This window comes from Paracoccidioides brasiliensis (assembly GCF_000150735.1).
Source record: "Paracoccidioides brasiliensis Pb18 unplaced genomic scaffold supercont2.2, whole genome shotgun sequence".
Lineage (NCBI taxonomy): Eukaryota > Fungi > Ascomycota > Eurotiomycetes > Onygenales > Ajellomycetaceae > Paracoccidioides > Paracoccidioides brasiliensis.
The window spans coordinates 1,344,812-1,620,598 of record NW_011371359.1 but is presented as its reverse complement, the minus strand read 5'-3'; the positions used below and the strand labels follow the sequence as shown (position 1 = coordinate 1,620,598).

The following is a 275,787-nucleotide window of genomic DNA, read 5'->3' as shown; positions in this document are numbered from 1 at the left end:
GGTTGGGGGGTTGGGGGGTTTGAGATGTGAAGTTACGACATGCGCCAGGGAAAGTGTCTGTCACGCAAAAGACAATGTCTCCGATGAGAGAAATTTCAGGGGAAGAGAAAAGGATAGCCTGGGGAGAATGCAACTGCAATAATGAGGAACTACCCAACCAACGAGCAAATAGATACAAGGCGTCATACCTAGCGGTGTTAGATAACGGCCTCCGCTTCCCAGCTTTAAACGAGGATTCTTGTAGTTGAATATGGCCAGCTCCGGCAATTCCGAACCCAACTCTTTTGAACAGTGGCTGAAGAAGAGACGAGGAAACAGAACTGAGGGAGAAAAGGTTACGCTGATGAAACTGCAGCTGTCATAGCTGAGTTTTGACGATTGTGAATGACGAGGGAACCTCCCATCCCTTTTGACGTTACCTCCCTGAATGATCTTGCATTATTATCTATCAGTGAAATCGATCACCAAAAGAAATATAAATTGCTGAATCGCGTGGGACCTTGATAGCACTGTAACTAACTATATCATCCCCTGGTGGAACGACATTGTCAGCCTAGAAGCTTCAAGTATGGTCCCTCTCGACGGCCCCGCAGGTGCCAGCTAACAGCACAATGGACCTAAGGCGGATCACACCCAGCTAACGAGCGTTGACTTGGAACCTTGAGATTGAATCTTGCTCCTATCGAATGAGATGGAAAATAGGTTTCAAACCCCTTCAAAACCTTAGACACGGTGAATTACAAGAAAAGAAGGGGGCTCCAGGGTTCATATTAGTCCGATCCTTGGTTGAAAGACCTAGTTTACCTTACTCCGTTATGTAGCCATGACTTGGAAAAAGATCCATCTATGCATAACAGTTTTATTCTGGACTTCGGGCTGGTGAGCCTTGGTTGAGAGATCTTTGCCAAGTCCAATCCCTTCTGAAAGCCTTTGAACAATCATCGACAGGACATAACTAGTTAGTTACTACAACCAGCGCGGTATTGCTAAAGATTACAAGACCCCCGGGTTGTAACGGAAAGATTGGTCGGTTCTATTCCGACGGTGCGTATCATGACATGTTCACATTGTTCATTCCATTAATAGTCATCATTTCATCGTTCATTTAACCCCGCTTCGAGACGCAAGATCCCGATGCTTGGTTCCCCGGCTCACTACATAAGTTGGCGCCGCAACACAGGTCCAGTTGCACAGAGTGTTTATTTTTACTGTTCTTTATTTTAAGTATATGCATACAACTAGTTACGGGTTAACCAAGTGCCCCAGCATATATCGACCAATGCCCTTGGAACGGATTCAGGGTCCTCTTCTCATAAGATTGGACGCCTCCAGTAGTAGCTAGTTAGTGGACGAGTTGAAAACGAATCACCAAATTGCCACGAGAACACATGACCTTGATTCAACTCCCTAGATATTCGAGCAAAGTGAATATTCTCACCATTGAAGAGATCAAAGGATCCATCCATGAAAACGACCTCTTTCACTTATACGTCATGTGATTTCGTGGCAATTTGGCGATTCGTTGTAAACACGGTCAAACCGTCTGAAGTATACCAAACACTGAACACAACATTTCAATAATAATGGCCTCCGTGTCTGCTATCATTACTGAGAGTCTACGGACTAGTCAAGGCTTTTACTTGCCTGGACTAGCGCTTGGTGCATTCATTTCTCATCCAACCGTAGAACTAATTATTAGTTAACTAGTTGTAAAAATGGGAATCTGTAAAATGACAAAATAAGATATAAACAATCCTTAGGCAAATAAGTGTGCTCTCGTCTTTTCCCCTTACCAACCATCCAATCAAACGAACCTTAAAGCATTCGCTTGAATGACGACAAAGAACCTCTGCTAACGCTAAGAAGCAACTAGCAGTCAATCACTCCAACGGACCTTTCCAGCCCAGAAACCTATCAATTCGATCCCGCAGTGACAATCTCATTCTGCTTGGATTAGCAGTGGGTTCTGAGACTGTGGAATTCTTCTTTGGCTTTCTATTCGGCGTAGCTAAGGGTAGCTCCAAGGTGGAGGATGATGCAAGGTTATTTTCGCCCTTTCCCGCAATGACTACACTGATGCTGAGTGAAGGAGTGCTGATTTGGCAGTCGATTTGAGTTGTATCCTCAATTTGCAGTCCCCCTTCTCTCCCTGGATATTCCACTCCGCTACTGTCATTTTCAGGCTCCATAAGAGTAACCTCTCCTGCACCACCACCACCATCAACATAGGTTACATGTGCAAACAGTCCCCTGTCTACAATGAAGGATTTCTCCCAAGAAAACCAGCCAAAGTCACCTGGACGAGGCTCGCTCTGGACACACTCTAGCTCATGATATGCGGTTTGACCGGTACAGCCTTCAACACTTAGGCGGCCAAGCTGGTATTTAATGACAACCGTTGTGTGAACGGCGAAGAATGCTAGAAGCACCTTCATGGGGGTTTTGGGGACATAACCGCAGAGAAGTTGAATAAGAAGACCCAACTTCTGGCAAAATACCATGGAAAATATGACGACTCGAATCATCTGATGGACAACCCAGTATGTCGTGCTTCTCGTTTCAAAAGTCGGCAAGCCCAAATATCCCCAGTCCCCAAAGTCCCCTGTCTCGAATTTCTCCATAATTCCTTTCATGTTAAATGATTCAGATTCTCCTATCCCCACTTCTTCGATCGCCCGGCCTCCTGAAACGCCTATTCCCCACCGGCCACGTAATGAGGGAACATATTCAGCCTGCGTCTCAGGTTTCTCGTAAAAGAGCTTTGGAGTCCACGTTGGTGAAAAGGATGGCCAGTACGGAATGTACCAGGTTATACGAAAGCACTGGTCAAGATCTTTTTCCTTGCAGAAAATCCTAACCTTTGTTGTCCCAATGTCACTAGCATTCACGGGCTTCTGGTCAATACGGAAGTCCCTATTGCCATTCTCCATTGTCCATTCAAAATAGCCTCCGGGTCCATCACTAATAATAACATCAATGGCCCCTTCTTCAGCGGAGACACTCTTCTGATATAAAGACAATACACATACAGCGGTATACTCCACAATGACGCTTGTACCAAGCTTTCTGCGACGGTTTAGAGTTACGCTGGTTTCATAGTTTAATACGCGATTATCACGAGACTCGCTTGTCAAAAGCTCCACCGCTCGCAGAGACACAACCAATGGTTTTGCTAAATTGAAATCTGCAATACAACCTGTGTCGATGCGTTCCAAATATAGTAAACAATCACTTTCGCAGTCCAGCCTTTTCTTCGTTAAGCCGTGGGGGATTTCTAACTTTAAGGTTCCCTTCCCGTATTGGTCGACAGGAAGACCTGGTATCTTCAGAAGTTGCCACCCGCCCGGTTGCGCGGGTCCCAGCGTTATTTTCATATCAAATTCAATGATAAACATCGCTTTTCCAGCAGACTTTGAAGATAGTATGTAGAAATCCCTGCAGATTTCCTCCACTATGACAAGCTCTGGGACTGGGATAGTAGATTTTTCACCGAGATTATCACCAACGGCCCATTTCTTTGCTAACTCGTCCGCTGAACTCCATGGCATGTCAAGCTGAGATGAGGGAGTAGGACTTGGCAACTTCATTGGCTTCTCAATATTATCCTTGCTCTCCGTAAATGTGGGATCGTTTTCTTTCTGGTCTTTCCCAGCTTGAATCACCCTTGCATCAGGGTAGATAAGCGGGGAATGAGGGACCTCAGTGGATACTATATCCTCACTCTCCTCCAGCCAAGTTGATACGTATTTCGATTTCTCCATTTTTTCGCCAGCACTCTGAGTAATAGCAGCGCCACTCTTCAGAGCAAGTTGCTCAGATCGACGGGATCCCCGCGGGCCAGGCCGCGGAAAAGAATTAGGAGCGAAAAAGAGAGGCTGCTTTCCTGGTTCATGTGAAACTTCCCGGCTAGACGATTTAGGCAATTGCTGAGACCCTTGGTCTGCCCTCTGTTTGTTCAATACAGAGGGCAATGTATTCAAAAGCCTTACAGGAGAGAATTGTTCGTTTCTGGGAGTAGTCGGTATCAGAGACGGTCTATGATCTCGAGGGATATACATCCCACCAGACTGAGGGTTTTCTGATTTTGGTGGGAAAGCAGACGCAATTTTCGAGCTATCCTCGTCAGGTTCCGACGGATACAATAATAGCTCGTCAGCTAACCCGGACGGCCTTGACAGACTTGGTGCTCTAACAGGAATTTTGCTCGAAGGTCCTTTTACCATCTTCGGGCTGATAGAAACCGAGATTATTGATGACTTGGTCTGCCTAAATGCATCACTCACTGCTCGAGTAGAAATTCCCTTTCTTCCACTATCGCAATCAGTTCCCGTTGTGGAAAAGTCAGTGGGATCAGAACCATCTTTGAACTCAGATACCCCGGCACCCATTTCAGCGTGTGCCTCTCCACGTTCTGCTCGACCGACATCGAAGCATTTAGTAGCGGAATGATACTCATTGTGTTCCGAAATGCTTGTATTTGAAGCGTTAGGGCTCCTGCTATCTCCACCGTCGTAATCTTCGTCTGCGTAATCACCCAGAGGCAAACATGGGTCCTCTAGTCCTGAGCTCATATCATCAAATGGAGGGATCATTTCACTGGCAGTGCTTGTTGGGCTTGGGGGGAACAGTCTCCTTTTCGTAGAGAGAGGTGATAAATCCATTCCCTTCTTGTATAAGGACCGTGGTGTTTCATCAAAGTCCTCCACAGGCAAGTGAGGCAAGATGCTAATTTCCCCCCCTATTTGAGCTGGGCCATCAAACTTTAGCAACTCAATGCCCTCATTGCTCAAGTCAAGAAGTCGAAGTTTCGTATTTGGTGCGGGCACGAACTTTTTCAAGCATTTGTCAGACTCACTGCAGGGCTGATTTGCTTGTTGATATTGGCGAGAGTGGGGAATGTGGAGAGCTAAGTAGCCAGGGGAGGGGAGGGGAGGGGAGGGGAAAAAGGGGTTACCCATTGGGCTACGTACCTCAATCTTCGCATGGAGGATGACATGACTTGTTGGGTCACCATCCCACTCCCCTCTCAAATCAATCTTATTAATTGACGTCTGAGAGAGAGAGGGTTTCGTTGCCATTATTTCCGGCATCATACAACTAACATATACCTGGCTGGCACTGCACCAGTTCGTAGCAGGTGGTTAAACCTGAGCACACGGATAGGACAGCTCAATCTCTGCAACCACAAAAAGAACAACGGGGTTAAGGCGAAAACGGACTTGAGAGAAAAAGAAAACAGGGGGGCCAACAAAGCGCGGGTCCTGAATAGCTGACAGACTGAAGACTTGGGGGTTGGACCAAAACAGATGTTCCTAGGAACTGGTTAAAATTTAGTTGGCTGCGGCAGGTTCACGCTGTTGTTTACATCTAACCACCGCGATGCCAGGGAAACAACTGCCCCTGCAGCATAACACGCCTCACACACAGACACACAAACATTGCCTTGTTGTGTCGTGCTGGGTGAGCTCAGCTTCTGCACTGATAAGGTGACGATGATGAAGAGACAATCCACTGCTACGTAACATGCTTGAATGCAAGATATCGGTGCACACGGGGGCAGGATAAATGACATGGCACACAACTCGTTCGTGACAACCGGCAGCTGGAGTCGTATAATAATAATAATAATAATAATAATAATAATAATAGAAGGGAATCCTTGCATTATCAGACCAGATAATATCAGGCATACATTTTCGGTAGGTCAACAGGGGCAAAGCCAACCACTTTCACAAGACCTCCAATCCAATCAGGGATATAATAATATATTTTAAGGTAATCTGTATGAATTAAGACGCCCATCTCCAAAATCCACGCCTTTGCCAACTTTAGAAATATCAGTCCCCTATTTACCAGACCATTTTAGCGTGAACTGCACAAAAACCAAAGGGAAACAAATTTGAACAAAGTTTTGAAGTTAAACTGATTTTGTGTGATAAAGGACACCCTTTCAGTGTGTGGGTGGAAGGGGGAATAATGTACAGGAGGAAACACTATGCAATTTTTGAAAATTCCCCATGGACGAAGAACGAAACGGAAAAATAAAGTAGAATAAAAAAAGAATAGCAAAAGTACAAAAACCCGTTATGTCCTTTGGCGCCAGGTATAGCTGTATTTGTACCGAACCGGATCCCGAACCCCCTTTTTTGACACCTTCAGTGCAAATCTATCCAAACGAACGAAAATGGAAAAATAGAAACCCCCATGTCAAAAATACAAGTTAGAATCGTAAGCCGAAAAGAAATCTCAGCGCGGAATCAGACGTATGAATATACAGACAGCCCGATATCAATCCTGATAAGACACAGCTTATTGCGGTGTCGAATTGGCGGGTGTCCCAGGTGTCTCGAAGCCGGCCTGGCTTTCGTTCCCATATCTCTCACCATTAGCCGGGGGTCCCGGCTGAGAAGGAAGAATAGGAGGAGTTCCTTGTATGGATTGATCATAGTAACCCCGCGAACTGCCGTTGCCATTTGACGGCAATGCCTGGCGATTAGATTGCAGAGGCGGGAGAATGGTAGTGCCTCCCTGCTGGTACTGTGATCGCTGGTACGCCTGAGGCATCATCCCCATGCCTGTGGAACCTGTAGTAGAAGATTCAGGTGAGTGCCCCTGTGGATAGGCAGAACCAGCTTGTCTCACTTGAGAAGGACTCTGCATGTGTCCTGAAGGTTGACTAAAAGACTGACCAGGAACGATCCCCCCTATATTCGCTGCCGAACCAGCCCGGCCTGTAGTAGATTCGCCCATCTGAGACATCTGTGACGAGGAAGCCAGGTTGTATGGCACTTGAGCACCCGAATATGACGGATACCGTTGCTGGCCCATATACGCACTTCCAGGTGACCGTATCGACCCCATAGAGTCATCACCAGCCCCAAAGGGAGTGGGTGTAGATCCTTGCTGCGCCTGTCGAATGGAATATTCGGATACCCCAGTACCAGCAGTAGTGTACCCTTGGATGATGCCTTGCTGATACGCTTGGCTTTGGTACGGATTGGCCGCATGCGGTTGGTATGGATCCATTTGTCGACTGTATCGAGCATCACCATCGTACAAACCTCGACCGCTCACATCGATAGAACTTCGTGAACGCTTGGCTTCAGGTCCGTTGTAGTAAGCGTAATCTCGATTTTGATATGTCGCTCCCATTTGCTGATTCGACGCAGTAGAACGCTCTGGAGAACGAGGTGGTAGTTGAGAAGAGTAATCTGGTTCTGTGCGAGGTAACGTTCGTTTGCTAATACTTCGTCAGCTGCTTCCCTCTGCCTTCCTTGCATACCATTTCGCAGCTGGGAACTCACAGTAGCGTACGAGCCTCCTTCCGAATTCTCAACTTAACACCCTGGTCCGCAAATGATCTTGAAAGCCACGTCGACTCCGCCATCCCGGGGAAGTTCTTTGGAGGGGAGACTAGTAAGATTAGCGAGTGTAAAACACCACCTCTCTGCAGAATAAACCTACCAGTGAATGGCTTTGAAAGTATTGATTTTATGAACACAACTTCATCTCTAGAGCCGCCACATCTCTTTACTCTATTTTAAAATGGTTAGTAGTCACAAAGAGGAGGTAGGTTCGAGGGGGATCATACTCGCGCATCTCATACAGATTGAACTTCAATCTGAACTCCCCTTCAATCTTGATGGAAAGGTCGCCAAAAACGAAGAAGCCGCCTTCTGAGGACCCCAATGTCAGACAGTGAAATATAAAAAAAAAAAAAAAAAAAAAAAGGGACATGACATTGAAATCCAGCAACTAACCCAGATTGTCAGTGTCCTTAAGCCGATGAAGGGATGAAACCAGTGTTCCTGCAAGAGCTGTTGATTGAACTGCGGTTGCTGGTGTATCCTCTACTGCACTATACAGAGTGCAGCACAGGAAATAAAATGGGCTTTGCAGATAATTCCTTCGCACAATTGTAAGTGACCAACCACCAAATTTCATTGTTGTTTAAGGGAGAGCCTTACTGCCCTGGGTCTTTCGATTCATCAATTTTCAGTTGGATGATAGGTGGAGGATCTACCGGTTTGCGTTCTGAGTATATAAAAAAAAGGCAAAAAAAAAATTAAAAGAAAACCATCAGTCCTCGGCCATCACGTTGACGAGAAGAGAATTTCAAGGTCTGAGCCATCATCAGGGTTACCTTTTTCTTTGCCCCCCGCTACACGCGCCCGCTCTGGATTCTGACGAACTATAAGCCGGAAGTCCGCGCTAAATAGCGATCAAGCAGCGTCAGTGATGATGATGGCCGAACAAATGCCATAGCAAAAGGCAAGGAAAAGAATTTAGCAGACCTATAGGCTACATACTTTTGGAGGGCTGGCCGCTGTGAAACAGGGTCCTCAGGATATGACGGGGCGCTCATGAAGGTCAGAGTGTTGGGGGTGTTGGTTTGCAAAATATCCAAGGATAGCTTTTAGCTCTTCTCCAGAAGAAAGGGTTCGCAAGACCCAAGGATTGGTATATGTGATCCTTGTAGGCGGTACCTGGGGATAAGAATGGAGTTTTAGAAATGGATTCCGTCCAAGAAATACACAGCAAAAGCTCCGTGTCGAAAAGAGAGTCGACTATCAATATAAAAAACCGAGCAATCGACAAGGGATGGGGGATAGATATGAAGCACTATATCACGGGTGGGGACGCAGTGGGATAAATCTGTTACATTGAAACTGGAAGAGTCGAGGCCAGAGAGTATTTTGATGGATGGCAAACATACCTCAGCTGTAAGCAGCGTCGTCAGAAACCTTTTGTGCTTACAAAGGGAAGGTTAACCTGGCCCAGCGGCAATTTTGCTCGATAAGCTTTCTGCCCGAGACAAGCAACTCCTCAGTCAACGAGAAGAGCGAGAAAGAGCTTCCAAACCCCCCCCCCCCTTAGGGCTACGGCTTCTACGTAGCAGCAGCAAGTAGCAGTGGCAGTAGCCAAAGTAGCAATAGCAGTCTCAAGCGAGGGGTTTGAGGAAGCTCGAGTTAGGCTTGAGTTGGAAGCTTGGGAGCAAAGTTGCCTTCTGTGGATCGAACGAAAAAGTGGAGCGAACCGTGGAAACGTTTCGGAGACACTCAAGTTGCAGCTGGTAACAAGATAACAACCATGGGCAGATAGTAGACAAGCAAAAACGTCACTGAAGAGCTTGGAGATGGGCTCCCGAATTGACTCCCCAGCTATGATGCGTAGACACTCGAGTGGAACCGTAGTTTCTATCCTGGCCAGCGTATTTCAAATCGTCAGAAGGTTAGGTGGGAACCAAGAAATCGGCCTGGACTCCCCGGTATTTGAGTTTAACGGCTAACTCTGACCAAAACCCTATCGGGATAAAGGAGGGTCTCTCTGGGGCGTGGATGGGGGTGGTGGAGGGGTGATCCTCGAGTCAAATTCCACTCGACCAACGAGCCGTCCGTTTGCAGCGAACTTCGAAGTCTGGAGATGTCTGTAGACCCGTGATTGACAACTTCTGTATGCTGGTGTATGCGTTACAGAGGCAGAGATGGCTTATTCGCTATAGAATGATGTGAGACGCCGGTTGCCACTTGGACTTGGGCGCCTTGGGAGAGGCCAAACCTATGTATGGTATGCTTATCTGCTCGGGTACGTGGGTAATCTCCGTATCATTCCAGTGGAAATCAGTAAATAGTGAACTTGGTAAAGGGAACTTTTGGCATATCACTGTAGTATCTCGTAATCAATTCCAAACAACTCTTTATATCTCTTATGTCATGTCCAAGAAATTTTCGGCACTTCAAATCACCTAGATTGGCTCTTCTTGTCGCAGGCTGCACTCCTGCTATGTTGTTCGTTGTTGTGCTTCTTATAAAGGTCGATATATGACTTGCGCGGTTAGAAAAACCGGATCAAGAATGAGAAGAGAGAAAAGTGCTTGGAGAGGGGAACTGTCCACCAGCGGAAAAACCCTGAATCACGTAAAAGGGATAAAGTCTACGACGTTTTAAAAGAACCTTCGACGGACAGACAGACAGCAAACTCGACACGGTCAAGATCGTCGCCCATTCGACACCAGGTCCAGAAGGGGGGGATTTGTATTCATGTACAGATGAGAAAGGAAAAAAAACCAATGTCACCAAGATCTGCGAAAGGGGCGGACGGTTTGATACAAAGAGCATTAGCCACCATGCAGCGATCCTGCAATGCTGCGACTTCGGACTGGTTTCTTCTCCTCTGAAGTCACAGGATACTGTCGATGGGAGGAAGGGCTGAGGCGAAGAGGATGTAACGTTGGGGGAAAGCTCCATAATACAACTGTATCGAATACCACATACAATTCTGAGAACTGTCCAGATGGAAATCGTATATCCTACGGCTTGCAAAAACACCCAACAAGAACCTCTGTTTGCCTGTCAAGTGAGCTACCAGCTCCCAAATTATTATTTCTGCCGATCCAGGCCTAAAAGATCGAACATCTATTTCCGATGCAGAATGGTGGTTTCGAGAAACAAAGGGTTCGGGATTGCGACGAAAATGATTAAAAATATGGCTACCTACTCAATGGCAGAAGGGCTTGCATGCAGCAGAACGACGGCTCGAATAATGTGCGATGTTTAAGTCAAACGGTCAACAACTAAAGACAGAGACATCTCCGGCATGTTGGCTCCCTGCTGGCCTCGCAAAAGTGTGTGAGAAGTCAATGCTCCAGACCCCTGTTCAATGGGGCTTGAAAACATTGACCAAAAAAGGACGGGCCAGATGCAGGAAATCACATCTTATTGGAGGCACCACATCACATCTCCGGCAGAGGTACGGCCCAAGTGACGAGTGATATCAAACTAGACGCTTTAGCTTTAAAAATGGGGGACCGTGGTCATGAACAGTCAATTTTCCGTTGTAAAAAATCGGGCGTAAATGATGTCCAAGCTTGGTGGACATCTATGTCCGGAGGGAAGAGGGCAGAGTCCACAATGCCGTCAATAATACGAATGATGCACATAACGATACCTGGAAACTGAGCGCAAACAGAGCTCGACTTGTTGGCCATCTTGGCTGCTTGAGTGCAAACAGGGCGCACTTCTCTTAATAATTGGTGTTGAACAAGCGCTGCAAACCGCAGACATGCATACCACATAAAATATGGTCTGTCAACCCAGTCACGTTTGATATATGGCAGTGGGTGCTCTGGGGAACTGATACCAAGCTATGTTCCAGCTGTCCAAGCTTTCCTGGGGCTGCAAGGACGTTTCGCGATATTCACACGCGGTTTCGACGCTGTAATCATCCAGGTCAAACCTTTTAAGTCCTGCACACGATTCTCCACATCGAGTGGGTAAGCCTTGGTTCAAGAAAAGACGCCCCCTGTAAGCGCCCGGCTGTTTCGCGTGGCTATAATTGAAGGTGTGAAGGGGTCATGGATGAGGTACCTGGGTCCAAGTATCGTTAGTGTGGAACATGCTCAGCACAAAACGGGGTCCAAGTCACTTCTCGAGTTCAGGATTGGGATTTCCGAGAAGCTTCAGCCACGATCGAAACAGGTTTCGGATATTTTAGCGTCCACGGAAGAACCTTGGTCAATTGCAGATCCAGGATCGATGGAGCCATATGTATCTTTCCCGATTTCTCCTCAACAACTATTGATTCGCGCTTCGTATCATAACACACCACCTCCTGAACAACGAATATCGGAAGGTCATAAAGCAGAGTAATGTTCAAAAGTGCTTCATCGAGACGCCAGCTGATGATTCGTCATCAGCCGCAAAAGGCCATCTCAGCTTAGAATAGTGGACTCTCTGCAGATGGGGGGGTTTGGGAAGAAACGAGGAAACGCAGGAGGCTTTCCTCCAACTCGGACCTTGATTAGACCAACCTGTAGCTAGGACCCCATCCAGCCAATCATGCCGAAGCGGATTCACCACCAACCCAGAAAATATCTGGCCAGTCAAATTCATCAGTGCACCAGGATACCACTGCTTGAATCAGCCCAACCAACCCCGTGTCGTCGGCTTCCTGAAGCCCTTGAACCGGCATTTTTATGTCCCAGTCTTTGGGTTGATAACAAGTGCCGGGTACCTACAGCTACATTGGTCCGGTTCTTGTGAAACAGCTTCCTCAACCTGCCTCATGAAGTCTTGATTTCTATTGACGCCTCGAAAGACACACGCCGATATTTTGCGAGGATACAAAATCTCATCCCAACCTGTACCATCTGTCACCACAAGATCGTGTGATAACAAGCCATGCTTTACAGCTTATGAAAGCTACGAAACCTTCTCTCAATCAGTCAACTTAAGCAAAAGTATTCCCTTTAGTTACATGAACTGCATCAGACGATCGCATCAATTGGGGTTCAAGGTTATTTCACTGAAAAACGATATCGAAAGACATAACTGCTTGTATGTACATATACATTTCAAGACCAAGCGATTCCTTGATAACAGGCGCGAAGAAAGTTTACCCCTAAAGTCATTAGTTATTACCACCGGCTAGTTACCAATCTTGGAACTTGCTTCTAGGCTTGATTTACAGATATCATACTCAAGCCTCAACCACTCTCTTAGCCCCATGATAGCTCCTTTAGTTGCTGTCAACATGGCGCCCAGATTTCGAATCCATGGATACCTGAAATTAACGTGCTTCACCTTCTTTGAATCCATGGATCTCTTTTAACTGACAGGTCCCTCTTCTCAACGTTGGTATTGATCCGCAAGACTTGCAGAATCTTGACCCGGATCCGTCCAGGAACTAAAAGAGTTTATCAACATTCAAGATTACATACGACTGTATCCCAGTCACCTTCTCCCTGCAAGCTGACATGGGGAATTTAAAATCCTTTCCGAATCCCATTCGACAGAGGATTTTACATCTATGATGAATCGGTCCCATCCAATACGTCCGTTTTGCCGTTCAATCGGGGTGGCAGTAGGCAGCCAGACAGAAGTTAATCAATCTCAAGCCCGTATCTTATGACCACAAACTGATGCTTCCAACCAAACTTCTCCAAGCGATTTCACAACAGGCTGTGAGAGCTAAGATACATGTAAACATCCCTGTGGACAAAATTGAGCTTCAGTGAAGGCAAATCTCATAATTGCGCATGCCGATGGGACCATCATCTCCATTCCTCGCTTGAAGCTGGAATTCCCGTGCTTCGAGCTCAGAATCTCATGAAAAAGGTTTGCATTCGATCGACCAATAACGAATGCCGTATCAAAAAATAGTAATAATAATAATAATAATAATAATAATAGTAATAATAATTAATTACAATTAGTGACACTCAATGATAAGTTCCTCTTTCCATTGCTTTTTATCCCCAACCCCGTCCCTTGGCCTCTTGGCAATGCTAGACTGGAAGCCTGGATGTGGACTACCACTCATCATTTGAGCCAAGCACACTTGAGTTGAGTGCGTATTACGCACCCAATTAGGTTCACCATCTCGGGACCATCGGCTTGACATATCCTTGATCCCTGTTGTAGGAAAGCATTGGATCCATGGTTAGTGGCACATCCCAGATCGACATCACGCTTGCACCGCTTGGGCCCCTGTCTTGAAATACTCAAGAGAATGCATAGAGCGCCAGCACAGTGCACACCAGTCGAACGTGCTAACTCCTTCAGAGTAACTCTTCCTGTTCTTATTTTCCCTTCCTTCCAACAAGTCCATGGCGCTTGATCATCAGGGTATTCTCGAAAGGTCGCCAAGGACCCTTCGGCACCGTATTTTCCAATACTTGTCGCACCAAATAGTTCCATGAGTCAAAAGCCAATCTCATCTCAAATCTGAGAGATTACGGGGCCAAGGAGTACACATGGATAATCTTCCATTCAGGAAATTGGAAAAGAATTCGAGTTAGTTTTTGGATGAGAATTGCTTCTCATGTCTCGTCTATGTTTTCTCCCCTCAAGATCTCCTCTCGCCCAGAAGCCCCTGATTACAAGGATGGAAAAGAAATTCTACACCCTCTACGCCGTATTCCATAAATATATGTGCGACTTGAGAGATGCGGGTATACAAAATTATGATGAGAATGGCGAACAAGAGATACTTTTCATAACTGAGGCTGAATCGTTAAATGACGCGGGAATGATAGACGTGGAAACTACTGACGGAAGGGGATGCAGCAACCCATTTTTCTATTACTACACCCGTTTTATTCAACCTTCGACATGTGGCAGGTGTTAGATTCTTCCATGAATCCTGATTATCTTCTCGAAGAAAGAGGCTGAGAGAAGAGGAAAGTACAATACTGGTTAATATCTGACCAGAAGGTCCAAGTATTTATTCGACTATCTTGCACGAATATCCAAATCGTTGAATGACCCCCCAGCTGAAATCGACATCCATAAGTTCACAGAGGAGCGAAACCTGGGTCCGGATTGGGAAGATTACTTGGATCCAAGCTAAACATCCGCTGCAGCCCATATATGGAGCTCCGGTTCCAGTTCCCATCCGGGACAGCAGACGAGGAACAGCTGTGCTAGATCCAACATGAATAAATACATAATCCGCATCAAGGCCTCTCCGCATTATGGCGATTAATTGATTAATTGTCGTGTGGCTGAAACTCTCCAATTAAATGACTAATCCTGTCTTGATAACTACACACTTAGTGACGGAAGTGAAAGATAGCAAGCAAAGAAAGTCTCAAGGCTGTGTTGTTTGCTGACTTGGAAGGGCACATGAATACCTCGGGAAGGATCAAGGTGGCCTCGTGACAGACCATGACGCAGCATACCTGCTCAAGGTCATTCTTCGCCTCGGATTTTCGTGGATATGTCTCAGCTTCCGATCAAGGAATTTCCTTATCTCGTGCAGTTGTACTTAGGTCTGTATATATTTGGAATGTGAATCAGGCCATCACTCTACCAGGGGGCGCACGCCCTTGACCGTAAAGTTTACGAAGCATGGTGGACGATATATGCCACTAACTCCCTGGCATCGAAATATGCCGTGGATAACAAGCCCGCCAATATCCAGACGGGAGGTTAAGGTTTATCTGAAACATTATTTCATTGGTGCGGAGGAATGATTGATTTGATGTGGGGAGATCCCAGCAAATGATCAACCATTAGTTCGTTGTTCAACCGATCAGATGTCCAGGAAAGTAAGCCGAGATGTTTGGACCTTTCAACTCCAAATATCATGTGGAGTGTAAGAGCTGACTATGCTCTCTAACAACATGGAGTCTTATTTTTCAATAAAAAAAAACGACCAGGTTTATGTGCCATACTGAGCAAGAGGAAAATGATCCAGCACATTTCAACAGGCTATTCTTTCTCCATAAATTTTACGAGCGTGGTGATGGTGGGTCATACTTCGTATATCTAACCTGGAACGGACAGCGAACAATTGTTAAATTCAGAGAGAGAATGCAGAAAATAGATAGGACGCTATTACGAGTCGCATTTTTATCAGGTCCCTGAGGAATAGATAAATTGTCTAATAGAGTAATTGTAAGATCTGTTAGCATAGAAAACCATTTCGCCATATACTTTTCCGTTTCAAAGGTGAAAGGTAGATTTTCTCATACTCTATTGCTTCTTCAAAGGAAAAAGGTATGCTACCCAGGATTAGCGAAGATCGCCAACCACTCTTTATTTTAAGCAGGACAGATAGAAAGCTAATGTTCCTAGTTACGGGAGAATACCATGGGTAATAAGTGCAGCCCCAAGGAGCGGAACCACAAATCCGATTCAAGCTTCTTCGGAAAATTCGATCAAACTGTGGTTTGCGGGTAACACACATTCATGTATAGATGGGGTTACTTTTTATGTTTGTAAATAAAGTCGTCCCAGCATTATTATTATTATTATTATTATTATTATTATTATTATTAAAGCATAGAGAACAAATATCATGTTTTACTAAAACTTCAGGAGAGAGAAAAAAAGATTGATCATTTTCTCAATAGACTAACCAAAAAAGAAACCCGTATTTCTCTAGCAAGAGATTAAGCCATGACTACGTTTATGACCGACTCCGTGTCAACTAGGCAGCAAGTGGACCTCAGCCAACAGCGGTGGTCGGTATCAACTAATTGATGTACATACTACTGTAGCCTTGCAGGAAATCTGCACATATACTGCGCAAGCACAGAGGAAGAGATAGGCTCCGTGCTATATTGTTTTCTTTGTCTCATTGAATGTCCATTTTCTGAGCTTAGAGAGGAGGGAGGGTATGATTCGAATATCATTTGTTGATTTTTTAAACGACGCAGTTGATTAGAAGACGCCTCGCTATTCGCCTTCAGCAGGCTAATTCCGCTGATATTTCAGTCTATCATTTCTTTGTCCGCTTTTGCTCTCCATCCCCAGTCGCGTCCAATCGGACATGAGGGTCGGCAATAGCTTTTCTGCGCGTCTTTTGCCGCCCACGCTGGCCTCCATAATATCGGTGGCTGGTGGAAATATCCAAAAAAAGAAAAGAAAAGAAAAGAAAAGAGAAGAGAAGAGAAAAAAAAAGAAAAAAAAGAAAAAAAAAAGAAGAAAAAAGAAACGAAAGTTAAAATAGTTACACATCAGACCACATACATCGTAGGAGAAAAGAAATAATAATAATAATAATAAAAGAAAATGAGTAAGGAAAAAAAATTGTTTTAGATGACTAGACTGGGGTTCGATCCCAGGACCTTATCGGCACACATTGTGGTTAACTAAACTTCCACTTGCCCAGTGGCTATGTGAGCGATACGTGATAACCAACTACACCATCCAGTCACTTGTTGAGGTTAACTTCGCCGCGTATGTAGTGAAATCAGAAGGGAAACGTGGGTCAAAACCACTTCAACATTCCAAAATGCAAAAATGTATGAGAGAAGAAGAACAGACCAACAATGGCAATAATAATATAACATGCGTGCGCAAATTTACTAGCCAGAGTCACAGCGGGTGGGGTAGCTAATTAAGCTCCCCAGAGCTAATCTCTCGATCTGGCGTCTTTTCACACAACAGAGATATATTTCTTTCTATCTAAAATTGGCCGTCTCGTCTATCATTATGGTTGCAGGGGATTTTTTCCAGAAAACTACGTCTACTGACTCTATAACAGTTGGCTCTATAACAAGGGTAAATCGTCGTCCCAGATCGGTCTCACAATCTCGCCTATCTACTCGACATAGAGCCGTTTGTTTCATATAGGATGGAGATCTAGGGAGAGGAGGGGTTAAATGAAGTCGAATACAAACTCTCCAGAACAAGACAAGTAACACCCCAAAGCATATATAATACTCCGCCGATCACACATGGGTAAGCTCCACTGTTGAACGTGGGGGCAAAAATTCAATATCCATTACCAAGTTATCCGCAGATACAACATCGCACGGACACAAGGTACCATTTAGCCAGAACCCTGGTAACTTTGGTGGCTCAAGATGCACGTAATGAGAACCAAAGCATGCTGTACTCTAGACAATCACTTCTGGTGGCTTGAAATTAATATGGGGTAGAACAATGTAGCAGCACTTGGTAGCACTCTCTTGATGAGTGGGAGAACCTTGAGGGCAAGATCATAAAAATAACATACGCCATAGCCATTCCATGAGCCAAAAGAAAATTCCCATAGTTTTAAATTTGTTCAAACCAGAAGCCATAAGAATAAAATACAGGGTTGTCGGCATATTTAGGGGGAGGGAATGCAGGAAGGTTGAGGAAAGGATATGCCATATCAGTTTCAATGTAAAGGAAACATACTGTGAAACTGCAGCCAGTGTGAATTGGAGGAGTGGGAAGGTAGGAAAGGAAAGGAGAGCACATGTGTTTACTTTAGGTTGCAGGCCCGAAAAAGGGGAAATAAAAATGTGTAAATCTGTAAATGTGATCAAGAACAAGATGATGCGGGGAACAAATGTGGAAGAAATGTAAAGCCAAACGGTTGTGGTGTAAAATAAATGGAGGCAAAAATATCGCTGACTTGTCCATGACCCCGCAGTGAATCAATCCATGTAATAAACCCTTATCACGCCTACCACAAGAAAAGAAATGGAATTCCAATAAGCTCCCATCCTATATCCCATTTCTGTCCCTCGTTGAAACATCTTGGATCGTAGATGCAGAAGTCGGCGTGCTGGGACATCTCAGGTACCTAAGGTTCTCCTCCAATACCGTCGACTGACTGGAGACAACTGTCCGCCCCGTGGTTAGACCCCTGGGAACTTTTATGGTTCACGATATCTATATCCGCGGTGCGGCTCTTGTGAACTTTGCTGACTCCGGTTGGTGAGACAGTGCATGCAACCTTGTCAATATTGGTGTTGCCATCTTCGAGTGCACCAGCAGTTTTGCCTTTGCCATTTGATTGGACATCCCTCTCAGAGGAAGCATCATCATCATCGGCTCTGTGATTGGAACGGACTTCCTCTTTCGCCTCAACATCCACACCAGCCGTATCAATTTGCGCCGGACAACATTCCGACATTCCCAATTGCTCAAGTTCGCCAATTTCCCTGCTGTCGATGCCGTCTCCCATAGTTTCGTCAGCATCATTGTTATCAAATAGCTTACTGCTTCTCCCCCTTCTGAGGCGAGACCCTCTACTTGAAGGCGTTAGAGTGCTGGTAATCTGGCTGGTGGTTCGCTTCGGAGTACTCCGACCACTTGTCCGGGCGGTTGCCGGAGCCGTAGCCGCAGCCGAAATTGCGCGTCCTTTATACTTGTTGGCACGTGTTGAGCCAAAAGGTCGACCAGGTCGTCGTTTCGTGACAGTTCCTTGAATGGGAGGGAATATTTCGAATCGTGTGGGAGGGATCCCAGCTGCTGGATTGAGCATAGAGGACGATGTTGACGGAGTGCTGGCACCATTAGTTTGCCTCGACGAAGAGCCACGAAGAGGCATTACATTCATGGACGGTGGGCCAGGGGGATCAAATGGAGGAGAGGCAGATGTAGCTCGGTTGCGTCCGTTGAACATGCCGTCTTGCGAGCTAGATGTATCGCCATTCATGTTCTCCAACTTGCTGGCACCATAAACATTGTTATCGCCGCTGCCTTTAATGTCTAGTTCACCGTCGCCGTCATTCTCGTCTCGCGGAGCGACCGTATGTAGAGGTGCCCGGTCGTAATGTGACTGATTGCTGCGACCCATAACGTAGGGAGTCCAAACAAGAGCGTTTGGATTCAGCCGTATATAATTTTTTTTCTCCCAGTTTTGAATATATTCCTCAAAATATGCGTAATTTAGCCGTAGGGCATAAGTTTTTGTCTGGGGATCCCTAACTAAGGCCCGCAGTCCTTCTAAACCTGATACGATATCATCCGCTGTCATACCGGTACGTTCTGAAAGTTCCGCAATGCTAACAGGAGATTTTTGATGCCGCAACTGGTATGACAAAACAAGTCGCCAGTAATTGCGATAGGAAACAAGTCCCATATCTGAGAGGGGTTTTTCCGGAGACCCTGTTTTGCGTTCCACCCTTGTCAAGAGATAGGAAAAGTCAATCAGAAGATTGCCATAGCCTTTCCGTTGGTGAATGGGGAGAGTTAGTATGCAAGATACATTATTTGACGAGCTAGGTCTCTTCTCTTTGCTAAAGTAGCCGACGAAGTGACATCCCAACTCATCATATTCGGTCATGACATAAAATAGAAATGGTTCGACGTCGTAATAGAGAGTTTTAGACCCGAGGAAGAGCTTCGCAAGCAAGCAAAGGTTTTGGCAATATACCGGGTTCTTGCGGCCGTCAACCTCGAAAACAGAGACAGATCCATCACGGTAGATCTCGTCTCCAGGCGGATGTTTCGCCGGACATTTGAGTTTGTGGCGCCAAGCGACGAAATCCGAATTCATATATTTGAGGCAGAATTCGCAAATGTAGAGAACTCGATTTCTACTATACTCTTCTGGATAGGGCGCAGCATACCATGTTTCAATCTCATAACCACCAAAGCTTATGTATTTAATTTTACTTGGTGGGCCGGAGACCTTTTGTGAAGCACGAGGTGCGGACTCCCCGTCTTGCTCAGCAGCGTTCATTTTTTGCCTCCATTCTTCTTCGGCTTTTTTACGAGCAGCCTCGAACTTCTCACGATCTGGGGCAAGAGGAAGTGTTTTTGATGTGTCAGCATCAGCTTCTGATAATATTCCTCCGTACGGTTTTGATTTCAATTCATCGTTCTCCCGGTCGTGAAAGGAGTAGAAGGGAGCACTGTATGGCAAAGGTGTAACAGGGTGAAAGTGCGATTGGTGTGGCTCAGCTGCTGGAGGTGGTTTTGGAGGTCTCCGTCTTGAATTTTTGGGTTTTGGTTGGGAACTAAAGATTTTATTTAATTTCGTGCTGTTTAGGCGAAATGAAAGAACGATCTTTCCATGCTGCCGCTGAACAATCCTACAGAGGGGCATTTCGGTTTTCCGTGCTCTGCGTGATCTTGACTGGCGGGTTGAAAAATTGTTCTCTGCAGAAATTTCGATTAATGCCTGGACTGCTTTCATGTTCCTGGGCAGAGGAGTCGGGATCATCCCCTCGAATCTGGTGGGCGTTTTCTTTTGTCGCTTTTGAGGGGCCGTGTTGGAACTTTCGGGAACATCATCCGAAGCCCTGCGTTTCCGGAGTGATCTCGAACCATCCAACGGATCATCGTCGACAATTAATGAGCTGAAAATGGAATGAGATTCTGGTCCCAGCTCTTTGTTATGTGCAGGTAGTAGATCTCTTGCGAAGTTAGATGTGCCAGATTTTCGTCGGGATGCGGTTTCCACAGGCTTGTCAGGTTCCAGATTGTTTTTAACACAGCCGGGGCACCTCCAATTTTCAGCATCTAACACAATTTCACAAGTTAGATAGCTCCAGAGGTCGACCCCATTGCAAAAATGGGTAAGAAAAGCGCAATCAAATTTACCTTCTTCGTTATTTAAAGCTCCTCGTTCTCGCGCGCATTGACGATGACCTATTAATCAATCAATTAGGTTCAACTCCACAATGCGGTCAGGGGAGGATGGGCCAAGCTTTTTAAACCCCATCAAAAAACCCATCAAAACTTACAATGATCACCACAAACAGCACAGGATAAATAGTCCTCGAATTCTTCACCCGGATCATGTTCCTCATCTTGGCCACAGACTCTGCATATAATCAGTGAGTGTTGGCTTCCTTCATGAATACATTTTTGAACTTACATGCAATTGTTTGGATTTAATGCATCTGCATCCACATCATCTTTGTCATTGCTTTCGGCCTCCCATTCCTCATCTACTTCTGATTCTTCAGAAGAGTCGATATTGGAGTTCACCTTCGACTCGCTGGATTCGTTTTCAAACGCAGCATCTGGGTCACCAGGATCGTCGTCTGCGTCATCGATGTCGGAGTTGGGTTCACCGTCTGGGAACTTTACAGCCCCGACAGTCTCAGTCTCCTCATCATCATCAACATCAACATCAGCAACAAAATTCTTATCGTTGGCGTCTGGTATATCATCCTCCCCAGCAGAGCCATCCTGAATTGGCTGCCTTATATCAACCTCATTAGATTCTTGATCATTGGTTACGATTGCCTCAACATCCTTCCGGTCATTTGGCGTCCTATCGTCAATTCCCTGAGATACGGTAGTTGCAGATGGTGGGAGGGCAGGATATAACTCATCGTCCTCGTCACCCTCTGCATCCCGGTCACTGTCAACCAGTTCTGGCTGATGATCGATCGTGGTGTTTCCGTATGAGGCCGGCACTGTCGCCGCCATGGTATAAGCTACTACAGTCGCCAGATTGAAAATGCACCTAGACCATTGGGTCAGAGTGCACGGGTTGGCAGAAGACCGCACAGAGTGTCTTTTCCCCTTTTCCGTCAAACGGAAGGGGAGAAGGTTGAGGAGTACGCTTGCGCTCCGAGTTGTGGATATATGAGTGTCAAAATCAACACCTGCCACCACAATCAATAGAACCTGTAGCCCGCCCACACAAGGAAACCAGTTATGCGATCAAGGCCCAAAGTCGTATAATAGCGTATCTGAAAGAAGTGTAAATCTATTAGCTGAAGTTCAATGGCTTGAGGATGGGGATTGCTGGCAAAACGCGCTGGGAGCGAAGACGAGATGGCAAAAAAACAAAAGCACAAAGATAGTACCCACGGAATCAGTAAGTAGACGCGTAAATTCCAACCAGCTCAACCCTCAGTCTGCTTGTCGCCAGCAAGATGCTCCTCTCCTTGAGAACCCCTTGGCTGAGCGAGGTCAGGTTTGATGAATTTTGCTTACTCACCAACGCCAAGCCATCTCCACACTAAACCCCATTCGGTTCTCTCGTAACCATCGTCATTTAGCTGTTGCTCTGTGAGATACCAATTTCCTCCCAATTTCAACGTTTTCTTGCTCGGCATCTCTGTGCAATTGCGGCATCTCTTTTCGAAACTTGCTGAGATTTTTTTGGGTCATCTCCTTACAGCATATATTACGCTATGGGTGTTCCCTTCGAAGCCCTTCTCCCGTATGGGATCATCATTGCAGTAGGTTTCCCTGCACACCTTCTATCCGAAAAGAAGGGCTCACCTCTCCACGCATTAGATGTTCGGCGTCACTGGGTTCGGATTGTCGACGGTGAAGTACTACTCAAACGGAAGAAAAAACCCAAGACGGGGCATCGATATGTGGGATAAGGTATGTTTTCTTGCGCTGAGCCAATTGAATGGATGTCTCGCTGACACTTGAACAGCAAAGTATGTACACGGAAAAGCCACGCGGCCAGGCAGCGAAAACTGACTTTTATTAGTGATGGAACGGGATCAGAGGATCACGGGGATATTCAGAGGCCAAGACAGCAGCCATGAGGCGCCAGTGGGATTCGAGGTGAATCATCCATGGAAGGTCAGTATCAATTAGACTCGCGGTTCCTTTCCTAGAGCCGGTACCGACGCTGACCATATATAACTAGACGGAGAGACGATTTTTCTAATAAAAGACTCCTTTTATTTCTCTACACTTTACCAACAATACATATATGTTATCTCACTCCCTGATCAATCCAGAAAACCATTCGTACTATGGATATGGGAGGGAGAATTGGCTCCGTGGCCTCGCCTCTACCCTATGTCTAAATTTCCACGACCGAGTCCCTCATTCCTCGAACTTCCAAAGGTTCGAGATGTACATTAAACCACCTTCCTAATGCAGAAATTCTTTCATCTTCAGAGTTAAAGCTGGCGAGCTCCTCTACATTCCCATTGATATTCCGTTTCAAATAAATCCCCATCAACACTAAGGTACCGATGATATCGTCTTCCGCCTCATTCAGAAGGAATTTGGTGCAAAAAAATTTCTTTGTGAAGAAGCTCTTAGGGTGCTTGCTTGTCCAGAAGTTCATAATCTCATAGTCTTGGGGCAGGAACTCGATTTCGTAAAAGCAGAAGGCATCTCTCCATTCACTTTCAGGATTAGGTTGGGTTTGGAATATCCAGAGCCGTTGGCTTTGATCAACATTGGGCTTGATGTTGTCTTTGATCAATCTCATGTGTGCGGGAATGAAGGACGTAAGGGGTTTATTCTCCTCAAGCGGGACTGGGCGGGTTGGGCCATTCGGTCCAAAGCCAACATCGACCTATGTTAGATGTCTTAAGCAATGAGCACTGATAAAATGTCTCCAGTGGAGAGGATGGGGAGCATACCATGTATTTTTTCCCTTTAATGGTCACTATCAGTATCATGTGGCCCCTACACAAACGGATCAGCTCATGCATATTTCATTACGCAGTAGCCCTAAACCCTTCTACTGTGCTCTCCACTTTCTCTTTTATTGTTTTGCTCTCCCAAGATTATTTCTGATCAAGGTTCTCACCATCCGGTAAACTCGCCAGTAGCATTAGGCCCATCATAAGTCTTGCTCACTCTTCCTCCTGTTGTGTAAAGCTGGTATCCCAACGAGCGCATCACGATGGCCAGGATGTTTGTGTTTTCCATGCAGTAGCCACCCAGGCCCCTCTCAATGAGTTTGTGGAATAGGTGGTCATGGTCCAGGGAGATGGTACGGTGCTGCGAGTAGTGTAGCACCACATTTGAAAACGGTATGGCTGCGAGCTGCCGTTGCTGAAGCGTAGTTAATGCCTTGAGAGGGTCACTCCGGACGAGATCCTCAATTTCAGACAGTTTGGTCAATCCTTGGTCTAACGGGAGGTTATAAATATAGCTGACATATTTGACGAGCTGTTCGCGACTGTATATGGGCCACTGAGATGCCATATTGGACTAGTGAATGGGCATTCAAGGTCCTTGTCCGTGATTCATTGAGAGAAGATACTTTAAGATAGCTGCTACATATCCAGAAGGTTCAAAAACAGTGACTCTCCGGGTCTTTATAACTATTAGTTCACAGTCCAATCTTCCTGGAGGCTTGAGAGAGCGGGGCTGTTTCTTCTTGGCAGACCCATGGACGCTGGCGGGCAATACAATCTAATACATGGCGCTGGCGCTCTGGATGGCTGCTGAGATATTGGATTCAGTATATTTATAATTACTTGGGCGAGATCGCAGAGGCAAGGCTGGAGGAATTGTGGTTACTAATCCGTAATTAATTAATAACCTTGGAATATTTCCCTTCAAGACTTCCAGCCTTGCTGTCAAGCATAGACCCCAGAGTTCTTATGCCGAAATCCAAGGCGCGATATCTGCATGCCCAAGGTCTAACCGGGTCTTCCCGTCGTGAGCGGATCGAATCTTCATGTGAAGGTTTGGTGAGTCGGGAGTGGGGACGTAAATATTTGTAACATCATAATCTGTAAGATGCGCTGTTTGGTCCTTGAGGCTGTGGACACTTGTCGTCAACATATTGAAGCTGGGAAGAATCTCAACCGCCCTTATATTTATCAGTTCAAGGCTTTTTGCTGTCGCTCTCAAGTCTGAGCTTGCCAAACTATTTAGTTTGGTTCCTGGCCGAAATATTTGCTCCGCTGCCGGCCTATCGATTCTCTCAAGCTGCTCAGGATGACATCAGGATCGCTGGAGGCAAAGCTGTCTGCTCTACAGAAGTATTCGGTTTGCGATGTAAGAATTTATAAACTATTTTGTATTGAGTATACGTACTGTAGAGTAGCTAACTGGGGCTGACGCCGATTTGCAGGTTTCAGATGCTCTTCTCGCTCTCCAGAAAGTCCCCAAAGGCGAAACTGCTCGAGCTGGTTTCCTTGCTGATCTCGGTGAGCACCAACATTTCCAGATCTCATGCACGTTCCCGGTGATGCTACAAGCCCAGTTATATTCTGGGGATATTATTATAAGACCCCTTTTTAGCCTGTACACCAATTTATACCGTACTGGCATAGAAAGAAAAAGCTGGGGAAAGAAAGGAAAAGCAAAAGTCGAGTTCTTTTTGGTCTGACATGAGAGGGTGACAAATTAATTCTATTTTATGACAAAAAAGTCCCCTTTTCTCCGTCCCGCATCAACGTTGAAAACCAACCAAAAGTTGTCGCTCCTGTATCGACATTCAAATTCATACCAAAACATGACCTTGTCTCGGAAGACACGTCCCCATCAAAGGACCATGGCATCCCAGCTGGTAGCCATTGGGTTGACTGGGCACAACCAGGGACCGTCGTCGTCATTGAGCAGCCTGCCGGTCAATATTGTGCCGCCGTGGGTGGTATAATGGCCTTGCGAATGAAGGTCCTAGGTGTAAAAGGAGTAGTCGTGAATGGCCGAATAAGGGATATGGCTGAATTGCGGAGTACAAAGTTACAGGTACGTATGAAATTTATATCTAATCAATCTAAGCATGCGTTAAATATGATTCTCCAACTAACAGCAGAACATATTTATTAGATCTGGGCCCAAGCTACATCGACTGTAGGCTCTGGTGCGGAGTCCAGACCTGGAGCACGAAATGTCCCTGTCAATATAGGTGGAGTTACAGTTTCTCCGGTATGGCAATAGGACGATTTAATATTTATTCCTTCAGAAGCCATTTTCCGGAAAGAAAATACAAAGCCCATGTCCTATATTGCATTTTCTGACTTCTGAAAATCCAGGGTGACATTGCGTTCTGTGACCCGCTCGACGGGGTTGCGGTTATCCCTGCCGAGCTTCTCGACGATGTTCTCGCCTTAATGGCGAAGCTTGTGGCGGCTGATGAGAAGGTCAAGGAAGATGTCCTGAACGGATCCAGTGTTTTTGATGCGTTTAAAAAGCATCGTGGAACTTAAGTTCGGGTTCCATATTGCATCACCCATGGTATCTTTTGTATTTTCCGGTTGATTTGAACAGATGCTTCATCTCGGAGAACATTTTCAACGCCTGAACATGGACTATATATGTTATCATGATCTCTTCCGTGTCACCATATAGCTTCTGTAGTTATGCACATAAAGATTGACCATATGTTGGGATTTCTCTTTTTTAGATGCATCCGTGTTCTTGACATTAAGGGGGCAGCAATACTAATCAATGCTTTCCACTAACCTTGGTATTTTAGGTTTCGTTCGTCCTGAGAACGAAACTGGCTTCACTAACTCAGTATGCTAATATGGAATAATTTTCCATCCCTTTCTTGTTGTCTTCAATGAACCGGGGAGAGAGGACTGGAGGTGGGAGGGTTGGGCTAAGTTGCTTGGTCGGGATAAATGACCCCTTTTACTCCCAGACTTAACTAAGAAGTTTATACCAGTATGAAAGGATAGATATATGAGTATTTGTTTCAATTTCATAAACTTCATTGAACCATATGGATATATATACTGTCATGTTCATAGCGCAAGTACAAACACAACTGGAAAAAAGAAAATAAACAGTATATACTGATACACAGATCTTTTAAGATCAACTACATAACAAGGGGGGGGGGGATGGAGGGGGAAGAAACACGATGAGCACCTTCGCTCTAATCGTCTCTTGAAAAAGGAAAAAGACCGTAACCACTGCAACCTCTGCTACCTCGGCGCATCAGTGACTCACTCCGCCACCCAGACAGCAGCCATACCCATCCCGGTACCAACACACATACTAGTAACACCAGTCTTTTTCCCGGTCCTCTTCAACTCGGTCAGGAGAGTGCAAACCTGTCTAGCACCCGTGCAGCCAAGCGGGTGTCCAAAGGCAATAGCACCACCCTTGGGGTTAACTTTCTCCAACGGAAGTCCTAGCTCCTTAACACACCACACACACTGTGACGCAAACGCCTCGTTAATCTCATAAATATCCACATCACTCCTAGACAAGCCGGCCTTCTCAAGAGCGACGGGGATAGCCTTCCATGGCCCTATACCCATGAGAAGTGGCTCGACACCAACCACGCTGGCAGTGACGTATTTGCCAATGATCTTCTGGCCCAGGCGCTCAGCAGTGGAACGCTTCATGAGCAGCACGGCGGCAGCGCCATCTGAAATCTGCGACGAATTGCCTGCATGAATGCTGCCGTCCTTGGCAAAGGCGGGGCGGATCTTGGAGAGCGATTCGGCTGTGATACCCGGACGAACGCCGTCATCGCGGGAGACGGTGATGGTGGATTCTTTGTCGGTTTTGGGATCGACGACTTTGACGGTCAATGGGACAATCTCTTCATTGAAGAGACCGGCCTCTTGCGCCTTGATGGCTTTTTGGTAGGAGGATGCGGCAAAGGCGTCCTGCTCAGCACGAGTGATTTTGCGGTCCTTGGCCATTTTCTCAGAGAGGACACCCATGGGCACCTTGCAGTTGGCGGCTTCTTGGTTGTTTTCCAGCAGTTCGGAGAAATCAGACACGGCGGCAGGGCTGGGGGCGGGTTAGTGGGATCTTACTTTTGTATTTCAAATGGTAGGACAAAATATTTAACTGGAGGAGTTACCTATATTGTTGCGACATGCTCTCAACGCCAGCACCGATGCCAACCTCAATCATTCCGGCCTTGATGGCGTTGGCAATATCAACAATTGCCTGGAGACTGCTGGAGCACTGTCTGTTGAGAGCCTTGACAGAGGTAGTCACGGGGAACCCAGCGACCAGAGCGGCGGCACGGAACTCAGTAGCACCTCCTCCGGGAGGCAAGACTGATCCAACAGCAATATCCTCGACCAGCGCGGGGTCGATCTTGGATTTTTTGATCAGAGACTTGAATACGCCAGCCAGCAGATCAGATGCGGCGGTGTCCTTGAAGCCGCCCTTGCCACCTTTGGTGAGGGCAGATCGCAGGGCACAGGTCACTACAATATCATCGGGGTTTTTGGTGGTGATGGCAGCGACTCCACCCTTGCTAGAAAGGTGCGAAGTGACCTGGGAGAGACGTTGCGATGCTATGAGGGATTATCACATGTCAGCATTGAAAACGTGGTAATAGTGACGAAGGGAGCCTTTGGACGGAGAAGCAGATGGAGGGGGTACCTTGAGACATGGTGGGTGTGGATGTAGCGGGATGAGAGAGGTATTGCACAGAGAAAATCCAAGGAGCAAAAGGGTATAATGGGGTTGAAGAAGAAGAAGACAGGGCAAACAACCTTTGAGCGGATTCGTTAATTCTATATATTAGATATCGAATCGACGCTGGAACCATTCGACGAAAATTTATTCCGTAGCATCTCACAGCCTTCAAAAAATGCCGAGGCTTCTGGGATAATTATTATTCCATCAAGCCATGGCTCACGTGACTAAGATTTAGTTTTCCCACGTGAACATCCAGCGAAACAAACATTGTGCAGCATTTCAACTAAACCCCTGGTTACGGAGTAGTTGGTTAGGAGGAGGAGGACTGGCCAGGACATTTTTTGTTGCTGCCCTTGATGTTTTCCCCTGCCGCTAACTCCCTTCGACATGAACATCCTTGAAGTTCTGGCTTGCACACTGGATTCCCGATCCCATTGCCTGTCTTCACCTAGGTACCGAATATATAAAATCTGATAACGAATATCGCGTATGTATCTTCGTTCGGAATTCCTCTCATCCGAGAGGGGAGGCTAGCTACGCTATATACAGGCTATCTAGATCACGTGTTAGGGCTAGTGCAGCAGGCGGAGCGTAACAACAGGGCAAAAGGCTGGCGGCGAACAAAATCAACAAGCAATTAATTCATGGTGCTCGGTGTGATGGTTGATGCTTCTGCTTCACCCCCATATATCATCCTAAACAAATAGACAAAAAAGTTGCCACTGGTTTCTTCATATGACATACCTTAGATATTTCGAACTTCCCACACAAGCATTTTCAAGACTTGCATAGAGAGCTGTTGAGTCTCAATGCTGCTTCTTCAAAGACATATTATATATGCACTTTAATTTTCTAGTTTTTGATTAACCTGAGATGGTGCTTGTCGACCACTTTTAAGGCCATATTTAAGTCGCAATTGAATTGGCGGGTCTTCTGCTAGTCAACCATGTATTGTGGATTGTTTTGACATAGATTGCTCTTGTTTAGCTCGAATAATGCCACCTTATATTACTTTGGCCTCTTTTATCTGACCGTTGATTTTTTACGCTTGACACGCCCTCGAAGCGCAAGAATGGAGATTGGAAAAGTGTCAGATACGGTGGCTATGCTGCCTTACACACATACCCTCTCTGCTGGATCATAACTATATGTGAACCAGTCATGTTTCTTAGATACTCCTCGGATCTCGTCGAGACCTCGTTGAGCTTGCATCGTGTGTGATTCCAGTCTACTATGCCATACAGTGACATACTGCGTATTTCGGTATACCCAGAGGCCGACTGGAAGGGGAGTAGGTGACAATTGGGTATGGACAACAAGACGGGGCAATGCTGTTCGACTATTGAGATTTAGGGACCGACTTACGCCGCATTTCCCGTGCCTGTGGTAGGTCCGTATGGTAGGATCGGTTGGATGCGTTTCTGCTCCCATATAGGCAATATTTGAGAGAGTAAATACGAATGTATCTTGTAGGCAGAAGGAAAAGATGGTGATGATGATGATGATGATGATGCCGACTCCTTCCCTGATATGCGCTCATGGCGCAAGGATTAGGAGTAATGCAGGGTATTCGCTAATAATATATACATATTTGGAATTTAACTTAATTGAGAGTACCATTTTCTTGAGAAGAATTCATTGCGTTTCTGTATGTTAGATACATGTGGATATTTCATGTTTAGGGCTTGAAAGGGGTTGTTGCCAAGACAGTCAGCATCTTCGAATTCAACGTCAGATGTTCAAACCTTGCCCGTACTTCGTGAACCGATAAAAACCTTCGCTCCCTACACTCGGCCTACAAGATATATTTAAGCCCGGTGGCATTACTCGTGTAGTTTTGCCATGTCAATGACAGGGACTTCGAGACTGGCTGTCCGAGCAGCGTCAAGCTTTGAGATAGCAATAGCCGCATGTCAGCGAAGTCTCAATACCAGAAGACCGATTGCCTTCAATAGCTCTATAGTATGTTTCTATTCTTTTTCCTGCTGGCCATATTGCTATGTAAGGGCTTGAATTAACTCGTTTACCCCTCAGAGATGTCCCCCCTCAGCTTCATACCTATGCTGTTCACTTTCCACCCGAATACCGACCTCCGCTCAATCATCCCTCGTCCCATTATCCACTGCCTCCCCCTCGCCCTTCCAGTCCATACAGAAATGTGCATTTAACACCTCAATTTCAAATTTCTCCTCATCCTTATCCTCATCCTCCGTCGAGTCTTCACCCTCCGCAGCAGGAGCCTCTACCCCAAGCAGTCAAAAGCCGGAAACCCTGTCCATAAACCCATTTCGCGCAAAGAGGATATGGCCACCAGATATGTCTAAGTTGTCACCAAAGCAGCAGTTTAGATTAGAGCGGAAGTATCGACGGCGGGCCAAGCTAAAGTGGGCACGGCCAACATGGTCTAAATGGACGAAGATTGTACAATGGACGCTTATTGGTTGTATGTATATCTCCTACGCCTTTCTATTATCCAAAATGATACATTTAAGGTATATGCTGAGTTGTCCTTTTCTTTCCCCCGGGAACTAGACGTTTTGATATATTGCGTAATGTATCTGGATTTGGAAGAGAAGGAAAATCCGTTTCTTCCTGTAAGTAGGGCGTCTATCTGTTGTCATGTTTTATCTTTAGCAAATATTATTCTCTCACAAATAGTGTTCATCGAAAGCTGATAAAGCTCTCTTGCAATCTCGCTACAGATACGAGATTACGTCCATCAGTCATTAAATGGTTTGTTATCAACTTCGTCCTCACCTTCATCTCAGAAGGAGCCAACCACGCCAACTTCATCCTCCGCCAAAAGCAATTCTTAGGGGTGCTTGCTGGGTGTTTTGGGAGTTAAAGTTGGAAAGGTACATTTATGTATGTATTTATAAATACTGGAAGAATGATATATTTTCTGCAATACGGATGCTATCGTCCATTATATATGGATAAGCTTGGCTCACATCGGGCACCATCATTTCCCCAAACCTTGGATTTTACCAGTTAAGCGCCAGATCAACAATGTCATAGTTCCTCCACTTTCTCATTGACGCAGCTCGGGAGTCTTCACGCCAACTGACATCAAAAGGGGTACGCCTGCTCACTACGCCCCCCCTGAGACAGCAAACGATTATCTCCCAAATTTGATAGGTCATGTTTATTCCTCCGCTCCCAAATCACCGCATTCCTCGTTTAAATAACCACAGTATGCCCCTCTCGATCCAGGGGAAGATCGAACATTTTCGCCGCCGCCTCCCCGCTCACTGCAAGCTCACCCTGGCTCGAACTGGAACGACAAAACTCCAGCATGGCTGGTAATTGCTTCTCTGCAGAGCTTTCTACGTAAACGCGAACAAAAGAACCCAATACATCTTGATGCCGAACAAAGGGGTCAGTGATAGGATATATAACTCTTGCACACCCCAGTCCAAACCTGGCCTCTAACTCGTTCTCCAGGAACAAAACATTAGTTCTCCGTCTCCTTCAGTGTTGCTCTTGCTTTGTGACTCAACCCATGGTCACCGGTTACAGCAACCAGAGCGCCTAGCTCAACCAACCTGCCCAGTCGCTCTCCTAGCTGCCTCTTTTGTGCCCGGTGCGCGCTTGTCTTGGATATATTCTGATAGAGTCAAAAAAGAGACCCGCACGATCCTCCTGCAATAGCTTGATGCCCACGTCGAACACAATTAGGGAAAGTTCGACACAATACTGAGGCGGTGCGGAGCGCCCTATCCGCGCCTCTACATCTGATATGCCGTTCTCATCCATACTACAATGGCTCGCATCTTGCGCAGAAAAGCGAATTGCTTGATTCTTTACACCTTTGCTTTAGCTTTGACTTTGGTTACCAACAGGATCATGCACGAGGATCATTCTCTCAGTTTATGCATCGCAGTTACCGCTGTAACCCGCACGCCCCGTTTAGCAATCTGCACTAGAATCGGTGAGCCCCTGAGCAGGTTGCTGTCTTCGATCATATTTCCTCATCCGTCTCGCGGTCGAGGAAGAGATTTCCTGCGACTCGGTGCACAGAGGGCGGGGCGCCGGTGATGATGGAGACGTTGTTTGGGTTTGTGAAGAAAGGCATGGCGAATTTTGCGGGGGCGTGGAAGTCGCTTTCAATCAATGATTTTACTGTTGGGAGTTGGGTTGGAATTCACTCCGGGAGGTAGGATGGGTCCAAACCATCGACGCATACAATGACAGTGGGGCGCTGGGGAAGAACGTATTGTCTTGAGTGGAGAGTGAAGGGTGATCGCGAACTTTGGATGAAGAGAGAGTGAGTGAATTCCACTGTTCAATGAATTATATCTCGCTGCAGATAAACAGGGGAAGCTGAATTCATTTTCAACCTCCCGATAAGGTATTTGGTGGCTATGTCTTCATAATCCTGCAACGATATTTTGTGTGCAGCTGCCAGGTTTTTTTCCATTTCAACCCAGGTACGGATAGATAATTTTTGCTTCATTTCTCTGAACCCCAACTGATGCAGATACTCTCTCTACCTAGTGCCGTATATCTTTCGTACTACTGTCCTGAGAGAGTGACACAAGGTTCGTGGACTACCCGATATCTTGTAATAAGATAGCTACGATGATTTCGTCACTGGCCCCTGACTTGCGGGCCAGGTTGGCTGTGCGCAGTCTAACCTCAAGCTGGGAAAGCTCTTTGGTCGCACCGATGAGGTTAAATGTTGCAGCACCGTTTCGCCGGTATGCTGAACTACTGGTGGTAATAGTGCCATGCCCCCCCTTTTTTTTTTCCTTTTCTTTTTGGCCTGTTCTGTCCCTATCTCTTTTTCTCTGGAGATTAGGTGTTTTGCTTGTTCAAGGGCAAAATGATCTCTTATATAAAATTATTAAAATTAATAAATATTCCACGTTAGTGGTTGGTTGTTTGAATGATGACCATCAGCGTTTCTCCCTCCATCATGAGGTTCCAGTACTGGAAGCACGGAGGGAAGTATCTCACCTCGATCTTCTCAAGATTTCCCAGCTGTCTCCTCCAGCGATCTTCCAGCGATCGATATATGTTCAGATTAATCACTCTCGAGTTCCGAGGGTAAACGTACCACCACTCTCAATGCTCATCACCACTGATCCTTTATCCACGCTATACTGGGGGAAATATGCAAGAGCGATTTATTCCAAAGCCGTTGGTGTAATAGATGCTCGTTTCCTTGTATGGCCCTGCCTTGGCTGTATCTATAGGAATCCATAGATGGTTTCGAAACGACTTCACCGATGTGAGGTAGAAATCCATCGTAAGATCGATATCTAGCCTTACTCCAATATTTCCGGCACCATGACACGGCGCGAATGAGGACCCTTGTTCTGAGTGGATAGGCCACATCACATCAAGTGCTCATGTCCCAGTGCAAAAAGAAAGGGTGGAAATTCTGCTGTGAGGTATACCCTGTGAAAAAGCATTCTTATTATTGGCGGATATGATGGCACATCAATGTCTTTGATATAAATTACAAGAAAGAACCAGGTTAAGAGCCCTAAGAATAGGTTCATCCAGGAAGTGTGGAACTTTTGGGTGGACCCTTAGGGCCCACTGCCAGCTAAGCTGGCCTTGACAACAAACGGGAGTTTTCATGCGGGGTTAAGGTTATTTGCCATGGGCTCCTGAGTTAGCGCTGTGGGAATTTGCGAGAAAGTTTGACCACACTACTGATTATTCTTAGTTTCACAGTTGCAGGAACTAATCACAAATGAGTAGTGGCTTTGGTCGCCGAAGGAATGCGCGTAGTAAACTAATATTGCGGGGCGAGGCATTGATAGGGAGGTGAGGTTGCAACTGATTATCACTGGAAACAGTTACTCGATAAAGGGGTCCGTGTGATATTGAGTGAAGAGCAAGAAACTCCAGCGAGCTGAAGAAACTGTAGTGTTTCTTATTAAATTTAACTAGCTACACTAAATGGTAATGCTGGATTATGTTGACTTGCATTAAGAAAATAATAGTCATTAGACATACCACATCATCCATCCTTTCCTTATAGCGTATATTTAAACCCTGCAAGACCTTCGATCAGCTTCGTCGCCGTCCCTTCATCGACCTGCTTGTTTCTCCGCCAGAAGTGAATTGTTGTGCAAGTCACTAACCCCAGGATGAGGAACTGCAACCCAGTCGTAATCCACAAGCCAGGGACATACTTAGGGGCATCTACTTCGCGGAAAGTGGTCGACGCAAGAATGCCCCCGATGGCACCAAATCCAATCTGCATTGCACTCCCTACGGATCTCTTAGATTGCATGCGGATGTTATTGGATTGGTAGGCTAGGATGGCTGGAATGTTCCCCTGGCACCCAGCAGTGCCGAGGAAGATGCCGACGTAGCGAGGACCGGGTTTTGGGTGGTATGCGGTGATCACAAGACCGACGATGGCGATGACACATTGTGCGACGATGACGGTAACGCGGATGTGGTATTTGTCGCCTATTAAAGCGAAGCTGTAAGCGGTAATCACCGCAAAGACGACTGGTGGTGCGGAGAGGAGGTTTGCAATGCCGCCACTGTATCCCATACCCTGCAATATTTTAAAGTTAGTTTGACCTGTGATGAAGAGCTCGCTTTCACAATATGCCTTACCTGGATGATGGTCGGTGAGAAATAGGCAAAGGCGTACCTGGAATAATGGTGTTAGTATACCGGTCTGGCGTCCTCTTAAAAAGTGGTAAACTTACGCAGGCATTGTACTTGACATGAACATAAGAGCGCTGAATGCTGGTTAGAACATATGAAACACACATAAAGCTCCGTTTGAACACCTACAAAGCCCACAGCTTCAGGTCCGCCAAATGCTTCCCAAGCTTTGCCCAAGTTAGAGGGTCAGGAACAGCATCAGCCCGATCATTTTCAATGCGTTGTTTGATAAACTCAGCCTCTTGTGAGGTCAGGAGATTTTTCTTATGAGCTTTGTCTGGGAAATCGACGATTAGGAACCACGAGGCGATCCCTACTAATTGGGTGATAAGGCCCTCGATAATCTTGGATATTGTATATCAAGTTAGTCAATATCACTCTAGACTGGATTTCTTGATTTCTGAAACTTACAAAAATCCACCGCCAGCCTAGATATCCCCGCAATCCTTGCATCTGCATCAGGCCGAATGCGAGAATACTCGAGAAGCCTCCAATGAGAACAGAAAATAGGTAGAATTGAGCGAGTCTGGTGTAGTATAGAGTAAGAATTCACTTTTTTTTTCTTTTTTTTTTTTTTTGGATTTCCTTCCTTTGAGATAGATATTGTATACGCACCGTGTCTGCACCTCATACCTCACATACCAACAAGAAATTAAATACACACAACCCGGAAAGAACCCTATAGCATTCGTTATTAGCCGATCACTGTTCAAATCGTGGTTGAGATCATTAGGCGCACCAGATTCGAAGAACCCCAAGATGAAACGCAGTGCTGTAAGAGCTTGCCAGCTGTGCACGAATCCCTGCAAGAGAGGTTTAACAAAAGTTACGAAAGAAACATCAAAAAGTATCCACATACCTGTCCCAGCATAACTGTTCCCCACGCAAAGGCAATAAAGGCAAGCCAATTGGCACTTCCAACCTTTCGAAGGACGATATTTGAAGGAAGCTAGTGATTAAAAACAAAAATGTATTAGCACAAGCAGTGTATTAAGGGTTTGCATTTGCGTGACAAGATCCATATTTGAGAGCATTAGCTGCGTTTGGCATGGCCTACCTCGAAAATAAAGTAAGGGATGAAAAAAACAAGTAGAGCAATGTTATAACGTGAGCCTACATGGAGTTTCAGCTCCGCATTCATCCCTGCCACGCGGGCATTGGATATCTGTCATATACGTTAACATGAACTTAAAAAGGCAACACGGTAATATGATTGCTTACATTGACACGATCAATCAGTGCAATCGCATACAAAGCCCCTAGAATTGGGAGTAGACGCCAGTCGATTTTGCGAATCAATGCCCTCTCATTCACGCCGAGGCCCCCGCCATCATCCAGACCGCCATGTTCGATATGGGCCTCTTGTGAGGTATTATCTTTACCACCCTTCTCGAAGTCAGGATCCGAAGATGGATTCATTTCCTATTAACAATTGGCCTGTTGTTTTTTGTCAAAATAGGAGATAAGTCTTCAAGAAATAGTACAGGGGGAGGAGGGAGCCTAAGGAAACTGGGATCAAGTTTGGAATGCGATTCTGTTGAAGTTCTGTTACTTCCTGGTGTCCATTTCTTGTCAACAACATCGACATTTTCCTGAACGTGCAATAGTGGTCCTTTTAAAGTATTGCCGAGCTGGGCTTCCCCAAACTTCAGCTCCATCATCCGGCCATGCGAAAAGTAGAAGGAATTGAAGCAGGCAATTCTCTCGGTTAGCCAAACCAAGGATGGATGATGATCCCCGCTTTTGCAGACGCACATTCATTCACTGCTCAACCAACATACAGAGTCAGTGGCGATGTAGGGACTCCGAGGGACAAGTTAAGATAGTGGACTCAAAATCTTCTTATTCAGGAAGAATCCAATGGCAAAGCTGTAGAATCGCAATGGCGTTCTCCTCCTGACTTGATAGGATAGAATCCAAAATGATATATAGAGCAAGGAGTGCTCATACACCAATGGGAAGATAAGTTTGGCAGGGCGCGGCAGACGTCCCAAGGTGAAATCCACAAAGTTCGAGAGCGAATTCGAATTCGAGTGAAATGCGGGGGGGGGATATGTTTGAAAGGAGCTCCCATCTCCAAATAACTAGTCTTAGCCTGAAATATGGGTCGGAGCTATGGCTGATTTAATCCTATTAACTTAGCCACAACCTCTTGTACCTTGGAGGAGCTCGAGAGCGAGGGCGGATTCAAACACCGCAGAGCCAATAAGCCTACCCTAGTATTCACCGTCAGGTGGTTTTTGCTGCCATTTGCTGTCAACGATTCCCGACAGAAAGGCGCATAGACTTTTCTCCACCAGAGTAATATGCGCGGGCTCTGATAGCAGTCCAGGGACTTGGGATGTTGCACGCTCGCTTCTGTATCAAACGACAGGACAAAGAATTTCAATAACCTTGGAAGAGCACATGAGAAGAACTAGGTCTTCTTCAAGGCAATCTGAATCCAATCCTAAGCTTGGGAGCCGATCTGGTGAGGGGGAGAATGCTGCGTCAGTACATTTTCGATTAGAATCGCCAAAGAGCATTTTTGGCATTGGAGTTCACAGAGGTTCAACCAGCAGTGGCGTCTCGTTTGAAAGATGATAAAACAAGTTTCTCCCCGCAGTCTTGGAAATGCGGATCTCCCACGTCTCAAATGCTTCAAGTTGGGCGCCCCACACACTCCATACAGCCTTTGGGATTGATTCCTCCTAATCCAATAAGTTCCAGAGAGTCGCGCTGCCAGTCTATGCCAATCCCAACGCCAAGTGGAGGTCCAAATTAGCTTGAAATCCCCAACTTACCCCGCTGTCTATCGGCAGTTCCGTAGCATCGTATCCGCTAGATACCATGCGCTAACATGTCCAGTCTTTATGTGCTGATGTTGACCATATGCGTTCATGTATGGTGTTAAGTATGCATATTTTGTAGTGTATACCCACACCCAGGGCCAAAGTCAAAGATTCCGTGGCATGATAGCTATCGGGAGTATAGCGTTTTGTCTGTATTTAATCTGAATTTCCCATGAGGTGCTGTAGGACGGCTCCATTCTGAAGATACTGTTTATTTGCAGCCGTGAGAACGCTAGGAACAAGTAGTATATAAGGTTTGTTTGACCGCGCCACATGGCCTGCTTGGTCGGATATGATTAAAGAATTGGCACAAGAAAAATTCCCAGGGTAGCTGCCTGACGCGTGATCAAGCCCAAAAGACAAGACAGTAGGTTAAAAGAAGAATTTTCCATTCAGTCATTATTTCGAAGCCATTCATTATGCGTTGCAACCTTTGATATTAGGTAGCATGAATATGTAGGTTATGCAGTTTGTTCATTCATTAAACATGTCCACATGACAAAAAGAAGTAAACAGGTTCAACCAGCAATCAGAGTTAGCAAAAAGAAAAAAAAAAAAAAAGGAGGAAATAGGAAACAAAGTTTACCTTGCGCCCCAAAACAAACACCATATACAATGGGAAAACGAAAGAAAAAGAGAAGGAAAGCAAACTTGTCCAACACCACGAACGCATGATGGGTTTGTTTATATTAAAGGTCATAGCCAACCCCCATTGTTTTCGCTTATTTTAGATGCAATCCCCCCACCCAGATCTAAACGAGGCGGCTCGTCGCTCACCAAGCCTGCGCGCTTCTTCGGACTCCCAGGTGCAGCTTTCATTGGACTTCTTGATCTAGAATCCGTTCCCCGTGGCGGGCCCTCGCGAACATACTTACAATCCCATCCATCTTCAGCAGCTGCTGCAACCCAAAGGCGCAGCGCATCGTGAACGGAGGAGTAAAATTTCTCCTTGCACGTACGCAGACTACCGCCCATCACTTTCTCAAAGCCTGAGGCCCGGAGTTCAGCTCGTATTGTATTGCGCTCGTTGGCAGTGGGCATGGCCGCAAGCAAACCATTTATAAGGTCAAGATGGCTTGCGATGTAGTTGGTGGCATCCCATTCAACGCCACCAACATAAGGCGCAGCGGGGACAGGGGGCCGAGGAGGAGGAAAGTAGCGTTTACAATATGGTTCCGAATTTTTCTCGCTGGACTCTGCGACGGGCACAATGTTGAGGTGATGGAGGAATATCCAAAATACCTCCTTAGTCACGTTGCTTACTTCCTTGCACCACACTCGATATGGACGAGGTTGATAAATATTAGCAATAAAGTTCAACGGCTGGGATTCTTCTGGTAGCGTTGGATCACGCATATACGACAGGATAGTCTTGGCTCGGGGCACCAAATTTCCTGGGGATGCCGAGGAAAGGTGAGTAAAAAGCAGACTAAGGACGATGCCCCGTGTTGTGAATTCGCTTGGCCCTTTCTTCTCTTCATTGAAGAGCATGTGCAAAAGGGTTGGAAATAACACCGCCTCGACGGAAGAAAGATGGCGGAGAGCGAGGGAGGTGGTGCAAAGTGCCTTAAGGCAAAGCAATGTTTCGTGGAGCAGTGCATCTTCGTGCTCCTCCCTATAAGATTGTTAAGTAAGCATTTTGTTTATTTGAGTTGCAGTTTAGGGAGCAGTCAATACGCACCGCCACTCCACCTTGAGTATACGGTACAAAAGCTCGATTACTTCGTCCATTCCCCCTTGGGAAATAAAGGCATCAACCCACGTCACAGTCTCGTTTCTCAAGAGTATTCGAAGTTTGTGGAGTTTACCAACTTCTACTATTTCTGGCTTCCGTACTTCATGTAGGTAATGAACAAAGTCTGTGGGGTCAGCTGTATAATCCAGTTGAGCCTGAGGGGCCATCCCCGACATTGAGCTGGAGCCAGTTAGCCCCTTGGACGATCCGGCCCAAGATAAATCGACAGATTTTGGACGCTTGTGAGAAGCTGCACTGTCAATGGCGTTCTTTCTAGGGGACGACGGCTCCCCTTTTGATATGGAGAAAGGACGGCTCCGAGGTTGCGATCTAGATCCCTTTCCATTCGAACCCTTTCCGCCATCGTCAGGAGCATTCAAACTGTTTTTGTCCTTGCTGGGAGATGGTAAAGTGGACGAGCATATATCAAGATGGTGTTTCCGTATGAAATCAGCTTTGATATTCGTGTCCATGGAGCGCATCTTATCGCGCATATTATGGGGAATGTTACGGGAATCCTGTGCATGCAAAAATTTAGGTTAACTGTATCCCAAAGAGATATGATGGAGAGGGTATTTTACCAAAAGTTTTTCAAATGCTTTTTCGATCTCCTGCTGATCTGAGGGGTTCTGTGGTTCGCTCGACTTTCCCTTCGCGTTGAAAGCTGTAATGGCAGCCATTACCCGGGATCCACTCTTTCCAATTGATTCGTGTTGTTTCTCCAGCCCGTATTCCGTTGGAGATCCACAGCGGACCTCGTTTCCCATGCAATCATTTCCACCTTTTGATCGTTGCTGGTCTTTAGAGGATCTTGAACGATGTACAGCGACAATCATCTCCTTAATGGAGGAAGAGCTAGACGTAAAATACTCTGTCTTTGGCCTCGGTTTTGCATCTGGTCGTTGTATTAGAGCCGGTAGCTGATATCCATGAAAGTTCCTCTGGCTGGAAGGTGAGTAGTCTCGAGGGGTATACAGTGTCATTTCTTCGTCTAACGTTCGTCCTCTTTGAAGGATGTAACGACTGCTTCCTTGATCTTGCAGTGGCCGGCTAGCGAATTTAGTCCAGATTGGAGAAACCTCCCTCCTAGGTGATTGTGGAGAGATGATATTCTCCTTATCTTTCTGCTTGTTGTCGGAATCATCATTCTTTAGTCCACGCTGGGGCCTTTTGAAAATTGCTGATAAACTGGTTGACGATTTTGTTTTCTTTGGTTTCTTTTCCCGCGTTCCATTGTCTGTTGAAGAAGCCTTACTAGGCGTTGTAATATCCTTTACCAATGACCGTAACGACACGGAGCTCTTGGTTTTCTTATGCAAGCCAGTCTCCGTGGGTATGTTCGGAATCATGTCGCTGGGACAGGGGCTGTTTGGCGCATCGCGGTTGTGGGATATTTCAGATAAAGGTCGCTGTGTATTTAAGGAATGGATGTGGTCGGGAGGCAACATGGGTGGGGGCATGGGCATATGTTTGCTGTTTACAGGGTTGCCGATCAGGGCACCACCAGCTGAGCGGGTTCTTTCGTGCGGCTTCGAGGGGAAAATCGACCTAAATCCAGAGGCTTTCGATAGGTACGAGTTCTCGTCGACAAATATTCCAGAGTTTTGCATAATAGATGCCCTGTGCCTTTTCTGGATAAGAGCCAGAGAAGTATTAGCATCACGAGGACATAATAAACAACGCGTCAGAATGTGGTTCTGCTCACTACGATCCATGCAAAATCTGTAATATACCAATCAATGAGGAAATGATCTAGAGGAAATATATTATTATTTGCACCCCAAGCAAACCGCCCAAGATGCGAAACGGTAATGGCGGGCAGTAAGCAAAATGGTCAATCAAGTAAATAATCCAGCAGTGTTCGTCTCGATTGCGAGATCGCAAGGAAATAACTCCACTTTCAGTTCTTTATCCGCTCGTGGATATCAGCAAAGAAGACGAAGCAAGAAAGAATATATGCAACAGAATTTGGAAATGAAGTATGAAGCCCACAGACAATAATAAAGGAATTGGTGAGCGTCGTCGTCGAGGTAGCTGATGAGCGATGACGGAAGAAAAAGCGCTGTGTCTGTTGCTGCAGCAACGACGATAACTAGTCCGATAATAAACAGCTTAAGTAAGCACTTTCACAATCGGATCAAACTCCCGACTTGCAAACACATGTCACAGGGGAATCCAGATCTGATGACATAATAATAAAAAACACAGCTGTGATTTACCTATGTTGCAATTTTGGTTTTAACACCTTACCTTAGATATCCTATGCGCAGTGAAACGTGTATCCGTTGATGGATCTAATCAGCTTGTGCCATCAATGGTCTGCGGCTAATTTTAAAGCTGTTGGGTTAGACGCGCTTCTACTGATCATTCTTCACGAACATCCACCAAGATAACCAATAGAACTGCGAATTTGCTGTGTGGGGTTCTGATAATGTAATTAATAAGTGAGTGAACCATATAAGTGAGTGAACCACTTCCCAACTCTCTATACAATGAGAATGTCTTCAAAGCCTCAACTATAAAGAAAAACTAGCAAATTACATTATAAATTATTTTCTATACACTTAGAGCATGTATGGGCAGTATGCTCAATAATTTCACAGATACTACACTATAATACTGCATGTTTTTATGATTACAACTCAGCAGTCTTAATCACCTTCTGCTCTCATTCATTGACTCTTTGTATGCAATTCAAGTCTTCTTCAATTCTCAAAGCACTCTTTTGAGCTACATATGTACAGTCTCTTTCTTGCTTTCTCTTTTGTTTGATATTTTGAGCTCTTAACTCTCTGTTTTCAGCTGCTAGAATAGCAGCATTGTGTATTATTATTTGACATCTTTTGATCAACTGACTTAGAGCACAATTGATTGAACTGAGTGAGCTTTGTGTACAGTACTTAATATATTCTTTAACTTTCTTAGTCTGCTGCTTCAATTGACATACATTATATAATATAACTATTACTCAGAAGGTTTAAGAGCTGTGAAAGATTTCTAAAGAGATGAGAGTATATATTATAATATTAAACTGTAAGAAAATCTGCTTAGAATTATATGAAATCAGCTCAGCAGCTCTAAAGCTGTTTTTAATATTAATCTCAGTTAGAATCTATATTTAAATTGCAAAATAGAGACTCAAAAACTTTTTTTTATTAATATAATTAATTTTAAACTATATATAATTTTTCATCTGCTATTTGTATGTAGTTTTCAGAGATGAGAAGCAGTCAACATTTAATGACTGAAGAAGATAAGAGAAATATAGTGATATATAGAGAACAATGATTTAATTCTCAGTATAAAATTGATCAAATTTAACTAAAATATGACTTCAGTGTTAGTTTAAAATCAATAGTTGATATTTATTCTTTATATAAATTAAAGTTTTTTTATTGAACATCTCTTTCAGTCAATGCAAGTTCAGCTGATTAGTGATTCAGTCATTCTCATTAATTTCAATCACTTAGTTGTATGATAGCTCTTCTGTCTCATATCAGCAGAATTAATGCATCTTTTCTTTAAGAATAATTATTATATATAAGACTCAGTTAGTTATATTGACTTCAGTAATAATAGTCACTTATTTCTAATCTTCAGACTATATAAACTTGAGATTTTCAGCTCTTTCAGATTCAGTCATCACTCTGACAGTCTCAATTATATTTATTTGAAACTTTGTCTCATCAAAGTTATAGATATCATCTTTCAGAATTTTATACTTTACAATACTGTTTCATATAAGTCTAAATCACTCACAGATAATTTCAAAATTCTCATATAAAGCTCATTGATGATCATATTTATATAAGAACTTGAATTTCAGTTTATTATAATACTTAACAAAGTTTTGTACTCAGCATTCACTCACTGTGAGTGAGAAGTTGAATTCTCAACTAACAAGAAGAAGATTAATTATTTCTCATACAGCTATAATTCAGAGAAACTAATTTTACTTATTTATAATTAAAATTCATTAAACAAGAGATTCTTTTTCTGTAAGATTAAGTTTTCAGTTCTTTGAGAATGTGTCAATATATGCTGTATAATCATGTATGTGATGAGTTAAAGTTGTATAAAAGACTTCATATAGCTTTACTGCAGCTTATATACTTGAAATTTAATTATTTTTAAGTGTTTGAATGACTAAAAGAAGTTTTTCTTTCTGAGTAAAGACTTTATTTCTTTGTGTGATTGATATTTTTGATACAAAGCATTTCTTATTGTATGAAGAGTAAGAAGTAATTCACTCACTTATATGATTCACTCACTTATTGATTATGTTAACTAATGTAATCAATATGTAAGTAAATCATATAAGTGAGTGAATCACTTCTTACTCTTCATACAATGAGAAATGCTTTGCATTAAAAATATCAATCACACAAAGAAATAAAGTCTTTACTCAGAAAGAAAGACTTTTTTTAATCATTCAAGCACTTAAAAATGATTAAATTTCAAGTATATGAGCTGCAGCAAAGCTATATGAAGTCTCTTATACAACTTTAACTTATTGCATATATAATCATATAGTACATATTGACATTCTTTCAAAGAATCAAAAACTTAGTTATACAGAGAAAAAATCTTTTATTTAATGAATTCTGATCATGAATGAGTAAAATTAATCTTTTTAAGTTGCAGCTATATGAAAAATAATCAATCTTCTTCTTGTCAGTCAAAAATTCAATCTCTCATTCACAATAAGTGAATGATAAATATGAAATTTTATCAAATACTATAATAAGCTGAAATTCAAGTTCTCATGCAAGTATGATTATCAGTAAGCTCTATATGAGAATTCTGAGATTATCTATAAGTGATTTAGACTTGTACAAAACACTATTGTGAAGTATGAAATTTTGAAAGATGATATTTATAATTTTGATGAGACAGAGTTTCAGATGAGTGTAATTGAGACTGTCAGAGTGATGATTGAATCTGAAAAAGCTAAGAATCTCAAGCTTATACAGTCTGAAAATCAGAAATAAGTAACTATTATTGTTGAAGTCAATGCAACTGACTGAGTCTTATATATAATAATTATTTTCAAAGAAAAAATATATTAATTCTACTAATATAAATTAGAAGAGCTATCACACAACTAAGTGATTGAAGTTAGTGAAAATGACTAAATTACTGATTAGCTAAACTTGCATTGACTGAAAGAGATGTTCAACAAAAAGACTTTACTCTGTATAAAAAGCAGATATCAACTATTGATTCTAAACTGACATTAAAATTATATCTCAGCTGAATTTGATTAAATTTACACTGAGAATCAAATTATTATTCTCTACATGTCATTATATTTCTCTCATCTTCTTCAGTCATTGAATGTTGACTGCTTCTCATCTCTGAAAACTGCATACAAATAATAGATGAAAAATTAGATGCAGTTTAAGATTAATCATATTGATAAAAAAAAGTTTTTGAGTTTCTATTCTGCAGTTCAAATGCAAGCTCTGATTAAGAGCAACATCAAGAGCAGCTTTAGAGCTGCTGAATTGATTTCATATGATTCTGAGCAGATTCTCTCATAGCTTAATATCATAATGCATACTCTCATCTCTTTAGAGATCTTTCATAACTCTCAAATCTTCTGAATGACAATCACATCACATAATATACATCAATTGAAGCAGCAGACTGAGAAAGTTAAATAATATATCAAGCACTGTACACAAAGCTTACTCAGTTCAATCAATTGTGCTCTAAGTCAGTTGATTAAAAGATGTCAAATGATAATGTACAGTGTGCTGCTATTCTAGCAGCTGAAAACAGAGAGTTAAAAGCTCAAAATATCAAATAAAAAAGAAAGTAAGAAAGAGACTATACATATGTAGCTCAAGAGAGTGCTTTGAGAATTGAAGAAGACTTGAATTGCATACAAAGAGTCAATGAATGAGAGCAGAAGATGATTGAGACTGTTGAGTTGTAATCATAAAAACATGCAGCATCATAGAGTAGTATCTGTGAAATTATTGAGCATACTGTTCATACATGCTCTAAGTGTATAGAAAATAATTTATTATGTAATTTGCTAGTTTTTCTTTATAGTTGAGGCTTTGAAGACATTCTCATTATATAGAGAGTGAGAAGTAATTCACTCACTTATATGGTTTGCTCACTTATTGATTACATTACAAATAATGTAATCCACCACCCAACGCCCGTTTACACTCAACGCCCGCCATTTCGCCATCACTATGATGAAATATTTTCAACATTATTTCAACAACGCAATTAGATTTTAATATGATATATCATAGGGTGAAAATATATATAGAAAATTACATATAAAAATATATAGCTAATTCAGTAAACATTTGTTTGGCTTAATAACTCGCCCGGAACATGAAATCTTGGGTGGAGGCAGATTCAACGAGCAAGCAGTCATTAAACCAGTAGAGATTGCAATATCATCATATCCCTCTGGCAGTGGATCTGTGGGCACCCTGGCAGGGCTCTGAAAACGCGATTTAGCCACTCTTTGCAAAATCAAGGGTCTACTTTCCCGATTAGGAAGGGTGATTTTTGAATTCTTCAATCATCTTCTTATTCAATCATGATTGTAGCTGTACAGCAGCTCATTCTTCTTCCTTTTCTTTTTGCTCCTGAGCCTTTTTCTCATCTCTAAGCTCCTTGTCAATCTGCCGTTGAGCAGCTCTTGCGGCATTATCCATTTCCTTTTGCTGTTTTGTGGCCTGGCGAGCTGCCTCCCGCTCCATCCTCTGCTGGATGATATCTGCCTCCTTCTGTTCCTTAAGAATAGTGCGTTGCAGCTTTGCATCCTCCTTACAAGCTTGTTCATCCTTTTTGGCAACCTCTGAGGCCGCCAAATTCTCGCGGATGCTCTGCACCTTTGCCGGCGAGAAGAACTGCGCCAATGATGGATTCAAGGGATCTAGCAACCCCATTGCCCTGCCACGCTTGCGACGTCTCCTCTCTTGATTAAGAGCTTTTTGAAGCTGCCGATTCTCTATTAAAAGAACCTCTTTATCAAGAGCAAGATTTTCCCCTGCACGGATCACCCGGTTGAGATCATTAGATATTTGATGCTGCTGTTGCTTGACTTGCTTCACCAATTTCCACAGGCCAACAATAGAAGTAGGTGTTCTTGGTTGATATATTGCGTCAGGGGGGTTGCAAGGTCATATTTGAAGCTTTTTAAGAATGTGTTCCGGATTGAATGGATGTAGGCCAGTAGCAGCAAATGCAGCTTCAATATTTGAAGATGTAACTGTCTCCTTCCACACAGTGTCAAAAAGCTGCCAAAAAGACCTCTTTGTAGTGCGTATGAATCCCATTCCAGTTCTCATTCATTCATTCAGTTGTTTGGAATATGATTTACCCAATGGTCCAAATATCCCAACATCTAGCGGCTGTAATCAGTGTGTAGAATGGGGAGGAAAGACAGCAAGTAGAATTCAATTCCAATCTGCATAATTGATGAATGCCATATTAACATGGGATGAGTGGCCATTCAATATAAGAAGTCTATATCCGCGGCCTGTCTTCTTTTTTGTAAGAGGTTCAAAGATCTTCTTTAACCATGTTAACCCATATTCATCATTGCTCCACCCATTTTCTGAAGCAGCAAAGTAGGCCTGATCCTTTTCACCATCAAAATCTTCAAGCCAAGTATCTTGCATACCTCTTGATTCCCCTTGATATATGAGAGCAGGTGGGAGCGAAGTTCCATCTGCGCAAATTGAGGCAAGTAGTGTTATGAATTCTCGACTGCCATCCTGGCTGGCACCTATCATATGGCCCGATTTGAGCGAATTAATCGATACAATACATTTGAGGGAGTGAATGAATCCTAATAGGAATCCTTTCTCATCAAAGTTGTAGATATTCGCAGGTTCAAGGTTGTATTTCATGATTTTTGCCTGCAGCTGAAAAATTAAGATAAATTAGCAAGATGAAAATGAAAAAAGCAGTATAAGAAAGAAATCTATTACAAGATCAAAATAATGCTTGAGGAATGCAGAATTGTCTGCAATCTTGTGTTTTTGATCAATATTTCACAGATAGAGTGACTTGATCACATCCTTGTGGCGCTTGCAGAACTGAGCCACCCAGTTGACTTCAATAGGTGCTTTTAGAATCTCAACAATGAGATTATGAAGGATTTGGGGCGTACAAGGGAAACTGAGATCTGCCAATTGATTGATATGAAAAAGGAGCTGTTTTTCTTGCGAATCAGTGAGAGCTTTGCAGTGGATAGAGCTTGCTGCCTTTCTTGACATTTGAACGCCTCTATAACGCCTTGACAACGTATATCGGCTGATTCCATATTTTTTAGCGGTCTCAGTGTAATTAGGCGTTAATTGCGCGTTCAAATCATCAATCGCGGCTTGTATAACTGCTTCGTGGTGCATGTTGTGGGTGGTTAAAGATGAATGAAAAATGAAGATTTGAACGGGCGTTGGGTGTAAACGGGCGTTGGGTGGTTGATTACGTTACCTACTTAGGTAATCACGGACGACAAATTTGAAACCTGTAACTTTCTTTTTGGCAGATCATGTAGTATGGTTATTAATTCCACATCCATTTCTATTTCTTTTCATTTCATGTTCATTTTATCTGGCATTTTACTTCTATATATTCGCCCCGGCTGGCCATTACGGATGTTGCAGTGCTGAAATTGCTGATATTCAAGCGAGGTCTTCCACGGAGATCGCTATTCGGCCTTCATATTTCAACAAGTATGATATTTTCCGGGTATCGAAAACCTGTTCTCTTCGTCAAGACTGGAGCTAGACGGTTATTAGGGGTTGGGTTATTATTTTGATTAGATGAACATTGATCAACTTCGCATATCATAGCGGGACCAGTTTGCAGATAACTAGACATGCGGATTTTATATACCGCTGCAAGGTAGAGTCAAAATATCAAGGGTATCCTCTCGATTTTACTTTTTACTGTTCAATAGAATGTGTAGAAAGCCTTGATATAAAATTATATTTCCACATTAAAACATAGAACGTATTCTGTATGATTTTGAACCATGTGAAACAGAGAGAATCTGAACGCCACAATAACGAATGAAGCCAATATTAAATAAAGGCAGCTTGACATGCTCGGAATGACAATAGAAGCAGTGCAGAGGACCGCAATGCGTTAGCATGAATATATGGAGTTTTATTGTGAAAAGAGAAAAGAAAACACACGTCGTCATCTCACCCAGCGGCCTCCTTGACCTTCCCCTGCTCAGGAGGCTCATCTACAAACTGTGGTGGCCCAACCTCGTCCTGAAGAAATGCAGGCACGACATCCTCACCCATCGCACTCTCAAACATCGACTCCTCCCCAAGCGCTTCCAATTCCGCATCAAGTTCCGCCTCATCAACATCTTCCGGCACATCATACGCGCGGCTAATACTCTCCTGAATTTCATTTCCAATATCCATCAAATCCTGCATCTCATCCTGCATACGCTCGATTTGGTCGATGTCAACCTTGCCATATTGCTGTTTCAGCGTCTTTGTCGTGGTCTTCATGGCATCCACGGTTGCCATGACGTTTTTCAGATTATCTTGCATCATGCCGGCCTGTTCCATGTTCCACGACTGCTGAGAGAGTTGGTCGCGCTGGGCTTCGTATTGTTTGCGGCGTTGAAGGACTTTAAGGGCCTTCTGGCGTATGGCGTTCTTCCCGGGGCCATCGCGCATTTTGGCCATTCGCGATTGGTAGGAGGATAGTTCAGCATTTAGGGCAGCGAGTTTTACGTCTATGCTTGCGACGCGGCTGTCGACCTATTAGTTGATTTTAATAGCTGTTACGATATGGATGTTTGGGGGGACTTCGGCGGCATGATCCGTAGGAGCGGGTAGGGGAATAGAAGCGTACATTTGAGATGGCACTATTGAGCGTAGGCTTTGGAGCAGAGCTCTTGGTGCCGAATAACCGGTTCATGGCGGCTCTGAGCTTGTGTAGCCGATATTATTATAGTCATAAACTTTCCAAATGTGGTGGGGAACTGGATATGAAATTGGCGAAGGGAGCAAGAATGGCTTGTCGGAGTAGTTTAGTGACTTTGAGGATTATCAGGGAATGTAAGGTTTATCGAACAGCACCTGTAGGGAAGCCAAAAGTGCTTGGCTGAAATCGACAGATCGTTCTGTGCTAGTGCTGATGTCATCCGTCTAGCAAGGTGATATCACATGACAGATGCCAAGACATTGGGTGATATCAACTCCAAGGACTATGTTGAACATATATGATTATGATTCAGTTGTTGTTGCTCAATTAGACCTTGAGATCAACATGGGTAGGGTCAGCAATTAACTTCTGGAACTCATCTTGGCTGCTTGATTCTGATCCAATAAACAAGCATACCAGCCTTGACTTGCTTGTTATGAGCAGACCGGTTGAAATAACTCTTGAGCCAATCCACTGCACAGGTCAACAAGCAACTTTGATTGAACGGAACACTGATGACACTCTTATAACTTTGACTTATGTAGAAGAAAGAAGTTTCAGCTGCCCTGAGACTTCCTCAGTTCACAAAGGTTTAGTTAGGCGGTAGTTAACATCGATGCTTCCCAACCAGTTTGACAGACACCTACATAAGTTAATGTATCTACAGAGAGGGACCCCAATACATCTGTAACTAGTTGATTAATTGAAATACAATATCAAATCAAACCTGCTACCCAGGGGGGTTAGCTTGCTCCCCGCTATACCTGGCGGCTTATTCTTTTGCGAATATTCCCATCGTTGCCGCCGTAGCCCTTGATGCAAAGGAAGGGATATTTGCTTGTTACTGACGTGCATCGAAACTGTGGTGCATTCCCCAGAAAGAGCCTCATCAACGCCAACGCCAACCCCATCTCACAGTCCGCCCACCGCCAAAGCAGCGCACCCCATACAACGTCAAACCTCCAGCTCTTGACTCTGCTAGCCTCAGTTTCCAAGGTACCGGGCAAGAGCCATCTGAATTATTTATTCTTGTGCATTTTTATTGTCACTCTCTTATGTCAACGGTATGTTACAATTCCCCAGTTGCGGCCATTCCGCTTCAAACAGCCCCTCTCCCTTCGATTTTTCCTGTTCACACTAGCAGCCCGACCACCTCTTTCTGCATCTTTAATCACCTCTCCCACTTAGTTACTCTGTATACTAATGTCCATCGCTATATAGCGCATGGTCGCTTTGACCATATTTCTATTCCATATTCCTATTTGGCAAGATTAGCCATCTCCTTGAAATTCTCCACGATCCTATCGCCACCGATATACCTTTTATTTCCTTCGTACGCCTCGCAGCAAGCACAATATATTTCATTACTTGCGTACATTTGCGCGTAGATTCTCGGATACGGAAGCATACCTTGGATGACAAGAAAGAAAAAAAAAGAACAGAACATTCGTCTTCTCATCGCCTCGCATTGTCCTGTCAATGAATTATATTTCTGTTTTAACCATCTCTCTGGTACAACTATAACTCACGCATCATGTTCTGGCGTTTTGGCGGATATGCCAATATCTCCGCTATCGACACCCTCCTCGAGAAGGCCGATGTTTCCCTCGAGGAAGTTCTCGACGAATCGGAGCTTATGCAAGAGCTCAAACAGCATAACACAAAACTCATAGAATATTTGCGCGACGATAATGTCTTGAAACGATTACTCGACTACGTTATTTCACCTAGCCTGATTGATGATGAAGATGGCCACGAAGATGAAGGCGAAGAAGACAAAGGAAAGCGGAAGGAAGTGGAGTATAATGAGCTTCATGATTCACAAGAACAGGGTGAGGAGAAGGGACAGCAGTCTAGTGCTCTTAATCCCACTCCACTAAGTTCCGGTCTTGACTTTGAAGAGCTGGAAAATGCAGAGAAGTCGCGTTTGAAATATTCGTACATTGCGTGCGAAATCTTATCCTCCAATTCATGGTCGATCATCGAGTCCATGATGCTCAATGAGGGATATCTGCGAGATTTTTGGCGTTTCCTGTGGAGGAAAGCACCCCTTGATGCACTTCAGTCTGGGTACTTTACGAAGGTGAACGAGGTTCTGCTTGAGAAGAAGACAGAAGAGATGCTCGCATTTATCAAGTCTCTAGATGGCGTTGTGCCCACGCTCCTTCAACATGTGGATAACCCTATGATCATGGACTTGCTGTTAAAAATAATAAGTTTGGAAAGGATGGAGGGTGGTCAAGGGGTTGTTGAGGTGAACGCTCTCAGTTTTTTGAATGTCACTTGAGAAAGACTACCCAACTAACTACTCGAAATACAGTGGCTACAATCGCAGGACTTGATACCCACCCTTTTATCTTACCTTTCGACAGAGCACACGTCTTCAACGCAAACGTCCGCAGGTGACTTCTTGAAAGCAATCATAACGATTTCAGCTAACGCGGCGCAAAATGATCATTCTTGTATCGGTCCCAACAGCTTGACCCGCCAGTTAGTTTCTACGCCCTGTGTGGAAATGTTGATATCTTCGATGCTAAAGGGTGGAAATCCACTTACTGTCGGAGTTGGGATTGTTATTGAAGTTATCCGCAAGAACAATTCGGATTACGACCCAGAAAACGTTGGAGGTCCGGACTCGCCTCCGACAATGCATGATCCTATTTACCTCGGCAATCTTCTGCGCTTGTTTGCGAAAAATGTTCCTGGATTTATGAATTTGATACTCAGTTCAAAACACACTGTGAATGAAGGTGGTCAGCATCTGGTTGTTGACAGATCTCGTCTGGATAGCGCTTGGGGAACCAGCATTGAGCCTCTGGGGTTTGACAGGTTCAAAACGTGCGAACTGATGGCTGAGCTTCTTCACTGCAGTAATATGGGGTTATTGAATGAAATCGGAAGTGATGAGTATATCCGGAAACGTGATGCGGAGCGAGAACGGCTACGAGCACAGGGTGCTTTCTCCCATGGGGAGGATGATTCCGGTTTTGACTATGCTGAAACTACGAATGAGTTCGTGAACGGTATCTCTCCATCTGCACTTGGCTCTGGGTCACCAGAAGACATCAAACAGCCTGATGCGCAGCATGCCTATGAGGAGGATGGTTTCGAAGACATGGCTTCTTCCGGGGTACTTATAGATGACATCGGAGACAATTTCAATGAGAAACCCGAAGTCCAAAGTAGCCCTCTACCTATCGCTGAACAGTTTACAACCATTCCTCCAAACGCACCGAAATTAGGCATGAGTGATGATTTTGTTGATGAGCCGCTAACGCCACTGGAACAAAGGTCTGTTCTAGATGAGAAAGTTATCGAACCCCCTTCTCCGCCTCAATCTCACGATCCTATCTCGCCCACTTCATCCGAACTCACGCATACTGTGGAAAGCTTTCATCTTGACAGTGAACAACAGAAACAAATCGAATCGCATGATGCCACCTGGACTGGAGTTAGCACAATTGGCGTATCTGAAGTACAACAACACCCGGCTAAAGACCCGGATCCTTTATTATCACCTCACCCAGATGACACTCCTGCGCCTCTATTTGCCGGAAAGGGTTCCCCGACAAAGGTAGAGGGCCAGACTACTACAGAGCATGAAGTAATCGAGGGTAGGACAGAAACAGGGGAAACCTTCAGAGGCAGCGCCGCAACAGTTTCCCTAACACCGTCGATAACCATGGGCGATGTTGAAGAAAACTCTGCACACCAACAGGTTCAAATAGACTCCGATGGTCAGCCGGTGGTAGGCGATTATCTGAAAATCATGTTCGTGGAACATAAAGTCCTGCCCACAATACTGGTATGTACAGTTGATCACAATTGAATAAATAAAATGTGTAATACTGACCCTAAACAACAGTCCTTCTTTTTCCGTTTTGCATGGAACAATTTTCTTCATAATGTGGTGTATGACGTCGTCCAGCAAGTATTCAATGGACCCATGGATCGAGGTTTCAACCGGTCACTAGCCATTGACTTGTTTGAATCTGGCCATATAACAGAGCAAATTGTTGAGGGTCAACTCCGGAGCGACGAATCCCAGCGCACCAAAAATATGAGATTGGGATACATGGGTCATCTCACTCTCATAGCAGAGGAAGTTGTAAAGTTCAGCGAACGTCATTCCCCGGAATTACTGTCTGTCAGTGTGATGGATAATGTTCTAAATCCGGATTGGATCGACTATGTGGAACGAACACTTTCTGAAACCAGGGAAAGGGATAACGCTATTTTGGGTGGTGTTAGACCCGATATGTCCATGAGCCATCGCCAGGCAGTCCTAAATGCAGTTAGCGCTGCCCAAGGGTTCACAGGTTCAGCGGCACTAGCTAATGCGGGCCTAAACGGATCACCTCCTGGTTCGGCCTTCGAAGGGCTCGACGTCATGACTCAGGGTACCGTCTCCGGAGGAGCCTTCTTCAGCGGATCCGGTGGCCCAGCTCTACTCAGCGGCTTTGGAAGCTCGAGCGAAGATGAAGATGAAGAGATGGAGGATCCGGAGGAAGGCGACGATGGTGGAAGAAAAGGTCACTGGACTAGCGCCGAAACTGGCGCAGAAAATGTGGGTAAACATTCCCTTCAGGACGTTGATCTGAGTGACCGATGATTATGGCGATCCTTACCAACTGACAACAACAACTCTTCTGTCTATCTCTATATCTTGGAGAGGTGTGTTGATGTATGGGTCACCACTGTACAATACTTTATGCCTATTTGCCGGGCGTGAGGTCCTTCATAGTCGTTTATGCCAACCAAGTGTTCTTTCTTGGATTTCATGTTCTTTCACACATGGCGCCATTTATAATATGTATAAGCACCAAGCATTTTACTGTTCCTAGACCGTCATATCACTATTTTTTTTTTCGATCAGATGACTCTCCTGGCTTCATAAGTGGCTGTTGACTACTCTGATCTTGTTCTTATTATTCTATTTCCCCTCAATCTCCCGCAAATTATAAACCCTCGTATTCTCATTTTGAGAATGGCTGAAGGGTTGTATGCTGAACGTACACTTTCTTGCCGCATTATCCCTTGTGGAGTTTTAATTATTCCCATTTCCTCAGCGCCTTATCATTTTTAGCGACGATTGTATTTATTGGGTTGAAGGAGCTGGAAATTACAATAAACCACATTATTTGCAATCGCTGACATTTGAATTATAGGGTGGTTCTGCCAATGCTACAAGCCAGCCAATTCCAATGTTGCCCCCGCCCGCGCCTTTGAACATCCCACCATCCCGAGCTCGACGTCAGCTAGCAGCACGTCTCGCAGCTCAAAAGGAAAGGGCTGAAACTGCCGCTACATCACCTCCCTCTGGCAACAATTCCAGCTACGCTGAAGATGCTACTTCTGGCGACAGTGGTCATTTAGAGAACCTGGGTTTCGGTCTTAGTACTATCTTAGACCCCTTCGGATCCCCAGCTCTCAGACATGAAGGATATGATTTACCTGCTATGGGCAATACGTCATCATACGATGCATTTTCTTCCCATTTCACACAATACGGAGTACCATCGTCTCCTCCATCCACGATATCTAGCTTCCCACAGATCCACTCATACTCATCCAACTCATCTGACGACGGTGACGAACTGTCCACCGAAGCCGTCCAGCGAAAAGTCCGACTTCCGCTCGAAGTTGATGACGATGAAGATGAAATGGGAGATATAGTTAGTCCCAATACGGAAATTGTCTCCACTTACTCTGACGAAGAGGACGAAACGATCGTTGGAGAACCGCTGGGATATTCCAGCTTCTTCGAGTCTGCACATTATGGTGGTACATCAGGAACCAGGATACGAAGCGTTGGTGGTCGACTGTTTCAGTCAGAGGATCGACATGATAGTAGTGATGACGAAGAGGATGATGGCCTTGTAGAGATATTGGTACCGGGAAGGAAATGATGGCATATATACCTTTTGGCATACGTTAGTCTACTTAGTACGCTTGATGCAATTACTTCTTACCAACTGCGTTTTCATATATTGGCCTGTTTAGGTTTTTATCCATTTTCACAGGCGTCTCACCCCATTCTTTAACAGACAGTCATTTTAAGCGGAAAATAAATGAAACTGGTTCTGCGTTTCCCATTGTGCCATTGGGAATAATGATCAGCAGTGTCGATTCTGTACAGCATACCTAACTGATATACCCGTTGTTCCCCTGGTGCATATTTCGCTTCCACATCCCCCTGCTCCTGTTAGATTCCTTGCTTCTAGCTCTGTCCGTGTCCTCCTGTCAAGAGGCTCGGCCATTTAAAGCACCTGGCCCTTTTCTTTTCGCTGCAGCACCTTCTCCTCCCTTTTTTTAATATTCTGCTAAGCCCTGGATTGGTTTTTCATTTTGGTACTTGCACTGATTCTCAGTTTATTATAACAATGACATCAGCGTCTCTCATGTTCAAGAGCAATACTCCGTGCAATGTTTGTATCAACCTCTAGCTCTCCACCCACGATCCATGGCTTTCATATAACTACAGGGTAACATAATCAGACACCAAGCCCGCCACCGTATTTGACAAATTTTCAAATTAAGCAACAGCCACTAAGAATATTAAATATATATATAAAATAAGTCTTTAGATAGAACGACAGATTTTAGCAGTATATTCTGTCATATTACACTTGCTCTGCAGTATGCTGATAATCACTTTTCAGTTCTCAAATTTGAATTTTTTAACACTCTCTCAGTAGATTATTGCTATAGTTATTACAGCAATTTCTTTCAGTGCTATATATATACTTATTTTCTCACTTTTCTACTTTATATTTATAACTTAATTAAATTTTTTAATATAACAATAAATTTTTAATAATTACTTTAATTTAAAATTTTATTTAAAATTTTATTTTAATAAAAAAGATTTTTTAAATAAATATTTAAAATTTTAATCTTTATAATATTATTTTAACTATATTTTCTCTTATAATTTTTTTCAAAACAATAAAACTATTTTTCTTTTATTTTAACTTCTAAAGAATTAGTTTATACTTACACTATTTTTTTTCTACTTTGACTTATATAAAATTCTTTATTTGTATTGTAATTCATTATTTGAAATACATATATAATGATTGTAATATCACTTAGTTATACTAGAATTTCAACTATATAATCAAAATTTTAAATACTATCAGTCAAAAGCTTCTACAAAACTTAATAAAATATTCAATTTTAATGAGATTTGAACAAATAACTAGTCAACTAGTTATTGAGAGTTGATTAATAAAAACATACTTTTCTTTGAAAAGTTATAAATTATTAATATTTTTTATTATCAAATTACAATTCTTGATCTAAATAGTATAAAAAAAATCTAAGTCTTAGAAAAGAATCTTGATAATTCTTAAAAATTTTCTTCTATTAATGAAAAAATTTATATTTTATCTTTTATGAAAACTTTATCAGTTTTGATTTTCTTCCAGTCTTATCTTATTAAATAATTAAATTTTATATTTATCAAAACTTATACTTTTTTATAATATTTATATTTCTTGCTTTATATTATATATAGAATTATTATTATTAATTTAAATATTTTCTTATATAATTATCATTTACTAGAAAAATATAACTAAATCAATTATAATCATAAATTTTTTTTTGGACATTGAGAGTAGATATAAAAGAAAACATAGAAGAAGATATAGAACTTGAAGTTTTTTCTTCTAATTTATTATATATAGTATGTTTACTCTTATCACAGCTTGAACTAACTCTTTTCATCTTGTAACTTTTCTCTGTTAATATATATTGTATTTAAGATGTTCTCTGCCTGCTGAGTTTAGATTTTGATTATATGTTTTTTATATATACTAAAGAAAATGAGACAAGTATCTTTGAATGAGAATATAAAGTTTTCTTTCATTTAGACTGTGAAGGAGAGAGAAATTTAGATTAAAAGACTAAGACATTAAAAAAAGATTTCTGTTTTGATTTCTTCAAGAGTGTGATCACTTTTTGCTGTAAATAGAATTTTAGCAGAATTTATCAATTTTGTGTGAAAAGTGCCTTTTTTTTAAGAATTGATGTTGAGCTGATTCAATTGCTATTGTATGCAACAAAATTTGACTAAAAACTGTGTTTTTAATGAAAAACGTGCTATCCGGGCTATAACATGTGGGATTGCTTGATGCTCTAATAGTGGGAGGAGCTGGCTAAATCTATAGACGTTATGATCAACTGTCGTTTGCCCAACATATGTTTGTTAACTAACTAGTTAGGTAACTTTCTAGTTACAGCGATAAAATAAGCTAGTTCCCACGTGACACTACGACGCCTATCCGCCGCAAAGTTAATCCGTCCCAGTCATCATCCAATCACTCATCCAATCCTTATATCTAATCCTCAAACCAACGGCAAAACATCGTTCAGCGGACCTCAATCTCCCTCAATTCCTCCATATCGTTTTTGGCTCGGAGAGCATAAGGAGGCACCATGATTTTTCGAGCGGTAGCTCCCTCCATCCATTCCTTCTCCCACCTCTCTCCCCGCACACTCTGTACAGCAACTTCTTCATCCTACACTACTTCATCCCATGCCGTCCGACAACCGCGACAACAGCAGCAGCGTGGTCTTGCTACCGTCCAAGATGCGGCAGCGACTACACCTCCCAGGTCATACGGTGGTCTGAAAGACCAAGACCGGATATTTCAGAATCTGTATGGGCATCATGGTGCGGATTTGAAAACGGCCATAAAGTATGGCGATTGGTATAAGACAAAGGAGATTGTGCTGAAAGGACATGATTGGGTATAGTTTGCCTTTGGGGATTAATGAGCTGAGGCAATTGGGGTGTTGATAGATTTAGGAGCTGATGATAAACAGATTATTTCGGAGATCAAGGCATCCGGATTGAGAGGCAGAGGAGGTGCTGGTTTCCCTTCTGGATTGAAATGGGTACGTGAATATTCGGGCTTCTAGATCCGGGGGAAGTTCAAAACTGAAACGTGGATATATTGATGCAATTATACTGATTCAATTGCTCTTTTCCTCTCAATTAATTATCTTAATAGTCCTTCATGAACTTCAAGGACTGGGACAAAGATAACAAACCAAGGTATCTCGTCGTGAACGCTGACGAGGGCGAACCCGGAACTTGCAAAGACCGCGAAATCATGCGAAAAGACCCCCACAAACTCGTCGAAGGCTGTCTCATAGCTGGCCGTGCGATGAATGCTACAGCAGCCTACATATATATCCGTGGTGAATTCTATCATGAGGCGACCGTTCTCCAGCGCGCTATTCAGGAGGCGTATGGCGCGGGGTTAATTGGTAAAAATGCTTGCGGAACCGGATATGATTTTGACGTCTATCTTCACCGGGGAATGGGCGCATATATCTGCGGTGAAGAAACATCCTTGATCGAGTCTCTTGAAGGAAAAGCGGGAAAGCCTCGCTTGAAACCCCCCTTCCCAGCTGCCGTGGGCCTCTTTGGCTGCCCCAGTACCGTAACCAATGTCGAAACTGTTGCCGTGGCACCCACGATCTGCCGTCGTGGTGGCAAATGGTTCGCCTCGTTCGGTCGGGAGCGAAACCAAGGGACAAAGCTGTTCTGTATCTCCGGGCATGTTAACAACCCTTGTACCGTAGAGGAGGAAATGTCCATTCCACTCCGAGAGTTGATTGAACGTCACTGCGGCGGTGTGCGAGGTGGATGGGATAACCTCCTCGCCGTCATCCCAGGCGGCTCATCAACCCCTATTCTCCCCAAACACGTCTGTGACGACCAGATGATGGACTTTGACGCCCTCAAGGACGCGCAATCCGGCCTTGGAACTGCCGCTGTTATCGTCATGGACAAGTCCACTGATGTAGTTGCCGCTATCTCTCGTCTGTCCGCTTTCTACAAGCACGAGAGCTGTGGCCAATGCACTCCCTGCCGCGAGGGAAGCAAATGGACCGCACAAATGATGCAACGATTTGAGCGTGGTCAAGCCCGCGAACGAGAAATTGACATGATCCAGGAACTTACGAAGCAAGTTGAGGGCCATACTATTTGCGCTCTTGGTGAAGCTTTCTCTTGGCCCATCCAGGGACTCATCCGGCATTTCAGACCAGAGCTCGAGGCTAGAATACGCAACTATGAGCAGGAACATGGTGGCAAACAGCCATTTGCTGGAGGCTGGGAACCACAAGCTCGCGCAGAGGGAAAACTTATTGCTCCTGGCCAATAAATAGTAAAGTCAGGTTCAGGGGTGTTTGTGTTTTAAAATATAATAAAATACCTACGATAGAGAGATTCGCTGGGGTGGACGAATAACTGAACCACTTCTCTAGGCAAGAGAAGGTAACAGGGTGTGTTTTGTTACCAATATGGGCTTTCTCCATTCGCCTGATAGAGAGAGTTACATTGCTGTTCATTTAGTGACATATGAGGAGAGTTCCTCTAGCAATTACCACCGGTCCTAGATATTTTCCTTCTTTTTTTATGTATGTACTCTTTTCCCATCCGTTCTATGCTCATTTACTTTTTCTCTTTTCGGTGTTCTTTCACAATTCCTCTTCTTTTATGTAGCTTGAGAGGAACAAAAGCTCCCCCAATTTACTGGCGGCTTACTCGCTCGCTGTCTTCAGTGTAGATCAACTTAGTTTTATTGGTTATATTCGCACTCACTCTAATAAACGGGATGAATATCCATTTTTTTTTGGCTGGCTGAATGGGAGAGAGCTCATGAAGGTAGAAATCCAGTTCAATCAACCATAGAAGATTTTATACATGGCAAGTTCCCATTGTTCATTCTGTCAAAGTATCGAAACAGCTGATAGATGAATATAAGAAGCGTACCTATTACAGAATAATACACACATTCAATAGGGAAATCAAATTAACAATTTTCAAATAAACAGGCCATCGGTCAGGTCAAGTTCGCTTGAACAAAAATATAAGAAAAAGTATCCATCAATCCACACCAATAAATCAATTACTGTTTATCAGACCTAGCTTGATAGTAAGAGGACAAAAAGTAAATATTATGACAACCGAACTGTCTTCCATCCTAGAAGCAATGTCCTGAAGCCTTTCCACATTCTGGATATTGAAAACTACATCCCAATTCATTGTCAGCTTATCCTCCTCTCTGTTGCTGTCCTACATCAATTTCTAATCCCTTGTTCAATGGGCTGTCGCCATGATAATATTGTAATAGCGCCTGCTCATTTCTGCCGTATGCAAGAGTCGAGTATCCTGCGTCAGCTGCAGATTAAGAATAGACGATGGCTCAACAATCTGAATTGATAAAATGAAATATCCCCAGTCAGTAAGCTGTCACCATTCGTTGGGTTGACAGGTGCACATATAAGAAAGAAAAAATGAACTTACATTTGCAGGATCTTTAGCACACCACTGCGCAACAACACGACTAATTTCCCTAAACGCCACCGTCTCCTCTAAGCTAGCAGCGGTAGCATTCGACGAATCGATATTCTTCTCATTATCCAACTTCTGACACAAAGTCGCCAGAGCAGACACCAATCTCTTCAGACGAACCCGGTCACGCCGCCCGCCTTTCGCCGTAATGAGATGCAAGTAGTCGTCATAGACCGCGCCCCCACTCGCCCAACCGCGCACCTTGCGCTCGGGAGATTCACCAAACCCAGAAATCAATCGTTCGAGCGTTGCATAGTCCCGCTCAATAACCGTCTTGGGCCCGACTAGCCGACGGAATGTGTCGTGCGCTTCGTTCCAATTTTTGGCATTGATGAGGAACTGCACCTCGTTTGAAGATTCGTATTGGTTACGGGCATTCAATGCCTTAGCTACCCAGATCCAGCTTCTGGGGACTTGGAGGTCGTCGACGATGTATCCCCACGTGGGGTTCGGGGTCCCATCTTCAAAGGTGGGGGATGGAAGCCATGCGGCGAAGCGAGAGAGTAATTCCTTGACACTGCGCTCGCGTGGTATGGAGTCCGTCAGATGCAGCAGGATGAAGATAGCCGCGGGGAATTGATCGAGTGCAGCAAGTTCCCAGGCATAATCCCATGTAACCTGGTCAGCTCGGGCTTCACTAATGATCACTGAATCGACATGTCCTATTATGGCCTGCAGATGATGGAAGAGCTGGAATGAAAATCGATTGTGCAGTGGATTTCCGGAAACAGCGTCTGGCAAGATTGCTTCGGGAAGATGGATTGGTGGAATTTTAGGGCTTTCGTTCCGTCCGCAGGCGACCGTGAATGCTTTCAACAATACCCATAGAGGAGATTCGAGAGGATCATTACGAGTAGAAACCGACGACGAAGCTGAAAAAGGATAAGCTGGCTCATTTCCTTCGGCCAAATCATGGTAAAATAATTCCACTGCTGCTTCAATAGGGTCTTCTTCAACAATGCCATACCAAAGTCTAAGTCCAAAAGCCTGGATCCAGTCAAGCGCAAAGCGCTCAGACAGGTAAAAAGTCGAAGCTCTGTCCTCGAGTGCTCCGCCGGGTTTGCCATCACTGCGCAAGCAGTTGCCAGCAAGTAGTTCGTAAAGTGCGCGAATTGGCTCGCTCATTTCAGAGTAAACATTATTTTTGCGCCATGATTCGATTTGCTCTTGCATATCACTGCGGATCGTACCATTGCGGCCAATCTGAGTAATAAGTGTGGCCAAATGAAGGCTTCTGCTTTCAACAAGTGTTTTACAAGCTTCCTCAACGCGATGGGAGCACAGGAATGCGATTGCCCGCTCTTCAGGAGACTTGATGCTGGCGATTTCATTTGCATGTCGATCACGGATGATAGACTGCCAGAGCTGGCCCAACCTATCTTTTTTGATACGATGGCGATACTGGTGGCGCAGATTTTCAGGAACGCCAGCCGATATATCGTCATGGATATCATCATTGAAAAGAATATTGGCTAACTGCCAAACTTGTCTCTCTAAATCGGCTGCTGGTGAGTTGCCAGTAACCGAGTCAGCCAAAGCTGAAAATTCGACCTTGGATATTCGGGCAAACGGTACGTTATTAACAATTCGAATGCTGCTCCGGGATTTCTGTTCGTGTAGCATATTTGGCGGCTGTAAAATGCTTTTCGTCAGCTGCAATTGCTTGGGAAATGATTATTCTATTACTCTCACCGGAGTTGGTGTGTCATAGCTGTGAAGAACAATGGTTCTCCCTTCAGAAGAAAGTCCACCAGCTTGGTTCCACGGTGCCTCAGACCGGGCAATAGAGCCCGGTGCTCTAGGACAAATGAGATTATCCATACAGCCAAATTTGGGTTTGAACGAGTTATGGAACATAATATCACTTTCGGGCATGTCCTTCACATTTCCGCCAACTGATTTGGGTTGCTTTGCATAGGGCCACTAGAACGGCAAAGAAGTTTCAGCATATTAAATCTTCAATTCGTTCACTAACTAGAAGAAAACAAGAATAAAGAATCATTATCGAAAGAAAGGGGGAGCTCATTAGATACAAGTTTGTTGACAAGTCGACAGAAATATAATTTAAATACACAACGGTATTAAGTATGAAAAGTAGAGAAGGGAATCAAACCTGGAAACCCTTAGCCTTCGCAGTCTTGCCATGCAATTTCCCTTGTCCTCCAGTAGTCGCTCGTGGAAATAGTGAATTCATAAGATCTATACTTGTCGCGAAGCTAACCTCTTTAGCTGGTTTGGCGGAGTTTGTCGAGATATCATTCTCGTTTTTGCCCGCAAACACAGTTCCCTGAATCTCGCGAAGTGCCTGACGATCCTGTTTTCTTGGGCTGATGGTTCGTTGCAACTGCTCTGCCCAATTCCCTCCCAAGTCCAGGTGTGTTTTGGGAGGAGTGCCACGATGTTGAGCTGATAGCTGAATAATAGGTTTCGGGGAATTGACCTTTGTCATTTGCTCCACTGCAGAATCCTGAACGGGAAAAGTCCCGACCATTGTTACATCCATTTCTTCGTCCTTTTCTAATTCACATAGTGATTCACCTTCCGATTCAGTAATGTCTTGACTATTTGTTTGCTCCAGGCTCCCGCTTTCAGAACGGGAATCCGTGGAGCGCTCCTCTAAAAAAGACTCCTGTTCATCGTCGGTCTCCATATCATCCACTTCTCCCATCTTTCTATCGTTTGCAGCCTGACCCACAAACGCACCCGGAACGAGCTTGCGTTTCTTGAACTCAAAAGTATCATCCTCCATTCCCGCCGTGGAATCATCCATGTACGACTCGTCGATTGAGATGGTGGAATTCATCTCAGAATGGGAGATGGACGGCTGTGTTGGAGTTCGAGCCTTTGGAGTAGGAGTATCAACTGGAGGTGCACTCAAAATGCTTTGATCAAAGTTCTCACCTTCTTCATCGTCATCATATTCAAGGCCATATGTTGTGAAATGAGGCACTCTGAAGACCCAAGTTCCGGTAAGTTTCTCGTAGACGACAAACTCCGTGTTGGTAACTCTTCGCAATCGTTCGACGTGTCTCTCGAAGGCAGGACCGCTTGTCATGGGCGACGGCGATTTCTTATCCCTACCTCTGGGCCAGGAGTTCTCGATTCGCAGGGTCGATGGGACGTTTAGGCCTTTGCCACGAGGGGGCTTAGCAACGTCGTCAGGATAAACTGTGATGGATCGGGTGCCGATTTTGATAATCTTATCAAACAGGGAATCGATATCTACTGTAGTAAGATCCACAGGCTCATCAAACGTAACAGAACCACAACCAGCACGTCCAACAGTCAAGCCAACAAAGTGCTTCTGTTGTTCACGGGGTAGCTTGCTGAGTTCAGAGCGAGAAGGCTTCATCCAATATTCTCCTGGCTTAGGGTCCCCTTGAGGAACATTGGCGAGGATTTCACCAGTAGGTGACACAACGGCTCCGCCGTGCTCAATTCCTTCCGGCACAACAGCAAGTTCGTTGCCTCGAACCTGTTCCATCTCATCTGCACCGCCTGCAACTCCGTTAACGCCATTGACTTCCTTGGCAGCACCATTTGTTCCATTGACTTCAGCGTTCTGCTTTCGAGACGAGCGCAAGAAACCCAATTCTTCAGCAGTTGGTTCAGGGCTCAGAGTCTCAACGCGGGCAACAGTACCATCAGTCTCAGTGCCAGAATCTCCACCAGCAGTTTGCGAATCGAAGCTAACTTTCTTTTTGAGCTTGCTTGATCCTTGGGAGTCATCACCGTTTGTGAGGGCCTGTGACTGGATGGAACGAGAGAATAGATCGGTTCGAAGACTACGATCAATCGTAAGTCGCTTAAGACTTGAGCTCGAATATCGCGAGTTTCCAGCGGAAAATGCTCCAGGCGAAAGGATGCTATCTGTTTCAGCGTCAAAAGTTTTACGGAGATTGCTAGATGACATGCTCTTGCTGAAACTCCGACCAAAGCTGCCGCTGAGCAGACTGCCGCTTAGTCCGTTTGGAGTGCTAGCGCTGCTTGATGGTGTACCATATGTTGAATAGGAAAATCCATAACCTTGACGAGTTGGTGGGGTAATGAGCCGGTTAGCTGCATTGGGGGAGATTTTGTATACCGGCAGAGGCGTACGTTGTTTTTGGCGAATGGTAGCAGACAATGGGGTAGCCAGAGGTCCTGGAGACGGGGCATTGGGAGGAGGCAACCCAGAGAAAATCGACTGGCTGCCATACGGATTTCCATCGAGAAGTGACGCCTGCAAACCAGTGGGTTGCTGCTGTTGATGAGGCTGCTGGGATTGGCTCAGGAGACTATTCCCAAGGCCTCCAGCAGGTTGCTGCTGCTGCTGCTGAGTCTGGCCGATTCCACTGAGGCTAAATAAACTGCTGCCACCTCCTACAGCAGTGTTAGTCTGTCCAAAAGGAGTCTGCTGCGTCGCTGTGTTTCCGAAGAGGACTGGTTTCTGTTGTTGTTGTTGGGGTTGATTTCCGAAGAGGTTGGCGGCGGGTTGCTGTTGTGTAGGTTGATTGGAACCGAAACCCCCAAATGCGGGGTTTCCAGTGGCAGGCTGACTGGTCCCCAGGTTGCCAAACAAGCCAGGTTTTTGTTCCTGTTGCGGCTGCTGATTGCCGCCTCCAAAAAGACCTGAGGTGCCAGTTTGCTGATTCGCATTATTGCCAAAAAGGGACGGTGTACTTTGTTGTGACTGTTGGTTATTCTGACCCCCAAACAAACTAGGGGTAGTGGCGGTTCCGCCACCGAATAGGTTTGAAGCGGGTTGCTGTTGAGTGCCAGTACCTCCGAACCCACCAAACAAAGCTTTGTTTGGATTTTGGGCATTATTCTGTCCGAATCCAAACCCAGTACCAGTTGTCTGTCCCTGCTGCTGCTGCTGCCCAAACGCAGGGGCAGAAGCCGTAGTACTGCCAAATGGAGAAGCCGTAGTTGTCGTATTTTGCTGTCCAAATCCCCCAAATGTACTTCCTGTAGAACCAAAAGACGGTTTGTTCTGTTGGTTGCCGCCTCCAAAGAGCGACGTGCCACCAAATGTGCTTCCTGTATTAGTGCCGAAGCCTCCAGTCGTTGCGTTGGTACCAAATCCAGAAGCCGGTTGTGAGGTGCTTGCGCCAAATAATGTACCGGTTGGCTTGGAAGCACCAAATAGTGGATTGGATGAAGTGCCAGAGCCAAAACTAGTTGCCTGAGTCTGTCCAAATCCCGAGGGAGCAGACGTGGTAGCCCCAAAGGGGCTGGTTGTGGTTGAGGTGCCAAATCCTCCTGTGGCTGTTTGCTGTTGCCCGAATCCCCCGAAAGCAGAGGATCCAAATGCACCCGGCTGACCGCTGGCGTTGCCATACCTCCGTCCATGTTGATAATCAGCCACTCGAAGTTCCTATTATCACGTCAGCAGCCCGAAATGTGAGAAAAAAGCAGAACAAAAAAAAAAAAAAAAACAGAGAGAGAGCCAGAGATCAGTGTACCTCAAATGAATATTTGGAATATGGTGTCATTGCACTTATAGTTTGATAATGATTGGTAACATTGGAACCCTGATCTTTTTCTGTAAAAGGGGCATATGGAGGGTTTGCTGTTCCCTCCGGAGGAGGGAGAGCGCCCCCTAGAGCAGTACCATTTGCGTTAAATGCAGAGCCAGCGGAAGCTCCGAAAGCGCTTGCTCCAGTTGTATTCCCACCGAAGAGAGAACCTCCCTGACCAGAAGCTCCGAACCCGGATTGTGGTTGTTGTTGCTGCTGGCCACTGCCAAAAAGCCCGGTGCCCGTGGTGGCGGTACCAGAACCGCCAAATCCTGACGTTCCAGCTCCCGCTCCAAATCCAGAAGCACCAAAGGTGGCACCAGGTGTGGTGGAAGATCCGAAAAGACTGTTGCCCGTGGTGGCAGGCGTGGCTCCAAATCCCTTATTTTGCGTTCCAAACATGGGATTGGTTTGTGAAGTGTTGGCGCCAAAACCTAGAAGAGTATGAAGGTTAGTTCGTGGGTTTATTTGATTGGAATTAACGACGCAAACCTCCAAATGCCAAGAAATATAGAAATTCCGAACGAAAACATTAAAAGCAATCCGTGATTGCTGCAAGATCATGTGCCAACCGGCATCCTCAATAAGATGAGAGAGACTAAGCCAGGATTGTGCCAGATTTCGAAGACAATCTTTGATCAAGTTGAATGGTTTTGTTCGCCACGGATGGCGTATGAAAAAGCAACATAACCAAATTGAGACACTACAACCATTCCCAACATAGACTGGAGAGACCAAGAAGACTCGTTTTAAGATAGATCTCAAAAAGACCAATATACTTCAAGTATGTAGTAGACGTCAGCGACTTACCTCCTGAGTTAAAGCCACTGGAAGTGTTTCCAAAGCCACTGCCCGTGTTTGTACCGCTGCCGAAGAGAGGCGTTCCTGATCCAAAGCCTGTACGATGGGTGAAATTGCGTCAGAAAAGACATGAACGTTGCCTTGTTTTCTAAGGCACTCTATTGCCCTCTGGGTTCCTCGCTATGTGTCGATAAAAAGAGAGAGCAACGAGGAAGAACAAGGCGCGTAGACATTCGCCCCAATGGATTTTGCCACATAATTTTTTTTTTCTCATTTTTCATACCCGACAAAACGCAATCGCAAAAGAGATAGAAACTCGTGGACAATAAGGGAGGAGGAGGAGAGAGAACCTACCAGTTCCAGTTGAAGAGCCACCGAATGTCGTGCCGGCTCCAAACCCAGTTCCTTGCTGCTGCTGATTCCCAGAGCCAAAGCCCCCAAACGTGCCAGTATTGAAAGACATGATATTACAATTGCCTTTATCAGTCTCTCCCTGCTACTAACCTCGTTCTGGGGATTGATATCAGGTGTGTCGCGTCAACAGTGGCGATCCATAAACAACCGGAGAGGAACGTGGGATGATCGACGGAGGGTATAATAAAATCGTCCTCGAGATTATGCTGAGTTATACGCGGATATATTCACGGACTTGGAGGAGGAATCAAGAAGGATATGAAAGGATGATGCAATAAATCCTATGCTTCGAGAGTGGGTATATGAAAAGTTACTCCGGTTTCAAGAGTTGCAAGAAAAAGCAAGAAAGAAGAAAAAAGAGCACAAGTGCGGCCACAGAGGCAAACCAGTGTAGAAATTAAGGGGATGGGATGCTTCACCACCGCCGGGAATAGGGGTGGTTGGTGTTGAGGTTGAAGTGAAGCGAGGTGAGGTGAGGTGAAGATAGAAAGTCGGCTCCCAAGGAGAAACACGCGAAGGCAAGAGGCTCAATGAAAGAGCCTCGCTTAACTGTCTCTTTGCGGAAGTATCATGTGACTTCGATATGCGTTGGAGCATGCAGCCAAGTCTTCTTGGCGGGAGCCTTGATAGACATTCAGTCTGTCGACATAGTATAGTTAATGTATAACTAACAGACTGTAGGGAGTTTGACTGGTCGGGTGACATCTTTTAACAAATAAAAGCCCAAGGTAATGTTTTTTACATCTGGCAATCTAACTCGACATTCTAACATTAATCTAATAAACCCATTTTTCTCGAGATCTTTCGATTCTGGCTGTTGTCTCGAATCTAACATATCCTTTGACGTGAACATATCAGGCTTCGTCCCGACCTTGGTACCGGGTGGGCAGCATCAGTCCAATGTTACTTCGTCATTATTTATCAGAAGCAGGTGGGGTGATATGGAAGGGAAAGTGGCCTTAACAAAAAGATTTCAAATTATCATGACAACCTAATACTAATACTACTCAGGCAGTAAGTCAGCAGCAAGGGTATTGTAACCATACATTTCATCTTCAAAGTCGCTAACAGGAAAATAAAGACAATTTTTGAGCTTCAGAAAACACCGACTCAAAGCGGAGTGGTTAAAAATCAATAACTAATCATGGCTTGAAAAGCAAACGAGGTTAAAACAGAGCAGGGGAGGTATATTATTGTACTAGAATGCAAGTGTTTCTTTTCATGGCTTTTGGCTTTCCTTTAACTTCTTTAAACCTTTACGAGTTTCGAAGAATCCGGATCTTGTTCTCCCATGATTTTAGCCCCATCGTGCTCCGGGTATAATCTTTCTCGTTGAAAACGTTCACTTGCTCTTTGTCGCTTGGTAGACGTCAATGATCTTGGCAACGACGCTTGGATCGGATAGCTGCGGAATCGCCGTAGAGTTAGATATTGCTCCCGATACAGAAACACCCTGCACCACGCTCTCCCACCAGGAGGAATGAACTTACAGTTGAGATGTCACCCAGGCTGTCCTCCTCGCCGCTGAGAATCTTTCTCAAAATTCGTCGCATAATCTTACCGCTTCGAGTCTTGGGCAGGTCTTCGACGACGAACACAGCCTTGGGTGCAGCAAATGGACCAATTGACTTGCGAACTTGCAAAACGAGGTCTTTGCGGAGTGATTCGCCATCATCCCCATTTTTCAGCGAAACAAATGCATTAACAGCCTGTCCGGTGAGTTCATCGGCAATACCAACGACAGCAGCCTCAGCAACAGCATCTATTTATAAGTTTATTAGTAAGAAAATATGCAGCATGGCTACCAAGTTTTGGATAATGGGACTCACGATGTTCAATGAGAGCAGCTTCAATTTCTGCTGTTGATAAACGATGGCCAGAAACGTTGACAACATCATCGACACGGCCCCGAATCCAATAGTATCCGTCCATATCTCGACCAGCACCATCGCCAGTGAACTAACAAAATTATCAGCGTGAGGAATGTGGGAGTTACAAGCGACAGAGCGTTCCGTTGTTGTGACTTACATAGAGTCCCTTATAAACATTGAAATAGGTGTCCATATATCTCTTGTGAGCACCCCAGACTGTGCGGGCCATGCTGGGCCATGGATGCTTAATGGCCAAAACACCTTCAACATCATTGCCTTTGATTTCCTCTCCTGATGCTGGATCAATAATGGCGGGTTCAATGCCAAAGAAGGGAAGGGAGGCACTGCCGGGTTTGGTTGGCGTGATGCCACCCAGTGGAGTAATAACATGAGAGCCAGTCTCGGTTTGCCAGTATGTCTGTGTTTCAATGTTAGAACAATTGGATTTAAGAACGAATGGATTGAAAATCTTACGTCGACCAGATGGCATTCTTCCTTTCCGACCACCTCGAAATACCACTTCCACACCTCTGCGGCAATTGGTTCACCGACGGATCCCAAGATGCGAAGAGTCTCAAGTTTGTGGTGGATGTATTGATTTCCAGCGCGCTTCAAGAGCCTCAGCGCCGTTGGGGCAACGTAGAACTGGGTCACTTCATGCTTCTCAATAACATCCCAGTACCGGGAGAAGTTGGGATATGCTGGAGTACTCTCGAAAATCACACTTGCGCATCCGAGAAGCAAAGGAGCATAGACGACATAGGTGTGTCCTGTAATCCAGCCTACATCCCCACCGCAGAAGAAGCGGTCGGTAGGATGGATGTCGAATACATATTTGCCAGTTGCAGCTGCGCCAACCAAATAGCCGCCAGTCGTGTGCATCAGGCCCTTTGGTTTTCCAGTTGACCCTGACGTGTACAGAAGGAAAAGAGGGTCCTCTGAATCCATCGGCTCCGGAACGATGTAGTTAGGGTACTTCTCGACCTCCTCATGCCACCACATGTCCCGACCCTTAGTCCAGGGCACATCGGCACCCGTTCTCTTGTACACTATACAGTGATTCACGTCAGGGCATTGCTTAAGGGCCTCGTCCACGATCTTCTTCGTCCCAATGAGCTTCCCACCGCGCTTGCCCTCATCCGTGGTAATAACGACCCTGGAGCGGGCGTCCAAAACGCGGTCCCGGAGCGAATCAGAGGAGAATCCAGCGAAAACGACAGAGTGAACCGCACCAATGCGAACACACGCCAGGAACGCAATAACAGCCTCTGGAATCATGGGCAGGTAGATTGCAACAGTGTCCCCCTTCTTAACGCCAGCCTGCTTCAATACCCAAGCTAACCGCGAAACCTCCTTCAGGAGCTCCCCGTATGTAATGTTGCGGCCTTCGCCGGGATCATCCGCCTCATAAATGAGCGCCAGCTTATTTGGGTCCTTGATCGCATGACGATCAACGCAATTATACGAAGCGTTCAAGCGCCCACCGAGAAACCAGGCAATATTGCCCATTTCAAAAGTTCCATAACGGGCGGTGTCAAAATCACGCTCCCACGTCAGGAGCTCGCGGGCCAGCCTAGACCAAAAGGTATCTGGATCCCGGATCGATTCTTCGTAGAGTTTCTTGTACTCGTCAAGATCTTTTAGGTGGGTTCTGGTGGGATGCTTGTCCAGAAAGGCTTGCGGGACATGGAAGGTGTCGACTTCGTGGGCTTCGATGACCTGCCGCATCACGCAGAGATTAGCTGTTGAACCTAGCAATCGAGGATCGATAGCCTTAGGTATGGGGTTCAACCGAGGGAACACGTACCACTGGCCCTTTGAGGGGTGTAACCGCACCATCAGACATCGCAGCGAACCCTCTTTGGAAGTCGCAGAATATGTATGTCAAGATATATCGAGATAGTCGGCTGAGGACTCTTAAAATTACAGTGATAGACAAAGAAGACGCGGGGTAATTACGGGACGGCCAACGCAGAGGAGACAAGAGAGTTATGCGCAGAATCTTGAAGAAAGAGTGGAGATCATAGAGTAGAAACAAATTTTAAGAAAAAACAAATTAGTTGGAAGAATGGGGTTAGACAAGCAGTATAAAAGCAACATCCTGGAGTGGGGAGGACACAAGGGTGTTTAAAGCGAAGGAGGGACAAACAACATGACTCCAGGATCAGTTTCTCGGTACAACAAGTTCATCCCGTGACGTTTGTACGTAATGTATTGTATCCACACAGCACTATAATGTTACAATGCACTTTACATAGTTAAATCTTATCGCGTAATTTCCAAAAAAAACGGCCTTAAGATTAAGCAAGATCCGGTACCCTCTCTGTCCGTGGGGTGAAACTCCTTGATTCAACCCGGAGTGGTCTTGCTAAGCCATGTACGATCATTCCAATAATAAGGTGAAATACGTAGATATGTGAAAGTTGCAGTAGCTGGTAGGGGAATGCTAGAGGGGTTGTCGTTCCGTTGCTCCGAATTGCTTTTCAGCTGCCAGCGCAAATGGTAGGCGACTCCCCAGTCGTACGTACATATTAAGTTCCGATTTCGTGCCACGACGATTACCCAGCAGCGATTTCTGGGCCGAGTTTAATATCGGTCTCGTTTCATGGTAGACCGTATGGCACATTTTTTAACTCCTCGCTCGTTTGTTTTATTGAAGGAGCAATATATCGGAAGAAGTATACCTTCAGCTAGGAACTGATCAACATACACGTCGGGTCATACTCGGCAGCTTGGTTTTCAACAATCCATGACACGGCCAGCAGTTTTGTTCCAGGAACAATGTCTTCGAAGATCACTTGCCCCGCCAAATGAAGGGCCGGACATCTCACAGCACAATCTAAACGATCGACCGCAAGCGTTTGCTTTTTACAGGCGGAATTTTCATGGGTTAACTAACTAACAACATGGGAGTATAGCGTTATCACTCGGGAAGTATAAAGTGCTCCAAATGTGCCGTGTTTCGAAGCCGATTTGCCTCCCCACCTACAATACTCTTCCGAAAGGGTTCATTCAACCTTGGTATCGCGATATGCCGGCAAAGATATTTACAGTCTGCAGAGTGGAATTCGTGCAAGCTATCGGGACAGCATGGATTCTGCATATCTCTCGGTAATGCCGAGACCGCATTGTGCAGCTTGGGTCTGTCTCGACATCGCCTGATAACCGAGTTGACGGAAAAAAGGGTACAAAACAAAAACCAGTCTGACGGGCATACATGATTAACTAATAAAAGCTAGAAAGTAAATGGTGATTCTCCCCGGAACGCTCACCCTCTCAAAATTTGCCATGCGATGGGTGCTGTCACGGCATTGTCAAGTTACTGCTATTGTACTTTGTATGAGGGGCGCATCAGACAAACCAACACCTAGGATAGTTGGAAATAGTAGCTCAGACCCACTGCAAGTGACAGCTAAGGTCTATGGAATTAGTTCAAGTTGTCTGGTACGTTGCACGCGCTTGTCGTCATCAGACAACCCGAAGGAAGTGTTGAAGAGAGGGGGAGGGGGGTGGGGGGTTGTTGGAGTTAAACTGGCGAGGGGAATGTGAAAGACATGAAAACTAGTGGAAGGTGGTAACTTATCGCATGTGGTTGGTTCCGCTGCGATGCAAAAGAGCAGCGAGATGCACGGGAGCGATAACTACATATGAAATTTACGGAAACCGAACGAACACAGATACCTGTAAGGATTAGCCTGACTGAATCCATACAGTGCGCATTGCTGAACAGAGCCGATGAAGGGGGTACATAAGCCAGGTTGATTACGAACAGAAATCCTTGCCGGCTGTTTCCTCTGGCGTGATCAAGAATTCAGGAATTCCAGGAACAGATGCCGCGTTGATTATTTTAGTCAAAACAATTTACATAGAACGCATCAAGACATCGCAGACTTACCCCTGACAACCGATGTAAATATATTCCTGTACAGTAAGACATCAGGATACCCCATCACCAAGATTGTTGATTGAAACACAGTATTTACACCGCAAATGACGGGAAGATTTAGTTAGGGAAAAGAAGATATGGTGTTTCTATTATGAGCGAGTCAAAAGATATCAACCCCCCGTACTATTGTGAATTGACAAATCGTTCGACTGGTTGTGGGGCGTAATATATAACCTTTAGCTTTCTTATATTGTCTCCGGATGGACGGGATAACACCTATGGTGAACAGTGGAGATTTGAAGATAAGGCCAGAGCTGAACGGATCTCTCAGCCTCGAGATATTCCCATTTCGAAAAGATAAAGGGAGTGGCTTAGTAGTTGACTCTTTGAGCTCTTCCTAGATATGCCGGGTCTACAACATTTGAGATAATAACTTGGGTCTCTTATGTGTATAGGGGTAGTTACACTTAAACTACCTGAGAGGCTGGCTGGTTGGGTCCTTCATAGATATAGTACGTTAACGACTGCCGTAATAGTAGTTAAGTTGTGTTGGGATCGGATTTCTGATTCAACAAAAAGCCGAGTCATTTGTGACATCCATTAAAAATAAGCATAGAACCATCGGTAACTGCCCTGCAAATATAGGGCATCCATGGATGGTATCCTTTGGGCCGTGGGATATGGCCCGTGGGATATGGGCCATCCTCATTACCTAACCGCTTTGTATCAAGTGTATCTTGGGTTGGTATGAGGGTAATGTGTATTTACTGTACAATACATACAGAGAGCATAGATACTGGCGGGAACGATTCAGCGAAAAGTCGACCAGTCGTTTTTGGGCCGTTATGCCCAGACACAAGTGACCCAATTTAGGGAGCTAAGTTCCCCGCGCCGAGGCTATGATGTCAGTTCTAGTGCGGGGCTGTGGAATGAAAAACTTCCGTTCCTCTCTGGTAACGTCCGGAAGCTCGGCAAAAGTTGCTCACATCTTGATTTTCATTTGAAATTATTGTAGAAAATGATTGAAGGGCTTTGTGTTCTGATCAAGTCCTGTTGTCCCCTATCACCAACAGAGGGCTGCAGAGTGGAACAAATAAAAATCTGAGACAATAGCAATTTTTCGATAACCTGAACTTGGCCGCAACCAGTGATAATTGGAGAGAGTTCAAGTAAATACCCCAAGTAATCACAGATTCATATCTGATAAGGGGGGCTAAAATGTGTAAGAAAACTTTGTCAGTCTATTGTCTTGAGGGTCATTTTAACGGATGAGGAAAAAGTCGTATGAGCTTTCCATTGAGACAAAACACATAACAAAAAAATTAGGACACTTAAAATGGAACCTGGGCTGCTTGCCATCCCTCTAGTCGCCACCTCAAAACATGACTACTTCATCAAAATGCTCAGCAATTCCATTAGCTCTAACAAGCCTGCCATTCTTTCATACATACTTGTAGACCTACTTCTAATACTGCTGCTACATGCAGTCTTCTTGACTTGAATTTCTAATTTCCCAGTCTGATTCCCGATCTTCAAAGCAGCAGTTTCTTCAAGAGCTTTTTCTATGTTTTTAACATCAGCAAATTTTTCTATTGAAATCAGAATGAATTCTTTTTTTAATTTTTGAACTGCAGAAGCCCTTTGATTGATTAAAAAATTTATAAACTGTAGCTTTCTAAGCTGTCTGCTGAGCATTCAAAATTTCAATAGTTTTACAAGATTTTTAAAAAGGTCTTTTGATTTTAATATTTTATTAAATTTCAACTACCGTAAAGGTATAAATATATATTAAGAATTTTAAAAGATAATAAATAAAGAATTTACTATCTTAAATTTAATATAATTTATATATAAAATAGTTTAAAATTTTTAAATTTAAATTTATATAAAATTTAATATTTTAATAGAATTTTAAAATATTAATTTAATTACTTTTTAATTTTTATATTTTTATTTAAATTTTTTAAATATATTTTTTTTAAAATAGATTAAAATAAAAATATAAATAGATTTAATAATTTTAAAATATAAAAAATTTAGTAATATAAAAACTATATATATTTTATTTATATAATAAAATTATAAGAATTTAATACTTATATTACTTTTATAATTATCTAAAAGTAATAATATAAAATCTTCAACTATAAATATAATTTTAAAAAGATTTTATTTGAAATTAATTAATTATTAGCTTATTTAAGATTTATTTACTTTTTAAAGCTAGTATAAATTTAATATAATACTTCTTAAACTTTAAATGATCTGAGAATATTTATTTTTAAAATTATCATGTGCTTGATAAACTGATCAGTATGTAACGGGCTAGTCGTTGAAAACAGCCGATAACTAACGCGTATGAAAACAAGAAGGAATCGTAAGGGAAGGAAAAGGAAGAGTAGGAATCAGGCTTCTTTTATAAAGAGAAAGCTCTGCAGAGGTGATGAGGGTTGGAGCTTCAGTAGTAAGGGCTCCTACGAGGACGATGGAGGTGCCGCCTCAGAAGTATGAAGCATGAGGGCGGGACTTCAGTAGTAAGGAGGTTTATGAGTAGGGTGGATGCGCAGCCTCGATAGTACGAAGGCTAGTACGAAGGCGGAGCCTGAGTAACAGGATAGCCCTTCATACAGAAGTTCTAACAGCTTTCATAATTGTAACTTGGTCTCTCTATTCTCTAAGTTTCACATAAGTTGACTTCTTAACTCAGCTAGCACTATGGCATTTGAACAGACTTCTTGAGCTATTTCATGCTCATTCATTTTTCATATATTCTCTGTTTGTATATTATGCTGAGTTTATATCTCATTAAGGAGGTTATAGAACTGTTGAATTGACTCCGACTGAGTTGTCTAAATTTCTTTAATATTTATTCTCCTGTCAATACAAGAAGTAATACTAGAATTGCACTTTAAAATCTAGCAGTTCATTCTTTTTCAAAAGAAGCAGTATCTTCGTTGATCTTTAGAATTTGAGAGGCTATTTCTCATAGATATAAATGGGAGAGAAGATAGGATTTGACATCTTCATCTAAAATTCATGCAACTAGGCATTTCTCTTGTTCGGGACTTAATCTTTGTGCCTGCTGATGAGCTATATTGCATTTGATTCTGTCAGCTAATCAGTCACGTAGGGTGGTTCACAAAAGCTTGTAAGCTGAAGCTGCAGCTTTAACAGAAAAATTAGAGTCATTTTCCAATTCTTTAGTAGCTTTTAAAATAGATATTTCACGCTGGGAGTTCATTTTGAGAAGTTGGTGAAGATAAGACGCGTTGAATTAAAAGATAAAGAATTTACGCGAATGGCGATTGCAAGGGGGTAGCCTGGGTTTGATCTAATGGTTAAAAATACTTGCAGAGGGTTAATGTTGACTTTTAGGGAACAACATAGCTAAGCATTATTTTGCCTAAAAGATCCTTGCCTAAGGAAGCAACACACCGAACCAAGGGGTAGGCAGTTTCACCAATTCAAAATGAGCGATGGCATGAGTATGGATACTGGTTGATTCCATAATCATTATACCTTCATTAAGGATGGGAATTGCATATCCTAATTGGGCCGATTTAGGCGGATTTCAACCTTGGAGGCTTTCGGCACAATGACTCTGATTATAGGGGCTGGGAACCCCTTTTCCAATGTCGGGTGGGCAAAAAACCATCCGCTGGTAAAAATCCAAAGGAGTTTAAAGACTTTTCTAAATCGTCGAAAGGTAGCCCTGCTCACGGTTCCATTACATTATTACGGGTAGCCATCAATCTTTGCTCACCCATGTCCGGGACTGCACGGACATATAGGGCCGGATTTTCAGGACTGTGTGAAACACAGGTGTGAACCAATGCATGCCTGACGATTCCGGAAACGTAACCTTACTGGGGACCCAGAGGGCAAAGAGCGGTTCCCTGGAAATGTTAGAAAATTGTTCCGACCCGATGAGAAGAAGAGGAAACCTTTCCGGGACTTGAAAAAGATATGGAAATAAGATAGAAGTGAAAAATGGTATGTATATGCCAGCTGAAATAGCAAAAAGTATCAACGGGAAGCACGGAACTGCCCCATTATGATCGTATAAAAATATCATGATTTAAGCCCAGACCCCTCGCTACCAAGCAACCACATGCCAGCACCAAGAGCAAATACAGCAATTCTCCCATCTCTCACAAGATCTCCCAGAAGCTGAATCCATGTCCGCGCATTGAGGAGCTGGCCTTCTCTTGCTCGCATCAGAACCCGCATCCCACTTAGCGCAACTTCTCCTGTAATAAAGAGAGTAAAGGGATTTTGCGCAGTTGCAGGAGGTGGGGGATTATGTCCATATGTCGAAACCGAGTATTGGAACAGGCTCAGCATATATATCCCGATTCCCAATGAGAAAAGAACATGCACGACCTTGAAAATCCATACCACACGCTGCTCCGCCGGCGTAGCAGGTTGTGAATTTCCACCCAAGAAGAAGTTAGCTAGCAAAGGAGGCACGCCCAAGGCTGATGCTATATCGGCCGGATTAAACGCTACACCTCCTTCAGCCCCGGCAAACGAATCATCACCGGTTGGTCCTCCACCTAGGAGGCTGCCCAGCAGGGCTGTCGTGTTTTGTTCGGGAGTGTTTTGGTCTAACGGTTGTGGTGAGCGCAGTAAAGCCCGCACATACTCTTCTTGTGCTTTGAGGTTTTCGGGAGTATGATCCTCGACAGTGGTGGTGGGAGGTATGGAAGAAACGGACTTTCGGGGGGGCTGTGGACGATGTTCAGGAACCGAGGTTGAATCGGAAACTGAAGCTAGGGGATCCTCTCTCACTGTAATATAGTTAGGAGTTAGGATATAAAAATAAAACTTGAAATGAAAAGAATATGTCTTACTGCTTGCGGGTGTCCGTCCACTTAAGCTGGTAATTTTGTCAAGTCTTGCAGAACCGCCAGCTTTTATTTTGGCCTCGCGTCGTTCACGTCGGAGGCGAGCAGCCTGTTGAGCCGGTGATTCATCTGCCGCAGACATTCTGATGGATATCTTGGGCAAGTTGGAGTGGGGTATTTATCAACGTGACTTGTTTTTAATAATTCATCGAGTCGTTTCCGTGTCATGTGCATCCATATCAGAACTGTGGGATGGTTTGATCTTTCATGCATTCGGACGAAAAGCTAGCTTGATCTGTAGTTATGTTATGTCACGTGCGGTGGAACTGCCACCGCCAATCCGAGTAAGCCCAAGCTCAATCCAAGTGACAAAACTGGCCGCCCCTTGAACGTCCAACTGCATTGGAAATCCTTCCAACCTCTACATCGATCTCTCTTCCTGAATTCCATTCAACAGTCATTGTGGACATGAATACAAATCTTTGTCTAACTTGAGTCTCCAAGGAGTCACGTATTTATTTGAGTTACACAGTCTTTCCCATCTCACATTGTAAAAAGCGACTGCTTTATTACTACCCCCAACAACTCAATTCAATGCAATAATCCACCGATTTATGATGACTGCCACGTTGTTTTTGAATCTCATGAGGAGTCTGGAAGTTAGAGCATGTGCCATCAGCTCTTCGAAGACAAAGGACGGAATGAACGCAGCCGGGGCAACATGGTGAGCAGACATGTCAGAGCTGGGCTCTGGTTTGTTTCTAACTTAGCTCTCGAGGAATGAATAATGCATTGCTTTCGTCTGGAACCTTGTCATACAACTGGGTTAGGCGAATCTCCATATGCCCAGATCCATGTTTTTATAAATCGCACGTCGCGTCCATTGAAGAGCTCTGCAAATTCAGGCTCAATTATCCTTAACAGATGACGTTCAGGTGAGGTAAATACACGTGATTACCATCCTGCCAGCCAAGACCCTTGCAAAACAGGGGGAATAACGTCACTCGTTCTGTATGCTGGGTTCGGGTTTGCAGCAGAGGATGCTGAAAATCTCTCTACTGCCAAAACTCTGGTACATATGCGGTTTACCACTGGTTAGAAATCCTGGATCTAGCGAAATGTCAGTGCGGTGGGATCGCCACCAATGACGTCTTAAGAGTTCAATCGTGCCAAAACCTATGCGCTATTGCGTACGATCTTGATTTTACCAGAGTCTTTAACATGGATTAGCTGGCTTGAATTTCGCAGTCAATTAAATGTGATCTCCAGCCTTATATACTGTCTATTAAAGCCTATGAATATATTTACCACAGGGCCTGAAATATCACCATCTCCTGCCTCTGGTTATCAGTGGTTCACGTCTGGTATTCCCATTCGATATGGCATCCCACGCTCAACGTTACCCTGGTGGACATTGGAGTGCGAACAATCCTGTTCCCACAGTCCAAAAGTACCTACACGGCTTGGATAAACAAAAGAAAGAGCGGGATAAACAAATCGATGAAGCTAACAAGCTCCAGGAAGAAGAGGATCACAATAAGCGTAAGCAAAAGGAACAGCCCGATGAGGATACGGATGTAACACCCCACCACGCCACTTTGCAGCCGAGGAAACGGGGACGCAAAGTTACAGACCCGACGACTGGTAGAGAAGTGGAGATTGATGATGTTGGGGAGGATTTTATTGCAGCAGTTAAGGAACCAATGGTAATTGTTATTATCATCCGATTTGTTCAAATTCAATGTCTAATTGCCGTCCAAAGCTCTCAGTACCCAACTCAAATCTTGGAAAACCGACGGTATGTCTGGCATATAGGTCCTTGTTCGCCGTTTAATACTTACATTCTAATGTAGCCGCTCAAAACCGAGCCTACTCAAGATTTACGGGAATACAAATACGTGCAAGATATCACCGCTCCGCCAGATCCTATTGCCGAAGGCACTACATCCGATGTGCCAATCCACGGAGAGAAGACCAACATTTTGTTTCATCCCACACCTTCTGTCAGCTATGAGCCAATGTACAAAGCTTTGGAGAGGCGTGGAACGGTGCTTTCTATATGCATATTCCTGGGTATCATAATACCGGGAAAATGGATTGGTGGCTCGCTGAAGGGCCTCATTCCACTCGCTTTCTGCATAACTTCCGGGGTGTGGCTGTGGATACAAGATCTTATCCGCAAAGGAAGAGATATTGAATGGAGCAGCGAACAACTTCGCGGTGAAACGGTATGTGTTTTTGGTCACGCTTGTATTAAACAGATCATTGCTTATTTCATTCAAGGCCACAGTCAATCTCTTACCAGAGTCAGTTGAATGGATGAACACGTTCCTGTCACTAGTCTGGGGCATGCTCAATCCGGACATGTTCGCCAGCGTTGCGGATACAATTGAGGATGTTATGCAGGCTTCCGTACCGGGAATAATCGAGAATGTCCGTGTGGCCGAAATCAATCAGGGGTCAAATCCTTTCCGAATACTTAGCTTACGGGCACTACCAGATAGCCATGTTCAGGACCTCAAAAAAGCGGCTTATGATCATAGCAAGGAAACCAAATCTCCTCAAGAGGCAGCTGCGGATGAGGAGGGAGGATCCCATTACAATCTCGAATGCTCGTTCGCTTACCATGCTAAGCCAAGCGGCCGGAGCTCTTCCTCCAAAGCTACCAACATGCACATGCTTTTAGTATTTTATTTGGGTGTTAAAGGACTTTTTGGTCTCCCACTTCCTGTGTTCACAGAATTGATTCAGCTCGTTGGCACTGTGCGACTTCGCCTACAATTGACTCCCGAACCACCTTTTGCGAAAACACTGACGTTTAGCTTGATGGGCGTCCCCCATGTCCGAGCTGGGTGCGTTCCGATGGTCAAAAGAGGAGTCAACATCCTCAATTTACCGTTGATTTCCAATTTTGTTAATTACGCCATTAAAACTGTTGCGAGCATGTATGTTGCGCCGAAGTCAATGTGTATTGATTTGGGTATGATACTGCAAGGAGACACCGTGCAGAAAGAAACCTTAGCCCTTGGTATTCTGTGGGTCAGGATACACCGAGCTACAGGGCTTAGCAAACAGGATAGGCGAGGAAGTGGAGGCGGAGGTAGCGACCCTTATATCAATCTCTCGTTTTCTAAATACGGAAAGCCAATGTACTGTACCAGGGTTATTACCGATGATCTTAATCCAGTTTGGGAGGAGTCAGCAGCTTTGCTGGTGACACCGGAGCTCATTAAAGCTGATGAACAACTCAGCGTGGAATTATGGGATTCTGACCGTAACACAGCTGACGACATTGTTGGAAAAGTTGAAATTTCCATACAAAAGATGTTGAAACATCCAGGTAAAATATACGAACTGACGTCAAGGCTTCAAGGGATGGACTCCGGTTCTGAGATGCCGGGAGAACTTCATTGGGAAGTTGGTTATTTTGGAAAACCACAATTTAGACCAGCTCTTCGCACCGATGCAAATCTTCCTTCTACGATGGAAAATGACCCAGCACTGCAAGACGACAAGGGCAATATTAATTCTGACGAAGCATATGCCGTCGCTCATACGCCTCCTGATCCTCTTTGGCCCAGCGGTATTTGCAGTATTGTCGTCCACCAAATTGTGAACTTGGAACTAGCAAATATTAAAGGCAGTTTTTCGAATGGCCGCAAGGGAGATAAAGACTATGAACCCGCGAAACCATATGGTGAGAACACGGATGAAGAGGGGAAAGATCTTCCAACGAGTTATTGTACTATTCTCCTGAACGATGAACTGGTTTGTCTTCTCCAGTTCCTTCTCTTTGTCATTATATAAATTGCTTCATATTCTAACTTGTTCATAGGTATATCGCACTCGAGCAAAAGCTGTAACAAGCAAACCCATTTTCAACGCAGGCACGGAGAAATTTGTACGGGATTGGAGATCTGCGATTGTGACTATAACTGTTAGGGATCAGAGGCATCGGGAGCATGATCCTATTCTAGGTGTCGTTCCCCTTAAGCTCTCCGAGATTCTACAGACAAGTTCCCAAGTAACGCGATGGTACCCGCTGGATGGAGGAATTGGTTTCGGACGCATTCGTGTGTCACTTTTGTTCCGGAGTGTCGAGACAAGGTTACCGCCTCCTCTGCTTGGATGGGACGTGGGAACGTTTGAGATCACCTCAGATCGTATTACCGCGTTGAATTATAATCATATTGCCAAGCTAAAATTGCGAACGAGTGGAAGCATAGCTTCACTACCGCGAGGAGCCTGTCACCAACTCGAGGATAGTAAAGGGATTTATTTTGATATCAGTTCGAAAGAGCTGAAAGATCGAATCCGTCTCCCCATCAAACATCGGTTCAGAAGCGCAATTATCTTCGAATTCCACAAGGGAGACACCCCTGTTTGTGCCGTGTTCTGGCTCCATGAATGCGTTGACAACGAGGACAAGGACTTTGATATCCCGATCTGGAGTACGAAGAATGAAACACGTCTGACACAAAACTATATCACTGAAAACAACTGGCAAGAGAAACTGGTACCGGGCCTGGAGGACCTTAAGATTATAGGGCGTTTGCAATTCAAAGTTCGATTCTCCGCCGGTATCGATGAGAGTCATCGCCGTTTCATTAAAGACAATAACTCCCGTGAAACGTTCGAGACATGGGAATCATGTATATCTGAAGGCGTCAGGCCTAGAATTGTGTCAAGGAAATTACCTTACACCATTAAAGAGATTCATGACAAATCCCTGATCCAAGAACGAGATATCCTCAGACAAGTTAACCCTAACGACCGAAAGCTCTGGATAAGCGAGGACGGAGTTGACTGGAGTGAGGCATTTGGCAGTGATCCGGAGTCTCTCGCGGATTACCAGCGACGAAACCTAGTTGATATAGGCGTTGAAGACCGTGTCCGAGATGTAACACCATCTATGACTCGCCAGAAGCGGATGAGCGAAGAGACTTCTAGCTCAGGTCAGGCAAGACGCGATTCGGGCTTTGGCAACGACGGAGTCAACATTCAAGATAGCCATGCTGCTGGACGCGAGAGAGAACATGTCGTGAGATCTGGTGGTGATGTCAAGGTCGATGATGACGATAGCTATGAACAACAGTCCACTTCTGGTACAGATGCAGATGAAGCCGAATCACTCACTGCCACAGACACCAATCGCCGCTCAATGGAAACGAATGAGGAGCGTGTGCGGAGAATCGGTAACAAGGCTAATAAGCGGACCGAACGCCGCAAGCAACGGGGGATTATGCAGTGGAGGCCGGCCCGCAATGCCGCGTTTGCGAAAGATGAGGCTACGTTCGCTTTCAAAAAGGTTAAGAATAAGTTTACGGGTGGCCTTACAGGGAGGGAGCCGGATATTGAGACGGAGATTGGGTAGATGTGATGTCGATGATGTTGGGCTGTGGTTTGTGGTTTGTGGTTCTGTTTTTAACATCCTTTTGAGCACTTGTCATTTTCTGTATTGCCTTAACTTTGCTGAAATAACCTGATACATTTTGAACATCGAGCAAGCAATTTAATCACTTTCATCAGAACTTGTTTATTTCTTGCTTTTCCTTATATTTTTGGCTTTATCAGGGAAAGCAAGGAAAGACATCACTTCGTAACATATTTTAACAATGGCACCATTATTGCTAGAAGTAAGAATGAATCTTCTAATTGAGGGGTAGTTATTTAAATCTTGGTAGATGTTTAAATTATTATATGATGGCCTAACATCTCCTACTCACCTCCTTGAGCATCTAGCCCGTAAAACCCCTTAAGGCCTCCACCCAAGTCCGTCCCCTTCCACCATCAACCTGACAGCTATCAGAATTCCTCGGCTTGTTTTGCCTCCAGGGTTAGTACAAAATGTTAACAGCTAGCTACCTAATTTAACCCAGAGCTAAGCGCTACGTAACATATTGCCATTGGCAGCATCCATCCATCATTCCCTATATTTATCCGCGGGGTCCTCCGTCTTATCGGATATATACGTATATTCCACTAATCACACAGCACAATTGTGAGATCAGTTCTACAGACGCTCGTGGTTAACGTGCATGCTAACCCGTCCTGGTACTTTCAACCGAATTAATGAGCGGTTAAATTCAGAGGGGACACCTGGCGGAGATAATCCGGTGAACAGGGATGGTTCCATTTCTTTTTATTTGGGCTCCTGTCTATAGTTAAGTAGGAGACGGTGAGTATTTATAACATTCTAGTCAAGAAAACAGTGGGTAGTTAGTTATTTGGTGGTTGGTTCAGGAGCTTGAATGATTAGCGAGAGTGAGAATGAAAATCTCAGGGGATTTAGAGTCTAGAAATGAAGAAGGATAGATTTAGCGACACATTACATGAACGCGAACAGGATAAGAGCTAAAGAGCCAATGACTCCTCCCCCACACCCTCATGCGTGGTGAATGTTGAATATGGATATTTGAGGCATCAAGACGCTTCTAACTTAAGGGGCGAGGACTTGCGATGTAGTATTTTCGAGGTGGGAAATAGTTATTGAATTCCAGACTGTAAAATGAATGATTAAAACATATATAGAAAATGAACAAATTCCACTGAGCATTTCAATAGTTAACTAGTTCATTCAGGTGGGGAAGAATATACTTAATGTTTATGAAAATAGAATCTTAGCGCTTAAGCTCAGTCTGCATCATCATAGACCCAGAGTAACTAATAACTACAGGAACCATATATGGTGCTGAGGCATATTACTCTTGAAACATCAAAGGTACAAAAACAATCAGAGGAATGAGCAGAAGTTAATCAATATTATTATTATTGTATTGTGACCAGGACATCTGATAAATCAATCTTCTATTTCAATCTTTTTTCATTCATCAATCAACAATTCTAAGTAAAGAAGCTTCTAATCAGGAAGGGATTCTTCACTTAGCTATTAGAACCTACAAATGATCAAATTTCAAACATTAGAGTCGCTGCTAAGATGTTACAGTCTATCATACTCAGTTCTTCAACTGCTATATTAACTCACAATATGCTAAGATTCTCAATAACTTAAATGAACACTGATCACTATAGAAGTGAAAATTTTTAACTCAATGAATAATATTCATAAATTTGAGAAAGTAGTAATCTTCTAAATAAGAAATGATAATCTACTACTTATAATATATGAATTTACTATTTCTATTATTATGAATGAAAAATAAGTTCAAGAATTCATTCAATAATCATCTTTAAAAATAAAGTTTTTATTAAATGTAATTATAAATAAGCTTAATGCAAAGATTTAAAAAAATATATAATAATATTATAAAAGTATAAAATTATACTATAATTAATATATTCTTTTTTATAAGAGTTATTTTATCATCTATAATAGTTAATTAAAGCTGAGATTAATGACAAGTTAACTCTTATCAGTAGAAGAAATAAAAAATAAATAACTATTATTAAGTCAGTTAATATTATAGATAACTAAGCACTGTTTCTTATAATTATACTTAAAAACAAGCTTTATCATATAATATAAGAATATTTAAATAAATTAAATTATTAATATTAATTATAAAATTTAAACTATAAAAGAATTTAATTAAATATAATTAATAACTATAAACTATTAATTATAAATTAATATAATAATTATATTAAACTAAAGTTAATAAAAGATAATAAAAAATACTATGATAAAAACAAATTTAAAGTTATAAACCTAATATTACATGATTAAAATGAGATACTTAGATATATACTCAATTTTCTCTCATTAGCTAAATAATTGAATAGACTGCTAGATAATAATTGATATGATTAAAGACTATGAGTTTCAAATCTCATAGAGAATTATCTCAAGTTTTAATAAGATAAGTTTAAAAACTAGATATGTTATCTGACTTATATCAAATGATATCTGATTGGTATCTTTGATATCATTAATCAAACCAGCCATGGGCCTACATTATATATTAATTACTATAATTTCTAAGCTGAAAATTATATAATTCAAGTTATAGAATTAATCACTTATTAATATCTCTTTGAATTAGTTATTTGAAATATAGTTTCACTATTATTGTTTTCAACAATTGAATTTCTTATATAATCAATTAATTAATTCTATTAGCCAAGTTAACTATATATAGTTTGAAAATATAATAATCTGATTAGATATCTATACTTTTAATATTTTTTAAAAAAAATATAAAACAACTCTCAATATTAAATTAAATTGAAAAATAGAATTTTATATATTTTAGATATTTAAATCTTTTAGAAAAAAAATTATAGCTATTAGAGCTTAGAAGCTTAATCAATTCACTGAGAGTGAAAAAAAATTTAAATTTAAAATGAAATAGTAAGTATTAATATGCTGTAGTAAATATAATATAGTATATAATATAAGATTGTTAACTATTTACTGATTTAAAAATACATTTAAAATATTTTTATATAAAATTTCTAATAATTATTATTAAATTTAAAAACTTATCAAGTATGATAAAGATTAATTTAGTAAATATTTTAATTTATAAAATATTTAATAATGTTATTAATATTATTCTTAGTTATATATAGTTTAAAAAAATAATGATCTGATTAGATATTAATTCTTCAAATACTCTGTAGATAGTTATAAATAATATACATTATTTTGAAATAAATTTTTTTTTTTAATTACTAATTTCAATTGATCTTGCCTTAAAATAATTAGAAAAAGTTTTAAAAATATTTAGATAATAGTAGTTAAATTAACTAGACATAAAAATTCAATATAAATATATCAAATATGCTTTAATTCTCAATTATGAAACCTTCTTATTCACCAGCCACACTCCTCTTGCGAGGAATACCACATTGGTGAATGGTGCCACCAGTTTTGAACCCAGGAACTTGAGTCTGATTGCTCTCCAACATTCACTTGCAAGGTCTTCCTGCCGACGACACTTACCTCTGGTTACGCCATCAATAATTAATATGTAGAAAAGCATATTCAAAAATTAATGAAAGGGTTTTTCATCACTGCAATGCTAAAAAGCCACTCTTAAGTCATGTTGAGATAATCTTCTAATTCGGGGTTTCTCCCCCCCCCCCAATAAACTAACTCAATCTTGCTCGACAAAAATAGAAATGAAATGAAATAAAAATCGACGTAACCCGCTTGAAATTTGCGCAAAAAATAATCGCTCAGTTTCATACACAATGCGGGAAGCATATATAATGTAAGGAGACGGAAATAAAAAAAAATATCGGTAAAGCAGGAAAGAAAGGAAAGGAAAGTTAAATGAAGGTAAGTTTAAGGAAAGATTAATAATAGAGAAGTTTCTTTTAAAAATAGTTATAGATTAAAAATAATAAAAAGAATAAGGTGACATACAAATATACATATATAAATATAAATATATAAATATATAGAAGGGAATCGTGAATAGAGCATGAGGCTGTTGATGATTGGTTGGTGACATTCACCGTTGATGGTAAAAGCAGCTAAAACAGTAAAGGGGACATGACACGATACATCTCAGGATGTCCCCTCTTTTTCTACACCTTCGCAGTAATATGTAAAGGGTGGAGGTGGAGAGTGGGATGGGTGTAAGATGATAAAAATAAAGCCTCCCCGTTATTATCGTTGGACCCGTGGAGAGGATATTGTGTGCACAATAGCTGGAGAATAAAGCCTTCACTATCAACTGATAAATATAGAATCAACAATAGAAGCTTGGTGGTTCTGTTTTCGGGGTGTTGCGTGAAGAGACAGTTGGTGGAGAGAGAGAGAGAGAGAGAGAGAGAGAGAGAGAGAAAGAGAAATGGGATGGATCTTCTAGTGGTAACAGACAACTTCCTCCTTTATTCGAGCCAACACAGCAAGCAACAACCGTTCGGTTCTGCCCTCCCTCACACACCCCCCTCTTAGATTCTCCCACTAACCAACACCAGTTTGATATTCCACGCATCGACTCTGCGTTGTTTCAAAATGGGAACGGAGTTCCCGTTCCTTTCTATTCCCTGCGTTTGATTTGTATCCAGTTTCGTAGTTACGACATCAGTTCAGTTCGGGTGGTTGTGTGTTGGTATGTGGTATTCAGGGCAAAAATAGAATCCTCTCGTGCGCTATAAATAAACACACGCATGGCAACAGGGAGCTATGGTTATGTGCACCCGAAAGTTGGAAATACCGTATTGGTAATGGATCCTTTGCTTAATGTCATGCAAAAGACAGAATGAAGCAATGGATAAAAAAAAAAAAAAAAAAAAAAAAAAAAAACTTTCTTTCTCTTTTCTCCTTGTCTGTGTTTGTTTTGTTTAATTTCAGACAGCTTTCAAATGAGGACCAGGACCAGGACCAGGGCTCGACCGGAGACTTTCCGGCAGCGGTGTGACGGGAGATTCATGTAAAACATCGCTCATCAGCGGTGCACCACGCCGCTGTTTCGGTGACGGACAGGTTAGCAGTGGAACGTCCACTTTCCCTGCTGTTCCTGTTCCTGTTTCTGCTGTTGCAAGGGAAGACAGCTCTAGTTCCACCACCGTAGGCTCAGATACATTTGTTTCAACGTAATCATTGGTATTATCATTAGTAGTAGTAGTCAGCTGCACTTGTCCGTCTTCCACGGGTCCCAGGGTCCAGCGCCACTTGCGATGGCATTTCCGCCGTTTGTGGAGAAGTGGTGTTTGCGGGGTGTTATCCCGGGAGCCGCAGGTGCTACCGGCGCCAGAATCGAAGGTGGCATTGGATAGGTTTTCGCGTAGTGCGACTGCGCAGATTTGTCGCTTGCTTGTGGAGTGTTTTCTCTTGGTTCGTGGGCGCTGGGGAGGAGCGGCTGTAGTTGTGGCAGTTGGTGTTGCTGCCGCTGCTGGAGGTAAGCTATTTTTAACAGCAGCTACATCTCCATGATCGTTGCTAGCGTTGGCGCCAGTGGCAGGACTGTCCTGGTCTTTGCCCTTGTGTGTCTCTGTTAGTGCTGATGGTTCGTCATCGTCTGACAGGTGCGAGACGGACGAGTCTGATTCCTCATCTTCGGAGGAGGATGACGTCCCGACATCTGAAGGTCCTGAGGGTGAATCTAGAGGTGAAAGATCCGAATGCCTCGCTACATAGCGCACGTTCTTGATTTCCTCGTCGAGCGGAAAGCGGTATTTCACCCGTCTTTTCGCAGGGAATAACACTTTGCGCCCGCAGTGTCCATTGCCCGACCCATTGCCGCTTGGCACAGCCAGAGACGCTCGTCGCAGTGAGGATGTATGAGGGGAGTTACGCAGAATACTCCGTAGACCGAGCGGGAGCTTGTAGGGGAGTTGTTCATTAACTGTCTGGCAGTTGCATAGATATGACGAACCCCGTTTCGCGGAGCGGGAGGCGCATTTAGGTGACGAAGCGCTCACTGGCGATGATGACGACGTTGTACGGCGAAATCCGTCATAGGCATTGTTGAATGTATTCCATACGGTGGGGGAAGCGGAACATCCTGCTGAAAGCGCTAGAGAAAGCGCCGTTGTAGACTTGCCAAAGGTGATGGGCAGTGAGGAAGTCTGCAGGGACAGCTTTGGTCGTTTGCTAACATTGGAGGGCTCGTGGTTCCGGGCGGTTGGCGGAAGAGCCGGTGGTACAGGTGGCTTTACGAACATAGCTGGGGAGGGTTGTGAATCCCCAGGCGATGGAAGCGATAGCGGAGCGATGGAAGTAGCAGAAGCGTTAGGAGGAGGAGGAGGAGGAGGCGTGGGAGTGAATGAGCTTACAGAACCCGGTGGGAACGAAGCATCATCTGACTCTGACGAAGGATCTGGTGCTGGCAGAGACTGTATATGTGCAGGCTTTGGGGTCGTGGATACGGCGAGCATGGCGAGTAGATATGATATCCAGCGAGATAGCGGGGCGAATACCAGCCGTTCAAGCTTACGAGAAGCTGTCCGAAGTGAAAGAGGCATTAAAAGAGAGTGGGAAGAGACAGACGACAGCAGCAGCCAGGTCGGGAATAAACATGATGCATTCCTTCTTGGTGTATGTTGTGTTATTGCACGTAGGTTTTGGTCGTCCGGTTGTGTTATTGCAACATGATGGACGGCATGGCTGCAAGTGTTTTGTTTAAACAACCAAAAAACAAACACGAAGAAAGAGAAGAAAAAGAAACAAAGGGCAAAGAAGAGAGAGAGCAAGAGCAAGTTCTTCTGTTTCTCTTTCGTCCGTATTTGATATGCAAAGTAAATTCGTTTTTATATATAGAGATTTCAACCCCCTTTGTTTCAACGGAGATTTGGGTCTAGGTCTCTCGTAAGCCGGTACGGGTACAGACGTCGATGGGGGATCCGTGGTAGCGGTACAGTTCCGAGGGAGAGGGAAGCAAGATACGAGGAATGACGCTGATCAGTGATCGGTGATCGAGGAACAGGCAGGAGAGGTAAAACAGAAATATTAAAAACAAGAAAGAATAAGAGAATCAGGCAAATCGTGCCGACTGAGTGGGGTTTTAAAAATAACACAGAGGGAGAGGGGGGAGTATAAAATGGATAAGAGTGGGTTTTTTTATAGTTTATGTATTAAATAATAAAAAAAAAATGTTGGGTTGGCATTTAGGTAAGTAACCGAGGTGGTGAGAGAGAGAGAGACGTTTTTGTCAATGAATCTTCTCGATCGCCAAATTCGCAATAATAACGATAACAATGGCAAAATAAGTAGACCGAAAACCGGGTCGAAGATGGAAGCGTTTGTTTTTGTGGCGCCGATTGGGACGGCTGGCTATTCTTAACCCAGCTTGGAGAGACAGACGGAGGCTTTGACCCTCTCGACTCAAGGCGGAGCAAAAGCAGACCCGGACCTGTGGGAGAGACAATAGATGGTCGACAAGACGGACAGGAGAAGAGAGGAAGAGAAGAAGGAGTAAAAAGGGAGGAGGGAAGATATATCTTGGAGGGGGGTAACTATATTGAAGTTTTGCTTCCGATGGGCTGCTGCTGGCTTTCTGTGATCCGATGTGATGAGAATGGGGCAAGCTGCAGCACCCGCAACAATAGCCTATTTATTGGCTTCTGAAACATCCAACAACTCCCAGAAACCGTGTAATAGTTACACTCCGTCTGCTTATTCAGACATATAATAGTTCTATCAGAATCTAATTTATCTATCATTCTTACAAGAATATCTTGTGCCTGTCTTGAAACCCAACCCAGGGGCTGTTCGGTTGCATTTGTCTCTGCGCATCTCCGAAAGTCGGTGATTGGCGGCAGTTTAATCCCTTAACGGGAATATGATAAACCCTCTTACTAAGTTAGCGCGGTTGATCGACTCTGGATGATGGGATGGGTTGAATTATTATTATTATTATTATTATTATTATTATTATTATTATTATCATTACTCTTATTTCCCCCGTGTCTCGTTTTTTGCTCGGGGGACTGGACGGAGGGATCTCCGAGGCAAATCATAGGCGGCTATAAATAACAGTGTGGAATGTTCCTCTTCCATGGATATTAATTAGTATTGTGTCATGTCATGTGTTGTATAGTTAGTTTTTTGCCCACAACCTTAGTAACTTGCGTTGGAACATGGACAAAACAGGTTTTCCCTATTTTAAACCGATGAGATATTGACCGTTGATTCCATTTATTTCTATTTATGATGTCTGACATCATCTCTGTTTTACCTTGGTCTTGAAGGTCTTAGAATACGATCCTCCCTTCGTCAGCTCTGCTTCCCTGGACTGGAGAACTAACCGCGGAACAGAGCACTGGGTAAGTGGGCTCTGGTAATCACAATGTCTGTTGCTCTCGCTTATTTGTTGCTTGCGATGGACCAGAGTGGGTGTGTGTATGTAAAGCACGAATGTACGAAGCAGCCCGCCCTGCTTCCAGCCCTTGCTCCAGAGGGAGGGCGGATACGAGTGACAGCTGAGATAGATACTTTTTGGGACAATGGCTGGCTGGGCGGAGTTGCAGTGGCTAGCGCTGATGAGCCAGAAGTACTCCGGACCACTAGGAAAGTACCGGATCATCATCGTTCGCCGAAGATATATTTAGTTTTTTTCCCCTTTGCTACGATAGTGAATAAGTAAGTTAATGCAAGCTGGATAACTTAACTATTGACTGAATCTAGCTATGCGGTTACTAAGCCTCTCCAGCCACTGTCCATATCACGTGATTAACGCGCCACAGCGCCACAAAACAAGTCATCAAAAAAAAAATAAAAAATAAAAAAAAAAAACTGTATATAACAACTCGACGAAATGGATGAATGATACGGTTGGATGTGCCCAAGGGAGGAACATTCTATCCAACCACCCCCGGCCTCCAACCAGCTTCGGATACTGGGACATCTCCAATCTTTCTGGGTCTTTGCATCTCCCAGGCAAAGACGCAGGACACAAGGCGCAAGGGGGCACCAGCGGTGGCAATCCATTCAAGCCCCATTCAACTCAGACATGTGAAGAATAATAATCTTATCAACTATTTAATCTCTGCCATCGCCACCAGCCTCAACAAATAACCCAAAGCCGTTTTGCCCCCCTCGCTCCGATCTCTCCGGTATAACCCTCAAATTGTGAACATTCCCCTCCTTGTGCCTTTTTAGTAACCAGGCCAGCCAGCCCTCTTATTGGCGGCAAAAATACAGCCAACATCTCCCGGTCGGGTCTGCCGCTGTGATATCTATCCGCTTCGCTACCTAAGTTTTATTTTCAAGGTCCGCTATCCTTGGGTGAGGAATATCCTGCTTTCTCTCTCTCTCTCTCTCTCTCTCTCTCTCTCTCTCTCTCTCTCCCTGATCCTTTACCCCTGTACATTGGATATCCGTCCATCATCGGTGGTCGCCTTGATTTTTTCCCTTGGATCCTCCTCTCCAGGAAGCCCCAACTAACCCTTGGGTGGATGGATGGGTTACAGTTACTTCAGACTGTTTCCCTCTTCTGCTTACGCAGCACGCACTTTCGCTCCCACCCCTCTGAACCATCTTGTTCTGCCTATTGCCTCTTTGTCTCCTGCGCCTGGACCTGCTTGACCAATAATGAGCTGAACCAAGCACTGTGAGAAGCTGTCTCTCGGCCTCGTTTCCAGATGCGGAAGAAACAGCAGTTCCAAGGTCAGTCTCTGCAAGTTATGCCCCGTGCCGTGGTTGGTCCAGGCTTTTGCTAGGGTTGACTATGATATTTGCGTTGTGTCTTTCTACTTCAACGGGTAGGCAAATACAATACGGCCATGGCAGACCTCCTTCATAGGTATGGTGGTGATGTACCACTGCGCAGAGATGATAGTAGGGTTATCTTGCACTTTGTTAGTTGTCCCTGCATTGCTATCTATCCTTTTTTTTTTTTTTTTTTTTTTTTTTTTGATAAGTTTGTTTTCTGGATCTACGACCAGCTCTTCATCCCATACGGTCTCTGTACCACTTCCGGAAAGAATTGGGAGCTTAGCTTGCGTTCTGTCATCCTGCTACAATGATAGATAGGACATTGTATCCGCATGAAGATGCTCAAATGTCTTGAGAAATCAAAGAGAAAAGAAAGAAGAAGAAAAGAAGAAGATAGAAAATAATTTTAATTTTAATTTTTAAATTTTTTGGGCAAAAAATGATCAAAGCTAACCAAAACTGCGTCACCATATATCCACGCGTCCTATTGCGCGCAATCGTGCGAGGCGTGGATCATTCCACCATCAGCTTTAAATCCATATAAAATAGGATTACGATTGTTTCTACGCCTCAGTTTTTGAAGCGGAAAACCCTGCGTTGAAATCACTTCCCCTAGCTGTCCAGCAGAAGCAGATTGTGGTCACTTGCAACTATGAAGCGCGCCGGCGCGGATTACGCAAGCTGCAGCTGATTAAGGAGGCGAAGAGAGTTTGCCCCGATGTGGTTATTGTGCCGGGTGAAGATTTGACCAAATTCCGTGATGCGTCGAAGGAGATTTATTTGTTTTTAAAAGGGTTTGTAGGGGTGGAAAGGGGGTGGGGTGGGAGGGTGGAGAGGCTGGGATTTGATGAGGTGAGTGAGCCTTTTTTTTTCTTTCTTTTTTTTTTTTTTTTTTTTTTTTTTTTTTGGCTACGTAAACTATGTCTATAGAGATAATGAAAATGTTATTTGATGTAGGTGTTTCTGGACGTCACTTCTCTGGTAGACTACAATGTTGAACTTCTCAACTACAACGATCTAGGTAGTTCTTTTTTCCATCTTGATAAGACGGATCCAACTCTGGGGTTTGCATATGATGCACGTACAGTCTCGGGACCTACGTATCCTCGCTCCCAGACCTTAGATAGAACATCTGGGTCTTGGGCCGCCTCCCATCGTCAGGATACGGACGGCTCAGCCCCATGTGCCACATCATATTCAACCACAGCCGGGGCTTTTCCATCCAAAACTAATAATACCCATATCAGTAATAATAATGCACAAAATAAAATATTATACCAACGGCTAATTCTCGGCTCACACCTGGCCAGCTACATCCGACACAAGCTCGAGCAACACAAAAGCTACACAGCGACTGTTGGCATCTCAACATCCAAACTCCTAGCAAAACTCGCAGGAAACTTCCACAAGCCGCAGAACCAAACAACACTCCTGCCTCCCTATTCTGTTGCCAATAATGATAGCAATAATTCCAAACCCAACACCGCAGCTACTGACGACGCATCAGAACCCGGCCAAGAGGCCCAAGGCAGTAACATCACCCGCTTCCTGGATGACCATGACATCAGCGCAGTACCAGGCATTGGTTTCAAAATCGCCGAGAAGCTCCGCGCGCATGTTCTAGGCCGTAAGCCGTTAGGATCTGGCATATATGACCAGCTCCCGAGCGAGGATCGCGTCACAGTAAGGGATGTTCGCTTATATCCGAACATGGGCCCGCCGCTGCTGGATGAGATACTGCTGTCTTCAAACAGTAGTAGTAGCGGCGGCGGCGGCGGAAGTTCGTTGCCCAGAGATATCGGACCAAAAATATGGGGGTTGATTAACGGGGTCGACCCTAGTCCTGTGGCGGAGGCTAGGGATGTTCCCACGCAGATTAGCATTGAGGATTCCTATGGCCATGGGCAGCTGGCGGGGCTTGATGTGGTGAGGAAGGAGCTGCTGGCGTTGGCGAGGAGTCTTGTTCGGAGGATGCTTGTGGATTTGACTGAGGAGTATGAGGAAGAAGAGGGTGATGTTCATCTTGACATCCAATCCACCGATTTGCACCGCAAGGGCAAAAGGAAAATAAAGAAGCGATGGCTCGCGCATCCGCGAACCCTTCGGCTTTCTACACAGACCCGTTCCCCGCCGCTCCCCGATGGAAGGGTCGATTTCAGCGCAGGGCGGGTTTCCAAGTCATGTCCCATGCCGTCATTTATTTTCTCTTTGCTTAAACTTAATGACCACAAACAGGACGCTGGCAATGGTACTGCTGACAACGTCACTCTAGACACCGTCACTGAGCGCCTTGTCAACGAAACTCTCTTCACACTCTTTCGCAGGTTGCATCCTGAGAAGGACGTGAGGGGCTTGAATATACATGTTGTGAATATTGCTGTGACGAATATGGCTATGGTCGGGGGGGTAGGTGCAGAGAGGGGGAGTGTCGGGAGGGATATTGGGAAGATGTTTAGGAGTCAGGAGAGGGTGTTGAAGGAGTGGAGGGTTGAGGGTCAGGCTGAGGATGACGGTGGGAAGGGAGGGTGGGTGGCTGATGCTGGCGTTGATGTTGGAGTTGGTGCTTCTGCCATTGATGACGGTGGTGGTGGCAGTGGAGATGAATGGGATAGCGATGAAGACGAAGAAGATATGTTAGATGGTGGTGGAGATGTTCTGGTGGATGAATGTGCCATTTGCGGTGCGCTGATTCCGCATTTCGCAATCAAGGCTCATGAGGTTTATCATACTACCTCTGATTGAGGGAAGTCGTGTTCCTACTATCAAAATAGTTTTTGTCTAGAATACATTAATTTTCCTTCCTTCTTACTTTAGAATACTTCAAAAGTAAATTTTGCATTCAGACCAAAGTTCCAGTGATTCTTATCTCCATCTCCATATATTCACGCAGTCTACGAATTCATCAAAAGGATAAAGGGTATGTATACTGCGAACTGTTTGTGCAGTTATCCCCCACAAGGTCGAGCTCGAGTCGAACACAGAGCTTGCAGGGGGGGGGTTGACGCTCGCCTGCAGACATGCAATCTGCGTAAGTTACGCAACGGATGGAAAACCCGCAAGCGAGCAGCCAAAACAAGAATTGTAGAACAAAAAGAAAGAAAAAGAAAAAAAGGCTATAAATACCGGGAAAACGTCCGTAGAATAAATAGCATCAACCGTCCACAATTTTCTCTCTTCATTCTCCAAGGATATGGGAACCCTGGGAAGCTGTAACGGTAGCGCACCGCAGATGCTTGAGCCAAGGCGCCCCACGGACAATTTTTAGAACTGTCCAGTTTGGGGAGCCTGAGAGACAGCAAGGCTCTAAGTAGCTTGTTTTTCCATGCTCCAATGAGTGAGTACTTCTGAGGAAATTAGTGATCAAGTGATCACCTTTCAAACGCATTCTTCGTATCCATTTCATGGAACCCCAAAAGTCCCAGATGGGACTTGGCCCTGACTGGGGACAGGGTGGCTGCGAGTCATCTTTTGCTTCCAAATAACAGTTCGAGCCAGTCGAAAGTAGCTCTGGGATACCCCAACCTGGCGGAACCAACCGAGTTAAACACCCAGGTTGGATGATTGGAAGCATCGCATGCATTAATAAACAAAAAAATTTATTTTTTTTTTAATTTAATTTAATTTTTTTTTATTTTGTCACTTCTCTCTGCTGGCGGGGCTTTGGGTAGTTTAACTCTGAAGATTCACCAGAATGGGAATTATTCAGCTCATTTCTTCTGTGATCTCCAACTCTCGTCTTTTTATTCCTCCTCTTTCGTGCGAATTTGGGCGTTTGGAGTTATATAAATGGCAACTGATTCGGCCAGATGCTGTAAACATGGGTTACACAGCTGTGTTGGCTGCTTTTGCTGTTGTCGCGGATGGATTTTTGAAGGAGATTTTAGGTGTTGAATCTAGGTGTTGATATTGCTCTGCGGATCGTTAGTTATATGGGGGCGCTCCAATTCCTCGTAGTGATGATGTCTGTCCAATCTGCACCCAGCGAAACCCCGGAGCATTCATTGCAAGAGTGACTGACGTGGTCGTCTGATTGTATAAATGAACGATAGATGTGAGAGATCCATGATACCGTAGTAATACGTGAGAGATCCATAGTTAGATGGACAGGGTTGCAATTGAACGAACGTGCTTTTAAAAATAAGTTGAACGTGTGGGTTCTATGAGTTGGGCCCACTTTTTTAAGCCATGATCGACTCTGGTCACCCATTCAAAAATAAACAACACACTCCGCACCTTTACGTCAACAAACAACATCTCATTCAACCTCGCCGCCCTCAACACCCACCAGGGTTAGGGTTAGGGTTAGGACCTGAGAAATATGATACAATCACTGCTGTCAAGAAGAGCATAGAGAGATGTGTGAGAGATGTGTGAGAGATGTGTGAGAGGGATGTGAGAGGATGCGTGAGAGAGATGACCTAGTTGAGTAGTTGTCTGCAGTTTTAATGGGGCGGTGGTGTCATGTTCTGAATGTCTAAGCCACGCAGAAGCTTTTTCTCGGCCCGAAGATTGTAGACCAGTTCCAACTTTTTCTGCAACACCAGCGTTTTAACTGTAACTGGTCGGTTAGTGGGTGAGCAACGCCGGCCCTTACCTAATCATCCCCCCCCTGGTTTTCAGCCCCAGCGGGCTTCCGTCAACAAGTGAACAACGAAACAAACCCAACGTCAAGTCCCTTCTCCTTCTTTCTGATCTCTCGTTCTTACAACATTTATTCTCGTCTTCATTCCTCCAGATATTCAATGCCTATCCCGCATGCTTCTCCCGCATTCGTCCCACAGATTCCACGGATACTGTCGGCTTGAACGGCCTTCGTCAAAAGACCAGTTACGTAGACTGGGCGGGATTTGCCCCCCCCCCCCGCGCCCCAGTCTGCGCCACATTCTCTCGCTCCACAGACCCGATCGTGGCGTTAACAGCCACGGAATGAAACCGATCCGCGGCCTTGAATCTCGATACCCAGAATAACAATCAAGGAAGTGAAATCCAAGTACTCCGTACCTGATGAAAGTTACCTTGAATTTGCGCAGAAGTTTTGTAACTCCTGGTTCTGGCGTCAGGTTATCATTGGAATATTTAACCCCTTCGGTTATTTTACGCGACAATTTCTAGGATCGATCGCCCTTGGGAAATTCTCCAGAGATTTTACACATGGTAATATTGTGTGTGAGGAAAATCCATCCTTCTCGAACTACACGCTCGTTTGCTGCAAACATATCATTGCTGGGGTGCTTGGTTTTTAACATCGCTCGGTCGTTCCAAAGCCTGCCACTAAGCCTGCCAGGATATATCCCTCACCGACCGTCCTTGTTCTCGCCCTCAGCCTCTCACAACTTAGTTAAACTGATTGTTTTGATTATTTTGAGTTGGTCAAGCAGCAACCGCTTCGCCCTGACTGCTATTAATTATTGTGTTCGTGGCTGCCAGAGGAGGCTGAGAGTTTGTGATCCTTGGTCGTTCTTGTGCCTTCCCCGCCTTGGTTCTTCTTCTCATCTTTGCGGATCGGTTTGATCGCACTAAAAAATAACCTGGTTCCCTTTTCTCCTCACCGCATACTGGTTCTCGAACTTTTCTCAACCCTTGAGAAACAAAAATATTGTATTTCATTACTACATTTTTCTACGTTCTTTCGTGAAGTCTTCAGTTGGACCATATCGTACTCTGTCTGTATATACCTTCTTAAATCCTTCTCTTAGATCTACAGCCGCTGAGGGTCCGTCCCCCCGTCAGCGGTCACCACGGACCCAACGGCTTTTTTGAGCCGTAGCGTCCCGCTCGCTATGCAAAAATTTGTTGGCCTGGTTCCTTTGATAACCAGCATCCTAGGAATTCTTGCTACAACTGTTGATGGTACGTTGCCTCCTCGCAATGGTTTCAAAAGGTCCTCACATAGAGATAATTCTCACCATGCATCTACTCGCCAGCTCGTTCCCAGAGACGAGATAGTATCGGTTACATTTCTCTCGTTGAACGGCCTATCATCCATACGCCGTCCCATCGGGTACACGCCTTTTCACATTTTGATATCACATTCGATCTACATAGAAGGCAGCAGCGGGTAAAACTTACTTTAGAACCAAACCATGACATCTTTGCGGAAGATGCACAGGTGCACTTCGTCGATCAAGCCGGAAATATCCAGAAATCAGAGTTAATAAATCGACAGAATCATAAAGTTTTCAAAGGCTGGTCCTGGGTTGAATCCGGATATGGGAATTGGGAGAGGGTTGGTTGGGCTCGGGTGGTCGTCAAAGAAGATGGCCCCGACCCTCTTTTTGAAGGCGTGTTCACCATCATGCATGATCACCACCACATCTTACTGCGGTCGAGCTATGTCCAAACAAGGCACGAGCTTGACCCGCACTTGGACGACACTACTGCAGAATACATGGTAGTTTTCAGAGATTCAGACATTGGGCAACCAGGAGAAGACGATGGTTTTACGAAGCGAAATTCGGTTGCTGAGCGTTCATGTGCAGCCGATAATCTGCCATTTAACTCAGATCTCGGTCATCCCGTATTTCGCGCCATGACACGACATGACAACGGGTTTTGGGGCTCCATGTCATTCGATTCTGTCCTAGGATTGGCTCGACGACAATCCGACATGCCTGGAACTGGAGGGAGTGGTGTGAACTTGAGGCTAAGCATCGGCAGCACTGCAGGTTGCCCATCAACCAGAAAAGTTGCTTTGATTGGGGTTGCCGCCGATTGCACTTATACAGCATCGTTCAGTTCACAGCAACGCGATGCATTGCAAGCAGCCAGAGAAAATATTATCCAGGTCGTCAACGGTGCATCTCAAATTTACGAACAAACTTTTAACATTTCCCTTGGACTTCGGAATTTGACTGTTTTCCCTCCAGATTGCCCTGCCACAGCCCCTTCTTCAGCTTTATGGAATGTTGACTGTTCTGATAATGGTTCCCCTGACATCAGCAGTCGGCTCAACATCTTTTCGGCCTGGCGTGGCCAACAACAAGATAATAATGCATTCTGGACTCTTATGAGCAACTGCAGAACTGGGCCTGAAGTTGGGCTAGCTTGGCTTGGACAGTTGTGCAACCGTGAAGCCCAAACCAGGCGAGATCCGAATAACAGCGCATCGCAGACCGTATCTGGAGCAAACGTTGTTGCTCGCACGTCAAATGAGTGGCAGGTACTTGCGTAAGTTTTCCCACTTCTCTTCATCTCGAGTTGTAATCTTGAATGCGCTGCTAATTTCTTCGGCATGAAGTCATGAGGTTGGACACACGTTTGGTGCTGTCCATGACTGCGACGGTTCACTTTGCTCGGAGTCACAGGAAGCTACATCTCAGTGTTGCCCTCTATCACGAAGTAGTTGCGATGCAGGTGGCCAATTTATCATGAATCCCACCTCTGGCAGAGGGGTCACGCAATTCTCACCGTGTTCTGTTGGGAATATTTGCTCTGGTTTGGGGCGAAATAGTGTTCGGTCCGACTGTCTTTCGAATAACCGTGGAGTGGTGACGATTACCGGAAGCCAGTGTGGGAATGGGATCGTTGAAGAAGGTGAAGACTGCGACTGCGGTGGAGAAGAGGGATGCAGAGACAATACTTGCTGTGATGCTCGGACATGCAAGTTTAAAAGCAATGCAGTCTGTGATGATTCAAATGAGGACTGTTGCAGCAACTGCCAGTTTAAATCCAGCGACATGGTCTGCCGGGCTAGCACTGGTCCGTGTGATCCAGAGGAAAAGTGCACTGGAAGTTCCTCCAGCTGTCCTCCCGACACAAGTAGTCCAGATGGTGAGAATTGCGGAGAAGGTCTCACTTGTGCTAGCGGTCAGTGCACAAGTAGAAATCAACAATGCCGAAGCATGATGGGTAACTCCCTTAGTGGTAACGAGACGATTGCCTGCGACGATCGGACGTGTTTACTGGCGTGTTCTTCACCACAGTTTTCTCGCAACCAATGCTTGTCAATCAACCAGAATTTCCTTGACGGGACACCCTGCGCCGCTGGCGGGAGGTGTAGAAATGTAAGCATTATTTCTCTTTTTCGCGCGATTTCGGTCATACTAACCATCTACTCTCCTGTCAGGGATTGTGCGAGGGTTCCTCGTTTGGCAACGAGGTCAGGTCCTGGATTGGCAGGAATAGACCTCTCGTTATTGGTCTTGCGGCTGGCATAGGCGGCCTTATCCTCCTGTCAGTCCTAAGCTGCATATTCAAACGATGTCGGAGACCTCGACGCCGAGAGACCATGGATCCAATGACCCAAGAAACCGCGCTTCTTACACCAACACCATCAAACCCAGGATGGAGTGGACCCACTCCGCCAGGTCAATGGGCATCACAACCAGCACAGCGTGGTCCTGGTGCTCGAAATTTTAGACCCTTTGACCCAATGTTCCCGCCACCAGCATACCGAAGCACAATGGCAGCAAGGGGAGGGATGCCTTCGGTACGGTATGCGTAACTATCTCTTATAATTTTTCGTTTCTGTTTGGCTTTTTGATGTTGCATTAGTAGACGTATGTCGTTTGCCCAGTAATTTTGTTCTTTGTAATTTTGTTACTTGTTCTCTTTTGGTTTTTTCTTTCTTGGATTCTGCTCCTTATAATGCCGTACATGTCATTTTTGTTGAGGTGTACACGGACTAGCAAGTGCCCTGGTGGCCGCTCCGACGCCATGAAGTATTTAGATTAAGTGGCCTTTCTCTTCAATATAAGAGATTGACGATAAGTGGACAATTGAATATGGTTTTAAAACAGTTAAAATTATTAAAAATCAGAGTAAGAAAAATCTCTCAATGTGATTTAAACATTCATTCAGATATATCTCCCTTTTGCCTCTCCAACCCCTCCAACCCTTACCCATTAGATCCATTGTCATGTTAGAACCATTTTACTTACCTGTTAGTGACATTCATCTCAACGTCTCTCGAGCTTTAGCCTGATGATAATTATTCCACCTCTGCTTCTCTCTAGTCACAACAGGCAGGTTGAGGAGACAACAGAAGTAACATATCTACGACTTAGGTTGGTTTCCGCGGCTGGGATATTGATAGAGTTGTTCATAATAAGGACTAGGAGCCATTGCAATATAGTATATGGTGTAAAGTGGGGGTTCTATGGATAGGATGAATACAAACATTGAGATAAGGGGAAACAAAAAAAAAAAAAAAAAAAAAAAAGCATGACCGCATCGGAGTCATTTAAGGGCGAAGATAGCAAAAAAAGAAAAAAAAAGAAAAGAAAAGAAAAGAAAAAGGTAACCCACATAAACTCCTCATCCCAGAACCTACAGTAATCATACAAGGGGCTAAAACGAAAAAGGAGCAGATAGCAAAACGAGAGCGATAGGGATTCCGGCCCCCCTTCACTGCAAACATATGCCTACAAACCCTTCTCGCGTCACCCCTCCCACCCCTTCCAAATCAAACTCCTCGATCATCGCCCTCAACTCATCTTCCTCCAACCCCGTCTCCCCCAACTCCCTCGCCACTCTCCTCAAATCTTCCAGATCAATGAATCCTTTCCCCCCCTCATCAAACAGGTCAAAGGCCCGAAGAATCTCTTCCCGAGGGTCTCGCTCAAGAATCTTGCGCGCGCTAATTGTCTGGAAGGCGGAGAGGGGCATGAGAAGACTGGATGGGTGAGGAGGTTGCTCGTTGCCGCTACGCTGTCCTGCTGTCCGTTGCTGTTGGGATTGTGATTGTTGTTGGGCGTTGCGTGGGACCCCGTAGGTTGTTAGGAGGGAAATGAGGTCGGGTTTAGAGAGGGTGAAGCCTAGTGCGCGGAGGGCGACGCGGAGCTCGTGGTAGTCGAGGTGCCGGTCGCGGTCGAGGTCGAAGAGAGTGAACTGCATTTTGGTCCAATATAGTCTTCAGTGATTGTAATTGTAGAAAGAGAAATTCGTGTAAACAGGTTGGGAGAGTTGTGGATTTATGGTCTCAAGTAGACGTAGGGAAATTCGTTAATTTCCTTACCGCTTCATTGATTTCCTCTCTCTGTTCCTCCGTCAGATCATTAAGGGGGTTACTGTTTGCCTGTGGATGTTGTTGGTGGGGGTTCTGTTGGGCGTGGGAGGGTGGAGGGGGTGGATGTGGTACAGATTTCGAGATGCCGCCATCTCCCCCCCCAAAATCGCCCCGATCCCGTCGAGAGAGCACTGACGCGCCAAACGGGAGGTGGTTATTGTTCAGGGCAGATCTATCGGGGAGTTTTCCGCTGGCATAGGAGGACCTAGGCGGGAATGAGGGGTGTGCGGAACTGGAGGCCATTTGTTTATCGCTAATTTACGGTTCGGTTTGGTTTGGGTTGGATGGGACGTAGAAAAGAAGAGGGTTTAAGAAATAGCGGGATCGATATACGGGGATCGCCACACTCTTGGGTGTGGTATTGGGGAATAGGCTGTGTCCTTTTCTTTTTGTATGGAGTGAATTTCTGTTTCTCTGATTGTCTTTTTGTTGTATTTCGAGTTGAAGTCGCGATTCGACGCGAAAACGTCGAACTTGAAGGGATGCACGTGATCTGCTGGTAAAAGCCGACTTTGGAGGAATATCAAGAAAACATGAATAAATACACATTCTATGTCTATTACACAAAAGGAACAAAATACAGACAAATAGTCAAACCGGAGGACTGTTGTATTAGGGCTGTAATGAAGCCAGGATATTATTGATCCAACTCCAACAATGCGAAAGAAGCAATTGATAACTACTATAGTTACTCCGATAAAACGCAAGTAAATGTCCCGAACATATGCCATCTACTATACGCCCGAATTTCTATACCTAATAACATATCTATCTTTGACATAACTCCGTAAACACCGTCTATCCAGCATAAATAATAAAGTAGGAATAAATATCCGGAATAAAAGTATCGGACTTCATCCAGAGTAAAGGGCCAGCCAAAAGTGTTATAACAATAACGGGCAAAGAGAATATTCAAATCTTCTGTACAAACCACTCAACCTTTGCAGCAATGGATCCATGGGCAATGAGGGGAAACGGATTAGTGGAGCAAAAATGAAACAGCGAAACATAGTGAATTTACAGGCCTGCGAAGGGGCTATAGGACAACACGGGTGTTTCAATGACGAAGCAAGAGGCTATATATCAAAATTCATGAAGGAGAAAACAGGGGTGTATATATATCAAGTGAAAATGCCATGCGGATGGTGATGTGTGAGTATATCACAGTAAGAGAGCCAAAGCACAGGCAGCACATGGAGGGTTGAAGACTATTTGCGTTTCTTTGGGTCTGGCATTACTGCATGCGTCTGCATAGGGGCGGCTGGTACGTTGCCCAAGGTATTGGAACCAACGGACATGCCCAGTTTTGACCCTACAACAGCCCGCTGCAAGGTCCTGAATACATTCGCCATATTCGAAATAATCATCTTCTGAATGCCTTGACTTGGTACTACTGCTCTCGCGGGCTTCATTGTCAACGTAGGTGAACGAGGTAGATTCCGTTACTCCCAAAGTCAGTGATGCAAAGTTCCGCTGCTATCATGTTTTCCTTTGATGTTGCTTAGGTTGTGATCCCCTGTCAGTGGAGCAGAAGGAGGCCAAATCCAGCCGCCTGACTCGTTGTGTCCCGGGGGGTGGGAATTATGTGATCTGCTGGTGACGGGGCATATGACGGGGGGCCTTGACTAGAGCCTCTTGTCTGAACGAAGAGGGGAGGTCACTGGAGAACTCCTCATCAGGAGTTGCGCAACATTGGTGATCGATGGAACGTCAAACAGATAAACTTGGAGTTGGTGCACCTTCGAGATAGACTTTTGTTGCCCCAGAACAGAGGTACACCTCTAACCGAAAAGAACTTGGGGAAGACAGAGCGGGTATTTCTGCGATAGGCCCCTAGAAATGTGCTTTTTCAACAAGTGTTCTATCACAGACTGCGCAGTGCTTGGATGAGAGTAATGCCTCGACAACGAAGTTCCTTTGTAGGTTGGATAGTGGACAAGAACCTGATGGTACAGCCTAAGTACAACATGGTTTTCTTGGGAAATTGGTCTCGTTTTCGATGGCCGAAGCCCAACACGTAATTTCAAGCAAAGCTCTTCTGCCAACAGGGAGACAAGCTTGGTGAGAGAAATGAGTAAATCCGTCAATCCAATTTTGGCAAGGGTGAAATCTGTCGCCCTCGCGTGGAGCCTGGTTACCGATATACTGCCTTTGCTAGAAAAAGCACATCAGAATGCTCACCACGAGGGCCTATATGAGGGAGTGAAGGATGTGGAATGCTTGAAAAGGCGGCATTCATTAACCATCCTCTCTTCCTTCGAGAGGTGAAAATGGTTAACTGGGACATCAGGAGGAGTTGTATCTAGTATTACCAAGGTAGAGGAAGGAAGAAGACCGGATCGGATTTGTAAAATGACTTTGGCTGTCATCGATCTGTAGCGATTCACCCAGGCCTTTAATTCTGTAACGAACGAATTTGTTCCAACGAAAGTATCTTCTTTTGCCTTGCGGAGGGCTTCCTGTCGATATTTGCGAGCATTGAACTTTGGACTCATAAATAGCCAGATCTGCTCATAGTTGCGGAGACGTGGCAGCCCATTCTCCTCACACACATTTTGAAGATCACATGGGTTTCCTCTCTGGTTTGCGTGGATGGACGACTGGGTGCTGAGTTTGATGTGAAAAGAATGTAAAATGTCCGGAATAGGAGGCCAAACCCCAAACCTCACTTACAATCTGCCGGGGAGAGAATACAATTTGTGTCACACGGGTGGGGGAAGAAGAACTGGGAGTGGGATGGGGATAAAATTGACTTTGAGAAGGTGGGGATATATTGTCCATATTAACCCCTATCGCATGACCAAAAACTCAAGAGGCAAATGGAGAACCATTGTCCACAACCAAGCTCTGGGGTATAGTGCCTTTTCACTACATGGAGGAGTAGTAAAATCGATAAACAAACAGCGACGGACAAGAACACCGTAAGTAACGAGAGGAGAAGACAAGTGTGTAGCAAAGAATTGAAGCTATCGAAAGCCTCGGGAGACTTTTTGAGAGATTCCATTTCATTTCGAAAAGGCGACGTCAGAACTTCATTCTTGGGGCAGGCCGTCATGTTGAGGCCTGATGAAGTGCATTTCATGTCAATATAACCGCCATTGGTCGATGAGGTAGGTGAAGGTGGATCCCGGTTGAGGGCATAATGCAGGAAGCTAACTATATGCTGTTTTATTGCACGATGGAGGCTTAGGGCGCTGACGCCAACCTGTGAAACTAGAAACAAGACAAGGCGCAGCCGCTGACATCACTGGGCCTCACAGTAGAAAAACCACGAGGTTGGAATAATTGAATGGCTGACTGCGGGAGAAGATCGGAATGCTTTGTAAATCAGCCAGTGTCTACCGTAAAGATATATCGACTCTATCAATCATTCGCTATCAAAATGCAGGTTGTAGTCATGCTTGTTGGACTCAATCACCCACGCACTCAAAGTCACTATGAAGGTCTGAATCTACCTGCAACCCAAGATCGCGATCCTCTAGGAATTGTCTGCCCTGCAATTTTTCAGGGAGATACACCTGTGCCACTTTGCCATCCACATAGTTTGGGTTGTACTTATATTCCTTTCCATAGCCCATTTCTTTCATTAACCTTGTTGGAGCATTTCTCAAATGTATGGGAATGGGTAGGCCTGCCATCCCGGGCTCCTCCAAGACAGCCATTGCGTTGCTTAGACCCCGATAGGCCCTTGTGCTTTTCCTTGATAGAGCCATGGCAACTGTAGCGTGTGCAAGGTTGATACGTGCCTCAGGCATGCCGATTTTCTCCACCGCAGTGTATGTAGCGGTCGCAAGAGAGAGCATCGTATTATCTGCTAGTCCGATGTCCTCAGAAGCAACCACTATCAGACGTCGAGCTATGTAAAGCGGATCCTCGCCGGATTGAATCATCCGTGCTAGATAATAGAGTGCTGCATCAGGATCGCTCCCTCGGATGGACTTATGAAACGCAGATATGGTGTCATAGTGTTGGTCACCGGCGCGATCATATACGAGGGTCCTAGTTAATGATTTCTTAAGTTCATCTTTAGTCATTCCCTCACGATGTGACAGATCCATTGCGAGTTCCAGTAGATTAAGAGACGTTCGAGCATCGCCATCAGCAAATGCAGCAAGATATTTGATCAATTCGTCGTCCACCAGAGAAGAGGGTGAATAATTTGGTCCCTCGACTTCCAGGGCCCGATTAAGTATCATAATGATATCTTGGTCTTTGAGCTTTGAGAGGGTGAACGTGCGGCATCGAGATAACAGAGCGTTTTGGACCTTAAATGATGGATTCTCAGTGGTGGTGCCAATTAATGTGATTTGGCCGCTCTCGACGGGACTGAGGAAAACGTCCTGCTGTGATTTGGAAAATCGGTGGATCTCGTCACAAAAGAGGATAGTTTTCTTCCCAGACAAGCTGAGCTCATTCCTTGCTTCAGCGAATAGTTTCTTGCATTCCGCAACTCCGGAGTTGGTGCTGTTGATTTCCACGAATCTGCTGCCAACCATTTTTGCAATGACTCTTGCAATTGTCGTTTTCCCTGTGCCGGCACCACCCCAGAGCACCATACTGGGGACCCGATCCTGTTCGATAAGTCCCCGAAGCACTCCCGATGGTCCAACAAGCTCCTGGCCACAGACATCATCCAAGGTTTGCGGACGCATTCGTTCAGCTAGAGGAGCAGCATTTCTGAGAGCATTAGACACCCGGCTCCGTTTCGCTGAATGGCCACCGCCTTCTCCCAGCAAAGCCGGTATAGCATCTCCAGGCCCATTGAAATTTCGCTGGAGTCCATCCTGATCTATGAATGATCGCTTCCCTTTGAGTGTTGGAAGTTGAGTTGGACCTGAAGTTGGAATAGGAGTGGGAGACGATGTGTGGCTATTTATATTGGAGACTGGCTGGGAAACAGCCTTCCTTGAAGAGTTTTGGAAAAAATAAGAGACAGGGTGGTTCCCTTGGGAAGAGCGATCAGTTGTCTGGCCTGAGCCGGCGTCAGTAATGAAGCTCTGGCAGTCTGAATCTATATGGTCGTTGATCTTGTTCTCCCGGACGGACTTGTCACAGATGGGGCATCTGACCATGCTGACAACCGCTGGGGAGTATTCCTAGGCGTAATGAAGGATGGCGCGGAATCCTAATAATTTCTCGAGTCCTTGACAATGTCCTTGAAACAGTTGTCAGTGGGAGAATTTACCAGCTTCATCGGGGGAGCTCGCAGCAATAAACAGCTCCAGCCAATCAGGGACATGATGACTAATCCAAAGGAACATTTGCTAGCCGTCACTCCGCACTCCGCACTCCGCACTCTGAACCTCCCCAATGTTCAGCGCCAATAATTAGATAACGAAACTCCCAAGTGAGCAAGCAGATCACCCAAGTGAGCGGATCACCAATTCAAAAATATCTTCTCATTTAACTACTCATCCATCCCAACACACAATTATGCCACCAATTTGCAATAAAAACACTTCAAATTCTCTTGAGAGAGAGGGGAGGCTTGAACTCTTGATAAATGCTTTAAAAAATCAAGAAATCTCCCCAATCTGTGAAGCTGCACATGTATTTAATATGTCATTATCTTCTTTAAATTATCAACTCAATGACCAGACTGCTTGCATGAATCTACATGCAAATTCAATCAAATTAACCCAGGCTGAGGAGAATAGGCTAGTTGAATGGGTGCTGGATCAAGCTAAACAAGGATTTCCCCCACAGTCAGCATTTATTGAGGATATAGCTAATTATCTTCTTACTCTACAGAATTCCACCACCTCCACCACTACCCCTCCATGTTGGCAAGAACTGGGTGTCAAATCTAGGGGCATGTTGTCCTGAGCTTCAGACTCATTACTCCAGACACTATAATCATGACCAGGCCAAATATGAGGATATAAAAATTATTCAGACTTGATTTAAGATCTTGAAGAATGCAATTACTAAGTATGAGATTCTGTCAGAGAATATATACAACTTTGATGAGATTGACTTTGCAATAAGACTGTATTCTCTTAAGATTATTACCAGCAGTGAGTGCTACAGTCAGACAAAGCTCTTATACTTTGGAAATTAAAAATGAGTGACTGTAATTGTATCAGTCAATATGTCAGAATGAACTATATTCTCATATATATTCAATGCGAATGAGATAGAGATGTAAAAAGCAGAATAGATCTAGACATCAAATTCAACATGCAGTAGATCTAACTGGAAATGAAGCTCAGAATCTTATTATTCCATCTGCTGCATCTGTTGAATAGACAGTTTTTCAACTCTGTAAGTTTTTATTATTTGAGTTTGCAATGACTTTAATGAGCTCCACAATGCTGTAGCAATTATGACACTCTTAGACATACAAGAATAAGATGTCCCCAATCTAGTGTAAATTAATTTAATTTAATTAAGTGTTGTGATGTTGAGATAATTTGATTTAAAATCTAGTGAGTTGAAATATGATGATTTTGTGATCTGCTCGCTTGGGTGATCCGCTCGCTTGGGAATTACGTTAGTTAGTTACATAATGAGCCCCGGGGTTCGGCTCTTGGATGCAGCTCGAGAACACACACGAAATGCAAATGCTCAGTCAGCGCTGACACGCAGACAGCAGTTTGCTTCATGACTGTGTTACTCTACTTCTAATCCTTCGTGATCGTCTTGGTGTGCTTTCTAGTCCATATGCTCGAGGAGCGGCAACTGATGGGAAATGTCCTTGTTGTCGACACGCTACTTCATACACGGGCTTCCAACAATCGGCCGCTGTCGAACAGTCATCGATATTCGGAGAATACCAGCGAGAGGGATATCTTCAACTATGCCACGAATGGACCCATTTCGCCCCGCAAAGCGGGTTGCAGGGCAGAAACAAGATGTCTGGTATGGCGCATTCATACATACAATCAATTTGCCCAATTCTAGGATATCAGTTCTGCTTACTCGTGATTCTAGGTCGATTATTAATGAAGCTGCTGCCGCTTCGCCTGTCCAACCTATTGTAAACATGGGCCAAGGGTTTTTGTGAGTGCGCATGGCATTTTATACCATTTTTCTTTTTGGTAGTTCAAAATTGTGGACTAATCAAGTTTTCAAATCGCGGATACAGTGGCTACAATCCCCCTAAATTTGTTATTGATGCGGCAAAAGATGCCCTAGACAAGGTCGAATGCAATCAATATGCTCCTACAAAGGTTCTTGGCCCCACTGACCTTATAATCTTTTGAGGTTTGGATGTCCCGGTTAACATTCAACAGGGCAACCCGCGGCTCAAGAAAGCCATTGCCAATGCGTATTCTCCGTTCTTTGGCCGGGAACTAAACCCTGACACTGAGGTGACCATCACAACCGGTGCCAATGAAGGTTAGGCCCCACGAATTCGACCACCTGTGAAACAGCGCATGAAGCTAATACGAAATTGCTACAGGAATGCTAAGTGCATTTATGGCGTTTATTGAACAAGGAGATGAAGTCATCATTTTTGAACCATTCTTTGATCAGTACGTTTCTCCCTTATTTGCTACTACGCTTTCAGAAACTAAACTCCTGATAGATACATAAGCAATATTGAGATGCCTGGAGGGACTATAAGATATGTGCCTTTACACCCCCCTGAAGATGGTACAAAAAGAACATCTTCTGCTTCGGAATGGAAGATAGATTTCGACGAGCTGGAGAGAACCATCACCCCCCAAACCAGAATGATTGTAAGTTTGATGTTGTCATTTACAATTAATTGCCCAATTGCTTACTCTCCTAACTAGGTTCTTAACTCACCGTAAGCATGATATGTATTTGCACCCCATGTATAAATCCCATTTTATTTTAACATCATATGCAGGCACAATCCGGTAGGAAAAGTTTTCTCGCGCGAAGAACTCGAAAAGATAGCCGCGCTTTGTGTTAAGAATAATATTATAATTCTCTCTGATGAGGTTTATGATCGCCTCTACTATGTCCCATTTACGCGCATAGCTACGCTGTCTCCCGAGGTTGCAGCTCTCACACTCACTGTCGGGTCGATCGGGAAGAATTTCTATGCAACTGGGTGGAGAGTTGGGTACCTTATTGGCCTCGAGCATATGATAAAATTTGTTGCGGCTGCACATACAAGAATCTGCTACAGCAGCGTTGCGCCTTTGCAAGCAGCTGCAGCAGTTGGTTTCGAGAAGGCGGACCAAGTTGGATTTTGGGACCAAAGCAGAGCGGAGATGCGAGCAAAAATGGACAAGTTCTGTGAAGTATTCGATGAGCTTGGCATTCCTGTGAGTGCCCCCCTTTCTTTTTCCTAAATCGTGGTACTCAATTTATTCATAATTTGTTTCCTGAGACTTATATTTTGCGCTGTAGTATTCTGACCCAGAAGGCGGCTATTTCGTCCTTGCAAATATGGCTGCTGTTAAGCTTCCGGAGAATTATTCGTTCCCTCCCCACGTTGCAAGTCGCCCTCGCGATTTCAAATTGGCCTGGTTTCTTATCCAAGAGGTCGGGGTTGCAGCAATTCCGCCCACAGAGTTCTACACGGACACGAATGCACACATTGCTGAAAACTATCTGCGGTTTGCCGTGTGCAAAAACGATGATGTTTTGGAGACTGCGAAGGAACGTTTACGTAAACTGAGGAAGTACATTGTCCACCAATGAACCCTTCCGGGGGAACCTATAATTTTTTCGGGTTTCCACAAGTACCTATGGGGCTCGATATGGATTTTGGCGTAGTTAAACTGGAGTGATGATTCCTCTTAAACCCTCTTAATGGACAATTCCGGCATAATTTTAACCAGCTGCATAACTACTATCTTGAGCTACATAAGTCGATATAACACATCTTCTGCGCCGTAAATAGCACCGCATATACAAATCCATACAAATCCCCTCAGTACCCGATGCGCCGCCAGACCTAGGGGCAGAGATTGTAATGGCCGCTAAGCTTCTTTGAGCTTGGCGGCCAACCCGGTGATCGTCTTGCGCAGAGAACTTCAAAAAGCGACGACAAGCTGAACTTCCGCCGAAAACAACCACAGCCAGGGACAAAACTACAGACCAGGTACCGCGAAATCGACTTAATATCTACGGAGCCTTTTTTGTCCTTTGTCGCTGTTGAATCCCCGTTTCGATCGATACTCTCTGTACCGGCGATTGGAGGACGGATTGACACTCCTACTGTCCTGCCCGCAGAGTTTATTCCGCAATTTTCACGTTCTCCCCAAAGAAGACCAGCTTCAAAACGGCATGTGATCATGGGTGACCAGCAGAATATCTCTCAGCTTCTGGCAGCCTTAGGTACTTCAATTCCGTCTTTGTCGCTGTGAGGGCTCGTTTTTTTTTTTGCTTTTCAAGATTTTTTGCTGACCCTGCGATTTTTTTAATTTTTTAATTTTTTTTTTTTTACCTAGCTGCCCACCAGGCGTCCACTACAGCGGGACAGACATCTTCGCCTCACCAAGGGCAGCTGCCTCTAAACGCATACTCTGGAACATACCCTCTCCCAGCGTCATCAACTAATGTTGGAAACTATTCTTTGCCACCCCCCGATAATACCGGGAGCTTAGATATCAGTGGCGCCAAACCCATCAACACCGGCTCGGTTAGCATAGCGGACGCAATCGCTAAGGCGCGAGTCATTGCTGCTGAGAAAGGAATTGTATATGACACAAACAGAGGTACAGAATTGCGGACATGTATATGTGTTACTTCTATATTTCCAAGTTCCCCAAGAGAAAAAAGTTTTCCCGCAAACTTTGCTAACTAGAGAACCCTCAGGGCCTCCGCGGGGAGTAGATTCACGACGAGACCCACGATCTTACCGGCGTTCACGATCGCCGTCAAGAAGCCCCCCCCGCATTACGCGTGATACCTACCGCGATAATTATAACCCGTATCGCGATGAGCGTCGGCCTGATAGGCGAAATGCAAATGAGCGTGCTTATGCACGGGAACGTTCTTTCTCCCCTCGCCCCGGTGGTCGAGGAAAGGAGTCATACTCTCCAAAGCCTTCAAGACAATATTGGGGAGCAGATGATAGGTCCCCTCCCGGTCGAAGAGCGGGTAGTATTGTTGACGATAATGTGGAAACCATTAGTGTTGAGTCTGGTCTGGTTGGTCTGATTATCGGCCGCCAGGGCGAGAGTCTGCGGAGAATCGAGTCAGATACCGGGACAAGGATACAGTTTCTGGATAATGCGGATCCCAACAGTTCGGTCAGACTGTGCAAGATTACGGGAAATAGGGCTGCAAGAGAAGATGCTAAAGCCGAAATCACGCGAAGTATCAGCGAGAGTGGTGCGTCTCGATCCAGCAATAAACCACCTGGCCATTTGCCATCTAAAGCGATGGGTCAGTCTCCACAGGACGACGAAGATGCTGTACGGATCATGGTTCCTGACCGGACGGTTGGCCTCATTATTGGCCGCGGAGGAGAGACAATCCGAGACCTCCAGGAACGAAGCGGGTGCCATGTGAACATTGTTAATGAGAGCAAAAGCATCAACGGACTTCGCCCTGTCAATTTAATAGGATCGCCAGAGGCAACTGAGAGGGCGAAGAACTTCATCCTTGAAATCGTTGAAAGTGATACCCGGCAGCTTGCGAACCCACAGCAGCGGGAACAGCGGCCGCCATATGGAGATTCTACTGGGGGACCCGGCGGGGAGAAGGTTAATGACACGATATATATCCCTCCAGATGCTGTTGGGATGATTATCGGAAAAGGTTCATACACAATCCCCTCTCCGTTTGGATTATTGTCCACCCCAGGGCTAACCATTTCATACAGGTGGGGATACTATCAAGGAAATGCAAGCTATTACCGGTTGCAGGATCAATATTCAGTCCCCCGTTGGCCGTGATGCTGAGCGAGAAGTCACATTAGTCGGGAGCAGAGGCGCCATCGAAGAGGCAAAGAGAATGATAATGGAGAAAATCGAGAGCCCAGTAAGTAAAATTTAGTTTCCAACCTTAAGGGACCATGCGGAATTCTCTTGCATTTGATAGCATCAGTGCTGACTGCCCCAGGAATACAAATCTCGTTCCCAGCCCTCGCGCCGTGACGACTCGTATGGTGAACGGTACTCCTCCAGGCCGCAGCAGCGCCAGCCGTACTACCAGGAGCAGAGCAGGCAAGCCCCGCAAAATTCTGCTCCGCAACCGGGCTCCTCTCAACCAGGCGGCGAGGAGGATCCCTATGCCCGTTGGGGAGGATACCAGAATTGTGTCGCGTATTGGTACGCTACCATGCAGCAACAAGCACAACAACAGCAGGCTGGCCAAGTTCCACCGGGTCATTCTGAACCACCTCCTGGACCACCTGGAGTCTCATAAATCTCATGATCGAGCCGGGTTTCTCGTTTGTTAAATTGGTAGATGTGTCAGTCGCTTTGCCCCAATTGCGATACCCCTTCTCCTCCCGTCCCCTTATTTCCTCGCCTTTTTTCTTTTTTTCTATGCGCAAACGCTTGGAGCGTGCCTCTAAATTTAAAATTGCCTATTTTCCGCCTCATTTGTCGCGCCTCCATTGCTTGTTCATGTATGGCAAAACATAACCACGTAAGGATCCCACGTATTTCAACGCCTATTTGAACTTGGTGGATATGAGTTAATACAATACGTTTTTATCGCAAAAAAGCCGGAGTTTAACGTCTTTCTCTTCTGTTTGTTCCCCCCACGCCCTTTTCGGCCATGTTATGTAGTATGTTCTTATTTTCTCCGTTTGCTTGATGGACTACGCTTTCATGGAAGTTGAGAGACTGTATATATGACTAACAAATGCAATATTATACAACGATTTGGAAACTCTTGACTTGGTGGACGCTATCGTTAATTATTTATAAGTGCCCAGCATCTTCTGCTATTTGCTGGCTTGCTGGCTCTCCTACCGATTCTTTTTATCAATTTTCCCAGATATATATATATATACTGCATAGGTAGGTAGGCTTGATAGCTACCTGGGGTGATATTTGTCTCTGTTGCCGTGGTTTTGCTCGCCCACTGTCTTCGGTTTGTTGATTTAATCCGTTTGGTATTTGCAAACCCTAACACGTTCGTCCTGGCGGTTAACTAGCTATATGGGAGGCACGTGATTACGGTAGCTGCAACCACACATAAACCAAGTTATATCGTCTTTCTTCAGTCATTGGTTCAACAGTGAATTCTTCCGACGTTTCAAATAACACATCAAGCAACGAGATGACGATCAAGAGGATATGAACGTCGGTCGGGGCTATTCATCGGAGCAGTGAAAAGGGACCAAGAATCAGCGTCAATAGTTAAACCTTGAAACGGCAAATTCTGTCCTGGTCAAGAGGCCCTCTCTCCCTTATTCTACGCGCCGCCTGCGTTTCAGGATAAAATTGAAAGCCCATTTTTGCCGCCCGATGAATAAATGGACGTAACCCCCAGTTGCAGATATCTTCGGATCTGGCAGATCTTAAGCCTTTGATTTGTTTGCTTGACTGTCGGATTTTCTTCCCAGCGTCCGATCCGAGATGTGGACCAACCAGGATGCCTGTTCTGATGACTCTGCTATTTTGGGGGAGTCGCCCGATGTAAAGAACTGACCACTCAGAGCTTGAAAATGCCTCAGAGGATTTGATTCTTCTTACATTTTGAGGATGTTTCAGACAACCTGCTGCCCGCCCGCCTGCTTGCTGCCCGGGTGCCTGCGGCGACAAAAGGATGGATGTTTGGTCACCAGAGAGCTTTCTTCCCCTTTGCAGATGTTCTGTGAGGGAGAGGTTCCCTTGAATTTTGAGCATGTAACTGTCACTAGACTGTGCTGCTCTCGAGCATTTATTTGAGTCACCTTCAAATAAATGATTTGTTGGAAGCTTCTCTGTGTTGCTATTCACCACAATATCTTTTAACAAAAGCCTTTCTTCCCCCGTCATTGTGACAACTCTTTTGTATACTGTTTTCCTTTCATGAATTTTTTTTGTTGTTTCACTATTTGCTGGTTCATTCAATGGGGTTCAATAAAATCAATAATCATCTTGAATCACTTCGGGAATAATCTCTTTGATATTCGTCTACGATATTCTCTAATCTCTTCACTTCCAGGGAATCTTCCTTCTATTTCTTTTCCTTTCCTGATACCCTGCGATTCTACCTCTTTGTTTCTTTACCCATTTTTTTTTTCGTCTCTCTCATTTCAAACCTCTTTCATATCTTTTAAACAGAAGCCCCGCCAATACCTCCTCATCATCCTGTCTCTGAATCAGTACATGCAGCGCTGGCCGCAGCGGGTTATTTGATTCTCACCTACCATGAAATTCTCACGATTTATTCCACGGTCCCGGACCCCAGGTCTGCCCCCGTACGGTGTGCAGGATTCTAATATATTCGAAAATGGCTACCGACCGTCACCACCCCCGGGTGCAATTACCCCCTATCTCGGACTCCGATCCCGTCTATCCCAAGTCTGGTTTAACCGATGGACCATACTGCTGCTACTGATTCTCGCCCGACTGCTCATAGCCATCGGTTCTCTAGGAGGAAACCTGTCCTCTGCAAGGAGAGAAGCCCTGTCTGCTTGCACAGGTGTGGAATCCATGGGTAGTGCCATGGCCTCAATGCCGCATTATATGTCTAGGGGGGTCAATGAGCTGACCGCTTCAGGGGTTGAGAAGGCAATTAACGGACTTATGTCGATGTTGGAACTTCTTGTTACTGGAGTAGAAGAGATATTTGTTTTCTTCGTCAATGTCTTGACGCAAACATACCTCTGTCTTATCACGTTCGTTGTGGCTGGAAGTCTTAATGCAGCTCTCGACGTCCTCAAAAAGGCAACTGAGTTCATTGACGAAGCGGCTGGTAAGATTGGAAAGGGACTCAACGATGGAATCGAGGGCTTCCAAAAGGCAGTGAACGGCATTTCCAAAGGTATCAACTTTTTGGGTGCGGACATTCCCAAATTAGATCTTGGCGGGCCAATCAAGGAACTGGAAGATTTATCACTTCCGGATTCCTTCACCGAGGACCTCAAAAAGCTCAAGGAAAATATCCCGAACTTTGACGATGTCAACAAATTTACAAATGGCGTTCTCCGCGCACCATTCGAAATGGTAAAGAAACTCATCAAGGATGAAATGAAGGAGTACAAATTCGACCGATCCGTCTTCCCTGTACCGCAAAAGGAGCAGCTTACATTTTGCAGTGACGACAATGGCATCAATACGTTCTTCAACAGCCTAGCTTCTCTTATCGCGAACGCCAAGAAAATATTCATTGGTGTTTTGATTGTCAGTGCGATATTGGTCTGTATTCCAATGGCATATCGTGAAATACGATCCTGGCGCTCTATGAAGGAGCGATCTGCCCTAGTGCGAAGAGATGCCCATGACCCTATGGATGTTGTATACATCGTCTCAAGGCCCTTCACTTCAACAGCTGGTCTCAAATTTGCAAATTTGTTCGGCTCAGACCGCAGAGAGGTGCTTGCGCGATGGGTTGTGGCTTATGTAACATCTCCACCGGCGCTTTTCCTACTCTCACTCGGAATTGCTGGGCTTTTCTCATGTGCCTGCCAGATAATCCTCCTAAAAGCTGTGCAAAAGGAAGTTCCAGGCCTAACAAACCAAGTCAGCCAATTTGCCGACAAAGTCGTGTTTTCTCTCAATAATGCCTCCGAGCAATGGGCCATCAGCACCAACCGTGTCATCGACGATACAAACAACGATATCAACGGAAAGGTTTTCGGTTGGGTGAACGATACCACAAAGTCAGTCAATGATACGCTCAACGCCTTCGTTGATGAGACGAGCAAAGTTCTCGACAAAAGTTTCGGCGGCACAATCCTCCACGACCCTATTAAGGAGGTCTTGAACTGTCTCATTGGCTTGAAGATCAAGGGCATCCAAAAGGGCCTAACCTGGGTATCCGATCATGCCCATATTGATTTTCCCAACATGCGCAACGACACGTTCTCCCGAGGCGCAATAGACAGTATAATGGGAGAAAACAACACAAAAGCGGATAGTTTCCTCGCGAACCCAGGTGACAAATCAGCCGACAAGATCAGCGCTACAGTCCTGCGCGTCACGAACTCGATCGAATCTGGTATTCGAACGGAAGCGATAATCTCTGTTGTTATCGTCTCCATTTGGGTATTCGTTTTGTTGATGTCTATCATCCGAGCTCTTATGCTCTGGTTCCGCCCTGGAAAGACTCGCGGTGATGGCAATGGTGATTCTGAATTTCCTCATCCAGCTATGATCTCGAGGGATATGCAAGGATTCATTGATATTCCTCTGAGAACTCCTGTTCACGGTAGGCCAGCAGTGGTAGATGCCTCTGTACCCGGATATAATGCGAGACCCACAATAACGGTACAGGGTTTAAATCGAGCCCGCGACGCGGAGGACTATTACCAAGAGCAGAAGCTGGGATTCGCGGGTCACCGGGAGTTGAGAAGGGACGGTGAAGGCCACTCGCGTAAAAGCAGCTACGGGGAGGTTGAATATGCTAATGATGTCAAGAAATAAGTCTTGATTTTTCTTGATTGCTCTTCAGTTCTTACGAGTATGCGAAATGCATTACAATGGGCGTCATTCTTTGTCAAGAGTTGTTTTTTCTTAGTTTCCAGGGTTCGTCTATAACATGCGTCGTCTTGAGCTAGACATTGCACCGTGCTATCTTTCCACCCCCTTTCTCTTTTCCTTTCCTCATATCATCTATGAGTAGCATCTTACAGTGAGTTTCCCTATATCCCAGTTTGCATTATCACACTGCTGTCAACGTGGCCCGTTTCCTCTCTGCAAATGTCTAAAAGTTGAATCTTGTCAACGTCATTGCTATAAGCACTATATATAAACATACGATCCCATGAGTATCCTAACTCCTACCCACCCCTTCTTTGTCCTTGCCTATGCATACATTTCCTACCCACTAACCCCATTTTCCCTTCCTCCCAGCACCACGATCTGTATCTCTTATCTTCGATTTCACTTCTTCTTATCACGTGACTATATCACGAATGTATTGAAGGGGAATGTTAAAGTTAACTAGATGGCTTATTCTGTCCGAGGTAGAATAAAGAGAGTGTAAATTAAAACCCTAGAGAGGAGCTTTCCAATGTGATCTATTAGATGCCATTGAATTAATCTCCATTTTTTGTTTAATTTCTTGTGCAGTAGCATTTAATCTCATGACTGCATCCTAAGATGAAGCAGAAAAGTTCTCTCCTGGTGTTTGGGATTAATGAAGAATGAATAGTAAATGACATAATGTAGAAGTATAGCTTGCTAATTGACAGAGACTTAAATCACCGCTGATAAAGAAGGTCTAGAGAGATGAATTTGATTCAAAGATGCAGTTAACAAACATACATACCACTGTATAAAACCGAACAAGATACCAATGCTAAGAAGTTTGAGACACAATAGAAACCGAAAAATAAAAGGGAGAGGTTAGAATCTATTCATTGGCACCTCTCCGCACTCGGCCTTGATCTGGTTGAACTCTCATTTGGCGACGCTGTCGTTGAATCCAAAGAACCCTGTCCAATCGAGGGATCAGATAGCGGTAGCATCGTCATTTCCTGCAAATGGCCTTCCGGAATGTAATTGCGACCTTTCCGAAACAAGCCAGAGACCTTCCCGTCATGCTCGAACCGATAAATTTCCTCCTCAGAGGCATCGCGATTTCTCCATGGTGTCAGGTAATCCATTCGATATCCCTGCGAAGCATTATCTGACTCCGTAAAAGGGTTGTACTGACATTCGTCACTGTTAGCCATGGTCGATGGTGTGGCCGATGCTGGCATGGAGTTTCGGAAGCCCATGCCATGTCGGAGGGTAGAGGCTTTGGGATCACTCGCTGTCGATGTTATCCACCATCTGGGAGATATTCGTGAGAGAAGTGACTTTAACGCTGGGGCGGCAGCGGCCCAAATTGCACAATTGGTTTCAACGTTGGATAATGTGTAATCGATGTTGTATTGTCGTTCTATGTAAGGCTTATGCCACCGTCGAGATGATACGATGAGACGCGCGATTGAAACACCCGTGACGCTATGGACAGAGAAGGAAAAACCAAGATGTTAGCCTGATTTTACAGGTTGTTTGGTAGGAGTTATGGGACCATCGGGCATATCCGTAAGGCCAACTAGAAAGTTTTCATAAGGCCGGATTAAGGACGGTGGGTCAGTACGTACAGAACTCCTATACTCATCACAAGCACAACTATTTCCTTTTGCCTCCTAGGCATATTCATTCCCCAAACGATAGCCGAAGGAATGTATAGAAGCCACATGTCTAAGAATATCGACAACGTTGCAGTTGAGATAAAAAATCCTCTTCTATCGATGCATTCCCCCCCCTTGATCACCTTCCCATCCTTCATTCCATCTGCTGCTGCCCCGGCATCTATCTGGGCTTCACGATCCATGTTCTGCCAATCCCAGATGTAGCGTACGGGGCTACATTGGAAGAGGTCGGCAAAGAATACAGCGGCCATTAGGCAGAAATTGACCACGAATAGGACACGAAGCGAGCGGATGACATGAGTACGAAGGCCGTTCAGACGGAGGATAAATATAATGATCGATCCTCTTACAAAAGCGAGGATGGGGTTATAAAGGAGCTGATTTGCAAGGTTGAATTTCTCACCCACGATATCCAGCGTTGGTGTCTCTGATGGGAATGCTTCTAAGGGATACCCTTGGCGAGCATGTTTCGTATCTTACGGGAGTTAGAAGCCGATAGTTAACTAGTCACCACTCGTCCCAGGGCCGTTCAAAGGAGTGAGGAAGCGGGAGAAGATCCAGACGCGAGTAAGACTTACAGCCCCAACTTGTCGCACACATCCCTATCGACATGACCTAAATTTTCGCAATCAGATTCCATGCAAGCTCACGTTGCTGCTGGGAAGGAGGGTTTTCCATACCATCGCAATTATTACCAGTACATCATCTGTTGACGATACATATATTTAATCAGCATAACACAGGGTTCAACTTGGCGAGACGGGAGAATGCTGTCAGCCTGCAATACCTACGTACCCCATCCCCAATTCTTCGACAAAGATCTAGAGACCATGCGCAGCGCTACCAGGACAAGACTGATAGACGGGAAGACTGTGATGACCACCAGGGCCCGGACATGTTTTCCTGGCGACATGTTTTCCCTATCAGCAGCATGTCAAGCCACCAAGTCCCAGAACCGGCCGCATATCAAAATCCCGGGCCGCTCGACGTCGACGACGCGACCCCGAAACAGGAGTTATATAATAACTAGTTATCGGGTCGTATCTGAGAATGAGGTCAACGTATTGAAGACAGGAGCAAGCTTTTAAAAACGGAATCAAAGGTCCTCAAAGGAAATGTGTAGTTACAGTAACTACAGAGAAGACCAGCATTTTTCTTTCATCTTCGCAGCAAAAACTTCAACTGGAAAATGTTTGCGTCTTCCCAGCGTTAGTTAACTAACTACACGGGTAGTTAACTATTAGGAAACTGAATAATTCAAACTTGCTTTTGAGGAGCCCACAGCCTGTTAAAATAGGTTGGCTTCCCGGGTCAGTCCGTACATTCCGCTGTGTCGAAATCCTGGGTTTCCGAGGGTCAATTGTGTTTTGCCTTCGCTCTTAACAGTATATGCCTAGGTAAATACCGGTTGTTGGAGAGCATCACCACAATGAGACAACGTTGCGGTTAGTTGGCGAACAGGCCAAAATTGTATGATATCATCATAGCACTGCCTAGGTAATTAGCTAAAAGCTACTTACAAAGTTATGTACTCTGACATTTAGTGACGACTCACAATGAACAGATAATTACGTTCTTACATATTATGGAATTCTCCGATGTTATGTTGAAGATAGAACCGAACCCTTTTTTACATATTTTTCATTGGCTCAGATAGATGCAGAGTGTGGTTATCCGTGTAGTTATCGGTATATGCGCATAATAGTGTTAAATACCCGGGTTTGGATTCGATTGACTATAATCACGGAACACAACCTTGGATATCCTCTACTTACCTCGATTCTAGGCACCTGATAACCGTCGCGGATACGACATCTGCATGAGCTGCTGTTCTGCCCTGGATATCTAGACATTCGATAGGCGCATGTGGAATAGCACTGTTGTCAGTGGTTGGAGTGTGTCCCTCGAGGAAGTATGAGAAATTGCAATTGGAATGGGATCGGTTCTCAATAATCAGAAAGCAGCGGAAAAACATAAGGTCGGCAAGCCTGTGGGTTGCGCGGATCGGGTGAACCAGCTAATCATACCACGACTACGGAGCATTTAACAGAATTCAACTGCGAATTCAGATAGCTCATTTAACCAACTCATCATCTGATCAACAGATTTATTTCACCATTGAAAACGAAAGAACATTTCTTATTTACACAATTAATATCCTTGGCTAACATGGGGGGGGGGGTGGGAGTATATCACCGAGTTCACTAAACAGAGAATGTAAACGGTGTAACTTCCAGTTGTTGCCTAAATAGCAACAAAAAACCCATCCCCCTTATCCTCCACCCGACTCCTCTCTACAATCGGATCGCAGCAGCTAATCCGAATGCGCTCCGGTGTCGCCGGGCTAGCCAAGCTCAACACATGCTCAACCCCCCACTGCTTCCGTGCTGCCTTCAACGCATCGCGAATCGCAAAGAAGACAGCACTGCCCATGAACAAGGGCGGCTCGCCTACACCCCGGGATCGCTGAATCGTCCGCAGATTCTCCCACTGCACATCCTTAAGCAAACTCACGTTGAATACTTGGGGGATATCTCTGAAGCCGGGGATTTTATACGTGCCGGGCCCACGGGTGAAAAGCTGGCCAGAGGCACGGTGCCAGAGGCTCTCTTCGGTCGTGAATAGGCCCTGACCCTGGATAAAAGCGCCCTCGACCTGTCCGTAGTCGATAGCAGGATTTATACTCCGTCCCACGTCCATTTTGATATCTGCCCGAAGAGGTGTCCAGTCACCTGTCAACGTGTCAATGTGAACCTCTGCGACGGTCACGCCCTGGGTGAAGTAGTAGAACATTAGGCCCTTGTTCTCGCCCCACTTGTACCCTATGCCAGGAGTTTTGTAGAACCCATTGGCAGACAGGTTTACACGGTCAAGGTATGCTGCATTCACGAGCTGTTTCATAGTTGCGTTGGGTATTTTCTCTCTGTAAGGCTGGAGGCGCTGGTTGAGCTGTTCACAAGCATTGAAGACAGCATAGCCGTTGAGGTCAGAGCTTGCGGAGGCTGCTGTAGGGGAAGTGTTGGCCACGGTATTGGTAGCCGTTTCGGAGATGTGGACGTCGGATTGAGGGACTCCAAGTGCTTCTGCGGCGATCATGGTGATTTTGGTGTGGAGGCCTTGACCCATCTCGGTACCTCCATGTGCAACAAGGACACTTCCGTCATTGTACAGATGCACCAGAGCGCCAGCTTGGTTCAGGAAGGCAGCTGTGTAAGAGATACCGAATTTGGTTGGCACGATTGCAAGTCCTCTTTTGGACCATTTGTGTGTCCGGTTATATTCCGTGATTGCAGCGCGCCGGGATTCATAGTCGGCCTCGACCATGACCTGTTGATGCATGAGGGGTACATACCAATCGTTATCAAGTTCCTGATTGAAATGCGTTTTGTCACTACGCTTGTACATATTCATCACTTGAAGCTTTTCTACCGGGATGTTTAAATGGTCTGCAATCTCTGACATATAGGTTTCCGCAAAAAACAGCCCCTGAGGGCCACCAAAACCCCGGAATGCAGTATTAGACACCGTATTTGTACGGCACACATGTCCACGAACATGAACATTCGGAATTCTGTAGACACCATCAATATGTGATAGGCATCGATCAACAACTGCAGCAGAAAGGTCCAGCGTGTGGCCCGCATTGGCATAAACATCGGCGTCCAGCGCCAATAGTTTGCCTTCGTTTGACACGCCTACTTTCCAGTGGCAGAGAAACGGGTGTCGCTGGCCCGATGTGACAATATCCTCATCACGATTTAACATGCAACGCACAGGACGCTTAGTTTTTGAGGCAGCCACGGCACAGATACCAGCTAATTGGATCGATCTGAATTCTTTCCCTCCGAACCCACCACCCAGTCGTTTCACTCTCGATACAATCTTGTTTGATGCAACGCCAGTGACTTTGGCAACATACTCTTGCCTAAGGAGTTGTGAGCTTAGTGGCTCTTCGAAAACTGTCAGAAACACAACTGGAAAAGAACTTACGTCTCCTTAGGATTCTGTGTACTACTCCAAATCTCCATCTCACCATCCTCTGGCTTAGGGATAGCCACGCAAGCCTGAGTTTCCAGATAGAAATGTTCTTGTCCACCTATTCTCGAAACTCCAGTAAAAACATGATCTGCTGCGGCGAACGCAGCCTCTGGATCCCCATTCTTAATATACGGCTTATGATGGTCGAAGAAGGACTTTGCTTCGATCGCTTCCTCAATGGTTAGAACGGCAGGTAACTCTTCGTACTCAATCCTGACAGCTCGCGAGCCAGCTTCGGCAATTCTGGCGGAACTAGCGAGAACCATGCCAATGGGCTGACCTGCCGTGAAAACCTCATCAACAGCGAGAAATTGTTCGTCAGATCTATGGCCCCACCAATTGACTTCCGGGTTCGGAAGACACGTGTGATCGACGTATTCGACTACACCATGTATATTTAAAGCAGGTTGGAAATCGACACTGATTAATTTTGCCCGAGCCTTGGTGGAAAGGACAAGACATCCATATAGTTCATTGTGTTGTGGAGGTATGTCGTCCGTGTACTGTGCCAGGCCAGTAGTTTGCTTCAAAGCAGAGACATGTGGAACCTCCTTTCCAAGAATTTTCTTTTCATATGCCTCAGCAGCCGCATGGTCCTTCCGGCCTGAAGATATCTCTCTTTCGATTTCCGGAATTGCTTCCTCGTCAACAGCAGCCCCTTTGAGATTGGAGAGGACATCATGATAGAAGCGGTAAAAAAACCCAAGAGCAAGAGTTTTGCGATAAGTTGGCATTCCTCCTGGAACTGATGATGGAAGAATGAAATCCCTTTCCAAAAGCATCCATTGCACCCTCGAGAGTGGCTAGATCAGTCCAGTCTTTTCCCAGGAGATAAGCCTGAGTCTGCTTAGCAGGGGCTGTTGTCGGGGCCATCCCGCCATATACAAGATTCGCGCTCGTCACGATTTTTGAATCTGAAAGTGACACCCGTAAAGAAGCATTAACGATGGCAATATCATCATCCTTCCTCTTTGATTGCTTGTATGCACGGAGATATTCCCCAGATTCCTGGCCCACGGGAATTCGCAACAACGCCACGACAGCATTGGGTGCCAAGGCTGTAGATCGATATCCCTTGAAGAACTCGCCCATAGGAATTTCCGTGTCTCCTTCCAGAGACTTTGCAACCAGGATCGTGTTGGTAGCAACAAACACTGGATTTAGGTCGGATATCGGTGAAGCAGTCACTATGTTTCCCGCAGGCGACGCAACATTCCGAATCTGCCTTCCAGCAAAGTACCTGATTTGTTTCTTGATTGCAACAAACGCCTGACCCTTATTCGGGCCATACCTCTTAACCGCTTCGTCGCATATAGTCTCCAAATCCGTCAAGGAAACATTTGCCCCCAATTCCAAGTAATCATCCGTCATAGCGTACTGCTTCAACTCCGGGATATCACCAACATATATTGAATCGACGTATTTCATAGCTTTGAACTTGATCTCAATTTGCGTCTCGGTGCTGCCCCCTATAATCTTGGCAGACGGACAAACATCCTTAATTTCCAGCAACTGTTGCAGGGTAACGGGGCGATACCACCGTTTTTCCTTGTTTCCAAAGGTCAACGGTTTGAACTCAAATTTATGCAATGAAGGTGGGAAAATTAATTCACTATCAGGACTGTAGGGGATGAAATCTGGCGAATCGAACGTTCTCTCGGCGGTGGTTGTGCCGTCCGTAACCATCCTACCTTTACAGTCACCTCCTAATTTTTTCTCCATGCAGCAGCCTGAACCGCCATTTGCGGTTGCTTTGCCACAAGAAAACGATTGCGCGACATCGAGGATAGAGCGGTATCCTGTGCAGCGGCAAAGGTTGCCATCGAATGCTTCTTCAATCGCAAACTCTGAAGGCACAGGGTCGTTACGGAGCAGCGCATATAGACTCTGGTTGTGCAATGCAAAATTAATTAATTAACGGCAATCGAAAAAGGGAAGGAGATGGGTGTCTCAAAGCCATAGCTTTCTCAATAAAAAGGCCAAAATCATACCATGACAATACCGGGAGTACAAAACCCACACTGGCTACCGTTTCCAACAGCCATTCTTTGCTGAACCGCATGCGGGCTTTTCACATCTCCTATACCCTCCACGGTGATGACATGTTTCCCATCCACGCTAACGAGCGGTGCGAGACAAGCATTAACAGATGCATGATATATTTGCTTCGTTGTCTGATTAAGTTGTGAAATAACCTGCAAATATCCCCTGTCAATACTAAAGAACAAGAAAAAAAGAAAAGGCACAGAGAACAGTCTGTATACACACCACTGTACAAGCACCGCATCCCCCTTCAGCGCATCCCAGTTTCGTCCCCGTAAGTCCAACGCCCCTCAGATATTCCAACAATGTAACCTCAGGATCGGGATTTTCCAGCACGACTTTGATTCCATTGAGGTAAAATCGGAGCGTATCGTCATAACTCTCAGTTACTGAAGCTAGCGAAGGAGTATGTTTCAGTTCTATTGAGGAGTCGGGCCGTTGGATGATCAAAGGAGACATCGCCTTTTCTGGTTACGAAAGATCTACCGCAAAGCTTATCTGTCTCTCAACAAAATCTGAGTGGGGAATGACCATACAGACTCTTATGACCATCAGCTGAGATGGGTGGATATGTGATTACTCGCTCGGTCTGCTGTTGGTTGGTTATAGCTCAAACTGCGGTGGAAGCTGGAGTAGCGACCGCGGGTGAATAGCTAGAGAAGATGAAAATAGGTCATTAAAATAAAGATGCTTTCCACGGTGATAAAGTGAGCAATAGGAATATCTAAAGAGGACAAGATAACCCATCTGGGACTGCGAAGGCGAAACAACAGCATGAACCTGGAAGATGCATCTAGTTATCTCATTTTGCAACTTAGGTAGTTTTAACGAGCTGGTTAGCCGCGGACAATGTAGCCAACTCTAAGCCATTTTGGAAGACTTCCAATGCGCTTGTTCCTCTGTCGTTGAATGCTGCGAGTTGGACGCATCCAACTTCGCCGCCCGCCAGATGAGATTAAGTAAGCTGTGGGGTTGATCTCCACATCACGTGCTTTGACGCCCGGTCCAACCTGGTTGGCGTCATCTCTTAGCAGTTGTTTACAGCGATGCATCCTCAAAGGGGTTGAGCTGCTAACATCATCAATTAATTCCCATTCCAATACTCCTTGTGGTATGATACATAGCAGAAATGTAGATGCCCAGCTGGGATTCCAACGAGACAGAAAAGACAACATAAAAAGGTTAAAAGCAAGGCAAAACAAGGAAAAGAAAATACGGCCCCAAGAGCGGTCTATAAACACGTATTGACTTTGGGGGATACATTGTTCACTCCAAAATTAGCACAACCCATTTAGCACAGAATTCCATGTCAATCACATAAATAGAACCCATCAACGAAAAATGAAACCAAAATATAAATACAGCATGAATTCAGCATTATTGTCGTCGACCCGGGAACGGGCATTGCGTAGCTCTTGGGAAGCAAAGCACTCTTTCTCGTCTATGATCCAGCATACCCCTTCTCGTCTTGCTCCCATTTCTTCCTCTCGATGACACTTCTGGCTCTGCGAGACATAAGTATATTATTAGCAACAGGGGGGGGGGGGAGGAGTTAAAAGAAAAAGAAAGTCCCTTTGTAAAAAGGAACGAAGGGGGGGAAAATAGCAAGATATACTTACCTATAAGCCCGTACAAACCGCCATACTTCCGTATCTGCAAGGTTCCAGGCTTCCGAGGCTTCTCTAATCTTCTTATCCTCTTTTTTCCCGCTCTCCAATATCTGTCGAGCCTTCCTAATCAATTCAAATTCTGCCTTGATCTTGTCCTTGGCCACATCGGGGAAGGCATCTGTAAAAGTTGTCTGCGAGTCACCAGCCTTCTCACGCGGGATACGGAAACCAAAGTGCCATTCCATATCATCCACCGTTTCAGATGGCAGCGCACTCTCTTTGGGGTTTGCTGGAAATGACTCCACGGTGAACCACAGGCTGTTAGACATTCCAAAATTCCCCGCAACAATGTTTTTGAAAGCAACGACTCTTGAGGAGCCGTCAAGCCTTTCCCCAAGGAGGGACTTTGTAGCTTCCACTAGCCACTTGTCACGGCCGGTCTCGCGACGAATGTACGGAATCGTCACGTTGGCTGATTGACTCTGAATGCTAATCAGGGTATACGGATGAGGCAGGACACCGATGGTATAGATCGCAGAGTTATTAAAGTAACTGCTAGGCTGCAGTATCTTATATGCATATCTTGGAGTGCATGGTTTGCATGACGGATTATTAGGCGGACAAGAGGTTTGGAGAATGGATGGTGCGCACTTCGCGAGCAAACCGGCCAGTGTGACGGCTGGGTTCACGAGGACCGTAGTGGCCTTCGGGAACGGATTGGGGACTGATATTCCCGAGCTGAATGAATTTTGAAATGTGACTTGTAGGTGGAGGTTGATAAGATCGACTAATGCGAGTTTCCCAGCAGACGGGTTCTTGTTAATCTTCTCCGCTATGGGCGAATAGTGAGCAACAACGGTGGTGGGGTCATAATATGCAAAACTTGTCGACTTTTCAACCATGAAGAACTGATCCGGCACCACGTCGATCATATTCTTCGCGTCTTTCAAGTTGTCCCTATCGAGGGCAGATTTTATAGCAGCATTTACATGGCTCCGCTTACCCGAGAATAACCCTGTGCCCAAATTCTCGAATCGAGTAATAAATTCCGGGTCAGTTCCCCTGCGAAGAGAGACCAATGATTTATCCTCATAGTCGGTCATAGGGAAACACCTCCAATCGGCAAGAATGCCGGAATCAACACTTCCCCATGCGAGCCACCTCATCAAGTCCCCCTCAAGCTCCTTGCTCAACCTTTTCGCTTTGACCTCCTGATATAAGTGATTGTTCACCGCCTCTGCAGGACCCAGAACCACCGGGCGGAAACCTTTGGCCCACCAGGCTCGACGCCATGTCAGAAGTAACTGCCTGTCAGCTTCAGCTTCGCCTTTCTGCTTCTTGCTCGCTGAATCATAGTAAGCAAATATCAATGTCCTCGGGGGCAATGGCGGGAGAACAGAGCGGTTTTCATCCAAGGTGATGCTGGAAGAAAACGGGTTCAGCCATCTCCAATCACTGTACCATTTTGTTTCCCCGCTAGTGCTATTCTTTTGCTCCGGAGGCTTGTGCACAGAATTAGGGAAAGGTATTCGGAAATTGATGTCTGGGAGGCCCAGAGGGGTTGGTAGTTTCGGGAGGTTGGGGAGATTGGGGAGATTGGGGAGATTGGGGAGATTGGGGAGGAGGTTGGGGAGGTTTGGTCTTGTGACGGTGTCGATATAGGAGCTTGCTGTATTTTTGCGCAACGAGGGCGAAGTCGAGGGCGATGTTGAGGGCGTACTAGACAGGATTAAAAGGAAAATGGCAAAGAAAGCAACCGCAACGAAAAGCCTCGTACTCCTATGAGAAATCATTGTCAACGAGAGCGGCTAGAGGAATCTCGATAACAATGACGAGTGGCATAGGCCAGCGAATCTAAACACCTTAAATAAGTCAACTCTAGCGGAGAGCAGCCATCCAACGATATAGAGCATTAGACAGAAAAGTCCTTCAACCCATTTGACTCTCTCTCTCATTCCCTTCTTCTAATAAAATCCACATTGTTTTTGTTTACAATCTCCGCCGTGAATTACGTTTTTTGCTGGAGTTTCATGCCAAGGCAACGCAGTCAATTTCAGGTTTCAATAATCCACCTGACCTACTCCGATTGGTCTCCATACTTGTGTTGTATCTTAACTTCATGATTAAAATTTTTAAATCACCTTTTTATGCGCTCAATGAACAAAGTGCGGGCACGGGAATCCATCTATCTTACAAATCCACATCGTCGCTTGGGGATGTCGAAACAAGATTGGACGTGATTTTGCATTGTCCTTGAAATCCCCCTTCATCTCCATCCCACCCCATCCCATTGATTTTTATTTCCAGAAGCATCAAATAATCCAAGCAAACTCCTCGTTCACATATTCACATTAACTAACCGATAGAAATGTAAAAATGAGAATAAGAGAGAAATTGGTACTTAACCATGCCATCGCTGTGACGTCGCCCCATCTAATTCCGCCACAAACCCCCGATCATGCTGCACCGGCATCTCAACCACATTGGTCCCGAAGTGGCTCAGTTCCACCGGTCGTTGGTCAAAATGAAGCTCCGCCCGTCCATAACCATTCAATTCCACCGCTTGATCTGTACTATACGCATCCTCCTTGTCATCGGCAGATGGTCTGTTGACAGGAGCCGTATCGTCGTCCTTGGGTAATGAGGGCTTCCATTGGAACTTTCGACGTGCGATACAGAATCCCAATAGCACAATTAAGGTCACACCAGCCAGAATTCCAACAACAACGCCAGCCATCCACGCCTTGCTGCTAGGTCGCTCAGGGGATGGAGGAACTGGGCTGTCGGAATTTGTCACCTGTGGTAATCCGGCCGTAGGAGCGGGTGCTGCATCAGTCGCGTTGGATCCGGTAGCTATATGAACACCGCGGAACATGGAATGTCAGCTGCAACTATCTGATTCGGGCTAACTCGGATATTATAGAAGGGTAGAGAGTTGCAAAAGTATGATTATGATATATATATGTACGTACAGAATGTAGATGCGGTAGAGTCGGGAAAGTTCCTATACACTGTCCACGGAGAGGCGTCTCCGAGCTGCCCGTACCTGCAGACTAGTTGCGTTCCTAGCAAATTTTCTGACGGCGCCCTTTCGTATAAGAGAACCGAAGCACATAAATTGTTCTTACTATGGCCGCAGAAGCACAATTAAAAACAAGATTCCCGGTAGAGCTTGTTAAGGAAACGGTCCTTCGTTTGCACAGCACGTACCAGTCCTGTTTCTTGCCGTCGGCGTAAAGAAGGGTGTTACCCGAACACGCTGTCGGGAGCGCGCAGGGTGCTTTCACAGTCGTCGGACAGCAAGTGTAATAGCTCTCTGATTTCGTGACCGTTTCTCCAGAGCCACAGATGATTCTCACTACCTTCAAACATCAGTCTTTTCTAGCTCATGTGGAAGCTATTGAGAGGGCTGGAAACGCTGGGATGATAAACGTACTCGCGGACTTGGTCCCAGACTGGGTCGTAATTTTCCATCCTAGATCACCAGACGCGAGAGGGCTCCTATCCTCATACTGAGCAAAGACAAGACTGCCGCAAAATAAATTTATCAACGTTGTCGCCGTTTGCAGCGGGAGAACCGTCAACCTAACCATTCTCTCGAGCTACCCGTGTGAGTGGTACGGATGAAAGATAAATTCCCGGCATGCTGAAGTTGCAAAAAGAACACGGCACAGAATGGACGGAATTGTTTGCCTATGAAAAGCAAGCGTAAAATTAAGAAGTTTCTGCGAATACGAGGTCGTGATTACTAGGTATAGATTGACCAAATTTAGATCTGATCTCGCGCGATTGGTGTCTGCTCTGGCCGGTAGCTTTTATAATAAATCTGTCTTCAGCCTCTTGGGATCCAGGGCCAGCTTGTAAAATGCAACTTCGAAGGGCATTTGAATCTCTAGAATCTCCGATTCTGAAAAACTGGGTTTCTGCGGATCCCCACGAAACGCTCTCAAAAGGCTTCCACCAAAAACCAACAGTAGGAACCTATAGACACCTGTCAGCGGTGCTATTTAGGTTGATGTTCTTGTATTAAGTCTCTATCACGTTGGCCAGTTGGAGAGGAGCATGCTGCGAGGACAATGACGGACAATGACGGACAATGCCTGACGACCCAAGATGGTTAATATCGAGTTATGTCGAAAAGTGAAAAACGGACGTGCCTTCAGATCATGTCCACCTTCAACAACATTATAACACCCCGAACCCCAACCAAAACTCAAGCTAGTCTATTGCTTAGTCTATGTTTTACCACCCTCTCGATCTCAAGCAAAACCTCCCTTACTCCCCACTCCAACAATTCCGTCATACTAGCCCCTCCTTTCCCCGGCGCCACCAAAACGCCAACATCCTCCCTGACGTCCTCTCCCTCACCCACCTCAATCTTCAACTGCTCCAGGCTTCTCGAAACTTCCGGGTCAGGAAGCAACAGCCATGCGTGATCAGAGATGTAGCGCGGCCAAACGATATCATCGACGTAGCCGGGAGGATCAGTCCAGAAATTCCCAGGTGGAAGGCTATCATCATCTTCTTCAAACGCTTTAGTTTCATCACCCGCCCCGCCTCCACCGCCACCATCGTCGCTTGACTCCTTAGATCCACTCGTATTCTGTGGATTCAATTCAGGTGTAGGCGCGGGGCCAATAGTGACGTATCCTGTCCTGCCTTCTCTCCGCTCTTTCATTACAGAATACTTCGCGGGCAGAAACAAGGGGACGTGTATATGATCATGAACATCACGAAGGGGGTGCTTATCGTCGTCTGGCGGCGCATAGAGAAGAAACCCTTCTAGAAACGCAAGTGATAATGATAACGAATCACCACCCGATTCCTTAGACTGCTGCCTTATCCCTTTTGTATGCCCGTCTGATAAAATGTCCTCCAACCTCCGCGTAACATTCCCTCGAATACGGCGAATTGTGTCGTCATCAACCCCTGAATCTGTAACTGCATTCAGATCCTCTTTGCTTTTTAAGCGTGGTGGTAAAGTGCCACGCGTGTGCACATACGATAACGTAGACGAGAGCTGTCGCACGTCAAGAGCGCCAATGGTATCCCAATCCTGGACACGTTGTCCCGAGGCAGTGGTTGTCACCGGTATTCTAAGTAGAAAAAAACATACGATTAGTCGACTGTCCCTTAGTTGATCGTAATTTACCTCTTTATCCTTTAAAATATGAGAAGATGTCCTGGCTTCCAATCTGCGTGAACAGGGCAAGAAGCGGCGGACTGAAATTGGAATCTGTAAATAGAGCACCACGTACTGATCATCTGGCTTATAAAAGTCATCTTCATGGACAATGAACACACTCAGGTCTTTTTTGTCTCTGTCACTTCCTCCATTCGGCGCATATTTTCCAATCGGGCCTGAATCTGCATATCCAGGCCCCGTCTCAGCCTTCTCTTCCGGTGTAAATACCGTCCGAAGCAGACGGGCAAGGGTGGTTTTCCCGCTTGAAGAAGGCCCAGATATCCCTATAACAATTGTATTTCTTTTGACCTGTTCAGCTGGTGCAGCTTTGTTTTCAGTGGTTGGTGAATCGGCCATCCTTATATCCTAGAAAACTGTGGTTGGGTTTTGCGGGGTAACTAACTAGCTATTTAACAATGTAACTTATTGACTAGAAAGAAGAGTGTGTGTTTCTGTTCACGGAGTTAAAAGACGAGGACTCTCAAACTACAGAAGCTGGGGTATAACTAATAGAAAGCCTTTCATTTTTCATTTTTCCTTTTTATTAATCAAGACTCTGGAGTAATAACTCTTTCACCTACGCGAGAGCTCTGAAATTGAAGAGATGGACATATGTAGTTCCACTCACATGGCTCAAAATAAACGCTACAATATCAAATACATGAAAACATTTAACTCTGACTCCAGCGACCCTGTAATTTATCCCCAGTTCTCCTATCCCAATATCCAACCTATCCATGCCCCCATATCTTAAGTTCCAACGCCAATACCATAGACAAGATACAATAGCTAAACAAGACGCAATATGCTAATTCATGAACGGGTTCCCTGGGCTGAAAAAGCTAACGCCCAGAGTTGAAAGATTCTCGAAAATATTTGCAGAAGAATCTTCCTCAGAAGGAACATCCTCAAGTGAGTCCTTTGAACTATCATACGATGCTGGAAAGAGCTGATTGTTCCTCGCCGAGGAGGCGCCCTCGTTGACAGGCAGTTGAACTCGAGAAGCAAGAACACGTCGTGAAGGTGGTGTTCTGGTTCGGGGAGCTTCCATTAGAATACCATTGACAGCCTCCAGATGTCCGTTTGAACGCGGCCGTTTACGAATGCTTGGCCTGGATCTCGATAGTCCCTGAACATCGGATTCTACCCAGGGTAGATCATCCAAAGATTTGCGTTTTTTACTTGGAGTCACCGGTCTAAGAGGGGAAGGTGGGGAGAGAAGTGTTGGGAGGGAAGTAGACAAGCTATAGTCGACCTCCTTGTAATCGTCTGGGATGGGCAAGGTGTGTCGATCGAAGAAACCAACTGGCGTTTTCAAGTATGCCGGACGGGCAGAGGATTCGTTTTCAGAAATAGAAATGAACCCTTCATTTTGGATTATGTAACTCATGGTGTGGTCGTCTAGAGGATCTTTCTCCGCATGCCGCAACTCGGCATTCGACATCTGCTTTCTTCTCCGGAGCATTTTGTCTTCCAGTGTATTCTTGAGAACAAGGGTCTCGACATAAACTGGCTTCCCTTGCGAGATCCGATGAGCTCGTTTGATCGCTTGGCTTTCAACGTTAGGGTCCCAGATCGGATTCACGATGAAAACACGCGATGCACAAGGGATATCAAGACCATGTGAGGCTTGGCGAAGGTCCATAAGTAAGACCCGCACAAGTTCCGTTGTGTTAAACAACGCGAGATACGCTGACCGATCCGATGTTTTCAAGGTGTTCGAGTAAATTCGGAACTCAACCCCAAGAATTTCGAGTGCTTCTGCAATGTACCAACCACTATTACCACCTTCTTCGTAGAAAATAATAATCTTCTCCTTTTCCTGAAATTCAAGCACTTTGTCCAACAAATATGTGAGTTTTGCAGACGCGGTAGCAACAAGTTTGGTTTTGTTAAGTAGTGATTCAGGAGGAAGGCTCTTGAAACGCCCAAGAGATCTTTCCTTCTTTGAAGGTGAAGATTTTGCTCCTTCAGGCATTGGTCGGTGAACAAGATAATCACTGGACTTGTTATCTTCCGGAACCCCTCGCTCACGCATCTGACTTCGCAACTTGATTCCAGCACCAACGATGCCTTCAGCGGGATCTAATGCCCAAAGATGTCTAGTAACGAACCTTTGCGCATGCCTTGCCTGGGTGATCCCAAGAAGAAGGGGTTCAACGGGCTCACTTAAGGGATCGATTGTCCATGCGTTTCGAGCGTAATCTGGAAAGTCTTGCAGAAACACACCCAGCTCGGCAAACTGACTAAACGCTTTCCAGGAATTGCAGTTTATCGTCTTTTCGGCGATGGCAATTCCCTCGCACAACCGCCTTACATCATTTTCATCCATTCTCTGATAGCTCCGCTCCAAGTACTCTCGGGCAACACCCAAGGCCTTTTGTATATCTTTCTTCTCATGGCCAGTCCACCAGAAACCAGAATGTCTCAGACTTCTAATGAGTATGCTTAGATGCTTGCGATTCTTTGGATGGAACATATAATCTTGATCGGTCCGCTCAGATGCAATGGCGTTGACCGTCAGTACAAATATGAAAAGGTTCAGAGACATTTTGTCATAGAATGTCGGCTCCAAATAAACCACCTTGTTATGAAGCCCTGGTAAATCAATCTCTCCGTTCACAAGTTCAGTTCGATGGCGTACCACAAGCGATTGGAGTGTTGATCGGAGAGACGGAGAAGCTCTGCGTTTTCCATCCGGCCCTAGAGGTTTGGTGTATTTAGTCCAGTTGGCGGGATCATCCACTTTTGAGTTCGCCCATGGCTTCAATGCAAGGAATTCCACAACAATCAGCCGAAGCCTATCTATATTCTTCAATTCTTCCTCCATTACATTTGCTGTCTTTTTTCGAGCCTGCAAAACGGATGTGGTGGCATCGTCTTTCTGGCCAAGCTGTTCACCTGTTGTTTCCTGAGAAGCGAGCGCCACCTCAACGCCGTATAGTCCACTTGATGGGGTACCAGAAACAACCCAGCGACGCTCAACGTGTAGTTGACCGAGTGTATGGACGGCGGTACTCTTTCCACCTTTAATGGCAAAGTTATGGCCTTCATCAACTATGATCCTCAACCAGTGAAGACTTTTTAACGGCGATTCGTAGGGTAATTTCGATGGAGATGTTTCCGTTCTTCCGCCGGCTTCCCTTTCAAAACGTGGCCTGGAAAAGAGGACAACATCATATTCAAGCAAATGATTGGGGGGAGGAGTTGCCCGACGGCTATCTCGAAGAACAAGCACCTTCAAGCCCTGGGTGTGCTTGTTGATCTCGTTTAACCAGTGGTCAACCAAGTTAGATGGAACGACGACGAGGGTTCCCGAACATAACTGTAGCTTTGTAGCTGTCGCCTTGGGCGCGGATTCTCGACTTCTATTCCTCAGATGTGACCTGGTTATTTCATAACTTCCACGGTTAGATTCACAAGCTGAGATGCATTTTCCAAAATGCATTCCCGAAGCCCCCAATCGCTCAAAATATGACTTCCAAGGGAGAGAGAAACGACCAGCGGTTGCAGCAGCCATATCAAGCAACGACGCCGTTTGCTTACGAACAGGGTGAAGACCTTCCATGTGAGCAGAGGGAATGCGTGGGAAATGACCCCTAGTTGCAAGTATGACAGTTAAACAGATTAAGGTTTTGCCGGAGCCCATAGTTTCCGCCAGAATTCCTGTAGAGCTTTCATTAGTAAATATTCGAGGGACATTTCAAGAATGCGCTGAAACCCTTACCTCCACAAGCCTCAGCGTAGAGCCTCTTCTCTCGAAAAATGTTCCCTTCCTCTTTATCATAATAGAAGGGTTGTCCTGTCGGCCCGCGCATAGCCTGTAGGCGGGGGTCGAGACTCTTGGCTGGCTCTGACTCCCTCTGGATCATATATGCTGCCGAACGACGCTGATAAGCATACAAGCGAGTCTTGAGCCCGACAACTCCCATATCCTCATCGGACTCTCCGGGATAATCGCCCTGTGTCCAGAGCACCTCTTCGATAGCAGTTCTTGCATGAGGATCGGACACCTTTTCAACCTCGGGATTTGGAGATTCAAGCGTGTTAAAGATATAAAATAGTGATTCCTCTTCTGCCGAACCCACATTTTGCTGTGTATAAGGGTTGAATCTCCCATTCCATGCCTCCGAGGACGAATCCAGCTTCGACATCACGAGTTTAAAACATCGCCGCAATGCTCCGGACGATCGTTGAATATGTTTCCTCCCGATGTCATCCGGAAGAACATAGACGCGGACAGCGCTCCACCCAGGGAATTTGGCATTTGTACAGATAGATGTTTGAATCCAATTGTTTTGTTCCAATCGGCATACCTCACCGTGCGGATAAGCAGATGTCCAACCATGGTCTGCAGCATTTAACTTATGGTTATTAGCTGGCTCATATCGTTTTAGCACCCCTACGGGAATGAAATGACTCAAGTCCTCCAGAATATCCTCTTTTTCCAATACCAATTGATGGATTGAGTCATGTAGTATTGGTGCTGATGAAGATGAAGATGATGCCAGTGACGATGTAACGGAGTGAGTTGAAGGGGACATCGGGTCACATTGACTGGACGAAGATGAAAGTTCTTCTATTCCGTCATCCTCGGGTAGGGCACCCGCAATCACCTTTTGAAGCTGTAGACCCAGCGGGAAATCCTTTGAAATGTCATGCATCAGCATAGTTAAAGAAGGGGTGTTGGAGCGCTGCATGTTCATACCTGGGACCGGTCATTCATGGGTAAAACCGGCTCCACGCCAGGGTAATCCATTCTTCACCGGTGATAATGGACTAACCAACTTATAGTAAGATAGTGAAATGGATGATATTAAGGAATAAGGGTTCATGTGTAGCCTTGTGGTGGTAAAGAGTGGCGTGAGCAACACACCACCGATATGGCCCCTGGTGGCTATTTGCACGCTTCAATTGAAAGTGCGAAGGGGGATCTCCACACATGCTATTTCATATTTCTCTAGTCTTAAGAGCGAACGAATTTGCTCTACCTATCATATCTATTGCAACCATGGAATACTTCCTGGTTCAACTGCGCCGGATGCGTTATATAACACAACTGAATGGGACGGATTAACCAGCTTGATAGGGTGAATATCCGGGCCTGTGATTGGACCATACTCTCACCGCCTTAGGCAGAATGTTTGCTCCATTCCAGCCAGGCTGAGTCAGCGGCAAATCAATCAGTGGGGAGATTCTGAACAGACGCATAACCTACAAGGGATCAACTGGAAGAAAGAGAAAATGAGATATTTTAGCTTAGAACAGTTTCAATGGATATATCTCTTATTGTTATTTCTCTGGTCTAAGCTATTTAGCATAACAATGCTAAAATATAAATAAAAGTAAACAAACGGAAAACTACATCTAAACCTCATCTTGTAGGAACGCAATGTTTCATGACCTTTCCTCCCTTGTGTCACCCTCGCAAGTCTGAGGAGTTGATAGTCATGGAATATAAATCAAAGCACGTCATAAATTCCCCTTATTTTCTTTCCTTCAAGAAGAAAGTGAATCTCAGACGCTGGCGCAAAAAGTCAACCAAGAACCGAGTCCCGTCAACTGAGAAAATAACGACATTTACTTCCTCAGAAACTCCTCAACTTCAAAACCCACCCTTCTAACCGCCTTCTCGTCAATCCCAGGTGGCGAATCTGCCAGACGCCTCACAACCAGTGCTCGTGCATCATCAAGGCGCATTTCAACAGCACTGGCTCCAAATGTGTCCAGCTCTTCTTTCCCACAATCCCGTACATATACAGTCACATCGGGACCAGCGCAACCGCGCCAAAGTGACGCCACCCATTGCCAATGGTCGATTGGTGCGTAAGAGTCCTTGATGAGAATGGCGCAGGCGTGGATATCAGCATTGGTCAGCTGGTAGCGGGGTACAAGGGCAATACGAGATGGTAACTTCGATAACACAGGCGACGCATTAGGTGTTGGTACTGTCTCTGCTGCTGGTGTGAATGCAGATGTGGGTGTGGGCGTGGGCGTAGGCGTGGGCGTGGGTGTTGGGGCAACCGTCGCGCATGATGGTTCGGGAGAGTTGATGCTCAGTTGAGCGGTTTTCGGAACTATAGATCTAGGAGATATCTCAAAGTCCGCTTCCTCCTGTCCAATCGATTGCTGTGAAGTAGGCCCTGGACTCCCGTTGATAAATCCCATGATTTCATCGGATATTTTGTGCCAGGCAGATATCGTATCCAGATATCGGACCATCACATCACGCTTGTCCTCTGGTTTGTCACTGAATTCTGCTATGGCTGCTTCTGGCCCTTCAAATATACGAACGACATTTTTCCCTTCCTTCGATAAAACAGCCTGTAGATGATGTATCATGTACTTAACGGATTCTGGCTCCTGTCCTTCAACTGCGACCAACGTTCCGCGTCTGATGGAGCCACCGGTGGTGGGGTTTGACGTTACCGGAGGAGAAATCAACGAGAGCAAATTAATCTTGTTGAGATACGGAATCTTCATCACCATTGCTTCTACGTTAGTTTGAATCTTCTGGGAAAGAGACATGGTCTGTAGCGGTGGAAGTGTCAGACTTGGATCGTGGGAAGCATGTTGCGTTGAGCCATGCCGGCAAGACCGGCCAAGAGGAGTAACTCCCCCTGGGTAAGGACCTCTATGATACATGGTTTCCGGGCGAGGAAGTGATGTCCTTCGAGGTGAGTAAAGGTGTTCAGGGCCTATCTCATGACCAGAAGGAGCATATATACCGGTCCCGTTGAAACGACGGCGTTTAACATCAGGTGATAGAGGTAAAACCTCATCACGGAGTTGATTACGGACAGTTACTCGACGATTGACGCTCCCAGCTACTTGAACAGGGTTTGGCAACCCGGTCTCGTCCCTAGAGCGTTGCCCCTGAAAGTTTTGGTGCAAAGGCTGTGTTTGCTGACATGAGGATGAGGTCGAAGTTACAGGACTCGGGGCAGATGGGGTAAAAGGTGTACTTGGGGTGGATGGTGGATTCATGACTCTCCCGCCACATCTACCGCATACAGAAGCACCAGTTGGATTGTTGCTTATTCCTGAACTGGCCACAGCACTGTTTGTGCCATTCCTCCCGTACCGGCGAGGTTGATATCGGTAATCAGGGTACTGCTGCTGGTGTCGAGCTTTTTCTTCCTATATCTACTGTCAAAACCATCACCTCTCCTTTTGCTCTTTCTCTCTCTCCCTTTTTTTCCTTTTTTTTTGGGGGGGGGGAGAAGTTTGGGGGAAATGCCAATAAAATAAGACAATATAATCTCTTACCTCAGCAAGATCTCTCCAATCTTGTTTTGATTCTGTGGAGAGAGATCTCCACTTCTCACCGATAATCTTCGATATTTCAGGATTTGCAAGACCAGGGTGCTGAGCAACGACAGAGGCTTGGAAATGTTGGCGGAAAAGAATGAAGGCTAGAAAACAGGGGTGCGTGCAACAATTAACACACTGCTTGACTCAAAACCGCCAACACCATTGAACCAAAGGGGTATGGATTAAAGGAAAACAAAGATGACAAAGAAATATAACCAACAGACCATTTCTTGGGCGAGGAATTTTGGGATCTGGTTGACATAGGCAGAATTGTATACTAGATGATTCCTTGGATGATGTAGATTTTGAGGAGCTGGAGGATGTGGACCGCTCCTGTCTAGCAATCTCGGACGTGATCAATGAACAAGTTCTCTTACGAGCAATTGGTGAGACCAGAACTGGCAGCACTTCAGCCAGACACGATTTTTCCGGGCTTGGAATTGTAGTTCTTGATAAAGCGCTTGTGAGAACTCTACTATCCAGGCCAACTGATGGGAGGCTACTTTCTTCGGCCGCAAAGTTGGAAAACTTGTCGGTCATAATTTGGTGATCCACAGGAGTACTGGTCCGGGTAGGGAGATCACATCCAGTGGGGTCATAATGCAGAGCGAGGGGTTTTGGAAGAACTCGATCCCAAGACATGAATGTATGAGCGTAAATCACAGAGAGGAAACGAGAGAAAGGAAAAGTTAGAGAAAACGAAAATAAAGAGCGAAAGAAGATGATAGCCAAGGAGTGAAGAAGAGAGACAGATATCAAGATATCGAAGCAGCAGAAGTCATGAAGAAGAAGAGAATGCTAGAACAAAACTCGAACTTTTGTATAGGCGATTGTCTTTGTAGAGAAAACAAGCATGAACGTGGCGAATAGGGACGCTTCATGAGCGTCAAGTCCTTTGTTCTTGAAATACTCACGTTCGATTTATATAAGAGTCTCGCTCCTCTTTGTTTTCGGTTTGTGCAACCCACATATTTGCAAACAATTGTTGTCGGATATGCTGTAGCCTCTCGAAGATAGACCGTGGTTGTAAGTGCTGTCCATAAACCTAAACTATTGTTTTGGTTCCTTTGTCCGCTGGTTAAGAGATGAAAGCGGACTAGATGCACATGTCCTTTGAGCTGAGACATCCAATGAAGCCATGCCTGCAACAATGCGATGAGGAATGGTTAATTCCAACAGAGATGAATTGCAAACGCCCATTGGTTACGGCTGCATTTTGACTCCCAGAGAGCCCTGCAATACGGAGCGATTGGAATATCTTAAGACAGTCGTACAAATGAGCGCTAATGCGTGTCATTTTCGTGGGCTTTTATCGTCAAAACAGCTTGGGACTCCAGAAAGCAGATAAATACATGTTGGAGCTCATAGAAGGGTTATCTTGTGCTCATATTTGCCGATTTTCATGTTGTGATTAATTTGTTCTGCTCTCAAATCTCGACACGCTCTCTCTAGAGACGCCGACGAGAGAAGGCGAAGAAATCCCAAACCCGTACTTTGATCATCATACCGCTAAATAAGACATGCGGTGACTGATCCTGGAACATTTCCAACGCCGATTGGGGAGCGGCTAATGAATGAGCCCGCTTTTCAGTCGTTTGCGGATGGAGCAAGGGTTCCGTGAGCGGTTGGCGACTCACTCCTGACCCTGGGTCGGTAAATAACTGACTAACTTCGCTAGTCAAGTTATCCTGGCTAATACTAATTGCGGTGCTGGTTTTAGAGGGTCATGGAGCGGCGTCTTCCTGGCTCAGCCATGTGCGATGAACACCGTCGAATATTTCCTGGCCTAAAAATCTGGTGGGCTTTCGCGCCAAGATGCATATTAGTTATCCCTGCCAAATAGTTAGTTACCCGAGGAATGAAATCATCAGCAATGTCAGGAATGCCAACAAAAAGATCTGCATTCTTACCAGAAGAGAAATTTTTCCGCAACGGAACAGGAAATTTCCTCCCTCCAGAATAACCACTTTCTTCGTCTAACTACGCAGGCCTGGTTGACGTTTTCCCAACCCACGTTATCCTTATCAAATTTGGGCCTCGATTTGTCCTGCCATCTGCGGTTAATTAAGTAGTTGTCCTTGGCGAATCTGCCGCTGACAAAAGAATCATTTTCATATCACTTACAATCCGTTTATCGCCTATGATTGAGAGTCTGTTGAAAATGGATGCCACGCTTCGCAGAACTGATTGATTTCTCAGAAGCTTCCATGTTCCGTCTGAACAGCCGCCAAATGTCCCAGATAGTAAACGATACGATGTAAATGGTGTATTTCTGCCGCATCTTAATCTGCTCTGTTGTTAATGTCCTGGTGGTTTATTTCTCCTTCATTATCCAACGATGAATTTGGGTCTTCAGGTCCGCAACCGGCGATCCAGCCGACTGAGTGTTTGAAATCCTTTGAAGTTCGTCATTGTCAACAATTGAACCTGCATAGGACGAGGATTCTGCCATATTTTCAAGAAGACAACCGAGCTGAAGTAAGAACATAGCACCCATTAATTGGCGACGGATGCATCAGGGAAAATTAACAATAATAATTCGTGGAGATTATGAAGCTGAATCTCTACCTGAGAACAAAGCCATTCCGTCCAGACTATTCCCTGAAGCAGATCCACTATCTGCCTAGTATCACTCCAAGAGTCACCAAAGACATCCAGCCTGTAAGCGTATCTGTTCAGATTAGGGCCCTCCAGGGGAGGGGGACCTGGGTGGTGGAAATACAGTTGCCGCAACCAGTATAGGACGCTGCAAGCTGTTTGAATGCCCAAAGCACATAATCTTCTTTTCAAGCGCATGTTTATCCAGAAGGGTATTTATGAAAATTGATACTACAGAAACAACTCGGTATTCTATCTCAATGAGGTCTCAGGGGAATTAAGGTGGATATCACTGATAGATAAGCGGGGAGACAAATGAAATAGTAAAAAGATGTTTTGTCAAAAGTTTGGAACCATCCTGAGACAGAAGAAAAGAGCGAATGAATCTGCCGCATAAACTGGAGAAGGCATAACTCAGGTAAATAACTGATAAACAGAGCAACCGAGCAGGACGGAGAGGATGAAGGAAACAGCAGCTTGTCCTCATAACTAGTACCCTGCTCCTCTGGTGCAGCTTCGTCGCTCATATGAGCGACGGATATAGAGTGGCTACATCAGACACGCGTGTCATCGCACACGACAGGATACTGTATGAAGACCGCTTGCATGGGTCAGAGGCTTGTTTTATAAGCTCCTGGTCTGAGGTCAAATGACATTCTAATACCAGAGAAACTGCAGATTATGTGTCAGCGTCGTTTTTCATATTCAGTTATCATGCAAATTTTTAGTTAATATCAATGCACTTTGGATATTGGAGGAAATGTCATTTGTCCAACTAACTAGAGAAGTTGAAAGGACCGACAGAGCTCTCGTCTCAGATAGTGGCAAGCCCACTGGCGGCCAGTGACAGGTTCGAGAAGAAGGCCTTGGAAGTCTGCAGCGCTGGAGCTTGGTAATTACTCCACGTAACTACTTGTTTTTGGCTGACGGTTCTTTTTGCGCAGAAGTATCTGTGGTTCGTGGACATAATGCTTGGTGGTGGATATGAAGAGTATGCCTAGAAGATGATAGGCACCCCCTTTCGAAGACCCTAGAATAACCCTAACCGAGGGCTGAAACCACTAAAAACCAAAAGGTTAGCGCTTCTCGGTTGAGGCCCGGGACCTAAATTCGCGGTTAGGACTAGCCTAATTAGGGCCCTTCCAGGGCTGCCGGTCTTGATAATAACGTGAAAGCTTCATAAACCTCCTCCCTCTTCTCATTTTCCTCAGTTCCTCCAACAACCCTGGAACCTTCGCAGCTTGGCTGTAATACTTTCATGGGCAGATAGGATGTTCATCACCATCATCTTGTCTCTTCGTGTTCGCCCCAAACCAATATTCTCCGATTCTTCAGTATGGTCTTCAACAGCGCGCAAATGCCCGTGAACTGCGATTCTAGATAAATGAATTCTTATCACGTGAAAATACAATACACCCTGCAGGCGCAGCTCTCGATAGCACATTGATCATAGATACCCTATCACTTACAATACGGGGGACCAAGAATATTGTCTCGGACCATTTTCGTCGCGTGGAAACGAAATGGGGTACTGTACGGGCTGGCAAATGACATACAGTCCCACATAACCTCTGTGGCCTTCCAGAGCGCCCATTAGTGGCCCATTTCGCGTCGCTGAGACAACGCATCTAAGACCATATTAACCAAGATGATTTTACCTTGGTTCCCCGGTTTATTTTTGAAATGGATCAGCCTCGTCTTCCAGGGAACCTCTCTACGAAAATTTTCCACTACATGCCTCACAAGAATATGCTCCCCCAACATCCAGTTGGATAAATTACCTTCTTCGTTTGCTGCCGGCGTCCATATATACAAAAACGCGACCACTAGCGACGTTCATATGTGATGATTCTTCCAGCATCCTAGATGAAAGCCGGCTGACTTACGGTTCCTGAATATCTCGGGTCTACCATAGTCCAGAAACCAGCTAATGGCCTAGGCGAGTTGGACTTGTAATTGCGCACTATTAGCCATACCAATGCTTCAGGGGTAGTTATCGCAAAAAAAAGAAAAAAGAAAAAAAAAAGAAAAGAAAAATTGTGCCTTATCCGGACGGTGCTATCAACTCATTATGCTAACTAGCAGACAGAATATCAAGGGACTATCCAGCTGATTATACGTAAGCTGCGTGATATTAAACATTTGTGCCAACATTTCCCCTTTTCCTGCAGCTACTTTTATTTTTCCATTATTTCAGTGCTAAAAATTCTCACAAGGATGCTGTAGTTATGTTGAGGTATCACATTGCCTCGATGCGTGGATTGTCAGAATTACAATTTTTCATAATACCCGCTTTCTGCATTGATCTGAGCTATCATCGCCCGATCATACGTGCTGAGAAGCATTGAAATCCGGGTTATCTTAACGAGGCCAACTACAATTTATAAATCCAATTGGCAAGCTCACAACCTCCCTCGCGTCACCGCATTATTCTCCCCTTTGCTTTGGTTCAGTAGTTATATTCTTGGTTGGCTCAGAAAACTGCTCGCCCAATTAGGTATTCATCAATATGCAGCATTCACACATTTCCCACCTTCTAACTGGGCTTCAAATGCCACTACCCCGGAACACCTGAAATATCAATGATCTAGTTAATCGTTCAATTCCCCATTTTCGACCCCTTTTTCCTCTACCCTGGGGTTGCTGGAAGGAACCGGAGTTTTGCAAAGTAAATTGAGAAGGATCTTCCCAGTCAACACAATTGAAAACTGCTCTGCTAATCTCCACACTTCTCGGAAGCTTTATTATATAGAAAAATCCAATTAAAATGTCTGAGAAATTAAGTCTCCATTCTAGACTTCTTTATTATCAGATGCACGCTAGTCCAATTTTGGAACCGTGAATGGTCTTGGCGGGTAGGGCTGCTTATATAATCCAACTGTCCCGTTGAGGTTAAGCGTCGCTTAGTCATTCACCCACAGAGCAAACTCGCTACGGCAGAAAACCCACCACAAAAGATTCAATATACTGAACGCTTGACGACGACGACGACCACGACCTCCTCAACCTCCCGACCGACAACTTTTGCGCCTCCCGTCTTGACCGCGGAACCTTCGTCAAGATGAAGCTCAACATATCCTACCCGGCCAATGGGTCACAGAAACTGATCGAGATTGACGATGAACGCAAGCTCCGGCCGTTCATGGAGAAGCGCATGGGAACCGAAGTCAGCAATCCCCATCCATCCCCCGTCATCCTTTCTCCCTACTCTGGCTCCTGCAGGTGGAATATTGCTTTTAGGATCTATGAAATTGGAGGGGGATTTGTTTTGGGTTGAACGTGTTTGCTGATTCTTGGTTGCTGTGTCACGTTTATAGGTACCTGGCGATTCTCTGGGAGATGAATTCAAGGGATACCTGTTCAAGATCACTGGTGGAAACGACAAGCAAGGTATAGAGAGGCTAGGCACACTCTGGCAACATTTGTGAGCGTTATATCTACAAGGACCTGTTTACTGACGCGGATTGAAATTGGCAGGTTTCCCCATGAAACAGGGTGGTATGTTCATATCGGTCCCGAATGGATATCCGGAAGACTTTGATGAAGATGGAGGCTGATAACGTTCTTCAATACAGTCCTGGTCCCAACTCGTGTCAGACTGCTCCTCAGTGATGGTCACAGGTAATTTACAGCAGCATTGATCCAGGAGGTAGAGGGTTTAAAAGGTTACTTGGCGCTAATTTCCATTAATAGCTGCTACCGCCCCCGCCGAACAGGAGAGAGAAAGCGCAAGAGTGTTCGTGGAGGTACTTATTCTATTAATTCTCCGGGTCCCCTTGTTTGGCAAAGAAATCGACAAATCAGTTCTAACGCAAAAATAAACGATTTGAAGCTATCACCAACTTCGATCTCAGCGTCCTCGCCCTCAGTATCATCAAGCAGGGTGAAGGAGAAATCCCCGGTCTCACAGATGTAGTCAACCCCAAGCGACTCGGCCCCAAGCGTGCCACCAAGATCCGCAAGTTCTTCGGTCTGGACCCGAAGGATGATGTGAGAAAATTTGTCATCCGCCGTACCGTTACGGGCAAAAATGGAAAGGAATACACCAAGGCCCCTAAAATCCAGCGTCTCGTTACCCCCCAGCGCCTCCAACGCAAACGCCAGCGGATCGCTCTCAAGCGCCGTCGGGCTGAGTCTGCCAAGGAGCAAGCGTAAGCTGACACCTATTGCCCGTTTCTCTTGCATTTCGAGCTACCGAAATAACTCTTGATATTTGGAGGTGTACTAATATTTGGCTTTGTCGTGATCTAGTAACGAGTATGCCAAGCTGTTGGCTGCCCGTGTGCACGAGGAGAAGGCCAAGCGTACCGAACTTCGAAAGCGGAGAGCTTCGTCGATACGGAAGTAATGGAAATACCGGGGGCGAGGAGAGAGAGTGTCTTGGCGGGAATTCCAAGGGCAGATGGGAGTTGGTGTCTTTTTTCCATGTGTTTGAACTCGATAGACGACAACCCAATATTCGAGGGATGATACTCGATGAGACGGCGAATCAATCAAATACACAAATGAATGTTCTTTTTTGCGGAAAGCATGTTACAGTATTTCAATTTTCTCTTTACTCTATTGTATCCATCGTCGCAATTATTCCAAAATCCAAATTTTCTTTCAAAGTTTCCCCTATTTCTTGATATTGACATCACAAGGCTTGATCTATTCTCTGAAGCGAACCCCTCAGCAATTGGTCTCTGGAAAGAGCGTCCCAAACGAGATAACTGAGATAGGATCCTGCTTCATGGTGATAGGAACCACTACCTATCAAGTCGATAAGGACATTGGCAATGAGACAATGACCATTTTTTACCGGCTGTCAGCGAGCAGGAGAGTGAAAATGAGAGAATGGACCTGACGCATGATAACCATCCGATGTTCCAAAAGTCGCGCTTTTGGATTTTCTACACCCCCTTACAACACACCTTTCCCCACAGCTCGTCCAATCCTGCCCAACTCCCATCTTGTCCGCCAAAGTTTCGAGTGGGCTTTTTACATTCTATATTTTCTTTACATGCATGTACCGGATCTCTGAATATAAGCTGTATGTCAGCTGTAGAAACCCAATCCCGGTCCGCATATCCATTCCAAAAGATATGAATTCCAACATATAAGTAAGAAGACCATGGGATAATTAACCTCTCAACTAACCCAAACAATCCAATTCTGTTGCTTATTTTGATGACACATTGTTGTACTGTGCCGGTGCAGTTGTACGCACCAAGTAATGTTGCACGCGCCTAATAAATATTCTCAAGGAGAGAGCCATGTAGATTTCTTTACATCGGCGCTAGTTTCCCATTCTAATCGCACTGGAGTACGTCCGATACCTTCGTCATTGGGTTTTTCGGTGGCTGGTGTGGTGGGCGGGTGTATACCAAGTATGTATGGATTTAAAATACATGTACAGCATTCAGGAGAATTGCAACTGCAGCAGCAAGAGGTTAGAAATGGATATGGAGTGATTACCCAGGTAGGGAACAAAGGCTAAGAGATGAGACAAGAAAGTTCATGTAAAAGTAGACAAAACGCCCATACATGTTCATCTATGGAAATGCTGAATGTTGCTGTTGCTGTTAAGAAGTAATAGTAGTTGACATAATCATGCTGAATATCTAACAAGAGGGCTATAAGGGAAACAAAGAAGAAAAAAAGCTAAAACACCAAGACTCTGAGTAAATAACCCCCCTAAATAGACGACCAACTATTCAACCAACAGTACAATACAAAACAATACAAAACAATACAAAAGCCTAAGCCTAAGCCACGGCATGCGAAAACAAGAAGCTAACAGACTCGCCATTATGCGTTCTCCTACACGCCTCCGCAAGCGTCGGGCTAATATCAATCGTCTCCAAACGATCGCACAGTTCCTTCTTCTCCTGATGTGGAACAGTGTTGGTGACCACAATGCGAGTCAGTTGACTGTTATTGAGCGTCTCAATCGCCTTGCCGCTTAGAATGCCATGGGTGACAATGGCAACGACCTCCTTGGCACCGTGCTCCATGATCGTGCTGGCTGCTTTCACGAGCGTGCCACATGTATCAGCCATGTCGTCGACGATGATCGCGATTTTATCCTTGACATTGCCCACAAGCACCATGCGGGAGACCTCGTTGGGGCGTGCGCGCTCCTTGTGGATGAGTGCGAATTGGAGGTCGAGACGGTCAGCAATGGCGGTGGCGCGCTTTGCGCCTCCGGCGTCCGGAGAGACGATGACGCAGTTGGCAACGTCGAGATTATGACGGATCCATCGCAGCATACTTGGCTCTGCGTAGAGATTGTCCACGGGAACGTTGAAGAAGCCTTGGATCTGACTGGCGTGGAGGTCCATGGTGATGACGTGGTTGCAGCCTGCTGTCTGCAGCATGTTTGCCATGAGCTTAGCGGTGATTGGAGCTCGGCTCTTGTCTTTTTTGTCTTGGCGGGCGTAGGGGAAGTTCGGAATTACGGCAGTGATGCGCCTTGCGGAGGCGGTTTTGCAAGCATTGATCATGATGAGGAGTTCCATGAGCCCGTCATTGATATCATTAGGACGGGTGGATTGGAGAATGAATACTAGAGCTTTGTTAGTATCGGTATGCTACAGCAAGAAATGTGAAGTTCATAGAGAAGGAAGAAGTGGTCCCCATCGAAGATGACAGGCCCGCTCCAGAAATGATTCCAAATGGGGTGTGAAAGAGGCAAGGGCGAGTAAAGAAAATTATAAATACCATCTTCATCTCTCACGCTCTCTCCAATAGTGACACTGGTCTCTTGGTTCGAATATTGCAGGACCATGACCCTGGTCAACTCAATTCCAAGTCTGGCAGCATGCGCTCAAGCTGCGGTTGGAGGGCATCAACCCCCCGCGAAACCGCAACAGATAATAAGTCAGCAAGATATACTCGATGTAGGTATCTAAAACGTGAAAGTCAAACAAAAGAATTTCTGCAAAGGTCAATAGCAGGGGAGGGTTTCGCACGGTGAGTTTTCTGGGGCAATTCAAACTATGTAATGAAGAAACAAGCGAAGAAATACAACGCATCCCATCACACAGAAAGGATTGTCCCCACCCCTGCTCACACGTAGAAGATATACAATTAAGATAATCAAAATAATATATGAGTTTAAAATCAAAAGGGGGAAAGGCGAATGTGCTTGAAATAACATCACGAAGCTGCCAAACGCATAATCAAATAAGACCCAAAGGGGGGAAGAAAGGGAAAAAGAATCCAGTTCCCTCCTACCTCTCCAACGCAACGGGCAGATGTAGATATGAAACAAAATAGACAAATCATACCTATCCGCAACCAGCTGAGCAAGCTCCGGGTGACTGTTGCCAGTCAAGAGCTTGATGGAATTCGTAGCCATGTTGTAGATCAGTTCTCTGCCGGCAATTGTGTATCAAGCCTCAGGAGCTGTTAATAATAGAATCAGGGGAGAAGAGCCGGTATCTTCCCAGCGACTTTATCAGATACATGCACTAGAGAGAGGAGAACTGATATGTTGGATGCCTGCTCGCAATGGGTTAACAGTGAGCCGTGAACCATGAATGTACGTACCATGGCGGTTTGAGGTTGCGTTCGGCTCTTTAATGTTTTTGCCGTTTCACGGAAAAACTTTATTTCGGCTGAAAGGCCTTGGCGTGCACAGACCGACTGAGTGGTCTGAGCCCTATGACTCAGCAAAAAGGCGCTGCCAGAAATAGGTTTTATTTTTCTCTTCGGGATTAGTTGAACGTTGGTTTAAAAATGGAGCTCACTTTTCTCGAAACCATGATCAACTCTGCCATCTCATCTAAAATAAGCAGTTTACACATACATTATAAATACATCTCTATTCATTCAATCTCACTGCTTCAAATACCAGGGTTAGGATTTGATTAAAGTTAGATTGAATTAAATATAAAATTCACCAAGAGCAAGAAGCTAAAAAATATACTAGAATCACTGTTATTAAAAGTATATAAATAAATAAATATAATTGACATCTACCTAGTATGAATAATGTTATGAGAAAGTGTATAATCTATAATAAAAATTATATTGGGAAATTTCAAATTGTCAAATATAATTATATAAAAGCTTTTTGAACATAGTTTAAAATCTCAGTTCTATTTTATTAAATTATAAGTATTAATTGCATATTACAATATTTTATATATATCTTTATATGCTTTTAAAAGTAATAATTAATTATATTTCTTGAATTTTTATTTTTAATTAACTTTAATTTCAATCTTTGATTCTACTTTCAATCTATCTCAAACTTTAAAAACATCAAATAAAAATGAATTTATTTTAAATAATAAATTTAATTCTAAGTTTAAAAACTAAGTTAAAAGTCATAATTATATTCAACTTTTTTGACAATATATTCAACTCAAGGTCCCTTCAATGTAATTTTTACCATATATTATAATACTTTTTCATTAAAGCCACATATACTAGTTATACCTTATTATCTCAGACACCTGTTTATATGCTTCTAATGAGTGATTTTATCATATTTTCAAATTCTTATTTTTTTAAACTTTAATTTTTCTAATTCTATTTTATTATAACCCTAATCTAACCCTAATACTGGTGTTTAGGGTGATGAGGTTGAATAGAAGATGTATTGGTAATATGTATGATGACTGTGCGGAGATGTAAACCATGTTTTAGATGAAGCTGATCAGTTTTTAAAAATGTGAGCCCAACTTATAAACCAAGTTCAACTTTTAATACCAGACTCAAGTGTAACCGGTCCCAGAGAGAGTGAAGTGATCAATAGGGTACGGAAGTACTGTCGAATGAATTCACTATACGCAACTTAAGAAGGCACCTCTAACTTTTAATTCTAGGAGTTGAGCTACCTATAGATAGATACATGCATGGCAAGGGTCACACTGAGTGGTGGCTATCGACAGCAACGAGCAAAAGAAGACATAACAGCTGGCCTGCACTCCAACTGGCCCCCTTTGACCCACTGCACCCAAGCTGACATGATATTGGGAAAGGAAAAGGATAAAAGGCAAAAGACGAACAGGAGCAACAACCATCATCAGGAAGCAGTACACAGAAAATCGAGTAAAGAAAAAAAAAAACCTTCCCGTGCCATTTAGAATGTACAGTTGGGCAGTTGGGAAGCGCAAAAGGAAATATCATGGAAAGCCACAAAAAGACTGAGCACGCCGCCAGATGCTTTGATTAAACAAATGCATGGGTCATAACTACCAAAATAAAATAAAAAATAAAAAAAATAAAAAAAATTCGTTTGAGTTAGGAAATTTTTAGAATCAAGAAAATAAAACAAAAGCGAAATTAAAAGAAAAATAAAAAAAAAATAAAAAAAAATAAAAAGAAAAAGAAAAGAAAAAAGAAGAATGAAAAATCACAGAAAAATCACAGAACGACAACAAGAATACCCAATTTGGCTCCCTCTAGGCAAAACCGAAATATTCACTGCCCGCCGTCATCGCTGTGTAGAGCCGTTGCCGCAGGGTTTCATAATTGTCATACTCAGGCAAGTCGAGCTCTGTTGTATCCACGGTCAGACAGTCAGCTTATACATATCAATGAAGTAATTTCGGCCCACACTGGGATAGGGAATGAAAAAATGCACTTACGGTTGAAACAGGTATGGGAGCTAGGAAGTCTATCCTTATGACCATAGTCCCGGTGGATATTGAATTTGCTGAACCCATTCATACCCTCAAGCTCCTTGAAACCATTAAGCGGAACTTTACTAGTGCCCGTAACGAATTGGAGGAGCTTCGCCCGCTCTTCTTTGTCAAACGAGCGTACCGCACGCCAGAACCATTGGATTTGAGGCGAGGATGCGGAATAGTTGTGGTATTCCGAATTGTTCTTCCAGTCATCCACATCAATTTCGGGAAGCCCAGAAATCAATAATTCCAGTTCTTGCTCGTTGAATATGGCAATAAGATCGGCAGGAATAATGTCATGGAAGCCTGTAAAGAAGAAATTACTACTTGTCCATTTAAATACACAAAAATGGAGTTCTATGGAAAACCCACCTTTCAAGAAGTTATCTAATTGGTCCTTGACAGAGCCAACCAATCGATATTCCACAACGCGCTGGACATATTCTTCTTTGTTCTCCTGAGTAACTGGAATATTACGACCATTATCCACTAAATCAATTATCTGCTTCTCTCCAAAATCGTCAGATTCAACTGAGAAGTTTTCAGTAAGGATGTCAGTTATATCATTTTCAAGCATCCACAGGAGAGATTTGTAGTAGTCGAGATCCAGAGTTTCCATGTCTTTGATAGAAACAGATTTCCCAAGGATACGCTTGTAAACTGCTCTGCTGAAATGGCAATCAAGAACACGGCCTTCGTACAGAGCTTTACCAATGATACGTCCAATGAATTTGAAGAACATCAAATGCTCTTGGTTAACTCCGCTGAGGCGATTCGGATGGAATGTCGTCCGATCGGAGGCCACAGGAATGAACAAGGCATAGTTGGGATTGAACATGCCGCGTGCCAGGACTTGGAACCATTCACGAGTGACTCCACCAGCGTCAACACCCTCCTCACCATGGAACCTGATATTGAGTTTGCCATATTTCATTTCGTCGGCGGACTTAAAGTAGAGTGACTTGAAGGAATCTAGGAAAACTTGCTCTCGGCGGACGGAGAGTTGGAGAGGCGCGTGGGTATGTCTGATTTCTGTGCCGCGCGAATGTATGCGACGATTAAAGTAGTTGCGTTTGTTATCAAATTCTAATACTTTCGGGTTCTTAACCAGAAGAGAAAACGTGCCACTCATAAGTTTGGGATTCTGCCGGACAAGTTCATTGAGAATCTTGCGATGGTCTTCCGTGAAGTTGAAGAATAACCCTTCCATTCCAGACTCTGGTGGAGGACTGGAAACTGAATATTCCCGTCCATGTCTTGAAAGAGGAGCATCTTTCAAGGTGGTGTTCTTGCACACAACCATCAGTGACTCAATGAGCGGCAGGAGTATTGTGGCCACATTGAGCATGTTCTCTTTTTGTCGAATTGCGTGCAAGCAATCGCTCAATTTCACCCACAGGGGCCCAAACGTGGCACCTTCATATAGCGTCTTCAACACATCCTCTTTATTGGACGTCTCAGGTTCACTGAACTTTTCCTTATCAAGCCTATTCGGATCAAATAGGTAGTCAAGCGCTGTCAAGACCCGGAGTAGTTTGGCTTGATCCGAACTTGCGGGAGAAAACTTGGAGAGCGCCATACCCTGAACGTCGATGCCAGTCTCCGCCTGATCAATATGAGGAAGAAGTTCATCGAGGTCAACGAGGATTGAATTACTAAGGGATTGAGTTTGGGCGATCAATTCTTTACCAAACACTTCTTTCGCTCCAGGGATAGAGGAAAGATTGTTGATAGTTGAAAGAGTTTCTCGGAAGGTTTTACCATTGCATTCTCGTGCAGCAAGTATACGAACAACCAGTTGAAGATTGTGCTCTGGTACTACTGGAGGTTCAAGGATCCGGGGCTTTTTCTGCTTGTCATCTTCAACAGGTTTCGGCGATTCGGCCTTTCCCTCCGTAGATGGTCCAGCTATTTCTTCACTACCCTCCGCACGGTCATGTCCTTGCTCGTTGGGGGAAACATCAAGCATAGGCGTATCGCTCAGATGAGCAGCCTCATCAGCAGTTCCAACTGCTTCATTTTGTTGGTTAATGTCTTCCACAGATTGCGCAGGTTGTGCAGCCTGGGTAGTATTTTCGGGCACTTCGGTCTCTTTCTCCTTAGTCTCTTTTTCTTTAGTATCTTTTTCCTGTTTTTCCTTGTCTTTTCGGAGGAGAAGCGTTAAGGGTTGGGTGATGCTATTGAGAAGACCCGATAGTTGCTCCATGCAACTAGGGCTATCCATGATTGACTTGCGATCGAGCAAAGCAAGTAGAGTGTTCAGTGCAAACTTAGAGGCCCTATGTTCCTTGCCCTTGCCCTTTCGCCATGCTTTCATTTTAAGAGCTGAGACTGTGTCATGCTCTGTGAGGAAAAACCATGCAATATGGGGATTGTACTGGGTGAGGAACGAGAGAGCTCCCAAACACTGCTGAATCACAACCAACGGCGTTACATCATTATTGCCACTGGGAACTGGCAATGATAGAGTTCGTTTCAATTGTGGCGTTCTCTGGGCAGATGTTGCGGTTTTAGCACGTAGGGACAGATGAGCAAAGCTGCGATCGACAGCAGAGACATCCGCACTTCCATCCTGGAGAATCAACAGCAAGAGACTTAGCACCTCGGACCGGTTCTGCCGATTTTGGCAGACATTATGAAGGATATCGTTGATATGATGCCGCGCATTTCCCTGAAGAGGCATGAACATGAGACGCAGAAGGGTAGCAACCCCTGCCTTGTCGAGCATCTGGACGATTTGACGGCGTTGGGGTTTCTTAGCACCCTGGTCACGTTGAGAAGTATCCGGTCGCGATCGCTGGTCCAATCTATCTACATCGGCAAACTGAGCAAGCCTTCGTCCGGTAAGTGCACGTGCTTCTGAAACAAATTCAGGACCTAGGGACGCGAGAATCTCTTCGGGCTGATCAGCAAGTACGGTTTGCCTCAGAGAGGGATCCAATGTAGCAATGAAACTGGCGGGGTCCATATCATCTGCAGCAGACGCGCTACCATTTGCCGCCGCATTCCGACGGGCAGCCTCTCGCTCGCGGCGACGGCGATCAGCAACCTCCTGCTGCAAAAGTTCATCACGGATATCAGGAGGTAACGCTTCCAAAAATTCTGGATTTATCTCACTGGGCTCTTCACCAGACGCAGCAGCCTGTGATCTCTGCTCTGTAAGTTGTTGCATGATGACCTCCTCACGAATGTCCTCAGGAAGTGCTTCCAAATATTCTGGATCAATGTCCATGCCAGTGATGTCGAGTTGTCGGCCGCGGATAGTTGTATGCACTCGAGGAACAGGTTCTGAAGAACCAGCTGCTGGCTCATTTTCGACTGCAACTTGTTCTGTCTCTGTAGGCTGGACATCATCCATCGGCTCACTTTCAGGATGTTCAGCGCTTCGCTGGGCATTTTCTTCCGCGGCTCTCTCCGCTCTCTCTACCTCTTCCTGACGCCTCAACGCCGCTTCCTCCTCCTCCTTTTGTTTTCTCTCCCGCTCGGCTTCTTCCTTTGCAATTTGCTCTTGACGTTCCTTTTCCTTTCTCTCTTCTTCCTGGCGCTTGAGTTCTTCTTCCAGTTTCTTTTGTCTCTCCTTTTCCTCTTGGATGGCCGGAGGTACAAGAACTTTGAGTAGTGAATTGATAATTCGCTGAGCTTTCTCTAAATAATGACTACTGAAGAGCAGTCGTGCTTCTTCTTGCCAACGAGTCGAAGTAACAGAGAGCGCAAAGGTGACTGCCTGATAAGGATCATCACGAGGGCGAGTAGCTGTTGTTTGAGGGCGCGCAAGGCCAAACAAATCTTGAATACGGTTGGTAAAGACATGACCTTGATCGAGACGAACATGAACCCCATCTGGTCGGCTAATGACGCCAAAACCACCCCCGCCTTGACCAAGGGCTTGCATTATTGCGTTCATGAATGTAACCGGGCTATCCATCGAGAGAAGACGCCCCTGGTGGCTTGGATCGATTGCATGCACCCAGTCACTTAAAGCTTCAGGAGGACCTCTGGATCCAGGCATACTATCGGCGGGGCGGTCGTTACGACGTAGCAGAGGGTTGGTTCCATCGTCGTTTCCGCGTGGTGGTACTTGATTGCGATGAGCCCTGTAACTTGGAATGGGGATTATTCCATGGCGGTTCCCTAAACCTCCAGAAAACATACTCCATGGAGGGGGTGGAATTCCGCGGAATTGTCCATGGTGGTGACGATGATGATCCATCGCTGGATCAGCGTCATGCATGATGAAGCGTTCCGGATGGTCGAAATCTATATTAAACGTTAGCAGCCATCACGATTGTACTGTTTTTGATACGAAAACACATCAGGGAAGAAAGAGATATCATACCAAAGGTTTGAAGAAACTGATCGTCTCCGTCAAGTGCATCCAGCCCTTCTAGTTCATCTACCTCTTCATCTTCGTCCTCGTCTAAATAAAAAGTTAGATAAGTGGCAACACGCGTAACAGACAGAATGGGATTCTTACCTTGGTCATCATGCATTTCATCATCTAGAAGGTCGTTATGAAGTTCTCCTCCCATACCCATATCTAATTCAAGCCGGCGGAGTTCAAGGCGGTTCCTATTTTGCTCCCCTAGAAGCCGAAATACATCTTGCAGATTAGACCGATGGTCTCCTTGGGCAAAATCTTCCAAATCGTTTTCGAGTTGGTGGTTCATACCGTCTTCGTCTTCATCATTGTCCGATATATCTTCGCTTTCCCACTCGCCTTCATCCCCATCCTGGAGACTATCGTTGTCATTATCACCAGTGATCTCGCCCGCAATCAAGTCATCATCCATAGCAGATGAGCCTTCCTCATCTTCATCATCGTCATCGTCATCGTCATCGTCATCCTCGTCATCCTCGTCATCTTCATCTTCATCATCATCGTCCTCCTCATCCTCGTCGTCATCGTCATCCCCTTCGATGAGGACTTCAATATCCATGCCCGAATCTCCAGGCAGCCCTTCAATAGGTCCTCGTTCATCCAAGTCTTCATCGTCACTGACAACCTCTCCATCATTCTCAGGCAAGTCATCTTCATAATCCATTTCTTCATCGTACTCGTCATCGTACATCTCTTCGTCATCCTCCGATTCTTCACTGCTGGTCTCCTCCTCATGATTCGGCTCAAACATGCCAAGCGTGGAGTTTCGGAAGAGGTCTGGGGTTTCCTCACGTTCATCTTCTACGTCAGATACAGAGGTTGCGGAAGATATATCATCTTCATCAGTCTGCCCTGGGGTGGTTTGAATGCTCGAACTTTCGCTCAGTAAGACAGCGGTTTGAGTAAGTTTGTTCAGCGGCCGAAGGATATATTTAACCGCTCTCTTTGCAGGAGGGAAATTGAGATCTATATCGGATATGGATGCGGTAAAGGCAGAAATAAAATGCTTTTCAAACATAATTTTTGCAACCTGGCGAGTAGATGATGGGTAATGAGTGGTTCCGTCTGCACTGGATGTCGCAGAAAGCATCTTGTCAAATAGATCGGCTAAACTCAAGAGTCGGGCATATTTAGTATCGAGAGGTTCGTTAGATACATTGGCGTCTTTGTATGATTTCAGAGCGTGCTCTAAAACAAACTTGCGGACGAACAAGAGATCGGGCTCGTTATCGCCATCTGGAACGGTACGACGCCTGGATGGCGCGCTGAACTCCCCTGTCTTGGCGCAAAGAGCCACAATCACCCGCATCGCCCAGTTAGACGTATTGACACGCTTTTTGAAGAAGATCGATTCGCTGTGCTCCAGAGTGCCGATGGGGACCAGAGAATTCAGCAAATAGTTCAAGACACCGGAGCGAGGCTTTGATGGAGCAGTAGCAAAGGGATCAGCCTTGCGAGAGAAGTTGATAAATTCTACCTTCGTACGATTATACGATGACAAGAGCTCAGTCAGGCACTGGAGCAGGAAGCAGCGGTAAATGTAGATCGGGTGCTCGTCTGCCTTAAATTGTGGCTTATCAGACTTCTTGGGGGGCTTAGTCGTCTGGTTTCCCGAAGTTGTTGAGGTAGGTGAGGCTGGTCCGCTGGCCATTTCAATATCACCTTGGGTTTCTGTACGAGGTGTTGTCCTTTCGGAAGGCTCAACGGGCGACTCTTTGTCCTCGACATCGCGGTACGAGAGAAGTTCAGAGAGCAAATAGTGAATCACGCCGTCAGGGTGTTCAATAACAGGCGCTTTTAGTTCGACGGCTCTGCCCTTTTCCTTGACATCTTTGCCCTCAGACGCCCGCGCATCTTGAGGCTCAGTAAGCGCCTCCAAAGTTTCCGATTTGCTCGCAGTTTCAGTATCATCCTGGCGGGAAGAGGTCTCATCACGCCCAGAAAGCACATCATTTGTTGGTTCGGACTTCAGGACCAGTAGTTGTGGTCGTTGATGTGAATCGTATCTCTGTAGTTTTACCTTTTCATTTGTAACCTCCACAAACAAGGCAGGATTCCTCAGGATTAGATGCGCGAATTGACGAACGTATCCTGTAGTGTCTGTCTGCCTTGGTGACCGACTCTCGAAGCCAGCAACAATTTCACTTCTCATTATTTGGCGAACGGTATCATCATCTTCAATTATATGTCGCAGGATGACCATAAATGCATTTTGAAGCTTTTCATCTGAAGCACCGGCCAATTGCTTGATCATGACAAATAGACGTTGAAGGTTACGTTTCTCCCCTAATCGCACAGCAATTTCCCTTTCACGGGTCAAGATAACGAGTATACGGACAACGGATAGCGCGAGGGTTTCGTCTTTCCCAATCCGAGGTAGAATATCGACCATTGCCTGAAAAAGCTCCATCTTATTCGAAAGCGAAACGACCAACTCTTCTAGTGCTGCTGGCTCTTCTGGTGCCGCAGGAGAATCAGAGTTTGGTGGGTTCCATCGGATTAATGTTGGGGTTGCATCATCTGAAAGCATCTTTTCAAGGATTAGCAAGACTTGGGGTATCCATGGACAAGATTCTTCCGTGGGCTTTTCAGATGAGAAGGAAGGAATGTTGATAAAGCCAAGCAGACTCGAGAAATTTTCCTTGAGCTCTTCCAGCGTAGCTTCATACACTTCGCGGTCCTGCAGTACCAAGGCTAACAAGCCAGCATATGCAGCGATTTTCTTTCCCGCAGATTGGAAGTTCTCTTCCATCTGGAGAGAAATCAGGAAGTGCATCAGCGTCTCACCAACCTCCCGGCGGAAGTTAACCGGATCACGGAGTTTTGCAGTGGCAGACCCAATAAGATCAGAGAGCTCGAAAGTGATGTCATGATGAACATTGAGCACATCGAGACACCGCTCGATCAGGTTGCTTCGCACTTTATCGCGCTCCATGTCAAGGTCCTCAATGGCGACTACTTCTCGTCGTTTTGGGGAAGGAGTAGGTGGGCTGGTGGGCTGAGATCGAGCAGCATTCTCCGCACGCCGAGAAAGGGTGTTGCTATCTTCACTACGTGGCTCTTCCTGGTCATTGAGAATATTGTCGATGCTCATAGCCAGAAGTCCGCTAGTGCTCGTAATAGCATTGTCACCTTGTACAATTTGATTGGGAACGGTATTTTCCGCGAGGCTCGTTATACTTTCCTCGTTCGTATTTGGTTGGGCAATATGACCCAGCAACGACGCAAGATCGGTCTGGGCAGACGGCGTGGCTAAAGCATTGTCCAATTGCTGCTGTGGGCTTCCAAGATTACCAAAGATGCTGTCACGGCGAGATGAACTGCTAGCTGTTGTCTGTTCTAGATCATTGGGAGGGATTGGGCTCCTAGGTGGCGGCCGAAGACCAAGCTGGCTAGTGCAGTATTCCTCGGAGGCAGAAGCAGAGTTGTTGCACCGGTAGAGGGCCTCCCGGGCAAGGCTCTCATCATGCCCGTTTTCCTTCAATGTAGACAAACGGTCCCTATGGCAGGTGAAGGTTTTTGGTGTCACAGATACAAGGGGAGGGAGGGTTTCACCACGACGGAAAGCTCCCATTTCGTATTCACTTTCAAGTACCGACCGGAGAATATCAATCAGAGATTTCAAAATAGAACTGGACGCTTCCTCGACAAAGCCCGAACTCCACATTTCCTGCACCATGGGAATGACTTCCATCCGTAATTCAACCAAGAACTGCGCAGGAAGGAAATAGTCAGGGCGATCCCTATCTCCACTGGTGCTTGCCATCGCCTGAGTCTGCGATGAGTCTATTATATATTGAGCGGACGTCATCTCGGAAAAGAAATTCAGAATGATCTTGATACCCCCATATGCGGAAGCAAGGCGTGCAGGGACATCTCTTGAGTTACTATTCACGGGTGCTTGGGGACCGAGAGACTTGATTTCATTCAAGAATAGTCCACACAATTCTTTCATCGCCTGAATCCCATTCAACTTCTTAAACGCAGATAGAATCATGGTCAGGCAATGAGAATGAGGCCGTTCGGCAGTAGCTACAAAACGAGTTAGTTTAACGATTTAGAATTAATAGGTATAGAAGAGTGGAACCCCTTGGTGGAGGGTTGATGAGGAAACATACTGTCAAATAGCAGCTGAGAAAACGAAGACAGGATGACGATGAGGTACGAAAACCGGTCTTTCACGCATGATGCTTTCTTGGCAGCATCGAGGTCAAGTTGCTCGAGAACCACTGACGCAATCGCATCAGCAACAGTCCCAGCCTTTTGCCGTTGATAGGTATCCATTCGTCGTTTGCTGATAAGCCCATGTCCCAGGAGGTGGAAGAAACCAGTTATCGAGGATGGAAGAGAACTGAGCAAGTAACGGAGAGTTTTGACATTCTTAAATGCTGCACTTTTCTCCACGCTCAGGGATGAATGGGGGGCCGAATTTTGAGATCTAGCCTCGCCATTGGGCAGTGTAGCAACGGAATTTACCACAGTTGCAGCTCTTTCAGCAGCATTTCCCGACACTACATCGCCGGGTTCAGACGCATCGTCAGCGGGGGCGGTAATTGGCGGTTCAATCACCTCCTCTCCACCAAGCCCATATTCAGAAACTCTAGTCGCTTCGTTCCAAGGTTCCGGCATGTCTTTTTGTAATAAAATTTCCTCCCACACACATGCGGAGTGCAATGACCCAAGTGACTTAATAAGGGCAACATATTTATCTGCCAAATTTACCTGGACAAAAGGAGATGTTTGTTGGCTAGGCCGTGTATTATAGTTTGGTGGAGTGTATGCTTCGCGAAGGATATCCGTAAGTGTACGAACAGCCACGAGATGCTTCGCGAAATATGTTCCTGTAGCCCTCACATCTTCGGAATCTGGAATCTTGGCAGTAGAATCTTGGGGTTGTTGCTTCCTTGAATGAGTCAATGGAGAGAAAAATCCGGCACTGCCAGAGTGTCGCCAGAACGGAGCTAACCGGTCAACAGCATCTTGGGTTCGTTTCGTAAGAGAGGGTAGGACAAGGTGTGGCTTCACCTCGACCATCAAATGGATCACCTGTGTTAACTGCTGGCTCGCTTCCGTATTATGGAAATCAAACGGTAGACTCTGAAGCGTGGCAAAGTCGAGGACATACTCAACCCCTCCAGCTTCGATGAAAGTGTTGCAAATTGTATGGTTCTCGAAAAAGGCATGAAGAAACCTCACAACAGGGAACATGTAATTTGGGACAGAAAGACCATGACTATCAACATCGTTGAAGTCCCAGTTTCCCAGCTTAGGGAAAGTCAGTTCAGGAGTTGCTGTGGCACTCTGCATCTCAGAATCCGCAGGCTTTGCTCCTGATGAAGATTGCTGCTCACCATGAATGTTGCTGAATGCAGAACCAATGTCACCAACCAAGGAAGAGGGACCTCCAGCAACTGAAAGCTTTCCATCCTCCCCTTCCGTCCAGAGTTTAGCTCCCATCCCACGCTCCCATGCTTTGGATTTGCAATGCTGCGTAACGCGAGCAACCATAAGCAAAACCGAGCTCATGACTGCAGACTTGAGAGGGGGGTGATGTCGAACAAGTTCGTCGAATGAGTTACCCAATACACGAAGTAGATTCGAATCAGTTTTCATGCATTTCACGTGCTCGGGACTTTCGAAGATATCAAAAAAGCTTTCAAGGGCATCTGACTTTCTGAACAACTCAAGACCTCCCTGGTTAAGACAGATAGCCCCGAAGGCTTGGGGAATACACACTATAGCTTCAGTCGAAGGCAATATACCCTCAGCAAGTTTGCGATCGGGTGGTCTGACAATTTTGGATCTGAGGGTTTCATGTTCACTGGGCTCCGCAAGTGCGGGAATGAAAAAAGGCCGCAGTTGGGTCGGAGTATCACCACCTTCTTCTTCAGCAGAAGCAGCAGCAGCAGCAGGGTTATTTGATGCATCACTGGGGATAGAACGGCCCGTCACCGCTTCCAAGAGGCTTTTACTCAATCCGGCTTCTGCAATGACAGCGTAGCTAGTTGGCTCATTATGTATGAAATGACTCAAGATATTCACTGCACCACTCCACACATGAGAACCATAAATTCGGGCGTTCTCCAAAACCAAACGGAGTGCTGTTAGAAGCGGGGGAGAATCAATAAGATTCCGAAGCAAGCGCTCAAATCCACCGCTGTCATGTTGCATTACATGATTGACAAATTTGAAGAGCCATCTCAAAGACTGTTGCTGGAAATATGGAACTTGGTAGTCGATGGCTGGCGTTCTAAATTGAACCGGAATACCCTGTCCCTTAGCCACTAAATCAAAGGATGCTCTCGTCTCGTAGGAAATCAAATCCGAAATGCCATGGAAACCTCTAGCTGCAGCCAGTGTCGCCAGAGCATCCCTAACAGAGTGAACAAAAGTGTCCATGAATTCCATAACTCGAGGATAGATCCTCCTCGCTTTCTCTGTCCTAAGGTTCAAAATATCGACGAGCAGAGGGATCAATCCCGCCGCCACGAGAGTTTCCGGTGTCCGTGTTCCACAATTTGGAAGCGTTCGAAGCAAGGTAAACAATGCTTCCCGCCAATCGTCAGCTTCCGGTGGGTCGTCTGGGCTCTCCTCCACGGCGAGGTCTGCCACCGCTTTCCGTGTGAGGAACATGAGAATTCCATGATTGACATTCACATTAAGGGCGGCGCAAACGTCTGCAGCTCTAGTTTTATGTTTTGCCAGCGCATCGAGACAGTTGAGCGCGAAAGTTTGGTTAAGTGTTGAGGCGGTAATGTCACCAGTGGCACCGAGATGGACAAATTCAGCTAGTTGATATGAAAGTTGCAGGCGTTTCGGTACATCAGCATCATGATACAGGACCTTTTGTTGGAAAAGAGTCTCTGGGTAAATGTATGCCAAGTTCGTAACCGCAAGAACTCTAATAGCAAGGATTTGACGTCTGGTCTCAGTGGATGATGTAAGGGCATATGCAACGCGGAGTCGATGTAACAAGTCATATTTTGAAGAATCCTTGGGAAGATCTTCCAAGTGCTCTTGTAAAACGTGCTCTATTCTTGAAGATACTATTGTTGAGCTCGGGATCTCACGCACTTTCATTCCTCTAGTCGCTTCCTCAGGCTTATGAACTGGAGAATGGGCTTCCGCCGTTGGCGAATCATCAGTGGCAGAACTTCTATTCATCCTCGAGCCCGGATGAGTAGATGTTCTGCGCAAATGAGCCGGTGTAGTTGGAGGATGCGGTGTACTCCCGGGTGCTTCTGTAGGTGCAGGTCCATTATTATCTGATGGAGGAGAGTAATACGACATGCTAATGCTACCCCACTCTTCCCACTCGTTGACAGGGAGCCCATCAGGTTCTGAGGTATCAGAGGGCTCTTTAGTAAGAGCAATGAGATCATTCGCATTACATTTGGCGACAGAACCCCGACGGCTAGCCTGTATGTGAGTAACTTTCTCTTTCCCTTTAAAACTTGATGAAGCATCAGCTGGTTTTGCAGGGGCCGGTTTAGGAAAAGGTGCGGCAAGCTTTTCGACGCGCTCCAATTCAATATTGTAGTGAGATGCAAGTAAACTCTGATGAAAATGGGTGCTATTTGATTGCCGTTGTCTGGAGAAGTACCGCTGGGCGAGGCTAATACCCAGACGAAGAACACATTGTAGTAGGGACAGTGAGGTCGTATTCAGGAGGTCATTTAGGCGGTCGCTGCTACTGTAGAGGGTCCGATTGCCACATTTCTCGAGCAGGAGTCGTGAAAAGTCTAGGAGTGCTTCGACCAACTCTCGATCTCCTTCAGGCCCAAAGCCAAGTTTGTCCAGATGGGTTTCGGCCGCTCCAGTGGTTGGTGCAATCCCGGCAGAAACGCAAGTGTCTTGAAGGACAAGGCGGCCAAATGGTTTCGTCTGCGGTCCCGATTTGAGATTATACTTTTCTACTACAAGCTGGAGGATCTCATCAAAACGGTTCAGAACCCTAATCCAGTGATATAGATCACCTCGTGGGAAAGGCCATCGGCGGGGAAAGGTTGAAAGGTATGACGGAAGCTCCGGGATGTCAACTGTGATGGTTTGCTGAACGAAGGTAGCCAAAGCGGGAGACTGTAAAAATAGGGAAAGGAGTCATTAGCTTTGAAAATTGATTTTTCGTTTTCTCCCATCTCCCAAACTTGTTATTAGGATTATCCCGGGGTAGGGAGGGGGGGGGGGGGGGGGGGGGGGGTTGGGTTTGTTTGAAGACTTAGGATATTAAAGGAAATAGAAAAGAATCGAGAAGCACTTACGATTGTAGCCTCATGTTTAAGGCCCGCCACCTTTTTTATTCTCCCCATATTACAATATTACCTTGCAGCCCACCATGAGCAGTCGTGCGACTACCAGCAACCTGGAAGAAGGGAGGATAACCCCCCGGAGACGAGTAGCTTGATAATTGTTGGGTTCGCCCCAGAGTCGGAACGACCAGCTGTTTGTCAGATACTTTGGACACCTCTCAAACCTGCTGCCGGTGAGTTCGAGAAGGGATACTGGTCTGATAAGCAAGTAATCGGATGCGTTTGAGTTAGATAGGTCAAGACAGCAGAGGTGCAGCGTTTTTAGGAGCAAGGCGAGGTTGGGTTCAAGGCTCAGGTGTATGATTGACGCGACTGGCAAAAGCAAAGATTAAACAGCAAGCAGCAGGAAAACGAGTGCAGGTCGAATTCCCAGAAGCTTGAGTGCTTGACCCTAATCGATAAACCGCTGGCTATTGAGGTTGGAGGTTGATGGGAAGGAGTGGAAGGGGTTCTTCTGATGGAGAGAAGAATATCGAGAGTTTGTTGATGTTGGTTTCTTTTTGACGTTGGTTTTGAGCCAGGCCCGAAATTATTGGCCTGTTTGTCACTGCTGCAAACTAACGCCTGGAAGGAAATACGGGGAAGGCCGGCTGCACTAGCCGGGGTTGCCACTTAATATTTCCACTACTCTATATCCACGCACACTAGTCGGTGGTGGGGAGTCTCCACTGCTGTTAGAAGGGAAGTTCTCTAACCATCACACTGACTGACACATCATTTGTGAGATGTCGAATCGCTGGATAATTCGAATGGTTTCTACTGATCTCTTCCTATCGTGTATCTGCGAGCTGTTCGGTGAGGGTCTGGGTTTCTATTTCAAGCAGAGAGTCTTCCAAGCGGCAATGCCTATTGGGCAGTTGGTTATAACATCAGCAGTCAGCCGCAGTGCTTAGTTCACAGTTGAAAGTGGTTTTAAAGATGGGGCCCCATAATCGGCCCCCTCTAAAATAAGCATGGTCTAAATGACTAGTGCATGTAGTTTTAGTGAGGCATGTCTTGATGTATTAGCGAAAACCACATCGAGAAAATTTTTTTTGTTTCTGGTCGAGATTTCAAACCACGGTTAACAACTCTTTGCCCACCAGCCACGATGACTAGATCTTAGGCACGATAAAAGCTACCAGGCCAGCTTGTCTTCGTATTTGAATTCAAAATACGGGCATACGGTTGAGGCAATAGTACTTTGCAATCACCCAGTTCAGTATATGCCGAGAATATATATAACTACCTGGTAGGTAGTTATAGTTTTATAAAAGCATCTTGTCAAATATATATATATACATCTACACATATAACTAGAGCAAAAAGCTGGTCTGTGAAGAAGAACTAATCGGTTATCACACGCAAAACAACGCTTTACTCCGTAAGAAGCGGCAATTCCCCATCCCACTGTACCTTCATCGTGGATGGGAAGGGAGAGTAGGATGTATAATCTGCCATTAAATATTTGCTGATGCCACCAGGTCCAGGAATCCTCCTTAATTCACCTTGAGGGCCCCGTGCTCGGCGCAGGTTTTCCAGTTTCCCCACCGTTTTCAACATTGTCGACAGCGCTACATTGCAGATCCCGAAACCCAAGCATTTATGGGGCCCCTGTCCCAGGTGGACGTATGAGTTAATGTCACGCGTCAAATCAACCTTGCTGGGCTCAGGGAACCTCTTGGGATCCATAGATGCCTGAACCTAATAGTGGAATCAGCATTTCGTTCTGGCAGCATTCTGGTCTCATTTTGACCTACCAAGTTACAAAGGACCCGGTCTCCAGGCTCCAAATTAAACTCGTTTTCGCCATCGTTGATTGAAGTCTTCGTGACAACATCCCGGTACAAAGCTACCGTTCCTCGAAGTCGGGCTCCCTCCAGGGCACTGCGATTTAGTCAATATAATATACATGTGCCGTTGTACGGCGATTTGATGACAAAGAGACCTACTATTTCAAGAGGAGCGCATCAGCCTCCGCGGTATCTAACTTCGACAGCCGATGGATTTCAGGCCAATGGATAGAACCTTCCTCTGACAAATAGTACTCGAGACACTGCGAGAATAGCTGTGCCTGGTTTGCTACCATTCCCCCTGCCGTGGGGAGCATATGTGTCCAGACAATTTCCTCCGGGAGCAATCCCGTAGCCAGTAAACGGCGAATCATATGGACCCCGTACTCCATCAACACATCACTTCCATATAACCGTCCAGCCATGCTTGCAAGAAATCCAGTTTGCCTGATCAATAGCACGTGTAACATGACAATGTCCCCAAGCTGTTGAGTTAACTTCCGAGCCGCTTGACGAAGCGGGAAGCTTTTTGCAGGATCTGCATCGAAAAATATGCAGGTGAAAACAAGAGCCATGATCCCGTACATTTCGGTCTCGGTATATATACCGCGTGGATTCTCCTCTGTCTTGAGCGGAAGCGAAAAGACAGCGGCTGCAAAATGGACATGGGCAAGATTTGCAACATCTCGCACGATGTCCACCTGGCTGACTCCGGCAATCTTGTATGATTTGCGGTGAAGAAGTTTGAGGGATATCTGCTCATAAAACTTTTTCACTTCCCCTTCCCATGTTCTTTGATATAACGCCTTTCTCATCATCTCCCTCGAAGCTACGTTGGCTGGATCATCTCCAGCCAGCATAAAGTCTCTGCCAAACGGTTTGGCCCCTTTATGCATTAAAAACTCGATGGCTTCACCCCATGTAACTTTAAAATCCCTTTGGTTTTTTAGGATTGCATCGCATGCAGCGTACGACTCGATCATAATTGGATGTTGAATTCTGGCTGGCCTATCCCATGAATAATTCCCTACAAGATCCAATTTCGTAAGGACTTCTTTGTTTTCACCCGGGATCACTAGCGGGAAGTGTGCATAAACTGAATTCGATTTGAAGTGATTTGGAAAAGCCCTAAGGAATAGTTTATAAAACACATGACCCTGGTCAACAGAGTTGTCGAAGTTTGCTTCCCTAAAGCCCCAGTTTGTTAGATTCTTTGGACAATAATCCACTGTATAGAAGCGGTCACCGCGCACCAAGGCAACGGCATCGGAAAGAATTGCCCGAGAAATAGTAAAACTCGCACAGAGGCCACTGCCAGGTACCATGGGTGCCTTTGCCTCCTCGACAATGACACCAGGATAGAGTTCAACGTTGTCGGGATGATCATACAAATGCTTGAGTTGATCAGCAATGTAGGGGTCAGAGTTGATGTCTTCGAAAGTTTCGTGGGGCTTGAGATTGAAATATTTGCGAAACTCATTGAGACTCGAAAGTCTCCATGATCGCGCTTGCTTGATACCCAGGATTTCCGCAACCCGGAGGACGGGAGGTATTTGTGAAGCGCCAAACCGACCCGCACAGTCTTCGATGCTTTCCGCAAGAATATTAACCAGGTCGTCATCGCTGAACAAACTATTGGGCTCACGCTCCAGATTTGCGAAAGGTCGCTTCGGAGGATCCTCAGAAAGTCCTGCCTCCCATTTTTCAAGAACCCGCAAGTATTCAGAAAAAGTGATATTCCTCAGGTCCTTACTATCGCCAAAGAGCTCTTTTAAAACACCTTGGATCCATTTGTCGTCGCGCTCTGAAATACATGAATGCCAGCGATATATCAAGTTAAATTCCGCAGATACCTGGTTGCCGCTTGCCTCGTTAATCTCTGTACAAAACAGACCTTTTGTAGATTCTAAACGGGGATCAAGACTCCAATCACTTTTGGCCCTGTTGACGTTGAGAATAGTTCGCACGTAATCTTTTAAAATTAGATTTATGTATAGGCCACATGTGATAAGGCGTCCGGTTTGGAAAAGGTCATTGTCGTATTTGGAGTAACCCTTAGCATTAAGCACATCTGGTTTGGTGAAACGACCGTCTTGGTTGATCACAGCGAGATTCTCAACAACATAGTTATGGAACCGGTTAAACATTATAAGAAGCACGCCGACACCTGGGGGGAATCCTAGAATTCCCTTGTTCGAAAAGCAGTCTGGCTTTAGCTTCCCGCCCTTGAAGGTGCGGACTGCATTCTGCTCTTCCTGATTACTACCGTATAGAGGGGAAAGATCAAGGTACGAGGAAGTAAGGGAGCGGGTGTTGTCCTGACGGTCAGTGCGAAACAAGTCTATTCACACGTAAGAATCGCGGCAAAAGCTACTGGACAGGACTGTAGGTGGTTACCATGGGTAATGACAGTGGCCATGTAGAACAACATGCTTGATATTCTATTAGGATGAGGTTCAAACCTTTTCCTAACCAAGAGGCTATCGAAGAGTGTACCCGGGTCTGGAAGTACAGTTGGTTGTATCGATTTCGGTGGCACAGTCCTTGCATATGAGGAGCCCGCAGCACCAATTTGCGGCCAAAGGACATTCTATCCCAACATTAGCTTGTTTAGCAACAGGACAGGAATAATTGATATCATTTTTACATTATGCGAACCATCTGCCTGTCTATACACATATTGGTCACCAAGATATCTGGGATCAGAACGTCAGTAAAAAATGTGGTAAAATGCAGAAGGTATACCTACGACAATGGCGGATGCTTGAGATCGTTCCAGAGCAGAGACAGAAGAGCATGGTTTAATCTATCCGCATTGGGGGATCTTGAGGGTAAAGATGAAGCGAGCTACATGATCCGAATAAATATTTGTCACGGATGTCGCCTTAAACCATGAAGCCTACCTGTATCACTCTTTCTAGGATATAATCTTTGTCATTGACTGGTTTTCCCGTGGCAGCATTCCGAACAACTTCAACCAGCGTATCGATATCCTTAATGCCGACGCTCTTTAAATCGGCTATTAAACCGGGTTCGGGTGGGGTGTCATCGATATAACTGCCGTTGCCAGTTCGGGTGGGCAGCGGACGCAGTGAAGAGTGAATGAGTTGGCTGACCTGAGAAATACTATTCCCCACCTTTCCACGGATGGACGAATTCCCATCAAACCCTTTCATTCTCGACGCCGACTCCGCAACGGCAATGACATGGAACAGCGCGCTCTGGGTCAGATATTAGCGCTGTGGTGCGATAACAATAAATGCATAAGACAATGCTGGAACCGAAACTCTTGAGATGCATGATGCAGGAGCATCCCCAACTTTATATTCTTCTCTTTATATTCTTCTCCCACGCGAAATTTGTCATATGCTCATTCTTCACGCAAAAGACAAGGGAACCAAGCATTATGAGGACTGTAGGACAAATATCATCTCTAGCCAACCAAGACAATGACATATGAGATGCAATAATACTGAAAGGAAACATATCGTTGGACAAAATACAGAAGAGGCAAGGGATAGTGAAACAACACAACACGGCTTACCGAAATATTCTTTTCAGTGTATCAGACGACCAAATAGCGGCACTCGTTCTGATGCCAAAAATGAAAACGGGAGTTTGCGACCACCACCAAAAAGAACCCGGAAGAGCATGCATTAGACATCTTCTAAATGATGATAGGAAAAGAATATGACTCAAACATATGGAATGCATTGGTCCCCTCAAAAAAAGGATTCGCATTTCATGATGCTGTAAACACGGTGGGCTGGGTCTTCACAGCTCCCACTGCCCGCAATCCCTCGGATGCAGGTACAGGGGCCGGAAAGGATGAAGGTTGAAATTCCACTCCAATTGAAGGCAATTAGTAAATTGCCAGTGCTAGTGTAGCCACAGGTGTTACGGTTAGCTCAGCGGTGCGACGCAGTTGTGGTGATCTGAGTGACGTCCAGTTTCTGTAGGCTGTTGCCACAAGTTGCGGTTTGATCAAAATATTGCCTTATATAGATATTTAAGTGTGTAGACAGAGCATGCCAGAGCTCAGAGCTCATGGGTAGTTAACTAACTAGTCCCCACAAATAGTTGTCTGACAACGGCCATCATTTGCGCTGGCACATAGTCATTCTCGAGAAATGGTCTTAAAAGGCAATTCAAACCACATTTAATGGGAGCCTATTGGTGCTTTGTTTTGGAACATACAGGTACTACTACTAGACATAGATTCTCGAGTTCTCTAAATGTCGCCTTGGAGGGCGGACCATCCCAAGGTCCGCTTCCACAACTTTTGGGAGGATTTGGATCCGCGTTATCCCCGAGCATGCGTCGTCGTCGGGTATAGGACGGAGATGTTCACCCATTCCCGCTCCAAGGGCAGACAGATCGTCATGACCCTATTTCGGATATTCTGACGGTTAGTTTTTCCACCGGATTTGTGATGTCAGCTTACTTAGTTTAACATTCTAGGCAACATTGAAATATGCCGCCAGTGAGGCAGATTTCGGTGGCACACCAATATATCGAATAGAGGAGAGCGATATGGCCCCCAACCCGATACTCGAACGTGCTTTTAATAGCAGAGCTCTCGGTGGAACTTCAGCTTCCATACTTGGCAATAATTTTGACTCAGATATAGAGAAGAGGGCGAAGAAAGTTCTGTGAGTAGCTCCTCGGTAACTAATAGGAGTAAGGTATAACTGCGAGAGAGACATTCGCAAACGACAAGAACCTTCTAATAAGGAATACATGGCTGATGAATGCAGGTAGGTTAGGGTAACGCTTCATATTTGACAAGATTGAGGTTCTCCAGACCCCAAGGATCCCAGATCTTGTAGGAATAGATATCAAAGCGAGCGATCGCTAGTTAATGCAGGTTACCATGAAAAAAGACTTCCACACATTCGAGCCAGTTTGGATTTCGAAAGATCGCGTCGGGCAACGCGATAGACGCCTCTACGGCCGAACAATACCCTTTTTCGCATAGCAAAAAAAAAAAAAAAAAGAAAAGAAAAAAGAAAAAAAAAAGCATTTAAGATAACCATCCATATCTCTTTCATCATTAGTCTCTGAGGAATATATCTGAAGATTTTTTCTTTGAACATCTTACGAAATCGCACATTATTCGGCGTCACTTGGTTGACTAATTAGAATGTTCAAGGAATTGTCAACTAACTAGATTAACCAACTATCTTGGAGCCGCTAATCTATCATATTTAGCAGATTTTATCGGAACATACTGCTACCCGGAAGCACCAAGGATACAGATCCGGACTCCATAGAAGCCGGCTTTTTCTATAACTATTAGTATCTGGAAGCATTTCGACCCGGTTTCCCAACTCTTGGTCACGTGTAAAAGCTCCACGGACTCGGGACCTTGAGGCTCCGTGTAGGAATCCTTGGGGAAAGAAAACGAAAATAAAGAAACGTCTCTCCGCGTTTCAAGGTCTGAAATTCACTTTATTTATTTAGCCATTGAGTCTTGTCAGTCCAACATTACTGCTCCCGATCAATTACTGGCATTAGCTGCCTGAGACTGAAATTCAATGTCTTCAAGCATCACCCTTAATCTCAAACCTCGAGGTATGTCGGTATCAACTTCATCCTAGGTCCGAGAACTTCTAATTGAGATACCTGTTTCGGCAGAACACTCAAACTGACAACAAATTTTCCTTCTCCCTAGGCAAGCCGATCCCAAAGCTTCCTCAAGAGCTTTCAATTGATCCCGATGCCCTCGGCTCAGAGTTATACGACAGCATATCCCAGCAGTCCAGACTCTCCGTTGACCGCCTGAGAGTCACCAAGGCCAGCGATGGCACAGTAATTCACAACAGAAAAGATGCCACCATACATTCGACCGGTCTCAGAAACCAGAGCACTATCTACGTGAAAGATCTAGGTGCGCAATTTCCCGGCTCTGCGGCTCCCTGCCTCCTCTACCCCCAGTTGTTCCCCTATCTCTTATTTGATTTGATATATAAATATTTATTTACAAAAGGCCCTTAAGTACTGACTACCTAAACCAAAGGTGCCCAAATCGCCTGGCGAACGGTCTACATGATCGAATATTTTGGCCCCATCTTCATTCACCCCTTATTCCTTCTCCACTCCTTACGCCCCTACATCTACCGTACCTCCAACCCGTCCCCTGTCACGAACCTTCAGATTCTCAATTGCGCCCTTGTGATACTCCATTTTGTGAAACGTGAACTGGAAACCGCCCTTGTCCACCGTTTCGGCCGCGTGACCATGCCCGCAATGCATGTCCTCCGCAACAGCGCGCACTACTGGCTCCTTTCAGGTGTTAACATTGCCTTCTGGATTTATGCACCTACCTCTACAATCGCATCAAAGACCATTGAATCCGCGAACCCGCTTCTTCTCTACTCAGGCCTGGCCCTTTATGTCTTTGGTCAACTAGCCAATCTGAACACCCATATCGTACTGCGAAACCTCCGACAACCTGGTACGACGGAGCGGGGAATCCCATCCGGCTTCGGTTTTAGCTGGGTGACGTGCCCCAACTACCTGTTTGAGGTGATTGCTTGGATTGGTATGTATCTAGTGAGCGGATTGAATTGGAGCGTATTGCTCTTTATACTCGTTGCGTGTCTCCCAATGATTACGTGGGCGAAACAGAAGGAACGTAAATATCGCAGTGAATTCGGCGACAAGTACAAGAAAAAGCGGTTTGTTATGTTTCCAGGGATAATCTAATACGTCATTTTTTTGCCGTTGTGGGTGGCACCGCGTTGTCGATTGGTTGGTTGCAGCATAAAAGGAGGAGACCATTTCCAAAGAAAAGCAAGGTGGAGGGAGTTGCGTTGGGTTGGTCTCTGCTTGTTGCGAAGGTTGATAGTGATTTGGTCATTTCAACTTCAAATAAGTGAAATAGATGCGGGAGACGTGCCGCGAGGTGACCCTGCCATGTGCAGAACAGTTGGTTCATTTAGATGTGAGAAATGTTGCCTGCCAGCAGGGGATCATGCCTATTATTACGGTAACTTCTGCCCCATTTGTATGAAATATTTTCCCCTTTAATTAGGTTAATAATAAATATGAGAGGATCTTGATGATTTTATATGAAGGAAATTCTTATTAGAATTCCTATCTATTATGAGTAGTTATCAAAGTCCGTGTTTATTATATGCGTATATCATAAGTAAACAGTGTAATGCATGAAAAGACAACAATAACATACAAAAATAATGCAACATGAGAGGGAGAAGTCATGTTGTTTATGCCCAGTAAAGGCTCAGGATTCAAAACATACTTTGCAATGAGTTGCAAGCGGTGAAATGCCCAGGCATGTATGACGTGATAAACAGCCTCTGGAAAATAGACTGATGAGAAGACGAAAGTAATAGAATCTTACATGGTTGTTGAACAAGAAGGATCATGCTTAAGTAAGAATGCAACAGCAGATAACTAGCGAAGGAAACACGTTAAAATAAAAGGTATCTCTTAAAAGTATAACCAGCAGAGAGCTTCAGTGACACACACCTTTCAAGCTTTCGAATCCAGTTCTTCTTTCTCCTTATTTCACTTGTATATCTGAATTTAAATAAAGAAACTGTCATACATACTCAAAGCGAAAACGCAAAAGCCCTTTTATGCAATATCACCTAAAGGAAGGAAAGGAAAAAAATAAAATAAGAATAAAAATAAAAATAAAAAGCCAGCAAAAACCATAATGCCATGCAACGAAAGAAGAGTAAGTGAAAGGAAATAGTTAGTAATGAGTATCATATTTTCGCGTCATTTGTGTTCCTAGCCCATTTTGTCCAGAAAATCTCCATCTGCTGTTCGCAGGTCTTCTGGGCTTCGGGAGCGTCGCAGCCCAAAAACCGAACAACGAAGTCTCCATCATTAAATAGGCTGTCTGGCGTTAATGAGGGGGATTCAGGAGTGTAGGAGTTGAAAATACGCTGTGGGACAAGAGCAAGTTTGGCAAGGATGGTGGGATGCCATTGGATGATGTGATCCTGGTAAACAGATCACAGAAAAACAGGAGAAATTATTAGTAAAATGTTGATGTCGAGTTAAAAACAGGGAAAAAGGAGAAAGTTCAAGGAGGAATGCTGCATATAGGAACATGGACACCTACCAGAGCATGTGTCTCTGCCTTTGCAAATCGATAACTCCGATATAACGGATCAAACCACGCATCCAAGAAGTATAGGGCCCAATCTGTTCTTCGTAGAATGAAGCTGCCGGGACTTAGGCTTTCCGCATCCTGGCTGATGATGAAATCTACATCATTCCCTGAAAGATGGCTGAATGTCCTGATGATGCTATCCGGTGGCACGACCGACTTGTCCTTGATCATAATGGATTCAAGCCGTGTCTTATCGAGGATGTGGGAAGTGAGGGAAAGAGATGGGTTCATTATGAGAGCATGGGCCGACAGGTGAAAGAAATGAGTCGCCTTCGGATACAAGGTATAGGCATGGCGGAGAGCGGGGAGTATGGCCCAGCTGCGGGGAGCATTGTCTAGGTATGGGAAGTAATCTTTCGCACTCGCGAAGAAGTTGACATAGCCTGTTACAAACCTGTTAGCATGCCGTGACTGCCAAGAAGCTCGCATTGATGTTATTCCTACCATGCCTCTTAGCATAGTCCTCTCTGTTTTCCTTAATGCGTTGGATATACTTGTCGCTGAGGTTCTCCTCGTCAAGAACCGTGACAACAACGATATTCACTGGCCCAGTTGGAACTGTCTCCTTGGAGGTGGTACTCGATGACGAGAAAATTCGGGAAACGAAGAATACGAATGTGAAAAAAACAACACCCAATACAGCGACTGTTTTCAACTGGCGGCGACGGATTGCAGGCGAATGTGAAGCCCGCGTGTATGGGGGATTATACGACGCTTTTCGCGGGGGCAGAGCGAACTGCATGTTGCTTGAGATATTTTCGGACCCAACGGTTCTCCCAGCTCCCAGGAATGCTGGGAGGTAACAACTATGAAGTCCTCCTCCTGAACAACCCTGACATACGGACTCCCTCTCTCTCTCTCTCTCTCTCTCTCTCTCTCTCTCTTTTTGATCTTCGCAATTGTATTGTGGTTCGAGTTTCCAGGAGTTCACTTGGACTTGAACGACCGTTATCAAAGGGCAATCATGAGATGAACCAAGGTCTCGGGGCGGAATAATGTCTTCCGGCGCATCTTACAGTGGCGGGGGCGGAAGGAGATTGGATGAAAAGTCTCCACTTATTTGATTTAGGTTAACTAACGTTATCCACGAGTTGTTACTTATCTCCTAATTTAACTTAACTCATCCACTCAACGCGCAATTATGCCACCAAGTCGCAATTAGAATTTTCGCAATAAGAATTTTAGGAACTCAACTGAGATGGAGGGAAGACTTGAACTCGCAATAAATGCTATTAACAAGCAAGATATATCGTCAATTTCTGATGCCGCGCGTCTTTTTGAGGTGCCTCGTTTCACTCTCAGTCATAGACAGAATGGTCGAACTGCAAGAGTGAATTTACGCTCAAATTCATTTAAATTGACTGAGCCTGAAGAGAATCTGTTATTTCAGTGGATTCTTGGCCTGGCTAAACGAAGATTACCCCTCCGGCCGGCATTTGTTGAGAATATGGCTAATCATCTTCTTTCTCTACGGCATTCCACCACTACCCCTCAACGCGTGGGTAAGAACTGGGTTTACAAGCTGATTAAACGCCGTACGGAGCTCTAATACCACTATTCCAGACGCTATAATCATGATCAGGCTAAGTGTGAGGATATAAAGATTATTCAGGATTGGTTTAAGACCTTGGGGGAATACAATTGCTGAGCATGGAATTCTGCCAGAAGATATATACAAATTTGATGAGACTGTCATTACAATGGGACTCTGCGCCACTACTAAGGTTCATTACTAGTAGTGAGTGCTATGGCCGGGCTAAGCTTCTACAGCCTGGAAATCGCGAATGGGTGACTGTGATTGAGGCAGTGAATGCCTCTGGATGAGTGCTACCACCATATATCATTCTCAAAGGGCAGAGCCTGCAGGAAGGCTGGTTTGAAGGCTTGCTATATAACTGGAGGCTGGATGTTAGAGCCAACAGTTGAGCCATGGATGAGATAGGAATCAAATGGCTTACTAGGCTGTTTATTCCTGCAGCAAAGCCACGTCAGGTTAGCAGTTCTATTCTTCTTATCCTGGACGGGCATGGCAGCCATCTTACACCGGAATTTGATCAAATCTGTAACAACAAATGGAATTATTACGCTCTGCATGCCTCCACATTCATCACTTCATTTGCAGCCTCTAAATGTGAGCGTTTTTCCATTGCTAAAGCGGGCATATGGTGACTTGGTTGAACAGCGAATGCGGCTTGGAATCAATGCCATTTGAAAGGTTGATTTCTTAGAAGCTTATCCTGCAGCCCGTATGGAAGCTTTCAAAGCTCAGAGCATTCAGAATGGCTTCAAGGCTACTGGAATAGTGCCATTTCAGCCTGACTATGGTATCCAGCCGCTGAATATTCAGTTCCGCACTCCTAACCCCTCACGCAGCAGCTCTAGCAATTCAACCACATCCTGGGTGCTTCAAACACCTAGTAATCCGCGGTAATTGCACCAGCAGTTAAAGGGCTTGTGGAAGGTCAATCTCAAGGCTTAGTGGAAGGCCTTGACCAAATTATCAAGGCTTACAAATATAAGATAATTAAACCACCATCATGAAGAAGCAGTACCAGAATATATTCAACGCAAATGAGATAGAGAAACAGAAACACAGAAGATCTACGCGCAGAATTCAACAAGCAGATGGAGGTTTAACTTGTGAAGAAGCTCCGAGTCTTCAGGTTCAGCCTGCTGAGCTTGCTGAGTCTGCTGAACAGCTGAATATTCAACCCCGCAAGCCTCCGCCAACTGAGCCTGCAAGCAATTGCGGCGCTCTTGGGTATACAAGAATAAGATCTCAACCTAGCGTAATTTAATTTAATTTAATTGGGTGTTGTAGTGGGGAGATATTTGAATTAAAATCTACTTAGTTGGGATACGGTGATTTGGCTGCTCACTCTGTGGATTACGTTAACTAATTCCAGTTAACTAGTTAACTAACTATAACTAGTTAGTTATTAAAGCTGAGTAAGATTGTAATTGGCAACTCTAACATGGATGCAATTTCATGGCCTGGTTTGGAGAATATTAACATTGGGAAATGAGCTTTGGTTTAATGTTGTCTCACGTCATATATCCAATTCATGGTTTGAATATAGAGAATGAAAAAACCCTACTACATTATCAACCAGACACAAATCTATGGGCTTCTAGCTATGCTTCTCTAGGTTGCAAGTGCAATGTGAACTTCTCATATTATTTAACACCTCGCAGACGGCACAAGGAAAATGGAATTGGTTAAGGGTAAAAGAATGATTGCCATAACATCCAAAAAAAATATACAGTCTAATGTACATACATTCCATCACCTTGTAGCAAGGGCTGGGGCAGCAGCCAGGGAAAGGGATATATATCTTCCAGGTAATCGTACGTATAATTCCCATCCCAATGGATTTTCCTGTCGTTTATAGTAGTTCGAAGTAACAAGGCATTTTCATACAAGAAAACACCTCCCTTCAGTTTGGATGATGCCAACATACAAAACTAAACAAGCAACCACTTATTGCACAGATTGCTCTGAGGAGGCTGGTATCTTATCCTGCGTTTGCTGCGGTGCCTGTGACTCCAATTCGGCAGCCGCCCTCAATCCCAGTGCCTTTTGTTCCTCTAGAAATTTCTCCCTCATTGCCTTTGACTGCATGACTTTCCACCGCAATTTCCACCCGAAAACGCCTAATTCCTTTATTCTGGCGGGCTTATCGCCCAAGAGGTACTGATCCAAGCCGCCCACTTTCTTAATCGTTCTCAGCACGCGATGTGTAACTTTTAGTTTCAGCGTCGTCCCCAAAGCCTCACTGTAGAGCTCCTCGTGGCGAACGTTAGGTTTCCACGTCCTTCTCGTCTTTCCCTTATTTCGTCCCTTGGAGATTTTGTTTCCAAATTGGATTGTCGACCCGCCGTAGAGACCGCTGTTTGCTTGTTTGAAGTAGAGGGAAGGGCCGTAAGGATATTCCGGGGGATCTCCAGAAAGAGATTCAAAATATTTGTCAGGATCTATGATAGTTGACTGATTTGACTGAGAGCGTCTGGGGTACAAGGAAAGGCCGCGGAATGTCTGGAGGAGGGAGGAAGGGCGGGAGAAAGAGAAGGGTTTGGCAGTGTGGAGAGCCATTGTCAGACCATGTGGTGCTGAAGCTGACGAATTGCAGTGTTCGTAGTAACTGGAGGTGTGGCTGCCCTCCCCACAAGCCGTACACTGGTCCTGGGGGATCGCTGGTAGATGTGCAGGTTTGCGGTGGGATTGTTTGCAGTGCCAGGTCAGAGTCTTTTCCTCTAGCCGGTCGTTGTCTGTTGCTGGTGACTTTTCCCCAGGCCGATGCCACTAGGCTTTATTTGGATTATTGAAAATCTAGTTAATTCTGGGGGCATTTGGTTGTTTAGCTAAGCAACAATCAACTCTCAACGCTGCAAGAACCGCAAAACTATGCTCGACAACGGCTCATTTGAACAGCTTCAATATCGACCTTAATGACCTAATTTACGTGCTCTTCACTGACATCTCATTAGCTTGTTACTGTCCACTTCTCTTACTTTCTACCTGATCTGTGAAATTCATTAACTGATAGCTGTCTGCGCTCAGCAGAGACTCTCTCCCACCATGGTCCAGATCAGCGAAGTCAAAGGAAACTCGCGGGAGAATAGAACTGCTGCACATACACATATCAAAGGGTTAGGCTTACGGCCTGATGGCACTGCTGAATCTACCGGCAATGGCTTTGTTGGACAGGCTGCTGCAAGAGAGGTGCGCTTCTATACCTCTATTCGTCCTTGTTTCTGCCGCTGTACGCTCCCTAGATCCGAACTTACCACTGTGCATTTTGTTTAGGCCTGCGGCGTCGTAGTCGATATGATTAAAGCGAAGAAGATGGCGGGGCGAGCAGTGTTACTCGCGGGTGGCCCAGGAACTGGTAAAACGGCTTTGGCGCTGGCTGTGTCTCAAGAATTGGGGACCAAAGTACCCTTCTGTCCCATCGTGGGTAGTGAGGTGTTTTCAGCGGAGGTCAAGAAGACAGAAGCGCTAATGGAGAATTTTCGAAGAGCAATTGGTATTGATTATCTACCTCATACCGATTGTATATTACCTGTTGAGTTCTCGTACTAAGCTTGCTCTGCTAGGACTACGAGTACGCGAAACCAAGGAGGTATATGAAGGAGAGGTGACGGAGCTTACTCCAGAAGAAGCAGAGAACCCATTGGGGGGCTACGGACGAACGATAAGCCATCTGATTATCGGACTCAAATCATACAGAGGAACAAAGAAGCTACGTTTGGATCCTAGCATCTACGAAGCGATCCAGAAAGAAAGAGTAACCGTTGGAGATGTCATATATATTGAAGCCAACACAGGCGCTTGCAAACGCGTCGGGCGATCCGATGCATACGCCACCGAGTTCGACCTGGAAGCTGAAGAATACGTCCCCATCCCCAAGGGCGAAGTCCACAAGAAGAAAGAGATCGTACAAGACGTCACGCTTCATGACTTGGATATCGCCAACGCGAGACCGCAAGGCGGCCAAGATGTGATGAGTATGATGGGCCAGCTCATGAAGCCTAAGAAGACAGAAATCACAGACAAACTGCGCCAGGAGATCAACAAAGTTGTCAACCGATACATCGATCAAGGAGTTGCTGAGCTTGTTCCTGGTGTTCTATTCATCGATGAAGTACGCTTCTCATTCGCAGTAAAAAACTGACAAGTCTAGTTGTGCTAAAATTTCCAGGTCCACATGCTCGACATAGAATGCTTCACCTATCTCAACCGCGCCCTCGAATCCTCCATCTCCCCCATCGTCATCCTCGCCTCAAACCGCGGGAACACCGTCGTACGCGGTACAGGCGACGTAGTCGCTGCACATGGCATCCCACCTGATCTCCTTGCCCGCCTCCTGATAATCCCCACACACCCATATAACCCCGAAGAGATAAAAACCATAGTGCGCCTGCGTGCCAAGACCGAGGGTCTGACCATCAGCGAGCCCGCGCTGGAGAAAGTGGCTGAGCACGGGAGTAAAGTGAGTTTACGGTATGCGCTGCAGTTGTTAGCGCCTGCAAGTATTCTTGCGCGGGTGAATGGGAGGGCAGGCGGAATTGAGGAGGCCGATATTGCGGAGTGTGAGGATTTGTTTATTGATGCGAAGAGGAGTGCGAGGATTGTGTCGAAAGGGGATGAGGTGTTTCTTTCGTGATTTTTTATTTTTATTTTTATTTTATTTTATGTTTTAAAAAAACCTATGCTGTTATTCTTTTAACGTTCGGAGGGTTCAATTTTTACTTTGCCTAGAATTTTCCTCTTTGGGCATTGTGACGGTGATTATTTATTCCATTTGCCCGCAGAGCTATTCCTGTCAGATCGCCATTCGTGTGCTTGTCAGTGTTAGCCATTATTTTCCATACCTCTATTCTTTTACAAAAATCAAGCGTCGTGGGATAAAAGGGATGCGAATCGTGGGAATGAATTAACAATAACATATACATGAAAAACATGAGATAATTTCACAAAGTATACTTCGAAACTCACTCCTCCGCCCCGTGTATGCATGGCAATACTCTCATTCTAGTCCATAGATGAACCGGGGAGGGGTCAGGTGTTTTCGAGATGTAGGTAAGTGTCTTCTGCAGGAGCCCAAGAAATGCGTGTGACGCAAAAGCAGTCAACATGAGCGCCCAGAGTAGCTATAAATCTTGAAGAGACAATACTGCATTAACGCACGAATAACGCTTTGAAAAGCTATGGCTGTGCCCATGGCAAACTTCATACTAAACATCCTTCTTCATCCACACACCGTATCTCCCTCCCCTCTCGACTTTCATGTCTCTCATCCTCCACCAAGCCATCTGGAAATAAAGAACTACCCGTCTCACGATGCCCAAGATCCAATAAATAACCAACACCACCCTCAAAAGAAATCTCACCGGCATATCTCTTAGTTTCAAGTCAGAAACTTTCATGCCTACAACCGAAGATGGGTCTTCAGCCATGACCCCGAACGGCAATTCAGCACCTAGATGATCCACAGCGACTTGAAAGGCACTTCTAACGGCATCCTCGTAACGACCATACCCAGTCCACGGGCCACAGTAACTCAGTCTACGTGTATTTTGGATTTGGAGGAGTATTTTCTGCGATTCCAGTGCTCGATTGTTGAAGATGAAGCGGGAGTATTCCCATATCCCCTGTACACGGAGTGGGTGGAGAGGGGAGATTGGATTAAGAGTAATTAGCACAGGACCATATGTGGCTTCTGGAATGCCTTGCAGTCGATTCATGTAAAAGGATGTACAGAATTGGCTGTTGTCAGTGGAACTGATGGGGGATTTCGTCATGTGGTTAAAGGTAGCCCAGACACGTTTTCGTTTCGGCACGAGCTACGAGCATAATAACACTGTTAGACAGACTATCGAAGCGTTGAAGCGGCAAGTGAAAGTGTTCATGAGCTTCGCTTGGGATTATAACCAGCGCAACGTTGAGCTAGGAATAGGAACTCACCGTAGTGTCAGAATGGAGGATACCAACGGTCCTTACCGATTGAAATCCGCTCAGAACTTGTATCTCCTTATCAGTCGCGCTCGCGGAAATCATCCTCAAAGCTTCATGAGCGGAGGTTGCTATGATGACATGGTTAAAATCTTCTATTTGCCCTCCACGTTCGACCTTAAGCCAGCCCGATTTATGGCTTTGGTTAATCGATTTTACTGTGGTATTGAGATGAATCCTTTCAGGAGGTGCAGATTCAGTAATCATTGCCTCGAGTTCATTTAGAGGGTCCCTTACAAACATCCACTTTGACCAAAATAATGAGCTTCGGAGAAGGTTGCAGTCCGCCAGAAAATGTAGAAGGAGCGCAATTGGCAGCTCAAGAGCATCCCTTGGATTATAGACGTTCCAGAGTACGGCAATCAGCGGGACTAGGTAATTATCACGGAAGGCATTTGAATATCCCTCGTTAGCCAAAAAAGTGCCAATGCTCTTTTGCGACTGTGGGCGACTAGAAGTTTTGCTGGCCCTTCTTTGTGTCCGAGGTCTATTCCTTTTGGCGCACTGTTCATTCCTCAGCAAATCCAGCGCGAAATAGTTGAATTTCGCAATATCAATGAGCATTCTCCACATGTCCAGCCGTAGCAGGTTGCGAGAAAGAATGGCGAAGAGCGATGAGCTTCGCCATTCAAACGAGTCCTCAAGTCGGGACGAGGCGATCGAAAATTCGGTGTCGTGACAAGGAATCTGAAGTTCCCGCAGAAATGCATATAGATTTGCTGCTCCCCGAGTGAGTTCCTGAGACAAGCTCCAGATAGAGAGCAACTCACGTGAAGTAGAAGCTTTGAAACAAGCAAGTCCAGAATCGACCCCGATTTGGTATCCTTTCTCCTCATACTGTACCAAGTGAGTGAGCCCCCTCAACCTGCTCGCAGCTTCAAAAAGATGGACCTCATATCCTGAGTCTTTCAGAGCCCAGAAGGCAGCAAGGCCGGAACATCCACCGCCCACAATAGCTACCTTTTTCGAAGCCATTATGACATGTAGCATAGATACCAGGAACAGATGAAATAGGTCATCCAAAAATCAGACTAGCAAGCCAACAAGACAACGGTATCTTGCATGACTCGCCGCCCGGTCATGGACAGGGTTCCACTGATTTGAGTGATCTAGCGTGACTTGATTCTGCAACCTGTCAGTGGTAACTAATGATCTTCTAAAAAAGGGTAATTGCTCTACGTCAGGCAAAAATTTGATGCAGGGTGAAGCGGGGCATTCTTTGGGAACAGCCAAATCCTACTGCTGATAGAAGTTTTAAGAACGAGGATGATTTATTAGGGTATGTATCAACAGCGAGGGAGTTACCCCGGCATAGATCTGCAGGGAGCCAAGTGGATTGCAGAAGGGAGGGGTTTTCAGTGGAGAAAAGGGTGCCAATTTCTCATCCAACTTCCACGAGAGCAGGATGTCGCTGCGGATGGATGGCATCGTCTACCGTTCAAAACCAGAGAATCATCACAGCTTCGACTTGCAAGATGGATGTTGTCTAAAGTCGGATGTCAAGATTTCTGGCTCGACACAACTTGGTCACGTGGGAACCTAGAGTGCGGTACTTTTGGGGTACAAATAACACAGGCATATTTTTGCTGTAGAAAAGTATTTTTAGGCATGCATTTATCCGTTCTTGGCGGCTTGGGGAAACTTTGGTCATCGTCATCAGCATCACTCTATCAACTCCACTACAACATCCACCGCGAAAGTTCAATATCACAGCAGGGACCGGTCGATTATTTCTCTGGGGGGAAGAAGCTATCAGGTTGGGGGATTGGGAATTCATCTCTTCATATACAATCTGCGAGGCCAAGGGCTTCCCCAGCCACCTAGACGTCCTTCAAGACATCGACGGACCGACCGACCGAACCTAACACATCCATCCATCATCTCCTACAATATCCGCTTCTTTGAACAGTCATTTACCAATATATATAAGCAATGGCGAGCCCTCTAAATACAGATGCTGGCTCAGAGCTGTTCAGTGGCTACGAAGCCGAGCTGAAATTGATACAGGCAGACCTGAACCAGAAGCTCGATCAGATAGCGGAAGCCACGGGAGAGGAAAGGAAGTCAGCCATCAGACAAGCGGAGAGAGCTTTGGATGAGGCCATGGAACTGGTAATTTTTTAACCAATATTCCCTTTTTGTCGCCGTGACCCTCGCTTTCCTGCTTCTTGCTCAGATGATAACTGAGCACTAACACATGATCATGATGAAACGTAGCTAGATCAAATGCGTATAGAGAAAGAGAATATCCCCTCAGCAGCGCGCTCGAAAGTGAACACCCGTTTCCGCAACTTTGTAACAGACATCGACGACATTAAACGCACACTTAAATCCCTCTCTGATGACCGCAGAGCTCTATTTGGCGATAGATATACGGACGACCCCAACGGCGTAAACGACCACCATCTAGAGCAGAGACAGCAACTCCTATCCGGAACTGAACGTCTCGAACGGAGTTCTGCTCGCCTGAGGGATAGTCAGAGAATAGCACAGGAAACGGAGGATATCGGACGGAATACCTTGGCCGATCTATACGTCCAGCGCCAGACTATCGAACACACCAGAGCTGGCTTGCTGGAAAGCGAAGGCTACGTGGATCGGAGTGTCAAGACGCTGAGGGGGATGGCTCGTAGGTATTACATCCTTTATCAAACCCCCAAAATGAGAGTCGCGTGCATAGCTAATCAAGCAAAATAGGATGGCTACGAATCGGGTGATTACCATCGCCATAATAACCGTGTTGGTCCTTCTTATCATTGCTGTTGTATATAGCAAGTTCCGCTAAGCATTTTCTGTTTTTTTTTTTTTTTTTTGGGGGGGGGGGTGTTTGTTCTTGGCGAACTGTTGCTCTTTTGCTTGCTCTTACGATTACTATCGAAGTGGTTAATTATTTTTGTGATCTTGTATGATACGGCAATACCTTATAACTACCGCTTCTATAGCCCTGTTTATCAGATGAGATGATTCTGACAAGCCAGTCGGATTAACAATATATCAATAGTTGACTTTATTATTATAACCCAAACAATCCAACACCGTGGGTATCTACCATTTATCAAATCCATGCCTCCAGCTTAACCAAGGGAGCAAAAAACGCCCATATAGACATGGTCATATGCATATATAACAGATCCAGATATCTTTCCCACCCACATTTAATTTAAAATCCTCACAACCCCAAACCCAAGATTTACAACAACCCCAACGAACACGGCCAACCCCTTCCTCCAACTCCAAACTCCCTGTTCCCTCAACAACCACAACCCACAACCCACAGGCCAAAAGAACCCCATCACAGAGCCCCATAACATATCATCCAACGCCCCCGAACTCCCCCCAACCACGTCATTCGAAATTCCACCACCAGCACCGGGCCCTCCACCCCCACCTAACGTTTCAGAACCCCCCGCAGGACCCCCCTCATCCATCCATATATCCTCCAGTCGCCGCAGCTCCGCACCAGATGGCATTGTATCTGGAGTATGCGACAGGGACTGCAAGGCGAGAAACTGCGACCGGAGCGCAGAGACTTCTGCAGGCGTGAATCCAGCTTCCAGCAAGCGGTCGAAACCCCTAGGTCCGGCGGTGAGAGGTTGCTGGCTGGTATTACCGCTGCTCTGGCCATGTGCAGCGGAAAGGGCACCAGGTAAAGTAGGGGCCGCGGAGGTAGACGATGATAATGGCGAAAGGGAATTTGGAGGTCCGAGGAGAGAAACATCTACTTCCGCCAGCCCTGATTTCTTTTCTCCCTCTCCTCCCCCATGCCCGTGTGATTCACGAATTACCTGCGTCAGCCGCGCTTCGGCCTCCAACTCTGCCGCGGACAGAATAATATCGCCGACTGAGCAGTGTATGTATGTCCGGAACGGTGGTGTTGGCGGTTCGCGGACAGGAGCTTTACCTTTACCATTGCATTTGTCTTTATCATTCAGGTAGTCTGCATCTCGTGGAGGGGCAGGCGATTTATCTCTTGTAGGTTGTGAGGCGATGTTTAGGGCGGAGGCGAGGGAGGAGGAATCTTCCAGTGCTTTGCCAGCATAGATGAGGCGGAGGCGGTGAGTTGAGAGGTGCTGAGGGAGACGTTGGCGGATAAGTTGTTTGAGGCCTGCGGCTGTCAGGCGGGCTGGTTCAGGGATTTCGAGGAGGACGTCTGGTATTGAGGCGGAGAAACGAATTGTGAGGAGACAGAGGTCGGTGGGTAGGAGGGATGTGTGGTCTTCCATCGTTGGCAGGAGCGGTTTATGTGTTTTTGATAAGTCTCTGGTGTATTTGTAGGTAAGGTTGCTGCTTTTGTTATATCATCATGAATCTCACGGTTCGTTGTTGATAGATTAATCTAAATGGATCTCCAACTTTCATGGAATGCCAATATAAGTGTCACGTGATATAGGTTACTGCAGGAATTGCCGAGGTCACGAAATGGAAAACCTCGAGAGGATGTTTATCTGAGTATGGTCATGTCTAACGTTTTAAAGATTTTATATATTCCAGGGGCTCATGCACACTTAGTTACCTTTTCAGCAAAAGAGATCGTCGCATGCCAAGTTTTGCCATCCAATAATATCAACAGTATTCAACCAGATACCAAATGATAACTTTCAGGCCAACACTGAAATTGTAACAATAATGACAAAAAACTTCTTGACGACACCATATCAGCGTGGCATGTCACTCGTTTCCCTATATTTGCTCAGACTTGCTCCTCTAGAACGAGCTATGCTACACATCGCAATCGGTGTAGAAACGGGTATATTCGAATGCCAATATTAAACCGCAAAAAAAAAAAAAAAAAAAAGGAGACCATCATGATATGAACAAGGTGGGAGGTTCCAAACCCAAATTCCAGAGGTTTATCCACCTAACAAAAACAACGCCATTTAATGCACCTATAAAACAAGTCCGAATATCCAAGTCTGTACTCTGTAAAGTATTACACCATGAAGGATTCGCCGCAGCCGCATTGGTCCTCTGTTTATTGTTAGAAAGATATTTTTACTTCCCTATGTCTTTGCGAATTTGAAGACCGTATGAACTTACTGATGTTAGGATTTTTAAACACAAAACGGCTCGCCAACTTGTCTTCCTGCCAGTCCATCTCAGAACCAATGATGCTGAACAAAGCCTTGCTGTCTACCAAAATCTTAACTCCATCTTGTTCCACCACTTCATCAAACGGCGCAGGCTTATCCACATATTCGAGATTGTAGGAGAGGCCAGAACACCCTCTATTCTTCACCCCGACTCGAATCAGCTTCGGATCAGGCTGGTCTATCAGCTTACGTAGGTGCGAGACCGCTTCTGGTGTGATGGTTAGAGCAGCTTTGCGCGCCTTCAGCCTGCTGCGGCGCGCTGCTTTCTTAGGTGTCTGGGACTGATCAGTTTCTGAAGGAGGGGACGGAGGAGCGGACGCTACCGGCGTTGACTTCTGGGGTTCAGATTTGGGGACACCGATGCTTGATTCTTTATCAAATCGATTGGTTATTGACGGCTGGGGTTGTCCTGCAGGTCTTGATTGCCATTTCCCGTGGAGCACGAGATAGCCATCAGCGATTGAGCTGCCCGTTACCCCTGTGTTCCGAGGAGGCGGGAAGGATTCTGGGAGGGTGTAGGGTTGATATGCGGTTTCGATCTGCAGTTTGCGCTTTGATGAGTCACAGGATGAGCCGTACGAAGAGAATGCTCGGAGCCTCAGAAGACATATCCGTCTGGGCAGCTGAGCTGTAAGTGGTTTGAAAAGACAAGATGATGTCACTGTTGGGTGAACCGCAGAACAGAGCGACATGGTCGTATGCGGAGAGAGAGGAAACGAAGTCGCAGGGGGGTTGGAGGGCCCTATGAACATATATATATATATATATATATATATATATATATGTATATGTATATCTATCCCGGGAGCTTTTAAGAAAAGAGGGAAGGACTACTAGATCTGGTACGCAGGAGAACATCTGATGAAATTTGAAGCTTAGGATAAAAACTTGTCAACATTAGTAAGTAAAGATGAAGTGACATCAAAGGTTCCGGGAAAAGGCCGGCCCGAAAGTCACGCCGCTTGGCAATGCACTAAACTGGCCAATCAGAGTCCTCGGGTTTCAACTCGGTTCTGGTGGGTGGGAGATTGTTGGGCGGTACGGATTAACTGTTGCCCCGGTGGCATGTTGCAGCCAGCCTCTCATATTGGTTTAAAGATGGTTACGGGTGGCCGAAGGGGGATGACTCATCGACATCTCCCATTAACCTGCGCAGCAGTAGGTATGATTCGTCCAAATGGCTCGTGTGACTTCCAAGGTTGCGGCGGCTGAATGCTCAGACCCCGTGTTCCAGGGGTTTGACTTTGTTCTTCCCTGGTTTCTCTCGATTTTTTTCTGCTTCTCGGGGGGTCAGATATCATTGGCTGAAGTGGCGCTATTGCGCGGCTACGGCTGACAAATCGGCGGCTATTGAGTGACAACCGAAATATGCTCGACGCAACTAAACCGTCGAACGTGGTTTAAGAGAATGTTGGAAGTTAGCTGTTGGCATAGTGTTTGAACGCTCCCATCTAGGCGTTTAGATAGCCCGTCTTCCACAACATCATGGAAGCCTCTCCCCTAACCCAGCAGTCCAGACCTGACACCTTTCAGCCTAAGATCGTCAATCTTTACGAGACTCTGTTTCTTGTATGTTCACTTCCCGTGTAAATTTCCAAATTTGCTGTGAGTAGTTTAAGGAGCCCAAAGTAGCCTTCTTCTGACTGCCTCTAGAACCCTGAATTCATAGAACCATCTGAAGGCTTTTGGAGGGAATTCTTTCTTCTTCCCCCAGAGAGGCAACGCTTAAGCGATATCCTAGACGGCATCAGCCCTGATGGTATCTTACAGATCTATGTATGCGCTAATCTACATGTATATATATACATATATATGTACACATACATGTTTCGGGTTCGACTAACGTAACTTCCAGCTTCACACCCGACAGCTATTCACCAGAGCTATAAGAGAAGCAGCCTCTGACAAATATCCTTCAAATCTGCATGCTTTAGAGGTTAGCACAACTGTATTCTCCACGTCCCGCCCAAAAAGGACTTACTGAGTGTTTCGAATAGACCTTGACAACTTTCTTTGGTGTCATCTTAACTAAGAAGTACACCAACCCGAGTTCTGATATCATCACTGTTCTTGCTGGCATCGATGAAGTCGACCATGTTATCACCGACTTTGTTACCGCGCTGGATGGTATCATACGGAATGGAACTAGCAGTATAATAATTCCAGTCAAATGTTGTGATACATTTTAGAAAATGACTAATTTTATCATGAACAGTTGAGATCCGTATGAAGGCTATTGAAGCCGCAATATCAATGACCAGCGGGGGTTATAAAACGAGTCTCATCTCGTATTTTATGCATCGGGATATTTTCCCTGTCCTGATGAAGGTTCGGCGCGAATCTAAACATTAATGTCGCCACCCAAGACAGCATATATGCTGACTATAGTTCAGTTTATTCATGATTCGGACTCTCGCACCCTAGTTTTTGAGCCATTTGTCCTCTTGGGTCTTTTATCAAACTATAACAAGTTTGAGTTCCAAAACCTTTACCAACTACGACTTGATGATTTTGTGAACGAATCTACGATTCAGAAAATAGTTAACGGGGCGGGTGCAACATGTATTGCTCTGCGGAACGGCTATGTTGCAGTCCGCGATGATCTCCCAGAAGGTTGGAACTTGAGTTCAACCTTGGCCTTTTTCGGGCTTGGGATTTTGGCGCCTGGTCGTAGGGCTCGGGCACAGCCATTAACGCCAGAAGAAACCAAAGCACGATTTGGAGCTTTGTAAGTTTGTTCCTTACTCGATATGAGCCTTGGAGAACAGCGGTTTCTAACAGCAAAAGAAAAGACCTGCCCCGGAAGCGTCCATACTATTGGCTATTTATGATTTTGTCAACGCAAATAAAATATTTGGCTTCAGCTTCGTCACGTCCATGCCCGAAAAGCACTCTGAAGAGTCGCCATTTTCTAGTTTTCTCTCGCTTTCATCATATCTACTTCAGCATGCCTATCGATCAACTAGAGTTGCTCTTTATGCGGAGACCAATCTTTTCTCCCTACGCATTCTTGTAGAAGACCCTTTTCTGTGCAAACAGATTTGTAGCGATGAGATGAAACGCCCTGTGCGACTCTGTCGCCAACGTGCACCATATCTGCCCCTGATTCAGGGGGACAGAATCCTTGCAACTGTCATATTCGATATTATGATTGATACTATTAACCACAATCTCCGCAGGGGGCTTGACGTCAACCTATATTGGTATTACCCAAAATCTACGCCCCGTGTATGATCGAAAAATGTACTAACCCATCGGGAAACAGCCACACCATCTCCATCCTCCTCCGCCTCCTAACATACGTCTCCTCAAACAAAACGCGCCTCACTTACCACTGGTCCGAGCTCTGGCGGACCCTCGCAACCCTCACCCGCTTCCTAGCAACCTACTCCACAGATCTCCTTTCAAACCCCCAAACCCACAACCTTGCCGCCTCCCTCATCGACTTAATCGTATTCTGTATTTCCGCTGGCGACACTTTCCTCCCCGACCCAGCCTCCTATGATGATCTCTTCTACAAAGTCGTCGAGACGGGTCCCATTCTCACCCGTTTCAAGGAGATATATAAACCCTCCTTCTCCCCATCAGCACCAACGTCAACCCCACCAAAAACAACAGGAGCAAAAGTTCCCTCCATCCCCACTCCCACTCCCACCCCCAGCTCCGCCGCCCTCTCCATCGATACCCTCATCAGCGTAGCTTCCCACTTCCACTCCCTTCTCTTCCTTGACGACACGGACAAGAAAACATCACCCGCACCGACAACGACAACACCTACCACTACCACCGACCCTGCCGCCGCTGCCGAAATCCTAACCATGGGCAAGAAGAAAAACCTGAGTCCTCGTGAAGTGCATCAGATTATCAAGCAGGGGTATGACACTCTGAGCATCCGGTCTCAGGAGGGATTGAACCTTTGGGAGAAATGGCGGGAGTCGGATTGGAAGTCGGAGTTGAAGCGCATTGCACGCTGCGCGGTTGAGGATGCGAGAGTCGTTGTGGTGTCGAAGGCGGGACAGGCGCCGGTGCTTGTCGATACAAGTCTGAGCAGTAGTAAGTAAAATAGGGGAGATTGGTTGGGTTTTCTTTTGAGGGAGGGTTGCTTAGAACGTTTTCCTGGTGTAATGCGATTTTGATGTGGTTGAGGTTGTAATTATAGATGTTTCAGAGATTTTTTGCTTCTCTTCATTGTCATTTTTTTTTTATTTCCAGAAACTGTGATAGTCTGGTATGTGGTAGGTGGCGTATGGCCAGCTGGAGATGTCCTGTTGGCCGTTTTCTTTTTTTCTTCTTCGGGATTGCTGCATAGGAAATTTGTTGTCATATTGAGCATTCATTCATTCATTCATTCATCTGCGGGTATAAATTGAGAAAAGAAAAATATATTTGGAAGCTTCTAAAGGAGAGAAAGAAAAGAAACAGCTTAGCTTTCAATGCTTAGTCTAGAGATGAATGATTAGCTTACACAGGTACCAAAGTGCCAAACATGACCACCAAAAGAAAGGCAAGGACTGAAAAATAATATATAAAATAAAACAAGAAAGAAATAATGAGATAATGAATATTAAAAGAGTACGGACTATCCTGTGGTATCACCACAGTCAAATGTTGATTGATGTGTGTGGTGGCAAGTTGAGTGAGATGAAGTGATCCAACTTCAACCAGAAGGCAAGATTGAATTGCACTCAACATCTATCCCGTATAATGACTTGAAAGAGAAAAACCATCTCCCAGAAACCTCACTGAGGTTATTTTGATAAACATCTCTCCCCTCTCCCCTCTGACATCGCCGATCCAAAAAGCAATATCTTATGATATCCCCATCCAGTAAAAGTTGCTGCAAATATCTCATCCCGGGGGAAAGGGGGGGGAATGAAGCACAGACACGCCAGCTGAACTGCTAGGATGCATCAAATGAGAGCCCCTCAAACATTCTATTGGGGTATCTACGGTCCAAATCTTGAATGAAACGGTATTAAAATAGGTGGGAGGTTGCGGTTCCGGGCCGATCCAGGTTCGATATGCATTTTACCTTATCAATATATTCGTTGTCGGGGCTCTTATATTTAATTGCGAATAACCTTTCAGAATTCCTACTCATCCATATTGCCAACTTGGAGAGCTCTTCGCGCAGACGGTTAGTGGACTGTTGGCTAAGATTAGTCTGGGCAAGTAATTCTGGTAGTGAGGCTGTGGAACAAAGGTGTTAGCGCTACGTAGAGGGATATAAATGCGATCAAAAATGCAAGCCGGACGCAGACAGTTGATGAGGGAAATTGGAGGAGAATTATATCTTACCGAATAATCTTGCTAAGTGTTCTGCCCCATATATATCGCATGGTCCCTTATCGACGTATCCTTCGGCTCCTGATTCCCATTTCTTCCGCAGGACGAGATATTGCTCTCGTTCAAAACGATATAGCAGCAAGCGACCTAAGCACTTGTCAAAGTATTCTCTGACGCCAGCCAAAACTTCCTCGAGTACATCCACTTCAGCCGAGGTAGTTCGTTTGGCCTTTTCTTCCTCGAAATAGGTGGCGAGGATCTTGTTGACAGGCATTTTTGCAGGAAGTGGTACCAGTTGCAGGTTCTTGGTGACATTTTCCCAGTCATCTACAAGAAGTGCTTTGAGGTTATCAGGCATCACTATCCTGATGGATGGGCGTGCATTAAACTGTTCCTCCTGTGGCAAATCGTAAGCTAAGACGTCACACAAATCGATGATACGACCGTTTTCACAGGCTCTACAACATGAATAAAAAATTTTTCTCTTTTCTTCATACCTTTTCAATTTCCGCATCTCGTGATCGTTTGGTACCTCTGGCAGGGGCAGAGGACTGCGTCTCTTCACTATTTCGATTAGAGTTTGCGTCAGAGCTAATTCGTTTCTTCGCTGATGTCTGTTTGGCCCGTTGACGAAGAGCCGCTTCTACATCCCGACGGAGCGTGGCCGCAAGCTCCTTATTCTCTTCGGTTGCCTTGCGTAGACGATCTTGTAGAACCCAGTCATCCCATCTATGGCATTTTTGTCAGCTATGCATCGGGAATCACACAAGACCACAACACAACCAAAAACGAAAGAAAAATTCGAATGAAACAAAACTTGGACAGGGCACATACGTATTCTTCCAGCCCTTGTAGTGAACCCGATACTCGTGGGGACTCCTTCTGTCCTCTGGATCGGTCAACCTGACCTCAAGAATCTTTGCCTCGTAGAGAATTTCATGATGGAAGCAGAAGACCTTCTCATCTTTATGATAGACTGGGTGGTTTGCTGGCGCCATTGATTGTAATTGGACACCGAAAGAGATGTCCCGTCCTAGGTCACAGGCGCTTGAGCCCTTTTAAAGACCTTCTTGCTGCCCTGGTACTTAGGGCGTAATAACGGATGGAAGGATCCGGGATGAAAGGCTTTTAAAAGCCAACAGCAGATTTGACCCTCAAAAACAAGGCGAGAGCAAAACGAACAATGTCGCAAAGAACAAGTGATAGAACAAGGTTATTGCAAATAACGAAGCAGACTCCAAAAAAAAAAAAAAAAAAAGCAGAAAATAAACAATCAAACCAATCAGACGGATTCCACGACGTTGGAAAAAAGTGCGGCCAACTGGACCAAGGAAATACAGCAGGGAGACCTCGCTTTAAAAGAGCAATTTCCAAATCCTCATGGGAACAGTTACACGGGAGGAGAGGAAACGTCGTTCTTAATGAACCCAAATCAAGAATCGAGCGTAGAATGTCCAAGATTGTCCTGCGTGTCTTGCTCAACCGCAAATGTTCAGTTCAGACATCAGCGATATTGGACGGAAGTTGGTGAGAGAAGAACCGAACTGCCTGACTTTGGACACTCGCCCCCTGGAGTGCAACCTGGGGGAGGCTCTTTACACGGTCACGCGATGGTATTGACTGTATTGTAAATTACACACGGCGTATTTTTTTACCTTAAAACGCGTTGCTAGGATGACTAAGATATTATGTCCCAAAACGTAGTTTCACCTTTTTAGCAAACGACAACAACGACAAACATCAAATGCGTCTTCCAGCTTCTGAGCCACCCATTATCACTGCTGTCTGAGCTTTCTGACTTTGATATATAATTCCATCTTGTGTCTTATTTGCTTGCTGTTACCATTGCATACGTGCCGTGAAGACACGTCGTGCGTAATTAACCAGCCTGGCTTGACAATTTCCTTTTAAGACTCATTGGAAGGAAAAGTTGATTCTGTTGAACCTTTGTCCACGAGCTATTATTCTATCTTTGTAATAATCCAATCCTGTTGGACACATTTATAATGCCCCCTTCAGAGGAGTCAATTCTGACAAATTTCTTGCTCTCCCCGTCACCACTACCTACTATTATCTCTCTGGAAAAATTTACAGATTTGTTTCCAAGGCGTCTCCGATCCCATCCGCAGATCAGGGTCTTATATCGTGAGCTGCAACATATTCGCGCTCAGGATCTGGATCTTGTACGGGAGAATATCGACAGGGAGTTAAAGAAGGGCGAGAGGCAAAGAGAAGAGCTCAGAATCGCAAAACAAGCAACCGGAGTAAGCGGACTGGACAAAAATGACAAACTAGAAATGGACATAGCCATCCAGCTTTTTGGCCAAAAGGAGCCAACCATTTCCGCCGACGATATGCACACCTTGTCGTCCCTCCTGCCGGAGATGGAGAATGCTCGCGCTTTGATGGAAAGGGAAATTAAAGCCGCTGATGCGGAATCTCAGCGCATCTTTGTGGAGCTCACTTCTACTGTCGGGGAATTAAGTGAACTGCGTTACGGAAAATTCAACAAGCCCGCTGGCGTCGCCACCAACGCTGTGGAGGAAGCGATCAGGGGCCTGAAGGAACTTGAATCTGCATGCAGTCCATCCAGACCAAACTGATAGGACCACTATATATGGGTCTCCCCCGTTTGGTGCTTTCGACTCATATCATTCCCACCAAAATATTTTGGTACGCAAACCTTAACTGAATATACCCCACATGAGCAGAGCATGGGTCACCCACAGAGTGAATCGTGCAGGACACCAATCTGCAGTTTTCAAGCAAGGAAATCCCAAGTGCGATAATCCCAAAATTGCCCAACTTTTCGGGATTCGGGGTGACGATAAAATGATAAACGAAGTTTGGCTAAAATGGAAATATCTTCTAGATAAATGGCCAACAAAGAGCGTTTCCGCCCTCCCAAAAAGATTTGTCAAGGATCACAGTGGGTACAGAGTATGTTTGCTATTCAAACCACATAAATCTTAACGATAACTCTCCCTGAGTTGCCCCATACAAATCTCCTCCAACTCCCTTCTGAAAATGCTCAGACAAACACGGTCATAAACTCGTGCCATCAACTAAAACCCAAAAGAAAAAAATGAAAAGCAGCCATGAAACGTCAATTCCAGCCCAAAAATGCCCGTCCCAGAGAATGCATCAACGTCTGCCTTGCCAATCCTACGTCCTCTTTCAATATTAACGACAAGTTAGTGCCGCAGGGGAAGTATGTTCGTCATTTAGGCAGGGTGTGTGTTTTTGTCGAAGGCTCTCCTCACCATTTCCTACCCTCTCTCCCTCTGTCCTTTCCCCCGGGTGTAATGTCGCGGTCTATTTTACATGTCTAGCTCCGCCAGTAGAGCGTTACCAATCCACTCAACCATCTCGCTTTGGAGATACTGAGTTTTGTAACTTTCTACTCCTGGCCTTGGTCGGCCGACTTCGTCGAAGGAACATTGCGTTAGTGGCGGCCGTTGCTTCCAGTTGACGGTTTCATTCCCGGGCCCGCGTGGCAATGGAGGAAATCGGGAGTATCCGGATTTGTTCCTGTCGTCACCCTCGTGCTTGAGCTCCTCGTGGCTGGGCCAAGGTGCAATGTTATGTGTGACGGGATATTGGCCCAGGGGCACCCAAATTGTCTCTCTTAAGAGGACTAAGGCCAGTCCATCGGATAGTTCCTTTCCTCCAAATACCGGGTTCACGAAGGTTTTCTCTGTACTCCCTCTCTCGGACGTCCGTTTTGTCTTGGCTTGTTTGAGAATACGGCTACGTTCCTCCTCCATCCTCGCGAGTCTATGGGCAATCCACTCCACAAAGGATTTCGGTGTGAACGGTGATTTTGGGGCGATACGCACCATAGAGTCTCTGACTTTTACCCAGGCCTCGAACTCCTTGGTCTCGTGCGACAACCATGTCTGAGAGGCCGTGTAACTCATTGTTATCGACTCTATCGGTCTATGGGTGGCTGTGAAAGATCTTCTTCCTTGAGGATGAGGGCGCGCTTCAAATAAACCTGCCCCAAAATCTGCTCGGTTATGGGGACTGTAAATTTGTTCCGAATTTAGCTTACCACATTCGCTAATGTATGATGGGAGTGCATGCAGTTGCCGCGAAATTGAATATTTCCCAGCCTACAGGCACCGTGGGTCAGATGTTCGAAGATCTAGTGTGCAAGATAGGCATTGTTGACTTCTTGGACAGCTCCTCAAACGCGCAGTCCTGAATTCAATAGAGGCTTAACCTCTCTCTTGAATGATCTGCTTCCAGACAGATGAACAGGTCAAGGTCTATATTCCTCAAAAGTGACTGGGATATGTTAGGGACGATTCAGGAACAGTGTTCATTAAACGACTCTGGTTAATGAACGCGAAATGAAATTCTTGTTTGAAGCTATGAAGGAATGTGATGAGATTTATATGTGTCTCTGGTTTCAGTGTTGTTTATTTAAAGAGACAACTGCTTCAGAAAGAGAAAGCTGAAGAGAGAAAAAAAAAGAGCAGTTAATGAGTTGAATGAGACTAAGCACAGAAAATCTTCTTAAGGAGAAAAATATGAAGCAGTCTTGTCAAAAACAATCAATGTGAAAAACAATAAATACCAACCCTAAGCTTTTCATAGCTGCTGTAAAATAATTCAGTGTTAATTCTCATTACACTTCTCGTACTGAACTCTTAAGAACTTAGGGATATAGATCTGAAAGGGTTGTCTATCAGCAACTTTCATTGTCTTGCAAACCTCAATTGCTTGCAAACAAGTTAACTTCAATGGCACTTGAAAATAGGGAGTCCCTCCTATAGCCAATGGAGCACACTGTTTGTCTCTTTGCCATCCCCTGTTTCTACCTCCAAGGGCATCCATAATGAGGCTCCTGAGGAGATTTCCGGGGGATGTTTCCAGGAGGCATATTCTATCTTCCTCCCTCTCCAGGGTAATTCCGCTCTTTGGAGGGTGTTCAGGGCGGGTTCCATTGGGACAGTATACATAGAGGCGTATAATACACAGGTTCTCAATATAAATAATGTATGTACACTAGACTCCGTTCAGTCGTAACTTTTCCAACATCAAAAGGGTTTTTTTCTGTATATCCATTTTAGTGTGGATTGTTATTCGCCCAGTTTCGGCAGAAGTTTGCCCCTTAACAAAAACGACGTCATACATTTGACGAGTTGCGTTATTATTCCTACAGCAACAACAGACATAAAAGCAACGAAAAAAAAAAAGAACGCAACAATGCATAGGTATCAAAGAAAGAGCTAGTTCAAGGGATATCAATACAACACAGCGGGTCGTCCTCTCTCGCCAAAAAGAAACTTCCTGCGCGTACTTAAACCCTATCTCCCGTGCTGCACATGCAGAAACGCAACTGTCCACCATGCCATCAGTCCGACTCCACCCCCCAAGCGAGAGCCGCAACAACAAACCAGACGTCAACCCACTCCCGCAACTGCTCCAAACACCATCTGGGCTCGCGATACTAGAGCTACAAGGCACGATAAACCTCCCAGTTTCCCCTGCCGCAATCGACCCAGACGTCCTTGACAAGGACCTTGCGTCTGGCGGACATTCCCAGTCGCCAACCCAATATGAAACACCCATCGGCCGTCTTATATTCCCGGACTACAATGATTCCATGGATAATGATCCCAGTGACCAATCCTGGATGAAGCGGGTCTATCTGTACGTTGGACGGCACCAGCGACTTACTGGAGAGGTCAAGAAACTCCAGAGGCCGTTGGCGGCTATACAGCGAAGCGAGGAGGGGGGCGACGATGTCCAGACAAGATCAAAGGCAAAATCAAACGTAAATTTGAGAGCGGAAGAAACATTTGGGGCGGAAGAAGGGAATGAAGAGGATGAAGACAGCTGTGATGAATTGGAGATTATCGACATAGTCAAATACAAGATCATCTTCTCGTCACGGCCGGAACCAGTTACTTCTAATGTGAGCGCGGGGGTTCTTTGACACACCGGTGCAGTTAATCAGTCAGTCGCTGCAGGTGTCTTGCGAAGTATTCATGTTGGCGATGGATTCCATTCTGGTCTCCATAAGTGAGGCCTCAACTGTATAACTACATATCAAAAATGTTCTTAAGATGTTGCTCCGCATGTATGCTATGTATTTCCCCCCTTTCTAATTGACTTATGTTTCCCCCCAGACAGAGAATAATTTTATTCCAAACACACAGCAAACAACTTTTTGCCAGAGACCTCTTATTGTTATTGTGGCATTTCAGTTATCACTGCTCTTTCATGCAGAAAAATGATCATAATAACTAATAGTTACTGCACTGGATGGAAATAATAAATTTCACACTCAGTCAGATGTATATATTCAAAATGCATCGATCATCTCACACAAACTTGCTTATTTTAAATAATTCGATCCTTTGTAGGAGTTTCAACTGATTATGCTTCAATAATCTCTTCCAATTCAAATGGCAATCCAGATCGCAGAATGACCCTGAACCACTGAGAACAGGAGCTCTATAACTACTCCTTACGCCGACAGTTTCCAGCTTGAAAATCAAAATATCAGCTACTGTGAGAACCTACAAAGCATCACTGTTTTTGTTCAGAAAAGTAAATATCCTTTCCTCTTTAAATGCAAAGTTTGCATTTTGCAGACTAAACCTTATTTAAATGTAGTTACCGTTCACCTTTTTTAATTCTCACTTTTTCTTTAGGTGTTGGACAGCCTGGATACATCTCGGAATTATGAACATATCGCCCTTTTACTACCAGACGCCCCGTTTACCACGCAGCGTGTGTGGCATAATTTTTGATTTGTATTTTGATTCCCTCTGGTGAAGTTACCATGTAGTCTTCAAACGCTTATACTGTCCAGTTGACGTCGTTTACTTAAATGCCAGATAATCCTCGGACCTATTTTAAGTCAGCCGCGCACATACGGAATTCTAGATATATCTCTCGCATTGTACCATTTCTTTCATCTGCCTGACTGTGTCAGAAGTACTCGATCGGAAATCCGTCGCCTGGGCATTCTCTTCCCATAATATGGCTCCCTCAATGCACTTCGATCCCCCCAATTCCGAGAACGGTGAAATATTCCCTTCCGCGCTTGGTCCAGAGTACTATGGGTTTGACCATATCACATGGTATGTCGGGAATGCGAAGCAGGCAGCTTCATATTTTATCACTCGCTTGGGATTCAACCAAATCGCATATCGTGGTCCGGAGACAGGGTCTCGCGCTGTAGCCTCCTACGTTATCACGAATGGCGGTGCCACTTTCGTCTTCACATCTCCGGTCTGTGGAAAATTGGGTGAGAACGAAATGGGCAGGTTTGGCATATCCAGCCACACAAAGCGGTTGCTTGATGAGATTCATGACCACCTGGAACGACACGGCGACGGTGTCAAAGATGTTGCCTTCAGAGTCAATGCACATGTCAGGTCCAAATGGGAGAAAGCCGTTGCTCATGGCGCGGTTTCGGTAATGGAGCCTGCGATTATCCATGGGGAGGAGCCCGGGAGCGGGGAGATAGAGGTGGCAACTATCAAATCGTATGGCGATACGACACATACCCTGGTTAATAGGGACAACTACCGTGGATGTTTCATGCCCGGATATGTGAGAGTGGATGCGGAAGATCCAATCAACGAGTTCTTGCCTGCTATCAATTTCATCGAAATTGACCATTGTGTTGGGAATCAGCCGTGGAATGGGTTGGATGAAGCTGTGAAATTGTAGGGAGCAAAATAGAGATTCTTTTCCCTTCCCCCCAACCCCCCCTATTCAAATGGGGTTTGCACAAAGGACGAAGTGGAAAAGTAGTTCTAATAATATATGCAGCTATGAAGACTGCCTTGATTTCCACCGCTACTGGAGTGTCGATGATAAAACCATGTGCTCTGAATATTCCTCCATGCGCTCCGTTGTCGTCGCTTCGCCCAACGAAGTCATCAAAATGCCCCTGAACGAACCAGCCGTTGGCAAAAAGAAGTCTCAGATCGAAGAGTAAGAAGTATTCATCTAAAATCCCCCGCTAAGAAGGAGCTTAAGCATGCCTAATATTAAACACATACAGATTCGTCGATTACTACAACGGCTCCGGCGTGCAACACATCGCCTTCCGCACACACGATATCATCAGTGCCGTAACCAATCTACGCAAACGGGGTGTGCAGTTTCTCTCTGTGCCCGCAACTTACTATGACGCGATACGTATCCGCCTTGCTGCCATTAATAAAACTGACTCCGAGGGCAACAATCCCAATAAACGGGGGAGTTTAGTCATCAACGAGAGCATAGACACATTGCAGAAGCTGAATATCTTGATAGACTTCGACGAGCAAGGGTACCTGCTCCAGATATTCACAAAACATGTGCTGGACCGGCCGACGGTATTTTTGGAAGTGATCCAGCGGAACAATTTTGATGGGTTTGGAGCAGGAAACTTCAAGAGTTTGTTTGAGGCTTTCGAGAGGGAACAGGCGGCCAGGGGTAATCTTTAGGCGCCTTTCACATCCCCTCCTCCACTCCCCCGCCTCCCTCCCCCTACCTTTTTTTCTTCTGGGAAATTAGAGTCTCTTAGGAGTCAGTTGAATGTAGGCTGCATAGATAGTTCATTATACCATATTCATGATATTGTATAAATTATGAGAAATGGAGTGTTTAAGCTTCTACACATGTATATACATACTTCCCATGCATGAAACAAGATTATATTGACAACACGCGCTCCAAACTAAATGCCTGGGAGATGTTGAAAGCGTGAAGTTGAAACGCCACTATCACTTGGAAGTTACTGAGTAGAGATATCGGGAAGGGAAAGAAATGGGATCGCCGCATTGAAAAAATTAGGGGTGTATGTAAAAGAGGTACACGCTTGCAAAGAGCATCATGGCATACGGAGCATGAATACTAACCTCCAATGATGACAGAGCTAATTAGTCAGGGGTAAAGGAATGTAGCTCATCAGTTAATCTGCCAACCCAGAACCCCGATCAGATGTTTACTAACGACTAAAGAGAGTCCTAGGAACACGAAGGATTTTCTTTGCAAAGACAATAGAAGCATTAAAGGCCAAGATGCTTCCTAGAAATAACAATAGGTTGGGGGATCAGATAAAGGACACTTAACCGAATTGATACAAGGGAAAAGAAAATGAAGTGCGAAGTTAAAAGTTACGTTATTCGACAGAGGGTATTGAAACTAAATCTAAATATCGAACTTCTTGTACCGCCTCTTTTGTCCGCATTGCCAACTGTAGTTGGCAGATGAAGTTAGATGTACCTATTAATGTATGGATATTTATACTGATGGATACAATGGATGATTGTGATGGGATGCTGATAGATGGTCGAGGGCTCAAAACTAAAAAGATGCCGGGACAATGCAGGTGGTATATGCAAAGGAGGAGAGGGGTTAGAGAGGGGTTAGGGAGGCAAACCCTTGCGTTCTACCTTTGTCGCTAATCAAGGGCTTTTCGCAAATCACTCCATTTCTGCTTGAGATTCTCGTGATTTTCGGACAACTGCGATAAACAACTGATCATCAGTGGCGGCAACAAAACGAAAGAAAGAAAGAGAGAGAGAGATAAAACAGAGCATGAAGACAGGATGACGCATCTTACCTCCGCCCACTTCATCTTCGTCTCAACCAGGTCCTTCTCCATCTCAGCCATCTGCTCTTCCATCGCCCTATTCTCATTTTGCACCTCGATATTCCGTTTCATGATCCTATCCATCTCTGTCCGTAGCTTTTCTTCCAGCTCAGCAGGTTGCCGGTCAATAACTGCCTTGAGCTCCTGCACTTCCACCCTGTAGCTCTCATTGACATCCCGAAGCTCTTCATTCTCCACCTTCAGACGAACGAGTTCGGAAGCAATCTGCACGTGTTCCGTGTCCGACTTTTCCGCACGTTCCTCAAGCGAACGGATGCGAGCTGCCTGAGTCGCGACAGTGTGCCTTAACCCCTCAAGTTCAGTGGCCTGTTCCTTTTCCACGCGCACCTTCTCTTCCCATTCTGCAGTGTACGTTTTAATAGTTTCATTCGAAAGTTTAATCGCGCATGCATCTTGGACCATGAAATCGGCGCGGTATATTTCCTTGTCTGAGGAGCCGGAGCTGCCGAAGAATCCGGATTCAAGGATCGAGTTTGCAGTGGGCTGCTGATCGATATAGACGTCGAATAACTTTTCTTTGAGGAAATTGGTTAGCGAAGTCATGTCGGTCATCCCGAGCAAGGTGTCGGCATTGCGCTTCATAATGGCGACAGCGAATCTGAGAATTGTGGGTTCTAGCCCTTCCTCAAATATCAAGTCATAGATGCGGAGGACAAGTTGCAGCGGGAATCGGTATGCGAACAACGTAAGGAACCACTGGGTTGCATAGAGTTGGGGAGTAACCCCGCGTCGACGTAGATGACAAGCCAAGGCAGGTTCAAGGTCTTCCAACAGGCGCTCGAACTGATACAGACGGAGGTGAAGTCCTGGCATGTCCTGGATGAACATGTCTCGTAGGCAGTATTTGTTCATTAACTTAACCAAAAGAGTAAATGCTTCCCCATCATCCATCTATTTCAGAATATCACTTAGTTAGGTGCCCGCACACAATGAATATTTTACTCTACTCTCAGATGAACCAGTGATGACTTACATTAAACAACAGAGGCATAACAATGAAGTTCATTCCCTGGGCATAACCCACCCCTTCGTCATACAAAGCATAAGCTTTGCAGAGTCCAAATAATCCATCCTGGTTGCGCTGAGATAAGAAGTATTTTGAGTAACTGGTCCTCGAACCAAGGTCCCGCCTGATAGCTTTTTCTAGCTTCTGAAGCGCGGCTGCATCCTCCTTTGCCTTCCTTTTTCGAGCAACTTCCTGGGTTGCTTGTTCTTTTGTTACCGATTCCGGATCCTTCTCTGGTATCGATGGAGGGGAGACGACACTTTGGGTCGAGTAAGCCGTGGGGCTCGAGTTGTCAGAGGCGAGGGAGGATCGGGAAGAAGCCAGCGATTCCTTCTCTTTATCCTTGGGAACTCCATTGCTCTGGGTGTTAACTGTTATGGCGGAGCTGTTACTCCAGAAGTGATCTCTATCCTTTTCCATACCCCGTGCTAAAAGCTCTCTATACACATCCTCCAACTCAGGATTCCTACTGTCTGCAAGTACTTGCCAAATAACTCCACGGATGGTTTGCGGAATGCCTCTCTTGATAGCTGCATTCAACTCTGCGGCATTTGATCCTTTAAGAGCCTCAGGCCCATGGTTAACTATCTGTTGCCACAACTCCCAATCGACAGGAGTTGCCGCATCAGTCGCAGATGATGATATGCCAGATACAGTGCCGGGAGCCAGATTTGGATTAACCGTTGGAGGAAGACCGGGGGAGGTTGTCACAGGGGATGAAACAGGAGGCATGGAAGGTCCACCTTCATCTTTTCCCGATGCGCTTGCAGGACTTCCAGCAGTACCGGTCCGGACATCAATGTGGACTGACGTAACACTACCTGATTCATCGACAACGCCCTCGTCCCGCATTCTTAAGAGCTTAAATTGATCCCTCAAACTGTTGCGCGTTTGTTTCTTCGAGTCCATGCTGGCAGAATCCCCATCACTCCCCTCTTGTAACCGGCCTAATAACTCCGGATTGCTGCCTACGGTCGACAACGATGTCGCAGTGTTTCTCCGGCTCCCACCAGTCCCAGACGAAGTTTTCACATCCTTGGTGCCAGTACTACCCCGTGAAAGCCATGAAAATGGGCTGGTGAGTTTTCGTGAGGGAAGGGGTGGACTTGCTAATTGGGCTGCGGGGGGTTGATATTTGTTGGTGGGCGGAGGACTCCAGGGTACCGAGGGGAGTGAGGCGGAGAAGCCTTGGAGGAGGCTAGTTTGCTTAAAGGGGTCCCTCGAGCCCGAGGGCAGAGGGGGAGGACTGCTTGTCGAATCTAGGGGCGTTTGTTGTGATTTGCCCTCCTCTTCGTCCTTTGTGCTGGTCAAATTGACTTCATCCAGAGATGATGTGGAGAGACGGTGAGCAGTTAATAAGGGCGATTTGGAGGGTTTTTGTTTCTTTGGCGTATCCTCACCCGAATGGGAGAGTTGAGAGAGAGCATCATCCTGGCTATTGCGGTTCGTCTCGGGTGTAGGCACAGGAGGGTGTGTTGTGGCTCGTGGAGTAGTCAGAGATCCATGGGAAGGACGATGGTCGGTCAGAGAACGGGTGGCGCCGTGGGTAATCGGAGATTCAACGCCCTGTGCAGTGTCTTGTGCGTCTTCGAAGGTGTCCTAAATAAAACGGAGAGCATCATGAGCATTTGCTTCTCCTTTCAATTAAATTCTATGCAATGGAACGAATTGTAACCAACCGTTTCGTAGTCTGTATTCTCCGTGCTGTTGGATACCATGGCTGGTCGTGTGCATGCGGCGAGATTAGTCGTTTGCGATGTTCCTAGCTGGGAGAAAGCTCTAACTATATAAGACGGGAGACAGAATCCATAGACAGTGGACAGAAGTGACAAATCCTCAGCAAAACGAACGGAGATGGTCTAGGGACTCTTAGACGATAGACGGAGGATGGGAGGGGATGGAAGCAAGAACTATTTACGGCTTGGTGATAAAGTTGAGAACGTAGGTTGAAGAAAGGTGTTGGGATGAAGATTGGTTATTGTTGTTGGAAGTTTGATGTTTCTGTTTCGTCTCTATTTTACCAGCTCACTGATAACAACAGAGATGCCAATTATTGTAACTACAACATCTGGGCATCTCCCATGGTTTATATTATTAGTGAAATATTTTAATATATGCGCGGATGAGAACCTGAAACACCTTCAACTATCACCCTTTTAGTTATTTAAATAAAACTAAAAACCGAAATAGGCTGCGTCTTTTTCAACAGATCGCAGTTGACGGCAATAAAATATCTTTTCTCTCTAACTATATCTTGGCTAACTAGTTACCTGCTACTTTACTTATTTCTGGTCCTAAAACTTGCTTAAGGCATATTTCACTATCTACATCAGAAGGCCCGTCTGCAGTGTGGCCTTTGCATGCTCATATGTCCTGTGTAGCCTTGTCGCATATTAAGTAACTCTGTACGGACGGACTATGCGCGAAGTAGACCAAAGGTCGCGCTAACTGGGTGCCATGCACGCACTGCTATTCGCCAGAAGATTGGGTGTCATGCATCAGTTGATTCGAGAAGGTCAAGGAGAGAAAGCAGTTCCTCATGTGTGGTCCTTGGTAGAAAAAAAATCAATCCTATCTTGTATGATCCTCCTAGTGGTCGAATGCCCCTCGGTTACTTAAAGTGGGGAAGTGTTTACTTCCGTACACTCGCCAACAGTTGTATATCAAGTAACATCCGCTTTCGTCTACCCCAGCCGTCTCTATTGTCCTCTGTGTCGCCTTTTGCCCCCTCTGCCCTTTGTCCACATGTTAGAACAATTCTCCAGTCTGGATAATGAAATATATATTTTGTGTGTGTTAATGCATATATATATATACAACAGAAAGCCACAGTATATGGACCAAGAATAAACGAGTGCATGTATACAAAATAAATCTAGAAGCCCACAGCCCCCCGGAACGTTAATCCCCACAAGACTCCAGTCCTTTGAACTCAAACCCCAAAAAAGAGTTGTAGATTCCATTCCACATTCCCCAGGACCCTTCGATTAAGAAGTCCAGGAAAACACGTCGAAAACAAACACCAATACTATGGCGGCCCCTCCGTGTTGTGGCAATGCTGTGGAATGTGGGCGTGTATCTTCAATAGACCCATCGTGAAACATCGCCCACTCACCTATAGGTTCAACGAAGTCTCAAGGTCCATCCACCTCCCTTGCCTCAGTGGATCAAGCCTTTTTAGCTCAGATACCCATCCCGATATCCGCTGTTTCACTTCCGTTGACATTCGTCCTTGGATGCGAGAAATGATCGTGCTACAGTTGATCAGAGACTGATAGATCCATCTGCAGTCTTCCTCTCCGTCCAACATCTCAGTGATAGCCTCAACCTCGTTCTCCAGATACTTTAATCGATCAGCATCCGTAAGATTTGGCGCCATGGTCCCTGGAGCCAGAGCGGGATCAAATGTGCACATCAGATTTTGGTGATAGAACCACAAAGACTGATCGTATGGGTCGATTAAAGCCCGATGGATTAGTTTCAACTCTAGGTATCCCTGGAGTGAGTGACACTTCGTAAAAATAATCATCTTTTACATGCACATATCTGAATTCTTTCAAAAACAAAACTTACCGTCGTCTAGCATCTTCTTCCTTTCCTCATCGCTGGCAGACTGTTCATTCAGCAGCTTCAAAATAAGTTGTGTTCGGTTATGCCACGCTGAGAAATTGGATAAATTTGTACCGATCATCTTCGTTGTATAGTCAAGTTCCCCCTTTGTCATGCTTTTGGGTGCGGGTGTCCCTTTCTCGCCATTGGGCTCCCCATGATCGTTCGAGGCCAACCCTTCGAGTGCCGATATGACTTGTCGACGATATCCCCAACCGTGGAAGTTTCTACTGTCCAGGCTGAGCATTTTGCCAACCAGTGCAAGCTCCTCCTGCCAGAACCTACGGGCAACAGAAGTCGGAAGCAAAAGGGTGGTTTGCTCCAGGTCCCATAACCGGTGATTCCAGATCCAATAGCACTTGGGATATCCCCGGAGAAGGGGGAACAAAAACTGAAGATCGGCTTTGATCATGTTCTTGATCTGGTCAAGACTGCTTTTCTCATCTGTAGACGTAGCTTTGGAAAACTGGTGTTGTAATATTTGGCGCCGGACGTTCCATATCGTATAATATTCCGGGTTCTTGGTGAGCAGTTCTGAAGTTTTATTCAGCGCCTCCGTGCTAAAGTCGAGCTCTGCTCTCTGCTCTCCACCGTTAGTATATCAGCGGATAGAGTGAGTCATGTTGCCCATCTACAAATAGGCTTGTGTTTACCTGCAAATTCACTACACGGACAAGTTCATTATATGCCTGTATCTTCTGAACTTCTTTCTGCCGTACACTCTCTGATCTCTGCTCTGAAGTGGCATATCGTGGAATGCCATGCTGCAAGGTCCACCATGCTTGGTCAGCAGAAGAATATTGGGATTGTTTCTCAAAAGGGCAGAGATTACCTACGCTTGCCATGATAGACTCGACAGTCCAATTCACCTCTTTATATTAACCCCATATAGCATTAGGCGTAAAATAGTGCAATAAATACTATGCGTGGATCCAGAGAACAGAGAGAGAGAGACCTTATTCTGAGGGCGGACGGTTCGATCGTCTCTTATCAGGAATGTTCTTTTTATCAGCACGTGACACACCTCCACAATGGCTTCCCCCGACTTCAGCCGCAACTGGAGTTATCCCACCAACAACAGCAACAACGGCAGCAACAACAACAACAACAACAACAACAGACAAAGATCAAAGCAACAAAACAATAACTAGCAGCTACAATGGAGCAATGGAGCATTGGAGGTGGGATACGAGAAAGAAGGCGGACTGGGGGGGGCGCGGAAGACAGACATAGAATTGGGCGTCGGCAGCTTCGTTGATCTCAATTGCTGTTTGTCTTCTCGTTGATTACCTATTCTATCTAGGCGGACAACTTAACAACATGCCATATTAACTACAACAACTACTTACAGCGCCGCATCATAGCATCATTAATGAAGCATATAAATTCTCTTTTTTCTCTTCTTATTATTTATAACCGCTCGTTTCAAGGTTGTTTTATGAAAAGCGGTGTTTTGATGGTGACGCTCTACATCGTCCACTGCCTGAGTGGCAGCAATGCTCTCAAAATCCCAGTCGGTGGAAGAGCTAAGATATGCCACGAATAGCGACAGTCTCTCATTGACTCTCTTCCCCGACCCTCCTACTGAGCGGTCAATCTCTGAACCAGACAATGGGCGGCGGACCCCTTCTCCAGATGCCCAAGCTTCGGGCTCGTCTTCTCCCACTTCATCTCAATATCAAACAGACACGTTTCCTTCTCCCACCCAAGATTCAATAACTAGCCCTGAGTCTAGTCTCAATGTCATTAGTCCCTTGAATGATAGTTACTTCTTCCAGGGGAAAAAGGGGGATGATGTCGATATAACTCACAGTCCAACAAACCCCAGCCTACTCCACTTACATAATAGGAGGCAGAGATTTATCAGAAGTCCATCTCCAGTCTCCCCTCATAGTAGATTCTCGTCTCCGGACCGCTTTCTTCCCATTCGGGAACCGCACACTTCAGAGGTATCCCCGTTCCGTCTAAATAAGAACCCACGTCTTCTTTCTCCTGGAGAGAAGCTGCTCCGGCGACAAGACCCAAGAGCAGACCCATTTGCTCCATACCAGCCAAGGAGACGTGTTGTTGGGTCCAGGTCAAGTCGGTCTTTGGACCGTAGAGACACTCCTCACCACCTTCCACGGCATGTCAGTGATACCTCTGTTTACGCCAGGAATGACAGGTCAGCTGGTAGCAGAAATCAACGACAGATCAGCGCGGGAGCAGTCTGGAGCGTGGGAGGAACCTTTGCTGCAACCGGAAGTGCTCCTGTAGGGGTACAAGATGGCCACGGAGGGCTGCTTTCGACGGGGTCAAGTGCTCCGATGTATGTCGCCAACTTTCTGGATAAGGATACGCATGCCCAACATCTCAAACGGCATGAAGCTCGTCTTGCAGCTGCATTGGATATCGATCAAGCTACTAAAGTCTTAAATTTTGGTGATACTGCATCCCATACAGAGCATATACATACCACGGGGGACTCTCTGCGTGCACAGTACCCTTCTTACGTGTGGAAAAACAGTAGCTGGGTGAGAGCCGATACTAGCACACGTAAGTTTCTTCATGTGTACAACCATTTCTCGTATCACCCTCCAAAATTGACCATTAGCTTTCAATCCCAACAATCCTCATCAACCTCATCGACATTACATATCTCCCATGCACTACTTCTCGCATCAACCCGATCACTTTTAATATTACATTTTACATTATATGGACGTAGTGAATGCTGACTTGCTCGAGAATAGCAAAGAAAAGCGTATGCAAACCAAAACGAGATGCCGTTCCGTCAACACCTTTCCGAGTTCTAGATGCACCTCTTTTACGGGACGACTTCTACTGCTCCACCCTGGCGTATTCCTATACTGCTCGCATGCTTGCTGTCGGCCTGAGTAGTCGCGTGTACCTTTGGTCGGAGCTACTTGGGGTACAATATCCGCCACTGACTCCCCATTTAGCTTCAAACTACGTGACATCTCTTTCCTTTTCTTCACCACAGGGAGGAAATAGCATCTTGGCCGTTGGCCGACATGGTGGTCAAGTTTCTCTATGGAGCACCTTCGATACCGTCGTTCGTTTTGAGTTTTACCAACCCAATTCCGTTTCCTGTGTCTCATTTAAACAAACCCCTACCAAAAGGCATTCGGCACGTTTTCAGGGTTCACTTGTTGATACTGAGGATTTGGTTGTTGGAGATGATGCAGGAATTGTGTGGTACTATTCCGTGGAATGGACAGATCCAAAATCAAGAGAACTTCACGGGTGGAACGGATCTACGACCCTCATCGCGAAGATTTCCGCTCACACTCAACAAATATGCGGCCTGGTGTGGTCTCCAGATGGCAAATACCTTGCAACAGGAGGAAATGACAACGCTTGCCTCTTGTTTGATATTTCAGACGTCCTAGGAAAGGAGGACGAGCGCGGACAGCTCAACTCCCCGGGCCAGGCGTCAGATCAGCCAACGTCAAGCCAAGCTCGAAGCAACCTACCTCGGTTTCCATACCGCTCTCAATTAAATCGAATCTTTGACTGGAGTCACATCAATCAGTTAGCCCTACCCATATCGCTGGCTGGTGGTGGTTCGCGTGGGACACGTTCTCATTCCCCATCAAATAGAACCAGCAACTCAATATCCGGACAATCTCAGGCTATTTTCGTACCGGCAAACCGCCAGAAATATAAATTCCCGCACTCAGCTGCAGTGAAAGCAATTGCTTTCGCTCCTTGGCAGCCGTCTCTCTTAGCTACTGGTGGTGGCTCAAATGATCGTTGCATTCATTTCTACCACACAGGATCAGGGGCCTGTCTTGCAACAATCAACGTCCATGCTCAGGTTACAAGTCTCATTTGGAGCAAAACACGGCGCGAGATAGCAGCGACTTTCGGATATGCACAACCGGAGCACCCCTTTCGAGTAGCCGTTTTCGCGTGGCCTAGTTGCCAGCAGGTTGTAGCTATCCCTTGGACGCCATCGTCTGATGGCGGACCCGGCAGCACCGATTCTGACAATTCATTCGATTGTGGTCGGGCTCTATGGGCAATCAGCTACCCGGGGGGTCCTAACGATACGTCTTATGTTGGAGGGGACGATCGTATGCCATCCACCTCATCGACCAACTCTACCATTAGACCCGCTGCTCCAGGTGTCACCGTCGGAGGCGATAGCAACCGACCTGTGTCCCCTGGGTCCGGCATGACACCAATTACAACTGAGAGCAGTCCAATAACGCGGCCTCGGGCAGCTTATAAGGAAGGGGGTACGTGGTGGTCCCGTACTGCTGAAGAAGGATGTATCATAGTTGCATCCAGCGACGAATGTGTGAAATTCCATGAGGTTTGGAGTGGGACACGGAAGAGTACAACGGGAACTACGGGCCAGTTGGGCGGGAGCGCTATTTTGGAAAGTTTGGAGGGGATTGATTGGGAAGGGAGCGAGATTATTCGATAGATTAGGGCTTTCTCTTTTGTACGGGTAGATGGTCCAGGTCCTTCTATCCCTTCTTAGGCTTCTTTTCTGGGGTTTCTTGGTGTTGTTCGGTTGTTTGGGTTTGACCCCCAAGAGCTATTTTTATTAGACTATTGACCGCAATGGTGATTCCCATTATACCTAAGAACTATAGCATAAATAACTATATGCAATCGATCCTATTATTATCAGTCTGTGATTGTTGTCCCTGGATGCTAAGGAGGATCACGCATCGGTGTTATCAGAATACATATTTACAGGCTCATTCCACCTTCTGGTATTGACCAATACTAAGTCCACGATTTCGCATCTCATAATTTAAAATAGTTAATTAAAAAAAACTATTTAGTCCAGTAATAGATCGGATATATGTTATATATATCGAATTGCCCTTCAACATCTCACATCCATAGACCTGAGATGGTAACACAGAAGAGAAAGTAGTTACATACATGCAAGTGCCACCTCCTGACAAGGCAGGAGAAAAGTAACGGAAACCCAATTTTTAATACCGTATATGAGAGAAAGGAGAAGCCATTGACAATGAGAAAAATTCAAAGGGAAATAAAACAAAAGTATGAAAAGAGAAAAGGACAAAAAGAAGAAGAAGAAAATCTACCTTCGCGATATACCCTGCTTTAATTTCCCTTTTTTCGACGAGGGGGGAACGGGCGCCGCCGCATTAACAGGTTCATCACCATCAGAGTCCGCAATGAAACCAACCATACTACTCCCTTCATCCTCCTCCTCGTCATCCTCGTCTTCCTCATCCTCCTCATCTTCTTCGCCCGCCTCTTCTCCATCCTCAGACTCCTCCGCCTCATCATCGAACAACTCAACTTCCTCATCCTCACTCCCCTCCTCGTCGCCATCTTCCTCTTCATTAGATGCAACCCCATTAATAGCCAGCGGCATATCTTCATCGTCCTCCTCTCCCTCGCTGAGATCTGTACCACGCATAACACGCTTCTTTGCAGGGGTGGAATCAGCAGCTTCAAGGAGTCTTACTCCATCCTCCTCCTCATCAACAGAATCCGCCAAATCCTCCTCCCCCTCAACGTAAATAACTCCATCCTCCTCATCCTCAGAACCTAACACGCCAGCACCGCCACCACTTCCACCACTAGCCCGCTGCTGCAGTTGCTGCCTAAGACCCAGCTGCGCATCAAGCATATCCAACTTCCCCTTCAGCAGCAAAAGCGATGGCAAACTCGCCGACCGCTGGTCCATAATCTTAAACAGCGCCGTAATCTTTCGCAGCACATCAGGTCTCCCCGCAATTGACCCACCATGCGCGATGCAAGTCCACTGCACCCAGACGAGCAGATGGCCATAGCGGCCGGGACGAGTCGAGAGGCGTTCCGCCAACTTCTGAAGCAAGGTAGCGGCAAGCGAAGAGTCCATGCGCTGGATGGTGGCGCGGACGATGTTCATGTCGGTGGTGTGGAAGCAGGATTCGAGGAGGGAGTTGTCGTTTGTCTTGAGGGATTGGGAGAGGACGGTAGCGAGAGAGAGGCCTGAGGGGATCTGGAGGGCCGTGTTGGACTTGATGGCTTTCGAAGTTAGGGCGTGGGTGTTGGCCTCTGCGTCATCGAGAAGTTCTGCTTCGACGTCGATGGGTTCGGACGCGTGGGCACGAATGAGTTCGCCGAAGGAGGGTTCGCCACCTTCTGCGGCGTCGGCGTCGGTGTCAGCGTCGACCATGTCAGTGTCCACTTGCTCGCGGGTTGCGGATTCTGATGTAGGCTGGGCCTTCTCAGCATGTTCGCTCTCTTCACTTCCATCTTCATCTGATGCTTCTTCTTCTTCTTCGTCATCATCACTGGGTATCGGAATGGCGTCCTTCTGATTATCCCTCTGTTCCACAGGGATTCCCTCTGCGGCTCCGCCTTGCTCGACTACCGCATGCGACTCATCAACTTGGGTCCTCCCAACATTCTTGACACCATTCATCATTGCAGATCCAAGCGTAGACGCAGACTTCTCACGTATGATTTCTTTCTCCCCCTGGAACATCAGCTCTTGGGTGACCTCATCTAGCCAGCGTATCCTCTCAAACACCAAGTTAACACCACCCTCTGCCCATGCAACAACGAGATCCGGTCCCTGGAAACTAACGGATATGATAGGTACTACCGTTCGAGACTTGTCAGGTCTAGTAATTTTAATCACAGCTTCCGCACGGCGCGTCATCGACTTGCCGCATGGCTTTAGACTATTTGCGCCACCGACGGGCGGTAACTGATAAAAGGGTTTGGAAAACAGCTCGATGACACCATTCTGCGTAATCACAGCAAGAAGTTGCCTTTGAAGCTGATTCGACCTCGTAGATTCTTCATTTTTTTTACCCTGGACCTTTTGAAAGGGGGCGGAATAGAACGCTAAGGATTCAATATCACTCACAGCCACTAGTGTATTTGATATTTTTTTCTTCCGGATATCGAAAATGTTGATGTAGCGGTTTGAATCTGCAGCAAGAAATTGTTCCGAGAAATTTCCCAGATCCGGGGAAGAGGATATTAGTGTGTGTACGGAGTTTTTCATGGCACTAAATGTAACCACGCCCTCGACCCCGTCCTGCTCGAGGCCTATTAGATATGGCGTTTGAGATGCGCATAGAACAGGAGGATTCGAAGGAACGGGCCGTGCAAGTGCGGAGACAGAGGCTGACGGTAGAGATATCACTCTAGAAGCAGACAAATGGAAAAAAAAAATAAAATAAAATCGTTAGACGAAACCATCAGGTGTATGATCTGAATCAAAATAGAAAATGACCAGGATCACTGAGCATACCGTGTACTTCTGCCAGTCCGTAAATCCCACTGCACAAGCTTCCCATCACCACCAATGCTCCAACCCTCCGCCACAGGGCTTTTCGCGGTAAATTTAAAATCCCTAATCCCCTTTTCATGCCCACCCGAAAGAGTACCAACAATCCTATCTTCCGCCGGCGAATACATGCGGATATCGGAAGAACTGGTTCCAAACGCAATAACCACATTCTCCACAGCCACAGACGCATTCGCATCTACATCCGCAATGCCATTTACACCAGATGAACTGCGCTTTCGCTTCTTCTTCATATGCTGATGGTGATCTCTGCTGTTCAGAGAATCGCCATAGGAGCCCCAATCCAACGAAGTGATCGCTTCCCTTGGATTTACAACATGTTCGCGCTGTAAACGCCCAGTGCCAATTTCGTGAACGCGCAGATGCTGGGAGTCTAGGCCCTGGATGACCGAAGCGAAAAGCGCCAGTTGATACTCGGATGGGGAGAATGCTGAGCGAAGGACGGAGGATTTATTTGATGAGAGGGTTGAGGGGGATATTGATGGTGCTGCTGTTGAAGAGATTTTAGAGACGGGGCCTCTGGAGCCCTTTTTGGTCCCCATGGTTTTGATATCAACGGATAAATGCGCTGGAAAGGGGGTTTGCCAGAGAAGGAGGGAAGTGTTTTACGTTGTCGTCGATGAGGTGCAGCGGAGAACGAGGATCCGAGTCTGGCGGTATAGATGCCAATTTCCCTCAGCGAGAAATACGATGGGAACCGCTGGAGACCGTCCGCCTGGCAAACTATCCACAACGTTGTCTCTGCTCTGCCTGCGCTGATGATATTTTGCTTGTGGGAAAAAAGTTGATGCTTCCAGAAAAATGATGCGCTTGTCTGGATACAGACTAGCGTCATAGAAATCGAAAAAGAAGCTCAACCTAGATTTGATTAGTCAGCTTCAAATTGGAAATTAGCTGCTGGAACTGGGGAACCAAAGGTTATTATTTCGCAGCCAAAAAGGAGTTAATATTCATACAATTGAACAGTGGAATTTTAAGACAGCCAATAATACTTCGATATACGGGATTCGATATACGGGATGTTTGCGGTATTACGGGAAAAGCCAAGAAGGTGAGCCAATGTATCCTAAATTCTTTTTTTGTTTGCGCCGAGGAAATACTCCTGTCAAACAAAACAACCCATTTTACACAGACCATCTCCTTACATCCTTTCCACCTGAAAATGTGCATGCATATCCAAATCATGAAGATTCCACAGGCAATTAACCTTAAACAATGACCCGTCTGATATTTCTGTAAGAAATACAAAAGCTCCACCCTGCAGACAAAGGATCAGAGCCACATTACTACTCCGTTACCGCTGTTTTATCGATTGACCTGCAGCTTTGCGCCACATGACTCAGTGGGAATGCGACCTTTGTTTGACTTGCAAACATACATCCACAGAAGTACCCTAGAGAACAACCAAAAATCGACATGCAGACTTATATATGACATCCGCATACAGCAGCATGCCGATGTCAGACAGCAGAAAAACCCCCCCAGCCTCCCTTCCCCCCGGGTGGTGATGGTGTATCGCCGAGTAGCAAGTGTTGTAGATATATGTTGAGGGTATTTGCTGTCTTCGAACGTAATAGAGGAGAAGCGGGGCATCTTTGAAGAGGACCCTCCATTGTAGATGGGTGAGGATATGTATGTGCTATACATACAAAGGACTCTTGCCAATGCACCCACACCCGGCGATCTGTAGGACATGAAGCTTGATTGATGTTCAGCAAAAAATCTGCGGAATTAGGTTCATTATCAGTATGGAAAATATGTGTATACAGCTTTCATGAAGCCAAATATGGCCGTCTCCCATACGCTTCCATTTTTGTTTGTTTCAACCCTTTCTGTTAGGGGGAACAATGTTTTGTATCTTTCCGCTCCAGGGTCTGACATTCATGAGCCCGCAACGATTTCTACCCAGGCTGGTGGAATAAACTGGATCTTCTGGGGGTACGTTAGCTGCGACAGGAAGGAAATGGAGCCGCACCAGTAGTTATTCGACCGGTTTGGGGAAGGGAAGATGCTTTGAATCCATCTCAGTATCAAACAGGAATCCATAAGAATAGGAAGAGATATCGACGCGAGAGTCAGCGAGTTCTTCAACGGTTACTTGAAGAAGCCAATGAGAACGCAGAATTGACTGTCTTTGGAACTCCTCCTCGTAGCGCTAGCTGGTCCAGCTGCATCTGCATCACTCTTGATCTAAAATCATCTTTACCATAATACCCTCTACCATCCCATGCGCTGTTCTTTGTAATTCATCCACTGGAGCGGAGTGAAGTGAAGAAGGGAGCGGCAAAGAGTATGCCAAAACAAACGTCATCAGACACAGACAGACACACAGGGTTGATTAGCCGTTGGCATAATAGACTCAAGAGGAGCGTTTGGTGTGGATGCGACTGAATATTTTTCCGGCTCAACCCAAGTACTCCGTACAACGTACAGGAAGTTGACTATTCAACACTGCAATTCTCATCCAGCTTAAATGACGAAGAACTCCTCCAAACCCCAGAATTCATCCATAGATCGCAATCCCTCCTGGTTTCGCGGAGAAACACGCCACCCTCCTCCGCCGCATCAACATCTTCTCCAAGCGCAAGGAAGATTCAAATTAAACCGAGCGAATCTTGGCATCTGCCTGCCAAGCCTTGCTCCTGCATTATCTAAGCAAATAGTTTTGGGCGACGGTGACATGGGAAAGGGCAACCATGATTGGCTTCTGACCCACATGAACCCTGATGCTCGTGTATCATACCGGTATTTCCGAATTGGGGGCACAATTTTACCTCGTACTGGAATCGATTCCAGGGTTTTAGCTGGTTGTGCCCAGTGCTCAGTGCCCAGTGCCCAAGTACTCCCACACCCACCCCAGAAAAGGAGAAGTGTCAGGGTTAAGCCCGGGCAGGGAGCGATTGTCTAATTAATAAAGCCGGGAGATGCAAGGTCTGCTGACACGCGCTGCCCTAATAACCTGGGATGTATAAAAAGAGAACCAGGCCTCCCACATACAAGTGAAGGGGAGGAGTGGAATATCCCGTGTCTCACAAACATAGTTGTTTAGAAGGAAATCTGTTACGCGCGCCTGAAATCAAAACTTGTATTTGTGGTAACTACAGTTGTCGTCACCACCCAGAAAGAAAGTTATGGGTGAAAGTTACCCTACCTTTGAAGGAAACTCGAAAATGCACTTTGTGGCTGTGGCGAAGTGGTATTTTTGGTATTTGAGCCGTACCAGCCGTACAGTATCATACCACGAAATACCACACAAAAACACAAAAGAGGCCTTGGTTGGGGACAAGAACTCACAGTTCCCGCAACCCCCCCAAAACCAGCGACCCAAACAAACCAATCAGCTAATGAGCCGGGGGATCCTCCGGACGCGTCTTAGCCAATCAACGCGCGCAGAATGGCATGAACAGGGATCGCCGCCTTTAGCAAGCGTCAACCGAGGCTAGCGGATGCAGGCTGGGCAAGCAGGCTGGCGTGCTTCCCTGGCACACGCAGGGCAGAGAGGGACTGCCCGTACTTAAGGATTCTAGCACCCCCCTCCGATTTTCTCTGTCTCTCTTTTTCGCTTGCCTTGCCTCGCCTCTCGCCTCCGCGTCTCGTTTCTTCTGGTCACGCACCTGCTTTCCCCGATTCGCTCAACGCCCCCAGCAGACTTTTCGCGACTACACACACTCAACCCTTTTCCCCCACCTCCCCCGGGAGGGAGCGTTCAACAATTATAATAAATACACGCACATACATATATACGCCCACGACCAACAACTCTCGTCAGCTCCAGCTGTTGCATGACTGTTCGTATTATTATCATTTACCCCCATCCCTTTTTTCTCTTTACTTATTGCCACTTTTGCGCGCCGTCTGGGGAACCATTGTATTCTTCCCCCCTTCATCTTCTATTGCAGAACGCCCTCATTGTTGCTCTGCCCCTTTTGAATTTTCCAATAGTTAGTTAGGTTCTTTCTCTTGTTCTTGCTTTGTCAGCAGCTCTATGCATGCATATTATCTTGTTTACTTGCCCACCTTGTCTTATTCTCTCATGTCTTTTTTATTAAAACTGTGGCATGAATAATTTTTACAGTGCCCTACTTCCTATCTGTCACCTGATAGGTACGGTAGTTTAGGCAAATACCAGGTCACTTCCAAGCCACCTGTACCCATATTTCCACTCCATCTCTCCCCGAACTTGTCCCTTTCTGGTTAGCAAGCGGGATTACAAGACTGACCTTTAACTCCCGCGGCGTTGTTGCTTTTGTCCCCCTTTTGCACTTGTCCTCGCAGCTGTCCCCCTATCCAATCACCGCCTGGGATCTCTGTCCCTTTCACTCTATCTGTGTTCCTCTCCCACCCGTTCCTGCGATGACTAATGTTACCACGTGATCACAAGCTTTCTTGGCAATATAAATAGCACATCCTCCACTCCACTCCTCCCCTTTTTCTTTTTCTTTTCCTGTTCTTTTTGCTTTTTCCCCTTTTGGCAAGTTCTGTATTTCCAACCACCCCCTAAATTAATACAACAACCAACAGAGCATCCAGAGATTCCTTTTAAGGAAGCACGCATCTCTATGCTTTTACAATATCCTGTGATATTATATTTTTGTTCTCCTGCATGCATTCTTATGTTATGGCTCTGACAGCACCCCACATCGTCTAGTCTTTTAAAGTTCTCCTGAACCTGGCTTAGTCAGAAAAAAAAACGGGGGCCCAAAAGTCCCGGAATCGGGTATATTTTGATCCTACCAAGCTCTAGCTAGCTGCTCAACGAGTCGTTGCTTCTTTCCTCTCTCTGGCCTGCTCTGTTTAGCTTCGCGACGCTCTTTTCCTATTCGATCGCCCGGCGGGTGAGGGCGTGTGTTGGTGGCTGTTGCCCAACCCTCCCGAGTTCTCACGTGATTGCCACCGATGACCATGGCGACTCCTCCGCCAGACTCTTCGGCTGTGGAGAACAAACCTCAACCATCACCCGCCGTCGAAGAGGTGACTCTCCATGAGGACTTGCTAGGGTGAGTAATCTCCATCCATCCATCCAGGCAACCCATGTATCGCTGTGAGTGACATGTTAAAAAGAGAGAGATCATTGTTACTAACCGGCCGTCATCATCGTCCAAAAGTGGCACCGCGGTTCTAGAAACCAAACCTGTCACGGTGAAGCTTCCTGAAACCATGTCAGAGCCACAGGTAAATCAAGCTGTTGTGGATGAAAATCATCCCCTTTCGCCCGCTGTGACGGGTGATGGGCTCCATCAACCCCTGCCAAATGGCGTGAATGGTTCTGCTGAGGGAGCGGATGCTTCAGCCAATGAAGGATATCCCCCAAACTCCCCGCCAACAACACAGGAAACAGCTTCTTTAGCAGGACCGGAGGCAGCAGTCCCAACCTCCACAGCACCAGAGCCAGAACCTGTATTGCAAACTGTGGCAGATCTGCCATCATCTAACCAACCGGAGGAGGTGTTTGTTCCACTGACAGAAACACTCCCTGTTGTTGCTGAGAATGAGGGCGTGAGTGAAGCTCCCAAACCATCTTCGGAGCCTGCCAACGTGCTATCGCCTTCTCCCCTCAATTTCCAGCCAATTCCAGAAAACTCTCCTGTAGACACGACAATGAAAAAGCCAGAAGCTGCTCCTGCAAGTGAGCCACTTCCACCTTCTACGAGCGAAAATCAGCGGTCACTACCCGTTATTCAAAAGGAGCATACTATCACACCGCCGGAACCTCAAAAAGAGGAGATCCCATCACCTCCGGCTCCTCAAAATGAAACTACCCCTGTTCCTGACATCATCCCTTCTCAACCCGTTCCTACCACGACGAACTTGCCTTCTCTTTCTCCACTGTCCCCTGGAAGTACATCTGCGGCTATGGCGGCCCTGGAGCAGGAAGCGGCACCTAAACCCGAGCCTGCTGAGCCTGCTGAGCCTGCCCCTGTATCTGAAACTGTGAAGCCTTCACAGGTCGAGGAACAGCCACAGGAGGACCAAGAGATGGTAGATGCCCCCCCTGCACCACCAAGAAAGGTTTCACGGGAACGGGAAGAGGATGTAGATGAGGAACCCTCCTCAAAGCGTGCCAAGACAGATGACTCTGCGCCTGCTGCGCCAGAATTTAAAGTTCCTGAGCTTCCCACTCAAACCGCCGCCCCCGCAAGTGAGGCTTCTCAGCCGACAAGCCCTGTCACAAAATTGCAGACAAGATTTTTGACTCGATGCCTTCAAGGCCTGAAACGTCTTCATGACGCTAGATTTTTCCGAGAGCCGGTAGACGCTGTTAAGCTGAATATTCCAAACTACCCCCTTATCATAAAGAATCCTATGGATTTGCGAACCATGGAAGATAAGCTAAAGCAGGGATCATATGCTTCAGTTGATGCAGTTATTGCGGATTTCAACTTGATGATTGAGAACTCTGTCACGTTCAATGGAGCCGACCATGTGGTTAGCATGGAAGGCCGAAATCTCAAGCAGAACTTTGAGCGCCATCTGTCTAAACTCCCCAAGGCAGATGAAGTGGAAGTGACTCCTGCGGAAAAGAAGGCCAAGAAGACGGCTACTGCTCCTACTAAAACCCAGCCTGCCCGACGTGAGTCGAGAGGTTCTGCGGGCAATAATGCACGTCCTGCACCTGCTGTATCTCCTACGACGACGTTTGCGCTTGGTCCTGAAGGACTGCCTCTCATCCGTCGGGATTCCAGCACTGCTGATGGGAGGCCTAAGCGCTCGATTCACCCTCCAAAAAATCGCGAGCTACCCTATAGCGCGAAGCCGAAAAAGAAGAAATACCAATGGGAGTTGAAATTCTGCCAAGAAGTGCTTGACGAGCTTCACAAACCTAAACATTATCTCATCGCTGCACCATTCTACCACCCTGTTGACCCAGTTGCGCTGAATATTCCAACTTACCATAGTGTAATTAAGAAACCTATGGATCTGCAGACTGTCCAAACTAAGCTACGGACCGGTCAGTATGAGAATGCAAAGGAGATGGAAGCTGATATCCGCCTAATGTTCAAAAATTGCTACAAGTTCAACATCCCTGGAGATCCGACATTCAACGCTGGAAAAAGCATGGAAGAATTGTTTGACAACAAGTGGAGCCAGAAACGTCGTTGGATCGAAGCTCACGAACCTACCTCCGGCCATCAAAGCCCTGGCACGTCTGACAATGGCAGTGATTTTGAGGGTGAGGACAGTGAGGAAGACAATGACCAGGAGAAATTGAACCAGCTCCAGAAACAAATTGCGGAGATGTCTAAACAGGTCGAGGCGATTACTCAAAAGAAAAAGAAGACCCCCCCAAGTAGCACAAAGAAATCAAGCAAATCGAAATCCACCAAAAAGGATACCGCCAAGAAAGGATCTGGCGGCGGGACTGGTGGTGGTGCATCTGGGAGGAAAGATAACAAGAAGAGCGGTTCCAAGTCAAGCAAATCTGAGAAGCAACACTGGGTTACGTATCGCGAAAAGCAAATTATCTCTAACGGCATCAGCAGTTTGCCTGAGAAGAGAATGACGGAGGCCCTTAAGATTATTCAGTCAAACGTTCCAGGGTTAAAGGTACGTCACGTGTTTATCCATTCTACAGTTCCATAAATGTGCGATTTATCGCGTGAAAGAATAGGCTAATCAAATTGAGCGTAAAACAGGATACCAAAGAAGCCGAAATAGAACTTGACATTGACGAACTACCCAATGAAGTCCTCCTTGTCTTGCTCAAATTTGTCAAGAAACATGCTCCTGCAGCTATGGAGATTGATGAACCGGAACCAGATCCCGCGCCCATCGTGGCGTCATCGAAGCCCAAGAAGAATAAGCCCATGAGCAAGTATGAGCAAGAGGCCCGTATTAATAGCATCGAAGGTACTATCTCTCGTTTCCAGGGGGGAGGTGGGAAATCGCAACTTTCGCCTGAGCCTAGTATGTTTAATATTTTCTCTCTGGCACCGGTATCTTCGGACATATCTCCCATCATGTGTACGTTTATTCTAACGTTTTAAACAGTTCAATCTGTTGAAGCCGCTGAAAGCAGTGAAGATGACGATGACTCCGAGGAGAGTGAAGAAGAGTAGATTCTATCATTGTTCTCTCATTTTCGTTCTCGCTCCTCTTGCCCGCTCTCCGTACTACCGGATTTCATCCCTTCCAAAGAAACCCATAGGTTGCCACTAGCAACTTCATACGCTGACCATCAATCGATCCATTCTTAAGGCGTTGTTGTCCTTACATGTATCCTCGACACCACCGCCTCTCCCCCCTCCCATCGCTTAACAGTGAACTTCACCCCTTCATCAGCCAATTTCAGTTTCTTCACGTACATATTTATTTGACAAAAGCCAGACTTCATTTTAATCATGAGCTTGAAATTCGTGTTTTCGCTCTCAAGGCACCTGTTTAGGCGGTGTTTTCTCTTCTCCGTTTCCACTTTCAAACTCCATTGTTTTCACAAATGATCAATGATGTTAGCTTCATTTTATTATTTCCTCGTCCTCTCTATTTCACCTGTATTGAGCAAGTTGAGCACCCAGTTATGGTGCTATGGAAAGGCGAGGAGAAAAAGAAGAGCAAAAGGGAAAGTTTCGAAGGCAACCCATCTCTTTATCTTAGCAGATTCTAGGGAAAGACCCAGTTGTTTTACTTTCCCTTCGCCACAACACCATGTTTGTGTACTCATTCAACTCCTGCTTCAACCAAACAAGCCATCCCCGACTACTTGTCGAACAGTTTTCCTCCTAGAGATTCAGATATTCCGGTTAAATTAGCCGAGGAAAGTGAGATTGTGACTTGATGTTTCTAGTCTTTTTAAAGCCGTTGTATCACATTTTCAGCAGCTGGTGGTTTTTTCTTCTTTATCTTACAAAGGCTCTGACTGACCGAGCAGTGCGGGCGAGGAATGGCCGCTTTACTTTGATTTTGCGCTTGATGTTTCTGCTGCTGCAACTGCTGCTGCAGCTTTTTTTTTGTTGGGGATAAAAACTTGCTGGCGCTTAGTTCTTTTTTGTTTTTGCATTTCTTCTGTCTTGTGCCACTGTTGCTTTAGCTCTTGTTTTTTTGCTTTGTGGGGGGGTTGGGTGAGGAAGGATTTTTTCTACCTTGTATGATATTACTAATATGAGAATTGACAAGACCAAAAAATGAAAATGAAAAGGCAATAAGTGGTTCGAACTATTTTGTGTTCTGTTTCTAGCTGTCCTGTATATATCACCATGAAACTGCCAGTGACGTAATTAGTAGCAGAATAACTAATTAACTATCAATCAAGGATTGCTGCCCCCTGCGCTAGTTACGCTCAAGCTTTGTTCCTCGCTTTTACAAACTCTCGACCAACAATCAACACTCAACAATAACCAATTTCCAAACACAAAACACCACCTTTTCCCTCCAATCCACCCCAACCCTTTCAAACCGACTATGATTTCCCCCTGCGACCCGGCCATCTTAACCAATAACCCCCAATTCAAAGCCCTACACCAGCAACTAACAACAACAATATTGAATCCCGATGGCTCCACGCGAGCACATGCGGCGGATCCGTCGCGGAGAGCGGTGCAGGCTGTAAGTTTATCTACGACGCGTATATTCATGTACTTAATATATAGTTAATGGCGATGGATTGGTGGATGGAAGGGGGAGGTGTGTGTCTGTGTCTGTGTGTGTGTGTGTGTGGTATTGATGACTGATCTGGCCATGTTGCAACAGGATCTTAAGAAATATTTGATCAGAGCTGTGAAGACAAGAATTCTGCGGAGGGTTGTTGCGCGGGTTGCTGTGGAGGAGTCGAACGGGGGCTTGGATGATGAGGTAAGTTTGTTTGTGTGTATAACCATTGGATACGATGCAAGCTGGTGAGGAGGGCGGGTTAATCTCTCTCTCTCTCTCTCTTCCCCCCTCCAAATGGCATTGGAATGGAAGAGACACATCGGCTAACAGCTCGGGTCGTCATCGACAACCATCCGAAAAACAAAAGCTCCGAAACCTTGTCTCCGTCATCGTGCTCTACATCCAACATACCTCCTCCAGCTTCAAAAACAGTGCCAACAACGATGAACTCCACTCTCTATTTTCCCCCGACCTGAAGCGCTTCCACTCCGCCATCCCCTCCCTCATCCCCTCTATCTCCAGCCTTCTCTCCGCAGACCTATCCCATCTCAAATCCTTCGCAAGCACAATCTCCACCTCCACCTCCAACTCCGACAACCACAACAGCAACAGCAGTGACAGACAACCCGCCCACCAACCAACCAACCAACCACGCCCGCGCAATCGCCTTCGTCCGCTCTCCCTCAAACCTTCGCCAGCAGACATCTCCCTCCCATCTCAACTATCCAACCGCCTCCGCACCCTGCGCACCATTCAATCGCACGATCTCCCGACAGCCCGGACAAAATTGACAGTCACGGCTGCGGCGGTGCTGGCTGCGCACGCCCAGGTGATGGAGCGGATGATACATATTCTTGAGCGGACGAAACATGGCGCGTTGGCGCGGGGCGGGAAGGCAAGGGCTGAGCATGTGGCGGTGGTGTTGCAGGGGATTGAGGGGAAGGTTTGGTATGTTTTTTTTTTTTTTTTTTTTTTTTTTTTGATCCCTACATCTCTATACGTAAATAACGATATATGTAGATCTGGAATATATCTATATTCATCTACACATTTTGGGTGTGTTCTTGTTGGTTTTATGAGTATATTTGGCTAATATCGCGGCATCTACACGATTACATACAGTATCATGAGACATGAGATGCTTTCAGCGATCTACACGCCGGAAACCACGGCTGCGTTGGCGCGTTATCGCGATCATCTGGATGATACGCGTTTACGACTGGAGGAGAGGAGGAAGCAGGCTGTGCTGAAGCTGGAGGCCTATGAGCGGGCCGATTCTGGTGAGGGTGCTGGTGCAGATGGCGACGGTGGTTCAGAAAAGCCAGGGGCTATGGTGGAGATTGCAAGGAGGTATGGAGCTTTGGTTAAGGAGGTTGATGGTGTGAGGATGGAGATTAGAAGATTGGGGGGTTGATGTTGAGAAGGGTTGTGTTGAATTTTGAATGCGCTGGGAACGGCGTTGGTTGGGATTTTCTCTTTCTTTCTTCTTTTCCTTATTTTGGTGAAGCGTTGGATCACTACATCTTGTTAATTTGTCAATGTATCTGAGAGGAGTATGAGCTATATACCTTATTACTAGTTATTCTTTGTTATATATTTTCATCCATAATGTTAAAATTGTTTAACCTCCGCATCTTCACCGCCTTCGATGACAGAAAAAGTTAGCTGTTCTTGGCGAAGTTTTTCCTGCCAACCCAACCTCAAAAGTCCAAAAATCACATTGCATATCGCAAACCCAACCAAACTCCGTGCACACAAACCTACGTACCATATATTGCCGTTCTAGTGCATACCAGAATCATGGCAGACACCGAAGCCCTCTCAATCTACGATGAAATCGAGATCGAAGACATGACCTACGACCCAACCCTCCAAATCTACCACTACCCGTGTCCCTGTGGCGATCGGTTCGAGATCGGTATTGCAGACCTGCGAGATGGGGAGGAGATTGCCGTGTGTCCCAGTTGCAGTTTGATGGTTAGGGTTATTTTTGATTTGGTTAGTGATGACCGTTTTAATATATATATATTTTTTGATTGGGGGGATGGCGGAAAGAGATGAAAGAGCCCCTTCGTTGCTAACAAGCGTGGTGTCCGCAACAGGATGATCTGCCAAAAGACAACGACGGTACGGGTTCTGGTGCTGTCGCGGCGGCTACGATCACTGCGAAGGCGTAGGTGGCAGCGGAGGAGATCATGGAAGATTAAAGTTAGAAGACAAAAACAGTATTCGTTACTATTGGAATATCGAACAAACGCCATTGCCCGGGCGGTTGGGCCGACGATGTGGTGAAGGATCAAGGCAACAGGATATAGAAGATAAGAGAATGGGGAGGAAAAGAGGATGAGGTAGGATGGCACCTGAGGGAATGTACAGTACCTGTGCTGCGCCATCCGACTATTATGGAAGGGGAAACAGATATTCGACTGCCGTCAACAGTATTTCTGGACCGGTTAGGTCTTCACTGTGATGGCCAGATGCTTCACAGCTCCTCGAGGATTATTTCCAACAGAAGATGTCATGCTGAGTGGTATGTCAGCAGTTCTCGTCAAAGGCTGTGCGGAATAACGGCCTCAGGTCGCAACACTCGAAACACATCTACGGGTGCTTTTGTCGCGATGGGGACGCTGTCTCGGATGTCCAAGGAGTGGTGAGGGCACAATATGGGATGAAAAAAATTAAAGCCAAGTGTGGAAGAGTCTGTACGATGAAGCAGATGGAGGAAGCGTAAGATTATTACCACGATAACTGTACAGCTTTTTGGGTGGATATGCTATGAAGTTATTGTTATGGAATTAAATTCTCGCGTTGAATAAATATAATACAAGCACAGCACCAATCAACCTCCTAAACCTCAGTTTCTTCGTAGACATCATACTTTATGCCCAGGTTCAACTCCTCATTGAGCAAGGTGGTCAAGTTCGAGCCGTCGCGCAGATAGATCCATTGGCCCTTGATGAACTCGCGTGTGCCTTCCTTCTCATCCATATGGTCACCTTGCACAACCCAATCGTAGCGTTTGGGGCCCGATAAGGGTGAGCTGAGCCATATCTGCTTGTTGGGTGGCTGTTTGTTGAGCACATAGACGCCGGAGTTGGGGACGGTGATGTTGATGACGCCAGCCTGTATGGACGGGGAGAAAGATGGGGGGTTATTAGTATTGTAGAAAACGGACGACAACAAAATGCAGGATAGAAGGGTAAAGAAAGTTGAGGTGTAGCAGGAAGGAGACGGCGTAAAGCCAATTGCACGTTTGATTGGGATATAGGACAAATAACCAAAGAACAGCGAGTACAAAAGGGAATTAACAAGTCAGGGGAGGGGAGACTGTGTATTTAGATAGAGCAGGGAACATACGCTATACTCTGCCTCGACATCCGAACCATCCTCCTGTAATTGTTCGATCTGTGATAGTAGGAGGTTGAAATAATGCTCTGAATATTCACGGTACTGTTCGTCCGTCAATGGCGACGGTTGCATGACGTGATTTGCTCCGCCAGCGATATTTGGATTTGACGATTCGACCTTGGGCGGGGCAGGGTCGGCGGAACCGGGTGTGATCCCCTTGCGGAGAACGGGCGTGGAGTGGAGGCGGCGGTAGTAGATCTTGGCTGGTGACCCACGCCGTAATTTCCTTGAGGATAGGAAAGGCGATTCTGTGCGGAGAGCAGTGGTGGTAGTGGTTGTGATGGCCGGGAGGAGATGGGCGGGAGAGCTGTTGCTGGCCGAGCGGAGAAGGGAGGAGGCCGTTCGGGAGCTCGTCCGGGAGAGCATGATGGAGGTGGAGGAGGGGATATAGGAACAAGAACGTAGAGGGATGCCGGTTGTCTGGCACTCTTTTGTACAACTGGTCCCAATTCCAGCAGCTAGAAAGGAATGGCTTTGGAATTGACGGTGTTTACGGGATGTCGGGTTGGTGTGGCCACGGACGAATCAGATCAGCCGAAGCAATTATAATAAAATATGCATTTAATCATTCCCAGGTACCGAGATCGGTACCTAACTTAGCATGCGCACCAATGTACAGTGGAGTAACTTTCCTATCCGTCAATTATCTAGCAGATCCCCCGCGATCCGAGTTCATTCTACATAACCCCCTCCCACTCCCCCAGTTTACCCGGTCTTGTTCTTGTCTCTCTTAACTACTCTACTGAACAACGCCTTTTCTTTTGGGGGATCAACAATCCTGTCACGTGTTTAAAAGACACGTGAGACTCGTCGAAGGGATGACTTGGCTTCGGCGTTGGTTTGACGGTGTTGGAACCAACACGGCTTGAGTGACCCGCCAGTAGCAAGCAGTGCATGTTTCACGCATCCAAAAGCGAGCGGAGACGAACGTTGAATGCTTGTATATATATGGGTAGATTTTGCCTCTCCCGTAGCTTCTGGAATCGACACAACATTCTCTCGCAAACCGTCGCTCCAACTTCCATTCGCGCAGCATAAGCATGCCCCGCAGGAGTTCGAATTACCAGCGCAGGGCCAGGCAACCTTCCCAGAGCCAAAGTAGCAGTAGTAGGACCCGCAAAACCCATTTCCTCAGTCTGCCGCTGGTAAACGAGACTTCTATTGCACAACTAGCCTCTTCCCTGGCGGAGTTCAAAGATGCCATCCCGCTTCGGCCCCTTCCAGTATCTGCACGGCTCCCTGACAGGCCCCTTGTGCCAGATGCAGCTCTTAAGCCGCTGGGGACTCTGCATCTGACGCTTGGCGTCATGAGTCTGCCAACGAAGGAACGCCAGGAAGAGGCGCTGCAATTCCTGAAATCCCTAGATCTTGAAGCGATGTTACGAGATGTGGAGAGCCAAACGAAGAGCCAGGCGAAGACCGCGGGCACGAGAGCAAAGGCAGAAACTGTAATGGGCGCTGCTGCTGATGCGCCTGTGGAACCCTTCATTATCAATTTAACCTCCCTACATGCACTTCCCAACGCGCGAGCGGCCACCGTTCTCTATGCAAACCCCGTAGACAGTACGGCGCGCTTATATCCGTTCTGCGTCAGCTTGCGGAATAAATTCATCAATGCCGGGTTTATGGAGCAGGACATAATTAAGGGTGGCGCCTCTCCCCCCAAAATGGAGGCTGGCAGCCCCGGTACCAAGGACATTTGTGACTCGGATGGCGAAGGTAAGCAAGGCGACGATAGAAATGAGGATAAACAGGTTGCTGCTCAAACATCAAGTCAGAGGAAAAGGAGACCCCGCCCCTTTCTCCTGCACGCCACAGTCGTAAATACAGTCCACGTTCCCCACAGCCAGCGGGGAGAGGGGAAACGAAGGGAAATGTTCAAGTTTGATGCACGGGATCTTCTAATGGAATTTGGCAACTATACACCTGCTGCAGAAGACGCAGACGCAGATCCAGAAGGCAGCGACCAGGAGCGAAAACTACCCCAGAGTCGGGTTCAGTCCGTAGCAGAACAGGAGGGTAAGGATCCAGGGAGGCAGAAAGCGAGTCTGGCCAAAAGAAGGGAGAAATCAGTTTTCGTCTGGGCTAAAAATATCCTGATTGATCGTGTCTGTATATGCGAACTGGGTGCGAAGCCGGTGACGGAAGACAGGGCGAATGATGGGGCAGTGTTGGGGGCGGCATATATTAGTGTTGGGGAGCGAAGCTTGATCTTTGCATCTCGAGAGGGAGAAGGAGATACCAATGGGAGTAGAGATGGGAGTGAGGATGAGGATGGAGACGGCGATAGCAGGGATAGTAGGGAATCTGATGACGGGGGTGTTAGTGTGGTCTAGGCTCAGGAGTTCCATGGATGTTTTGTTTCAATGTCGACTACGAAAGATACCGGGAGACTGTGTATAGATCAAGCACAGTATTTCCGGCTGTATGTGATGGGCGCACGGGGATGGGTTGGTTTGAGGAGGGTGCGCTCGGAATATTAATTAGAGAGTATGTGAATTAATCAATTGTTTTTAAAAATGATGGGGAAAAGACAAGTATCGAAAACGCCCCTAGAGAAACAAGCGCCTGTCCGGATCCGTTTGGTATATATACCTAAGACAAGAGAAGAACCTATCCAACGGAGAAACGGCCAACAGAGAGTGCCAAAATTTTGGCAGGTCACAGAGACCCATGCTGCAAAAATAAAGAGGGAAGCAAAAAAAAAAAAAAAAACACCCTCGTTCGCAGTACAATATAACTCAGCCAAAATTATCGTACTTTGCCCATAACAGTTTCCACGCCGCGCTCCACATACAACTCCGCAGCCTTTGCTTTAACAGCACTAACCATCGACCTCTCAAAATCATCTCGACTCCTCAACACTGCCTCAACCCAAGACAACTGCAGGTCCCAATACTCAGTCTTAAAGGCCTCGTAGACCGCCACGACACCAGCACCCTTCTCCGCCTCCAGCAACCTAACAAGCCAGTCAACCAATCGCCACCGGTCTTTGATGGTACTTGCAAACGCATCCGGGAATTTCTGGAAAAACCCAAAGACGGTCAAGACGTCATCTTTGAACTTATCCGTGAATGGATCTTGGCGACGGAACTTGGCGCCCTTGTTACGGATGGCGGATAGGTAGCGGACAAGCAGCTCGTCCGAGAGTTCCTCGACGAGTATATCTGTGAGACTAGGATGCAGCACGGAGCTATAATCGGCCATGTAGTCTTCAAAGGTAGACACCATGCGTTTGATGGCGAACTCGCCATACCATTTTTGCGTGAAGAAGTCTGGCAGCGTGGTGCGGAAGTCGACGGTGAAGATCAGCTCAATGAAGAGACTTATGCAGTGCGTGCTTAGGTCCACGTAGCCGTTGCGGAGATTGTCGAGTTCCATGGTCGCGCGGGATGCCATATATTTTGGTGTGACGAGTGACTCGAAGTCGCGTTTGAAGCGGGTGAGGTAACCCAGCTGGCTCGAGGCATCGTCGTTATCATCGATACAGGCGATTTGGTCGTTGGCGATGGCAATGAGCCAGTCTTGCAATTGTTGCATGCCTTCAGTTTGGTCTGTTGTGGGATTTTTGTACTTGGCGCATTCCTCATCGAGGACAGTTTGCCAAGTGGTTTGTCGGGCTTTCAAAGCGCGGAACATGGCATCTATGACTCCTTCTGTTACATCTGTTCGGTCAGACGAACCTGCAGCTACCGTCTGCTCGTGAATCATTCGCCACATATCCCCCAGGGTCTTTGTGCGGAAGTATCCATCCGGGTTGGTATCTAGAGCGTCGTTATCTCGCTCGAGTAAAGCTTTCTTGTCGGCCGCGCACATTCGCTCCATCCACTCGTCCAGGGTCTTGATAATGAGGTTCCGCCAGTCCCGAACAAGCTCACCCTCGCGGTCATCGAGTATGTTGGGAACAAGGTCTGATTGTTTCCAACCGAGTTTCGCCATTTTCTCGTAATATTTTTCAGACCAGTGTATGATGGCAAGCATATTGGCGGTGGGGAGTTCGGGGTCATTGATAAACTCGATAAGCCAGTCATGCATCATTCGGTGATAGATGTTTGTGTAGACGCTATATATCTTCCACTTCTTTGGCATAAGAGACTGCATCCCTTGTTTCACGGAAAATAAATCATTGAAAAACCACTTTAAGCACTTTTCCAGCTTATCTGGGTCAGCAAGAAATGTATCTTTGGATATCTCGAACTGGGTCTGTGCATATAACTCGATACTCTTTAGAAAATTCTCTTTATAGCCCTTGACGGTCTTAGGGCCAAGGTTTAGCGACTTGAACCGGCTGGCCAGAGCCTTATGGTCCTTCTGCGCCTCCTGCAAAGCTCGAACCTTGGCATCGTTCTTCTCTTCATTCATAATAACCAGAGCTAGGCGCACTACCATACTGCGGTTATCTGTCTGTATGAGCGGGATAAGATTCATAATAGCTGTTCCAAGGTGATCATCGAACCACTCAATCACAGAATCAAGGCCTTGAAACCACTCAACCAATGTATTTTCAGCGCTCCTATCCTGCGCTCTGCGTATCTGATCCATAGCCTCGTCCCGGAAATCTCTCAATTTGCTAATAGCCATATGAACACTGAGAAGATTTGGCTGATTTTCAAGATCCCGGTCATCTTCTCGTAATAACCGTTCAACCTCGTTGAGCTCGTTATGGAAGCTCTCCAGGCCCCTTTTCATCATTATCGTGGCCTCGAAATTCCGCTGTATCCTAGCCAGCTTATCTATCTGCGAGAAATCACCAACTGTGCCTTGGGATTCGGCACACAATTTATCAATGCCCTGTAGTTCGTCTCTCACTTTCAAGACATGCCGTTGACCCTCTGTAAGCTGGCCTATGCTTCGTTGTACTGTTTCAAGCTGGTCCCTTAATCCTTCGCGGAGTTGTGCATCCACTGCCGCTTTTTTCCTAGAGTACTCCGCTTTCAATGCCGGTATTTTATCTAAATCTTCTGGCTGACGCAGTAGATCTTCCAACCTAGGCATAGCAACCCCGCCATCCAAACTGCCATCATCAGGTATTGTTTTCAAATTTTCGGGTGGCATATTGGTGTTGGCAAGAATCGGCGATGTACGACAGGAAGGGGGTTTACTGGAAGTTTCCTGCGCCTCCACAGAGACAAGTTCAGGAACTGGCTTCCGATCGGTTATGCGATTGGCATCTGTAATAAACGGGGCATTCGCAAGCGCAAGGACAGACGACACGAAGCTGAGATTTGCGACCTCTTGTCCAGGAGGTGGTTCGAATGAGGGGCTCGGCCGGCGTTTCCCAGTCGCAATGGACGCAAGTCGAGATAGTGTAGCCCTTGATAAAGAGGAGTATGGGCTAGGAGTCGGAGTTTGCGATGTGGTTAAGGTTACGGCACGTGCAGAAGTAGTAATGGTGGTGGTGGTGGTAATAATATGAGCATTATCGGGAGGGAGGTGAGATTGGACAGAGATATTATCAGGGGTTATGGACTGCGGCTCGGGTACGGAATCATTTGGCGAGGCATTGGGCCATAAATCTTCTCCCTCTCCGACATTGGCTTCTTGCAATGAAGTTGGACCGTGTCCAGTCTGCACGTCCCACGGCTCTTCACTACCGTTCCCGTTCCCGTTCCCGTTCCCGCTCCCGCTCCCGCTCCCTTTTCCTTTCCCTTTTTCTTTTGCCGTTGTTTTGTTCTCCTTTTTCTTGTTGCGATTGATGTGATCCTCGATGGCAGCCGCCCGCTGCGCCACAGACAGTGTGGCGCTGGGTTGCATGCTGGCCCGGAAAAACCTTCCGTTTTGGGAAATTTCACCAGCCACACTCGGCTGCAGGTTTTGGTGGGTCGGCATTGGTTCCGGATTATCGATTGTCCGCCCTCCCTTGTGTCGTCGTCGTTTGGTGGGAACTATTTTGACTGGCGTTAAAAAACGACTCGTTGTGATATCGATACTTTCTAGCATTGGCGACGCAATCCGGGAGGATAGAGAATTACAAGCTAGAACGGATCAATTCGGCTTGGGTACTCGCAGGTACTTTCATCAAAAGCACCAGTTTAGCACTGATTTCGCTCGAATCATCGCAGCTGTAGTCGTGGTGTTGCTGGGAACCTACCTCTAGAGTTGGATTTTGTCAGTACCGGAAGTGGATAACCGGAAGATCTGGATTTTGCAATTGCACAAGTGTGGGACAAAGATCTAGAGGCCAACCAGACCGTGGAGAAAGAAAAGGACAGAGTCCCGTGGAACGGAAGGTCACAGCTGTCTTCCAGCAACCCAAGTGTCAACGATAGATAGCCTTGACAAGCACCCGGATATCCCAACCTCATTTCAGAGCACAAATCTGGTGGTGCTGCGAAAGTTTATCTTTTTCTTTTTCTTTTTCTTTTTTTTTTTTTTTCGCTGAATAGGAGTACTCTGGAACGAAGAGGAATAGAAAAGGGAGCAACGAGCAAACGAGCAAACGAACACCCGTACACCTCTGCGAAACGAAAACGCTCAGCCGTTGCTACGCCGACTGTCTGCCGACTGATTCCGAGTGACACAAGAACAAGCATACACACACCAATCACCCTCCCCCATACTCGCGCATCGGGGCATCTACATCCGTATGCTCCGTACCATATTCACATCTCCACAATGACATACTTCCGAATAACCCTCGTCCGCTCCGCCATAGGTCTGCCCCGCCGGACAACAGGCGTCCTCATGGCTCTCGGACTGAAAAAGCGTATGCAAACTGTCTTTTACCCCGTCACTCCCGATGTGGCCGGCCAGATTATGAAGGTGAAAGAACTGGTATCAGTGCGGGAGGTGGAGAAACCATTGACGAAGCTGGAGGTGCATTTGGAGCGCAAGCCGGACCCGGGGTATTATGTTGAGAAGAGGGCGGAGGAGGAGTTTAGGGAGAAGAGGGAGGCGTGAGGAGAAGATTGATTGATATTTCCCCTTCATCTACAGAGATTGGGTGTTTGAGACTGCTGAGGTTAGGTAGTGATGTGATGATTTTGGGATGCATGGCTTGTGAACAGGAGATAGAGACCCGATGTTGGACCGTACGGAGAGTGAAAACGTCATCCCCATGGCTCTCTCATAATAACCCCTTGATTTCCATCATCTCCCGCCAGCAGAAGGAGATTGGCAGCCCCATGTCTATCTGCTGCATCGACAGAAAACATCCACACAGATATACCAACAGAACAAGGCGTGATCCGTCCGTCCCCATACCATTTCTTCGCTTCGACACGACACGACCGATATATGACAGTGAGGGCCCCAATCTCCTCCTAACCTCACCTCGAACCTTCTGTTTCTCCTCGTCCCTCTACTCCCTCACACCAACTGGCTCACGTATCACCCTTTTGCCAAATTCATCTACTTCCTCCGGATCTCATTTGACTATTTCACGAACCTCATAGGCATATTTTTCCCCCTTGGATGCACATACTTGTATAACTAGCTAGACATCTTTTACTTGCGTTGATAGAAAACTGTTCATGTTCAAATTTATTGTTATGTTGCTTGCAGACATCGTACCCGTTCCTCTACTCCATAAAGCTTCATGAACCCCAGAGCTGACCCTGCTCCCTCTGAATCTGATATTCCAATAGAAAATGAATCAATAAATGGACGAAAAACGTGTAGACATGCAGGATGTAAATGAGAAATCAAGCATCTGATGGGCACCTGTCTTAAATTAAACTTTTTTTCAAATGAGAAGCATTGCCTCATCCACAAAAACTTTAAGCACATCTGGAAATCTCACAAATTAAAAGAGAAAGTAAAGAAGAAAAAAAAAGGGAAACAAGAGGATAAGGAAAGAACAAAAGCCAGCTCTTTAACCATGAAACAAACTCCCCAGTACATTTTTAAAAATGCATTTTTTTTGTTTTTCTTTAACACAAAGGGAAAAAAAAAAGACAGCAACTCTCCCTCCCAGCTCAAGCAAGATACAACGTATCCAAAAACCCCTCCGCAAACCTATTAACTATACTCTTATCCGGAATACTGCCCGCAACCCCATACAACGCCGACGTATCCCCCCTGTGTTTCTCAACCTTCTGCCCCATCCTCTTCTGCTCCGCCACCTTCTCTTTCTCCCGCTCAACAACAGCCACAAGATCCGCCACAAGCCTCTCCACAGCCGCAGCAGTGGGCACCGTAAATGCCACATGCATCCCCGGCGGCGACTGCAGTGCATTCAGATGCCACCCTTTATCCGCAAGCGCATCTGCAATATCATAGATGTTTATATCGGGCGTTTTCGACTCCCACGCTACGACGCTGACTAAGGGTTTTCCGATGATTTTGAGCGAAGAGGAGAGCACAGGGTGTTCGCGAATGGCTTGCTCGAAAGTGCGCGTGGCGGAGATGATCTGGTGGCAGCTGTTGACATATCCCGATTCGCCCATGGCCATGAGACTTGTCCAGCAGCCTGCAATGAGTGCGCCGGGACGTGACCCGGCGATGGAAGGGGATGCGTAGACGCCACCAGACCAGTCGGGGTGTATGAAATATTGGTAGCTGCGCAGCTTGCGGTTGCGGTAGAGGATGACGGAGTTACCCTTGGGCGCAAAGCCGTATTTGTGCGTGTCGACGCTGATGCTGGTGACGCCGGGTTGGCGGAAGTCGAAGCCACCCTCTTCCTCGTAGGGGGATGGGTAGCCGGCGCGTTTGAGGAAGGAAATGACGAAGGAGCCTAGGCAGCAGTCGACGTGGAGAGGGATTTTGTAATTGAGGGCCAGGCAGGAGAGGGCGGGGATGTCGTCTACGATGCCGTGGGGGAAGTTTGGGGCGGAGCCGACGAGCAAGATTGTGTTTGGGTTGATGAGGCGGAGGACGGAGGGGATGTGGACTTTGTAGTCTGGGGGGGGGCAGGGGACGCTGTGGAGTTTTATGCCGAAGTAATGGCAGGCTTTGTTGAAGGCGGCGTGGGCGGTGTCAGGGATGATCCTGGAGTCGATAAGTCTCCGGATTTAAGCGCGTTAAGAGAAAATAGAGATTGGAAGACTTACATTTCTGGCTCAGTTACTCTTCGTTCAACGTATGCTTTCTGTCTGGCAGACAAGCAAGCCATGAGAATGGACTCCGTGCCACCGCTGGTAGTCACACCAGCACCGCCTTGCGGCGCATTGAAAAGCGCAAGCACCTAATCGCGCGGGGCATCAGAAAACCCAGCAAACCAAAAAGGGCCAGAGAAATGCGGGAGAGGGTTTTTAATTTCCCGCAAACTCACCATCGCCACAACCTCCGCCTCCATTTTCCTTACACCGGGAAACACATCAGGGTGAATAGGATTGGCAACTGCAAACTGGCCGAAAGCGGCAGTCTGCAAACTGACCAGTTCATCACCGCCATGGTAGACAGCACCACTGACTCTCCCTTCTTCCCATTCTGTATGGTCCATGCCAGCCAGTTTATCCAACTCTTCGCATATCCGGTCATGGCTCCAGCCCAGTTTCGGCAGGCTAGTGTTCTTGGGGATACCCGGAGTTTCGGGGGCGATCTTGGCTTCCATTTTAGAAATAGCGGCAGCGATTTGCTTATCAACCTTACTGCGGACACCAGGGGTGCGAAGGAATAAAGAGTAGAGCACCAGGCGTACGTAGGCGCCGGCATTGAAGATGGAGCCTAGAATACCGTGGCCGCGGAGGGTGTAGAAAGTTTTTCGGGCAATGCGGAGGAGGAAAACCAAGAAAACGACATTGCGAACCCTGCGGGATCGGAGTTGCACCGATGGATTAGCCAGAGATTGGATCACGATCATGTATTGAGGGAGTTCCGCACAGGTTAAAACTTGATGAAGAGACGATGCCTGAGGAGGATTTGCGGGCGGACATCAATTTGTTCTGGAGGGCGACGGGGAGCACGGAGTTGGGGGCCATTGGTGCCCTGGGAATGAGGCCAGAGGTACCTCGGGAAAGAAAGATAAGAAGGGAATCTCAGGACAGGATGATGGAGAAGGGGATGGAGATGTAAAAGAAAAGATGAGAGCAGACTCTAGGGGCCTGCACATGATATAGAGTGAGATGTTGTTGTTGTTGTTGTTGCTGTTGCTGTTGCTGTTGCTGTTGCTGTTGCTGTTGTTGCAACAAGGAAATGCAGAGTCGCAAAATAGAAGTAAGTATACACAGCAGGTACCACTTTTGACAGCCAACATCGGCTGGAGTAGCCGGTATACCGCTGGTAATTGCGCCATCCCGTACTTTGCGGAGAAGCCGACGCCACCTCCGCTGTTCTGCCGGTTTTTTACCCGCAGTGGCCAACCATAAGACCGGTATATCTGTATCGGACGAACTTGCCGTAATTTTTCATGTGGTGTGTACTGTACTGTACTGTACTGTACTATACTATATTTTACTGTACTGTACTATATTTTACTGTACTGTTAACACCTCGTAGTTGCAGGAATGAAATACTTTCGACCGTTGGTTATAGAGAACATCCTTATTGTACGGGACATAGATATTTTGGTGTGGTTTGCGGAAAACCTGCTTCCCAAGGATTTGCATGCAGACCGGCATAGTGATCCATGAGTTATTTTTATAAACTCCTGTTGTCTTGGCGAATCAGGGGTTGGGAAAAGAAGAAAAATCCTTGACTTAATCGGGCAATATAATCTAAAGGAATTAAATATACATGGCTATGTCTTTTATGTGGAAGATATATAGAGAGAATCTAGCAGAGGATACAGAGTACAGAGACAGAAAGAAGAGATATATCTAACTGAAGCACCAAGTATTGAAATGCAGACAATCAACAGGCAAATAAGAAGTTCCTACAAAGTACAACTAACTACCGTTCATCATTTCGCAGGCTAGTGGTAGTCGAGAAGAACAAAAGGAAAAGAGAGAACGACAAGACAAAATCTAAAGAAAAAGAAAGTATGCAAAAGAGCCAAGATGTGCCCTAAAGGTCCAAGCGAACTAGAACGACCAACATCAAAAAGATCAATAATACAAAACCCAACCGAAGAAGAAAAGAGCCGCAAAAGAGAAAGATAGATGGTTATATCAAAAAAACCACGCCCAATCTAAATTCTAATAGTATCTTTGGAATATGCACGATTTTATCATTTCTTTTGATCCCCTCTTTTCGTTTAGGTTCTCTATCCGGTAACTTTGTAGATGCATTCGGCTAGCCTCTTGACGTTGCCCGTGGTGATGCCGGCAACGGAGACACGGCCGTCCTTGGTGGCATAGACGGAGTGCTGTGAAGAGACGTCAGTTAGGAAAAATCGTGATCTGACGGTGTCTTCCCAAATAAAACAGAAGAAAAGTGCAATTCCTTACCTCCTTAGCAAGCTTCTCCATCTGCTCGGGCTTCAAGCCTGTATATGCAAACATGCCAATCTAATCCATCCACACACAGTTAGCCGTTACCAGTTCCATAACTACAACATTGTCAAAAGGCGCTGTCCCCCCCCCACTTTCCCATCTACCCCGGGAAAGGTTAATCAAAATCAAAACACACCTGGCTGGTGATATGACTCCAATCATGCTTGCTCCCCAACGCCTCCAGATTCTCCTTGAGAAGCGCACGCATCTTGATAATCCGATCAGCCATGCCCTTGACCTCGCAGAGCCACTGCTTGTTGAGAGCGGGATCATTGAGGATCGTCGAGGCGATGCGGACGCCGTGGACCGGGGGGTTGGAGTAAAGGGGTCGCACGAGGATCTTGATCTGCGAATCGACCCGCTTCTTCTCCTCGGCTGACTCGCAGACGACGGAGAAGGCGCCGACACGTTCACCGTACAGGCCCTGTATATCAGATACAATAAGCATGGGCAGGGAAAATTACATTAAAACTAGAGATGTTTCCATCCATCATCCGCTTCCGCCGGTCCGGGTTGGGGGTGGGTGGGGGTTTCTATATATCCCCTTGCATCTATGTATGGCCTTACCATATTCTTTGCAAAGCTCTGCGACAGTACGATCCCATGCCCCTCCTGCAAGAAATGCCGGAGGGCAAACGCATCGCGATCGGTATCCCCACTCGCAAAGCCCTGGTACGCCATATCAAAGAAAGCAAAATGTCCCTTGGACTTCATCACGTCACTGATCTGCCGCCACTGCGCCTCTGTCGGGTCAATGCCGGTCGGGTTATGCGCGCAGGCATGGAGGAGGATGATGCTCTGGTCTGGCGCGAGCTTGAGGTCGGCAATCAGGCCCTCGAAGTCCAGGCCGATGGTGTCCTTGTTGTAGTAGCGGTATTTCTCCACCTGGAGGCCCGCATCCTTGAAGACAGCGGCGTGGTTGGCCCAGCTTGGGGTTGGGATGTAGATCTTCTTGCCGTGTGGGTAGAAGCGCTCCAGGAAGGCGGCTGCTATCCGCAGGGCCCCTGTGCCGGAGATGCTCTGGGTGATGGCGATGCGGTCTTCTTTGATAGCGGGGCTGAAGGAGCCAAAGGCAAGCTCCGCGGCGGCCTTGGTGAAGGCTGGCACACCGGTGATGCCGGCGTATTCCTTGTCAAGGTTGGATTTGATCACTTTCTCCTCTGCAGCGCGGACGGAGGGGAGGACGTATGGTTTTCCTTGGTCGTCGCCTTTGTTGCAGCACAAGGAGAGGTCGTGGTCAGCAAATGGCTAGCAGGATATATAAATATATATAATAGGGCAGATATGTCTGTCCATGTACATACGGTAAGCTCCAACACCCAAGTTAATTTTGTCCTTAAACGAGTCAGCCTTGAATGCCTCTGTGATGCCAAGAATCGCATCCTGGAACAACGACAGCGCAGTCAGCAATTGAAGCTCCAACAGTTTTTCATGTTCAATCGGGAGATCGTACTGGCGGACCCTGGGTTACATTGGCCCAGGTAGAAGCCGGACGAGCACCGGCAATGAAAATGCGCAAAGTGGTATCGCGAGCCGCAGCTCGTCGGCTGGCGACTCTCAAAGTTGACAACATGGCTGTTACGTGAGGAGAGGAATGAAAAAGTAAAATATAAATTACAAAACTCAGAAAGCTGAATTATAAATTAATTTAACTAATAATGAAGGACTGTCAAGCTAAAGAGCGAGAAGAATATTCAAAATAGCTGTTGGAGAGACTTGGAATTGTTTGGGTGAATGTGTGTCCAAAAAAAAAAAATGTCAGTGAGAGAAACCTAAAACCAGGAATACGGTAATATTACAGGCTGAACGTTGGTTTGTACCTTCAAAAACCATTGTTCCACCCAAAACAAACATTCTGCGGAGTATTACCCCGTACATGACTATATAATTAGTTACACGCTGAAACTCCAAGTCTATTCAGCCTCACCGCCCTCGATACGAGTATTAAGGGTAGGTTGAGGGTTAGGATCTGGATTTCGGTTTAAGGATAAGGGTCTGAGAAATATGATAAAATCACTACCGTCAAGAGCATATAGAGGCTGTGAGATGTGTTTGTGCATGTAGTTTTAAATGGGCGGGTTATCATGATTTTAACTAATAGTTAGTTACCAACAGAGAGGATTCTGTTTACACCCATGATTTTGCTCTTTCACCGAAAGTTCCCTCCAGTTTAGCCAATTCGTTAAGAAAAACCGAACAACTAAAAACAAAAAACATAAAATAAAATAAAAGGGAAACTCATAGGCCAGTGAAATGGTGAAATTCTGGCGCTTGACCGATCCAAGGTAGCTAGCTGACTTTGAGACCAAATTCTTCGAAATATCCATGCATATAGCTGGTGGCTACCTTGGCAGTTTTGAGTCGGAGGTTGAGAGCTTCTCCTAGGCAACCTTCGACTACTCGTCTCGAATCGCTACGGAGATGCCAACAAAGTTACCCCGTCTCTTCCTCCTGTTTCAGTTTGTATTTGCGCCGCTCAACGGTAGAGCTCCAGAGGAAAAGGAAATCTGTGACGAAACCATCCATGGACCTAGAAGTAGGTGTTGAATGCAACAGCGAATCTACAATAAAATACTAATTTGTACAACTTCCTCGATAACTACTATTCTAAACCTAAGATAACATGAAAATTAAGTCTGGGTGAAATCCATGCGATAGGGTTTTTTATCAACGATCTAAATCCGGCAATACCTTCATGGTTCCACGTATCCATGTGATCGTAGGTAAGGAGAATCTGATCGAAGCAGGGAGAGAGAATGTGATTTCTGTGGGTGAAGAGTCTATCTACATCCGTACAACGAAAGGAAGAGAAACAGGACGAATCTTTTGGTGAAACAGACATGATTCAACTTCACCGGTAGAAACCGGAGCGATTGACACGAAAATATGATTCTGACTCCACTTTTAGCTGTCAAAAACACAATATTTTCATAATTGTGCATCCAAGGTTATGCTGAATATGCATCCGTCTCCACCTGTAGAAACCATGGAACAGACGTGGATGATCAATACCACAGAGAAAATGAAAAACAATACCAAGATACAATACAGAACAAACTTAATTCCTTACCCAAGCCTAACCCCCGCCTGTCGATTCCTCCTCGCCGTCGCCCCCATCGCATTATTCATCCCCGTATGCTGACTGCTATCCAACGTACTCATTGCCTCGCGCTTCTTCTCCTCCTCGATTTTCTTTAGATGCTTCTCCGTCTTCATCTTCCCGCTTCCCTTGCCATGGAACTGGTGGGAGAGGAGCTTAAATGCCTCCTTCTGATCCATCAGCCGCCCAAACTCATCCACATACTTCAGCTGCACATCCGGCTTGTACTCCCGGTTGAAGATCTCTGCCATTTGTCGCGATTCCTGCTGGTCGCGCTGCTTGTTCTCTTGTCGTGCATATTCTTCCCGGTCCCGAGCGGACATGCGGTCCAGTTTCCCAGATGTACGGTCGCGTTCTCGTTGGAGGCGTGCGCGTCTTTCGGCTTCTGCTTCGCGGCGAAGTTTCTCTTGTAGGAATCGTTGACGCTCGCGGAGCAGGGAATTCAAGTCGCCTGCGTTTGATTCTACGACCAGTCCACGTTGTTTGAGCATGGCAAGTGTAGAACCCAGGCCCTTGTCCAACGTCGATTCCTCCTCCAATCCAGTAGCGGTAAGTTCGACAGCGGGCGTAGACTCGTTTCTCTTCAGGCGTTCTTTGAGGTCTTCCTCATCCTCAACTTCATTATACGACCGTTCCATATCTGTATCGCCATCATTTGCTTCCTGTCCTTCAGGCGATGCTTCCTTGGGACGTGAGACAGAGCGCTGTTGGCGATCTGGGAGCGTTGGACGCTGTAGGTTTGCGACAAATTCCGACGTTTCATCTATAACCAGACCAGGACCGTCATCCTCCCAGTCTGGCTTGTCCACATCCATTCCATTCTGCTCCTGTTCTGAATCTTCTCTCAGCCGTCTCGCGATATCTTCTGGGCGGACCTTCTTCCTTTTTTTGAACGCAGCTCGTCTCTGGACTGCCAGTGACGCTTGTAAATCCTCATCATCGACGAAAGATATCTCCTTACCTGATCGGTTCGGAGCTGGAGTGGAAAGCCCATTTGTGACGGCTCCCGAATCCACTTCCATATTATCTCCTCCATTAGCCGCATCTGTAGCTTCGATGGCGGGGAAGATATCATCTTCATCCACCGCCTTCCGCCTCGTAGATTTCGTCTTCTTCTTTGGCTTCTTGATTTTAATCTCAGTGGCTTCCTGGTAGTCAGATGGGGCAGCGGTAGTTTCAGGCGTGATGTCGAGGCTCACAGCTTGCACCTTCAGCTTGGACGTCACATCATGTCGTTTCGCCTCCCGTTCTTCCGCAGTCATATCTTTGGCATCCAGTGTAAATCGTTTCCGCTTCTTCCCCTCAATCTCCTCATCATATTGTGCCAAAATAGAACCGGAACCGAGCCCATCAAAATCATTAGGATCATAAACTGGCTTTTTCTTCTTCAAAGTTAGCTTTTCCTGGAGCCGTTCCTGTTCTCGTAACTCAGCATTCTCCAACTCATCCCCTTCTTCCTCATTCTCATCGATCGTCGTATCCTTAAGTGTAAGAATCTGCTCACTCCCCTCTTCAAAATCTCCCAGCTCATGGCCCACGCGGACACCCGTCAGGTCCTTGGCAGTATATTCCGCAATCCTCTCCCGCTCCGCCAGTTCCTCCGCAAGCCTCTTCGCACGTTCCTTCTCAATCTTCTTCTGTCTCTTCTTCTGCTGCATCAACCAAGTTTTCGTATCTAGCGCAGCCTCCTCTTCATCAACCTCACCAAGCCCCTTGCCCTCAAGCTTCACATGTTTCTGAGCAGCTTCTCGTGCCCGCTTGATAGCATCCAGTTTCTCCTGGCGCTTCTTCTTCGCCGCTGCTTCATCCTGCAGTTTCTTCCAGTTGTCATAGCCCTGTGCCTGTCGCGATTCTAGCGTGCTTGCTGGTTCTTCGGCTGGGTCATCCCTGTCTCTGGACTGTTTAAAGACTGGGCCGTTGACATTGTTGGAGATGGCGCCGGGGACAGGAAGGGGTTTCAGACCAAGTGCCACTCGGATCTTATTATTCTGCTCGATTGAGAGAGCGTCCGCCATGACTGTTTAGAAGACAGATATGACAGAGGTTGAACTGTTAAAAGTGAGGCACAGAGCAGAAAAACGTGGTTCGTCTGGAGTGTCAACTTCAACAGTTGACTTCAACCTTTGAAATGACAAGAAGCCTGGGGACTTCACTTAAATCCGACCCGATCCCAATTAGGCCTAGCGCTTTATTCAACCACTAGCCTAACAAATAAAAAATATTCAACATTCAATTTCCCTCATCTTTTTTTTCTTTTCTCTCCTCATCACAACAAATCCAGATCTGTGTCCAGCAGTCCTGATCCACCAGAGTATTCGTACTATGGCTGTGTTTCGGTTGTTATTGCTGGACATCTCGACGATACATGGAGCCATCACGGAGTCTTTCTTTTTCTCTTCTCATGGTGTCAATTTCCGGTCGACAGATCTCAGAGGGAATCTCAAGCAGCCCGGTTTTCTTTTAATTTCATTAATAATAGATTAACATTCTACCTTGAGCTCCCTTCTCCTTTGCGGGTTGGTGAGCTCGGTGAGATGGCCGGGTGTCTGTTGTGGGCGTCATATTCCACCTCCCTTTACCGATTATGGCCGTCGGCTGATGAGGTTAGGGAAAAACCATGACTTGCCAACATCAATTCAATTCAATTTATGTACTGTGAGTGTGTTGGTACTTGGGAGGGAAAAGGGGAGAATTAAGATGGATGATTTATGATACAGTGCTATCTGTTCTGGAATTTTACGAAGCTCTCTTGTGAGAGAGAAATCATGCATTCCTTTTTTCATTCCGACGGGTATCTTTCTATTATCTGGTTCTCCAGGACGCAATATATATGTCTATAGTACAGCACAAAGTCCAATAGCATACCACATTATCAAACAATCCCGAAGGATATCATAAAAACCTCCATCCCTGAAAATCATTGTAAAAAGCACAACATCTATATTATAATCACAACAATTTCAATGACCCCGTAACCCCATCCACCACCCCCTTCGGCCCCAGAATCACCAACACCGTCCGACTCCCACTGGCAATCTGCGTCCGACCCGCATCCTGAATGACCTGCGCACACAGACCCAAACTGACAGCTTGTGCCTGTAGCAACAACAGCTCCTCCTCACTCTTAACCTGCAACGCAATTTTAGCCTGTCCGCCCCGCTCCCAGCGCTTGAGGATGGGGGAGTCCGGTGCACGTGAGAGGTAATATTTGTAGCAGGCGAGGGTGGCATGGGAGCATTGTGCGGCGATTTTACCTGTGGCGGAGGGTTTTTGGATTTCTTGGTTAGTTGGATCTTTGTGTAGAGACGCAGGATATGCCCCCCGGATATACATCCCCAATATGACCAGAAGTAAAAGGGAACGAAAGGAACAAGAGAAGAGAATAACAAACCCCTCCCCATTCCCAAATCAGTCCTAACAACAAGCACAAGCTTAACCTCATCCGTATTCCCTTCGAACGCAGCTAACTCCCCTGCCCCTCCGTCCGCTTCCTCATCCTCACTGTCCTCATCCTCACTGTCCTCCGACTCAGCATGGACTTTCACGTCGTAGCTATTTGGCCAACTCATCCTCTCCCCACCACTCTTCCCTTTTCGTTTCGGTGTTGTCGCACTGGACCCAAAAATTCCCAACGATGCGCCCTGCCCGATAAAAAAGCCCGCGATGCCAGCAAGTATGGCGGCTGCGATGACGAGGGCGGTGGTGGTGGGTGGAGTGCGCTCCGTTATGAGTGGGGGTGAGGCCATAATATATGCTGTTTATTAGGTAAATAAGTAAGGAGGTAGTTAGGTAGGCAGTTAGATATATTTGATGTTATTATTGTTTGGTTACAGAGGTATTAAGAGGTGCCGTGAGTTGGGTTGGTAAATAGGTTGGTAGGAAAACAAAAGTTGGAAGCTCTATCGTTATATCAAAAGGCAATTATTATTCTTTGCAGCAGCGCGCGAACTACACGCGGGCCATGTATGACCCCCCACAACGAATGATTAATAGTTACCCACAAAGGATGTAGGATGTCACTAGTATTTGTCCAGTAGATTTGGTTTCATTGTACCGTTTTTTAGCCAAGACAAAAAATAAAAGCCATGTTCCTTTCGGACAACTGCTCTTCCAACCGTCCCTGAGTGTCAAAGTATCGCCGAAACCGACGCAAGAAGCCGTCTATCAGAGTACCACCCAAACAGGAAACGATTGGGGTAAAGCATGAAGAAAAGTATTAAAAAAACTATCGATTGTCCGTTCCTTTTATAATCTCATGACATATGCATCATTCGTGATATGCCCATTACACAAAAAACGAGAATTAAAAGAGAAAGCCAGCAAAATCGACGTGTTATATACAACCAGATATATTCCCCGGATATCCCATGCAAAGAAAAATCGGAAACATCGGTTAATAAATTCAAGATGATAAATAACCATCAAAAGCACATCAAAGATAACCTACGCACATTATTATACCTTACCGGGCAGCTCCAGCGGGGGGAGCAACCTGTGGTCGTGGCGGACCCATTCTCCGGCCCCTGTTGAAATATATATAATCAGTATCAAAACAACAGAATAAACAAGAAAGGTGAAAGGTGAAAGTGTGAACAAAAGAAATGTCCATACATCAAAGTCCTGCTAGCAAAGCTAATAACCACCATCAGAAGCCAACTAGGAACCATACCTAGCCCGTACAGCACGTAGCCAAGGGGCACGCTAAGTCCATACTGAGCCAGTGGGCCGTCGACCGGGTGGAAAATGCTGCTATAAGGCCCGTTCTTTTTCCAGGTCTTCTCCGAGTGTATCTTGTAGATCGTCTCAGCATCAACGGTGGTCGCGTTTAGACGGACTACGTGGATTGGTGTCGCTGGCTTTGGCTGTCCCAATTGGCGGGCAGGGACCTGCCAATACCAGATGCTTGGGGGAGACGCAGACCAGATGGAGCAGAGAATTCCTTCAGATTCACAGTTGACCTTAGCGAGGGAAGGGGAAGACGCATCTGCGGAGAGAAGGGGGATAGAGTCCTATTTGGGTATTAAAGTGGTTAGTCTGGTTTGATCTGCGGGGCATGCCAAAAATAAAAAGCTAAACTAAACGGAGATGTATTTTAAAAAATAAAAATAAATAAAAATAAATAAAAATAAATATAAATAAATAAAAATATCAATAGCAAAACATACCTCCCAAGCCTTATTCGCCTTCGCACAACGTCCAAAACACGTTTTATTCGCACCAGTCACGTAAATCAGCCATTGCTCAGCCGAACCTTCACTGGTAGGAGCAAGTATCGACTGCCAATTTGCCAATTTGACGGAGACGACCTCCTTGTTGACGATTTTCGGGCCCGCTTTCGAGCCCGCAGCTGTGTCCGCAGTCACAGCAGCAGATTTGGCGGTCAAGGATAGTACGGGCGTCGCGGATGGGATGAAAGACTTGGCTTTGCTGAGCCATCCCTGTAACCGTTCTACGAGTGGGATCTGGTCTTGCGCCGCAGCCAAAACTGGAAGGAGGAGGAAGGTCGATGAGAGACGCATTGTGACGTTTTTGCACGGGGGAGGAAGGGTGTGGGGAAATAGGAAATTAACAGTAAGTCTCCAGAAGTTAAGTTGTTTCCTTCTTGCGAACTCGTTTTGAGTGTCTCTAAATAAAAGGGGGTGATTTAGTCTAACGGGGGTTGAAGGAAGTAAAAGACACAAAGTGTTTATATTGCGTACATTTATATATAAATATATATGTAGATGTATATGTATACGTTTGTTTATTAAGACGCGCCTAGCGAGAGCCGTTAAGGCGAAGTTGAAACCCAGGAAGAAGCAAGACTGGAAAGAACGAGGAGGGCGAGCGAGGGAAACAGGAAAAAGTTAACTTTTGTTGAAATGACAGGCAGATTCCCTTGGGCAGAAAGGGACGTAAGACCAGAGAAAAGAGGGACTAGGCCGCATCTAGCTAGCTTAGACTGGGGTTGATCACGTGGATGTATAGAATATCTGTGGGATGGAGAGTCGATATCAACTATCAATCACGCTTGCACGGCGTCTACCTATATAATAGCCCAGCGGGTTGGTTAGGCAAATAATTTTTAAATTCGTATATATTCATGTTCATTTTCATCAGTTGAGTCCAACTGGACTTAATTCCATCCTCATCTCAAGCCCCAGTCTCCGGCTCTAGAGAAGGGCAACCTGCAATCTCCCCTAGTTTGTGCCTAATACATTCTCAACGGCTCCTGTTTTAATATCCCTTTCTCCTTGGGCACATCTCTAAAGCAAAAGTGCAAGAAAAAAGCAAAAGCTGTCATTCGCTTGCTAATATGTTCACTTGCATGTACACATAGAAACAGAAACCGGAAAGAAAGAAAGAAAGAAACTGCCATGCTTTTAATATCAAGTATCAAAACAACAATTGACACATTGAACATATGAGAAGAAGTGATAACAGAACGAAGAGGAAGAAGAGAAAGAGAAAAACAAAGAAAACAGAAAAGAGAAGAAAACAGAAAAGAGAAGAAAAATTAATGAAATGAGAACGCGTCATTTAAATACCCTAAACTTCTTCTCGTTTCTCAATCTGAGATAGGGGAGGGAAATATGATAAAGTAGAGGAGGTAAAAGAGGTGTCACCGTAGCCTCAGCGATAGGAAAACGCGATGTTCCTGACAGAAAGGAAGGAAGACATGGAAGGAAAAGTTTAATCAATTAAAATAAAATGGAATCAGTCATTTTCTCTTTGTTTTCCCTTGATTCTCTCGTTCTTTTTTCCCCCTGAGCGTGGGAGCAGATGAGGAGGAAGGGAAGGAAGATTGAACATAGATGAGTAAATGGCTTAGACATAGAGCAACAGGTGTGAGTGCGTTGCAGCAGAGCAAAGGCGAGACAAGAAATTCAGGATGGAGGAATCGTTTCAATGAGGATTGAGTTGGAATACGAAACCCAGAGAAAAAAGAGAAGAAAAAAAAAGGAGGGGGAGGATTGGAGAAGACATAACATGATATCCAAGAAGAGAGGTAGGCGACAGGTAGAGAGAGCGGAAAAGCTGGAGATAGGAGAATGACAGTTACATAGAAAGAGCACTGAAGAGTGACGACAATGATATCGAAATAAGAAAAGAGGAGAAATAGAACAAAGGAAAAGGATTCCAGATCTCGGAAAAAAGAAAAACGCGCCAGACAGCAACCATAAAAAGGACAAAAAGCTAAGTAGAAGATGAAAAAAGGGAACAAAAAAACAGTGAAAAAATAGAAGAGAAAACATACCACATAACATGACATTAGTCCATAACATGCCTATATCTCCCTCCCTCGCGTCCAGACTTCTTCAGAACTACTGGCCTCGAGTCCGTTTAATAGCTAATATAGGAGAGGCCAATACCAGATTCCCCAGATCTCGATCTCAATCCCCTCAGCCACACGACCTAACCCAAACATCATTGTTATATATCTCAAGCTTTCTCTCCATAAAACTTTTTAAACCTCGTCACGATATCATTATAATCACGCTTCACATCACCAAGCGTCTTCTTAATACTTGTCAGCGAAGAATTCAGGTCCGGTTCCTCCACAGTTCCTGAATCGTCTATGCAAGCGCCGATATGTTGAATTTTCTCACACGCCTCTTTCACCTTCGTAAGTCCTAGCGTTGCCGACGAGCCTTTGAGGAAGTGACCTAGTTGAGTGACTTCTTTAATGTCTTTTGCAGAACTATTTTATAAGGCGGTTTCAAAAGAGATTAATTTTGGTTAGCAACTTTATAACTTTGTATGGAGGATATATATTTGTGAGGGATTTTGTACATGAAATGCGATGCGGGGGCTACATTCGTCGTTGGTGGTGGGTGCTCAGGGAAAATTTTAAAAGAGGGAAGCGAGACTGGAGGTGACGTCATAGGCAAAATGGGTGCTTGGGGCGGGAAAATGGGGCAATGGAAAATGGCCCATGTAGCCACAGAACACTCACATTGCGTCCTCCATTTCTCGAAATGTAGTCTCGGCCTGATCGAAGAATCCATATACTATGCTTTTACTGAATTCACGACTCGCATCGTCATCATCCATTTCTAGAATTTGTTCGAAGGTTGTTTGCTCTACGTGGTCGCCTAGGGTGGAAAGATCGGGCGTGCTATCGTCTGTCTATATACAGGTGTAAAATGTCAATGTTAGTGATGCATAAGCAGAAATATATGAAATCTAAATGAAATGAAATGAAATGAAGTATGATGTCGGTTTGACGTACTGTGGAAGGTGTTGCTATGGGTGGCATGTTAGAGGAAGAGGACGGGCTACGTCGAATGGACGTGTGGGGTTGGTAGGCCAGATGAGACATTTTGCTTGCAGTCAAGCACTTGCACTTGATAAGCTGATAGGTTTGACGGGTTTTGTGGGAGGTTGGAGAAGGAAAAGGCCTCACATGAAGCGACTGGGTAGGATGGTGGTGTAGACCGGATAGCAAGGCAAACCGATCGTCTGTGCAATGTGGAATATGTAAGAAGTTTTCGTCTCTTTGGATTCTCCAGAAGGAAGGAGATAAGCACATTCGTTGGTAGCGTTTTCTATGGAGGGAAGTGAGGTAGGGTAAGACGAGGAAACTATAGTTGCGTCCAAGTTCGTTGACGTCGTGGCTGGCGTGTTGTGATTTTATTGATGTGAATTTTGTCTATTTGAAGGTGTTGTTTGTAGCAAGGTCAGCAAATAAAATTCCCTGTATTAACAAAATAAACTTGATGGTTATATAGAGATATAGAGAGGGAGGAGGAAGCAGAATAGAATAAAGTGCTTGAATTATCGTGGCAAAAAAGAGTCAAAAAAAACAACCACAAATTCAAGAGGGGCAAAGGAAGCATAGGATCCCCCACTGAAAAGTATGGTATTGATATCGATCGTCAACCAGCTATCCGCCTGTCTCAGAAACCATCGCAACCAATCTCGTAATCGTTAAGCATTCACGATATCTGCAACATCATGCTTTTAAACTCCATGCAGCTTCAACAGCCATTTTATTTAGTATGGCTTGTGTGCCATCGTTTTGTAGAAGACGATCGCAAAACAACCCAACCAGTACACATGATTTTGCATAAAGAGAGAAAAACGGAAAAGCGCAAAACCAACAGAAAATGGGAGTAATCAAAGAATCCGAAGGATGACGAAAAGGGAGGCGGAAGACTAACATTACCTGCGCCAAACGTTTTCTCGGGGGAGAGTTTCTTAAACAAACAACTCAAGGCGGTATCCAGTATTACGCCGAACAGCAAATCAGGTAAATCATGTCAAGGCAAATATAAAATAGATCCTGCTATTGTCTTTGGGGAAGTCCCAATTTCCTAATTTAATAAAATATAACTATCCTGTGGAGGTAAATCAATCTATCAATGATATGTGATGTGTGACGTGAGTTGTAGGGGAAGTATTAGTGTGTGTTTTTGTGTTTGTTGTTGAGTTGATCATAATCAGCGGAGTGGTTAAGGACGGGGGCAGGACCATCGGATGATATTTCGGGGCGGGAAGGAAATATTTTATTTGAGGACAAAACGGGTCCAAGCTAAGCAACGGGAAGCTCAGGCCTTGCGAGTCTTGTCCGGCACAGTTATGGGAGAAGGGTATGGTTGATGATCTTAAGCACAAGTGGAGTGATTGGTTCCCCCAAAACGGACTCGAGACGTAGGATGGAAGAGGTATGGGCGTGGCTAGGGGGAACCCCGAAGGCAGAGAGAAAGAGTATGAGAGGGAAAGGCGAAATTTTTGGTTAAAACAAGAGGAATAAGGGAGATATATTTTTTAATAATAATAATAATAATAATCATAATAATAATAATAATAAAGATATAATGAGATGAGAGAATCTACACCTCCTGTTTACTTGAACAGCAGAAGGGAAATGTGAATTGACCACGGCAGACGAAGACACAGAAGGGACTATTAGGAAGAGAGTTGATGAAGGGAGTTGAGAGAAACGTATGTGGCGCGGATAGCAGCAGTCTAGACGGTCTTTCAATTGCAAAAAAATCTACTCCTAAGCTCTAAGTCGGCTTGCTATGTTTTGTTATCCAAAGGATGTTTCTTCTCTAGGTTACGTCTTCAACGGACGACAAAATATACTATGGTTGGGAGTATTGTTTGATTATTATCTTTGATACTATTATTTGTAGCAACGGAACTGGATTTAGGGGGAGAAAGAGGCATCGGAAGACTTGCAGCTAAAGGAGAGATCAGAGGACATCTCATGACTTAGAGGAACATGGGAGAAAACAGAAAAGAAGAAATATGAAGGGGGGAGGGTGTGGGGTGTGGGGGGGTTCGTTGGTTGGTTGGATGAAGTGGGAAAAAGGGAGAAGGTGATTCAATGGACAATTTTGACCATCTCTGATGGGTGAGGCCAGGCTTGAGTCTCTTTTCTTCCTTTTTTCATTACTTTTTCAAGTATATGTAGTAGTTAACTTGCTCACTATTAACTAGTTAATGTAGAATAATTATGTTGGCGAAGAAACCAGAAGCTTGATTTTCATGAAGAATGATATCCCTAGACTTGCCCTTAAAGACGCCGGAGTTGAGCAGCCTGTGCCCCTATCATTTAGTCAAGCGGGTATGATCCTTACTTAGCACAGCAGGGATGTGGCGCCCGGGGCTCCAGGGCTCCCCACCTAGTTGGCTGGTTTCCCCATATAGCTATGCCTTTACCAATGGGCATGACCACGAAGCACAAGTACCACATCTCGAGCAAGTTTCGGAATATATATATATTGTTTAAGAAATTAGAGATAAATAAAAATAAAATAAAATAAAAAAGGATGAAGAGGATTGTCCACAGATACTCTTGCTAGTAATCTGAATCTATCCTACTAGTTATTAGTTCAAAAGAAGCGCCAAGCCAGTTGAACTCAAATGTCACCCCATGTACGGAGTGTTCAACTTCTGTCATCTTGTAACAGTGGCATTTTCCGATGACGTAACAGAGCAGCAACACCAAGTGCTGATCACCAAACTCATTTTTGCTACATCCCATGTTCTCATCAGATGCATGCTTGATGCGGTTTCATTCACCTCTGTTGTGCTAGCAGGGTTGAGTATCAATTGTGAGAGCAGAAAAGTTACACACACCTGCACACAGAGAACTATCCAATATACTTTTAGTTAAAAAGAGCTGCCAGTTCTGACATAGTAGTTATTAGATAGTTGGTACTATCTAGGTAGTTAAACAGATCACGAAAATTGTGGGCGGTCCATTGCCCTTTTTTTCTCATCTTTTAATCAGTTGCATAGCTTACAATCTTTGATCCTGTAACTAACTAGTTACTCCGTAAGGAAAAAACATTAGTTAAACGATGGAAACTGTCTAGCCTTCCCTGTGGGGAAGGTCAGGAAGGGAAAAGGGGTAAGATATATTATTATTGGCGATAAAATTACTCTGGACGGTACAACAACACCCGATACACGCGTGCCCCCAGACCAGGCGGCAGATTATGCCGGCTCAGCAAACACACATCCGAGCGACCTTAAAAAGAAACACTCCGCCAGCGGAGGGTAACTCTCACAATCCATGGATCGCCGCAGGTAAGCTGGTAAACAAACAAGACTACTCACTCCAATCATTATTCACTTCCTTGGCCCCTGAACTAGAACGGGGGCCCCAACTCAATTGGGGCAACACAATAATAACACAGCTGACTTCTGGAGCAGTCTCCATGGGTTTGCTGATGGCATTATTCCCGGATTAGAGGCGGGAAGCTAGGAAAACGATGTTCATGAAGAACGCGTCGAAAACGCTGTAAGGTGAAACATCAGTTGTTGGGAGCGCAAGATAGAAAGTATATGGAACCCCGATTCCTCATTTCATCGCCATGCTATCGTCATTATATGGATTAAGGCTGACCCACGGACGCAGGGAAGCGTGGTTGGAGAGAAATTCTCATAAGGGTTAGTGGCCTAAAGAAGCAAAATAAAAATTCCAAGTCTCTTGATAAATGCTTCGACTGTTTGTCCAAACTGACCATAACTAGAGTCACAGACGCATTCGAGATTCGAATTATCTCCAAAGGAAGAGATGTTGCATATCAGATTGAGATAGATCCACTAAAAAGCTTTGCCTTATTTAGTGGTACGTCCTTGATAGTAATGTGCCATTAGCAAAGAAGTGCCCTGAGGATCTTTTCTGAGTCTTTCATGAACTGCGTATCCACCCGTGCCCAATGAAATCATCATATGGTTTATAGCATGCTTCATGTTTGGCATCTTCTTCGACGTGCAGGAAGGGAAAGGAGGGAGCATGCTATCCTCCTATCCTCCTCTCCACCTATCCTCCTCTCCACCTCTCCTCCTCTCCTCTCCTCTCCTCCTCTCCTCCTCTCCTCCTCTCCTCCTCTCCTCCTCTCCTCCTCTCCTCCTCTCCTCCTCTCCTCCTCTCCTCCTCTCCTCCTCTCCTCCTCTCCTCCTCTCCTCCTGCTCCGTCTTCATCCTTCCCCACCCTAACTCTCCACTCTCCACTCCCCACACCCAAATTAGCCCCTTTCATTTACCACAATTCAGAAAGAGGCAGGACAAGCTGGTACTAGGATCGCGTAAATAGAAGTGCAGGTGTAGTTATTTATCCCCATCTTATCTTATTTCTCATGGCGACCCCATTATTCATTGCATACATATTACAGCATTCACATGTTGGCTGGCCCGCTTGGCAGGAAACGAAGACTTTCCCCGATTGAGAACAAAGCCGGGCCATGTAGTTACTTGGCAAGCTTGTAATTAAGTATGTATTACCTTTACCAGCGCAAGCTCTCTCTTGGCTGGTCATCATTGTTGACTAGCCTAGCCCTGTGTCGTGCCCTTTTTTTAGGTCGTCACTCAAGAACGAAAACAATGGCCTATTAGTATCTGGCACCATCGTGAAAAATAAAAATAATAATAATAAAAATAATAAAACTCGACCAGCGTATTAGTTAGTTTTACCATTCTTCAGGTCTCCACCCCCCCATATTTCAACAACATTTTTTTATGCCAGTTTATGGCGTTGAAACCCATTCATCCCACTCCAGTCCTTTAAATCGGCAGTGTCAGGCATAAGAGCCGGATCGTAACCGGTGACGTCCATTTTCTCATCAGTGAATCCTGGATAAATGAGTGACGCAAGAGTGGATCCCATATAAAACCTTAAAAGAGTTCATGTCCTATCAACCTCTTGGACATCAGGGCTGGCTCGCCAGTGGGTCTAGTTCCAGCCCACAGCGTAGTGAGAGAGGAGAGGGGCTAAGATATGATGAAGTGTTCCCATATGAGATAGGTGGACTTGGGGGAGTGTGGAAGCTTCAGAAATCATGGAGCAAAGTAATTAAGCAACAAACGTTGTGCGATGCCTTTTATACCCAGTAGAATATCCACTGCCGGCGTTATCAAAACCTGTGGGAATTCTCATGACCGACAGGTGGCCGGAGCGAGATGAGGCTAAATAATAATAATAATAATATAATAATAATAATAGCAGTAGTAGTAGTAACTAACAGGAATGAATAAACTAATTATGGAAAAATGGAAGAGGAGAGAAGTCTGACGATTCGACTTACTAGCATAATCTCCACGTAAGACATAAACATCCAATGACTATTTCAAGAATTCTCCGGCTGACTTTAGCTGCATGATCTATCTTTTCGCGGCTTTCTCCCTATTAACGGGGTGATATGATTTGCTCAGGAGAGGAAAGTTTCGGTGGTCACTGTCATATTCCATAGAAGGTAGCAGGGATGTCCAAACATATTATCCAGATCCCCTCGATGATGATTCATGAATAAAAGGCCGAATGTGACAGTGATTGTGATGGTGATGGTAAAAGTGAGTTTGCTGCAGAACCGTCCCCTCCACTCAATAAGAGCAGATTAATTGCATCCAAGCACTCAATGACCTGATGATAATCAGCAGTTCCAAAGCAAATTACTTTTTACTTTCAGAGATGCTGGAGGGCAAAGACAAATAAAAAACTCTCTCTCTTACTTCTCGTGCCATAAATTTCTCCTATTCTTTTCTTTCTGGTCTTTTCTTTCTGATATACCGGAGGCTTTTTATGTTGTACCCCAATTCCTCTCCTGAGAATGCAGTGATGTAATTTCCCTACCGTCATGAGTGAATGACGTCAACTTTGGTTGGACGGCAAGCCAACAATGTTTCGAGCTTGAAGTGGGTACCAGACCATACTTTGCTAGTCCAGATTCAAACCCACACACAGCTCCTCTTCTCCCTCGTAACACATATAAGAGACCTTGAGACCATGCTCGGACAGGAAGAGCTCCAAAATTCAAAGATGCTTTGGGGTAGCATATCAAAAGAAGGGAGGTGTTGCCACCTTCTTATGGCCGTAGGATTTCGGCCCATTTTGTTGCTGCATTAGGGAGTCAATGAGGAGGGATTATTTTCATGCTGTGTCAAATTTGCGCGAAACTACTAATTGAAATTGCATTAGCAGATTTGCTCTCTGCATACATTTTTCAAATTAACGTAATCCACAAGCGAGCGGGCCACCCAAGCGAGCGGGCCACCAAAATCACCGTATAGTAATTAAGTAGATTTTAACCCAAAATACTCACACTCAACAACCCCTAATTAAATTAAATTATAGTACAATAGGACTAGGGCAGCTTCTTCTTGTATGCCCTACAATATGGCAGTTTGAACATGTTGGTGGCGCCCGTGAACATGGTGCTGGCTCTGGAGCAGCAGGATCAGGGGGTTGAATGACGGGCTGTTCAGCAGGCTCAACAGGTGGAATAATAAGATTCTGAGCCTCTTCCCTAGTTAGGCCTCCTTCACGTGTAATTCTGTGATTAGATCTCTTGTGTTTTTGCTTCTCTTTCTCATTGGCATTGAATATATCCTGGTATTGCTTCTTCATAATGGTGGCACTGACCATCCCGTATTCGCAGGCCTTGATAATTTGGTCAAATCCTTCCATCAAGCCCTGAGGTGAGCTCTCAAGCCTCTCCCCCATGAGATCCTTGACCTTATTCACCTGTCTATGCAACTGACGCGGGTTGCTAGGTGTTTGTAGGATCCAGGATGACCCTGAGTTGCTAGATTGGCTGGCTGGGGGGGTAGAGGTTCAGAGCTGAATGTTGAGTTGTTGAAGAACTTGATCTGGATCAAATGGGGTTATTCCAGTAGCTATAAAGCCACTTTGAATATTCTGAGACTTGAAGGCCTCTGCGCGGGCTGCAGGATAGGCATCTAGGAAGTCTCCCTTCTTGATGGTGTTGAATCCAAGCTGCATTTGCTGTTCAACCAGACCCCCATAGACCCGCTTTAACACCGCAAAAACACTCACATCTAGAGGCTGCAAGAGATGGGATGAATGTGCAGGCATGCACAATGGAATAATCCTATTCTCCTTGCAGATATGGTCAAATTCAGGGGTAAGATGGCTGCCGTGCCCGTCCAGGATAAGAAGTAGATGAGTGCCAACCCTGCGTGGATTTACAGCTGGAATAAACAGCCTAGTAAGCCATCTGATTCCTATCTCATCTGTGGTCCAGCCATTAGAGCTAACATCAAGTCTCCAGCCATCTGGAAGCCCATCGAACCAGCCTTCCTGTAGATTCTGACCCTTAAGGATAATGTAGGGGGGTAGGGCCCATCCTGACGCGTTGACTGACTCAATCGTGGTGACCCATTCACGATTTCCAGCCTGTAGAAGCTTTGCCCGGCCGTAGCGCTCAGCACTGGTAATGACCTTAGTTGTTGCGCAGAGGCCCATTGCAAATCCAGTCTCATCAAAGTTGTAGATATCCTCAGCCAGGATCCCATGCTCAGCAATTGTATCCCCTAGAATCTTAAACCACTCCTGAATAACCTTCCTATCCTCACATTTTGCTCATTCATGGTTACAGCGTCTGGAATAGCGGCATTGAAGCTCCATACGGCGTGTAATCAGGTTTGACACCCAGTTCTTGCCAACGTGGGAGGGTGTGGTTGGTGTAGAGCGAAGGGTAAGAAGATGATTAGCCATATTCTCAACAAACGCCGGCCGGGGGGGTAATCCTCGTTTAGCTAGATCTAGCACCCATTCAACTAGCAGATTCTCTTCAGCTTCAGTCAATTTGATTGAATTTGCGCGTAAATTCACCCGTGCAGGTCCACCGCTCAGTCGATAACCTAGAGTTGTATGTGACACATTGAAATGACGTGCAGCTTCACGAATTGAGGTTATTTCTTGCTTTTTAATAGCAGATATCGCGAGTTCAAGTCTTCCCTCTATCTCTATAGAGTCTCTTGCTTTTTTTTGCGAATTGGTGGCATAATCACGCATTCAAGTGGTTGAGTAGTTAAAGTAGAAGGATTTTGAATTTGGTGGCCCGCTCGCTTGGGTGGCCCGCTCGCTTGTGGATTACGTTAAGTATGATTTTTTTCTTCTCCGTGCATTTCTGACCATAATGAGCAGCAGTGAAGATCCATCTGTATTATTATTGTTCTTGACTATTAGTGTTCTTCTCTCCTTGGTTAACTACCTAGGTACATGTACCTACCCAGGTAGTTACATGGGCAGTTAACTACTTGAATTGACAAGCCACCCATTTAATTTGGCCGGAGCGAACATCAAAATCATGGAATGCTTGAAAGCGAAGTAGATACGATGATTCGTAACCTCGAACATACGGAATGTAAATCCGTCATTGAATGCACCGCTTTTCATCCTAACTATTCCCACTCATTAAATCATTCAATATGCCCACAAAAACGCAAGGTCAAGCTTCTAGTCAGGAAGGAAGGCTTCTTTTAGCTATTAAAGCTTATAAATTCGGTCAATTTAAATTCAAATGAGCCGCTGCTAGGGTACGATGTTAATGTTGGACGTCTGAAGTGGTTGTATTGGTAGCCTATCTCAGGGATGCTATATACTATTGTGCAGTGCGCTAGTCCATAATAGGAAGCCTAGGCTCCAACACCTCTCCTTGGACAAGCTACTGTACAGACTAGCTATCATACAGACTAGCTAATGTCCTGCTCAAATCAATCATATTCATCTTCTCTGTCAATTTATCTTGTATTTCAATTGCTGTATTCATCAAATTCTTTTCTTATTTCACTCATAATCTAACTAATTTCTCAAAAGTTCTTAAATATTTGAAGAAATTGTTGTAAAGAATGTTTGACTTAACTGATTTGCAAGTAGATTCTCTGTGTTTTTATCTTTGCTCTTATTTCTATTCTTAGTTTTATTTCTATTTCTATTTTTCAATATCTCAATGTGCTTCTTATTATGCTTTTGTCATTCAGTACTTATGAGATTTGAGTTCTTGAATCAGCAGTGTTTAATCATATGCTCTGTATTCTCACAATAGTGATATTGATATTCATCAAATCATTCATTGATGACATTCACAGCAGATGAATTGAGATGAGTTGTAGTGATAGTGACACAAGTAGTCAACTGATTCATCAATTCATCAAGATTTAAATTCTGAATAGAACTCTGTTTGATGGCATAGAAATCATTCAGCTTTATTCTAATAAATTTCTGTTATCAATCTCTCAGTTCTAGTATGAATAGATCATGATAGATATTCTCAGCTCAATTTTCACCTAGAGATATAAGTTTTGTCTTAAGATCTTGAAAAGTTGCAAGATAGATGTGAAAATTGTTATTTTTAAGCTGTAAGTCTCTTAACTTCTTAGTAATTTGAAAGTGTTCTTCTGCATGAGATATAGCATAGTGCTGAGTAAGATTCTTTTCTATAGTTACTGCTAGATAGAAATCTTCATTCAGTGATTCTAGAGAATTACATACAGTTGCATTCAAAGATTGAAAGATTCTTGTGTAAAGAAGTTTATTTTTCTTATTTTAAAGCTCAATTTTCAGAGAAACTGTGATAGAAGATACTATTTGTTGTTTATTGAGAACATCTTTTATCAGAATCAAATGAGCATCTGCAAGAATAGAGCTTTTTTATTTCATATAGTTGACTTTAGTGAGAATGACTACATGCTATTCTTTTAACTTAATCTTTATATCTTTGCAAAATTCATCAACTTTATTCTTGATGAGATTCTTAGTAGTATTTAACAAAAAATCTTAGTTTTCTTCTAGTCTTTGTATGAGTCTTTCTATTTATCTGTTCTGTCTTTTCATATATTTTATCATCATTTGCATCATATTCATATTGCTTTCATTCATATTTATTTTATCTTTTTGATCAGTTTCTCCTCTAAACTCAGAGATAGATGTATTGTATTCATGTTTATCTCTATTCATGTTGTTGCTTGCAGGGGTATTCAATAATTCTGCAGCTCATATTCTTGAAAACATCTGTTTACCTCCTCTTGATTCAATTTTTTTCCTATGATCAAAGCTTTCAAAACAGTCACTTTTCATCAGATTCTTGCTGTAATTCAGTGATGCAGTCCTCACAAGACATTTTATACTTCAAATTAAAGAAAAAGAAGAAATAGAGTATGAAAGTAGTGCAGAAAACTTTTCAAAAAGAAAAATAAACTATCCAGATCATAATCTATTGAATGTCTGAAGTGATTGTATTGATAATCTATCTCAGAGATGCTACATACTATTATGCAATGCGCTAGTCCATAATAGAAAACCTAGACTTCAACAGTTAATATCAGACACTCACATCACATGCCTCATTTTTCATCATATAATCATTCTCATAGCTAGTAAATCTTTGCAATCAATCAAGCTTGCTATTCTATCAGGTTATGAGACTTATTTTGCACTCAAACGCGGTAATTCAAAAGTTATCTTGTCAAAATCAGTGATTGCTTGCTTCATTTGATCTATATTATCTTATATATCTTTTAAATATTAAGAAACCTATATTTTTCATTTGATTTAGTCTTTGACGCGGTTTTGAATCTTTGATAATACGTGAAGAAGATGAAATTTTATAGAATATCACTCTAAAGAAGTGAGTTTTAATGAGATCTCTTTCTAGAATTGAAAAGTTTTTCTAAAAGCTCTTTTTTAACTATTTTAATTCTTGAATCAATTAAATCAATAATAAAAATAGCTAATTCAGTAAGATTATCTTTTAATATATATTTATTATTTTAAATATAAATAAATTCAGATAAATTAGTTACTTTAAATTAATTCTCTATCTTTTAAAAATTTATCAGATTTTCTAAGAACTTAATTATTTATTATATCTTTAAGAACTTAAATCTCAATTTTTTTATAGCTTTTATAATTATTAAATCTTTTTAATTTTACTTTTAATATACTATTTAAGTAGAGATTTGATGATAATAACTTTAATCATCTGTGAAGACACTTGATATAGCTAAAATAAATGTCAAAAGAAAGTATGAAAAGTACTATAACTAGTATTGTAAAAGAGTAGATATATAGTCATTGTGAGTGCTATGAAGAGAAGAGAAAAGTGATAAATAAAAATATAGATAGAGAATTAAATTGTAATTATTTATTAAATCTCTTAAAGAAATTTAAAAATTCAGAGTATTTATATATATAAATAAATATTAATAAGTTTTATCTCTAATCTTTTATAAAATAAGTAATATAATACTGATTCTATTCTTCAGTAAATAGTAATAAATTTTATATATAATTTTTCAAAAAATAGAAAATTGATAACATAATATTCTTTTATGAAATAAAAGATTAATAATATAAAACACTGATTTTAAATGTATAAAGTGTTGATTCTTCAAATGCTTCATGAGATGCTTTAGTAAGCAGTGTGAGGTTTTAGTATTATAATTACTTCTCTCTTTCTTAGATACTAATCTCAGCATCTTTAGAAGATATTTGAATTTTTATAAAGATGTAAAGTATTTATTAATATAAAGAAATTAATTGTATAAGATAATTAATTATATAAAATAATTAATTATTATAAAAGCCTTTATTATTATAAATAGAAAAAATATCTTTTATTCTTTTTTAATCTTTTTTTCATAGCAACTTCTCAATCTACAACTCATGATTATAGAGATTTTTTCTTTTGAAATATCTCTATTGTCTTTATTATGATAGAATCTATTTTTATATTTTTTGAATAAGTTTCTTTTGGTTTTTATATATATATATATATTTAGTAGTTATTAACTTTATCTTAGAGATATTTTCAGTAAGTAATATTTATTTAGACTAAGTAGTCTATCTATAATGTGTGATTTTCTTCACTATAGAAAATATTATAGTCTTTATCATCTTGTACATATATTATGTATTTAAGTGAGTATAATACATTCTTAATTGTTTAGTATAATGATTGATTATTGCTCATTTAGCTTTTTTTTTTTTCTAAGTTGAATTGGTTGCTTGCTTTTTAAGGCTTTTTGTTATTTATAAAATAAGTAAAATTTGTGAAGGTCTCATATTATTGAGTCAAGTTATTGTGTCTAATAGCAGTATTAACAGCTTTATATTATGCTGCTTACTCAATAAAAGCTTGAGCTGCTAATGTAATCAATAAATGAGTCGATCACATAAGCAAGTCAGTCACTTTTCATCTCATCTCAGAACAACATCTTTATCATCAAAAATGCCAACTACACAAAGAAATAAAGTCTTTACTCAGGAAGAAAGGCTTCTTTTAGTCAATCAAATATTTAAAAATGGTCAAATTTCAAGTGTATAAGCTGCAGCAAATCTGTATGATGTTTCACATTTCATCTTAGATGATTGAGTACATAGTTGTACAGCACACATTAACACTCTTTCAAAGAATCAGAAACTTAGTTTTACAGAGGAGAAATCTCTTGTTTAATGAATTCTGACCATGAATGAATGAGGTGTGCCACTCTGAGTTGCAACTGTATGAGAAATGATCAATCTCCTCTTTATCAATTAGGAATTCAACCCCTTACTCACAGTAGGTGAATGCTGGGTATGAAACTTTGTCAAACATCATGAAGAGTTGAAATCCAAGTTCTCTTGCAAGTATGACCATTAATGTGTACTATGTGAGGATCCTGAGATTATCTGTAAGTGGTTTAAGCTTGTATAAAATACCATTGTAAAGTATAAGATTCTAGAAGATAATATCAACAACTTTGACGAGACTGAATTTCAGATGAGGGTTATTGAGACTGTCAAAGTGATTATTGAGTTTGAAAGAGCCAGGAATTCTAAATTTGTATAGTCTAGAGATTAGAAATGAGTGACTATCATTACTGGAGTCAATGTCTCTGACTGAGCTCTGCATACAATGACCACTCTCAAGAAAAAAATGCATCAGTCCTGTTGGTATGAGACTGAGGGACTACTCAGGGATTGAGTGATTGAAGTTAGTGAGAATGGCTGAATAAATAACCAGCTGGGCTTGTACTAGCTGAAAGAGATGTTCAACAAGAAGATCCTACTCAATACAAAGAGTACACACTGACTGTTAATTCTAAACTGGCATAGAAGTCATACCTCTGCTGAATTTAATCAATTTTGCTCTAAGAATCAGATCATTGCTCTCTATATATCATTTCATTCCTCTTATCTTTTTTAGTCATTGGATATTGACTGTTTCTCCCCTCTGAAAACAGTATATGAATGACAGATGGAGAATCAGATGCAGCTTGAAATCAATTATATTGATAAGAAGAAATTTCTAGCCCTATATTCTGCAGCTCAGATGCAGGTCCTGACTGAGAGCAATATCAAAAGTGGCTTCAAGGTAGCTGGATTAGTTTCATATGACTCTGAGCAGGTTCTCTCACATCTCAATATAACAATGCATACCTCTATCCCCCCTGGGACCTCTCATAGCTCCCAGGCCTTCTGGGCCACTAACATACTGCATAATGTACATCAATTGGAGCAGCAGACTGAGAAGATCAAAAAATATATCAAGTACTGTACACAGAGTCCATCTAGTCTAAGCAATTGAACTCTGAGTCAGCTGGCCAAGAAGTATCAAATGATAATACATAGTGCTGCTATTCTAGTAGCTGAAAACAGAGAGTTAAAAGCTGCAAATGCTAAATAAAAGAAGAAGTGAGAAAGAGGTCATACATATATAGCACAAGAGGGTGCTTTAGAGGTTGAAGAAGGCTTGAATTGCATATAAAGCATCAATGAATGAAAAAGAGAGGTGATTGAGACTGCTGAGTTCTGATCACAAAAACAGACAGTATCACAATGTAGTATATGTGAGATTACTGAGTATACTGCTCATACATGCTCTAAATATATAGAAAATAATTGATAATATAATTTTTTCTCTTTTTCTTTATGATTGAGGCATAGATGCATTCTCATCATACAGTGAAGTGAGAAGTAGCCAACTTGCTTATATGGCTGACTCATTTATTGATTATATTATCTTGATTAATATTATTTATCATACTCAGTATTAGTATGAGGTTACTAGTATGCTAGTTGTGTTCTCTAAGAATAAAAAGTGAAGGAATATAGTAGAAAAAATTGTGAATGAGATAATGAACTCTAAGTTGACTGAGAAGAGTATTAAGTTTAAAGAGAGAATAGTTAAATATAAATTTATTTATTTTTTAAAGAATTGAAGATTTTTTGATGTCTCACTTACTTTATTAAAACTACATGAAAAGGAAACCCTTTTTTAAAAAAAAGTAGTATGGAAAGAGTGTATATATGAAGAAGAATTAGTGTTTAGTATATATTTTAAAGTGAGTTTAATATGCTTATTACTATAATTTTTATTGTTTAAAAATATCAAATGTCTTAGTCTTTTAAATATTTTTAAAAAATTCTTATATATCATTAGAGAGTTCATAGTTTATTCAGTATATATGATATTATTTCTTACTTTAGTACTTTTATTTCTTTCATATTTTCTTAATTTGAAATTCTTCCTCATTATTTACTAGCTCTGGTGCTAGAGGTAAAGTAGTATCATCTCTTATTTTATAGAGTTTAAGTAATAATATATGAAAAAAGAGTAAATATTATACATAGAGTATAAAAGAAAAAGTTTATATATTTATATATTTCAAAATTTAATAATTTAAAAAGAGTTAATAAATTTATGATCTAATTTCTTAGTGAAGCAGAGCATGTGAAAGTTCTTTATAATAAGAAGTATTAAATCTCTTATGTAAAAGCATTTTATACTGTATTTAAAGTCATAATATATCTTTTATACTGACTTGACCTTCTTTAGTTATTTTTAAATCTTTTCCCTTATTGCTTGTATCTTTTTGACCTAGTTAATTACCATAATTGAGCTTAAATAAGATGAATTACTAATATCAATCTGAAGAGTAGATTTATAGTCAAGAAGTACATAAGCTGAAACTTCATTAATTGAGCTGTATTGTAAATTATTATAGATAAACTACACTAAGAGTAATCATTTATCTCAGTTATTCTGATGAAAATTTATAAAATATTGAAGGTAATACTTTAATATCTAGTTTTGATATTTGCTTTAATCATCTATTTATAAGTAAAAAACTATGAATAGCTTTTACTTAACTTTAAATAGATAATAAAAAGTTGATCAGTATTAACTTATGAAAAGAGCTTCTTTATTTGAAATATAATTTTAAAAGATATCAAAGATGCTATAAGTATAAGTATAGATAATATCTACAAGATCTTCTGCAGTGATATCTTTTGTACATAAAATGTATAGAGCATATTTGATTAAAGCATTAACTAAGACTAGGATTATATTGTAAATCTTATCTAGCTAGATTATGATTGAGAGGCTAGTGATAAAGTTCATAGTGATTGCCATAAGTTGATTGATGTTAGAATTGAACTAAGTTCTTCATACTGTTTATGATAGTATACTTTTATTCTTTGATAAGTATCATAAGTATAAATATGTTTAGTGATATTTTAAGTAAGATTATATTAATGATATTTACTTTGAACACACTTTATAAATTATTTTATATTAAAATAGCTCTTTTGTAAGTCAATATAATTGATATGAATTATCTTTTCAATCAGTGCTTGTTGTAGCAGAATATAGATCTTATTATTTGTCTGAGGTAAACTATGTTCTGAAATAGTTCAGAATATGCTATTATTTAAAATTATATTTTTATCTCTTATCTTCAACTTCTTTACTGTTGTGAAGAAGTCTGAGTCTTATATTTTATTAGGCTCAGCGCCTGACTAAGCCCGACTGAGGCCCGGCGCCCGGTTAGACTCGATGTCGGATTAAGCTCAGCGCCCGATTAGGCCTAATCCACATCACGTGACCACGCGACCATGCAGGTGGTTATTGTTGGAGCCTAGGCTTCCTATTATGGACTAGTGCACCGCACAATAATATATAGCATCTCTGAGATAGACTATCAATACAATCACTTCAGACATTCAACAGGTTATGGTCTGGATAGCTTGTTTTTCTTTTTGAAGAGCCTTCTGCACTACTTTCATACCCTATTTCTTCTTCTTTAATCTGAGGTATAAAATGTCTTGCAGGGACTATATCACTGAATTACAGTAAAAATCTGATGAAAAGTAACTGTTTTGAAAACTTTGATCATAGAAAAAAGATTGAATCAAAAAAAGATAAACAAATGTCTTCAAGAACACAAGCTGCAGAATCATTGAATACCCCTGCAAGCAACAACATGAATAGAGATGAACATGAATACAATACATCTATCTCTGAGTCTAGAGAAGAAACTGATCAAAAAAATGAAATAAATATGAATGAAAGCAATATAAATATAATGTGAATGATAATGAAATACATGAAAAGACAGAACAGATAGATAGAAAAACTCATACAAAGACTAGAAAAAAACTCAGATTTCTTGTCAAATACTACTAAGAATCTCATCAAGAATAAAGTTGATGAATTTTGCAAAGATGTAAAAATTAAATTGAAAGAAAAGCATACAGTCATTCTCATTGAAGTCAACTATCTGAAATAAAAAAGCTCTATTCTTGCAGATGCTTATTTGATTCAGATAAAAAATGTTCTCAACAAACAACAAATAGCATCTTCTACCACAGTTTCTCTGAAAATTGAGCTTTAAAATAAGAAAAATGAACTTCTTTACACAAGAATCTTTCAATCTTTGAATGCAACTGTATATAATTCTCTAGAATTACTAAATGAAGATTTCTATCTAGCAGTAACTATATGAAAGAATCTTGCTCAGCACTATACTATATCTCATACAGAAGAACACCTTCAAATCACTAAAAAGTTAAGAGACTTATAGCTTCAAAACAATAATTTTCACATCTATCTTGCAACTTTTCAAGATCTAAAGACAAAACTTGTATCTTTAGGTGAAAATTAAGCTGAGAGTATCTATCATAATCTATTCATACTAGAACTAAGAGATTGACAATAGAAATTTGTTAGAATGAAGCTGGATGATTTTGTTAACCAGACTTGGCTCCGTTACAGCAAGTGTTCACCTGAGTCGATTAAGGTCAGGTCGACTAAGTGCCTTATCGTGCTTGATCACTGTAGGAAGGTCGGCTGCCACCAGAATCAGACAATAGAAATATTGATCTCTATTACCGATAATAGCTAAGGCGGGTGTCTAAGACTCTAATGATCTGTAAGAGATGTAGACGCGGTAGAAAGGTATCCCAAAGGAACCAAAACTATGATTATAACTGAATAGGATAGTTGGAAGGTAGAGTGTTCTCAAAGTGTAATGAAATTGATCGTGATCAAAAAGATAAGCTTCCTTGATCCTAAGGGTAATGAGCGTCTTTATATACATGATGAAATCCTCTGGTAGATCTGGTAGATCTGGTATACTGATCATACTAATCTACTGGTAGGTTTGATAGATGAATCTATCAGTCATACCAATCTATCGGTCACATGATCTGTACCCTCTCCGGAAACACGTCCTGCCGTTCCGTCGCTTAGTCTCTGTCAGCCCTCTTGTTAGGTTTATTCCTACCCAATGATTTCTTGATTGTTCATGCGGGGTGTTCCCTTAGGTTTGTAACAGATTTCTATGCCATCAAGCAGAGCTCTATTCAGAATCTGAATCTTGATGAATTGATGAATTAGTTGACTATTTGTGTCACTATCACTACAACTCATTTCAACTCATCTGCTGTGAATACTGCTACTGAATGATTCAATGAACATCAATGCCACTACTGTGAAAATATAGAGTATATGATCAAACACTGCTAATTCAAGAATTCAAATCTCACAAGCACTAAATGACAAGAGTATAATAAAAAGCACATTGAGATATTGAAAAATAGAGATAGAAATAAGACTAAAAATAAAGATAAAAGTAAAGATAGAAACACAGAGAATCTACTTGCAAATCAGTCAAGTCAAACATTCTTTACAACAATTTCTTCAAATATTTAAGAACTTTTGAGAAATTAGTTAGATTATGAGTGAAATAAGAAAAAAATTTGATGAATACAGCAATTGAAATACAAGATAAATTGACAGAGAAGATGAATATGATTGATTTGAACAGGACATTAGCTAGTCTGTATGATAGCTAGTCTGTACAGTAGCTTGTCCAAGGAGAGGTGTTGAAGCCTAGGCTTCCTATTATGGACTAGCGCACCGCACAATAGTATATAGCATCCCTGAGATAGGCTACCAATACAACCACTTCAGACGTCCAACAGATTATGCCTAATTCACGTCACGTGACCATACGACCACGCGGGTCGCCCGATTAGGCCTAATCCACATCGCGTGACCACGCGACCATGCAGGTGGTTATAATCCAGGCAGGCCCCAGCACCTTCTTTCATCTCATCAAGCTTAGTATTTTGTTATAGCAGTTAGCAACATAGAGAGTTTCCTTCTTATGCAGCTCACATTCACTCCCTAACATATTTTAATAAAAAAAGAGATAAGAAACTCTGATATATTTATATATATCAATATAAAAACTATAGTAATATTAATCAGTAGTTTGAAAATATTTCAATTTCTAAAATATTTTTTTAAAATTAGATTTTTCTCTCTTTTATATTTTTTGATTAATATATTGAGTAATTCTAATGAGTGTGATATAAGCTTTTGAATAAGTGTTTAACATAGTAATTAAAAAGAATCTATACTTAGAGTAAGATTTGAAAGAGACTCAGAGCTTAAAGTATTGATTTCTAAAAATTTTATATGAGTTGTATGCTCTTAATTATAGATCTATATGTAGTTTACAAGATTTAAAAATGTTTTATTAGAGTTAAATTCTTAACTCTGTTTAACACTGTAATGAAACTTCTATTATAAGATAAAAAACATAATCTTATCATGAAAAAAGTCAATATAATCTACACAGTAATTAAGTTCATCAGCTGAGTTTTGTTTATTTGAGCGGTGATACAAGATAAAGTTATACACTAATAGCAGTTCTACTTATCTAGACTGATGTTAATTCAGTGTTTTAGTTATCATAAAATATTAAATATTGACATTATCAGAATAAATAAAAATTTAAATATTAACTTTCTTTCAGATAATGATGTCAATTCTTGAAGAATATAACAATTATAAGAAGTTTCTTATCATAAATATCATATCATATTTCTATATTTAAAAGTTTGTAAGACTAAAAAACAATTAAATATCATTAATTATTATCTTGTTTTTGAGAAATAATGATAGTCACTGCTACTGTAAAGATATTAGATTTAATCTAAATTTCTTAACTTGAGATAAAATAAGTAAGTAAAGAAGTCTATATAAAGTATTTTTTTAAGATGTCAAAGATATATTGTGCATCTTCTATTCAAATGAATTGCAGCTTTTGCTCTCTCTTCTTCATAGTCTTTATAAGATTAAAGAGAGAATCTGTAATTTTGAAGTAATTTTTGATAAAATAATAATAAAAGTTTACAAATTTCAAGAAAGTTTGAATTTTCTTAATATTAGTTGAGACTAATCATTCTATAATAATTATTACTCAATTTAATTTTATTTTAATACTCTGAGATTTAATAATGAATCTTAAAAAGAGGGTTTTATTTTTAATAAATTTATATTAAGTGTATTTTATAAATAGATTTATATATTCTAAGTATTTAAGTATTTATTATATTTGCATCTAATGCTCATTCATTGAGTTTAAATAGATAAGAAAATATCATCTATATTATAAATCACATAATATATATTAAGAAGATCTGATAAAGTATAGTTTATATAAATTTAAAAGATGGCAGAGGCATTTGCAAGCTCAAAAAATATAATATTATTCTCAAAATAATTATAATATATATAAATAACTATAATAATAATATTATTTTTAATTTTTTATAATCTATAATATAGTTTGAAATTCAAAGATTGATAGTAAATTTTTTAACATAGTTTCTATAACTTTAATAACTATAACTAACTATTAACAAAGTAATTAATCAGTTTAATAAAGAAAACTATCAAAGATATTGATAGATTAAATATTTTAATTGATATTTTTTTATAATATAATTTGAAAATGAATAAAATTATGATTAATAAATATTTAATATTGAATTATAATTGAAAAAAGTAAATACATAATTTTTTTAATAATTATAAATAAATTTATATCTAAAAAGCTATAAATTAATAATTATATATTTTTATATTTATAGTATCAAAACTTTTTTTATTATTATCTTGTTTATATATTACTATAATAAAGATCTATACTCTAACTCTCATAATATTCAGACTCTGTTTTTGTACAATTGAAGCAGTGCTATCAAAGTAGCATTATCAAGATAGCATCTACTACTGAGACAATATCTCAATCATCTCTGTATAAGTGTCTAATTATCAAGATGATGTCTCAATCATTCTCAAATAAAAGCTTCTTATTATTAAAGCTCTGCTCTTTATAATAAAAATTTAATCTTTATATAATCTGTCTTTCTTTTTCCTTCTTTAATAATTTTATTTTATTTTTATACATATTAATTATTAGCTGTTCTTAACAACTATCTTATTATAATTATTATTTAAGATATTTTATAAAAATCAAATCATCTAAGATATAATATATTATTATTTATTTATATACATAAATTTTTTAAATTTTTTTATTTTTTTTAAGAAAATTCAATAATTAATTACTTTTTAATTCTATATTTATATTTTATTTACTATTATTTTATTTACTTTTCAATACTTTAAATATCTTTTTTTTATTTCTATATAATATTAATTATAGTATTTCTTATATTTTTTTGATACTTAGTTTATTTATATCAAATATTCTTATAGTTTTAATCACTCTAAGGAAAAATATTTGTTAAGTTTATAATAAGTTTAAAATATAACTTATATATTAATATCTTATTTATAAGATCTAATAAAGTATATATAAAGGAAACTTTATAAAAATAAATATTAAGTTAAATTTTAAAAAGGGATACTGAAATATTTTATATATCAACTAAAAAAAAAATTTTCAAACAGTTAAACATAAATAAAATTACTTAAAAAAATATAAAAAATTAATACTTTTATATATAAATTTAAGTTTCTAAGTAAAATAATATAAAAATAAAATTAATAAATTATATTATAAATATTAATTTTATTTTCTGTAAATATTTAAATAATAATTTTAAATATATATCTATACTGATTTAAAAATCATTATATTAATTTAAAATAAAAAATTTTAAAAAATTAGAAGATTTAATTTTTCAAAATTTACTTTTTATATTTATCAAAAATAATACTTTAAAAAATAATAATAAATATAGAATTTTTAAAACAGTAATATTTTTTAATATCAAACTTTAATAAAAATATAAATAATAATAAATTAATTTAAAAACATTTATCATTTGAAATAAGTTCTATAACTGATTTTTTATAAATGATGTAGTGTATTTATTAATAGAAGAAAGTATGTTAAATCATAGATAATAACACATCTTCAACCCTTATTAATTCAGAAGTTAGAAAAGGCCTCAAATCTGATCAAAATAACATCATCAAATGAAACCCTTTCCAGAAAATTTCTAAATTATTAATCAGATACAAATGTGGAAAAATGCTATGTATTTTATCATCGCATTTAGAAAACTTGTAATTGGATATAAGATTAAATAAACCAAAGACACATGCCCTTTTTCCAGGGAAGTCCATCTCCTCACAGAGCTCAATAGCAACCAACGTTACATACTTTCCCCTTCATTGCTATGAAGAAGACGTGCTGTATGCCCCTGTATCGTTCAGGGAAGAGGACCGAGGTATCGTGTTAAGTGCGGTGGTGGCTGGGTAGACCTCGGTATCTTCACAGGGGAAATATGAGTGATAGCCCCTGACCATCTAGTGAAATGTAACCAGCATTTAGCAAACTTCATATACGTATGCATCTCAGATTGAGTGCATGTTATTGAACTGAGGGAAAATTTGAGATTAGGTGACGAAATCCAAAAGCAAATGAATAAATGAGAAAGAGAAAATAAATCCATTATGTTTGTAGCATATGACAAAAAGGATATGATACTTCATATTTCAAACTCTGAAAAAGGTCAAAATATGAATAGAAAAGTAATAGGAAAGGAAAAGAATAGAGCAGAAAGGCAATACTCTTGCCTGCACTCTCCATAAAGTGTCCGGACAAAATTAGGCGTGATCAGTTGCAAGCAAAGACACAAGTAGACTAAAAGACAAAATGAAAAATTTCAGACATTCCAAACCTTTAATCCCTCTGATATTCTTCTCTCTTTTTACCCTCTAACATATATCTATCCGATAACTTCAGCCTCCTTACCCGCCATCTCCTTCTCCTTCACTGCTAACCGCTCCTTCTCCTCAGCTGTCAAATCTAACAACGGCACATGCTCACCAAACTTGAGAATCCGATGATATGCACGGATAATGCTATCCGCATCGTCAATAGCAATGGGCCTGATATCAGCCAGCTGCTTAATCTTGGCCGTGCACTCCTTGTACTCTGCATCAGTCATTTCGATATTAAGTTGCTGCGCGCGGGACTTGATGGCATTCCACCCAGTCAATCGAGAGGCGAAGTGGACGTAGCGGGTCATGCCGAAATCGGCCGGGTTGATGATCTCGTACGTGCTAGGGTTGTTGAGAATGGCCTTGGCGTGGATACCTGCCTTGTGCGTGAAGGCGCAGAAGCCCGTGATGTAGTTGTTGAAGGGAATGTTGACCTGCACGGCTTCGGCGACGAGGTCTTCGAGGTCCTTGATCTTCTCGAGCTTGTACTTGCTCTTGACGTAGTTGCGGTCCGCGGCTATCATGCGGGCCATCAGGCCGCCTAGGGGGGTGATGCCGTTGCGCTCACCAATGCCAAGAACGGAGGTGTCAATGTGCGTTGCGCCAGCTTCGAGAGCGCAATAGGCGTTGGCGATGGCGCAGCCTGTGTCGTTGTGGAGATGAATTTCAATGTCACACTTGACTATGCCGCGGAGGACGCGGACAAGGTCGTAGACTTGCCGTGGTGAAGCGCAGCCAACGGTATCTGCGATACCAACACGGTTGACACCAATTTCATCCACCGCAGTGTATATGGAAAGGAGGTCGACCAGATCGGATCGGAAGGAGTCTTCGCTAGAGAATCTGACTTCGATGCCCTTGGACTTGACGAATTGGATGACTTCAATTGCTGTGTTTTTGATGTAGGTCATATCCTTTCCGTGGGAGTGCTCGCGGAGATACGAAGAGGTACCAATAACAACGTCACTATTCATTCAGTGAGTACGATGTTCAAGGAGATGGTTCTCATTGGAAAAGGATATTGTCCAGCCTTACACTCCATCAACACCAGTCTCAACAGCTATCCGCGCATCATCCATATGGCATCGGATATGTGTAAGAATCTAGAGTGGCCTCATATGTTAATTAATGACTCTCAGAAGTATTGACACAGGATGTATATTCAAAATGTACATACCTTGGCCTTCAATCCAAGCTTGCATATAGCTTCGCAATCCTTCCTTGATTGCTCTGAAGCACATGGGCTAGTAAGTTCAATCTATCACAGTCAAATATCATTAGTCTAATTTGCTGCTTTCAAAAGTAACCCGTATTCTCCCAATATAAAAATCAAAATCTCAAATCTAAAATATGACTCACATAATCTACTCCAAATTCATCCAAGGCCTTCGCGATTTCAATCTTCTTCTCCGTGTCAAAAAAGGCATTGGCAAACTGCTCGCCCTCACGCAGGGTGCTCTCAATGATCTTGAATCTTGACACATTGCTCACGAAGTCTGTTACGCCTGCATTATGGCCATAGGGATTTCGTGTTCCGTGTGGGCTCTTCTCCAAACAAGCACCCATTGCGGTAGATGTGGGGGAATTGACTTTTATGCAGGGAGTTCAGGATAGATGCTCTTGTGTGGAGTGTTTTTTTAAAACTGCTAAGGGGTTTCAATAGTTCCGCAGTATTTATGCCGAAGGAGTTAAGTTAAATATGTTTATATATACGTAGGAGAGAAGGATATTCCAGCAGATGGGCCAAAGTAGGGGGTACCACAAAAATTTAAACGAAAATTACTAAAATACCGTATTTACAGTGGCAAACCGGAGGGAAACTTTGAATGCAACCAAACCAGCCAGTAAATTAGCGGCAATTTTTTTTTTCTCAGTAAGATTACCAGACAATACCACCTAGACAATTTTTTCAGTGATACGACCCACGTTAAAGTCTCACATGTGCATTGAAAATCATTTTTCAATTGCCTAATGTATTCCATGAGTACCTCATTTATAAAATCCTCTTTCTACTATGTTAATGAATTTATTAATAATAATAGTTAAGAATAGAATGCTATTAAATATTAAATAATGTAGTTTTTGTGAGTATAGAAATTAGCATAATTAAGAAAAATAATAAGTATTGAACTTAATGATATAGTTTGAGCAGTGAAAATATAATTGAAATAGAAAATTTGATACAACAGTGCTGGAAAGATCATTGAAAGTTGATTTCTCTACATTTTCTAATGAGAAAATTTCAAGTTATTTTCAATATCTTTTTCAAAATTTAGTCAATTTTTAAAATTTTAATTCAAGAATATTCTCATTGAAAGTCCTTACTAAAATTAATTAGTCTCTTAATTTTTATACTATTTAGACAAGATTTGAAGGATTAATTGTTGAAAATATATTTTTCTTTGAAAAGTAAATATTCAATAATAATTTTTATTATCAACCCACAATACTTAATCTAAAGAGTATGAAAATTGAATAACTAAGAGATTGATTAGATCAAAATAATCTAAAAAGTTTTCAAAAACATTCATCAAGTCATTGTTGAGAAAAGATACATTTAAGCTCTTTGAAAACTCTGTCAATTTCGATTTTCTTCTCACCACATCAAGTACCTCCTCACATTGCCCTCATCAAAGTTTATCTAGATATAGCAGAAAAGATATCTGTGGAAAGTGAAGAGCATATGATCAAAGATCCCTGCATCTAATCTTTGTAAACTATAGACTAAAGATTAAAACTAGCTGAGTATAGCTGAGAATAGAGATAAACTAGAACTAAGTATATATTTATAAAGACATCTCATAGAGTAGAGCTTTAACTAATTCTTTAACAAGCTTAACAGAGCTCAGTTGAGACTCAGTTAAAACTAACTAAAGCTTTAACTGAATTTGATTAAGCTCTAGTAGAGAGCATGTTTTATTAACATCTATTTTGAAAAATTAAACTTCATATTAGTTATGTAAAGAAAATTTCTTCAATATAGATAAAATCAATCAGTTTTTAACAATTTTTTATTATTAATTTTTCATCTTTTCTATATTTTAAA

The 275,787-nt window shown here is 44.6% G+C and overlaps 79 protein-coding genes and 1 non-coding gene across 80 annotated transcripts; 30 read left to right on the top strand and 50 right to left on the bottom strand.

The window, feature by feature from the left end:
- Window positions 1–1,880: 1,880 nt before the first annotated feature.
- PADG_01696 (uncharacterized protein) lies at window positions 1,881–5,078 on the bottom strand (the record flags this gene model as incomplete). The annotated part of the gene is made up of 2 exons (XM_010758730.1): window positions 1,881–4,829; window positions 4,971–5,078. The coding sequence occupies 2 exons, from the start codon at window positions 5,076–5,078 to the stop codon at window positions 1,881–1,883; spliced, it is 3,057 nt and encodes a 1,018-aa protein (XP_010757032.1).
- Window positions 5,079–6,309: 1,231 nt separating this feature from the next.
- Window positions 6,310–8,365, bottom strand: PADG_11302 (uncharacterized protein; the record flags this gene model as incomplete). Its single annotated transcript, XM_010759558.1, has 8 exons — window positions 6,310–7,240; window positions 7,305–7,413; window positions 7,465–7,535; window positions 7,592–7,676; window positions 7,761–7,906; window positions 7,968–8,034; window positions 8,144–8,211; window positions 8,310–8,365. The coding sequence occupies 8 exons, from the start codon at window positions 8,363–8,365 to the stop codon at window positions 6,310–6,312; spliced, it is 1,533 nt and encodes a 510-aa protein (XP_010757860.1).
- A 2,992-nt stretch (window positions 8,366–11,357) lies between these two features.
- Window positions 11,358–11,648, top strand: PADG_01694 (uncharacterized protein; the record flags this gene model as incomplete). Its single annotated transcript, XM_010758729.1, has 1 exon — window positions 11,358–11,648. One exon carries the CDS (start codon window positions 11,358–11,360, stop codon window positions 11,646–11,648), a length of 291 nt encoding a protein of 96 aa, XP_010757031.1.
- A 1,561-nt stretch (window positions 11,649–13,209) lies between these two features.
- On the bottom strand, window positions 13,210–13,697 carry PADG_01693 (uncharacterized protein; the record flags this gene model as incomplete). The annotated part of the gene is made up of 2 exons (XM_010758728.1): window positions 13,210–13,309; window positions 13,363–13,697. The coding sequence occupies 2 exons, from the start codon at window positions 13,695–13,697 to the stop codon at window positions 13,210–13,212; spliced, it is 435 nt and encodes a 144-aa protein (XP_010757030.1).
- Window positions 13,698–13,821: 124 nt separating this feature from the next.
- On the top strand, window positions 13,822–14,349 carry PADG_01692 (uncharacterized protein; the record flags this gene model as incomplete). Its single annotated transcript, XM_010758727.1, has 2 exons — window positions 13,822–14,120; window positions 14,211–14,349. The coding sequence occupies 2 exons, from the start codon at window positions 13,822–13,824 to the stop codon at window positions 14,347–14,349; spliced, it is 438 nt and encodes a 145-aa protein (XP_010757029.1).
- A 2,196-nt stretch (window positions 14,350–16,545) lies between these two features.
- On the bottom strand, window positions 16,546–16,661 carry PADG_11301. The gene has a single exon. It is a non-coding gene; the product is annotated as a tRNA-Val (tRNA).
- Window positions 16,662–18,024: 1,363 nt separating this feature from the next.
- On the bottom strand, window positions 18,025–21,611 carry PADG_01691 (uncharacterized protein; the record flags this gene model as incomplete). The annotated part of the gene is made up of 4 exons (XM_010758726.1): window positions 18,025–20,693; window positions 20,775–20,822; window positions 20,918–20,997; window positions 21,052–21,611. 4 exons carry the CDS (start codon window positions 21,609–21,611, stop codon window positions 18,025–18,027), a joined length of 3,357 nt encoding a protein of 1,118 aa, XP_010757028.1.
- A 713-nt stretch (window positions 21,612–22,324) lies between these two features.
- On the top strand, window positions 22,325–22,693 carry PADG_01690 (uncharacterized protein; the record flags this gene model as incomplete). The annotated part of the gene is made up of 4 exons (XM_010758725.1): window positions 22,325–22,372; window positions 22,431–22,523; window positions 22,579–22,586; window positions 22,636–22,693. The coding sequence occupies 4 exons, from the start codon at window positions 22,325–22,327 to the stop codon at window positions 22,691–22,693; spliced, it is 207 nt and encodes a 68-aa protein (XP_010757027.1).
- Window positions 22,694–22,956: 263 nt separating this feature from the next.
- PADG_01689 (uncharacterized protein) lies at window positions 22,957–24,098 on the bottom strand (the record flags this gene model as incomplete). The annotated part of the gene is made up of 3 exons (XM_010758724.1): window positions 22,957–23,460; window positions 23,528–23,573; window positions 23,698–24,098. The coding sequence occupies 3 exons, from the start codon at window positions 24,096–24,098 to the stop codon at window positions 22,957–22,959; spliced, it is 951 nt and encodes a 316-aa protein (XP_010757026.1).
- Window positions 24,099–24,497: 399 nt separating this feature from the next.
- PADG_11300 (uncharacterized protein) lies at window positions 24,498–24,683 on the bottom strand (the record flags this gene model as incomplete). The annotated part of the gene is made up of 1 exon (XM_010759557.1): window positions 24,498–24,683. The coding sequence occupies one exon, from the start codon at window positions 24,681–24,683 to the stop codon at window positions 24,498–24,500; it is 186 nt and encodes a 61-aa protein (XP_010757859.1).
- A 156-nt stretch (window positions 24,684–24,839) lies between these two features.
- Window positions 24,840–26,056, top strand: PADG_01688 (bifunctional 4-hydroxy-4-methyl-2-oxoglutarate aldolase/oxaloacetate decarboxylase; the record flags this gene model as incomplete). Its single annotated transcript, XM_010759244.1, has 5 exons — window positions 24,840–24,899; window positions 24,976–25,051; window positions 25,276–25,595; window positions 25,677–25,775; window positions 25,883–26,056. 5 exons carry the CDS (start codon window positions 24,840–24,842, stop codon window positions 26,054–26,056), a joined length of 729 nt encoding a protein of 242 aa, XP_010757546.1.
- A 744-nt stretch (window positions 26,057–26,800) lies between these two features.
- On the bottom strand, window positions 26,801–28,215 carry PADG_01687 (uncharacterized protein; the record flags this gene model as incomplete). Its single annotated transcript, XM_010759243.1, has 3 exons — window positions 26,801–27,599; window positions 27,673–28,117; window positions 28,206–28,215. The coding sequence occupies 3 exons, from the start codon at window positions 28,213–28,215 to the stop codon at window positions 26,801–26,803; spliced, it is 1,254 nt and encodes a 417-aa protein (XP_010757545.1).
- A 1,871-nt stretch (window positions 28,216–30,086) lies between these two features.
- Window positions 30,087–31,060, top strand: PADG_01685 (uncharacterized protein; the record flags this gene model as incomplete). The annotated part of the gene is made up of 4 exons (XM_010758723.1): window positions 30,087–30,206; window positions 30,279–30,687; window positions 30,777–30,838; window positions 30,947–31,060. 4 exons carry the CDS (start codon window positions 30,087–30,089, stop codon window positions 31,058–31,060), a joined length of 705 nt encoding a protein of 234 aa, XP_010757025.1.
- Window positions 31,061–34,233: 3,173 nt separating this feature from the next.
- Window positions 34,234–36,541, bottom strand: PADG_01684 (uncharacterized protein; the record flags this gene model as incomplete). The annotated part of the gene is made up of 11 exons (XM_010758722.1): window positions 34,234–34,767; window positions 34,830–34,866; window positions 34,925–34,957; window positions 35,013–35,227; window positions 35,295–35,409; window positions 35,499–35,562; window positions 35,623–35,686; window positions 35,743–35,832; window positions 35,941–36,048; window positions 36,105–36,305; window positions 36,368–36,541. 11 exons carry the CDS (start codon window positions 36,539–36,541, stop codon window positions 34,234–34,236), a joined length of 1,635 nt encoding a protein of 544 aa, XP_010757024.1.
- Window positions 36,542–38,410: 1,869 nt separating this feature from the next.
- PADG_01683 (uncharacterized protein) lies at window positions 38,411–41,059 on the bottom strand (the record flags this gene model as incomplete). The annotated part of the gene is made up of 3 exons (XM_010758721.1): window positions 38,411–39,329; window positions 39,396–39,967; window positions 40,031–41,059. The coding sequence occupies 3 exons, from the start codon at window positions 41,057–41,059 to the stop codon at window positions 38,411–38,413; spliced, it is 2,520 nt and encodes an 839-aa protein (XP_010757023.1).
- Window positions 41,060–48,637: 7,578 nt separating this feature from the next.
- PADG_01682 (uncharacterized protein) lies at window positions 48,638–49,373 on the bottom strand (the record flags this gene model as incomplete). Its single annotated transcript, XM_010759242.1, has 2 exons — window positions 48,638–49,213; window positions 49,308–49,373. 2 exons carry the CDS (start codon window positions 49,371–49,373, stop codon window positions 48,638–48,640), a joined length of 642 nt encoding a protein of 213 aa, XP_010757544.1.
- A 1,540-nt stretch (window positions 49,374–50,913) lies between these two features.
- PADG_11299 (uncharacterized protein) lies at window positions 50,914–55,288 on the top strand (the record flags this gene model as incomplete). The annotated part of the gene is made up of 4 exons (XM_010759556.1): window positions 50,914–51,633; window positions 51,700–53,184; window positions 53,245–53,946; window positions 54,548–55,288. The coding sequence occupies 4 exons, from the start codon at window positions 50,914–50,916 to the stop codon at window positions 55,286–55,288; spliced, it is 3,648 nt and encodes a 1,215-aa protein (XP_010757858.1).
- Window positions 55,289–57,821: 2,533 nt separating this feature from the next.
- Window positions 57,822–59,560, top strand: PADG_01679 (NADH-ubiquinone oxidoreductase 51 kDa subunit, mitochondrial; the record flags this gene model as incomplete). Its single annotated transcript, XM_010759241.1, has 3 exons — window positions 57,822–58,136; window positions 58,212–58,283; window positions 58,400–59,560. 3 exons carry the CDS (start codon window positions 57,822–57,824, stop codon window positions 59,558–59,560), a joined length of 1,548 nt encoding a protein of 515 aa, XP_010757543.1.
- Window positions 59,561–60,498: 938 nt separating this feature from the next.
- PADG_01678 (uncharacterized protein) lies at window positions 60,499–67,518 on the bottom strand (the record flags this gene model as incomplete). The annotated part of the gene is made up of 7 exons (XM_010759240.1): window positions 60,499–60,612; window positions 60,706–62,385; window positions 62,446–62,676; window positions 62,867–66,112; window positions 66,201–66,688; window positions 67,065–67,151; window positions 67,410–67,518. 7 exons carry the CDS (start codon window positions 67,516–67,518, stop codon window positions 60,499–60,501), a joined length of 5,955 nt encoding a protein of 1,984 aa, XP_010757542.1.
- A 1,293-nt stretch (window positions 67,519–68,811) lies between these two features.
- PADG_01677 (acetyl-coenzyme A synthetase) lies at window positions 68,812–71,068 on the bottom strand (the record flags this gene model as incomplete). Its single annotated transcript, XM_010758720.1, has 5 exons — window positions 68,812–68,874; window positions 68,960–69,231; window positions 69,299–69,428; window positions 69,498–69,758; window positions 69,815–71,068. The coding sequence occupies 5 exons, from the start codon at window positions 71,066–71,068 to the stop codon at window positions 68,812–68,814; spliced, it is 1,980 nt and encodes a 659-aa protein (XP_010757022.1).
- Window positions 71,069–71,786: 718 nt separating this feature from the next.
- On the bottom strand, window positions 71,787–71,966 carry PADG_11298 (uncharacterized protein; the record flags this gene model as incomplete). Its single annotated transcript, XM_010759555.1, has 1 exon — window positions 71,787–71,966. One exon carries the CDS (start codon window positions 71,964–71,966, stop codon window positions 71,787–71,789), a length of 180 nt encoding a protein of 59 aa, XP_010757857.1.
- A 5,331-nt stretch (window positions 71,967–77,297) lies between these two features.
- PADG_01675 (uncharacterized protein) lies at window positions 77,298–78,215 on the bottom strand (the record flags this gene model as incomplete). Its single annotated transcript, XM_010759239.1, has 2 exons — window positions 77,298–78,016; window positions 78,080–78,215. The coding sequence occupies 2 exons, from the start codon at window positions 78,213–78,215 to the stop codon at window positions 77,298–77,300; spliced, it is 855 nt and encodes a 284-aa protein (XP_010757541.1).
- A 1,237-nt stretch (window positions 78,216–79,452) lies between these two features.
- On the top strand, window positions 79,453–83,447 carry PADG_01674 (uncharacterized protein; the record flags this gene model as incomplete). The annotated part of the gene is made up of 5 exons (XM_010759238.1): window positions 79,453–79,779; window positions 79,836–79,871; window positions 79,927–80,301; window positions 80,357–81,841; window positions 81,909–83,447. 5 exons carry the CDS (start codon window positions 79,453–79,455, stop codon window positions 83,445–83,447), a joined length of 3,762 nt encoding a protein of 1,253 aa, XP_010757540.1.
- A 4,889-nt stretch (window positions 83,448–88,336) lies between these two features.
- On the bottom strand, window positions 88,337–90,008 carry PADG_01673 (uncharacterized protein; the record flags this gene model as incomplete). The annotated part of the gene is made up of 2 exons (XM_010758719.1): window positions 88,337–89,920; window positions 89,979–90,008. 2 exons carry the CDS (start codon window positions 90,006–90,008, stop codon window positions 88,337–88,339), a joined length of 1,614 nt encoding a protein of 537 aa, XP_010757021.1.
- A 3,574-nt stretch (window positions 90,009–93,582) lies between these two features.
- PADG_01670 (uncharacterized protein) lies at window positions 93,583–95,885 on the top strand (the record flags this gene model as incomplete). The annotated part of the gene is made up of 3 exons (XM_010758718.1): window positions 93,583–93,642; window positions 93,693–93,995; window positions 94,101–95,885. 3 exons carry the CDS (start codon window positions 93,583–93,585, stop codon window positions 95,883–95,885), a joined length of 2,148 nt encoding a protein of 715 aa, XP_010757020.1.
- A 3,038-nt stretch (window positions 95,886–98,923) lies between these two features.
- On the top strand, window positions 98,924–101,586 carry PADG_01669 (uncharacterized protein; the record flags this gene model as incomplete). Its single annotated transcript, XM_010758717.1, has 4 exons — window positions 98,924–98,993; window positions 99,068–100,310; window positions 100,381–101,146; window positions 101,209–101,586. 4 exons carry the CDS (start codon window positions 98,924–98,926, stop codon window positions 101,584–101,586), a joined length of 2,457 nt encoding a protein of 818 aa, XP_010757019.1.
- Window positions 101,587–102,488: 902 nt separating this feature from the next.
- PADG_01668 (uncharacterized protein) lies at window positions 102,489–103,392 on the bottom strand (the record flags this gene model as incomplete). The annotated part of the gene is made up of 2 exons (XM_010758716.1): window positions 102,489–102,971; window positions 103,099–103,392. The coding sequence occupies 2 exons, from the start codon at window positions 103,390–103,392 to the stop codon at window positions 102,489–102,491; spliced, it is 777 nt and encodes a 258-aa protein (XP_010757018.1).
- A 965-nt stretch (window positions 103,393–104,357) lies between these two features.
- Window positions 104,358–104,561, bottom strand: PADG_11297 (uncharacterized protein; the record flags this gene model as incomplete). Its single annotated transcript, XM_010759554.1, has 1 exon — window positions 104,358–104,561. One exon carries the CDS (start codon window positions 104,559–104,561, stop codon window positions 104,358–104,360), a length of 204 nt encoding a protein of 67 aa, XP_010757856.1.
- A 1,998-nt stretch (window positions 104,562–106,559) lies between these two features.
- PADG_01667 (ssDNA-dependent ATPase MGS1) lies at window positions 106,560–108,221 on the bottom strand (the record flags this gene model as incomplete). Its single annotated transcript, XM_010759237.1, has 1 exon — window positions 106,560–108,221. The coding sequence occupies one exon, from the start codon at window positions 108,219–108,221 to the stop codon at window positions 106,560–106,562; it is 1,662 nt and encodes a 553-aa protein (XP_010757539.1).
- A 1,727-nt stretch (window positions 108,222–109,948) lies between these two features.
- Window positions 109,949–111,771, top strand: PADG_01665 (uncharacterized protein; the record flags this gene model as incomplete). Its single annotated transcript, XM_010758715.1, has 8 exons — window positions 109,949–110,010; window positions 110,083–110,151; window positions 110,237–110,321; window positions 110,385–110,490; window positions 110,555–110,627; window positions 110,681–110,848; window positions 110,969–111,392; window positions 111,478–111,771. 8 exons carry the CDS (start codon window positions 109,949–109,951, stop codon window positions 111,769–111,771), a joined length of 1,281 nt encoding a protein of 426 aa, XP_010757017.1.
- Window positions 111,772–112,367: 596 nt separating this feature from the next.
- PADG_01664 (uncharacterized protein) lies at window positions 112,368–114,447 on the top strand (the record flags this gene model as incomplete). The annotated part of the gene is made up of 5 exons (XM_010758714.1): window positions 112,368–112,410; window positions 112,524–112,790; window positions 112,891–113,838; window positions 113,903–114,060; window positions 114,142–114,447. 5 exons carry the CDS (start codon window positions 112,368–112,370, stop codon window positions 114,445–114,447), a joined length of 1,722 nt encoding a protein of 573 aa, XP_010757016.1.
- A 944-nt stretch (window positions 114,448–115,391) lies between these two features.
- On the bottom strand, window positions 115,392–116,012 carry PADG_01663 (uncharacterized protein; the record flags this gene model as incomplete). Its single annotated transcript, XM_010758713.1, has 1 exon — window positions 115,392–116,012. The coding sequence occupies one exon, from the start codon at window positions 116,010–116,012 to the stop codon at window positions 115,392–115,394; it is 621 nt and encodes a 206-aa protein (XP_010757015.1).
- Window positions 116,013–116,387: 375 nt separating this feature from the next.
- Window positions 116,388–118,604, top strand: PADG_01662 (plasma membrane fusion protein PRM1; the record flags this gene model as incomplete). The annotated part of the gene is made up of 1 exon (XM_010759236.1): window positions 116,388–118,604. The coding sequence occupies one exon, from the start codon at window positions 116,388–116,390 to the stop codon at window positions 118,602–118,604; it is 2,217 nt and encodes a 738-aa protein (XP_010757538.1).
- A 935-nt stretch (window positions 118,605–119,539) lies between these two features.
- Window positions 119,540–121,238, bottom strand: PADG_01661 (uncharacterized protein; the record flags this gene model as incomplete). The annotated part of the gene is made up of 5 exons (XM_010758712.1): window positions 119,540–120,131; window positions 120,275–120,800; window positions 120,904–120,940; window positions 121,006–121,031; window positions 121,121–121,238. 5 exons carry the CDS (start codon window positions 121,236–121,238, stop codon window positions 119,540–119,542), a joined length of 1,299 nt encoding a protein of 432 aa, XP_010757014.1.
- A 1,331-nt stretch (window positions 121,239–122,569) lies between these two features.
- Window positions 122,570–126,865, bottom strand: PADG_01660 (xanthine dehydrogenase; the record flags this gene model as incomplete). Its single annotated transcript, XM_010758711.1, has 5 exons — window positions 122,570–124,250; window positions 124,316–125,108; window positions 125,155–126,250; window positions 126,355–126,558; window positions 126,632–126,865. The coding sequence occupies 5 exons, from the start codon at window positions 126,863–126,865 to the stop codon at window positions 122,570–122,572; spliced, it is 4,008 nt and encodes a 1,335-aa protein (XP_010757013.1).
- Window positions 126,866–127,847: 982 nt separating this feature from the next.
- PADG_01659 (uncharacterized protein) lies at window positions 127,848–129,809 on the bottom strand (the record flags this gene model as incomplete). The annotated part of the gene is made up of 2 exons (XM_010759235.1): window positions 127,848–127,911; window positions 128,026–129,809. 2 exons carry the CDS (start codon window positions 129,807–129,809, stop codon window positions 127,848–127,850), a joined length of 1,848 nt encoding a protein of 615 aa, XP_010757537.1.
- Window positions 129,810–130,417: 608 nt separating this feature from the next.
- PADG_01658 (ribosylnicotinamide kinase) lies at window positions 130,418–133,558 on the bottom strand (the record flags this gene model as incomplete). The annotated part of the gene is made up of 8 exons (XM_010759234.1): window positions 130,418–130,869; window positions 130,989–131,143; window positions 131,227–131,374; window positions 131,453–131,618; window positions 131,752–131,997; window positions 132,102–132,173; window positions 132,263–133,112; window positions 133,275–133,558. The coding sequence occupies 8 exons, from the start codon at window positions 133,556–133,558 to the stop codon at window positions 130,418–130,420; spliced, it is 2,373 nt and encodes a 790-aa protein (XP_010757536.1).
- A 451-nt stretch (window positions 133,559–134,009) lies between these two features.
- Window positions 134,010–137,907, bottom strand: PADG_01657 (uncharacterized protein; the record flags this gene model as incomplete). Its single annotated transcript, XM_010758710.1, has 2 exons — window positions 134,010–136,867; window positions 136,929–137,907. The coding sequence occupies 2 exons, from the start codon at window positions 137,905–137,907 to the stop codon at window positions 134,010–134,012; spliced, it is 3,837 nt and encodes a 1,278-aa protein (XP_010757012.1).
- Window positions 137,908–138,781: 874 nt separating this feature from the next.
- Window positions 138,782–141,157, bottom strand: PADG_01656 (uncharacterized protein; the record flags this gene model as incomplete). The annotated part of the gene is made up of 3 exons (XM_010758709.1): window positions 138,782–140,341; window positions 140,471–140,616; window positions 140,740–141,157. 3 exons carry the CDS (start codon window positions 141,155–141,157, stop codon window positions 138,782–138,784), a joined length of 2,124 nt encoding a protein of 707 aa, XP_010757011.1.
- A 5,017-nt stretch (window positions 141,158–146,174) lies between these two features.
- On the top strand, window positions 146,175–147,461 carry PADG_01654 (40S ribosomal protein S6-A; the record flags this gene model as incomplete). The annotated part of the gene is made up of 7 exons (XM_010759233.1): window positions 146,175–146,279; window positions 146,431–146,503; window positions 146,591–146,611; window positions 146,689–146,734; window positions 146,807–146,859; window positions 146,946–147,264; window positions 147,365–147,461. 7 exons carry the CDS (start codon window positions 146,175–146,177, stop codon window positions 147,459–147,461), a joined length of 714 nt encoding a protein of 237 aa, XP_010757535.1.
- Window positions 147,462–148,860: 1,399 nt separating this feature from the next.
- PADG_11296 (ribose-phosphate pyrophosphokinase 3) lies at window positions 148,861–149,882 on the bottom strand (the record flags this gene model as incomplete). The annotated part of the gene is made up of 2 exons (XM_010759553.1): window positions 148,861–149,660; window positions 149,816–149,882. The coding sequence occupies 2 exons, from the start codon at window positions 149,880–149,882 to the stop codon at window positions 148,861–148,863; spliced, it is 867 nt and encodes a 288-aa protein (XP_010757855.1).
- An 8-nt stretch (window positions 149,883–149,890) lies between these two features.
- Window positions 149,891–150,455, bottom strand: PADG_11295 (uncharacterized protein; the record flags this gene model as incomplete). The annotated part of the gene is made up of 2 exons (XM_010759552.1): window positions 149,891–150,002; window positions 150,385–150,455. 2 exons carry the CDS (start codon window positions 150,453–150,455, stop codon window positions 149,891–149,893), a joined length of 183 nt encoding a protein of 60 aa, XP_010757854.1.
- Window positions 150,456–152,508: 2,053 nt separating this feature from the next.
- On the bottom strand, window positions 152,509–165,420 carry PADG_01652 (uncharacterized protein; the record flags this gene model as incomplete). The annotated part of the gene is made up of 7 exons (XM_010759232.1): window positions 152,509–152,603; window positions 152,695–153,039; window positions 153,106–156,990; window positions 157,070–157,150; window positions 157,208–161,143; window positions 161,230–165,190; window positions 165,373–165,420. The coding sequence occupies 7 exons, from the start codon at window positions 165,418–165,420 to the stop codon at window positions 152,509–152,511; spliced, it is 12,351 nt and encodes a 4,116-aa protein (XP_010757534.1).
- Window positions 165,421–166,776: 1,356 nt separating this feature from the next.
- PADG_01651 (uncharacterized protein) lies at window positions 166,777–170,368 on the bottom strand (the record flags this gene model as incomplete). Its single annotated transcript, XM_010758708.1, has 7 exons — window positions 166,777–167,103; window positions 167,160–167,286; window positions 167,352–169,533; window positions 169,590–169,782; window positions 169,840–169,888; window positions 169,942–170,039; window positions 170,096–170,368. 7 exons carry the CDS (start codon window positions 170,366–170,368, stop codon window positions 166,777–166,779), a joined length of 3,249 nt encoding a protein of 1,082 aa, XP_010757010.1.
- A 1,059-nt stretch (window positions 170,369–171,427) lies between these two features.
- On the top strand, window positions 171,428–171,848 carry PADG_11294 (uncharacterized protein; the record flags this gene model as incomplete). Its single annotated transcript, XM_010759551.1, has 2 exons — window positions 171,428–171,571; window positions 171,654–171,848. The coding sequence occupies 2 exons, from the start codon at window positions 171,428–171,430 to the stop codon at window positions 171,846–171,848; spliced, it is 339 nt and encodes a 112-aa protein (XP_010757853.1).
- Window positions 171,849–172,729: 881 nt separating this feature from the next.
- Window positions 172,730–173,900, top strand: PADG_01649 (trans-2-enoyl-CoA reductase (NADPH) TSC13; the record flags this gene model as incomplete). Its single annotated transcript, XM_010759231.1, has 3 exons — window positions 172,730–172,766; window positions 172,867–173,082; window positions 173,212–173,900. The coding sequence occupies 3 exons, from the start codon at window positions 172,730–172,732 to the stop codon at window positions 173,898–173,900; spliced, it is 942 nt and encodes a 313-aa protein (XP_010757533.1).
- Window positions 173,901–174,928: 1,028 nt separating this feature from the next.
- On the bottom strand, window positions 174,929–176,083 carry PADG_01648 (uncharacterized protein; the record flags this gene model as incomplete). Its single annotated transcript, XM_010759230.1, has 3 exons — window positions 174,929–175,168; window positions 175,291–175,724; window positions 175,786–176,083. 3 exons carry the CDS (start codon window positions 176,081–176,083, stop codon window positions 174,929–174,931), a joined length of 972 nt encoding a protein of 323 aa, XP_010757532.1.
- Window positions 176,084–177,878: 1,795 nt separating this feature from the next.
- PADG_11293 (uncharacterized protein) lies at window positions 177,879–178,139 on the top strand (the record flags this gene model as incomplete). Its single annotated transcript, XM_010759550.1, has 1 exon — window positions 177,879–178,139. One exon carries the CDS (start codon window positions 177,879–177,881, stop codon window positions 178,137–178,139), a length of 261 nt encoding a protein of 86 aa, XP_010757852.1.
- Window positions 178,140–178,822: 683 nt separating this feature from the next.
- On the bottom strand, window positions 178,823–179,434 carry PADG_01647 (mitochondrial 54S ribosomal protein YmL24/YmL14; the record flags this gene model as incomplete). The annotated part of the gene is made up of 1 exon (XM_010759229.1): window positions 178,823–179,434. One exon carries the CDS (start codon window positions 179,432–179,434, stop codon window positions 178,823–178,825), a length of 612 nt encoding a protein of 203 aa, XP_010757531.1.
- Window positions 179,435–179,920: 486 nt separating this feature from the next.
- Window positions 179,921–181,508, top strand: PADG_01646 (RuvB-like helicase 1; the record flags this gene model as incomplete). The annotated part of the gene is made up of 4 exons (XM_010759228.1): window positions 179,921–180,064; window positions 180,149–180,368; window positions 180,439–180,986; window positions 181,044–181,508. 4 exons carry the CDS (start codon window positions 179,921–179,923, stop codon window positions 181,506–181,508), a joined length of 1,377 nt encoding a protein of 458 aa, XP_010757530.1.
- A 571-nt stretch (window positions 181,509–182,079) lies between these two features.
- On the bottom strand, window positions 182,080–183,832 carry PADG_01645 (uncharacterized protein; the record flags this gene model as incomplete). The annotated part of the gene is made up of 2 exons (XM_010758707.1): window positions 182,080–182,688; window positions 182,810–183,832. 2 exons carry the CDS (start codon window positions 183,830–183,832, stop codon window positions 182,080–182,082), a joined length of 1,632 nt encoding a protein of 543 aa, XP_010757009.1.
- A 957-nt stretch (window positions 183,833–184,789) lies between these two features.
- On the top strand, window positions 184,790–185,642 carry PADG_01644 (v-SNARE protein VTI1; the record flags this gene model as incomplete). The annotated part of the gene is made up of 3 exons (XM_010759227.1): window positions 184,790–184,969; window positions 185,075–185,490; window positions 185,555–185,642. 3 exons carry the CDS (start codon window positions 184,790–184,792, stop codon window positions 185,640–185,642), a joined length of 684 nt encoding a protein of 227 aa, XP_010757529.1.
- A 370-nt stretch (window positions 185,643–186,012) lies between these two features.
- Window positions 186,013–187,080, bottom strand: PADG_01643 (uncharacterized protein; the record flags this gene model as incomplete). Its single annotated transcript, XM_010759226.1, has 1 exon — window positions 186,013–187,080. The coding sequence occupies one exon, from the start codon at window positions 187,078–187,080 to the stop codon at window positions 186,013–186,015; it is 1,068 nt and encodes a 355-aa protein (XP_010757528.1).
- Window positions 187,081–187,787: 707 nt separating this feature from the next.
- PADG_01642 (Fe-binding Fe/S cluster assembly protein ISA1) lies at window positions 187,788–188,639 on the bottom strand (the record flags this gene model as incomplete). Its single annotated transcript, XM_010759225.1, has 2 exons — window positions 187,788–187,825; window positions 187,895–188,639. 2 exons carry the CDS (start codon window positions 188,637–188,639, stop codon window positions 187,788–187,790), a joined length of 783 nt encoding a protein of 260 aa, XP_010757527.1.
- A 793-nt stretch (window positions 188,640–189,432) lies between these two features.
- PADG_01641 (uncharacterized protein) lies at window positions 189,433–192,008 on the top strand (the record flags this gene model as incomplete). The annotated part of the gene is made up of 8 exons (XM_010758706.1): window positions 189,433–189,516; window positions 189,601–189,723; window positions 189,803–189,883; window positions 189,945–190,098; window positions 190,163–190,275; window positions 190,341–190,675; window positions 190,740–191,150; window positions 191,213–192,008. 8 exons carry the CDS (start codon window positions 189,433–189,435, stop codon window positions 192,006–192,008), a joined length of 2,097 nt encoding a protein of 698 aa, XP_010757008.1.
- Window positions 192,009–192,922: 914 nt separating this feature from the next.
- On the bottom strand, window positions 192,923–194,231 carry PADG_01640 (uncharacterized protein; the record flags this gene model as incomplete). Its single annotated transcript, XM_010758705.1, has 4 exons — window positions 192,923–193,137; window positions 193,246–193,630; window positions 193,731–193,962; window positions 194,068–194,231. The coding sequence occupies 4 exons, from the start codon at window positions 194,229–194,231 to the stop codon at window positions 192,923–192,925; spliced, it is 996 nt and encodes a 331-aa protein (XP_010757007.1).
- A 1,008-nt stretch (window positions 194,232–195,239) lies between these two features.
- On the top strand, window positions 195,240–195,836 carry PADG_01639 (uncharacterized protein; the record flags this gene model as incomplete). Its single annotated transcript, XM_010759224.1, has 1 exon — window positions 195,240–195,836. One exon carries the CDS (start codon window positions 195,240–195,242, stop codon window positions 195,834–195,836), a length of 597 nt encoding a protein of 198 aa, XP_010757526.1.
- Window positions 195,837–196,553: 717 nt separating this feature from the next.
- PADG_01638 (uncharacterized protein) lies at window positions 196,554–197,153 on the bottom strand (the record flags this gene model as incomplete). Its single annotated transcript, XM_010759223.1, has 1 exon — window positions 196,554–197,153. One exon carries the CDS (start codon window positions 197,151–197,153, stop codon window positions 196,554–196,556), a length of 600 nt encoding a protein of 199 aa, XP_010757525.1.
- Window positions 197,154–198,589: 1,436 nt separating this feature from the next.
- Window positions 198,590–199,180, top strand: PADG_01637 (uncharacterized protein; the record flags this gene model as incomplete). Its single annotated transcript, XM_010759222.1, has 1 exon — window positions 198,590–199,180. The coding sequence occupies one exon, from the start codon at window positions 198,590–198,592 to the stop codon at window positions 199,178–199,180; it is 591 nt and encodes a 196-aa protein (XP_010757524.1).
- Window positions 199,181–200,232: 1,052 nt separating this feature from the next.
- PADG_01636 (4-hydroxyphenylpyruvate dioxygenase) lies at window positions 200,233–201,692 on the top strand (the record flags this gene model as incomplete). Its single annotated transcript, XM_010759221.1, has 3 exons — window positions 200,233–200,924; window positions 201,031–201,195; window positions 201,266–201,692. The coding sequence occupies 3 exons, from the start codon at window positions 200,233–200,235 to the stop codon at window positions 201,690–201,692; spliced, it is 1,284 nt and encodes a 427-aa protein (XP_010757523.1).
- A 959-nt stretch (window positions 201,693–202,651) lies between these two features.
- Window positions 202,652–205,588, bottom strand: PADG_01635 (uncharacterized protein; the record flags this gene model as incomplete). Its single annotated transcript, XM_010758704.1, has 4 exons — window positions 202,652–202,714; window positions 202,814–203,755; window positions 203,838–205,469; window positions 205,550–205,588. The coding sequence occupies 4 exons, from the start codon at window positions 205,586–205,588 to the stop codon at window positions 202,652–202,654; spliced, it is 2,676 nt and encodes an 891-aa protein (XP_010757006.1).
- A 1,397-nt stretch (window positions 205,589–206,985) lies between these two features.
- PADG_01634 (Rab geranylgeranyltransferase BET4) lies at window positions 206,986–208,324 on the bottom strand (the record flags this gene model as incomplete). Its single annotated transcript, XM_010758703.1, has 3 exons — window positions 206,986–207,356; window positions 207,444–208,062; window positions 208,133–208,324. The coding sequence occupies 3 exons, from the start codon at window positions 208,322–208,324 to the stop codon at window positions 206,986–206,988; spliced, it is 1,182 nt and encodes a 393-aa protein (XP_010757005.1).
- Window positions 208,325–208,975: 651 nt separating this feature from the next.
- PADG_01633 (uncharacterized protein) lies at window positions 208,976–211,914 on the top strand (the record flags this gene model as incomplete). Its single annotated transcript, XM_010759220.1, has 2 exons — window positions 208,976–210,014; window positions 210,212–211,914. 2 exons carry the CDS (start codon window positions 208,976–208,978, stop codon window positions 211,912–211,914), a joined length of 2,742 nt encoding a protein of 913 aa, XP_010757522.1.
- A 633-nt stretch (window positions 211,915–212,547) lies between these two features.
- Window positions 212,548–215,324, bottom strand: PADG_01632 (uncharacterized protein; the record flags this gene model as incomplete). Its single annotated transcript, XM_010758702.1, has 2 exons — window positions 212,548–214,618; window positions 214,726–215,324. 2 exons carry the CDS (start codon window positions 215,322–215,324, stop codon window positions 212,548–212,550), a joined length of 2,670 nt encoding a protein of 889 aa, XP_010757004.1.
- Window positions 215,325–219,684: 4,360 nt separating this feature from the next.
- Window positions 219,685–222,839, top strand: PADG_01630 (uncharacterized protein; the record flags this gene model as incomplete). The annotated part of the gene is made up of 4 exons (XM_010758701.1): window positions 219,685–219,779; window positions 219,888–222,327; window positions 222,417–222,687; window positions 222,772–222,839. 4 exons carry the CDS (start codon window positions 219,685–219,687, stop codon window positions 222,837–222,839), a joined length of 2,874 nt encoding a protein of 957 aa, XP_010757003.1.
- A 1,339-nt stretch (window positions 222,840–224,178) lies between these two features.
- On the top strand, window positions 224,179–226,544 carry PADG_11292 (diphthamide biosynthesis protein 3; the record flags this gene model as incomplete). The annotated part of the gene is made up of 6 exons (XM_010759549.1): window positions 224,179–224,322; window positions 224,467–224,568; window positions 224,735–225,315; window positions 225,490–225,748; window positions 226,033–226,365; window positions 226,470–226,544. 6 exons carry the CDS (start codon window positions 224,179–224,181, stop codon window positions 226,542–226,544), a joined length of 1,494 nt encoding a protein of 497 aa, XP_010757851.1.
- A 225-nt stretch (window positions 226,545–226,769) lies between these two features.
- PADG_01627 (uncharacterized protein) lies at window positions 226,770–227,021 on the top strand (the record flags this gene model as incomplete). The annotated part of the gene is made up of 1 exon (XM_010758700.1): window positions 226,770–227,021. The coding sequence occupies one exon, from the start codon at window positions 226,770–226,772 to the stop codon at window positions 227,019–227,021; it is 252 nt and encodes an 83-aa protein (XP_010757002.1).
- Window positions 227,022–227,214: 193 nt separating this feature from the next.
- PADG_01626 (iron donor protein CyaY) lies at window positions 227,215–228,141 on the bottom strand (the record flags this gene model as incomplete). Its single annotated transcript, XM_010759219.1, has 2 exons — window positions 227,215–227,490; window positions 227,725–228,141. The coding sequence occupies 2 exons, from the start codon at window positions 228,139–228,141 to the stop codon at window positions 227,215–227,217; spliced, it is 693 nt and encodes a 230-aa protein (XP_010757521.1).
- Window positions 228,142–228,815: 674 nt separating this feature from the next.
- Window positions 228,816–230,111, top strand: PADG_01625 (uncharacterized protein; the record flags this gene model as incomplete). Its single annotated transcript, XM_010759218.1, has 1 exon — window positions 228,816–230,111. The coding sequence occupies one exon, from the start codon at window positions 228,816–228,818 to the stop codon at window positions 230,109–230,111; it is 1,296 nt and encodes a 431-aa protein (XP_010757520.1).
- Window positions 230,112–230,526: 415 nt separating this feature from the next.
- Window positions 230,527–233,715, bottom strand: PADG_01624 (SNARE-binding exocyst subunit SEC6; the record flags this gene model as incomplete). The annotated part of the gene is made up of 1 exon (XM_010758699.1): window positions 230,527–233,715. The coding sequence occupies one exon, from the start codon at window positions 233,713–233,715 to the stop codon at window positions 230,527–230,529; it is 3,189 nt and encodes a 1,062-aa protein (XP_010757001.1).
- A 675-nt stretch (window positions 233,716–234,390) lies between these two features.
- Window positions 234,391–235,169, top strand: PADG_01623 (ribosomal protein L30; the record flags this gene model as incomplete). Its single annotated transcript, XM_010758698.1, has 2 exons — window positions 234,391–234,671; window positions 234,746–235,169. 2 exons carry the CDS (start codon window positions 234,391–234,393, stop codon window positions 235,167–235,169), a joined length of 705 nt encoding a protein of 234 aa, XP_010757000.1.
- Window positions 235,170–235,691: 522 nt separating this feature from the next.
- PADG_01622 (sphinganine-1-phosphate aldolase DPL1) lies at window positions 235,692–237,635 on the bottom strand (the record flags this gene model as incomplete). The annotated part of the gene is made up of 4 exons (XM_010759217.1): window positions 235,692–236,703; window positions 236,766–236,899; window positions 236,987–237,464; window positions 237,538–237,635. 4 exons carry the CDS (start codon window positions 237,633–237,635, stop codon window positions 235,692–235,694), a joined length of 1,722 nt encoding a protein of 573 aa, XP_010757519.1.
- Window positions 237,636–237,692: 57 nt separating this feature from the next.
- On the bottom strand, window positions 237,693–238,274 carry PADG_11291 (uncharacterized protein; the record flags this gene model as incomplete). Its single annotated transcript, XM_010759548.1, has 2 exons — window positions 237,693–238,047; window positions 238,132–238,274. 2 exons carry the CDS (start codon window positions 238,272–238,274, stop codon window positions 237,693–237,695), a joined length of 498 nt encoding a protein of 165 aa, XP_010757850.1.
- A 584-nt stretch (window positions 238,275–238,858) lies between these two features.
- On the bottom strand, window positions 238,859–240,660 carry PADG_01621 (uncharacterized protein; the record flags this gene model as incomplete). Its single annotated transcript, XM_010759216.1, has 6 exons — window positions 238,859–238,960; window positions 239,043–239,102; window positions 239,224–239,511; window positions 239,655–240,295; window positions 240,392–240,470; window positions 240,541–240,660. The coding sequence occupies 6 exons, from the start codon at window positions 240,658–240,660 to the stop codon at window positions 238,859–238,861; spliced, it is 1,290 nt and encodes a 429-aa protein (XP_010757518.1).
- Window positions 240,661–242,153: 1,493 nt separating this feature from the next.
- Window positions 242,154–244,202, bottom strand: PADG_01620 (U4/U6-U5 snRNP complex subunit SNU66; the record flags this gene model as incomplete). The annotated part of the gene is made up of 1 exon (XM_010759215.1): window positions 242,154–244,202. One exon carries the CDS (start codon window positions 244,200–244,202, stop codon window positions 242,154–242,156), a length of 2,049 nt encoding a protein of 682 aa, XP_010757517.1.
- A 934-nt stretch (window positions 244,203–245,136) lies between these two features.
- PADG_01619 (peptidyl-tRNA hydrolase) lies at window positions 245,137–245,933 on the bottom strand (the record flags this gene model as incomplete). The annotated part of the gene is made up of 2 exons (XM_010758697.1): window positions 245,137–245,441; window positions 245,579–245,933. The coding sequence occupies 2 exons, from the start codon at window positions 245,931–245,933 to the stop codon at window positions 245,137–245,139; spliced, it is 660 nt and encodes a 219-aa protein (XP_010756999.1).
- A 716-nt stretch (window positions 245,934–246,649) lies between these two features.
- PADG_01618 (uncharacterized protein) lies at window positions 246,650–247,706 on the bottom strand (the record flags this gene model as incomplete). The annotated part of the gene is made up of 3 exons (XM_010759214.1): window positions 246,650–246,710; window positions 246,799–247,196; window positions 247,353–247,706. 3 exons carry the CDS (start codon window positions 247,704–247,706, stop codon window positions 246,650–246,652), a joined length of 813 nt encoding a protein of 270 aa, XP_010757516.1.
- A 1,903-nt stretch (window positions 247,707–249,609) lies between these two features.
- Window positions 249,610–250,489, bottom strand: PADG_01617 (uncharacterized protein; the record flags this gene model as incomplete). Its single annotated transcript, XM_010759213.1, has 3 exons — window positions 249,610–249,868; window positions 250,124–250,296; window positions 250,400–250,489. The coding sequence occupies 3 exons, from the start codon at window positions 250,487–250,489 to the stop codon at window positions 249,610–249,612; spliced, it is 522 nt and encodes a 173-aa protein (XP_010757515.1).
- A 3,888-nt stretch (window positions 250,490–254,377) lies between these two features.
- On the top strand, window positions 254,378–254,722 carry PADG_01616 (uncharacterized protein; the record flags this gene model as incomplete). The annotated part of the gene is made up of 1 exon (XM_010758696.1): window positions 254,378–254,722. The coding sequence occupies one exon, from the start codon at window positions 254,378–254,380 to the stop codon at window positions 254,720–254,722; it is 345 nt and encodes a 114-aa protein (XP_010756998.1).
- An 18,024-nt stretch (window positions 254,723–272,746) lies between these two features.
- PADG_01615 (homocitrate synthase, mitochondrial) lies at window positions 272,747–274,307 on the bottom strand (the record flags this gene model as incomplete). Its single annotated transcript, XM_010758695.1, has 4 exons — window positions 272,747–273,707; window positions 273,777–273,844; window positions 273,919–273,999; window positions 274,101–274,307. The coding sequence occupies 4 exons, from the start codon at window positions 274,305–274,307 to the stop codon at window positions 272,747–272,749; spliced, it is 1,317 nt and encodes a 438-aa protein (XP_010756997.1).
- Between the last annotated feature and the right edge of the window lie 1,480 nt (window positions 274,308–275,787).